The 288358-nt window shown below is 46.6% G+C and overlaps 1 protein-coding gene across 4 annotated transcripts; it reads left to right on the forward strand.

The window, feature by feature from the left end:
• The first annotated feature begins 249 nt into the window (after positions 1-249).
• On the forward strand, positions 250-161278 carry ETS1 (ETS proto-oncogene 1, transcription factor). 4 transcript variants are annotated; one of them, XM_060251148.1, is made up of 9 exons: positions 250-350; positions 14527-14671; positions 123558-123677; positions 127110-127310; positions 131724-131801; positions 133799-134047; positions 137112-137372; positions 159391-159509; positions 160408-161278. In XM_060251148.1, exons 1-9 carry the CDS (start codon positions 279-281, stop codon positions 160621-160623), a joined length of 1461 nt encoding a protein of 486 aa, XP_060107131.1. In that variant the 5' UTR covers positions 250-278; the 3' UTR covers positions 160624-161278. The 4 variants fall into 4 exon arrangements, with proteins under 4 accessions (XP_060107131.1, XP_060107132.1, XP_060107134.1 ...); XM_060251149.1 differs by having other exon boundaries at positions 133838-134047; XM_060251150.1 differs by lacking the exons at positions 250-350; positions 14527-14671 and adding an exon at positions 60337-60418.
• The last annotated feature ends 127080 nt before the right edge of the window (positions 161279-288358 follow it).

Raw genomic sequence — 288358 nt, forward strand, 5'->3', positions numbered from 1 at the left:
ATATAATATAAAATGGACCACTAGAGGGAGCAAAACATATGCAGAAAAGTGAAAATAATAACAGCAAAACAATTGAGACACGCAAGTGAGGTGAATAAGAATGTCAAAGAGCTCTGACTGTGATGCTTTCTATTTGAGATGTTGGGTCACACCATCCTGTCCAAGGTGGAATCTTGCGAATAGTGTGCATGCTCAGTGTGCATAGGACTGAGCATGTTCTCCACAGTATCAGGAAAGTACTTACGGCTCTTTTTTCCCCATTTCTGCAGATATCTCAGATGATGAGTTACTACATGGACACAGCGGTTGAAAATCCGGCTCCCTATCCTCTCTCCCGTCACGTAGTTATGGTAAGGAGAGCTAAACCTGACATTACTTAGCTCTGACACTCCCTGGCCCACCATGGGGAGGTGGATAAACCTATCTTGTCTCATATCAGGTCAATTGATATTGCAGGGTTTTTTTTAAAATATGGAGTGTAGTCCTATGCACACATAGGGAATTAGTCCTGTTGAGCTCATTAGGTTTTACTCCTTAGAGACCAACAAGAGTTTCAGGATATACATTTTTGAGAGTCAAAGTTCCCTCATCAGACATGAGTAGGGGTGGAGATCTCTGGGTCTTTTTATCTCAGAAGGTGGGAAGGGTCTTGTCAAGAATCTTAAGTGTTCTACCGTAGACCAGCTTGGCTGGCCTCTAAAACTTTTGCAGTAAGCACTCGTATGTGAAGGCTGGAAACTATTTTTTTAAAACTTTATGTCTTTATTACCGACTTCTTTCTTAAATGTTTTGCCAAAATGAAATCAACACGGACGTCGAGAGTGCTTTGATTTGGATAAGCATCAGAGGAAACAGACAGAAGAGAGAGAAGCAAAAGGAAGTCTTTCAGAGAATCCAAATTTTAGGGGGAAGCTGAGGTTAGAGAAATCTAGATTGTACTAGAAGCCAGCTGCCAAAGGGGCAATTTCGTCCAAATCGGTATGTGAATTTCATCCATGGTGGAAGTTGCCCCCCCCCCCCCCAAATTCCACCACCCAGCTTTTGGCTCTTGGTCCTTCCCTTAAGACCAGGGCTTTTTTAAAATTAGGAATGCAGTTCCGGCTGCCTTGGCATCAGGGGTGTGGCCTAATATGCAAATGATTCCTGCTGGAATTTTTCTACAAAAAAGCCCGGTGTGAAACAATGGTGACATCTGGGGTGGTGGCCTAATATGCAAATGAGTTCCTGCTGGGCTTTTCCCTTGGAAAAAGCCCTGCTTAAGACTGCCAACTCACAACTGCCCCATGTGTAGTGTGAGTCTCCCTCTCCTTTGCTTATACTAGAAGGGTCCACATTTGTGGGTCTCTTTTATATTCAAGAGAATGTGTGTTGTGGGGGAGAACAAGTGAGTCCAAACCTCTCATCCAGTCTCCTGCACAGCCTGATGACTCACAACTGAAAGTGTGAATTGTCTACACTGAAGAATGATCTTGAGTAACAGGACATGTGTGTGGTGTTTGACCTGGGGTGGCAGTTTCATGCTAAGGATTTCCCATAACTGAGAAAAAGAAACCAGTTTGGGTAAAGCAAGGGGCAAAGGTTAAACTTTTCTGGTAAAAAAACGATATACGCCTTATGTGAATAAGTTGTTTTTATTCTGGTCTTTCTGTCCACATCCATTGAAAACTGGAGGCCAGGGTTCCCTAACATGGTGTCTGTGGGCACCATGATGCCCACCAACATTTTTCTTGGTGCCAGCCAAACATTTTTAGAATGTGGGGGTGGGGGGTGGGTGGGCAGGGAGGAGCTTCTAGCCAGCAAGTGAAAACGGAGTGAAAACTTAATTCTTAACCCTTAGCCACCCAAAGCCAGCCTAACCCTGAGGGGTTTGACCCTGCTTTTAGAAATAATATGGGACAACTGGGAAAGAGATGTTGGCCATCTATGGGATGGCGACAAAAAGGAAACAGCTTGGGATGGGATGCAAAATGGCCGGATGCACTACAACTGCATGGCTGGGGCCAAGCCTGGAGACAGCAGCAGAGTTCAAGGGAAGGAAGTGCTTTTTTCCCCTGTTATCCTAAACTTATTGCAGGCTCAGCAGGCCTTTTGCCAGTGGTCCAGCTTTGTATTCTATCACTGTTTGTTGAGGCTCCCGTATTCCTTTTGGCAGGAGAGCTTTCATGCCCAGTCTCAAAATACTTCCTCGCTGTCAGAAGCTAGGTGTTAGAAGGCCAAGGTCTGTCTTTGTGGTGAGTGGGGAAGTCGGGTGCTGTTGCCATGGTGATTTGACATGAAATCAAACCTGCCCCCTGCAACCTAGATTGATTAGAATGCTTAAATTATTGATGGTTAGGGTTGCCAGCTCTGGGTTAAGAAATACCTGGAGAATTTGGGGGGTGGAGCATGGGAAGGGTGAGGTTTGGGGAGGACAGGGATCTCAGCAGGGTCTAATGCCATAGAGTCCACCCTCCAAAGCAGCCATTTTTCCCCCCAGGGGAGGCCCAGGGGAATTGATCTCTGCCTCTGGAGATGAGCTGCAATTCCAGGGGATCTTTGAGTCCCACTTGGAGGCTGGCAGCTGTATATGGTGGTGGTGGGGATTTCCCTTTAGCTACTAGAGCCAGTTTGGTGTAGTGATTAAGTGTGCAGACTCTTATCTGGGAGAACCTGGTTTGATTCCCCACTCCTTCACTTACAGCTGCTGGAATGGCCTTGGGTTAGCCATAGCTCTCATAGGAGTTGTCCTTGAAAGGCAAGCTGCTGTAAGAGCTTTCTCAGCCCCACCCACCTCACAGGGTGTCTGTTGTGGGGGGAGAAGATATAGGAGACTGTAGGCCGCTCTGAGTCTCTGATTCAGAGAGAAGGCGAAGTATAAATCTACAGTCTTTTTCTTCTACTATGATTGTAAGTCATGGGAAATGCTCTTAGGGGGTAACTTGATGTTATTACTTAAAGAAGTGGCCTGTTGTAACTTGGGTTGCAAACTGTAGGTTGGGAAATTCCTGAAGTTTTGTGTGTAGATGCTGGGGAGGTCAAGGTTTGGGGAGGGACCTCAATGAGGTACGGTGCCATAGAGCTCACCTTCCAAAACACTCTATTACTCCAGGGAAACTGATCTCTGTAGTTTGGAAATCAGTTGCAATCAGGCCTGTAGCCACAGGGGGGTGGGGGGGAAGGTCCACCCCCCCCGGGACCTTTATGACCCCTCCGTTCCCCAGCCCCCGCTCTTTCCCCGCTGCTTGGGTGGCCCCCACCCCACTCTGCCGGCGCCTCCTCCTCCCTCCCAACTCACCAAAGCTGGGAAAGAGTGAAGAGCGGGCTTCAGGTGCTCTTTCAAGTCTCTCCCTCCCCCCTCCGATCACGAGATCAACAGGAAAAGCCGCTCCCAGGCGCAGTTCATATGCCGGCTTTCCGGAGCTCTCAGCAAGTTCAGCGCTGGCCGCCCCAGCACTGAACTTGCTTGTTTAAAACAATTTATTATAATGTAATATATTATAGTAGCATATTATCATTTGTTATTAAAAGTTAATACACATATATAACATTTTCTCCACCCCCGGCAGTGCCAACTCCCTTAAAAAACAACTCCCTATTACTATTTTATTTAAGTTGTTATAAGGTAATAAACTCTATCTATTAAAGAATCTTTCTTCATAAAAAAGCAAAAAAAAAAAAATACCAAAGGCTATAATTGTAGTCCATCTTCATGATAGTCCTTATTCATTCACAAAAAAGTTATAATCCAATAATCCCATTTTTTTAAAACTGTAATCCATATATAGTTTCTTTAAAAATTAACCATTGTCAAAGATCACCAAATGTCCTTTAAAGTTTCATTGTTTTTCAATATATTTTTGAAACTTTCCCCACTCATTTTTAAACTTCTCTAGATCTTGTTCTTTTAAGATTCTTGTAAATTTGTCAATTTCACTCCAATGCATAACTTTCAAAGTCCATTCCCATATTTCTGGTATTTTGTCTTGTTTCCACATTTGCGCATCAGCGCTGCACTTGCTGAACGCACTGGAAAGCCAGCGTAGGAACCGCGGAGTGGGGTGGGGGCTACCAAAGCAGCGTGGAAAAGGGGGGGGGCTTGAAAGAGCCCCTGAAGCACGCTCTTCACTCTTTCCCCGCCTTGTTGAGTTGGGAGGGAGGGGGAGTCACCAGCAGAGTGGGGTGGGGGCTGCCAAAGCAGCAGGGAAAAAGCAGGGGGGGGGGGCTTGAAAGAGCCCCTGAAGCCCACTTTTCACTCTTTCCCCACCTTGGTGAGTTGGGAGGGAGGGGGAGGCACCTGCGGAGTGTGGTGGGGGCTGCCAAAGCAGCGCTGAAAGAGGGGAGGGGGCTTGAAAGAGCCCCTGAAGCCTGCTCTTCACTATTTTCCCACCTTGGTGAGTTGAGAGGGAGGGGGAGGTGCCCATGGAGGGGATGTACTAAAACAAATGACAAGATTGTCCATAGGAAACAATAGCAGAGCCTGGATTGTCCATAGGATATAATGGGAGAGAAGATTGTCAATTGACTTGCATGGGCTCCATTGAAATATACTGAAACACAGAAACAGCTGAAACAAAAACCTGGAATGGATTATTTCAGGAAAGTCAAAAGATACTACAAGTGTCCTGGAATGGGATTGCCAGGGGGAGGGTGGGTCTCCACACTCTGGGACTGCATTGCCAGGGGACTGGATTGTCAGGGGGAAAACTAATCTGCCAGCCTCAAGGACTGGATTGACAGGGGAAAATGTACTTTGCCAACCTCCAGTCCCCGTGGCTGCCTTTCTACCCTGTCCCCTGGCAATGCAGTCCCAGAGTGTGGCAACCCACCCTCCCCCTGGGAATCCCATTCCAGGACACTTGTAGTATCTTTTGACTTTCCTGAAAACTCCATTCCAGATTTTTGTTGCAGCCATTTCTGTGCTTCAATGTATTTCAATGAATCCCATGCAAGTCAATGGACAATCTTCTCTCACATTATATCCTATAGACAATCCAGGCTCTGCTATTGTTTCCTATGGACAATCTTGTCATTCGTTTTAGTACATCTCTCTTGTCATTTGTTTTGGTACATCCCCCTGTGGAGTGGGGTGGGGGCCGCCAAAGCAGTGGGGAGAGAGTGTGTGTGGGGGGGGGCTTGAAAGACCCCCTGAAGCCCACTCTTCACTTCGCCACCTTGGTGAGTTGGGAAGGTGGCTGGGTGGGAAGGAGGGGAAGGTGCTGCACGGAGTGAGGCGGGGCCACCAGAGCGGCATGGAGATTGGGGATAGAGTGGGGACTGCCAGAGGGGGGGGGGCCCTCCATCCAAACATTTTTCCTGTGGGCTTCCCATCTGAAATTTTCTGGCTATGGGCCTGGTTGCAATTCCAGGAGATCTCCATGCCCCACCTGGAGGTTGTTGCCAGCTCTGGGCTGGGAAACACCTGGAGATTTTGAGACTGGGGAGGAGAGGGACCTCAGCAGGTTATAATGCCATAGAGTCAACCCTTCAAAGCTGCCCTTTTCACCCGACTCTCTCAATCACACTGGATTCACGGAGCAAGAGAGATTGCTTTGCCAGACTCTCTTAATCACACAGCAGAGCTACTTAGCCAAGTCTTTCTTCCCTCCATTGACTGAGGCTTCTCCCCCTCCTTGTCCTCTGAGGAGGAAGAGAGTGGGAGGCAGGAAAAGAGCAAGAGTTGCTATGCCCAGTTCCCTCAGTTTCATAGGAGGCATACAAAGAAAGCACCTTTAAGACCAATGAAGTTTTATTCAAGGTGTAAGCTTTTTGCCTTGCTACAGTGGGGTTGGGGAGTGCGGGAGAGTGCTTTGTTGGGCTGCTTTGCCAAGGCTTTCCAGGTTGCAACTGGGTTTCCCTCCTCTTTTTCACTGAATTCATGCCTTCATGATCCATTCTTTCTCAGTAGGAAAGCAATGTGAACTGTTTAGATGAGGAATAACAACAGGCCAATGAGGTGGGTTAGACTGAGAGCATCCAGGCCAAGTTCATCCAATAGATGTTCTTTGCAGACTGGGAATTTGGAACTCAGATTTCCCAGATTGTAGACTGAAACTAGGGTTGCCAGTCTCCAGGTGGGGCCTGAAGATCTCCTGCTTTCACAACTGATCTCCAGCTGGCAGAGATCAGCTCCCCTGGAGAAAAATGGCTGCTTTGAAGGGTGGGCTCTGTGGTATTGAACCATGCTGAGCACCCTCCCCTCCCCTCCCCTCCCCACACTCTGCCCTCTCCTAGATCCACCCCCAACATCTCCAGGCATGTTCCAACCCAGACCTGGCAACCCTAGCTGACCAGTTGCTATCTCTCTATTCTTACACTGCCACATAGGAGCTGTAGTTATTTCTCTGAAGAAGATTATAGTTTTGTAGACAAACACATAGCCCTTAGTCTGTGCCATGGTGTCTTCACATGTTCTTGATCAGCACAAGAAGCAACTTATGCACAAAAGCTTACAATTCCCAGCCATTTCATGCTTTCTTCTGGATCTTAGGCTCAGAGCATTGACTGTAAGATTTCTGTAACGAATGTCAATAAATCAAAAGTAAGTTTCCAACTTACAGATACACACCTGAACAGCATACTCATGATTGCTACAGCACAGACATTGTCTCCAGTTTTTGATGCAATAATATAGAGCAAAAGGTGCCAGTTATCAGAGATCGTAAAATAAAATATTGCAATAATGCTAACATTTAAGCGTGCTTTATTTTAAGTTTTTTAAAAAGTCTATTTGTGTTTGTATCTTTTTAAAAAGTTTCTATCTCCACTACCTGACATTACATTTTATGACACATATGGCCTGACCAGACAAGGTCTCATTTATGTCAGATCTGGGCTTCATAACAAATGAGTTTGACACCCCAACTCCAGCGAATCCATTTTCTCCAGGGGAACTGATTTCTGTAAATCTAGAGATTAGCTTTAATTCCAGGGGATCCCCAGGTGCCACCTGGAGGCTGGCATCCCTAACAAGGCTGGCTATGACCTCATTCCCACCGTGAGAGCCAACTCACAGGTCTGGGCAAGGAACATTCACAGAGATGTCTGAACGAACCACCAGTTCTTCGAAGGAGTGCTTGGCTTCTAAAGGTGATTAGTTGTAATGTGAGCCTTGATGTAACTGCAGGAGGAACAGCGAGTTTGTTCAAGCACCTTCCACACAACAAAGGGACATAAAATTCCATGTCAGGAGATCAAAGTTCCCTAGTAACACAGTTTCAGGACAGCCCACCCAGTTGCAGCCAGATTAAAAGCTAATTGTGTAAACAGGTCTGGCTTCCTTAATTCTTATCTTTCATAATGGCAGTTTAATAGGGCTGGATTTAGAAATTGGGGGTAGGGCTTATTGTTTCTGCTCTGCAGTCTCTCTCTAGCCTTCCCTGATGTTCTCGCTGTCTCTATTAAAATTCAGCAGTGTATTGAAACAAATTGTAGCAATTAGGAGTGGGTTAGGTGTGGGTTTCTCACTTTAAAAAATGAGATAAGTGAGCTTTAAAATAAACCTTTTCCCCCCTTGCAAGCTTTTTGGGCTGAATAATAATAATTTTAAAAATCATGAAACTCTCTAGGGATGCCGGTCTCCCCTGGCCACTGGAGGGGTTGGATGTAGGGTGGCCAAATCAAGGTTGGGAACTTCTGGAAATTTTTGAGTAGGGTTGCCAAGTCCCCTGCAGCCTCTGGCAGGGGACTTTTAACACATGTTCGGCGCAATGACATCACCCAGAAGTGGTACAATAGGTACCATAGAGTTTTCCCCTCCCAAATCGCTAAAGCATCCGGGAAGAAGAAGAATTACAGATTTATATCTCGCCCTCCACTCCAAATCTCAGTCTCAGAGCGGCTCACAGTCTCCTTTATCTTCCTCCCCCACAACAGACATCCTGTGAGGTGGGTGGGGCTGAGAGGGCTCTCACAGCAGCTGCCCTTTCAAGGACAACCTCTGCCAGGGCTATGGCTGACCCAAAGCCATTTCATCAGGAGCAAGTGGAGGAGTGGGGAATCAAACTTGATTCTCCCAGATAAGAGTCTGCACACCTAACTGCTACACCAAACTGGCACCAAAGAGTTTTCCCAAAAACACCTAGAGTGGCTGGTGAGTGATGTCGCCAGCGTGATGACATCACTTCCGGGTGACATAATCACACCAGCTACATCGGGGGGGGGGGTCCTCCTGCTGGCCCAATGTGGGCCTGCGGGTTGGGAACCTCCAGGGTGGGAGAACCCCCTCCTGGCCCAGAGGCTTGGCAGCCCTATTTGGGAGTGGGGCCTGAGGACAACAGGGGCCTTATGGGGGGGAGGGGGGTGATCAATGCCAATAGAGCACATCCTCCCGAACAGTCATTTTCTCCAGGAGAACTGATCTCTGTAGTCTGGGGATGACCTGTCATTCCAGGGGATCCACAAGTCCCACCTGGAGACTGCTAGCATCCCTAAGACTACACAACACTATCATATAATGCAATATCTGTGAGATAAGATTTGACCATCTCTCTTTTTTTGATGAATGTTTTAGATTTATTTCTGTTCCCGAAAGTAACAAAGGGCGACCAGACTTGTACAAACATCCTGTGTATATCTGTCTCCATCCCAGTAATTCACATATACAGATATTTCCCCCGTTAACACAGTGTGCCATACTTTCCTTATCCGTTGCTCAATATCTGGTACTTTCTCCTGTCTCCATGCCACAGCTATTAACATTCTGGCCAAACTCCAGGGTGTTCTTTTGTGCAGCTGTGCAAAATGGTTTCTTTATTACCCATTATTTCTCAAAATTCTATCCTGCTTTTTCAACAAGTATCAGATCTACAAACCAAACTGGCCAACTTGGGCCGCTTTCTCAAAAGGGCAGCGCCATCCCCGTTGAAGTCATAGATTTGCACAGGCCCATAAATCTTCCCGTTTCACTTGCGCCCCTTCTGCCGGGATCGTCGGGAGGGCCCCAGCGCAATAAGCTTGTGATAACATCCAGACGAGCCGTTGCATTTCATGGTGGGATAACTATATCCAAACTTAATACCACTCTTGGCAATTTTGTTGAAGATTCTGGGCTGATGATGAGATGTAGACACTCAACGTTATTTCACCCGGGGGAATCTTGTGGTCAATTTGAAGGAGCTAGGGTTTCACATATTGTATTTATAACGTTTGATCCTAATAGCTTCTGATATTGATGGAAGCTGAGCCGGCATGGAAACTCCTCTGTAAGCATTAGTCAGAGGTAGATGAATAATTCTTGGCACGCCGGGCCCGGAGAACACGCAGGGTGTTTCTGTTGACATAAGGCTGATATAAATTGCTTGCATTTAAAGTTCCTCGCGCTGAAATATATATGAACCAAAGCGTGCATATATCAAAGGATTATAGGGTCTCCGCATATTTGACAAGTGGGATAAAATGAATGCGTGGTGGGGCGGCCCCAGCTCAGCTGCCCCCCCTTCGCATATCTCCCAGAAATTTTAAAAAGTCAGAAGACAAGGAGAGATTGGTATTTTTGCCTTCTACCCTGAGCTCCTTCCTTCCGTGCCAACTCCAGATCAGGAGTGGCTGGCAGTTTGGGAGTGAAGCCTGGGAAAGGACTTCAGCAGGCAGGGACGGTGCGTGAAAGTAGACCAAGTAGGCAGCCGCTTAGGGCGCCATTTGGCCTAGGGGCACCACAGGGTGCCCCCTCTCCCCACGCCCGCTGCCGTCTTGATTTTCCCAAGGCTTCTGGAGAATCGGGTGGTCTCAGCAAAGTTGGGTGTGTGTGGCAGCGAGTGTGCTCTAAGCGTGCCTGCTGCCTTCTGGACTTTGCCAAGGTCTTCCGAGGCTCGGGCAGCCTCGGCAAAGTTGGATGTGTGTGTGTGTCAGTGATGTCATCATGACATCATCGGCACGTGTGCTTAAATTTAGCGATGGGGGAGGCGGAGGAGCGGGATCCGGCCTGGGGCACAGGAACCCCTGGCGCCAGGCCTGTCAGCAGGTTATCATGCCACAGAGTCTGCCATCTGCAGCTGATATTTTTTCTCTGTTATTGGGAGATGAGCTGCAATTCTGGGAGATCCCCAGGCCCTATCTGGAGGTTGGCATCCATTCATCCACCAGCCCTTCTTTGCTTGCTTGTTTTGCATTGCGTAAATCTGGGCCTGCTGTATAGAGAAGACCCGAGACGAGGGCCAGCGACAGCATACACCAGGGCGCTTTTTTTGTAGAAAAGCCCAGCAGGAACTCATTTGCATGTTAGGCCACACCCCCTGAAATCCAGCCAGCCGGAATGGTGTTCCTGTACATTCCAGCTCAAAAAAAAGCCCTGGCATACACCGAGGTGGGGCAGTTGCCTTGGCCCAGGGCTTCTTGAAGGGCTCATTGCTGCTGCCACCCCTTCCTATTCACTTGCTAGTGCTCTTCTGCCTGCGCTTCCAGCTGTACACACATCTAGTGCCACCAGGGAAAGAGTTGCATGCATGGACCGTAGGCAGCTGTGAGCATGGCTGGGGGGGGGGGGTGGACTTGCAAGTAAGCAAGGGAAGGTCACACAGGCAGGTGGTAGATTTGATGATTCATGGGAGGGAATGGGGGCCTGAGCAGAGCCTGGTGGTGGGCAGAGGAGGGTAGCCCCTGGGAGCTCTCTGCAACAGCAGCAGTTGGCAGGAGGCTGGGAGGGCTGGCAATAGGGTTGCCAAGTCCAATTCAAGAAATATCTGGGAACTTTGGGGGTGGAGCCAGGAGACTTCCGGGGTGGAGCCAGGAGACATTGGGGCAGAGCCAAGAGCAAGGGTGTGACAAGCATAATTGAACTTCAAGGAAGTTCTGGCCATCACATGTAAAGGGACTGCACATCTTTTTAAATGCCTTCCTTTCATAGGAAATAATGAAGGATAGGGGCACCTTCTTTTGGGGCTCATAGAATTGGACCCCCTGGTCCAATCTTTTTGAAACTTGGGAGGTATTTTGGGGAGAGGCACTAGATGCTATACTAAAAATTTGGTGCATCTATCTCAAAAAACAGCCCCTCCAGAGCCCCCAATACCAGCGGCTCAATTCCCCATCATTCCCTATGGGAATCGTTCATGGTGGTGCATGATGGCTGTGGGGGTGGAGCTTCCCCCGCCGGCCAGCTGGCTGGGGGAGGGGGAAAGCCTGTAAAACCGGGGAATCCCCCTCTGGGACGTGGGGATTGGGAAGCCTAGCTGGCAATCCTATTTTGAATAGGTGTTCCCTGCAAGACACTCTTGGACTCTTCAGAAGCACTTCCTGCTCCAATTAGATGGAGGAAAGCCATATATTTTGCTTCCAGGTACAACCCAGAAGTGGCAATGGGTAGCTCTAGGAATCCCTGGAAACTCTGTGTTTGTACCTGAAAGTGAGGTGGTGACATTGCCAACATCACACTCGCTCCAGTGTTCCTGCTCCACAACCCACATGTTGGTTGCAAGGCTCAGCCTGGTAACCCAAACTTGTCAATCCAGATGGGAGTTTTTTGGGGGTGGGCATGTGAATCACTGTTGCTTCGACACCACACTATAGAATTTCAGGGAATCCTGGAGTGCTGCCCAACACAATCATGTCACTTCTGTGTTGGTGCCAGAAATGAAGTTGGAGTCCATATTCACTCATCACTATATTGAACAGCAGTGGGGGACAGATGTTGCTGGACTGGAAGTCTCTTGCTAGAGCGGAAGAACTGGGTACCTACAGCTGCTGCCATTAAAGAAGGATGCTTGGCTTAGAACTTCCCAAAATTTTGAAGCTGGTCTCAGCCCCTATGGCAGCCACCATGCTGTTGGCTGTCTCTCCACACAAGCCATTTTTTGACGGGATCTTGTTCTCAAAATTCCAGTAGTGCCCATAGGCCCAATAAGGTTGAGGGCCCTTAGTACAAGGAGAATCTGGGAGAGAATCTTTGGAGATCCGTGATGGCTCTCAGCAACCAGTTATGGGCCTCTAATACCATTCAACCATGCTGGCAACTGACTCCAACCAGGTTTCTTGGAAGCACTTTGCCTGTAGGAGAACATTTCAGCCTCCCAGGGCACTCAATGGGGGACCTCAAAGTAGTTGTTATATTGCAAAGGAATTTTAGAAACAGACTGGAAGGGGAATTGCTGAATGTCAAGTTATTACTACACTCAGGATAATGGAACCCCCAGGGCTTAACAGAGATATCGGGCTCTTTCTTAGTACACATGCTAAGTCACTCAGTTCTTGCTTATACCCAGAGTTAAACTTTGTTGGTCTTCAAGGTGCCACTGGACTCAAACTTAGTTCTCACATCTGTTTCTCAACTCTTTTATTATCTGTATAATAATTTGCTGCTATTTGCAGGTTTTACTAGCTGCTATACTTATCATTCAGTTACTTATGCATTTTGACTCTAACTAGCCTTTCCTGGACACTAACCTCCCCCCACCTATATGTAATAGCTGAAGAAGTCTTTTTTCAATATATCTGGAGAAGTGTGCCTGCATACAAAATCTTATACTCAGAATTAAACTTTGTTGGTATTAAAGGTGCCAGTGGATTCAAACCTCTGTTCTGTGATTCTGTATAGAGAGAACATGTCTCATTTTCTAGAGCTTGTCTCATAAAGCAGCAAGAGACGTTTCTATATTTAAACCCACACCATTGTTTTAAGAAACTATTGTTCCTAGTGTCAACTGTAAGTGCGCCTAAAATTATTTTTGCCTTCCTGTCACTTCCTTTCATCACTAAGCGAGCCTTTCTTCACTCTTTTGAGTGTGAAAAACTGTGTATGTGGGATCATGTCTCTATTGTTGTGGAAGGAAGTGGGTGTGGCTGATAAGGCACCGAACTCCATTTTGAAAGTGGGAGCTCTGAGGAAAAAAACAAAAACCAGGCTACAGCAGCTGTAGGGCCAGAGTTCATTGTTCTGATTTTATTTTTTTTTAAATACATACACGTAAATGAAACTTCTACAATACCAGCTCTTTGTAGGCACTTAAGAAATGTTTTCTAGGACAGTGATTCCCTGACTATGTGTGAGGGTGGCAGAGGAGGCAGCAAGAAACTTGAGAACTAATGAGAGCTAGGTCCTCTACCTTTTTGAGCCTGCTGGTGCCTTTGCAATACTGGTACAGCGTGGTAAGTGAAGCCATGTAATGACTGCCACAAAATGGCTGCCGCAGGAGGTAGAGCCAGCCACAAAAGGACCGCTGTGGTGTACCTTCTGTCACACAGTGAAGATGCTTGTGCTGTGGTGGTAGCTGTTGCCAAAGCAGGGCTTTTAAAAATCTGCACAGCCGATCAAACTTCCAAAAGCCACACTTGGCCCTCATACACTTTCTAAAAACAATTGATGGGTACCAGAAAAGGTGTTGGTGGGGTCATGGATAGCGCATTGGGGGCACCCGCCATACAGCATTAATCCCATAGAAAAGAAATTATGGCCATTATATGCCTCTGTGTGCCTAGAAGGCACAGAGTATTGAGTGGAAGAAAAATAAACAATACATAGCTAAACGATCAGAATTTATAAACGCTGTAAAGGTTCAGTTACTCTGCCACAAGTTTTTTGGTTTTTGTTTAATAAGCACAGAGTACAATTAGCCCTGGTTGTAGTGCAGTATTTTGCATTTGCGTTCTCCTCTGGAAGTCTGTGCAGACATCATAAGATCGGGTGGATATCACAGCTGATACCAACAGCCTGGCCTTGAATTCAGTAGGAACTCATGGGAGAGCAGCTCCTGAACCTTTCTGAGGGTTCCCCCTCCTCCTCCCCACCTACCTACCTTGTCCATTGAATAGAAGGTGCAACTGCATAACAATCCCTGGATGAGCTCCACCACATCTTCTTCTACAAAACATCCCCTGCCCACAATTGTGCCAAGCCGCCCTGAGCCGCTTGGTCGGGGAGGGCGGGATACAAATAAAATGTATCTATCTATCTATCTATCTATCTATCTATCTATCTATCTATCTATCTATCTATCTATCTATCTATCTATCTATCTATCTATCTATCTATCTATCATCTGTCTGTCTGTCTGTCTGTCTATCTATCTATCTATCTATCTATCTATCTATCTATCTATCTATCTATCTATCTATCTATCTATCTATCTATCTGTAGGGGTCAAACATTCCAGGTGCTTGCGTTTTGCAGCAATTTGTTGTACCAAAGCAATGCCAGTCTGTTGGAAAACGCACAATGGCGCCGACACTGTCAGTGGATCCTCCTGTGTTTGGTATGAACGTCATACATTTGTGTAATGTACTGTGTGACGAGACGTGTTGAAGGCAACATACTTTATTGGCGAGTACATCACAAGAGAGAGAAACGCGGGCCGGGTCCCGATTATATACATACCCCGGAACAACCCTCCGTCTGGCCTGGTCCAATCCTGGCCAGTTAAACTTCCCGCCACAGATCTTGATTGGCAGAGCGTATTAGCAAGCTACATCCGGGGACCAGTGGGTTTCCACTGGTTGCCTCTGTAGCGTTCGCTGTGTTGTAACATCAAGACTGAAATGCAAGACATAACAATTTGGCAAAGCCTTCTGCACCAAAGTAGATTTCACTTTTGTAATCAAGTGTTTCTTTTTTGCCCGCAGAGGCAAGGAGATGCCATTGCCTATGAAGATCCTTGGATGACCTGTGGGTTCCAGTCCACCTGCTACCAGCAGAGGGCGTTCTATCCACTCTGGGATGAGACAGCCATTCAGGAAGTGCCCACGGGGCTAGACTATCACAACACAGGTAGGGCACTTTTTCCCTTGGTTTCGTAAACTGGCAAGATCTTTCCTGTCTCCCTGTGAAAGCACTTTTGTGGGCATAACACAGTGGCTAACAGACTTGAGTTGGGAAGAAAGAAACCTTCCTGGTTCGATTCCCATCTCTGTTGTTGGCTGTCTTCCTTGCATTAATGCTGTCCTGCTCTGCATGATTGTTGTAAGCCAGGGGTGGCCAAACTTGCTTAATATAAGAGCCACATAGAATAAACATCAGATGTTTGAGAGCTGCAAGACAGGAAGGCAGGCAGACAGGCAGGCAAATAGATGGGAAGAGTGGGGAGGTGGAAAGAAATCAACGTTAACTTTAAAAGCATTCTCCAAGCCACTGGCTGGCTTGGCTTGGAGAAGTTATTTAAATGCCTTTTCCAAGCCAGCCAACAGGGCAGTGTGGGCTTCAAGAGCCACACCATATGTCTGAAAGAGCCACATGTGGCTCCCGAGCCACAGTTTGGCCATCCCTGTTGTGAGCATTTCAGCCGGGTAGTATATGTGAAGCAGTTTGAATGCCCGTATGCGCTATATACATCCTAGAGCAGTATATAGTAGTGGTGGTGTTTCTAATAGACTCTTTTGGCTCCTTATAAAAACTCATAACTTTATTGCTGCACAAACTCCACTGTGTCAGTTTCACAGGACTGAAGCTCCTGCTTGTTTATGCCACAGTTTGTGTTAATCTGTAGAGAGCCATGAGGCTCCTGGGAGGTTTTGCTGCAACAGGTTTAATACGGCTGCCTGCTTTGAAAAATTGTTTATCATCACTGGTTGGATCCTACCAGTTTTTCTGCTTATGTCAAGGGAGGAAGGGTGATTTTGCCCAGCTTCCCTGCTTATTGCATGGCTTTTATTTAGGGTTGCTAGCTCTGACTTGGGAAATACCCGGAGTTTTTGAGGGTGGAACCTGGGGAGGTGGGGTTACGGAGGGGTGGAGCCTCAGCAGGGTATAATGCCATGGAGCTCACCCTCCCAAGAAGCCATTTTCTCCAGGGGAACTGATTTTGGATATCCAGAGATCAGTTTTAATAGTGGGGGATGTCCCACTATTCCTCCATCCTGCATGGCTTTTTTCTTCTTCTTTGAAAAAAGGGAGTCCTGGAATGCTTGGCATAGCAGCGCCAGATTAACAAGTAGGCTGTGTAAGCACTGGTTTATGGGCCCCCATGCCTTTAGGATCCCCGGGCCAGTTTTCCCCCCAGTTTCCCCCCTGCTTGCAGCCCTCCCAGCTTGCATGTGCAGCCAGCAACTGAACCGCTCTTTCCCCAACTTGCCTGGTGTGGCTGCTTCTGGTGGTGTTGTCACATTTGCCTCTCTTTGCCTCTCCCCCACAGCTTTGTCAAAGGGGCTTTTGAGAAGGTGCCTGCAGGCTGCAGTGGGAGCCACAGGTGGTGAGGTGGGTGCTCTGACTCTGAGATAATTTGCGAGGGGCCCCACAAAATTTTGACTGCCTAGGGGCCTCCACAGGGTTTAATCCAGCACTGTGACATAGACTTTAAGGGGAGCAAAAGGGCAGTTTTCTTCTGCCTTATGTGCCAGCAGAAAAGTTGGTAGGATCCATCATCCAACCCGTTATCATTCACTCTTAATGTTTTCTTCTTGAAACGGACTGGACTCCTTGGCTGTCTGGAGAAACACAGAAAAGAGCGATGTAATAGTTGTCGGTAAGCGCAGGAATGGTGCAGAGAAAGTGGGCAGAAAGAATTGTCTGTCCCTCTCCTGCAATTCTAGAAGCAGGGCTTTTTTTGTAGCAGGAATTCCTTTGCATATTAGGCCACACACCCCAGATGTAACCAATACTCCCAGATCTTACAGTAGACCTTGTAGTAAGAGCCCTGTAAGCTCTTGGAGAATTGGCTACATCAGGGGCGTGTGCCCTAATATGCAAAGGAGTTCTTGATACAAAAAAGCTCTGGGAAGCACACTGAATTTGCATGGCAGTAGATTCACAAAGGTAAAAAGAAGTTCTTCTGTAAACAGTGCATACACATGGGGGCTTTTTCAGTGGTGGCAGCTTGTCTCTAGAATACCCTTCCTCTGAAGGGTGCCTGGCTAAACTCTCTTTTTGGCACCATTTCTAAAACATTTCTTTTTACTCAGGAGTTTATCTTTTAAAACTTTTTTTACAGTCTGATTTAGCCTGCGTGGAGAACTCTTTTTTTATGGTGTTATACTCTTGCTCATGCAGGTTTTTAATCATCTTTTCATTTTTCAGTGTCTAACTGTATATGTTGTTTTTCATCATTTTCTAAATACATCAATAAAAGCCATATGGAACTCACTGCCACAAGATATGGCAATGGCCACGGACCTAAATGTTTTAGAGGCAGATTAGGCATCTCTCTGTGTGTGAGCTAAAGCACAGATGACTTCTGAATAAGAGATGGTAGGAATAAACAATAGGGGGAAACTGCCGCTTCCCAGAGGACTCTGCCTGGCCAATGGAAGGAACAGGATACTGGAGTGGATGGACCAATTTGGTGTAGTGGTTAAGTGTGCAGACTCTTATCTGGGAGAACCGGGTTTGATTCCCCACTCCTCCACTTAAAGCTGCTGGAATGGCTTTGGGTCAGCCATAGCTCTCGTAGGAGTTGTCCTTGAAAGGGCAGCTTCTGTGAGAGCCCTCTCAGCCCCACCCACCTCACACGGTGTCTGTTGCGGCGGGGAGAAGATATAGGAGATTGTAAGCCGCTCTGAGTCTCTGGTTCAGAGGGAAGGGCGGGGTATAAATCTGCAGTGTTCTTCTTTTTCTTCTTCGCAATGCAGGGCTTTTTTTTTAGCCATTGTGATGTAGTGGTTAAGGATGATGGACCAGTATCTGGGAAACCCATTTGAATCCCAACTCATGCCATGGAAGCTCACTGGGTGACCTTGAGCCAGTCACACACTCTCATCCTAACCTGCTCTTCACAGGGTTGTTGCGAGGATTAGATGGAGGGGAGGAGAACGATGTAAGCTGCCGTTGTCCCCCATCGTTTAGAAGGGCAGGGTGTAAATGAATATAATTAGTTCATTAATTCACTTGAAGTTTAATAGGTAAACGTTTTCTTGTGTGGTGCCTGTCTTGTAATGTACAATAATCATAGCTTGCTGTACAAAACTTCCTCTGTTCCTTTCTGCAGTGCCAGCATCATTTGTAATGTGCTGCAGGAAAGGCTTTTTTTTTTTGAGCAGGAATGCAATTCCGGCTGGCTTGGCATCAGGGGGTGGGAGCTAATATGCAAATAGTTCCAGAAACGCTGGCAATGCCAGGGGTGTGTGTCCTAATATGCAAATGAGTTCCTGCTGGGCTTTTTCTTACACAGAAGTGAAATGATCGTGCCAACTGGTTTTCCAGTTGCCAGCCTGAGGGAGTTATTTTTTTTTTAAAGACAGTTTTGGATATGGGTATTTGGGGACACATTTTAATTAAAAAAAAAAATCAGGGAACAAAAGGATTCTCAGGAATAACAAATTGAATATGCCCTGAGACTGCGCTCTGCTCAGATCGTTTGCTAAGTGAAGAGTCGGGTGAAAAACAACAATCACACAGGGATAAAGATGCCCTATGGAAGCTCTAGGGTTGCCAGTCTCCAGTTGGGGGCAGGGGATCCCCTGGTTTGGAGGCCCTTCCCTGCTTCAGGGTCATCAGAAAGGTGGGTGGGTGGGGGGGGAGGTGTGCTGGGCACTTCATTATTTCTTCTGGAAGCTTCATCCAGGTTCAAAAAGACTGAGCCAGGGGGTCCAGTTCTATGAGCCCTCAAAGAAGGTGCCCCTATGCTTCATTGTTTCCAAATGGAGGGGAAGGCAGTTTAAAAGGCATGTGGTCCTTTTAAATGTGACGGACAGAACTCCCTTTGGAGTTCAGTTGTTCTTGCTCCTGTCTCCACCCACAATGTCTCTTGGCTCCACCTCCAGGGTCCCCAGATAGTTCTTGAATTGGACCTGGCAACCCTAGGCAGTTCCAACCCTAACCTGGATAGTTCAGGATAGCTCGATTTTGTCAAATCTTGGAAACTAAGTATTTGGATGGGAGACCAGCCAATGTTCCCTCTAATTCCCCTCCCACCCCGAGTGGAGCAGTTCACATCCTGAGCAGAATATACCGGTAGGTTTGTTGTTGTTCAGTCACACAGTCAAGTATGACTCTCTGCGACCCCATGGACCAAGTCACGCCAGGCCTTCCTGTCTTCCACCATCTTCAGAAGCCTGCTCAAATTCGTGTTAGTTACATCAGTAATGCTGTCCAGCCATCTCATCTTTTGCCGTCCCCTGCTTCTTTTGCCTCCTGTCTTTCCTAGCATCAGGGTCTTCTCCAGTGAGTACTCCCTTCTCATTTGGTGGCCAAAGTATTTGAGCTTCAGCTTCAGCATCTGACCTTCGGGGAACAGTCAGGGTTGATTTCCTTTAGGACTGACTGATTTGATCTTTTTGCAGTCCAAGGGACTCTCAAGATTCTTCTCCAGCACCACAGCTCGAAAGCATCTATTCTTCTGCGCTTGGCCTTCCTTGTGGTCCAGCTCTCACAGCCATACATTACTACTGGGAATATCATCGCTTTGACTATATGGACTTTTGTGGGCAGGGTGATGTCTCTACTTTTTATTATACTGCCCAGGTTTGCCATAGCTGTCCCCCCGAGGAGCAAATGTCTTTTAATGTCATGGCTACAGTCACCATCTGCAGTGATCTTGGATCTGTAATCTTAACATGGGCGATGGGCAGTGCAAGACCCTGCACGGCTCCAGATTGCTTCCGAGCTGAGTCTCCTGTGCTGATGAGCACACAGCTGAGAGGGAACACTGGAGACCCACCAAGGAATACCAGGGTTGCTATGCAGAGGCAGGCAATGGCAAACCATCTCTGAACTCCTCTTGCCTTGAAAACCCTGCAGGCTTTCTGTAAGTCTGTTGTGATGGCAGATAAAGGGGGGGGGGGGACACACATAGTTCCCCACAACCAGGCTGTCTGATTTCCAAACTATGCAAACAAGTTATGCACATCAAGCACACTAGTTATTGCATTCTCTATCAGTTGCTTTGGGATGGTCTTAGCTAGCAGGAACTCATTTGCATATTAGGCCACACCCCCTGTCACCATCATTGTCTCACACGGGGTTTTTTTGTAGAAGAAGCCCAGCAGGAACTCATTTGCATATTGGGCCACACCCCTTAATGCCAAGCCAGCTGGAACTGTGTTCCTGTGCACTCCTGCTCAAAAAAGCCCTGGTTAGAACCTACCAACTAAGAGAGGTTTTTTTAAAAGGATGGGGGAAAGATAAGCCGAAACATTTTATTACTTGACTATTCCTTTATACTAGGCTTTGATTGTGTTTTCTTTCCACTCAGCAGCTCAGACTTTCCTAATTGGTTAGGGAAAAAAAGAAAGGGGGCACAGGATTCTTTCTTAGTAAAACATTTGGGCTGAATATTTTGTGTGCATTCCACTTTTTATCTCTGGACTTGCTAAGGTTTTTTTTTTCTTTCAAATGAAAGCTGGGAAACCAGACCAGTCAATTCTCCAGTGAACACTTAGCAGTGTGCGCAGAATGTGTGCAAAACCCAGACAAGCAACCTAATATTGTGCACATATTTTGAATAGAGAGGCAGTGGAGGTCAAGAAATTGTAACCAAATTGTAACTCAATAACCAGACGTAGTGGTCATCAAGCAGCACTTACATCCAGGTGTGGAATTCTAGCAGGAGCTCCTTTGCATATTAGGCCACATGCCCCTGATATAGCCAATCCTCCAAGAACTTACAAGTCTCTTTTTTGTAAACTCTTGGAGGATTGGCTACCTCAGGGTGTGCGGCCTAATATGCAAAGGAGTTCCTGCTAGAATTCCACCCCTGCTTACACCAAAGCTTAAAATGAATCACAGAAATGAACCAGTCTTCTTTACAATGTTGCCAACCTTCAGACGACAGAGATCTCCAGACAACAGAGATCAGTTCCCTCAGATAAAATGGATGCTTTGGAGGGTGGATTGTATGGCATGATACCCCAGTGAGGCCCCGCCTCTTCCCTCCCCAAACTCTGTCCTCTCTAGGCTCCATCACAAATCTGACCCAGAGCTGAGAACCCTAATTATGAACGCACATTCCTGAGAGAAAGAGCCTGAAATGGAGACTGAGCAGAGTTCATGGCAAGATTTGAAACAGGGACTTTTGAACACATAACTCCCTAATCGCTGAATAACATCAGCACTGTTGCTTAAAGCATGCGGAAGCTGATTTCCACAGCCAGTTCTCAAGTGACCTGTAAGGAATTTTTCTTCTCTGTTCTCTTTCTTTTTTTCCCTACTCAAGTCTTTTCACTCTTCTTTGATTTCACGCAGGGTCTAGTTTCTATTTTAAATGAAGGAGAGAAACCCCTCATTTGTATATGCCTCTAGGTACTGAGTTTCAGTTCTGCTCTAGCAACACATATGTGTGTTGCTCACGAGAACCTGGTCTAATTTTCCTTTTTACAAAGCCAGTATTTGGCCCTGACTGTCATAAAGGATTAGCCGCAACGGATAATTTCAAATGTTTTTTTTTTAAATGTTGTAACTGAAAATCAAAATGTTACTTCATTGTTTTTTTGGGGAGGGGGTGTGCTTGCATTGCCAGAGCCGTCTTGGTCTTTGATGCTGAAAGCAAGATAATTTTCATGTCAGATAAGATTTTACAGTAACATGAACCAAGGAAAGGGTAACTTAGACCTTTACTGGGCTGTAAAACACCAGTGCTGGTCTCTTTTGAGAAGAAAGATTGTTTCAGTGCCATCATTTGCATTAGAATGTTATCATTGTCTTGGAGTTCCAAAGATACTTCTGGGGGGAAAGTATAATTTGCTTCTGCTGGGAAGCATTGCGTTTCAATGGCAGCAAAGAGAGATACCTGATCTACAGCTGCTAAACTTTCCAAGAAAAAAAACCCATCTGTGCCAAGTAACTCAAATTACAAATGATGCAAATCAAGTATATTTGCATGTTTTCTCATTCTGCACCATTTTATTCTGCTTGTCCTCAAGATCTGTGGGGTAGGTAAGGAATACCACCCCTTATCTGTGGAAATCCTGCTTGTTCAGGTCCTGGCTTTCAACATTTCAGAAGGTTTGTATATAATTTCCTCAACCATAAGGGCTAGAACCTTGAAAGAATGATAGACAGATGTCAAATGGAAAGAGTTCACAGTGAATTCTCAAGATCTGGTGTAAGCACAATTTCCTTTCACATTTGCAATGGAACTGGCTCATGTGTCTAACAACTAATTGGATTGTTAGCAGGGCCGGCTCTGTCACTAGGCAAACTAGGCGATTGCCTAGTGCACCAGTCTACTGAGGGCGCAAACTGGGCACCCCCCATGTGACTCGGTGATGTTATCAGTGCAGAAGGGGGTGCCAGAAGTTAGTCTTGTTGGTTTGTTTGTTTACTTCATTTGTACCCCACTTTTCTCACCAGTCAGAGTATCCAAAATAGTTTATATTATTCTTTTCACATTAATTTTATCCTCACAACAACCCAGTGAGATAGATTAGGCGGAGAGCCTGTGACGGGCCCAAGGTCACCCAGCAAGCTTCCATGGCTAAGTGGGGACTGGAACCTGGGTCTTTTCCAGGAACCAAGGAAAGGATAACTTAGGCCTTTTACTGGGCTGTAAAACACAGTCATTGGTTTCAGGGCAACAATTTGCATTAGAATGTTATTGTCCTGGAGTTCCAAAGATGCTTCTTGTGGGGGGGGGAGTATAATTTGCTTCTGCTAGGAAATGCTGAGTTAGCAAACAGAGACATGCATAGTCCAACACTATAATCACCATATAACACTATCTCGGTCATTGAGTATTGCCCCCCCCCCCGCAATGCTTCAGGGAGGCTGCCGAACTTTTCCAATCTTAAGAGATCTGAACACACTTTTAATGCATTTATACATTTGTTCAACACTGTATTCATTTCTAAATACTATAGTAGGTCTCTATGCTATTGCCCTGACTTGGGTAGGCTGGCCTGGCCTGATCTAGTCAGATCTTGGAAGCTAAGCAGGGTCAGCCCTGGTTAGTATTTGGATGGGAGACCACCATGGGAGCCCAGGGTCACTACGCAAAGGAAGGCAATGGCGAACCCATTTCTGAATGTCTCTTGTCTTGAAACTCTGTGGGGCTGCCACAAATTGGTTGCAAATTGACAGCAAAAAAGTAAATCCCATCGTACTGATAGGTCCTTGGGTCAGTTTGGTGTACAGGTTAAGTGCGTGGACTCTTATCTGGGAGAACCAGGTTTGATTCCCCACTCCTCCATGTGCAGCTGCTGGAATGGCCTTGAGTCAGCCTTAACTCTCGCAAGAGTTGTCCTTGAAAGGGCAACTGCCGTGAGAGCACTTTCAGCCCCACCTACCTCACAGGGTGTCTGTTGTGGGGGAAGAAGATAAAAGAGATTGTAAGCCGCTCTGAGACTAATTCAGAGAGAAGGGTGGGGTATAAATCTACAGTCTTCTTCTTCATTTAAGGAACTGTTCACAGCATAAGAATTGGTAGCAATACTCCCTCTAAGCTGTGGAGTCTTGTGAGCAAAGATTCTACTTTACGAGCTTCTGGCATTAAAGTGTGAGTTATTGCTAAGACAAAGACGTGTGAGCCGGAGGTGAAAAAATGGTAAGCTAGCTCACACTAACTCAGTTTACGGGGGACATTGGTTTATAGGTGTGAAGGTCTTTTGTTAGCCAGATGTTCCTGACACGTCTTGGCTCTATAAGGCCAATGGTTTCCCTTTTCACATTCATAAAAAGTACATCAGCTGCTAATCAGCTGCCCACTCACATCTGCAGTTAATCAGTTGGGATCGTTTTCTATAATCTCCTCTACGTTTCCTTCTTTATAGCTCAAGCAACTCAGCAGCATCGTGGAACCTCTTGAAAAATCAGAAAGTCATTGTGAAGGCCGGAATGGGAGCTCTGTCCAGAATCACATTTGGGAGTCCTCATGTTGGGTACATATAAGTACATGCTGAGAGAGGACTGTGTGTGCAGGGATCAGGATTTTGTTTGCTTGCTTCACACAAGAGCAGCATTTATGCACATGCGTTGCGTTTGTGGGGCTCAGGGCCGGCATCAGGGGTTCTAGTGCCCTAGGCCCCACCCCTGCTAGACCCAGCAGGGTGACACCGCATGCGCCTTCAGGAAGGTGAAAGTGGCAGCACAGCACCTGCAATCTTTGGTGCCCTCCTTCTCCAAGGGAAGGCAGGCTCCAAAGAGTGCATGTGCGCCCTGCCCTAGCACTGTTGCCTTCCTGGGTTGCTCGAAGCTAGCACACGCTCATGGAGAGGGGATGTCCAGCACCCCAGTAGGTCAGGTGGCCGCCTACTTGGCCTGCCCCTACATGCCAGCCCTGATGGGGCTTTTTGTACCTTCTGGGAACCTTTTTGGCAACTGCAGGTTCTTTTGCCGCTGTAATTCAGTTGCACATTCTGCATAACAGGCATTGGCATATAAGAATCTATTTGCACAATCTTGCAAAACTGATCCTTGCTTTGGTTGCAACAACCCAGGCAAGTTTAAGATCATGGGCATTTTGATTAATACAATCCCGCCCCCCAACCCCCGACTCCCTTTTGTACTGTAGGGAAAACTTGGATTCTAAACAGCAGCAGAAAGCCTCCAGTTTCTACAGGTTAACCGCATTCCCTTTCCACTACAAATCTGATATTGCTTGAAAAATGGAGATGGGCTATATGAAAACACAGTTCTCCGGAAAGCAATTCTGGACGTGCCTCGCGTTGGTTGCTTAGGACAGCCCAGAAAACAGTGTGCCAACATAGACCGCAACACGTCCCTTGGAGTCACTGTGAAAAGCTCATGGAGGATTTTGCCTGTCACGTTGCACACCGGATTGCAGTGACCCTGGCTGAGTTCACCTTGCATGAAAGTACCTTCTGACTTCCAGACCTCACCCTTAATCTCTTTTGCGTACAGATTGTACTTTTGGGGTTTCAGATCTCTTTGCAATGCCTGAAGCAATCAAAACCTTTTTTTAACTTTCTGATGCTGAAGTTCTCGAAGGCAGCCTGAGGCGGTGGGGGGGGGGGGAGTGTGAAGGGGGAGGGAAAGGTGCATTGCAAAAACTGTGCTGCTGACAACATACAGTGTTTTGCAACCTGTGGCCAAGCCTCTGTTTACCAGAAAAGGGTTCTTCTTTTCACCGAACTTCTGCTAAAAGAGCCCTGCTCTGGAGCAGTCAGGTTATGAATAGGCAGGGTTGGAGATTTATCATGAGAACTATTCTCAGGTGTGGTTATGACAGGTTGCTTTTCTTAAAAGGTACACCATCGATAGATTGCTCTGATGTGGAGCAGCCCAAGCTAGCAAGATCAGGTCAAATCCTGGAAGTTAAGCAGGGTCAGCCCTGGTCAGTATTTGAAAGGGAGACCACCGAAGAAGTCCAGTGTTGTGATGCGGAGGCAGACAATAACAAACCACCTCCGAATGTCTCTCGCCTTGAAAACCCTGTGGGGTCTCCGTATGTCAGCTGTAACGTGACAGCAAAAAGACAGATCCAGGTGGGCAGCTGTGTTGATCTGAAGCAGCAGAATAAATTTTGAGTCCAGGGGCACCTTTAAGACCCTCGAAGTTTTATTCAAGGTGTAAGTTTTCACGCACACACACACTTCCTCAGACACACAAGAACATAAGAGAAGCCATGTTGGATCAGGCCAGTGGCCCATCCAGTCCAACACTCTGTGTCACCATGGTACCTGCTAACACATTTCCTGTCTCCCATCTATGGCTTTTAGAAAATGGCTGGGGATGGGGGGTGGCCTTTTGTCTAGCTTCAGCTTCTGATTGGCCGTTGGAAATCTGAAGAAGATATTGGATTTATACCCCACCCTCCACTCTGAATCTCAAGAGTCTCAGAGCAGCCTACAATCTCGTTTACCTTCCTCCCCCACAACAGACACCCTGTGAGGTAAGTGGGGCTGAGAGAGCTCTCCCAAAAGCTGCCCTTTCAAGGACAATTCTATAAGAGCTAAGGCTGATCCAAGGCTATTCCAGCAGCTGCAAGTGGAGGAGTGGGGAATCAAACCCAGTTCTCCCAGATAAGAGTCCCTACACTTATCCATTACACCAAACTTTGATTAGCTATGCAGATTTTTAAAAGCATTGCTTTGGCAGGAGCTGCCACCACAACACAAGGATCTTCACTGTGTGACTGAAGGTAAGCTACAGCAGCCATTTTGTGGCAGCCATTTTGTGACTGTGTCCACCACCCTGTGTCAGAATTCCAATAGCACCCTCAGGCTCATAAAGGTCGGGGAGCCCTGGTACAGACAAAGCCATGTATGGAACAGTAGCTGCGCCAGGGAGTGGAATTGTAAGAGATCAAGTGGAAATGCTGGAAGGATACAACAACTTGTTGTGTCCGCATGGAAGGAGATGCTTCTTTAAGAGATCCTGTGAAGTACTGACTGGTCTAAAAGATCATTGGTGTGCAATATACATTCAAGTGCCATGCAGATTCTCTGATATGGTAAGTAAGTGAGATATTGCAGCCCTTAAAAAGACTTTGGAAGTGGGTAGCACTTACAAGAGTTCAGAGACAGTAACCCTTTGGGGAGGGGCAGGATTTTTTGGGGGGTTTAGAAAGTTACTTGAAACCCAGGCCTTTATGCAAGTTTTTAACCGGGAACAGGAAACAGTAGATAAACTGAGAACTGCCTTTGGCCTCATCTATGCAGGTACTTCGGGGAAGTTCGCAGACAAGTCAAGAAAGGAGCAACCCTCCCCTGTGCTTGGTCTCAACAGCTAGGTCTATTTCCTTGTCTTGGTTAAGAGACCGATCCCTCCATGAATTTGTCCAGTCAGCTTGACCTAAAATCATCTGGGAGGAGTGCTAGTATAACTTGTCCGCTTGGACTAGTTTTCACAAACTGTCCAGTGGTGCCGTCAGGGCCGGGCTTTGGCATGAAAGTTCCTAGCTTTTGGACTCAGCTGGAGGGGAGTGACGACCTTCGCCACTGAATGTGCCCCCTTCCCAGGGCTTTTTTGTAGCAGGAACTCCTTTGCATATTAGGCAACACCACCCTGGTGTAGCCAATCCTCCAAGAGCTTACAGAGTTCTTCTTACAGGGCTTACTGTAAGCTCCAGGAGGATAGGCTGCATGGGGGGAGGGTGTAACCTAACCTGCAAAGGAGTTCCTGCTACAAAAAAAGCCCTGCCCCTTCCTAGTGGATGGGCTGTGCTGTCAGCAGTCTGACATCCGTTCCAACTCATCCAGTTTTAATGAGCATGGTGTAGCGGTTAAAGTATCAGGCTAGGATCTGGAAAATACAGCTTTGAATCCCCCCCCCCCTTTTCCATGAAAATTTGCTGGGTGAACCTTGGGTCAGTCACATTCTCTCGCCCTACCCTACCTACCTCCTAGGGTTGTTGTGAAGATAACCTGGAGGAGAGGAGAATGCTGTAAGCCACTTTGGATCCTCATGGGATGAAAGGTGGGATTTAAATAAAGAAATAACAGGGATTAAAAAGTGCAGATGGACTAGCTACATAGCACTTCCAGGTCACCATAGAAGCGGCAGTGCCTGAGCCTTTTACAGGCTGTACCCAAGGCAGCCACCCTACATGCCCACCTCTAATAACACCACTGTTCAGCCAAGGACATGTGTTCCTTGCCCTATTCTCACTCAGGGTAAGCCATGGATGGTTTCCTAGAACAAACATACAGGACCAAAGATGCTTTTGTCTAGATTTGGCTTGCAGGTGCGGAGGGAGTGGAGCTAAGGTTGCCAAGTCCCTCCGCCACTGCAGCAGGGGACTTGTTTCTTGCGCCTGCGAAGCGCACACGGCACGATGATGTCACCTGGAAGTGACATCATCATGCCGGGAATGTCATACTAGGGATGCTCTAGAACTCATGAAAAAACTCTACGATACCATAGAGTTTTAGCGTGAGTCCTAGTGCATCCATGTTTTTTTTAAATATTATTGACTGTTTTGACAATACAGAATAAATATATGAAGAAGCATTTTAGCAACCTCCAGTAGAAATTACTGAGCATATAAGCACGATAAATTATGTACAATATGGCTAGAAAATTCAACATAATGATATCATCAAGAGTAAGACTACTTTGTGTAACCAAAACAATACACAAATATTTTTCAAAAACTGATTCTGAAGTACTGTCTGACTGCACCCCGTATCTGATGATAATGATGATGATGATAAGAAATATGAAACAAGAAAGGAAGTGAACTAAGAATAACATAAAAATCATTAAAAATAAGTAAGATATAATTAAAAATTAATAACAAATCCTATTCAAAATTCAGAGTGAAAGAATTTGTCTATAAGTTGAGTTGTCTGGTAGGATAACATGAGTTGAAATATACTCCATAAATGGGAACCATTTTTCTTCAAAAGAAGTAGATTTAGGATAAATGTCCGATTGGGCTATTTGGTCTGTGATTTTTTCCATAATTAATTGATCCCATATTTTTGTGAACCATAACAAGATCCATGGTTTGACGTCCTTGGCATGATGATATCGCTCCTGGGTGATGTCATCCGCCAGATGATTGGGGGTGGGGGACCCCCGTGACCTGCTCCCTGCCAGTGGGTTGGGGTCCTCCAGGGCAGGGGATCCCTTGCCCCCGGCGGGAGCTTGGCAGCCCTAAGTGGAGCAGTACCTTCTTCCTTTCCGCATCCATAATCCAGGCTCTCATTTCCTCCTCTCCTCCTCTCTTTCTTGAGTTAGTCTTTAGCTGAACTGTATTTCCCCATTCATGCTTGATCCCTGGTGGAGTTCCCTGGAGGAAAGCTCCCTTTGTGTGCAGTTTCTGGGCCCCCTTCCAGATCCTTTCTTGGAGGCGAAAAAAGACTGTGTGCGTGTGTGTTTGAGAAGGCCAACATGGACCAGGCCAATGGCTTCTCCAGCTGTGGCCGATTTTCAGAGCCATGCTTAAAAGAGAATGTTCGGCATTCCCCCCCCACCCCTTGCATTCTTTCATCCTATTTTTAACTGCAGTCTCTTTTCCTTTCTCAGCCCCATCCGACATCCTACTCACCCCCCTCGAGCACAGCCGCCCCTGCACAGTTTCAGAGAGGAGATGAATGGGTCTTCTTTTCTCACAGAAAACACATCTGCTTGGGATGCAGAGAGACCCGAGAGATCGAGGACGGGGTGCGTGGGCTGGCGAGAAGTGGTTGTGGGCACGCTCAGGGCATTCTCATCCGCCACCCCCCTCCCCATCACACATGAAATATTTTCAGAAAGGGGAAGAGAGTATGAGAAAAGCGATGGGGAGTTGTAATGGCCAGGGTAACAGTGAGACAGAAAGCGGGGGAACAGAAACACAGAAACTGGAATAGGCCAAAGTGGAATAAAGGAAAAGAGAGAGAGGGAAAACAAACAAACGTGAATTTCAACATGGCGGCCAACTGGCAGCATCGTAGCGGAAGTGCATTTGCATAGCATCCGCTCTGCAGCTGCCTACCCTGGTCCTCTCCTGCTGTCTTCTTTCCTTCCGACCACCCTGTGCCCAGCAGCCCGGGCTCCTTGGCAGGAGCCTGTCGAGCTGATGCCCGGGAGCAGATGAACGAATAAATGCATCCATTCTGAACGAATAAATGCATCATCTTTTGGCTGCGAATCAATGCGGCCCCTCACAGAAGCTACCATTGAAGAGTCTGGTTCAGTGCCCGGCCTGACGACTGTCCATTCACCCTCTTTTTTTTTTACTTCCTGTCTCTTCTCCCCGTTATGAATCTGGATGACAGTTCACACCACCCCTTCCTCCCTTACGAGGCAGCTTCCAGGCAGTTGCTTCGTGGCACAGGTTGTTGGTTTTTTTTTAATTTCTTGCCTCTGTTGTGTGGAAACTGCCTCCTCCCCATTTTGACATGATTTCTCCTTTGTACAAATTGAACCTCTGAGTCGTTATTATTGAATCCAGTTTGTTTCCTTGCACGGCATCTTTGCCATAAAATGCACAATTTTTTCATCTTTCTACAGCACACTATTAAATGGTGTACTTATTATATGCGTAAAGGGCAGAAGATTTATGCAGTATCCAGTGAGTATGAAAATGGCACAAGAGCAACAAATGTTTAAAAGCAACACAGGCTTAAGAATAGGGTTGCCAATCCCCAGGTGGGGGCAGGGGATCCCCTGGTTTGGAGCCCCCCCCCCCCGCTTAAGGGTCATCAGAAAGTGGGGGGAGGGAGGGGAATCTCTGCTGGGAACTCTATTATTCCCTATGGAGATTTATTCCCTTGGAACATCATGGATAATTGATCAGTGGGTATCTGGGGCTCTGGGAGGGCTGTTTTTTGAGATAGAGGCACCAAATTTTCAGTATAGCATCTGGTGCCTCTCCCCAAAATACCCCCCAAGTTTCAAAACGATTGGACCATGGGGTCCAATTCTATGAGCCCCAAAATAAGGTTCCCCTATCCTTCATCATTTCCTATGGAAGGAAGGCATTGAAAAGGTGTGCCGTCCCTTTAAATGTGATGGCCAGAACTCCCTTTGGAGTTCAATTATTCTTGTCACACCCTTGCCCCTGGCTCCACCCCCAATATCTCCTGGCTCCACCTCCAAAGTCCCCAGATATTTCTTAAATTGGACTTGGCAACCCTACTTAAGATTCAATGGCAGAAAGCACAGAATACTGAGGAAATGGTGTGTTGAAAGAGGAGAGGGGAACAAAGTTTGAGTCCAGCGGCACCTTTAAGGCCAACAAAGTTTGATTCTGGGCAGGGCTCATTTTGTAGCAGGAGCTCATTTGCATATTAGGCCACACACCCATCAGATAGCCAATCCTTTTAGAGCTTACAGCAGGCCCTGTAAGAACAGCCCTGTAAGCTCTTGGAGGATTGGCTACATCAGGGGGTGTGGCCTAATATGCAAAGGAGCTCCTGCTACAAAATGAGCTGCGATTCTGGGTATAAGCTTTCATGTGCTTGCACATTTCTTCAGGTACATTGGGAAAGACTCCCCCCCCCCCCTCACCTACATGTAAAGCTTGAGGAAATCTGTTCTGTTCCAGTGTATCTGAAGAAGTGTGCATGCACATGAAAGCTTATACCCAGAATAAAACTTTGTGGGTCTTACAGGTGCCACTGGTCTCAAACTTTGTTCCATTGCTTTGGACCAACATGGCTACCCATCTGAGTCTGTTTTCGGGATTGGGGAGATCTGTGTTCGAATCCTTAATGGATGGCCTTGAGCCACTCAGCTACTCTCAGCCTAAGCTACCTTATAGGGCTGTTGTAGAGAAAAATGGAGGAGAGGAGGATCATATATGCTGCCCTGAATTCATTGCAGGGAGGTCGGGATTAAAACTAATGAACAAACTTCATCAATTGGCTAATAGAAACTGCTACCCAAAGAAACTCAATGGGGAGCATTCACTCATCCCTGCAATATTTCCATAAGGGCTGTCTTTTGAGCTGGGAAAATAACACAGACTGCCTATTTCATTGAACGGGCAAAGGACTCTTTTTAACCCCCTCTTCCCCAGTATGAACAAGAGAGCCATTTTGGTGTAGTGATTAAGCGTGTGGACTCTTATCTGGGAGAACTGGGTTTGATTCCTCACTCCTCCACTTGCAGCTGCTGGAATGGCCTTGGGTTAGCCATAGCTCTGGCAGAGGTTGTCCTTGAAAGGACTGTTTCTGTCAGAGCTCTCTCAGCCCCACCTACCTCACAGGGTGTCTGTTGTGGGGGAAGAAGATAAAGGAGATTATAAGCCATTCTGAGACTCTGATTCAGAGAGAAGGGTGGGGTATAAATCTACAGTTTTCTTCTTCTTTTTCTACTTCTTCGTCCCCTGACTTTAGCATGAATGCTCCTCTGCAGTCAGAATTTACTCTGTTCATATCTTAGGCCTGTACTCCCATGAACAGGGGAGACTGTTGCAGAGTCCAGTGAGAAAATCAGCACCACCAACAACAGCATGGTCCTTTGGGCCAGCCTGGTGTTTAAAAGTTGAGCACTTTCCAACTTTGAAAGGATCTGTTTCAGTTAAAAATGCCAAGAGCAAGAATAAACTAAAAACAAGGCGCACACAGATGCTGCCTGCTTGGTTTTAGCCCTCTTGCAGCACTCATGGCAGCAACTGGGTGCAAGCAAATCTTGGTGTGCAGTGCTGGCTTTTGGCATGCTGCCCTGCACTGGCTTTTCTAGTGACTTTCCAGGTGCATGCTGCACATGAGTGCCTACTGAGCATTGCACACACCCAGGGGTCGTTTTGCAGAAAAATAGGTGGCAGAGCTATCCAGAGATTGTTATGCAGCTGCGCATACTATTCAATGGGCAAGGGGGTGGAACTCTCAGAAGGAGGAGGTGGAACTCACAGAAAGGTTCAGGAGCTGTGCTCCTGTGAGCTCCCACTGAATCTGAGGCGTGCACACACCAATGATTGGTGCATGATGGCTCTCCATGTACCAGCAAGAGTCAGTGTGAGAAGCAGCTGTCCAGTGGTTGTAAGAGATACCCACAACGTTACTCAGAGATTGTAGCTTTGGTAATGATGTCCCATGTTTATCCTGGGGTTTTGCCAGCTTCCTCTGGAGTTTTATCTTTAAGTGGAAATAGTTTGATAGGTTTGTTGTATGCCAAACTAGCAAAAAAAGGGGGGCGGGATGGGAATGCAGGGGGCTGAGACCCGCGTTTTCTCTCCCCTTCTTTTTTGGCAGTGTGGAACAGTTCTCTCACCAGATGTTCGTTGTGTTTATAGCAGGAGACCAAACTCTCTCATTAATCTCTCGCTCTTTCTTAACCTGAAGCTAGAGAGCTCTGCTCAGAGACTGCAGCTGGAAATGTGCTGGTGAGGGAGCAATGCTGGGGGGGGGGGGGGCAGAGGAGAGGTGTGTGTAACCTGCCCCCCCCCCAAAGTCTCATTCAGCTAATTTCTCTACCACACACCCCTTGGAAGCTCTCCCAAAATACATGCAGAAAGAGGGAGGGAAAAGGGGAGGGGGAGAGAAAAAAAGAAAAGAAAAACACAAGCAGACTTTTTTTTTTTTAATTTCAGAAAGTAAACATTCAGGCCATGGGGGTCTGGAGGTTATGGGAAAAGAGGAAATCATCAGCCTAATCGGGCAGGCCCACACTTCCCTTCCTGAAATAAACCAGAAATCATTGCCTTGCAGGTCTCTTCCACGGTTAACCCTGGGGATGCCAACAAAGCAGAGCAGCAAGAGGCTGTCGGTTCCTTTGTCCTTATGCACCCACCCTTTTCTGCCAAAGGTTGCCAACTGCAGGGCTGGAAATACCGGGAGATTTGAGGGTGGAACTTGCGAGGGTGGCGTTTACGTAGAAGAGGGACCTTGGTAGGGTATTACACCATGCCGTTTTCCTTCCGAGGCGAACCTTTCTCCAGGAGAACCAGAACGAACATTTTAAATAAACAAGGAAGCTTTTTACGAAGTCTGGAGATCAGTCGTAATTCCAGGAGATCCTCAGGCTTCGCCTGGAGATCGGCAAGTTTATTTCCACCAAATGTTGACTACTTTGTATGGGCAGACGTCAGGGCCGGTTCTGCCACTAGGCAAACTAGGCAATTGCCTAGGGTGCCGGCCTTCTGGGGGCCCAAATTGGGCACCCGCATGTGACACAGTGACATTATCAGTGTGGAGGGGGGCACCAGAAGTTAGCCTTGCCTAGGGTGCCGGACAGTCTAGGGGCAGCCCTGGCAGAGGTGCTCTGTGTGTGTGTGTGTGTGCTTAACGCCTGGGGGCAAATTCTGGCACAGACAGAAAACTTCTGTAAATTAACTGACTTTTTGCAGCTGTAAACCCTCCCCCTTCCTGAAACTTGGGCTGTAAAGACTGCTGCCGCTTTCCCAACCCTGCTTTCTTGCAGCACATGAAAGACAGGAGAATTTGCAAGATAATCCATTTTCCCCACATTCTTGTTAGTTCTATTTTATGTTGGCTGTCAGCTGAGACAAGTTCCTCTTGCTCCTCTCTTGAGCCGTTAGAAACTATTGCGACTGCTTTAGGAAGACGCCAGCCAGTGTTGTGGATGTCCAGCCACGTAATACCTATAAAAACTGGCCACCGTACAGGGGTGCAGTGGGGTATTCTAGAAGCCGAGGCAAAACAGAGACTTGAGGCCCACTGTTTGCATCGTGTCCAGTTTGGTGTAGTGGTTAAGTGCGCGGACTCTTATCTGGGAGAACCAGGTTTGATTCCGCACTCCTCCACTTACAGCTGATGGAATGGCCTTGGGTCAGCCACAGCTCTCATAGGAGTTCTCCTTGAAAGGGCACCTTCTGGGAGAGCTCTCTCAGTCCCACCTACCTCACAGGGTGTCTGTTGTGGGGGTGGAAGGTAAAGGAGATTGTGAGCCGCTCTGAGATTTGGAGTGGAGGGCAGGATATAAATCCAATATCTTCTTCTATCTTCAGTTTGGTGTAGTGGTTAAGTGTGCGGACTCTTATCTGGGAAACCGGGTTTGATTCCCCACTCCTCCACTTGCACCTGCTAGCATGGCCTTGGGTCAGCCATAGCCCTGGCAGAGGTTGTCCTTGAAAGGGCAGCTGCTGTGAGAGCCCTCTCCAGCCCCACCCACCTCACAGGGTGTCTGTTGTGGGGGAGGAAGGTAAAGGAGATTGTGAGCCGCTCTGAGACTCTTTGGAGTGGAGGGCGGGATATAAATCCAATACTTCTTCTTCTTCTTCTTCTTCTTCTTCTTCTTCTTCTTCTTCTTCTTCTTCTTCTTCTTCTTCTTCTTCTTCTTCTTCTCTTCTTCATCAAACACTTTGTTGATCTTAGAGGTGCCACTGGACTCTAACTTTGTTCTGTTGCTTCAGACCAACATGCCTACCCAACCTGGAACAGTTTATCAACAGTTTACATTGAATATCAACATACCATGTATGCGACATAGCTGTACATTAGCACCACCAAGTCACACCCCAGCAGGGGGCTTTCAAGGCAAGTGGGACACGGTGGACCTCCTTGGTGGTCTCCTGCCCTGCTTAACTTCTGGGATCTGACAAGATAGGGTTATACCATTCTGCCCTCCCTCTAAAAACAGTAGCTCGTTTTACAGTGCAATCCTAAGGAGAGTTACTCCAGTCTAAGCCTATTCATTTCAATGGGTTTAGAATGGTGTAACTCTCTTTAGGATTGCACTGGTAGTGTACTTAAACTGAAGTCCAGTGGCCCCTTTGTTTGTTTGTTTATTTGATTTATATTCTGCCCTCCCTGCCAGAGCCGTCTCAGGGCGGTTTACATGTTCATGTATATACATGAAATATAAAAGTACATTAAAAGACATAAAAACATAAAATCATAAAAAATCAAAACATTTCAAGTGCTATATTAACAGAGTTTATTCCAGCCAAAGCTTTGGAATCAAAGCTCACTTCATCAGATGATCTGGAGTGTACATCCTTAAGAGATATGTTTATACCCAGAAATAACAGGATGGTGGGAAGGAGGAGATGTTACAAGGAGAAGCTGGTTTTAAACAGTAACTTGCCAAAGAGAAAGCGATCCATTCAAAGCAGGTGAGGACCATTTCTGACTGTCCAAAGGATATAATCAAGGAAGATATGGGGTGACCTGTAAGCAGAAGGAGTTAAAATCTGAAAAGGCTGAGTCCTGCTGAGCTATTAGCACCTATAGTGGGTGAGAAGATCTGAATCCTTGTTCAAACTTGGAAGAGAGATAGTGTTGAACCACTGCTTCCTTATGCCTAAGACATCTGGCTGGCTGCTGACGGATCAGGTGATGGTCTGACCTGAGGTTCTCCAAGGTGGTGCCTGGGGGTGCCAGTGCTTCCATCGGCACCCACCACTGCCAGTGCTTCCATTGGCACCCACAGAGCCTTTCAGAAAGTGGACAGAGCCATAGTAAAGCATGGCTGGTTATCGGTTCTCCTAATTTAAATGAAAGAGTTTTCTACTGGAAGTTCAGGAGTACTAGTAAGCGCCAGGGCTTCCCTTAGCCGGTGTGTAGTTCTAGTTCCCCTTCAGGCTTTCCTTCTTCGCAGGAAATGTGAGGAGGGAGAAGCCTACAGAAGCCATTTTTGGGGTGGTGCCCCTCTCAGTATTCTATCCAGATGTACTCCTGGGCTCAAAAAGGTTGGGGACGCCTGGTCTGACCTATCAAGGCTCTGCTCACTTTTCACTGCCATTGCTACCACATGGGAGCCAGTGTGGTGCAGCAGTTAAGAATGTCAGACAAGTGCCTGGGAGACCCAGGTCTGAATCCCCACTCGTGACATGGAAGGTCATGGGGTGACCTTCAGCCACTCACATTCTCTCAGCCTGTACTGTGTGGCTCTTGAAGCCCCCACTGGGCTGTTGGCCAGCTTGGAGAAGGTATTTGTATCTTTAAATCACTCCTCCAAGACAAGCCAGCCAGTGGCTTGGAGAACACATTTAAAGTTAAAGTTGCTTTCTTTCTACCTCTCCCTCCACTCTCCCATCTATTTTCCTTCCCTGTGGCTCTCAAACATCTGACATTCATGTCTTGCGGCTCTCAAGCATCTGACATTTATTTTGTACAGCTCTTACATTAAGAAAGTTTGGCCACCGCTGAGTTAAATAAATAAATCAGTATTGACTCCTGAGCCTGTTAGCAACATGCAGATGGTTCGTTATGAATGCCCTCCCATGAGCTGACATAGGTGGAATCCAACAGAGGCTGGCTTTATCCAGCAGCTTCTGTAGACCAAGACAGTTGGATGTGCCCCCCCAAGTCAGTTCCTTCTGATGCTGCACAACGCTTGCCCTCAACAACCTCTCACCCATCCCGCTTGGATGTCTCAAGCCTGCAGCTTGAGCGAACCTCTGTTAATTAACAGATGTTTCAGGGAGAAAAAAATGTTGCAACCTGAATGCTGATTGCAGGGTGAGCGCAAGCACACGCAAGGGGCAGTCTCAAAAAGGTTTGAAGTTGCTTTCCCAATCAGATAGCAGATTAGACCTTTATCTAAAACTTATCTGAACTATTTGAATTATTTGGGTCTGTGAAACTGGGAGCCAAAATGGCAGTCAGAGCAAGCTAAATAACACAAGGCCTCAATTAAGATTACAGCATGGTCGATCAAGGATAATATTTAGAGTTGCATTTAGAAAGCAGTCTGTTCAAACTAAATAGGCTCTACAGGAACCCTGCAAAGGAGGACAGTATTTTTATGGTAGATTCATGTTGCAGGTGAGAGCGTAATGCCTTTATATAGGGCTGCAGTCTTGTGCATGCTTACTCCCAGTAAGCAACATGGAATGCAATAAGACTAACTTCTGCGTAAGCATATATATGTTTAAACTTATATTACTGTTAAAATGACTGGGGAAGGCAATGGCAAACCACCCCGTAAAAAAGTCTGCCATGAAAACGTTGTGATGTGATGTCACCCCAGAGTTGGAAATGACTGGTGCTTGCACAGGGGACTACTTCTACCTCTACTGTTTAAACAATTTGAGAGGGGAGATGTCAATGGGATTTTGCAGTACTCCCATGCACTGCCTTTTAGGAACTGCACTTGCTTCATCCTGCCTGAAGGAGTCATCCTAGGTGAAATCAGCAGTCAGTACACCAGTCCCTGCTTTCATCTCAAACCTATTTGCATGACCAGAAACCAAACACATCTGTTGCTAAGGAAAGGATACAAACCTACTATGTTCAACAGGGATGGAAATGAATGGCCAAAAATGAAAAAAAAAAAGTTAGGGTGGGTGGGGAGGGCATATAGATGTGAGTAGTGATAAACCCTCTTGCATGCACAGTCATGATGGTCTTTTCAAATCCAGTTCCTGATACATGCTCTCGAGTTGATGTATGTTTTACTAGCTTTTGACATTGCCCAGTTTCTGTTTCCTTCAAGTAACCAGGGGTGGAATTCTAGCAGGAGCTCCTTTGCATATTAGGCCACACCTCCTTGATGTAGCCAATCATCTTGCTCTTGAGAGAACAGCTCTCAGAAAACTTGTGCTGACTGACCTAAGCTTACCCAGCTGGCAGCATGGGGGAGAAATGGGGAATCAAACCTGGTTCTCCAAATTAGAGTTTCTGCGGACTTGAGACATCCAAGCGGGATTGGGGAGGGGTTGTTGAGGGCAATCCTTGCAAGGCTCTTTTATGTAAGCTCTTGGAGGATTGGCTACATCAGGGGTGTGTGGCCTAATATGCAAAGGAGCTCCTGCTAGAATTCCACCCCTGCAAGTAACAATGAAGGGCCTATCGTCAGGGAAGAGACTGTTGCTAAGATGCCTGGAACATTACTGAGAGCCTCACGCAGTTATGAAGAATTATGCGTCCATTGAGCTTGGCTCTATGAAGTGCCAGGACACATGCAAAAATTTATGCAGAATAGCAGGACTCTTCAATGAGATTACTCATAGAATTCCAGAATGACTTTGTTCCTATGGGCCTTAAAGATATATCAAAAGCCCCCTCCCCCTCCATACTGGATCAATCATGATGTATTTCTCAGCGAACTTTTCTGACCTTGCAGCTGTTTACAGTGATGTGAGCGAGGAGTGCCTCCTTCTCCAGTAGGCTGAGAATCAGGGATTGTGTCTGAACCCTTGGGAAGAGGATTTTTTTATTTGTCAGGCACAGGGGAGCCATTGAAGGGGATTTGTTTATTATGGGAACCATTCATAGGCAGCTTGAGAATGGTTTGGGAAGCTGCAAAGGCAACAGATCTGAGGTTTATTCCAGGTTCTCAGCAGATATCTGTTCTCTAAAATATTGTCTCAATTAAAATAACAGCGATATCAGAAGCTTCCTGGAAAACAGTGCCAGTTTCAGGGCCCAGTGGGCAAAATACCTTTCTAAGGTACCTTTTTGAGAGCCAGTTTGGTGTGGTGGTTAGAGCAGTGTACTCTAATTTGGAGAACCAGGTTTGATTCCCCATTTCTCTCCCATGCTGCCAGCTGGGTAAACTTGGGTCAGTCACAAGTTTTCTCAGAGCTGTTCTGTCAAGAACAGTTCCCTCAGAGCTCTCTCAGCCCTACCAAACTTGGGTCAGTCACAAGTTTTCTCAGAGCTGTTCTGTGAAGAACAGTTCCCTCAGAGCTCTCTGAGCCCTACCAATCTCACAGAGTGTCTGTTGTGGGAAGAGGAAGTTCAGGAGATTGTAAACCACTCAGAGTGAAAAGCAGGATGTAAATCCAGTCTCCTCCTCTTCTGCATGCTGCTGCTACATGGGAATGCGGGAGGCCTGGTGAGAGCAGCTTACCCAGCATGGGAAGCGTCCTAGGCGTTCAGAAAGTCCCTGTGGAAAGCCCCTGAGAAACCTGGATTTAGATCCCCAGATACTCCTCCTCCTTGGGTTGTTATGAAGCTACACCAAGAAAAGGAGAGCCATATGGGTTGCTCTGAGCTCCTTGAAAGAAGGGCAGGATAAAAGTAGAGAGATTCATTTATCTAATAAATGCATACAAATGTTTGAGGTGGCTTATAACATGGATTAAGTCAACAATAAAAAGTAATAAAATAAGGGCACAAAATAGTAGAATATCCTTAGTGAACAAAATGTGTTTATGCAAAGTGCTTTCAGATCACAGCCAATTTGTGGAAATCCCACAGGTTGTCACGAGGCAAACAGACTTGGTTTGCCATGGCCTTCCTCTGCTTAGCTGTCCTGAACTTCCTTGGTGGTCACCCATCCACATACTAAGCAGGGCCAATCTTGCTTAGCTTCTGAGCAACACTCCCTCTAAGCTGCGGAGTCTTGGGAGCACAAATTCTACTTTGGGAGCTACTGGCATGAAAATTGTGAGCTACTGCATAAACTAGTTTGCTCTGGGGCCATATTTCCTGAGCTAAGACAAAAATGTGTGAGCCGGAGAATAAAAAACGGTGAGTAGCTCACACTAACTCAGCTTAGAGGAAACACTGCTTCTGAGATCAGCCATCCAGGTCAAAGCAAAGAGTCTGTGCTGTATATAGTTCTGGTGGAAAGTGCCATTGAGTTGCAGCCAATTTATGGTGACCCCAGAGGGTTTTCAAGGCAAGAGACATTCAGAGGTGGTTTGCCATGGTCTGCAACCCTGGACTTCTTTGGTGGCCTCCCATCCAAGCAGGAGTGGAATTCTAGCAGGAGCTCCTTTGCATATTAGGCCACACACCCCTGCTGTAGCCAATCCTCCAAGAGCTTACAAAACTCTTTTTTGTAAGCTCTTGGAGGATTGGCTACAGCAGGGGTGTGTGGCCTAATATGCAAAGGAGCTCATGCTAGAGTTATATCCCTGCATCCAAGTAACTAACCAGGGCTGAGCCTGCTTAACTTGGGAGATCAGCCTCATCTGGGCAATCCAGGTCAGGGCATTAATCTAGAGTTTTAACCTGGTGCTTAAACCACTGCCATTTCTCAGGACATTTCTCAGTTAATGCACCACTACAGGAAAGGCCTCATATATAGTTACCTCAGCATGTGGAGGCACATGTAACAGGTAGGGTTGCCAAGTCCAATTCAAGAAATATCTGGGTGGAACCAGGACACATTGGGGTGGAGCCAGTAGCAAAGTTGTGACAAGCATAATTGAACTCCAAAGAGAGTTCTGGCAATCACATTTAAAGGGATTGCACACCTTTTATATGCCTTCCTTTCATTGGAAATAATGAAGGATAGGGGCAGCTTTTGAGGGGGCTCATAGAATTGGACCCCCTGCTCCAAACTTTTTGAAACTTGAAGGGTGTTTTGAGGAGAGACACCAGATGCTATGCTGCAAATTTGGTGCCTCTACCTCAAAAAACGGCGGCCCCACCCGAACCCCAGTTAACTGCAGATCAATGCTCCATTATACCCTATAGGAATTGGTCTCTGTAGGGTATAATGGAGTAACCAGCAGACATCCCCCCCCCCCGCTTTCTGACGACTCTGAAGCAGAGGGAGGGCTTCCAAATCAGGGGATCCCCTGCCCCCACCTGGGGATTGGCAACCTAGTAACAGGGCCTCTGAGGCCAGTTTTAACTGACGGTATTAGACATGTCCTCAAATCCTCTTCAAAGCCAACAGGGTCTTGAGTCAGATACTTAGCTGTACCTCAGCAGATAAGTCAGTGTGGGAACTGTCTCCTGAAGATAGCACATCTGAAAATGGCGGCCATATCTGTGAAGACTTGGCAGCAGAAGTTTTATAGCCCAGTCCTGATTTGGCTCCTCAGGTCATTAATGTTTCAGCTGTTTGTATATGAGTGAGGCGGCCTGGTTAGTTTCCAGTTTGAGTCTCCAAGGCAGCCACTCTAAAAAGCACTTAGGAAGTTTAGAGAAAGGAGGCCTATATAAACGTTGGTCTTTCCCCTGCCTCTTGTGCTTCTGTTATCCAGCTGGCTCCCGTAACTGTCTCAGGATAGAGTGTTGGTTGAGTAAGGAGGAATTCTGAAAAGGATACTGGTATCTCCCCGAGGTTTGTCTCCATTTCCCTCTGATCTAGGGGGAAAAGACACTGTAGCGCGAAGAGCTCCAATCTTAGGGTTGCCAGATCTACTTACCTGGCAAAAAAATTACAATGTATCTGAGTAGCACATGTGCTACTCGGACACATTGTAATTTTTTTGCCAAATATTTACCGGGTATCCTCTGTATTTACCAAGGTCTACTTACCTGGCTGCCAGGTGTGGGTGGGAGGAAGCCTTCTGGGAGTGGGGAGGGCAGGGTGATGTCGCTGTGTTCAACCTCATTGGTGTGATGACATCACTTCCATGTGACATCATGGGCATTTGGGGGTGGAGCCTAGGAAGGGGAGGGGGTTCAGCGGAAGGTGATACCATAGGCTAGAGTCTACCTTCTGAAACTGCTAATTTTCTCCAGAGGATTTGATTTCCATGTCTGGAGATCAGCTGTAATTCTGTAAAAACTCAGGACCTAGCTGGAGGTTGGCAGCCCTTGGAAGGACCTTATACCTGGAAGATTCAGGGACACACAACCAATACTCCCTCAAAGTTGTGGAGTCTTATGAGCAAAAATTCTACTTCTTGAGCTACTGGCATTAAATTTGCGAGCTGCTGCATAAATTAGTTTGCTCTGGGGCCATTTTTCCTAAGCTAAGACAAAAACGTGTGAGCTGGAGGCTAAAAAACTGTGAGCTAGCTCACACTAACTCAGCTTAGAGGGAACACTGTCTACAACCCTTCATCTTTCATTTGCTGTACTTACAATGCATCAATTTGACCTGTCCCTAATAGGCGTTAACAGAAGTAGAATTCCCAGCCCTGTCCACTAGGGGCAGTGTGATTTAAAATTAATGATGGATTAGGAATTAATTTGTTTTGACAACTGTAATCCCATGAAGAGTTTGTCAAATGTTTTATTCATTTAGTGTATTTAAAATAAATAATATCTATCTAACCATTACACTTTTATCACATCCATTCTCTAACAAGATCAGAGAGGCATTAAAATTTTCTTTAGTATATCCTGCTTTTCTGAGAGGGTCTAGTCCAAAATCACCCAATGTGCTTCCTTGCTGAGTAGAAATTTGAACTTGAGTCTTCCAAAGTTTAGTCCAGCGGTGTCACTACTGTATCACATTGGTTCAGCATTTGTGTTCTGTCCCACCATTTTTCATGGTTTTGGGCTTGTCTCAATGTGTTTTTATATTTTTTTTGTCGGGAGGCAGGGACCCTTTAATTTTAACAATTCTGGAATAAGTGCAATATTTCCACCAGGCTGGGAAACTCCTAGAGATATGGAGCCCAGGGAAAACGGGGACCCTCTTCACCGTGCAGGATCTGCGTGGATTTCGCACTAAACGCCACGGAGCAGCCGGAAGAGCCGGAAACTCCCGGCGCAAAAGCGGCGCAAACGGAAACCGCCAAAAAGCAGTTTCCGTTTGCACCGCTTTTGCGCCGGGAGTTTCCGGCTCTTCCGGCCGCTCCGTGGCGTTTAGTGCAAAATCCGTGCAGATCCTGCGCGGTGAAGAGGGGCATCGCGCCGGCTGAAGGTGAGTGCGAAAACACCCATTGTGTAGCTCTTGAAGCCCCCACTGTCCAGCTGGCCAGCTTGGAGAAGGCATCCCTCTCTTTAAATCACTTCTCCAAGCCAAACCTCCTTTCTATGGGCTAGTGTTTTGTTTTTTTTGTATAATGCAATTTGGAGAATAAATTTAAAGTTGCTTTATTTCCATCTCTCCCTCCCCTTCCCCATCTGCCTGCCTGCTCTCCAATATCTGATTCCCATGCCTTGTGACTCTTAAACATCGGACATTCATGTCTTGTGGCTCCCAAAACTCTTTTGTTCTATGTGGCTCTTTTGTTAAGCAAGTTTGGCCACACCTGCTCTAGAGGAATTGACATCTGTAGCCTGGAGGTAAGCTGTAATTCTGGGAGATCTCCAGATCCTTCATGAAGGCTGGTATCCCTGCAAACCAAACACTATTGAAATTTTCAGACATTCTCTTGATGCTTTACAATCTGTCCCTTAGAATCTGCCTCATGTTTTATATTAGATCCTGGATACTAGAATTTGGAGTAGTTGTAGAATTTGGAGTAGTACTCATAGCTGGGTATATTGTCCAGAGGACTGCTATGAAGGACTCTGTTAGGCCTTGTGTTCTTTTCTTTGTTTCTTCTGAGCTCAAGACCCAGCCCTGCGTATTCCTGATTGCCTGCCAAACCTTATGCTTGGCTACCCAAATTGTATACTCTTAGAGGTGAGTGTACAATCTGCGTTCTTGGAGAAGACTAGGGGTGCCGGTCTCCAGGCAGGATCTCCTGAGTTTACAGCTCATCTCCTGCAGAGATCAGTTCCCCTGGAGAAACTGGATGTGTTGAAGGGTGGACTCTGTGACATTGTACTTCACTGAGCTCTTCCTGCCCTCAAAGCTTCAGGAGTTTCCCAACCAGGATCGGGCAATTCTGCCCCCCACACTGGTGGCCAAGGGGGACCTGGCAGCCCTAGGCAAGACAGGGGTCATAGGTCACAGCTGAAGCTTTGGGGAGAAGCAGATTAAGCTGTCATGGTGGTCAGCAGCTGATGGCCTCTGACCTTCAACCAGGCCAGACTTTGGGTTTCATGCTCAGCTATGATATTTGTCCCTAGAAGTACGGGGCTGGAGCTGAAAGTTTACATTCTAACCTAAGTTTAAGAATATTTGTTTCTTCCCTATTTGCTGCGGATGCTTTGTTGACTTGCCAAGACTAGGTCCTCCCAAATAAATGTATTTACTTATTTATTTTCGCTAATGTCTATTCCGCCCTATCCCATGGGTGGGCTTAGAACAGATTACAAGAAATTTGAACAAGTAAGTATGAAACAATAGGCAACGAACAACAAATATAAACAGTAAAAAACAATAAAAAAATTAAACAATTACAATTCCTCCATGTCAGGCGGTAGACAAATTAATCAGGCCGTAATACAAACGGAGCTGGGACTGATGGAGTCTGCTTAAGAGCATATGAAAGCTTACATTCTGAATAAAACTTAGTCGGTTTTAAAGGTGCAACTTGTCTACTGTGTCGTTCAAGAGCTGGAACTGGTGATACATCAGTAGGCTCGATAGAAGATGGAATACTGCAGCAAGGGAGGCTGGACTCGATGTACGATGGGCATCTAAATGCTGCTACTTGAGGAATTTCTCACTGCCAGCGCTTGCCATTTCTAGCAGGACCTCCCCCGAGAGCGTGGCTCCTTCCCTTTTTCTCTTGCATCCTCCCTGAATTTTGTATTTCTGGCTGAAGTCAGTCCTGATGGGGAGAGTAGAATACCCTTCTACCACTATGTGTGTGTGTGTGTATTCTTTTTAAAGGACGTGGATCACTCAACACATTTTTTTTTTTTTAAAAGGAATTAGAGACGTGAAAATAACTGGCAACCAAAACAGAGGAACCATTGGGAAGGTTTCAGCTGGGCTTGGAAGCTGCAGCTGACGGGCTGGTTGGCTCCTTCCCATTTGCTGTGACAAAGAGTCAGGATGGAGAAAAGCTAATCAGGAGACCAGCATGGGGAGAGAGGCGTGTTATTTAATTAGCTGTACAATGCCCTGGCTCGGAGGCACGTGGTGCTTCTAATGGAAGGAGATAGATGTCTTTCTAGCCAGGACTAATTGTTAGGAAATAGCAGGGTCTTTGTTCAGGCCCGGCATGGGGTCTGTGATCTTGCCGAGCCTCGAGGGCTGCCCCTGCTTATAATTTTAGATGGATTCTATTCAGGGCAGCTCCACGGCATAACAAGCTGAACAGGAGTCGCATTGTTGGGCAGCCAGGATCGTCGTCCAAGAAAACCACCCCAAGAAATCCAAACACGTATCGAGGCAAGTCTTGCTTAGCCTTGAAAAGCAGAGCTGCCAAACGGAGGCGGTTGGAAGAGGCTGTGTCCGCCCCCCCCCCCCACTCCCAAGGATAAATGGAAGCAGAATGGGACACGTAAAGCAAAGGTCCCTTGAGTGAAAGAGCTCGATTCACATTCAGTAGCACCTTTGGAACCAATATAGTTTTCAGGGTATGAGCTTTTGAGAATCAAAGCTGGGATCTGGAGACCTGACCTGGATGGCCCAGGCTAGCCTGATCTCATCAGATCATGGAATCTAAGCAGGGTAATCCATGGTTGGTACTTGCATGGGAGACAACTAAGGAAGTCAAGGGTTGTTATGGAGATGCAGGTGATGGCAAATCACCTCTGTCTGTTTCTTGCCTTGAAAACCCTACAGGGTCACTATGGTTCATGTGCATTTGATGGCACTTTCCATGATGCCGATTGGCCGAGCTGCTGTTATGTCACGGAAGGTCTCAGTGTGGCAGCTGAGCTACTTTTAGACCCAAAGAACAACAGCGCAGTTAAAAAGAAAGGATGCAGAATCCTGGGAGAGGAGGAATAAAACCATGGGAGTAGGACCAGAGAAGGAGAAGAGGAAAAGAAGGCTGGAGCAAGGAGTCAGAGAAATAGAGTAAACAGAGAGAAGGGGTGCAAATGGCTGAGAACATAGGAGATGCCATGTTGGATCAGGCCAATGGCTCATCCAGTTCAACACTCTATGTCACATGTGGCCAAAAAACCAAGTGCCATCAGGAGGTCCACCAGTGCGGCCAGGACACTAGAAGCCCTCTCACTGTGCCCTCCCCAAGCACCAAGAATACAGAGCATCACTGCCCCAGACAGAGAGTTCCAACAATACACTATGGCTAGTAGCCACTGATGGACTTCTGCTTCATATACTTATCCAATCCCCTCTTGAAGCTGTCTATGCTTGTAGCCACCACCACCTCCTGTGGCAGTGAATTCCACGTGTTAATAACCCTTTGGGTGAAAAGGGTGAGGGGCTGTGGGTACATGGCTGGCATCAGAGGTTGACATGGTTAGGCCTCTAGTGACTGTCAGTCATAGAGAATGCAAAAGTCAAGATAATCTTTGGAGTCTTCCCATCATACAATGGGAAACTGATCCCAGAATCCTCTGGGACCATCATCTATTTCCTGGTAAAAGGAGACACAGAACCCCAACTGACACCATCGGGGATTGAAAGAGGGGGAGAACAAGCTTTGGTTGGACATGGGAATGGATACCCTGGGCCCAAGAGCTCATAAAACCATTCCAATGGTTTTAGAAGAGGATAAGGAAGAGTGACATTCAAACAGTGATCTGCAGGAATCGATGAAATCTTTGGCTGCGGTTCTCTAATATTTTGGTGGCACCTTCCTAGGATACCCTCTAAGGCTCTTCTCTCAGTCCTTGAAGTTCTGTCTGCCTCTTCCATAATGAAAAGGCATGGTCTTTGTTACTGTTGGCGAGGCTTGGTTTTGTTGGGATGTGGTGGGAGCTGCCAGCATCAGGTTAAGAACCTTGTTCTGTCTAAATAATCAACAGTTTGGGCATGTAATTATTGGGATATTTGGTTAATTTATCAGAGTTTGCCAAGTCATAGAAGCGTGATACTGAGTGTAGTAAATACATCTCCCAAGAAGTGTATTGCAAAAGGTAGAGTTACATTTATTCAAGTAGACCCAGTTCACATTCAGGTTGCAGTCAAAAGAAGAGAAAGAAGGCTAATCTAAAAAGTACTTTCCCTGTCACAAATGGTCAGCTTGTCCGACATTGGTATGGGAGTATGAGTTGGGACTTGGGAGTATGAAGGCATTGTCTCTACAGGAGAGACCTGCAGAGACATGTGTCTCTATGGAAGGCTACATGGAGAGTGTGAGAGGACAAAGTAAAGAGGAGAGGTTAGAGCAGGGGTGTCAAACTCATTTGTTATGAGGGCCGAATCTGACGTAAATGAGACCTTGTTGGGCCAGGCGATGCTTGACCAGGCTGTGTCTGTTCCTATTTATGATTAGGTAGCAGAGATAGAAACTTTATAAAGGACACAGACAAACACAATTAAAGAAAATCTAAAACATGCTTAAAACGTTAGCACTCATTGGTCTTAAAGGTGCTTTCTTTGTATTTCTGTCATAGGATCCAGGGAACTGGGCAAAGGAAGTTCTGGCTCTTTCCTTCCTTCCTCAGGGGACCAGGAGGGTGAGGAGCCTCAGGCAATAGAAGGAGGAGAGGCTTGGCTCACTAGCTTTGCTGTGCAATTGAGAGAGCCTGGCAAAGCAAACTCTCCCTCCCCACCTTCCTCCCCAGGGGAGAAGCCTCAGCCAATGGAGAAAATAGAGGTTTTGCTCTGTAGCTCCTGTGCAATTGAGCAAGCCTGGCAAAGCAAGCTGTGATGCAGAAGGGGGCAAGAGAGAGGTAGAAGGAAGGAGATGGCCGCCAGTTGCTTGGGGGCCTGATAGGAGCCCTCCAGGGGCCTGATTCAGGTGTTTGACACCCCTGGGTTAGACGGCATCTCCCAGGTTAAGTCAAACGAGGCATCCCATTCGAGGATATAACATCTATGCACATTTAGAGTGATGTAGCCCCCCCCCCCCCAATGTCCAGTCATGTTGACTCGCTCACTCCAAGATTAACAAGGAGGAATGCTTGATGAAGGGCTATTTGGGTGTAATTAGAATTGAAATCTCCATGCATAGAGACAGTGTACCAGCACTGGAGAACAGCCATCCTTCTTTCGAGCTTTTCCAAATTGTTTCCTGTAATGACTACTTCCACATGCATAAAAACAGGGAGCAACCGCAGAGGATGACTTTGTCCTCTGTGGTCTGCTTGTAGGCTTTTTGGGGACCCCTTTTCCACCACCACACAACACAGGACGCTTGACTAGATGGACCAGTGGTCCGATCTAGCGGAGCTTTTTATTTACATTGCCATCTGTTTGGCCATTATTGGAATAGGTGACAATCTGATCAAAGCCAGGCTATTTCATTTGGCTGATATTGTCAGTGTTTCCTCCTGTCCTTTGATGTGCGTTCTGCGTGACCAAGATGGCTGCCAGTTCTCTGGTATATTGCCTTTCTGAAACGTTTCCCATGTGAACAAAGTTTAATCCCAGTGGCTCCTAGAAGAAGAAGAAGAAGAAGAAGAAGAAGAAGAAGAAGAAGAAGAAGAAGAAGAAGAAGAAGAAGAAGAAGAAGAAGAAGAAGAAGAAGAAGAAGAAGAAGATGATGATGATGATACTGGATTTTTATCCTGCCCTCCACTCAAAATCTCAGAGTCTCAGAATGGCTCACAATCGCCTTTATTTTCCTCCCCCCCAACAGACACCCTGTGAGGTGGGTGGGGCTGGAGAGGGCTCTCACAGCAGCTGCCCTTTCAAGGACAACCTCTGCCAGAGCTATGGCTGACCCGAGGCCATTTCAGCAGGTGCAAGTGGAGGAGTGGGGAATCAAACCTGGTTCTCTCAGATAAGAGTCCACGCACTTAACCACTACACCAAACTGGCTCTCTGACCAGTTTAATTCTGGGTATAAGCTTTTGTGTGCATGCTTGCTTCTGAAGAAGTGTGAATGCACACAAAAGCTTGTACCCAGAATTAAACTTTATTGGTCTTAAAGGTGCCTCTGGATTCAAACTTCGTTCTATTGCTTCAGAACAACATGCCTACCCACCTGAATCTATTTCCCCACATGACTTCACATTCCTGGAAAGAATCTCCCCAGAGTATACCCACATCCATTTACTTTTTCCCTCCATTGCCGTTGTGGTTCCACTCCCAGCAGTCATTTCTAAGCTCTTTCCATTATACGGTTCATTCCCCACTGTTCTTTCCATCAATGGCCACATTGTGATAAAGCCCTTTATGTTGGCTCTTTCCCTTGGAATAACACCATTGGTTCTGATTTTAATCTGGGCTATCATTTGTGCAGTGGGAGAGAACTACCTTTGGCATTTATGGAAAGGGCTTCTAATTAAGATGAAATCTAGGCAATACTGGTGTGCCAGAGAGGTACTGCATGGGAGGTAGTCAACTCCATTAATGTCAGGGTGGGTAAAGCAGGCGAGAGGAAGGGGGGGCAGGGAGGGCAGCACGAACAACTTAAGCGCAAACATTGTGCAGGATATTGATGAAGCCTGATGTGTTTATTGTTGAGAGGCATCAGGAAGCACCACTTGATCAGTTCTGTCCTGTTGCTGTGAAGAGTTTTCCTTATTCCTTATTAGGGAGGGACGGTGGCTCCGTGGCAGAGCATCTGCTTGGGAAGCAGAAGGTCCCAGGTTCAATCCTCAGCATCTCCACCTAAAGAAAGGTCCAGGCAAATAGGTGTGAAAAACCTCGGCTTGAGACTCTGGAGAGCCGCTGCCAGGCTGAGTAGACAATACTGACTTTGATGGATTGAGGGTCTGATTCAGTATAAGGCAGCTTCATATGTTCATATTAACAAGGCTGGTCCCTCCCTCATCTGAATATTAGTTGGTGCAAAGGTTAAATCCTCAATTGACATCTCTTTGGTCCACTGTTCAAGGCCCATTATCAGAAAGGTGCTTTGTACCTAAAGGGAATCCCCAGTGCTGGCTACTGTGTTAATAGACACCAAACGGTGATCCGGAAAGACTGAAGGTCCCAGTTCTGGACTGTTGCAGGTTGCTTTGGAACACAGATGCAAAATGGACTCTGTCTGCCTCCCCTGATCACTGGATAGTAGTGTTCAGACCAAGGATGGCCAAACTGTGGCTTGGGATCCACATGCAGCTCTCTCATACATATTGTGTGGCTCTTGAAGCCCCCACCACTTTGTTAGCTGGCTTGGAGAAGGCATTTGTCTCTTTAGATCACTTCTCCAAGCCAAGCCAGCCTGTGACTTGAAGAATGCAAGTTAATTTCCTTCCTTCCTTCCTCTGATGTTCATGTCTTGTGGCTTTCAAACATCTGACATTTATTCTATGTGGCTCTTACACTAAGCAAGTTTGGCCACCTGGTCCAGACATTATAGCATGGGCAGTAGCAAATCTCCCCCCACCCCCAAAGGCCTTTTCATCATAATAGGAATTCTCTTCCTGTTGATGTCTTCATAACCCTGTATCTGCCTATCTTCTGGAAGCAGTGTTAGTTTCAGGTGGATAGCTGTGTTGGTCTGCAATAGAAGAGCTAGCTTCAAGTCCAATAGCATCTTAAAGACCATCAAGATTTCCGGGATATCAGCTTTCAAGAGTCTGGTGAAGGAACCAAATCTTGTGGGTCATCAATGTGGTACTGGGAGGGACTGTGGCTCAGTGAAAGAGCATCTTCTTGGCATGCAGAAGGTCCCAGGTTCAATCCCTGGCATTTCCAGTTAAAATAGATGCGGTAATAGATGATGCAAAGGACCTTGGGCTGAGATTGTGGAGACCCATGGTCAGTCTGAATAGACAGTACTGACTTTGATGGACCAATGGCCTGGTTCAGTATAAGACAGCTTCATGTGTTCATGAAAACAATGTTAACACTTGTATATGGGGACAACATTTTGCAGATGCAGCCTATAGACCTTTACCAGTGTTTCAATATGCGTTTCAATATAGTTTGCCCTGAGTTTTTGCCGATATGCTCAATGGTGGACTGATCAGATGAATTAGCTCTTGATTAAGGCAGGCTCAGCCACAGTAGTTTCATGAATCTTGTTTGGATTGTTTGGCCTAATTTGAATGTCAAAGATTTATCTCCCAGCTATCACTCAGCTCCATCAGTAGGATTATTCCATGTACGTCAGAAGCTCACAAAGTCACCAGAAGTCTCTGCTAGGATTCAGAATCTGGTTTCTGGTCCCCCAAGGTTTGAAACTGGATTAAGGCAGTGGGCAGAGCACAGCTAATCTGAAAGGGAGAAGGTACCTCTGCAAAGAGTTTGTGATCCTTATTTCCATAGGGATTCTTGAATGTATGCTGGCTGTATCATTTTTAAAATGTATAGTTTTCTGCTGTAAGGGATGCATTGGAATGCACACTTTCATTGGAACACCTGCTTTCAATCCTCAATCAGTGCATAAGACATTGCCCTTGAACGGGAAATATTTGAATGGCGGACAATACTGTGGATCCTTTCAGACTTGTGAGAACTTCCAATTTGATCGTCCAATCACTTGCATCCACACTGTATCCATTGAAAAGCTGTCAGCACCACATGAAGACACATGGAAAATGCCCTGTTTATAAGCCCTGTTCCATCCCCAATTCACAGTTAATCAGAAGTCTAGGAAAGAAGAGGGAATGCAGGACTTAGCTACATGATCTGATGCTACAGGCATCCACCCACCTCCCTTTGTGATTATAGATACCGTAAAGCGTACCCTAAGTTTTCCATCTTGGTTATCTGAATCCAGAATATTTGTAGCAATGAACATATTAGGAATTGTGATGTGTTCCTTTTAATCCACTCTATTTGCATTCTTTGTATGTATTTCTTGTCTGGAGTTAAATGTATATTTTGTGATCTCTATGCCTCCCTCCTTCCTTCCTTCCTCTGCTCCTGCATCTTTGTCACCTGACATGCAAAGTTGTCCCCCTCCGTGCTTGAAGCTCAATGGTAGAAAAAGTTTCTCCTGCTGAGGACTTGGAGGTGGCAGCAGGGTCATTAAAAAGACAGATGCCTCCGTGTGCCTTCAAGCTTAGGAGCTGGTCTTTTTTCTTTCTTTCTTGCAAACCCTACAGCTTCTCAGTTGAGTAGCACAGAAAGATGTGGGATTTCAGCTCCCCGGCCCTGCTCTTTGCTCCTTCCTGCCACTCCGGCTTCTCGCGTGCTCCCATTGGACTCTCCGCCTGTGCTTGCTGGCAGTTGTTTCCGTGAGAACTTTCTGGGACGGGGGGGGGGCACACTGCTGACAACTCCAGGCCAACCGCTCAGCTGTTCATCAGGCAAGGTTCCGAGGCCCCGGCTTTGTCTTCTGCTCCAAGCATTGCTGGTGTGTGTTTGTGGGGGGGGGGGGGAGGTCCTCCTCATCCTGAGCCCACCACTGAACGTCGAGGCATGGCCAGGCCCTTTGTTCCTGCTCCTGGGACCACAGATGCACTTGGACAGCATCCTCCTTTTCTTATAGAAGCTGCAGGTGGCTACATAATCCAGCCCCACCTCTTCTTCCCTCCTCCCTAGCCATCACAACGGGACCGTTCCCCACTGCAAGGGGAAGGACAGTGTGCGTGCCTGTGTGTGTTTGCATAAGTGCTCATTCATGGCCCTGGAAGTTACAACATTCCAATGCAATGTTTTTAAAAACAGAAGACGATTGGCTCCTGGAAACTGCATCATGCTTTCTCCTCCCAAGCCTACAGTGTAATGAGTCGTGCCTAAAGGCAGCTGTTTCTTTGAGATTGGTTTTCAATGGGGAAGGATTTCTTCACACACACATCCAGAGCTGCCAAGCGGCTGGAAGGAGAGTGGGCTGTTCTGCTCTTGGCTCTCTAAACAGTCTCTCTTGCTTTGCAGAAATCAAGCGTGCTTTTTCACGGCGTGGAGAGAAGCGGGAGGCTCATGCAAGGACAGTTGGGCTAGTTGCTATTAGAGGGACATTTTAAAAGTTGGCGGTCCTATATGTAAGGTTGCCAGGCCTGGCTCAAGAAATATCTGGGGACTTTGGGGGCGGAGCCAGGAGCAAGGGTGTGACAAGCATGACTGAACTCCAAAGGGAGTTCCAGCTCTCACATTTAAAGGGACCACACTCCTTTTAAATGCCTTCCCTCCATTTGGAAATAATGAAGGATAGGGGCACCTTCTTTGGAAGCTCATAGAATTGGATCCCCCTAGTCCAATCTTTTTGAAAGTTGAGGGATGTTTTGAGGAAAGGCACCAGATGCTATGCTGAAAATTTGGTGCCTCTCCCTCAAAAAACAGCCTCCCCAGAGCCCCAGTTACCCACAGATCAATTCTCCATTATACCTTTTGAGAATTGGTCTCCATAGAGTATAATGGAGTGCCCAGCAGACATTTCTCTCCCCCTCCCCTCTTTCTGATGACCCTGAAGTGAGGGGAGCGACTCCAAACCAGGGGATCCCCTACCCCCACCTGGGGATTGGCAATCCTACCTATATGGCTACCCAGGGGTCGTTTTGTAGAAAAATAGGTGGTGGAGCTCATCCAGGGATTGTTACACAGTTGCACATACTATTCACTGGACAAGGAGGTGGAACTCTCAGAAAGAGGAGGTGGGACTCTCAGAAAGGTTCAGGAGCTGTGCTCCTGTGAGCTCCCACTGAATCCGAGGCCTATGGCTACCCCTTTCTTTGCAGTCTCCTCTCTCTTGGCTTCCAGCTAGTATCGCTCCCCATCTGCCAGCTTCTCTAAACCCTGACTGGTGGAAGGCAGTGGGCGGTGGGAGAGCGGGACAAAATTCTTTTAAACCAAGTGATGTCCAATGAATGAACGTGAAAGAGAGATGCAAACAAATCCCACGGCTTGTCCCTGACTCCCAGTCCTGAAGAGCTGATCTAGTTGAAGTCATCCTTTTTCTCCATTCCAAATTTCCGTTTCCATAAAAAACAGAATTGCATCTCCCTTCAAAGCATTTCATAAGCGTTTTCCGCAGGGAACTGGAGGCCCAGAAATAGATTAGGTGACGTATATAAGACTGTTTGGCAACCTTGCTTTAAAGAGGCATCCTGACGCTTGGATATTTAGCAAGATTCCCCCCACTCCCTTGTACAGCTGCATGCTTGGGCGGGGGGGGGGGGAATCATCTTCTAACTTTCTGCTGCTGATAGGGGCCAGGCAAAGTCCTAGCTGTAGTCATCTGCTTCTAAGTTGTTCTGCTCAAACAAAACTGTGACCGATTTCACATGAGGCTTGTTCCAGGTGGAGAGCCCTTTTGCTAATGGGGCTTCTCTCCATTTTCGCACAAGTTGCCCCGGAGCTGCGAGTTGGCGTGCTGCTATTCCTCAGCAAGCGAGATCCTCCGACAAGTGGTTTCTGCTTGCTGTGGGAAAGCGGCATGCCAACTCGCAGCTCCGGGGCAACTTGTGCAAAAATGGAGAGAAGCCCTGGGGGCAAAAGGGCTCTCTACCTGGAACAAGCCCTAGTGCGAAATCAGTCTGTCTTTCTTTCCTATTCCTCCTGCCCCACTATGAGCAAAACAAACACAAAACATGGGGATGCATGGTTGAGGAAACTGTGACATTTTAGTTCTTCAAATGCCCTATTCCCTTAGGAAGTGGATATGTGGAAGTCTCGGTGTCTGTCTATAGAACAAAGTTTGAGCCCCACAAAGTTTAATTCTGGGTAGAATCTTTTGCGCGCAGGCACACTTCATCAGGTACATTGAAATAATTTCCCCCAAGCCTTACACAAGAGTTAACAAGCAGATGTGAGAAACAAGTTCGAGCCCAGTGATGCCTCCAAGACTCATTGGCCAATCCACACCAACTTCTCAGACCTGCTGGCATGCCTAGCAACTAACCATCACAAGGGAAAGGGCAACAAAGCTGGCAGTCTGGAACTTGACAGGGCATGGGGGTGAAAAGTGCTATCAAGTTAGCAACCTTGGAGGGCTTTGGATGGGGAAGGAGCCATGGCTCAGTGGCAGAGCATCTGCTTGTCATGCAGCAGGTCCCAGGTTCAGTCCCTGGCATCTCCAGCCAAAAGGACCAGGCAGTAGGGGATGGGGAAGACTTCTGCCAGTCTGAGTAGACAACACTGAGTAGACAATGATAGGAATCGGTATAAGGCAATTTCATGTGTGTTCAAGGCAAGAGACAAACGGAGGTGGTTTGCCATTGCCTGCCTTTATGTAGCAACCCTGGACTTCCTTGGAGGTCTCCCATCCAGATACAAACCAGGTTCAGCCTTGCTTAGCTTCTGAGATCTGACAAGATCAGGGCTTTTTTTGGAGCAGGAATGCACAGGAATGTAGTTTCGGCTGGCCTGGTGTCGGGGTGTGTGGCCTGATATGCAGATGAGTTCCTGCTGGGCTTTTCCTACTATATATATATATATATATATATATATATATATATATATATATATATATATATATATATATATATATATATATATATATATATATATATATATAAAAGCCCTAGCCTGGGCCATCCAGGTCAGGGCATGTAGAGGATCAGTAGCTAAAGCAACTCCAGGGGACACAAGTGGCAAATATTTTGATAGCAAGAATTTCAAATGCAGTGTCCCTCAGATCAGAAAGCCTTGTTGCAATGCATCCATGCATGTGCAGGGCCAGTAGCTAGTTCTGCACAGTAGACTGCTTCCTTGAAGCATGAGCCTTGCCTATTCTCCTCCTATGTAGTGAATGGCATTGATGTGTTGTCATTTGGTCTCTTCCAAAGGGTACATGTATTGGAAAGTTATTTAAAAGATCTCTGGCACATGCAGATTGCCCTCAGACTTCTCTAGATCGGGGTCACCATGATAGATAGATAGATAGACAGACAGACAGACAGACAGACAACTTGGATACACAAAAATAATGTTATGTACAAAGCTACCGAATGGGATTTTATACAAAACGTGATAGCAAAATACATCAATGCTATTTACCAGCTAAGCAAAACCAGCTTGCCAGAATGGTGTGAAAAGGTAAGTTTCTTGTGAGAGAACCACAGGGAGGAAGAAAAAAAACACACACCAGGTTGTAGGGTTTTTTTTTTTTTTAAAAAAGATGGTGCCAGTAATTGCTGCTTTTGTGAGTCATATGTTCCTATCTGTGTTTTGCTGTTTGTGGTCTCGGCAACAATAAAATATCTGATGTGCGACCCAAGTCTTTCTTTGTAATGTGCAGGTGTGATGCAGACCTCACATATTTTGCGACAAGACTCACAAACTGTGGGTTGGATTTGGCCTTGCACACACTCTGCACTGTATCAGTAGTGGAGAAATTGCCCCTTTTGAAGACACAAAACAACAGTTGCTAACATTTCATTGATTTGGGATGTGCTTCTCTGGATTGGGGTTCCCAGCCTGGTGCCCATGGGTACCATGGTGCCAGCCTGCCAGCTCCTTCTCTGGTATCCACTGAATGCTTTTACAGAGTGGGAGGAGCTAAGAGGGGCATTTTGGTATAGAGCAGGCGTGTCGAACTTCTTTGTTATGAGGGCCAGAACTGACATAAATGAGACCTTGTTGGGCTGGGCCATGTCGAGCCAGGCCATGTGTGTACCTATTTAAGCTTGGGTAGCAGAGATATAAACTTTATAAAGGATACAGACAAACACAATTAAAGATTTTTGCTTTAAAAAACCTTAAAATAAGACATACTTGTTGGTCTTAAAGGTGCTTTCTTTGTATTTCTCCCATGGGATCTAAGGAACTGGTCAAAGGAAGCTCTGGCTCTGCACCAGGAGGGGGACGAGCCTCAGCCAATAGAAGGAAGAGAGGCTTGGCTCAATTGCTCTGCTGTGCAATTGAGAGAGCCTGGCAAAGCAAGCTGCCCCTCCTCCCCAAGTGAGGAGCCTCAGCTAATGGAGAAAATAGAAGTTTTGCTCTGTAGCTCCCGTGCGATTGAGCAAGCCTTGCAAAGCAAACTGCTATGCAGAAGGAAGCTAGAGAGAGGGAGAAGGAAGAAGATGACATCCAGTTGCTTGGGGGCCTGATAGGAGCCCCTCAGGGGCCTGATTTGGCCCCCAGGCTCCATGTTTGACACCCCTGGTAGAGAGCCAGCTTGGTGTAGTGGTTAAGTGCACAGACTCTTATCTGGGAGAACCGGGTTTGATTCCCTGCTCCTTCACATGCACCTGCTGATGGGACTATCTATCTATCTATCTATCTATCTATCTATCTATCTATCTATCTATCTATCTATCTATCTATCTATCTATCTATCTATCTATCTATCTATCTATCTATCTACCTACCTACCTACCTACCTACCTACCTACCTACCTACAAACATCTTCCATAAAATTGAATAAAATTTTTCTGACTTCATCTGTTGTGAGTAATTCCCTCCTTAGGAAGTCTTCACCCCACTAAACTGGACTTCCAGTACAGTAAGCTCATGGACTTGGTCACATGCGGTTGAATTTGGACCCGGGAGACGAGTTCAAATCCCTACTCTTCCACAGAACTTTCTGAGTGAGCTTGGGCCAGTCTCCCACTCTCTCTCAGAGCCTGGCCTACCTCATGTAAGGATGCCAACCTCCAGGTGGCACCTGAAGATCTCTCACTATCACAATTGATCCCCAGGTGGCCAAGATCAGTTTCCGCAGACAAAATGGCTGCTTTGTAGGATGAATTCTGTAGCCTTGTATCCCACTGAGATCCTTCTCCTCCCCAAACCTCACCCTCCCCAGGCTCCACCTCCAAAATCTTCAGGTATTTGACAACCCGGAGCTGGCAACTACCTGATGGGGTGTATAAAAGAGGGAAGGGTAAACTATATACATCACCCTGATCTCCTTGGAAGTAGGGCAGGGTAAAAATGTACTTGATAGATAGAAAGAGTGCCGTTGCCTTGCCGAGTGCCAGAATAAAATACTTGAAAGGGGGGGGGGAGATAATCTAATTTCAGAGTCTAAACCATATCAGTTCCCTCATTTGCATCCTCCCAATCCCGATGAAGACTTGATAAGAAATCTTCCACAGCGCTTAACAGCGTACAGCCACTGAGACAAGAAATAAAACTGGAAAGATGATATATAGCCTGTAGGTTGTTCTGTTTCATTTTTTTTTTTTAACCACAGGAAATAGACTGACTCTTTTTCATGCCCTTATACGTTCTCCAGTAGTACCTCTGGATGGTTTCCAAAGCAGTCAGAAGTTCAATTCAACCAAGCTGACCCATCTCAAGAAACGAGCAGTTGTGTAATACTTGTTATTAAACCCCACCCTCACCTTGACCTGTTATATCTTAAATATTGCTACATGCTAAAAAAAAAAAGCAGAGCAGCAAGAGGACAGTAATCTTTCTTCCTATTTTTACTACATGCATTGCAAACAAGGGGGCAGATTATGTTTTTGATCAGCCTCTGGTATCTGCAATTAGAGCGACAGAATAGACAGCTTCCAGAGGGGGCTGGAGAAACATATGGAGCAGAGGTCCATCAGTGGCCCTTAGCCACAGGGTATTGATGGAACTCTCTGTCTGGGGCAGTGATGCTCTGTATTCTTGGTGCTGCGGGGGCAACAGTGGGAGGGCTTCTAGTGTCCTGGCTTCACTGGTTGACCTCCTGATGGCACTTGGGTTTTTTGGCCACTGTGTGACAGAGTGTTGGACTGGATGGGCCACTGGCCCGATTCCACATGGCTTCTCTTATGTTCTTACAATTTTTCCTTTCATGGTGGGCACACTCATGATTTTTTAAGCATGTATTTACTCCACATTTCCTTGAAGAACTTCAAGCAGGCATGGATAGCTCAAGGTGACATACGTGGCACAACAACCTGTAAGGCAGGCCAGGTGGAGAAATGCTTGTATAAAACTAATATAAAGCTCCTTAACTTCAAAAAGCAGCTGCAGAGGGGCCTAATACAGAGATAAGGGATTAGCATTCTGCGTCCTTGCCCATTTCCCTGATCAGAACTGCCCTAGCTCTTGCAAGTTGCAATGTGGGGGTGGGGGAACCCGTCTTTTCCCCTATGGGCTAAAAGATGGTGGGGATTTGGACTGGAAAAATGGCACTGGAACAGTCTCCCTCTGTTGGATCAGTTCCACACAGTACATCTAATCTGGCTATGGGCAGTCCACAATCCCTTTTCTCACCCTGCTACTTTTTGGAAGCTAAACTGCATGTCAGGATTTATTTATTGACTTTATTTATGTATCCTGCCTTTCACCCCAATGGGGACTCAAAGTGGCTGGCATTGTTCAGAACAGTTTGTTCCCCTCCATTTTTGTCCTCGCAACCACTTTATAAAGTAGGTTAGGCTGAGAGTGTGTGACTGGCCCAAGGTCACCCAGTGAGCTTTCATGGCACAACTGGGGATTTGAACCTGGGTGTCCCTGATTCTAGGCCACTACCCGAACCACTGCCCCTTGCCTAGATCTCCATTGTCGTGTGCAGGGTTTGAATTCAGCAGGAGCTCACAGGAGCACAGCTCTTGAACCTCCAGCTAGGGTCTGCATGCAGTGAGTTCTTTCCCTGCTGCACACAGATCCCAGGGCATATGCAAATGAGATACGTTACTGAGCTCCTGCACAGTTTTTTCCTACAAAATGACCCCTGGTCATGTGTAATTTGGGCTCATATAGATTTCTATGGTAGCCCTGCTGAACAAAGTTTGAGTCTGCTATTATGTGAGCCCAGCTTGAGTCCAGTGGCACCTTTACTCAGGGTAGAAGCTTTCGTGAAAAAGTGCAGTTGCACACGGAAGCTTATACCTGGAATGCAGTTTTATTGCCACTGGACTCATATAGTGCATTGCAAGACTTGAGTATTTAGGTCTGCCAGGCAAAGCAGCAGTGAGTGGAGCCAGTAGGTTTAGTAGAGGAGAGAGGGCTGGCTTGCCAACTTCTCTGGTGGGAGGGGCCACTCCTGCCTACAGAAGAGGCCCTGCGACCTCCTCCCATACAGACCAGGAGACAGAAGGAAGAATAATTGGCAGTATTTCAGAGCTTCATTCATCACAAGATTAATAGACGTTGTAAGATCACCCATCAGGCTAAAGGGCTGATCCCTCTCCTTCCGGGCCTCCATTATAACCCCCCCCCCCCAAACAAAAAAAAGACTGTTTGACAGTAGGGCTGCGGTCAAACGCACTAAGGTAATGCACCTTCAATCCACTTTCAATGCACTTTCCAACTGGATTTTGTGTGAACTGGCATAATCCAGTGCATTATTTAGCGACCTCAGCCTAGGTGTGGCAATTGGGTGGTTCTTACAGTAACTCCGGGATAATTAATGTGGAGCAAAATAACTGATCTTTTGCTTTATGGCGGAAATTGACCCCCCACCCCTTTCCCGCTCGGCTAGGAGCGGAGGGGGCCGAGCGCAGTCTACAGGGGTGGGCCCTGGCGGCGCCCTCCTTTTTTCTTTTTCCCCATCGCGCCGGCCGGGGGGCAGCTGGCGGGTTTCGCTGGGGCTTTTGAAGCAGGCCGCTGGGGCGGAGGGAGGCGCGTCCCTCCCCCGGCCGCTGTCACGGAGCAGAGGCCGGCCCACGCGCTTCCCTCCTCCCCTCCGGCCCAGAGCTCCTCGCCCTGCAAACCGCTACTGGGCTGGGGAAGAAAGCAGGGGAGGGGGGGGGGCAGGACCAGCGCGCCCAGGCGACTCGCACCAGAAACGCCCTCGCTGAAAGAAGGGGACGCGGAAGGGAGAGCTCCAGAGCCCATCGGGCCGTGCCGCGCCGCAGGAGGAGGAGAGGCGACGAGAGCGAGAGGGACCCCGCGGGGAGCCAGGCGGCGGCGGACTCGCGTTTTCTTGCCCACCCCAAACTTTGCGCGCAGGAGAGGCGCGCGGGGCGGGGGCGCTTTCCCAGCCGCGGGGGCCCCCCCAGGATCCACCCCAGGCAGTCTCCCGCTTCGTGCGCGCCCCCCCCTCACCATGAAGGCGGCCGTGGACCTCAAGCCCACCCTGACCCTCATCAAAACGGAGAAAGTGGACGCGGATCCCTTCCCGTCTCCCGGTAAGTCGCCTCGTCTTGCCAACCCTGCCGGAGGAGGAGGAGGAGGGCAGGGGGGACGTCGCCCCCTTTGGCCTCGGCTTCTTTCGCGGCGAGAGGCAGTTTCCCAAGGGATGGGTTGGGGGACTCCCTTGGGCAGGCGGCTGGTCAGTTTCACCGGGGGTTGGAGGGGGGGCTCCTTTAGGCAGGGGCTGGTCAGTTTCACAAGGGATCGGGGGCGCTTTCGGCCAAGGGGCTGGTCGGTTTCACTGCCGCGAGGGACTTGCCCGGATTTCTTGGAAACTTCGGCTTCCCGGGATTAGGAGCGCCCGGGAACATTCTCAACTCTTTAATCTATCCCGATGACTGCTGGGTGACCCCTAATCGAGGCGGCGGCTGGTTTCATTGCTGGATCGTTTGATCTGCCGAGAAGGCTTTCTCCTCCCTCCTTACTCAGGGAAGGGGCGTTGATGTTCATTTTGGCTTTATTGGGGGCAGGGAGCTTCAACGTGAGGGTGTTTGAATTCCTGTGGGTTTCCCCCCCCACCCACTTCCCCCGTTTCCTAGCGTACCACCTCAGAGCCAAGGCTGGGGAAGATGCTGTTTCTCGGGTGGGCTGGCTGACTTGGGGGACCCTGGTCTGGAACACTCCTTCCCCTGTCTCTTAGGAAAGGAAAGGTCCCCTGTGCAAGCACCAGTCGTTTCCGACTCTGGGGTGACGTTGCTTTCACAACGTTTTGACGGCAGACTTTTTTTAAGGGGTGGTTTGCCATTGCCTTCCCCAGTCTTTTACACTCCCCCCCCCCCCAGCAAGCTGGGTACTCATTTGACCGACCTCGGAAGGATGGAAGGATGGAAGGCTGAGTCAACCTTGGGCCGGCTACCTGAATCCAGCTTCTGCCGGGATCGAACTCAGGTCGTGCAGTACTACTGCTTTACCACTCTGCCCCTGTCTCTTAGGTCTGCTGTATTTGCCGGTGGGCACAGCTGTACTGTACTCCCAGAAGTGTGGGAGAGGGAAGCAATGAGGCTGTGTGGGCTGAAAGTTAACATCTCTTTCTCTCCGGGGTGCAAATTACATACCATGTTTTTTTTTTTTTTTTTTTAAGGTAGTTGGTATTTGCTGAAAGCAGCACATTCTGGTGATGCCAAGGAACAAATTTTGAGAAGATTGGCTGGGTGGGAATGAGGAGGGAGAAGAAACCGTTGCATCCAGGATCACTTTGTTGGCTTTTCTCCCCAAACGAGCGCCTTTTGCTTAACTCTTTGCTCTCTGGTCCCGGATAGGCAACAGATTTGGCTGGGTTCAGGTTCCCACTCCGCCTTGAAACTCTGCAGCCGTTCACTCTACCTTGCACGGTTGTTGTGAAGATAACAGTATAGGTGCTATTCAAAGATCCTGAAAAGGTGGGGTGGAAAAGGAAGAGGAGGAAGGGATAAGGATGAGATGAATTGCTGTTTGAAGAGAATTCAGAGGTGAACTTTGGAGGGATTTGAGGAAGATGAAATTCAGATCCTTCTTACTTTTCCCCTAGCAGAAAATGCATGCTTTTTTTTTTTTTAAAAAAAGATCCTTTCAAAAAACAAGCAAAATGGCTTTTTGTGCCTTTGCTGATACAATAATGATGCAAAATGACACATAGAACAAAAGTTCATTTTTCCCCATCCAGAAAGGTGTGTGTGTATGTGTATATATATATATATATATATATATATATATATATATATATATATATATATATATATATATATATATTCAATTAATAAGAGCCTTTGTGGGGGCATTTGGGTGGGCGGGAGAAACAGGGTGATTGTCCCCTTTAAGAAAGTGCTACCATCGGCTCAGCATCTCCCCCCTCCCCCACTTGGTGTAAAGTTTTCAATATCTCATCAAAGATTTTTATCAGTGTTCTGCAGTGCTGTTGCTAAGCCGTTCAACCCCCACCCCGCCCCCACCACCCTAAGACTGGGAAAATTGTATGTTGAAGGTGGGGGGGGGGAGGAGAGGCGGCTGTCTGATGTTATCTTGAGAGATGGTTTCGGTAACATGTTGCTATGTTACGGTTACCATCATTAACTTTGAGCTGCTCTTCTCTGTGGTTAACGTGAAGCAAGACCGGTACATTGCTGCAGACCTTCTAACCTCAGATGACTTGAGCACTGGCCTTCAAAAGCAAACCTTTCCACCTTCTGGGGAAAGGGTGTGTGTGTGGCTCTGATGCTTTTGGTCGTGCAGAATTACAGGAGGGGTGAGAGTGGTTAAAATTCAGATCTTCCTCTTCTCCACCCCGCCCAGTATCCTAGCAATCAGCTCTCGGGGTCTCTTTTCTTTGCTTCTACATTAAACAGGAGAACCTGCGGTGCTAGAACCACATTTTTATTCTAGTTGATGCTCTTCTAGAAAGCCATCTTGGGGTCGTGGTTGGAGTGTTAGGCTTCAATTCGGGAGACTCAGGTTCGAATCCCCACTCTGCCATGGAAGCTTGCTGGGTGACCTTGGACCAGTCACACGCTCTCAGCCTAGTTTATATGACAGGGTTGTTGTGAGGATAAAACAGAGGAGACTATGTAAACTGCTTTGGGTCTGGAGACCAAGTCCTATGAAGAAAGATTGAAGGAGCTGGGCATATTTAGCCTGGAGAGGAGGTGGTGACGTGATCTCCATCTTCAAGTACTTGAAGGGCTGTCATATTGAGGATGGTGCAGAATTTTTTTTCTGTGGCCCCAAAGGGTAGGACCAGAACCAATTGGTTGAAATTAAACTGGAAGAATTTCTGGCTCAACATTAGGAAGAACTTCCTGACAGTCAGAGCGGGTCCTCAGTGGACCTCAGGTCTCCTCGGGAGGTGGTGGGCTCTCCTTCCTTGGAGGTTTTTAAACACAGGCTAGATGGCCATCTGACAGCAATGCACATCCTGTGAATTTAGGGGGAGGTATTCGGGAGTTTCCTGCATTGTGCAGGGGGTTGGACTAGATGGCCCTGGAGTGCCCTTCCAAGTCTAGGATTCTATGAACTAAAAAATAATTATGGACTGGAGCCCCCCTTTGTACCTTGGTGTGGCCGTTCGTGTTTCTGAGCTGGCACTCAAGCCTTTAGGAAAGGGAGCCCTGCCTTTTGCTGGGGTCAGCTGCTTTTAGGTGGCACGTGGGGGAAGGTGAAGTATGCTGAAAAGTGGCCATCCCATGGATTTGCAGCTTATGAAGTTTTCAAGGCAAGAGACAAGCAGAGGTGGTTTGCCATTGCCTGCACCTGCCTAACAACCAGTGTTCCCCCTAAGCTGAGTTAGCGTGAGCTGGCTCACAATTTTTTAGGCTCCGGCTCACACATTTTTTGTCTTAGCTCAGGAAGGATGGCTCCAGAGCAAACTGATTGATGCAGCAGCTCACAACTTTAACAACTCACAGCTGTCTATCTACGGGACCGCCTTTCTCCATACGTTCCCCAGAGAGCACTGCGCTCAGGGACACAAAACCTACTGTCTATCCCCGGACCAATCTTATGGAGAGCAAGCCTGGTGTGGATATGAAGTGTAATTCTCAGGCTAGACTAGGCGTGGCCAAACTTGCTTAATGTAAGAGCTACATAGAATAAACCTCAGATGTTTGAGAGCCACAAGACATGAATGTCAGAGGTTCGAGAGAAGGAAGGAAGGAAAATAGACGAAGGGGAGGGAGGTAGGGGAGAGGTGGGAAGAAAGCTGCTACCTTCAATTGCATTCTCCAAGCTGCAGGCTGGCTTGACTTGGAGAAGTGGTTTAAAGAGACAAATGCCTTCTCCAAGCCAGCTGGCAGGGCAGTGGGGGCTTCAAGAGCCACACAATATGTGTGAAAGAGCCACACGTGGCTCCCAAGCCACAGTTTGGCCACCCCTGGGCTAGACTCAAAGCATATGCCAAGATCGGGCCTACTTGTTGGAGATATGTGCTTTATCCAGACTAGACCATCTAATAATGTACAGAAGGTCTACACAAAATGAGCTAAGCACCTGGTTGATGAAAACCTCAGTTCCCAAGCTGCTAGATACTTGACAGATGTCCTATAGGCAAACCATTGCTCTTTTTATTCAGCCCTCCCTTTCTGAACCTACTTTACAGGGTTGTTGTAAAGATGCCTAAGATAATACTATATAGACAGCTCTGTCCACCATAAAGCACTATAGGAAAGCTAAGTCGTGATGGTAAGAGGCCTTGTAAATTAATTCATGACAGTCACTGTCACAAAAAAAAGAAGTTTATTGGTTAGCAACAGCATGGAAGGAGGCTGGGGGAGAGAAAAATAACTTTAGTTCACAAAGGCAATTTTTAACATTCCAGGGTAAACAAAAGGCTATTTATGTGCTCCGAGTACATCATGCTAGAGGCATTCGCAGGACAAAGAAGTCTAGCGAGAGAGATACCCAGAACCTAAATTTAGTCACGGTCAGTTTTGGGATATCTGTATGTTCTGCATGTGAATCTGTTCCAGTGAACATAAGAGAAGCCATGTTGGATCAGACCAGTGGCCCATCCAGTCCAACACTCTGTGTCACACAGTGGCAAAAAAACCCAGGTGCCATAAGGCAAGTATAAATCAAAGTCTTGATTATCTAAATGTTATGGTTGTTCTCCAACTCATTTGATTTGTTGCTATTTGTAGAACAATCTGAATCTGGGTCTGAGGAAGAGATATGTGAGTTTGGAAGGTTTGTACACTTAAGAGCCTTGCTGGATCAGACCAGTGGTCCATCTAGAAGAAAAAGAAGAAGAAGATATTGGATTTATATCCCGCCCTCCACTCCAAATTTCAGAGTCTCAGAGAAACTCACAATCTCCTTTATCTTCCTCCCCTACAACAGGCACCCTTTGAGGTGGATGGGGCTGAAAGGGCTCTCACAGCAGCTGCCCTTTCAAGGACAACCTCTGCCAGAGCTATGGCTTACCAAAGGCCATTCCAGCAGCTGCAAGTAGAGGAGTGGGGAATCAAACCCAGTTCTCCCAGATAAGAGTCCGCACACTTAACCACTACACCAAACTGGCTCTCTCACCAAACTGGCTCTCTTCAGCATCCTGCCTCACACAGTGGCCAACCAGTTCCTCTGGGGGACCAACAACAGGGTAGAGAGGCTGAGGCCTTCCTCTGATGTTGCCTCTTAGCTCTGGAATTCAGAAGTTGACTGCCTCTGAACATGGAGGTTCTCCTCAGTCACTTCGGCTAATAGTCATTTATAGACCTATTCTTCATGAATCTATTTAATCCCCTTTTATAGCTGCTTATTCCTGTAGCTCTCACTACATCCTTTAGCAGCAAATTCCACATTTAATTTATTTTTTCATTCTAATTTGAGTGTCGCCTTAAGAGAGAGAGAGTTCTCACTAGATTGCTCCATGGACTATGAATACGATGTATTTGGCTTCCAGTAAACATCTCAGTTATGAGCCCCATGGTGCCGAGTGGTAAAGCTTAAGTACTGCAGTCCTAAACTCTGCTCACAACCTGAGTTCGATTCCTGCGGAAGCTGGTTCAGGTAGCCAGCTCGAGGTTGAATAAGCCTTCCATCCTTCCAAGGTCAGTAAAATGAGTACCCAGCTTGCTGGGGGGAAAGTGTAGATGACTGGGGAAGGTAATGGTAAACCACCCCGTAAAAAGTCTGCCGTGAAAAGGTTGTGAAAGCGATGTCACCCCAGAGTCGGAAACGACTGGTGCTTGAACAGGGGACTACATTTACCTCTTAAACATCTCGGTTCCATGCGAGATGCCATTGCTTTCATTGAAAATCCTAGGTGGCCTGTGTCTTGCATAACTTGAGGACAATGGTTCTGTTTCTGTTTGTCCTTGGAGATTGTCCAGCAAGGCCCTGCCCTCTGTATGTATCTCATTCATTTATTGAGGAGATTTCTATGCTGCCTTCCCAGATGAAATAACCAAAGTGAATTGCAACATAAGGCAAGTACAATTACTAAACACCCAAATTGAAACTGATATAGTTAGTTAGTTTATTTGATTTATATCCCACAGTCCCTGTCGCAGCAGGTTTAGGGCGGCTCACAATACATAAAAGGAAAACAATAAAAACATTTAAATTAAACATTAGGTTAAAACAATTTAAAACAATTTGATGCTAATTTCCATACAGTTTAAAGATGGCATTCAATGATCTTAAACATCCATTTAGATCTCATAACAGACCTATTTTTTTAAAAGGCTTAATCCAGCAGTCATTAAAAACCAACAGGACAAGAACCACAAAAAAAGCAAGCTAAAATCCTTAAAATGAGGCCATGAAATGTTTTAAAAATACCAGCCCAAATCTACTGGAGGACCTAACAGGCCCTGCCTGGTTATAACTGATATAAAGGGAATTTCCCAGGGGGAAAAAAGCCTGCAAACCTTTTGATATATCAGGATTAACATAAATTACCATATTGACCTCTAAGGCTGTGGTCTCATGAAACTGCCATATGCCGAATTAGACCCTTGGCCCATCCAAGTCAGTATTGTCTACTCAGACTGGCAGTGGCTCTACAGGGTCTTTCCCATCACCTGTTGCCGGATTCTTTAAGTGGTGATGCTGGTGATTGAACCTGAGACCCTGTTCATGCTGAACAGATGCTCTGCCACTGCTATAGCTCCTCTCCTAGTCTCCAGACTAGTTGAGTTTGTGGGCTGTTTGGGATTTTGAGGAACGGCAGTGGGCACAGCCACAAAACAACTGGCACGGGAGGTGAGGCCAATTGCAAAACGTTGGCAGTTTCCCAGCTTTGCATCCTCCCGTACTGGAGGCAGCTAATTCCGAACAGGTCTCCTTCCTGCAGAACAAACAGAAGTACCTCCAGGGCTCTTTTAAACCCCCTTCTAATCTGACAAAGTGGAGTAAAGCCAAGATAAGCTCTTTACTTGTGTGTGTGGGGGGAAGCATAGGTACCACACAGAGGATCGCTGCCCCCGGAGCCTCGATAAACCTCCTGGTGTTGCTGGCACCCGGAGGCTTGACAAACGGGGCAATGGAGGCCAAGCCAGGTGTTTTAATGTTGCTGGGTTGCAATGCTGTGCAGACCTGGCATTCAGCCGATAAGCTTCTCCAAGCGACAAGCTTTCTTTTCATCCTTCGGGGGTGTAGAGTATTGGAATCAGCACAGCGCCGCGCAACCCGAGCCGCCCGCGGGTCGCCTTGCGCAGCGCGGGAAAGCCACCCCAATCAGCTCCAAGGGCGGGAAGTTCGACTGGCCAGGATTGGGCTGGCCAGCAAAGGGGATGTTCCGGGATGCTTGTATATATTGGCGGACCCGACCGCGTGTTAACCAGTTCGGTAGTGTGCTAGCTATTAAATACTTATGCCTTCACCACGACTCGTCTCTCAGTACACTACACTGGCGACGAGGGTGGGATCTTGCTAGGCCAGGCCACCCCGCGGGGAACCAGCCCTGGCCGGAGACGAGGAAGGCGAGAGACCGACGACCGAGCAGCCCGCCGCCACCATGGCGAACTCTAGCGTAACGACGGGCCACCTTGCTGAATTCAACCCAGAGCACCCCGAGAGATGGGAGACCTACACCGAACGGGTCGAGTGCTACCTGAGGGCGAACTTGATCACTGATGATGACCGGAAGAGAGACGTCCTGCTGAGCGTCTGTGGGGAAGAGACTTTCGAAATCGCACGAAACCTCTCCGCTCCAGAAAGGCTGACCGAGAGATCCTACGGGGAGATCGTGAGACTCCTCACGGGCCACTTTGCGCCCCAACCCTCCATCGTCGCCCGCCGATTCCTCTTCCACAAGAGGGACCAGAAGTCGGGGGAGACAGCGGCGGTCTACCTGGCGGCACTTCGGCAAATCGCCGGGAACTGCAGTTTTGATAAGAGGGACGAAGCCCTGAGGGACCGTTTCGTCTGGGGCCTCCGAGACGAACGGCTGCAACAGAAGCTCTTCGCAAAAGAAGAGCTCACCCTACAACAAGCCTTCAACGAGGCGACGGCGTTTGAGAGGGCCACCAAGGCGTACGGCCAGCAACGCGGGGAGGCAGTACACCAGGGTGAAGCAGAGCCAGAGGTCCGAGCAGAGGGAGACGCGTTCCAGCTCCGACGACCGCAAAGAACCGACACACGGGCCCCCGCGAGGCCACGAGCAACGGAGAGGCCCACCGCCACCACCGGTTCCAGGTGCGCCAGCTGCGGCGACCCCCACGAGCGAAGGGACTGCCCGTACCGCCACCTGGACTGCCGCAGCTGTGGGAAGACGGGCCACATCGCCCGGGCTTGCCGGGCCAAAAACAGCCGCCGCCAACCGTCAGCGCATCACGACTCCTTGGATGCCTACACGACGGCTTCCACCAGTCTACAGGTACTGAACCTGCCCCTTGCAGCCCCCGACAAGGTCAAAATGTCGGTCCTGATCGAGGGCGCCCCATGCCTCATGGAAGTAGACTCGGGTTCCTCCATCTCGATCATTTCGGAGGAAACCCTCAAGAGACTATGCCCCCGCCGCCGCCTCCATACGAGGCCAGCGGACTTCGTATTAAGGGACTTTCAAAAAAACCCGGTACACATCGTGGGGTGGGCCCGGGTGAATGTGGAACGAGGGAGTTTTAGAGGACCCCTAGACATCCTGGTGGTCAAGCGCCAACTGACCACACTCCTAGGGCTGGCTTGGTTCCAGCCTCTGGGAATCCAGCTAGTGGGGGTAGACCACATGCGGACCAGCAATTTCGACGGGGTCTGCCGGGAGTTCCCAGAGGTCTTCGACGGGTCCCTGGGGAGCTACAAGGGGCCGCCCATCACCCTACCGATCGACCCAACGGTCCGGCCCATAAGGCTCAAGGCGAGACGCGTCCCGTTCGCCCTAAAACCGAAAATAGAGGCGGAACTGGACCGCCTCACGGCCCAAGGCGTCCTAGAGCCAGTCACATACGCCGACTGGGAGACCCCTATAGTGACACCCGTAAAACCCAACGGGGAGGTGAGGATCTGCGCTGATTACAAGTGCACGATCAACAAGGCTCTACAGGACAATCCCTACCCAGTCCCGGTGGTCAGCCATGTCCTCGCAGCGCTAGCCGGGGCGAAGGTTTTTGGGAAGCTGGACTTAGCTCAGGCATACCAGCAACTGCCGGTCGACGCTAAGACAGCAGAGGCACAGACAATCGTGACCCACAGGGGGGCGTTCAGGGTTAAACGGCTGCAGTTCGGGGTGAGCGTGGCTCCGGGGATTTTCCAAAGCATAATGGACTCTCTCCTTAAAGGGATCCCAGGAGTCCAGCCCTTCTTCGACGACGTTTTGATCGCCGCCCCCACCGAAGGAGAGTTCAGCCGCCGCCTGCGAGAGGTCCTCAGACGGTTCCAGGCGGCGGGGCTGAAGGTGAAAAAAGAAAAATGCTTGTTGGGTGTTCCGCGAGTGGAGTTCCTGGGCTTCGCAGTGGACGCAGCGGGAATCCACCCAACCGCGGACAAGACCAAGGCCATTGTCCAGGCCCCTGCCCCCAAATGCAAAGCAGAACTACAGAGTTTTCTCGGATTGTTGAATTTTTACCACTCATTCCTGCCGCACAAAGCCGCGGTGGCGGAACCATTACACCGTTTGCTCGATAAACAAGCCCCATGGGTCTGGGGAAAGCGCCAAGCCGCGGCGTTCCAGGCGGTCAAAGACCTCTTAGTCTCAAACGCGGTTCTTCATCACTACGATGAAAACCTTCCCCTGATCCTGGCTTGCGACGCCTCTCCCTACGGGGTGGGAGCGGTCCTGGGGCACCAACTCCCGGACGGGAGGGAAGTGCCGGTCGCCTATTACTCCAGGACTCTGTCCCCAGCCGAGAGGAACTACGCCCAGATCGATAAAGAGGCCCTGGCGATCGTGGCGGGAGTCCACAAGTTCAACGACTACCTCTACGGTAGGCGCTTCACCATTGCCACGGACCACAAGCCACTCCTCGGCCTCCTAGCCCCCGACCGGCAAACCCCCCAAATCCTTTCACAGAGGGTTTTACGGTGGAACCAGTTCCTGAACTCGTACACCTACACGTTGGTCCACCGCCCAGGGAAAGCAATGGGGCACGCCGATGCCCTCAGCCGCCTGCCGCTGCCCGCCACAGACCCAGATCCCGCCCCGGCCCACGGGGTGATGCTTATAGAGTCCCTCCCCGAGCGCCCACTACACGCCGAAGAGGTGGCTCGAGCTACGGGCAGAGACCGCATCCTAGCGCGGGTCAGGGACTGGGTGGGAAGGGGGTGGCCAGCGGGCAAGGTGGAAGATGCATTCAGGCCATTCACGTCCAGGAAGGACGAGCTATCGACCCACAAGGGGTGCATACTCTGGGGGAGCCGGGTGGTGGTTCCCCCCCCCTTGCGCAGACAGGTGTTGGAAGATCTCCACGAGACCCACCCGGGCATCGTGAGGATGAAAGCCCTGGCCCGGAGTTACGTGTGGTGGCCAGGCATGGACGAGGAAATAGAGGGGTGGGTTAGGAGGTGCCAACCCTGCCAGGAGTCCAGGCCCAATCCGCCGTCCACCCCGGTCCACAGGTGGGAGTCAAACGGGCGGCCGTGGTCCCGCCTCCATTTAGACTTCGCGGGGCCGCATCAGGGGCAACTCTTCTTTATACTGGTAGATGCTCACACAAAATGGTTGGAGGTGATCCCGGTCACCTCGACCTCCACCGCAGCAGCCGTCCGGGCGCTCAGAAGGGTTCTCTGCACACACGGGATCCCTGACACCCTAGTGACGGACAACGGCACGGCCTTCACCTCCCGGGAATTCCGAGAGTTCACCGAGAGGTACCTGATAAGGCACATAAGGTCCGCTCCCTTCCATCCAGCCACCAACGGCCAGGCGGAGCGGATGGTGCGGACCACCAAGGAAGCCCTAGGGCGCATTGTCCAGGGGGATTGGGACCACCGCCTCTCCGCGTTCCTGTTCCACAACAGGATCACCCCAAACCCCACAACTGGTTTCAGCCCCGCCGAGCTGCTCATGGGGAGGAAACTGACCACCCGGTTAGATAGGCTCCACCCGGACAGGGCGCCGGAGGTCCGCGGGTCCCCCGAGGTTCGCGAGGCAGTAAGGGGATTCTTTCCGGGCGACCCGGTGTACGCGAAAAACTTCGCAAGCGGCCCGGAGTGGGTAGCCGGGAGGGTCCTGAGAGTAACCGGCTCCCGATCCTACGAAGTGACCACAGCAGGGGGCCAAGTACTGCGGCGACACATCGATCAGCTGCGCCGCCGCACCCTGCCCGAAGAGCCGGAGGCAGCCGGGACCAGGGAACTGCCGGAAACGGAGTCCCCAGAAGGGGCCCCGCCGACTCAAGAACAGCCCATATACGAGGTCCCCGGGGCCGCGGAACCCGTACCAGAACCGCTACCCGACCCGGACCATCCACCGCCAGAAACGGAGCCACCCGCAGCTGGGTCGGGCTCCACACCAATAGCAACCCCGAGGAGATCAACCCGGGAACGCAGGGCACCAACGTACCTACAGGATTATGTAGTTTAAACTAGGAGGGGAGGAGTGTAGAGTATTGGAATCAGCACAGCGCCGCGCAACCCGAGCCGCCCGCGGGTCGCCTTGCGCAGCGCGGGAAAGCCACCCCAATCAGCTCCAAGGGCGGGAAGTTCGACTGGCCAGGATTGGGCTGGCCAGCAAAGGGGATGTTCCGGGATGCTTGTATATATTGGCGGACCCGACCGCGTGTTAACCAGTTCGGTAGTGTGCTAGCTATTAAATACTTATGCCTTCACCACGACTCGTCTCTCAGTACACTACAGGGGGAATGGATTCTTTAGTCTTAATGCATTTTGGCTCTTTGGAACGGAACTGTTTCTTGCCATTGTTTCCCCCCCTTGCTGTCGTGTGCTCCCTTTTTTGCATTGAAAGCATTATTTCCTGGCAGCCTCAGGTTTCTGTGTGGAAGGGAGAGTTTCATAAATAAATAAGAAGAAACCCAGCATACTTGGGGCACGTCTGCACACGCATCGATTGGGAGATAAGATGCAATCCCCTCCGTGTACTTGCAATCTGGGCTCCAGCCGTGCTTCTGCCACACTTGGCATCTTGAATGAGAGGGATAAGTCTTGGGGAACAGACCGCAGGGGAGAGATTTCCCACTGCCTGTACAGGTTTATTCCAGGGGGAAATGTCCCTGCCTTTTCTTGTAATTCCTTTGGCAGCTCCTGTCATTAGCAACAAGAAGTTGCCATAAAATCCTAGTTTGCAAATTGCAGTAAACACACATGCAATGCGTGTATGCCTGGGGTTTTTTTTATATGCTTGCGGAGGGATTCTAAATGTCACATTCAAAACAGGCGCAGCAGAATATGCGATTTAACCCCTGTGCTTGTCCAAGTACTGGTCCCCAGTTTCATTTGTCATGTGGACATGTGCTGGCTTTTTCCTGCAAACAGATCCACATGCCTACAAGCAAGATGTGCATGTGTTCACAGTAACATGTGAATAGGGCTCGCAGTGAGCCCTGAGGCCTTAGACAGAAGAATAACACCACAACAACTCTGTGAGGTAGGTTAGATGGAGTGAGAGGAAATGGCCCAAGATTTCCAGCTGAGCTTCATGGCTGAATGGGGATTTGAACTTGAGTCTCCCTGATCTTAGTCTAATCACTATACAGCACTGGCGGGCTGTTATTCCTGTATGTGTTTAGCAGTAATCACTATGCAGGAATGCCAGTTTTCTATCTAGATTCTATTTATGGCCTCTTTTCATTCCTGAAACACACCCTCAGTGGATCGTAATGGGCCTTTAGTATCCTTACAAAGACTGGGTTCCCACTGGTGGAAAATGGAGGAGGGGTGGTCTTCTTTGGCCACCAAAGGACTATGTTGTGAATAGTGGGACCTCCATGGAGAAAGCCTCCTGCGACAGGGACCGTAATAAGAAGTGGGACTGGGCAAGACTGAGAGCAAAAGTTGACTGAATCCAACCCACATTGTACAATGTAATTTTGCAAATACTTTTTGCAAGTGAGGTAGCTTGGTGTAGCGGTTAGAGTGTCGGTAGGGTTGCCAGATCCTGCCTGGCCACTGGCAGGGTGGTTTGCCAACACCAAAATGGGAAATTCCTGGAGATTTGGGGGTAGAGCCTGGGAAGGACAGGTGTTTCAGTGGGCTACAGTGCCATAGAGTTCACCCACCAAAGCAGCCATTTTCTCCAGGGGAACTGATCTCTATAGCCTGGAGCTGAGCTGTAATTCTGGGGGGCTCAGTTTTGAAGTCTCATTCTGCCTCAGAAGCTTGCCGGTTGACCTTGGGCTGGTCACTTTTTCTCAGCCCAACAGGGTTGTTGTGGAGGTAAAATGGAGCAGGGAAGAAAAATGTATGCCGTCTCAATCTCCTTGGTGAAAGGGCAGGGTAACAAGGTACTCAGTTAATTAATGGAAGCCACCAGGCCATTTTTGAAAACTAGCTTGCCTTTCTACACATTGTTATGTTAGTAAAAGTAAAGGTAGTCTGCTGTGGGAGGCCAGTGGCTGTTAGAAGTTTCACAACAACATACTGAATAGCAATTGCTTCCAGCATGTAGCAATTGCTTCCAGCAACTGGAACTGTTATAACTGAGTCTTGGGTGTGAGGATGCTATCTTCCAGATGAACCTTGAGAGAACAATAGGGATCAGCACATTAGGGGATAGGGGGAGGGGCCATGGCTCAGTGGTAGAGCACGTGCTTGGCATGCAGAAGGTCCTAGGTTAATTCCCTGGCATTTCCAGCTAAAAGGAGCAGGTGATGTGACAGACCTCAGCCTGAGACTCTGGAGAGCTAGTCTGTGTAGTCAGTACTGACGTTGATGGACCAAGGGTCCATCAGTAGAAGGGCCCATCCATTCAGTAGACCAAGGCAGCCTGGACCAAGGGTCCATCCATTCAGTAGAAGGCACCTTCATGAATTCACGTTAGGGCTGCCGGCTATGGGTTGAGTTGGAATTTGAGGAGGGGAGGGGCCTCAGGAGGGCATATTGTCATAGAGTCCACTCTCCAAAGCAGCCATTTTCTCCAGAGGAACTGACCTTGTCATTTGGAAACCAACTGTAATAGCAAGAGATCTCCAGGTGCTACCTGGAGTATGGAAGCCCTTCAGCAAATGGATTTATCTTACAGGGGAAGTTGAGTTTATGGAGATTAGATTTGTCCATCGAGCCATGCCAGAGCGTCTGTTCAAAGTTTAACTCCCCCAAACTTTCCTTAGCTGCAGAACTTGAAGAAAAGGCCTTCCAGCATTTTTTTGTTTACTTGGGATCTGGGGTGTGAATCAGACAGAGACTCTTTGGCATTGTCCTGCCCTTTGGTTGTGAGTGAGGCCTTTTCCCTCCCGGGTTTTCTTAAGATCCGTTTTCTCGATGGCTTGTTAACAAGGCCATTAAAGTTTAAATCTGATTCTTCCTGTGTGTTAGGAGACTGCGGGCATTTTTTTAAGTTGACTGAAAGTTCAAACTATGGCTGAAAGAGCTCACCAAAAAATGATTTCCTATCCCAGCAGCTTCTGTTTTGGGTGGATGAAGTCATGTGGCAAGATTGAGAGGTCAATATTGTCAATTATATGGGGGTTTAATGCCTCTTCCCCAGTTCATTTTAGAAAGAATGCTTTGGTGGTTCTCACATTTGCTGCTGTACATTTTGTGGAGACTTGTTACCACGAGTCTTTGTGTCCAGTCACACCCCAGAGAGGCAACAATAGAGATGCCATCTCTGGGTTGGGAAATTCCTGGAGATTTGCGGAAGGGTGGAACCTGGGGGAGAGCAAAGTTTGGGGTGGGAAGAGTCCCCAGGTGTGTGTGTGTGTGTGTTTGTGGGCATGTATCTGGCAAGTGGGTGTTGGCTCACAAAAACTTCTACCACAATACTTTCCCCCAATTTTCACAGTGCTGCAAGGCTCTTTCTATCTGCAGTAGAGTTACAAGGCTTCTTCTTCTTCTTTTTGAAATACCATCCCAAAGAAATAGAGATGGTTGGAGCATATTCAAAACTGCATTCCCCAAACCCAGCCCATCCATCTGCTCAGTCTCTGCCAGGGTCAGGGTGATCTCTGTGGTTGCACAAAGAGAGAGGGTTTTGGCAAAGGCCACCCTGGTGAGCACTCAGGGATGTGTCATTGGGACTTGAAGCCTCTGGGACAGAAATTTCTCACAAATACGGCTTGACATCTCTGGGGCTTCCCACAGGGAAAAATGCAAGAGGAACACAACAACATAGCATTTAAGACGTGGGATTGGGAAGGTATGGGGCTTGCCAGCCTTCACTTGGGTGGTGGAAGCGATATCCTTACCATACACACAGATGTCTTAGAGGATTCAGTCTCACACGAGGCTGTTTGTAAATAAACAATAAAACGTAATCATAGGTCCAAATCCTTCTTTCCCTCCTCTCCTGTCAGGAGAAGGCAGAAGGAGGAACCAAACCTGAAATCCAATCTTGTCAGGCTTCTAAGTAAGGAAAGGTGCACAGCAGAGTAGAAGAGGATGGGTGACTGAACATATTAGAAAAGACTATGTGGCTCTGGGTCAGAAGGTGAAGGAGCTGGGCACACAGGTTGTGCTCTCATCAGTGCTTCCTGTTGAAGGCCATGGCTTAGGACGAGAAAGAAGAACACTTCAAATAAATGACTGGCTACGTCGATGGTGTCATCAGGAAAGATTCAGATTTCTGGACCATGGCTTACGCTTTTGAGATGATGGTCTTCTATCGGGAGATGGTTTGCACCTTACGGCGGTAGGAAAAAGAGTGTTTAGAAACAGCCTTGCTAACCTAATAAGGAGGATGTTAAACTAAATTGTATGGGGGAGCGAGACAATAATTCAAAGCCTCGTAGGATGCCAGAAACTGGGGATAAGAACATTAAAGATTTGCAAAGAGTGGTGCATGCACTAGGTAATGTTAACTTGCAGGCTTGTACGGAAACTAAACCCTCGGGATGCATAAAACATGGATTCCGATGTCTCTACACTAATGCACAGAGTATGGGAAACAAACAGGAGGAATTGGAAGTCCTAATAAAGGAAGGAGACTATGACATAATAGGCCTTACTGAAACTTGGTGGGATGATACTCACAACTGGAATATTAGGATTCAGGGGTACAGCTTATTTAAAAGGGACAGGCAAATGAGAAAGGGCAGAGGCATAGCAGTATATGTGAAGGAGGTATATACTTGTGAGGAAATATGTGAATCTGTGCATGACAGCTCAGTTGAGAGTCTCTGGGTAAAAATAAAAGGAGTAAGAAATAACAGTGATATTATTGTGGGGGTCTGCTATAGACTACCAAGTCAGGCAGAGGATTTGGATGAGATACTTCTATAGCAGATTGCAAAGTTCCCCAAGAGAAGGGATACAGTGATTATGGGAGATTTCAATTACCCAGACATCTGTTGGAAGTCCAAATCTGCTAAAAATGAAAAGTCAAATAGATTCCTGACTTGTCTTGCTGACAACTTCCTTTTCCAGAAAGTGAAGAAAACAAGGGGATCTGTTATCTTGGATTTGATTCTTACCAACAAGGAAGAATTGATTGAAGAAGTGGAAATAGTGGGCACCCTGGGCAGTAGTGGCCATGTGATTTTGGAATTTACAGTCTTAGGGAAGGGAAAAGCTATACGTAGTCAGACTTATAGGTTGGACTTCAGAAAGGCAAACTTTGATAGAACTATGCTGGGTAAAATCTCATGGTCAGAAATACTTAGGAGGAAGGGGTGTTCAGGAGAGGTGGGAGTTTCTTAAAACCAAAATACTGAAAGCGCAATCACAGACGATTCCTATGAGAAGAAAAAATGGAAAAAGCCTAAAGAGCCAAAGTGGCTCCATAAACAGCTCTCTAAAGACTTGAGAAATAAAAAAGACTCCTTTAGGAATTGGAAGGAGGGCCTTATAACCAAGGAAGAATATAAAAATCACCAGTGCTTGTAAAGAAAAAATTAGGAAAGCTAAAGCTCAGTATGAGCTTAGGCTGGCCAAAGATGCTAAAAACAACAAAAAGGGTTCTTTTCTTATGTTCAGAGTAAGAAAAAGAGCAAGGACATGGTAGGCCAATTGCAAGGGCAAGAAAGTGAAATTGTAACAGGTAATGAAGAGAGGGCGGAACTGCTCAATTCCTACTTTTCCTCAGTCTTCTCTTCTGATGGAAACGGTGCTCAACATGGCAAAAACAAAATATATAAGGAAGGTATGACGTTCCAACCTAGGATCAGCATAGGGGTAGTACATAAACACTTAGGGCGTTTTCGCACTGATCTTATTCCGGAGCGACGTCCCTCTTCACCATGCAGCGTCTGCGCGGATTTCACACCAATTGCTCCGCAGAACCCGGAAGAGCTGCAAAGTCCCGCGGCTTTTGCGTCGCAAATATAAACCGCCAAAAACCAGTTTACATTTGCAACGCAAAAGCCGCGGGACTTTGCGGCTCTTCCGGGTTCTGCGGAGCAATTGGTGCGAAATCCGTGCAGACGCTGCGCGGTGAAGAGGGACATCGCTCCGGAGTAAGGTCAGTGCGAAAACGCTGTAAGCTTCTTTAAATGAAACTAAGTCCTCAGGGCCAGATGAATTGCATCCAAGGGTTCTAAAAGAGCTTGCGGATGTAATTTCTGAGCCTTTGGCTATTATTTTTGAGAATTCTTGTAGAACAGGAGAGGTGCTAGAAGATGGGAGGTGGGCGAATGTTGTCCCCATCTTCAAGAAGGGGAAAAAAGATGATCTGGGTAACTACCGACCAGTATGTATTTGAAAGTGCTAGATGTATTTTAAATACATCCAAAGAATGTATTTAAAAGTGCTAGAACTACCGATCCGTGGCTCCTGTCTCTAGCATGCACACCGATAAATGCCTACATGTGAATACTAAGGCAGCGTGCCATGCATGGCCTGTCCCTTCGCAGACTATAGCAGGAGAGGTATCGTTTGTCTGGTTGACGGGATGTTTGCCTCAAAAGCAGCTACCTTCTTGGCTATAAAGCCAGTGGAGGGCAGATGGTTGTAGAATACATGACGACATCACACAGTCTAGTGGTGAAGAACCTTCAGCGATGTCTAGTCATGAACTCAGGTCATGAGCAGAACTTAAGACTGCAGTACTGCAGCTTTAACACTCTGTGCCACGGGGCAATGGCAAACCACCCCCAAAAAGTCTGCCGTGAAAACGTCGTGAAAGCAACGTCACCCCAGAGTCGAAAACAACTGGGGCTTGCACAGGTGACTACCTTTACCTTAAAAAAAAAAAATTAGTTCAGCCTTATATATGAGTACCAACAAACAGACCATAGACGTCACAGCCTTCCCTTGACACTACTTCCTAACACTGGTATTGGGAGGTTTACTTCTTCTGAATATGAGGTTCCCTTTAATCACCATTTCTGGTAGCCACTGACAGATCAGTCCTCCTTAAATCCAATCCTCTTTACAAGCCATCTGTGTTCTTGACCATTACTATGTCAACTGGCAGGGAGTTCCACAGCTTAAGTACTCAATGAGTAAAGAAGCGTATTGTTTTGTCTGTCCATCCTGCACCTGCTTCCCAACACCATCACCGAGAGCCCCTGAGTTCTGGTATTGTGGGAGAGCAGAGCTTTCTTTTGAACAGGAACGCAATTCTGACTGGCTTGGTGTCAGAGGGTGTGGCCTAACATGCAAATAAGTTCCTACTATGTGAAACAATGGTGACATCGTGGGGTGTGGCCTGATATGCAAATGAGTTCATGCTGGGCTTTTTCTACCAAAAAAGCCCTGTGGGAGAGTCAGAAAAGTCTATGCTGTTTTTCTTTTTATGTGTGAGTTAAGCACCATCAAGTTGGTTCTAACTTTAAGCGATCCTATGAATTCATGACCTCTGGGCATCCTATTGTTAACAGCCTTGCTTCAGGTCTTGCAAACTGAGGGTGATGGCTTCCTTGACTGAGTCGATCATCTCATGTTGAGTCATCTTCTTTTCCTTCTACCTTCAACTTTTCCTGGCATTGTTGTTTTTTCCAATGATTCTCATCCTGCATAGTTTAATAAATCTCTCTCATGTCTTCTCTTAGTCCCAGATTCTCCAGTCTTTCTTCTTAGGCATCCAAGCTCTCAATCATTTTGGTGCCATTTCTTTTACAACATCTCCATAGTCTCATAACTTTCCATCATTCCGGACTGCATCCGGCCATATCATTTCCCTTGTATCGAAGAAATGCCATTTGTTGACAACCTTGTGTTTTGGGGACATGAGGCGTAAACCTCAATTGTGTTGTAAAACCATTTGATCGTCCCTAAGAGCAACAAAAATCATACCCTATATGTTGAGCTGTTACAATACAGAAGGATCTTGGCTGGTTTCGGTGTGCATCATTAATTAACCTCTCTGGCACCTCGATGGCCAGGTCATTTCCTTCATGCATCCTAGCCAAATCGTTCAGGGCATTTGCAAGTAAAGGAGAAGTCCCCAGCGATTGCAGACCCCTTTTGCATCTCTAAAGACACCCCCACTCTCAATACATATAAAAGGAAGAATTTGAAGAGCTTGTCCTCGCAGCAGCTAAGAAGAAAAGTATGTTCAGGAAGCGCTGAGTAGTAGAGGTGTTATTTCCCCCTGGAACATGTTCCCAGCTTGGATTGATCACAGGTTGTACAATTTGCAATGCTGTATTTATAGTGGGGCCACTGTAATCTGCAGAACTGCCATGAGAAACTCTGGGACTAAGTGGGTCTCTCACCAAGAGGGACTGAAGATGTGAAGCTGCCTGTAGCCCAGTAGCCATCTATTCAGATGGCTAATGGCTTGCCAAGATTCCAGGCTGGAAAAGGTCTTTTCCCAACACCACTACATGAGATTCTTTAATTGGAGATGCTGGGGATTGAATTTGGGACTTTTTCCATGCATAGCAGGAACTCTGCCCTGGAGCCAGCCAGTTTGGTGTAGTGGTTAAATGCACGGACTGTAATCTGGGAGAACCGGGTTTGATTCCCCACTCTTCCACATGAACCTGCTGAATGACCTTGGGTCAGTCACAGTTTTTGAAGAAACTGTTCTCTCAAGGGCAGTTTCTGTCAGAGCTCTCTCAGCCCCACCTACCCCAAAAGGTGTCTGTTGTGGGGAGGGGAAGGAAAGGAGATTATAAAAGCTGCTCTGAGACTGCAAGTGAAAAGCAGGGTATAAATCCAATCTCTTCTTCTTTTCTCTTTATCTTCCTGTTTTAAGAGGATCTGTGCTATATTTTGCCTGTGCTGAAATGGTTCTGATCAGTTAGGATCAGGTTACTTAGGGTCCTGAGACTATACCTTAAGGACCACTTCCTCCCCTAGGTTACTCCATGGACACTACGTCATCTTCAGAGCTCTTGTTTCTATGTTTGGTGGTCTGGTGACTCATGACAGGGTCTTTTCAGTGGGGATACCAGCTCCGTGGAATATCCTTGTGAGGGAGATTCACAGGGTTCCATCACCGTGGATGTCCCTTTTTGTTTCAGACAGCCTTCTGCTTCGGATAACTGAGTGGTGGCTGTTTGAAGACTCTATGCTTCATGTTGTGGGTCATGACTTTTGATTGGCTGCGTCGACTCCCTCATGTAACTTCATGATGTGGATTTTTCATAAGCCTCCTTGAGGATCAAACAGGCCGATAAGGTGGAGTATTGACATTTTCAGCCACATGGATCTGAGATGAGTTCTGTATGACAGACATTTGTGAAAGGTTCCCAGTTCTCTGTCAAAGGTCCTTTGAATACTGCCACTACTTTGTATTTGTTTCTGGCAGAGTTTCTGGACCTACAAACTGAAACATGAGAGGCAGGAATTCAAAAAGCAGTAGTACTCTCCCTTGCTGCATCTCCAAACCCAGGAAAGCTGGACCTCTTGATTTGGGGGCCATCATGCTGTTAAAGATGTCAAGTGTCTGCTAGGGGAAGAAGAAAGGTACCATCCCACCCAAAAGCAGACTTTCAGCATGGATTCTCGTGACTCTTTGGTCATCTTGATAATGTCTGCTTTCATTTAAAGAGAGCTGGTTTCTTGACTTCATAACTAAACTCTTGGAACTGCAGGCGACATCTGTGCTGGACTCGGCAAACAAATCCAGCTAGATGTGTCATTTAAATAGCAGTTTCACATGCAGAGCATGACTCACATTCGCAATTGTGGTTTCTTTTCTCGTGTGCACGTATCTCTTGGGACTTTGAGGGAGGCTGTGAGAGGCACAGAGACCTCAGCGACTCTAAACCAGGCCTGACCGCAAGTTGGGTGGCCATTAAAACACACACACACACACGGAGTTTTTGTGTCCATATCTTCAACAACAACTTGCTCTGCAAATGTTAGCAGGTGCCTTTGCTTATCCCCCCCCGCCCCCATGCTGTGAAAAGCGTTTCCTGCAGTTTTCTTCTGATCCAGCTCCTGTTGAAGGAAAAGGGTTCTTTTCCTGTTCTGCTGCCAACTGTAGAGACCCGCTAAGCTGAATGTCGCTATAAAGGCAGACAGAAGATCTTAAAAAGAACACCAGGATACATGGAGGATAGGTCTATCCAGGGCTCTGGCTGTCCTGACCCACCATGTAGCAGCCATGTGCTCCCAAGCCAGGTGGTGTGACCTAATATGCAAATGAACTCCTGGGCTTTTTCTATTAAAAAGCACTGGGTCTGTCTTTGGCTGCGAGGGATGATGGCGGAGTGAAAGCTCTGTGTTCAGAGATGATGGGTCTCTGATCATCAGTTGCTGAGCAACAACAGCAGGAGAAGGCCTGCAATTCCTGTTTGTGGACTTCCCAAGAGTTTGGCCTCAGGATGCTGGAGTAATGGTGGTGGTGGTGGTGGTGGTGGGAAATGCCATCATGTCACAGCTGACTTATAGGGACCCCACTAGGGTGGCCAATCCCCAGGTGGGGGCAGGGGATCCCCCGGTTTGGAGACCCTCCCCCCGCTTCAGGGTCATCAGAAAGCGGGGGGAGGGGAGGGAAATGTCTGCTGGGAACTCATGATTCCCTAAGAAGGCTTATTCCCATAGAAAATAATGGGGAATTGATCTGCGGGTCTCTGGGGCCCCTGTTTTTTGAGGTAGAGGCACCAGATTTTCAGTATAGCATCCAGTGGCTCTCCCCAAAATACTCCCTAAGTTTCAAAAAGATTGGACCAGGGGGTCCAATTCTATGAGCCCTCAAAGAAAGTGCCCCTATCCTTCATTATTTCCTATGGAAGGAAGGCATTTAAAAGGTGTGCGGTCCCTTGAAATGTGGTGGCCAGAACTCCCTTTGGAGTTCAATTATGCTTGTCACACCCTTGCTCCTGGCTCCACCCCAAAGTCTCCTGGCTCCACCCCCAAAGTCCCCAGGTATTTCATGAATTGGACTTGGCAACCCTAGACCCCACAGGATTTTTGAGGCAAGAGATGTTCAGAGGCCTGCCATTGCCTGTCTTATCATCATGACCCTGGTGTTGCTTGGAGGTCTCCTGTCCAAATACTTGCCAGAGCTAACCCTGCTTAGCCTTCCATGATCTGACAAGATCTGGCTAGCCTGGACTATGCAGATCAGGGATGCTAGAGCAGGAATGCTGCGCTGTTCTTATGTAGATCCCAATGTGATTGTCCCCCAGGAATTCAGTACAGTTGACTAACTCTTGGAAAAGCAGGTTGTCTAACTCCTGGCAGGCGTTAGTGCATTGCTGGTGGGTGGTTGAAGTGGGCTGCAGATAAGGCTTGCTCTGAAATCTGAGTAGCGTGCAAATAATTTTTCTTCTTCTCCCGAAATACTAGAACTCGAGGGCATTAATTGAAGTTGACTGTAACAGATTCAGGACAAATAAAAATAAATACTTCTTTACACAATGAGGCATTAAAATGTGGAGGATGTAATGATGGCCACTGGCATAGATAGCATTAAAAGGAGAATAGAGAGATTCGTGGAGGATGAGTCTATCAGTGGCTACTAGCCATGGCGACTAAAAGGGAACCTCCACATTGGGAGCCAGCCAACTTCTGAATGCCCATGCCAGGAGGCAGCATCAGGGGAAGGCCTCAACCTCTGTGGCCTGTTGACTTGGCACTCCATGGCAACTGGAAAAGCACTAGCAAGAAGAGAAGGGGGAGAAAAAAAGACATGTATTGCGGAGAGAAGTTGCTGTGAGAAGCGCCCACCGGTTGGAAGAATTTGTGCCGTGGCGAGACGTTTTGCAACAGCCAGACAAGTTCCACAGAAGCGGCAGTCAGTGGGGACCATAGAGATGGAGAAAGGCTGGGTTCTCAGGCCACGTTTAAACACTCAACACCATTATCCCCTCTGAAGAGTAAGCAACTAAAAATACATACATGTATATGTGTGTGTGTGTGTATAATCTATGGCAAGAACTGGGAATGCTCTGGTCGTTAGCATCTCTATGATGGTCCTCCTCCCCCCCACCCGGCCACTATACTTTTCATAGGACAGAGGAATAAGTGGGGAAACAGTTCGGTTTTGAACCGGAAGTGTTGGTGAGGATTGCACCTACCCGCTTACTCTGGACGGGAGCAGACTTCTGCTCTCTGGAGAGGCATTTTAAAAATGATAATAATTAAGGCAGGACACTGGACTAGATGGCCCACTGGCCTGATCCAGCAGGGTTCTTTTGCTGTTCTTGATGTTTTCTAGAGAAAGGTTCAGCAGAGGCAACTTTTCATCATGTAGGAGAACCCAGAGCTCTGTGGCAAGACAGTGGCAGAGACTGGCCCGCCCAAATTTGCCGTTCCCTCCCAGGACTCACCCTCCCTTTCTCCCTCCTCGACATTGCTTCTGCCAAGGGAAAGATGATGGAAGGAGTTTTACCTGCTCTGGGCAGAGTGTTGAATGTAGGGTTGCCCGATCTAGGTTGAGACATTACTGGAGATTTGGGGGTGGAGCCTAGGGAGGACAGGGTTTGGGGAGGGGAGGGACCTCAGCAGGATATAACGCTACAGCTTCCACCTTCTGGAGCAGCCATTTCCTCCAGGGGAACTGATCTCTGTGGTCTGGAGATCAGTTGTGATTCCAGGAGATCTTCAGGCCCCAACTGGAGGCTGGCAGCCTTAGCATGGAGGTAATATGGCCACTGGGGGGGGGGGGGGAGCAACCCCTAGCATGTGACAAAGTACACTGATTGCAGTGCTTCCTTTTTGCATGAGCCTGAGAAAGGTGCTGGAACTCTGTCTTTTTCTGGGGTCTGGTTACCATCAATTTAAGTTCAATGCCAGGTTCAAGGAGTGAGAACATCTGTTTGTTGTTGCCGTTAGCGTTTTGTCTTATCACAGATCTCAGTTGCTAGGATTCGTATTGCAAGACTCCATTGAACTGTGGAATAAGTACACAATTGCAGTGCAGTCACACGCATCGCCCTCTTGATTTGCCGCAGGCTCTAGTTTTCCAAAACTTAGTTGGTCTTAAAGGTGCTACTTGACTCCTGCTTTGTTCTACTGCCTCAGACCAACTCGGCTGCCCATCTGGATCTGTCTTCAGTAGAATGGAGTTAGAGTCCAGTGGCGCCTTTAAGACCAACACAATTTTATTCAGGGTGCGAGCTTTTGTGTGCCAAGCACGCTTCATCAGACAATAGAATGCTGCATTGTTACCACTGACAAATGTATAAATCCCTTGTGGATTCCTGGATATTCTATAACATTAGTCATTACGCTCAGGGCTTTTTTTGAGCAGGAACACCAAGGAATGCAGCTCCAGCTGGCTTGGTGTCAGGGGGTGTGGCCTTACATGCAAATGACTTCCTATGAGGCTTTTCCTACAAAAAAGCCCTGTGCAAAAATGGCGACGTCAGGGGGTGTGGATTTATATGCAAATGGATTCCTGGTAAGCTTTTTTCTATCAAAAAAAGCCTTGAGTATGCTTAACGCAGTTGATTTCTCCCATCATTTGATGAAGGGAGAGGTAAAAAGGCCCTTTTTGTCCTGACCTGAATGGCTCAGGCTAGTCCAATCCTGGGGTGGAATTCTAGCAGGAGCTCCTTTGCATTTTAGGCTACACACCCCTGATGTAGCCAATCCTCCAAGAGCTTTTTTTTTTTTTTTTAAAGGTAAAGGTAGTGCCCTGTGCAAGCACCAGTCGTTTCCGACTCTGGGTTGACGTCGCATCATAACGCTTTCACGGCAGACTTTTTAAGGGGTGGTTTGCCATTGCCTTCCCCAGTCATCTACACTTTCCCCACATTAAGCTGGGTACTCATTTTACCGACCTTGGAAGGATGGAAGGCTGAGTCAACCTGAACCGGCTACCTGAAACCAGCTTCTGCCAGTATCGAACTCAGGTCATGAGCTGAAAGCTCAGACTGCAGTACTGTAGCTTTACCACTCTGCATTATGGGGCTCTTGCTCCAAGAGCTTACAAAACTCTTTTTTGTAAGCTCTTGGAGGATTGGCTACATCAGGGATGTTTGGCCTAATATACAAAGGAGCTCCTGCTAGAATTCCACCCCTGGTCCAATCTCATCAGATTTCATAGGCCAACCAGGGGCGGCCCTGGTTAGTTCTTGGCTGGGAGGCCACCCAGAAAGTCCAGGGTTGCTCATTCAGAGGCAGGTGATGGCAAACCCTCTCTGAACATCTCTTGCCTTGAAAACCGTATGAAGGCTTGCCATAAGTCGACTGCAACTTGACCGCTCTTCTGATGACTAAATAGGACCTTTTTATTACTAAGCTAGTTTGGTAAGAGCAGGGTTTTCTTTGAGCAGGAATGCAGTCCTGGCTGGCTTGGTGTCAGGGGGTGTGGCCTAATATGCAAATAAGCCCCTGCTGAGCTTTTGCTACAAAAAAGCCTTGTGTGTAACAATGGTGATATCAGGGGGTGTGGCCTAATATGCAAATGAGTCCCTGCTGGGCTTTTGCTAAAAAAGCCCTGTGTGAAACAATGGCTAAGTCAGAGGGTGTGGCCTAATATACAAATAAGGTCCTGCTGGGCTGCTTCTACAAAAAGAAGCCCTGGGTAAGAGTGTGAGACTAGAATGTGGGAGACCCTGGTTCAGATTGCTACTTTTGCCGTGGAAGCTTGCTGACTGATCTTGTGTCAGTCCCACGCTCTTAGCTTAACCTACCTCACAGGGATGTTGTTGTGGAGATAAAGTGGACAAGATGAGAACAATGTTCTAAGGGACTTTGGGCCATTGTTGTGAAAAGACATGAGGGTTCGGTGCCTAAATTGAAAACAGAGCCAACAAGGGAGGGATAGGGCTGAATATGTGAGAAATGGTGCAGAAAACTGAGCAAAGAACTCTGCAAGTTTCTTGTCATGAAAACTTCAAAGGTGCACAGAAAAAGCGAGGGTGATTTCTGAAGAGGCAAGGGGGGAAAGACAGGGGATGCTGAGCAGGGTTTCAGTGGGAAGGAAATGGGCTTTGTTTTGCATAGTTCTTGTACAGGGCGGGTGTCTGAAGAACTTAGGGGGAGAAGAGATGAAAGTCTAGGGCCTAACTGACAGGTTACAAGATAAACAAGTTACTGGCATGCATGCAAGACTTCTTAAAGAACTCAGGTGCAAACACTGCTACTCTCCTAGTAAAAAAATTGGCTTCTGGAAATTGCCCCATCAACTTTTGGCTGTCCTTTGAGATGGTCAACAAGCATATGAATGGCGGAGATCTGGTAGACCTTGAATACTCCGAGATCCCCAAAAGTAATTGACATAATTCACCAAAGGCAGTTTGGCCATCCAGAAGAGGGAAGATGTGTTCTTTTTTTTAATCTGTAAAACAGTGAAAGAAGATAGTAGAATGAAGGGACAAAAGTGAAACCTCCCCAAGAGGCTGTATTGAAATTCAGATGAATGGCAAGATGGCTAGATCTGCAGATAGTACCAATTTATTTTTTTTTCGGTGGGGGGGACCCTATGAACAGTGAAAAGCTTCAAAAGGGTCTTTCTAAATTGAATGGATGGGCAGTAGTATGGCAAATCAGTGGACTCAAGCATGGCACAATGAAGCAGAATGGTTGGAATTCTAGCAGGAGCTCCTTTGCATATTAGGCCACACACCCCTGATGTAGCCAATCCTCCGAGAGCTTACAAGGCTCTTTTTTGTAAGCTCCAGGAGGATTGGCAGAAAATACACAAAGACTCCTCCAAACTGGGAAAGAAGTGGGGTTACTAGCTCCAGGCTGGGAAATACCTGGAAATTTTGGGGGTGGACTCTGAAGAAGGGTTTGGAGAGGAGAGGAGCTTTAGTGGGGTATAATGCCCTACAGTCCACCTTCCAAAGCAGCCGATTTTTCCAGGTGAACTCATCTCTGTTGCCTAATAATTTTGACATCTATACCCTGTTTTTCTCCCCAATGGGAACCCAAAGGAGCTCACAGCATCTTTTCCCCCTTTGGTGTAGTTTGGTGTAGTGGTTAAGTGCGCGGACTCTTATCTGGGAGAACCAGGTTTGATTCCCCACTCCTCCACTGCACCTGCTGGAATTGCCTTGGGTCAGCCATAGCTCTGACAGAGGTTGTCCTTGAAAGGGCAGCTGCTGTGAGAGCCCTCTCCAGCCCCACCCACCTCACAGGGTGTCTGTTGTGGGGGAGGAAGATAAAGGAGATTGTGAGCTGCTCTGAGACTCGGGAGTGGAGGGCAGGATAGTAATCCAATATCATCATCAACATCATCATCTTCCATTTTATCCTTACAACAACCCTGTGAGGTAGATTAGAAAAAAAATCCAAAGAACCTTTAATTTTTGTTTTATTTAAGGAAAGAATGAGTTTGGAAGGACATGGCATATGAATGGGGTGTAGAAAGTGGACAGAAAGAACTTTTTCTCCTCTTTCTCCTGTAATACCAGAACTCCAGGTCGCCTAATCAAATTGAGTGGTGGTAGATATGGGAGAGATTAAGGAAGGGACTTTTTCACACTTCATAATCTGTGCCATTCACTGCCAGACAATGGGAGATCGGCTACCACCTTAGGCAGCTTTGCAAAGAGATTAGACAAATTCACAGAGGAGAGATCTATCAGCGGCTGAGAACCAGGATGGCTAAATGGCCCCCAGGCAGTCAACCTCTGAATTGGTGTCTGGTGGGAAGGCAACAACAGGGGAGAGCTAGTGGCCTTCGTTTGTTCTGCTTGAGGGCTTCCTGGAGGCCTCTGGCTGGGCACTTGGGGAAATAAAATGCTGGACTAGGCAGGCTTTGGTCTGATCTAAGGGGCTCTTCTTGTAGCCTGAAACCCAGGGGTCATTTTGTAGAAAAATAGGTGGTGGAGCTCATTAGCAGAGCTCATTAGCATATCCGAATTAGCATAGCCCAAAGCAATCCGATGCAAGAAAGGAGAGCCCCGGGTGAGCGAGGCCTGCTTGGGCTGGCTAGAGATCCAGCCAGACCAAGCAGGCCTCACTCACCTAGGGCTCTCCTTAGCCACCCCCCCCCCTTACAGTCAAAAGACCAGCAAGCCACCCACCACCTAAAATCACATAAGAAGTGGAAAAAGGATGGCATGGACTTCTCCAGGGGTTCATGAGGGCTGCTGGGGGTGTGGCAAAGCTCCTGGAGGCTGGCTGGCTGCCGGCTCTCCTAATCCAGAGATTATTATGCAGCTGCGCCTACTATTCAATGGACAAGGTAGGTGGGGAGGAGGAGGGGGAACCCTCAGAAAGGTTCAGGAGCTGCATTCCTGTGAACTGCTGAATTCAAGGCCTTCTGAAACCTATTGCCCAGACTGACAAAAGCAATAAACCTATTGCCCAGACTGACCATAAAGCTGAAACCCATTGCTTTCTCCCTAGTCCAATGTATTGATTATTCAATTAGAGTTTCCCAACACAGGTCACTATGCGTATTGACACCTAGCTTCTGGCGGGGAAACATGCAGAGCTGTTGATAGGTTCTACCACTGATTAGCTAAGCATCAGCATGCATAAACAAACAATTAATTAACTCATGACTCCAGGAAGTTGCCAAAACCCAACAGAAGCTCCATTGGGTGACCTTGGGCCAGTCACACTCTCTCAGCCTATCACTTCACAGGGTTGTTTTGAGGATAAAATGGAGGAGAGGAGATTGGCATAAGCTGCTTTCGATCCCCACTGGGGAGAAAAGCTGGGTGCAAATGATGTAAAGAAATCTATCTGCAGTAATGTGATAATAACCAACACAAAAAAGGAAGCCGTGTTTGTCAGAAACAGGAACAAAAGCCAAAGCTCATGGCCAAATAATGCAAATTTTACAAAATTTTACATATTTTACAAAAATGTTCACTAAAGTACTATAAGAAATATAAATCTCAAATTTCTCCAGACCACATAATCTACACTGTACAATGACAGCCTAAATCCACTCTGTGAAGACTCGAGATGACAGACCCAATATACAGTTCACATTACTGTGTACGCTATCTTGTATCACGTTTGTTATAAGGGCCAGAACTGACATAAAGGAGCCCTTGTTGGGCCAGGCCATGTGAGGCATGAAATGCAGTGCCAGGTAGCAGAGATATACATTTTATGAAGGACACAGGCAAACACAATTAATTTTTTTTTAAAAAAAGATGCTTAAAACATTAGCACTCTTGCAATATTTTGTTTACTTAACAGTCTCTGATAACTGGCACCTCTTGCTCTGAATTATTGCATCAAAATCTGGTGATGGTGTCTGTGCTATAGTAATCTTGAGTGTGCTGTTTAGGTGTGTGTTTGTGTGTAAGTTGCAAACTTACTTCTGATTTATTGACATTCATTACAAATATCTCATAGTCAATGCTCTGTGCACTAGGGCCCAGGGGAACACACGACATGGCTGGGCATTGTGAGCTTTTGTACTTCAGTTGCTTCATGTGCTGGTCAGCCAATGGAGAAAATAGAGGCTTTGCCCTGTAGCTCTTTTGCAATTGAGCAAGCCTGGCCAAGCAATACAGAAGGAAGCAAGAGAGAGAGAGAGAAGGAAGCAGATGACAGTGTGGTGCTCATAGGGCTGATAAGAGCCCTCCAGAGGCCTGATCTGGTCCTTGGGCTGCACGTTTGACACCTCTGCTTTAAGCCATTCTATAAATACTTATTACATTAGTATATGAAGCAACCTTCATAGTACAGTTAAGCAGTCAAGTTCCAAAACAGTCAAGTTCCATTAAGATGGCCAGCTGTAACACCGTGGGTTGATTCTACATCAACAAGATTTATGCTGAGAGCATAAGCCCCACCACCACCTTCCTTTTTCCAACTGTTGACCTCTGAATGAGCACAAACCGGTTTGCCGTTATATCTGAGCTGAATGAGTATGGTTTGTGCTCCTTCAGGATAGGAAACAATGGGCGTTTTCGCACTGACCTTCAAGTGGCGCGACCACCCTCTTCACACAGGAGGATCTGCCCGGATTTCGCACAAGAAGCGCCGGCGCACCCAAAAGAGCCGGCGACTTCCGTCGCGAAACCCGCTCAAACGTTTTCCTGCTTCTTGGCGGTTTCCGTTTGAGCGGGTTTCGCGATGGAAGTCGCCGGTTCTTTTGGGTGCGCCGGCGCTTCTTGTGCGAAATCCGGGCAGATCCTCCGGTGTGAAGAGGGTGCTCGCGCCACTTGAAGGTCAGTGCGAAAACGCCCAATGTATTAATGTTTTTTTTTACTCCACCACCTCAAGTCAAGGCTCATGCACCCAAGGCTCCCACCTGTACAGTGGCAGCTCCAGTGCTCTGGAATTGTTTGTCCAGGGTAAGTGAGGAGGGGCCCCTCTTTGACCTCAATCCTGCAGGCACTATACAGCCCTCCTTTTTGTTTAGATCAGTCTTTGATAGATTCAGGGCTGGATTGAGTGTTATAGAAGGGTGTGGAAGCAGCTTATACTTGTGTGCCATTTTCTAGTTTGATTTTAACATTTGGCGCTAGTTGTGGCTGCTTTTGTAAGCTGCTGTTGACAGTGAGCAGGGGTGGAATTCTAGCAGGAGCTCCTTTGTATATTAGGCCACACATCCCTGATGTAGCCAATCCTCCCAACAGCTGACAAGGCTCTTTTTTGTAAGCTTTTGGAGGATTGGCTACCTCAGGGGTGTGTGGCCTAATATGCAAAGGAGCTCCTGCTAGAATTCCACCTTTAACAGTGAGTAAGGCGGGTTATAAATATTGGGGATGATGGAAAGTGTTGTCAAGTCACAATACTGACTCTGTGGGGTTTTCAAGTCAAGAGATGTTCAGAGGTGGTTCGCCATTGGCTGTTTCTGCATAGCAACCCTTGGACTTCCTTGGTGGTCTCCCATTCAAATACTAACCAGAGCTGACCCTCCTTATCTTCTGAGATCTGATGAGATCGGGCTATCCTGGGCTATCCAAGTCAGGGCATATTAAGCAATAAATAAAGTTCCTGTCTTCGTTTGAAGGGTAAGCGTGATTCATAGTTTTCCAGTTCAGATGGAACATCAAAGTCAGTTTGTGACAAAAATGGAAGGTGCTTGTCGACTCCTCCCACGTGAGGAGAGGAGGGCAGAGAAGGGAACCTCTGTAAGAAGCAGAAAGCCCATTCCAACATTTAAATGCTATTTCCATTTTCTCTCCCCTCCCCACACACACATCTTATTCCTTCAGTACTGTATGCTTGCACATGCTGATGTATATAATTTCACAGTTTGAATCGCGCTAGCAAAGCTGTGAAGATTCCGTTTCAGTACCAGACAGAGTCACATTGTGTCTTTGCTCCCAGGCTCGCTTCTAGCAACAAGGCCACTTCTTGCTGGCTACTTGGTTCTCTCCCCCCCACTCCTTTTCGTTCTTTTCATTGTTTAGTTTAGCAGGCAGATATCAAGTTCAATTGGTCTGCTAGGCAGGCCAAGAGATTTCTCACTTCGCTGGCGTCAGGCCATGCTTACATTCACAGTCCAAATATTGTGGACGGCATAATAAATATTTATTGATCCCAGAGTTTTCTCACGTTTTTCCCAGGTGCGCTAGAACTTTTGGCCGCAAGAGGCAAACTGTGTGAGGTTCCCGTTAGGCTTCGTTACGGGGGGCCAAGGGGGCCAGAATTTTGTCTTGCTCTTCTAGTTTTTGGCTTTGCAAATGATTAAATATGGACCTGGATATTTATTTTGGGTTTTTTTTTTTTTGCTGTATTAGAGAATGCTCCAGAAAGTTGACTTGCTGTCCCTTTGAGGGATGTTTTCACCTTTTTCCAGACAGGGTTGCCAAACTGTTGGGGTTATTCTAAGCCAGGCTCCTGCTTCTGTGCCTTTCACATGGATTTGCAGACAGCAGCAGGTGATCACACTAATCTGCATGTTCTGAAAAGTTTCTCTCCCAGCCCGATTCCTGCAGACCAAACTGCTCTTAAAGCTCTGGGTCCCAGTCAAGCCAGTTTCTTACTAGCCGGCTAGCATCTCTAATGGATGCATAAGGGACATAAATGCTTAGTTGCTGCAAATTGAACAGCTGCTGCTTAGGTACACCAGGAAGACTTACTATTGAGTAAACTTACATAGCCCTGACCTGGATAGCCCAGGCTAGCCTAGTTTCATCAGAACATGGAAGGGCCTTTGGACTGATTCCTCACTAGCTGTTGCTCCGCCCCTGGGCCCCAGCGCAAGCTACCAATTCCCTACCGGTTGCTACGCAGGTGCATTTTGATTTGCAGCTCCCTCCGATTTCCCTCGCGGCTTCCTGCTCTTTCTTTTTTTTGGAGCTCTGGAAGCTGCAAGGGAAAATGGAGGGAGCTGCAAATCAAAATGCACCCACACAGCAACTGGTGGGGAATTGATCGCTTGAGCTGGGGAAAACAGAAGCCCGGGGGGGCAGAGCAACTGCTAGTGAGGAATCGGTCTTGGTTAGTACTTGGATGAGTGACCACCAAGAAAATCCAGGGTCACTTCACAGAGACAGGCAATAGTAAACCACCTCCGTTCATCTCTTGCCTGAGAAATCCTTAGGGGTCACCATAAGTTGGCTGCAACTTGATGGCAAAAGCAAAGGAAGCAAACAAAAACCCTTACATAAAATTGGTAGGTGCATCCATTTATTAGCTATTGAGAACATGCGCTTAACATTATGTGTATTCTGTTCCCTGAAGAGTGGGTCGCTTAAAGCGTCATTTACAGCATCCGTTCCTTGTGCACGAGATAAGGAACATTGAAGATTTATTGTAGAAGTCTTTTTTATTTACAGTTTCAGGTGGGTAGCCATGCTGATCTGCATCATCATCAGGGCTTTTTTTTGTAGCAGGAACTCCTTTGCATATTAGGCCACATCCCCCGATGTCGCCAGTCCTCCTGGAGTTTACAGAAGGCCCTGTACTCCCCTGCTACAAAAAAAGCCCTGATTCATCATCATTACTATATTAGACTTCTAGCCTGCCCTACCCTGCAGGCAGGCTCTGGGCAATTAATCACAACAATTAATGAATACATAATCCAACTTCTAAAACATCAAAGCAACAAGCATTAACAGCAATAAAACATCAGTAAATAACAATTATAACAAATGATGTCAACAATTATTCCATATCTCGGGGTGGCCAATGGTAGCTCTCTAGATGCTTTTTGCCTACAACTCCCATCAGCCCCAGCCAGCATGGCCAATGGCTGGGGTTGATGGGAGTTGTAGGCAAAATACATCTGGAGAGCTACCATTGGCCAACCCTGCCATATCTGATTGTTTCCATATAGATCCCCCCCAGGTGTGCAGATGGATGACAAATTAGTGCTGATGGGGCAGAGGAAGGACAAAATAGGAAGGACAAAACATAACAAGCAAAGCGGGCAATGCAGGGCAGGGGAAACCAAAATAAATAGCTATTCGCCGCCTCAACTATAGCCCTGGTGGAACATCTCCCGTTTTGCAGGCCCTGCAGAACTGCAGTAGAAGAGCAAGATTCCAGTCTAGTGGCACATCAGATTTTCAGGAGAGTCAAAGTTCACTTCGTCAGATAGATATCGGATGCATCTGACATCGGGAGAGTTGACTTTCAAAAGCTTATATCCTTTTTGCCCCACCATGGAGTCTGCTGATCCCCCTAGGGTTGTCTGCTCTGGGTTGGGAAATGCTAAGAGATTTGGGGGTGCAGCCTCAGGAAGGTGGGATTTGGGAGGGGAGGGACTCTAGTGGGGTATTATGCCACAGCCTCCAAAATGGCCCTTTTCTCCAGGTGAACTGATCTCTGTTACCTGGAGATCAGATGTAATATCAGGGGTTTCCCAGCCACCACCTAGAAGTTGGCAACCCTAGCCGGCCCTGTTTTGAGTATACAGATGCAGAGTCCGTTAGTGACAACGCGGCTGAGAAAGACGATCCCCTGCTCTAGGGAGGTCTGGAAGTAGGGCTGCCAATCCCTAGGTGGGGGCAGGGGATCCATTGGTCTGGAGGCCCTCCCCCCACTTCAGGGTCATCAGAAAGCAAGGGGGGGATGTCTGCTGGGCACTCCATTATTCCCTATGGAGACCAATTTCAAGAGTATAATGGAAAATTGATCCTCAGGTTATCTGGGGCTTTAGGGGGGGCTGTTTTTTGAGGTAGAGGAACTAATTTTTCAGCATAGCATCTAGTGACTCTCCTCAAAAGATCCCCCAAGTTTAAAAAAGAATGGACCAGGGGGTCCAATTCTATGAGCCCCCCAAAAAGGTGCTCATATCCTTCATTATTTCTAATGGAGGGAAGGCATTTAAAAGGAGCATAGTCCCTTTAAATGTCATGACCAGAACTCCCTTTGGAGTTCAGTTGTGCTTATCACACTCTGTCTCCTTGCTCCACCCCCAAAGTCCCCAAATATTTCTTGAGTCGGACTTGGCAACCCTATCTGCAAGACTGAAAAAGGCTGCAGTAAATTGCGGGGGCGGCTGGGGGAAAGTTGTTCCAGCATGGCAATACAGGAACTCATAGGACTGGCCTTCTGGTGCATATCTGTGCTGCACGGAGCAAATCAGCAAATGATATTAGAGCAAAATGGCTGGTTTACAAGCTCAGAGGAGAGTGAAGCAGCCATTTTGTCATGTTGTAGATTTGCTTGGGTCTCATTTCTGCAAGCTTGCGGTCGAGGCAGGCTGCTTTATCTGCGTTCTCAAAGGGAGGAGACACAGAAGAGTATCTCATATCTAATCACGTAGCTTTATTTTTTTTTCTGGTAGAGTTATTTTTATCCTTGAGCGAAGAGAAATTATTTTTTCTCTGCAAGGCAGCCAACTCCCATCATGAGAAGCTGGCAGTGCAGGTCATACCAGTGAACGCCTGCCATCTTCGAACAGGCAAGTTGCATACAGGCTGTACGTATGTGCAAGTTCCCTTCCTCCGTGGGACGCTATGGATGAATGCAGCTGCCACAAAATCAGGGAGATCCGGACATGTTTTAATTATTAAAGGCATGGTAGGTTAAGAAGAGGATGGGTGTCTTAATTTATGTCTCAAGCCTTACAAAACTGAAGCGGCCCTTGGAGGGGCCTAGCATCTTCTCTCCAGCTGTGCTTGTCAGTGAAATTTGTGTCTCGTGTTTCAAATTCTGGGAGGGAAGACAGCATGGTATAGCCCAGTCCCATCAGAGCTCAGAAGCTCAGCAGGACAGGGAGACCACCAAGGAAGACTCTGCAGAGGAAGGCAATGGCAAACTACCTCTGCCTCTCCCCTTGAAAGCCCCTTGCTGGGGTCACCACAAGCGAGGCCAGCCCTTCCACTAGGCAAGCTAGGCAATTGCCTGGGGCTCTAGCTTTCTGGGTGAGCCGAATAGGGTGCTCCCCATGTGACTCGGTGATGTTATCGGGGGGGGGGGGTTACCTAGTCTTGCCTAGGGTGCCATGGAATCCGTCTTACAAAGCTGCTATTTCCTCCAGGAAACTGATCTGTATTGGCTGGAGACCAGTTGTAATTCTGGGAGATCTCTGGACCCTGCCGGAGGTTGGCAGCCCTAGGGTGTAGCCCCACTGGTCCTGTGCCCCCCAAGGTGAGGGCATTTAGATCTAACAGTCTTTTTCAGTGGCTACCATGTCTGCTAAATGGTAGAATACCTTTAATATCCATTACTGGGCAGCAAAAGCAAGGGTGTACTGTCGCCTTTATGTCCTGCCTGTGGGCTTTCTGGTGGTCAATTTATTTATTTATTTATTTTATTATATTTATATCCCGCCCTCCCTTATCGGGCTCAGAGCAGCCCGACATTACAAGGAGACAGCCTGAATCTAAGGAAAGTTGGAGTCCTTTATTTGTCCCAATGAAGCCTTCTCCAATTGCATTGACAAGCAGGTGCCTCTAAGGATGCCTTTGATGCCCAGCGCTGTCCCTGGTTTGTATGTCAAATTATCCTGCACAAATCCCAACATGGCGTATTGGTTTATGTTTTTGAGCTGCCCCGGACTGGTCATCGAGAGCTTCCATAGCTCCTCAAGAACAAAAACAAAAGCCTTTTCTTTGAGTTGTTTCTCAAAGCCAGACTCTGCTTGGCATTGAAATTCTGTGCCTCTGTTCCTCCCACAAGGGACCCCACAGAGCAGGTATTGGGTTTCTGCAGGGGATCAGGATTGGGGCTGTGGCTTATTTTTGTAATCTCTTCTTCACGCAGTAGCTTGGATGGAACAAGGCACAAGGATTTCTGTTCACAGAGTGCAGTTTCCCTGGCTCCTTCCTTCCGCTGCAGCCTAAAACTCCCCCCTCAGTCCTGTTCTTGGAAAAGACGAAGAAGACTGCAGATTTATACCCCGCCCTTCTCTCTGAATCAGAGTCTCGGAGTGGCTTACAATCTCCTATATCTTCTCCCCCCACAACAGACACCCTGTGAGGTGGGTGGGGCTGAGAGAGCTCTCACGGCAGCTGCCTTTTCAAGGACAACTCCTGTGAGAGCTATAGCTAACCCAAGGCCATTCCAGCAGCTGCAAGTGGCGGAGTGGGGAATCAAACCGGGTTTCCCGGATAAGAGTCCGCACACTTAACCGCTACACCAAACTGGCTGTCTTCTTAGGAGCAACATTTTGGGTGGCCTTTTTGGGCTGCTGCGGGAGGCAAAGGAAGGAATTCACAGAACAGTGTGAATTGAGCAAACATTAAGTCTGGATCTCAGCTAGGGATGCCAACCAAAGCAATCGATTGTCCTGCGCCAATTTATGAGACTGGCAAATGCATTGCAGCAGCAGCTTGCATGTGTCAGAGGTGACTTTGGAAAAGGCTGTGGCTCAGTGGTAGGGTATCTGCTTGGCATGCAGAAGGTCCCAGGTTCAATCCCTGGCATCTCCAGTTAAAATATCTGGTTGAAGATGATGTGAAAGACCCCCTCCTGAGACCATGGAGAGCCAGACAATAATTACTTGTGTCACGTTCTCAGGGTGCAGGCAGGCAGGAGTCCAAAGCCAGTCCAAGATCAAAGTCCAGGAAGTCAAGCAGGAGTCAAGTCACTAATACAGAATCACAAACTGGAATCAGAAGTCAATGTCCAAAAGCCACAAGGTCAGGGTGCCAAGGAAATCAAGCAGGTCAGGATCAGGAAGGCGTGTGGATGCAAGCCAGAGAATAGACTTGTTGCTTCCACAAGGTTACCGGGTCCTGGGTGGGAGCTACATGGGAGTCTCAATCAGCCTGCTCCCTGGGTGGCAGTGACTCTGCTAGAATTCAGGGCTGAGAGATCTGAAGCATCGGCATGCCTCATGTCTTCACTCTGAAAGTTCTTTCCGGAGCCTGCTTTGAACTCTTGAGATGGGAGGAGGAGAGCTTGGAGGAGATTGAGCGTCAACAGCTGACACTGGTGCATGGAGAGTGATTGATGGGCCAGCTGCTGTTTGTTCAGCTGAGGAACTGGCTGGCAACTCTTCCAGGTCTGTTAACCCTTCCAGCTCCTCCTCGTCAGGGCTCATGACAACTTGGATAGACCAATGGTCTAAGTCAGGGGTGGCCAACAGTAGCTCTCCAGAAGTTTTTTTTGACTACAACTCCCATCAGCCCCAGCCATTGGCCATGCTGGCTGGGGCTGATGGGAGTTGTAGGCAAAAAACATCTGGAGAGCTACCATTGGCCACCCCTGGTCTAAATCAGTATAAGGCAGCTTCATATGCATTCATGTTCACTTTGCAAAATGTATTTGGTAATATGGGCTCAGGCCTATAAAAGCTTAGTTTGTAAGTCTGACTGCAGCAGCTGTATACAATATTTAGTACTTACAAAGCCTTTCACATACATTGCCCTATTATAATCTGTATAATACCCCTGTAAAGTAGGCTAGTATTAATATCACCAAAATATGAATGTGAAGCAGGATGGATTGGTGGCTAATGCTACCTAGTGAGTTTGCTCCACAGGCTGGATTTGAACTGGGGACACATCGGCTGACAGCTCCTTTTTCTGATGCTGTGATCTGTAATTCCGCACATGTGAAGCAGATAAACCCTATTCTTTCAGCCTCCGCCATCCATTTAAGAGAGAGGGCTTTTCAAATGGCCTGCTTCACAGGGTTATTGTAAAGTTCATTGCGAACATTATTCCTGAGATCAGACCTGGAGAATGGAGCTTTCTGGGTAGTTTTTATACTGCTTCTGCTCTCCCTTTGCCCTTCTGCTGGTTGCAGCTTTGTTTCTTTTTCTTTCTCCGCAAATGGAATGCGACACATTGCATGTCTGATGAAGTGGACCACATAGGTTACAAAACTGTGTTCATCTGTAGGGTGCCGCTGGTTTTTTTTGTTTTAAGATAATTAAGCAAATCCTTTGAATGCTTTGCAATCATTATTGCAAAAGCAAAGACTATAGCCCTGTGTCAGGCATCCCCTTAAATGCAAGGTGGAGGGAACCAGCTTCTCAATCTCTGTGTGTCCAGCCTAAGGTGTGAACAGAACTGTATGTGTCAAGTTGGCTGAGAGGGGCACACTGTTTTACAGCATAGGGCTGCCAGCTCTGAGTTGGGAAATACCCAGAGATTTTGAGGGTGGTGTTTGGAGAGGGTAGAGTCCTCAGCCAGGTATAATGCCACAGCAGTCCTTGTCATCTAGACCGGTACCGGTCCGTGGTCTGTTAGCGTCCGGGCCATGAGCTGTATAGTTATTTCATTATATATTACAATGTAGTAGTAATAACAATAGTAATAATAAGACATTGGATTTATATCCTGCCCTCCACTCAAAATCTCAGAGTGGCTCACAATCTCCTTTACCTTCTTCCCTCACAACAGACACCCTGTGAAGTGGGTGCGGCTGAGGGAGCTCTCCCCAGAAGCTGCTCTTTCAGCTAGCGCTATGGCTGACCCAAGGCCATTCCAGCAGTTGCAATTGGAGGAGTGGGAAATCAAAGCTAGTTCTCCCAGATAAGAGTCCGCACACTTAACCACCACACCAAAATAAAGTGTATCATCCTGAAACCATCACACACACCCCACCGCCGGTCCGTGGAAAAATTGTCTTCTACAAAACCGGTCTCTGGTGCCAAAAAGGTTGGGGACTGCTGATCTAGAGCAGGGGTGTCAAACTCATTTATTATGAAAGCTGAATCTGGCATAAATGAGACCTTGTCAGGCCAAGCCATGTGTGTACCTACTTAAAATTAGGTAGTAGAGATATAAACTTTATAAAGGACACAAACACAATTAAAGACTATTTTTACAAAAAACTTAAAATAAAACATGTTTAAAACATTAGCATTTGTTGGTCTTAAAGATGCTTTCTTTGTATTTCTGCCATGGGACCCAGGGAACTGAGCAAAGGAAATTCTGGTTCTTTCCTTCCCTCCCCAGGGGACCAGAAGGATGTGGAGCCTCAGCCAATAGATGGAAGAGAGGCTTGGCTCAATAGCTCTGCTGTGTTATTGAGAGAGCCTGGCAAAGCAAGCTTCAGTCAATGGAGAAAATTCAGGTTTTGCTCTGTAGCTCCTGTGCTATTGAGCAAGCCTGGCAAAACAAGCTGTGATGGAGAAGGAAGCAAGATAGAGGGAGAAGAAAGCAGATGATAGCTAGTTGCTCTATGGCCTAATAGGAGCCCTCTGGGGGGCCTGATTTGGCCCCTGAGCTGCGTGTCTGACACTCCTGATCTAGAGGCCAAATGTAATTGTGGGAGATCTCCAGGTGCTACCTGGAGGTTGGCAACCACAGTACAATATCATCCCCCCCATCCTTTGCTTCACTGAATACCTGACTAAGCATTCCTGTGCACTACAGAAACAGCCTCTGGCTCCCTTGGATTTTATTCCTGGGGCTCCCAGTTGCTTGCCTGGCTTTTAAAACTGGAATCTATCTTAGCCAGGAGGTGGAGGGGGTGGATGAGGAGCCGAGCCTGCTGTTGCACAGACGTGGCTGCAAGCCAACATGTGTGAAAATGCATTCTGCTAATCCAGTGACTAACGCGGCGTGTTACGCAGCCCCGGCCAGGAGGTGGCCCAATCCAAGCTGTCTCCTCCTCTGACTCCATGCGCCAGGCATGCCGAGTCATTCCACTTAGCTCTCCTCTCCCCCCCCCCCACTTCCCTTTCATCTGTCCCTTCTTTCTTGAGCTCCACTCCCTGTGCCAGTTCAGTTACTCACTGGGAGGATACAGCCCTCTTACTGTCTCTTGAATCAGCCGGCGGGAGCCGAGCTGAACAAACTCTCGGGAAGGCGGGGCCGGAGAAATCTCACAGCGTGTCTTGGAAAAGTTTGTTCGGAAAGAGTCTTCCTTGTGGTCAGAAATCCCCCCACACACATTTTTTTGCCTTCGTCAGAACCTTTACGAGGCTCTGGATTTCTCAACCGCGGGGGGACCCAAGCCAACAGAGGCGGCTGCAGAAATTCTCGGCGGCCTCCACAGCCTGGCAGAATGGAAGTCACAGATCGAATGTCCAGGGCCCTGAGACTCAAGACTGGCAGAGCTGAGATGGAAAGGGGATCCTGTTTTGGGATCGCACCTAGCCTTGGAAGACAAAAGCTGATCTTCCAGGCCAAAGAGACCTGCCCTCAATAAGGAGCCTCGGCTGCAGTCTGAGCTCTCTGCTCACAACCTCATCCACCCCCTCCACCTCCCGGCTAAGATAGATTCCAGTTTTAAAAGTCAGGCAAGCAACTGGAAGCCCCAGGAATAAAATCCAAGGGAGCCAGAGGCTGTTTCTGTAGTGCACAAGAATGCTTAGTCAGGTATTCAATGAAGCAAAGGAGGGGAAGATGATATTGTACTGTGGTTCCTTCCTTCCTTCCTTCCTTCCTTCCTTCCTTCCTTCCTTCCTTCCTTCCTTCCTTCCTTCCTTCCTTCCTTCCTTCCTTCCTTCCTTCCTTCCTTCCTTCCTTCCTTAATTGGATTTATATCAATAAAAACATTTACAATACTTAACATTAACCATTAAAACACTGAACAATATAAACAATTAAAACATAATAAAACAGTTTGGTGCTAATGTTAAATTCCATTATCTTCAAGCTTCTTGAGTATCCTCATATATTACTCTCAATTAAAGGCGAGTTGAAACAAAGTTGTCTTACAAGCCTTGCGGAACTAGACAAGGTCCCGGAAGGCTCTTACTTCTTCCAGAAGTTGATTCCACCAATAGGGGGCAGCTATAGAGAAGGCTCTCTCACGGTGGTCTTCAGTCTTGCCTCCCTTGGCCCAGGGGTCAATAACAGATTCTGTGTCCCAGATCTGAGTACCCTCTGGGGAACATACGGGGAGAAACGGTCCCTAAGGTAGATCTCTCCAAATGGTCTTTCGCTAAAACTAGGTACTCACCATTGATTTAAAAAACCCAATGAGCTAGGGTTGCCAATCCCCAGGTGGGGGCAGGGGATCCCCCGGTTTGGAGGCCCTCTCCCCGCTTCAGGGTTGTCAGAAAGCGGGGGGAGGGGAGGGAAATGTCTGCTGGGAACTGTGTTATTCCCTATGGAGATTTATTCCCATAGAAAATAATGGAGAATTGATCTGCAGGTATCTGGGGCTCTGGGGGGGGGTGTTTTTAGAGGTAGAGGCACCAAATTTTCAGTACAGCATCTAGTGCCTCTCCCCAAAATATCCCCCAAGTTTCAAAATGATTGGGCCAGGGGGTCCAATTCTATGAGCCCCAAAAGAAGGTGCCCCTATCCATTATTTCCTATGGAAGGAACGCATTGAAAAGGTGCGCCATCCCTTTAAATGTGATGGCCAGAACTCCCTTTGGAGTTCAATTAGGCTTGTCACAGCCTTGATCTTGGCTCCACCCCCAAAGTCTCCTGGCTCCACCCTCAAAGTCCCCAGATATTTCTTGAATTGGACTTGGCAGAGCAGAGAACTGAGCAGAGAACTCTACACTGAGCAGAGAACTCTGTTGTATCCCTGTAACTAAGGCATGGGGATCTGTAATGATCTAATTCTTACGGTGTTCAAGCAGCAGCTCAGGGTGGGGCAATTCGGGCCAGGCTTCCTGCCAATGATCGCTCATTTGTAACAAGCCTCGTGTTCCTAGGCAGAAAGATTTGAGCCAAGGGACCACCACCCATGAACGACAGTTGTGTTCTTCTGAACTGCAATCTGCAGACAAAAGGGATGCCAGAAAACGCCTGGGAGAGATGTCTTTTCAGTCCGCTCGGTGCGATTTCCATCTGTCCAGCATGACACGAGAACTGACTTTGCCAGAGACAAGTCACTTCAATAAGGGGGCAGTAAACACACACACACATACATATCTTGGCTTTTACTCAGCTTGCTGCTGGGAATTTCCATGCCCAGATGGGTGAATGAATGAATTGATAGCTGTATGTATGTAGGTGAAAGAGCGAGAGAGAAGCAATCTGATTAGCTTTGGGGGAGAATGACTAAGAATTAGTGAGAGGCTGTGTAGTCTAGCAAGGGTAAGACAAAACCTGGGAGATGGAGCTTAAATCCCCACCCTGCTCCGAAACTCACCAGGTGGCCTTGGGCTAGCCACAAACACTCAGCCTGACCTACTTCACAGGGTTATTGTGAGGTTGAGTGGAAAGGAGAATTTCATCACGATGGATGACCTAAATGCTTCAAAGTGTTTTCTATGTTATCAGCTTTGTTATGGCTTCCCCCACCACAATGTCCCAGTAATGTTTATGTCCAGAAACCATAAGAGTCCAATGGTCTGGTTCAGGGGTGGCCAAACTGGCATGGGAGCCGCATGTGGCTCTTTCACACACATTGTGTGGCTCACAAAGCCCCCTCCACCCCATTGGCCGGCTTGGAGAAGGCATTCGTCTCTTTGAATAATTTCTCTTTGCCAAGTCAGCCAGCGGCATGGAGAATGCATTTAAAGGTAGAGTTGCTTTCTGTCCACCTCTCCCCTCCCTCCCTCCCTCCCTCCCTCCCTTCCTTCCTTCCTTCCTTCCTTCCTTCCTTCCTTCCTTCCTTCCTTCCTTCCTTCCTTCCTTCCTTCCTTCCTTCCTTCCTTCCTTCCTTCCTCCCTCCCTCCCTCCCTCCCTCCCTCCCTCCCTCCCTCCCTTCCTTCCTTCCTTCCTTCCTTCCTTCCTTCCTTCCTTCCTTCCTTCCTTCCTTCCTTCCTTCCTTCCTTCCTTCCTTCCATCCATCCATCCATCCATCTGACATTTATTCTGTGTGGCTCTTATGTTAAGCAAGTTTGGCCACCCCTGGTCTAGTCTAGTTCAATAGTCCTCACTTGTCTCTTCAGTTGCTAGGGATGCCAGCATCTCCCAGAATTGCAGCTCATCTCCAGACTACAGAGATCAGTTCCCCTGGAGAACATGGATGCTGTGAAAAGTGGACTGTATGGCATTGTACCTTGCTGAGGTCCCTGTCCTCCCTATTCTTCAACCCAAATCTCACGGAATTTCCCAATCTAGAGCTGGCAGCCCTACTCCCCCAATACCTGCTGGTGGCCAGAACTTGGCGACCTTATCATTGCCTGTTCCAGCCTGGGAAATTCTGAGATTTAGGGGCAGTGCCCGTGGAGGGGGTTGGAGAGGGATGTCACCTAGAACTTATAGGATACCACATTTCTCCAGAGGAACCAAACTCTGTAGTCTGGAGATCAACTATAAATATGGGAGAACTTCAGGCTCCACCTGAAGGTTGCCAACTTTGCATAGGAGGTCAGTGACCGGGCAATCAGGATTAGGATTCTGGGTTCAAATGTTACTGGAGTGGATGCTAGAAGAAGCTGCAGGAAGCAGCTGCTATGTGACTGCTGGTCACCAAGAACTCAGGTTTGTTGATTTTAGGTGACTGCTTATGAGGACACTCCATGGGGCTGGATCAGCTAGTGGGCTGTAATGAGCAGTCATGTAGTGAATTTGGCCTTATCATACCCTTGAGGTCTTAAGCTTCGGACTGTGTTGTCTGGAACCATTAGGCGTCTATCCACCACTTCCTTGGATGGTGAGCTTGTGGTCTTTCCACTACTTAGATGGTTGCCTCTGTCTGTACCTCTCAGGATTATTGTGAGGTTCAATGGGGAAAGTAGCATGCTACCTCTATGGTTTAAGGTTTATTGGATTTATATCCCACCCTACCCACCGAAGCAGGCTCAGGGCAGCTCACAACCAGTAAAATCGACAATACATTCATATTACATCATAAATTAAAATTAGCAATTAAAACAGTTAAAACAATCTGGTGCTAATGTCATTTGGTAGACCAGACATTCCACCACTTCCTTGCATAGCTGCCTTTAAGAACTGTGGTCCTGCAATCCGCTCTCTTTGAAAGAACTAACAATGATGTAATCCAGTTTTCTACTTTACTCATGCCTGAAGCTCTTGTTAACCTCTAAGTTGTTACTAGATTTGAATATAACTGCAGACCAATTTGGCTACCCTCTGAAATGATGTAACCCAGACAATACGTCTAGTGCATTTTTGTCTCACCCTTCTCCAAAGGTGTTCCAAGTATCATTTATGGTTCTTCCTTCTTCAGTTTATGCTCCAGCAAACTTAAGAGGTAGGCCAGGCCGGGGGGGGGGGCAGGGGTGGGGAGGGTAGGGGAGAGAAAGAGAGAGCAGCGAGCTCAAGGTTAGCCCAAATTTTGTTGCAGAGTCGGGATTTGAAAACACGTCTCTCAGATCTCTGTCAAGTTTGAGACAACTGAGCAATGGATTCTCTTTCCTGTGACTACAAGGAGACCAGGGAGTTGGATGCGAAAGATTAGAAATTGTCTGGGAAGTTGTCATGTGTGATGGATCAAAATGGGAGGCTGAAAAGTACCCGTCATGAACAGTGTATTATGTTTTATTCTCTGGTAGGTAGGCACTATTTTTGGTAACAGAAACCTAACAAAAAACCCTGTAGATTTTAATCTTGGCTGTATTGTGGCATGAGAATCTGACAGGCAATGGCTTACTTTATCAGCCACATGGATGGGAAAATAAAATAACAAGGGTTCATGTCGAATTTTCATTGCTTGTTGGTTGCTTCCTTCTCCTGTTTAGCTGCGTTCATTCCTCTATGCATAATGGACATCAGTTTTCCGGGTCTCCTGCTTTTTTCTGAAGCCACAAAGGTCTAAATGCCAGAGAGGCCAGTGTTCTGGCATCCCCTAGCTTATAATCAAGAGATTTCTGTCTACATGATGGTCCAAGTTGGAGGACTCTGGTTTCCAGGCCACCAATGACTTCCTGTTCGTCTAACCAGTTGGAAGGCACCACTCCTGTGGTGAGCTGTTCAGTTCCTAAAGGAACAGTTAAACCTTTTTGTTTTTAAAAGGTGATCATACCAACTAGGAGACGCTGTAGTCGAGGGGTCCTCAACATAGTTCCTGTGTGGGCACCATGGCACCCACCAACTCTTTTCCTGGGCCTGCCAAGCATTCTTAGAAGGTGGATGGGCCCAGGAGGGGGTTTTGATTGGCTGTGCAGATTTTTAAATATGTTACTTTGGCAGCATCTCCCACCTCAGCACAAGGACCTTCCCTGTGTGACTGAAGATACACCGTGGCAGCCATTTTGTAGCTGGCTCCACCTCCTGCGGCAACCATTTTGTGGCAGCTATCACCGTACTATGTCAGAATTCCAAATGTGCCTGTAGGGTGAAAAGGGCTGGGGACCCCTACTGTAGCCATTGCCTTCCGAGGACTGTGGGCCCTTGAGCTCACTCTGTTCTAATCCTTCTCCCATCCCACCTCCTCCCTTCTTGGGAGTCGATTACAAGCTTAGCTGACCCTTTCCCCCTTGTTCCTTTTTGGTGTACCCTTTCAGGAAAGATTAGAGCTATTTAGCAGAGTGGTTAGTAGGGATTAGAGCCGATTATCCCAGGGGAGGCTGGCTGCTGGGTGTAAAAAGAAAAAAGAAAGAAAGAGGGTTTAAAGTTTTTACAGAGGAGAATGACTTGATGTGTAATTATAAGGGATTCCGAGGAAACCTCTCCAAACACTGAAAAGCCTGGAATTCCATTCTGAAATCTTAACCAGTCTTAAAAGCAAGTGCAGTGGAATCCTTTTTCTTCCAGAACGTCACAGCTGGCTCTGCTGTTCCGCAAATGACATGTTAGGATTGCTTTCTCGATTCTGGTCTTGGCTGGGTTAGCGAGATGAGTTGGGAAACTCCTGGAGATTTAGGAATGGAGCCTGGGGAGGACAGGGAACTCCGTGGGGCACAGCACCATTGAGTCTGCCTTCCAAAGCATCCCTTTTCTCCAGGGGAACTGATTTCTGTAGTCTGGAGATGAGCTGTAATTCCGGGGGATCTCCAGGTCCCACCTGACTCTCAATCTGCAGGGTGGGGGAGCAGCTGAAGATGGTTTATTCACAATGATTTAATTATTCTTCTGCCTTGTGGAGTCTTTTAAATGTTGTTTTGTTGTTGTTGTTGTTGTTGTTGTTTTATTTGTTATTGGTTTTGTGCTTCCGGTGTGAACTGGAAGGCACCGGAGTATATCCAACCATGCACAGACTTCCTTGCAGAATGGGACTTCCCTGCTGCTGCCGCTGCTCACTAAACTCCCCCCAGCAATTTTGTTCCTGGGAATCAATGGAACCTCTGGAACAGCCTAGGGCCACACAGTGTGGTGGGGGGGACTGCTGAGGGAAATGGCAAAAATTACGGTCACAAATAGAAACGCTATTTCATTAGAGGAACAGTGCGACTGGATCTTCTGCCTTGGGTATCCAGATTCATCTTGTTCTATAAGTAGGGTTGCCAAGTCTGTACTGGAAAAGACCTGGAGACTATGGGGGTGGATCCTGCAGAGGGTGGGGTTTGGAGAAGGGAGGGGCCTCAGCATGTTACAGTGCCATGGAGTCCACCTTTCAAAGCAGCCATTTTCTCCAGAGGAGCTGATCTCTGCCAGTTTAGCAATGTAAATATGGGAGATCTCCAGGCCCCACTTAGAGGTTGGAAACCCCATCTGTAAGTTGTGATGAATGTTTTGTGGATGCAGCAGCTTTAAAGTGCTCTGCAGAACAGGTGGCGTGGATCAAGAGCTCAGAATGGTGCAACACTCAAGGATTAGAAAGTAGAACAGTCTCCTATCATCAGGAATAGGACTTTTGTGTCTCTGCCATGCATTCTTGACATCAAGTTCTCATGCTCGATTTTAGAGCTTTCTATTTCTCCAGTTTCACCATTCTAGTGTTTGAGCTCAACCCCCTTTGCTGCTTTGTAGCTTGTCTTTGTGTTTCCATCTCCTTTTGGACTTTCAATCAAGGGGACCAATATCCTTAATAGTGGGTGTGGGGGGGAATTGTAGAAAAAGCCCAGCAGGAACTAATTTGCATAGTAGGCCACATATAATGCTGAGCTCATTTGCATATTAAGCCACACCCCTGGCACCAAGCCAGCTGGAACTATGTTCCTGTGCATTCCTGCTCAGAAAAAAAAAGCCCTGCTTAAAAAGCCCTACACTAGGGGAGTCAGGATTAACTCCTGCGGCTTTCTCTTGTTGACCTTAGTACATATGGACTGAACAGGAGTTTAAAATGAGTCACAGAGATCAGCCTGAACACATTCAAATGAAAACAAATTTAATATGGAAATTTTTAAAAAGCACATTCTTTGTTTGCAAATACAACACTCAGAGATGCAACAAATAATGCTTTACGCTAACCATGGCTAGGCATAATAGGAAAGTAACACAACTGGGAGAGGGGTTCTAGTCTAGATCTCTCTTCAACCTGGTATTTTTTTAAATATAGGGTATCTTCCTGGGTTGCAGAGTTTTCGGTTGGGCAGACACCCTTGCAGACACAAGTTTGCAACTTCTTCTGCAGTTTGTGAGAATGAAGTCACACTGGTTTGTCTGTGGTGTATGGGAAGGCAGTGGATAATTTTTTTTTCCCAGATAATCTTTTCCAGTTGTTAGCGCCTTGTTTTTCTGGCTTTCTCAACAGAGGTCAAGTTTGAACACACCCTTGTGTGGTTTATTTCAGCTGAGTTGATCAGCCATTAACTGTATTTGGTTAGTTTGGCATTGATCCTTATCATCCCCCTTTGCCTTTAGTGACATGGCTTGTGGGAATTTGATAGACTGAAAGTGTCTAATCCATTTATGAGATGGATTTTTTTTAAAGCTTCTATCCCTTAAGATTTCTTTTTAAAAGGTTGAATGTGACTAAAAACCATAGTGGCATTGGAAATAGGGAAATAAGGAAATATTTCAGATCTTTATGATTTCTAAGTCCACATGTCAAGAATCAAGGCTCTATCAAATATATATCTATGACTTTTTTGTAGAAAAAGCCCAGCAGGAACTCATTTGCACATTAGGCCACACCCCCTGACATCACCATTGTTCCACACAGGTCTTTTTTGCAGAAAAAGCCCAGCGGGAACTCATTTGCATATTAGGCCACACACCTCTGATGCCAAGCCAATTGAAACGGCGTTCCTGCTACAAAAAACACTCTCTCCCCTCTCTCTCTATCAAACTACACTTTGATATCTGTCATGTGTGGGGCTTAATTTGAGGAGTTCTATAGGACTTGTTCTTGGAACATATTTTTAATTGTATATATAGTGCATGTGATGAAGGTGCCCCTTTGAGCATGTGTAGAGTTCTCATTTTTTCAACCTTACATGTTTTACAATAGGGGCGGAAGTTATATGCTCAGGCATGATTTGTAAGAACAAAAAGAGCACAACCGTTAGGTTTGCCAGCCTCCCTCCAGGTACTACCTGGCAATCTTCAGCTATTACAGTTGATCTCTGGACAACCAGGATTAGTTCTCCTGGTGAAAAAATGGCTGCTTTGGAGGGTAGATTCTATGGAATTACACCTTGCTGAGGTCCCTCCCTTCCCCAAACTCTGCCCTCCAAGCTCCACCTCCAAATACTCCAGGTATTTCCCAATCCAGAGCTGACAACCCTAATCAACATAAGAACATAAGAAAAACTATGTTGGATCAGGCCAATGGCCTATCCAGTCCAACACTCTGTCACACAGTGGGGGAAAAAAACCCAGGTGTCATCAAGAGGTCCACCAGTGGGGCCAGGACACTAGAAGCCCTCCCACTATTGCCCCCACACCAAGCACCAAGAGTACAGAGCATCACTTGCCCCATACAGATAATTCTATCTATATATCTATAGATATATCTATATATCTATAGGTATATCTATACCAAATAATGCAGTGGATGGCCTCCTTCTATCTATAACAATAGCCACTGATGGACCGCTGGTCCATGTGTTTATCCAATCCCCTCTTGAAGCTGTGTATGCTTGTAGCTGCCACCACCTCCTCTAATCATATTAGAAGACTATGGGAGATCTCCAGCAGCTTGGCTCTAAAGTGGTTAAGCAAATAACTTTGGACATCGTCCGAGTGGGGCAGGAAGGCCACCACCTTCTTCAGAGGTTGCCACCCAGCAGCTGCCTCTGAACACAAGAAAGTTCATTTATCCTTCCTTAAGGAGTTAAACACTGGTCACCTCAGCCATGAAAGTGTTGTGCAGATTCAGTTTGTGGCATGCAAAGATTGCCTGAAGATAAGTCACCCTAGTTTTCCTATCTGGCCTTAAGTACCAAAAACACACCCTGTTTTCAACTTGGCTTCCTCCTGTTTGGTAGTTTCAGCTTCTTACCAGCCCTGTACTATCTGTCCTAGAGATCAAGGTGCTGCAGCAGCAGCAAGAAACTGGTACTGTGTGTCAATACTTAAACCACTGTGGTTTGATCGCAGCTCATTTGAAAACCTCAGAGAGTGAAAGATGGCTTAACTGTCATGGCGATCGATGTTAGTGGCCTCCTTGCCAAGCAGAGACTGAGGCTCGAGGAAAGGATTGTTGGGAGGGGCCGTGGCTCAGTGGGAGAGCATCCGCTTGACATGCAGAAGGTCCCAGGTTCAATCCCCGGCATCTCCAGTTAAAAGCACCAGGCGGTAGGTGATGTGAAGGACCCCTGCCTGAGACCTTGGAGAGCTGCTGCCAGTCTGAATAGACGATACTGACTTTGATGGACCGATGGCCTGATTCAGTATAAGGCAGCTTCATGTGTTCATGGCGAAAATGGAAGAGAATGTCCCTCCCTCAGGTTTATGCATTAAAGCATGTTCTCATGCCAGAGGAAGGACCAAATTTCTGAAATACTGAATATCTATTTGTTAATTTACGTTGTTTATAGTCTGCCTCTCTCACAGGGATGCAGAGCAAGTCATTACAGCCAACTGTCTGTTGTTAGGGATTTACACCATACAAGGGATTTGCACGCCTTCGGCATGGGAAATTGAATTGAGAAGACGTTGGTTCTCAGTTGAGAATCTCTATCCTGTGTTGGGGACTTTGGACCATCTATGTATATATTATTGTGATTCTTGAACTTTCTGACTTTTGAACTTACTGTTCTTTGTGGATGTATATTTTGTTGCAAGAACACACTGAAGAACTCAGCTTCAGCATTGCATCTTTATTGAATTCACGAAACATTGTGTTATAAGTTTAAATAGAGAATATTAGTTTGAGTACAAAGTATTGCTTCATGAAGTTGTCCTTAGTCATTTGTCACAAATACCTGCTGGATTTTATTGACAACGACTGGGAGAGAAGTAAGCCTCCAGGTGGGGCCTAGAGATCTCCTGCTTTTACAGCTGTTCTCCAGCTGGCAGAGATCAGCTCCCCTGGAGAAAATCTGATCAAAGCCACCAAGTAATACACCGTCTTCCAGTTTGCAAAAATGTATTATAAGGATTGTGTACAACACATAATAAACGATACAATAATGATAGAGGCCGGCGGTGCTAGGTGCTTTTAAAGTAACAGAAACCCCAAGGGGCCAAAAAAACCCATCCCCAAATGAATAGATATAAGTCCAAACTTGAAAATAGTCCAACTGAAATTCACAAGGTGGGTGCTCCTGAGGAGTGTAGCTTCAACACAGCAGCTTTCTTAAAAAGACATCTCTCTAGATTTTGATGGCATTTCAATTCTTTCTTCAGTTTAACGGCTCAATTATTTAGGGACCCCGTTTTACGTTCTCTAATCACAGCATTAAGCTTCGCATTTCAATGTGAACATCGGGCTCTTTCCCTTCAAGCAGCAGCCCCCTGGAGAAAATGGCTGCTTGGAAGGGTGGACTTTATGGCATTGTGCCATCCTGAGGCCCCTCCCCTCTCCAAACCCTGACCTCTCCTGGATCCACCTCCAAAATCTCCAGATCTTTTCCAATACAGACCCGGCAATCCTAACAATAGCCTGCCTTGCAGGGCTGTTTGGAAGGCTAACAGATACAAAGGTTGTCAAGTAAGATCTGCAGAAATGGTGCTCTTGGGGGGAATCTTTGCCTGCTATTTGTTTGTGTGCATGTTTGTTGGATTTGTTGGTAAAGGCATGAGAACAAATTCAGTAAAAGATGCAACAAACCCAGACTGCAGGGCCAGTGAAAATGCAGCTGTTAGCACTTCCGCACAAGTGGAATAAGGGGCAGTCTCACCTTATCTAAAAGAGCCAACATCTGGATATTCCTTCTTCTGCCCCCCCCCTCCCCAAAGCCCAAATGCGCAAAATGCTGGGAGTCCTAATTGGAACAAGCCCGTCTTGGCTCCTGCTTCCTGCGTGGGAGTGAGAGGCAGGCCTCTGTGAAAACAGTTCAAAAGTGCAGACAAATTTTAGCTAATCCTGCCTAAATAAATTGGGGGCTCAGCTGGGTTTATTTGCTCAAACGGTCTTTCCTCCTCCGCCCCGCCCCTCCAAGCCTGCCACCTGGAAAACTAAACTCCCTCTCAGGCCTGTTTCTGGGGCTAGCCAAGTTGCCTTAGGTTGGAGGCCATGAAGACTGCAAGTTCCCCACTTTAGAAGGGATAGAAGGTAATAAGTCAGTTGGTTCCCACAGGAAGATTTGGTCAAAGCAATTTCTGTCTGAATCCCCATTTTCTGTAAAGGAACCAAACTTTGAAATGCTGTCCAATGACAGGTCCTCATTGATTTAACTTGAATGTCTCGGCTTTGGATCCGCTTGATGTTCCTCATTGCAGACCTCAGCTGTGCTTAAACACAGCCCTCGGGGTTGGGAAACTACCTGAAGAGTTGAGCCTGAGGAGGGCGAGGTGGAGGAGAGAAAGGACATCAGTGGAGTATAATGCCAAAACAGCTGTTTTCTCCAGATGAACTGATCTCAGTAGCCTGGAGATCAGTTGTAATCCCAGGAGATCTCCAGCAATCACCTGGAGGTTGCCAACCATGCCGTTTGTCCAGTTTTTCTTTGTGGACTGAAACATTATTCATTTATTTGTCTGGCAGTTGATATGATCATCTTGCAATGAATCAAGCCAAATACCATCTACCTGCAGGGCTTTTTTTGAGCAGGAATGCACAGGAACGCAGTTCCGGTTGGCTTGGCATAGGGGGTGTGACCTAATATGCAAATAAGTCCCTGCTGAACCTTTTCTATTAAAAGCCCTGTGTGAAACAATGGTGATGTCAGGAGGTGTGGCCTAATATGCAAACGAATTCCTGTTGGTTTTTTTCCTACAAAAAAGCACTGTCTACCTGTCCTCCATGGCAACCAGCTTAGAGCTTGATAGCCCCTCCTTCCCCTGCTCCTTCCCTTGTTCATGCCAACTACAGATTAGGGAATTCCTGGAGATTGGGGGAGGAGTAGTGCCTTGAGAGGGGGAGGTTTGGGGAGGGGAAGGACTTTGGTGGGGTATAACACCATAGAGTCTACCCTTTCCAGGAGGGCTGATCTCTGTACTCTGGAGAACAATTGTAATTCCAGGAGATCTCCAGTTCCCACCTGCAGGTAGGCTTAGGTTAATAGAACACTAGATGCAGGTGCTGAGAGGTGGATGCAGCTTGGTGGGCTACAGATTATGATAATATCAGGTTTTGATATTCATGTTTATAATAAATAGAGAGAGTTACAGGTGGGTTATTTTGGTGTATTTATTGTTTCTATTATTTAATATTCTTATTTGAATGCATGCAGGGTTAATGTATTTTACATTTATTTTGTTATTTCCCTTGTATTTTATGTGTATTGTTGTTACTGTTGTTATTTCCTTTGGATCCTGGGCTATCAGGATGAAGGTGGGCACAGGCATATTACAGGAAAGTAGGGGTGCCATAGTAAGGGTAAACTGTAGAAATTCAGGTAAGTCTTAGACAGGCCTTTTAATTTTTCTCCAGCTGCCCCTCTGAATCCTCCACCCCCCCCCCCCCCAGGTTGGGGGCTGTCAACCCTAGTGTGGAGAAACCTCTCCTGATACTAGAACTTGGGGTCATGCTAAGAAGTTGAGCATCAGTCATTGCAGGGCTGAAAAAAGGTCCCCCACCCCATTCAATATATAACCAATATATAGCATCCACTACATATGAACATATGAAGTTGCCTTATACTGAATCAGACCCTCGGTCCATCAAAGTCAGCATTGTCTACTCAGCCTGGCAGCGGCTCTCCAGGGTCTCAAGTTGATGTTTTTCATGCCTACTTGCCTGGACCCTTTTTTAGTTGGAGATGCTGGGGATTGAACCTGGGACCTTCTGCTTACCAAGCAGATACTCTACCATTGAGCCACCGGCCCTCCCCTAAATACCATGAAAGCTGACGGTGGCCCTTTTTAAAAATGGCTTTGTGAAAGGATTGGATGCATATGTGAAAGTAGATCCACCAATGCTTGCTAGCCATGGTAGCAACATTCTTGTGGATGACTGCTGGCAGTTCCAGCTAGCCAGTTGTTCTTATATAGAGGAGTATTAAGAATTTTGTACTGCATTTGTATGGGTCTCCCTACAGAGAACTAACAAATGATTGTGGCAACATGCCCTTGGGATGGTGTGCTTCTTGCTCTCCCGTCCTGCTTCTTTTAAGGGTCTGTAAATCAGATGACTTTGTTTCTAGCCGTCATGATAAGGATACCCCAAGCCTCCCTTAGCAGCCTGGGAGCTTGGGGGGAGGGAATGCGGGGAGAGGATGATATCTTGCTCCTGATGAAGACAACATTGAGCTTGGTCTCTGACCTTACTGTCCATCCATCAGATCACAAGACTGGGAGGGGAAGCAGGCGGGGCCAACAGGTCAGCCTCCTCCCGCTATGACCAATCAGGACTTCAAGTTTGGCCTCACTACTGTGCAGGGAGGTGGGTAAATGTGAAAAGACACTGGGGAACTTCTGCTGATGAAAATGTGGCTTGGAAGTTTTATTGCCAACAACTAGAATGGCTACTGGTGCTGATCCTTTAGGGAAACATAGATAGGGGAATGAAGGTTCCTTCCACCCTCTCTCTTTTCTAACATCTCTGTTAATTATAATTTCAGCTGCTTACATGAACTGATCTGTAACAGAGTGGTTCTTACCAAGGCTAATATAAATGTTAGGTCAAATTGTTTGATGATTGTAAAGGTTTTTATTTGCTTAAAGATTTTATATATGCAACCCTCCCCCCCCCAAATAAGAACAACCCTGCTGGATCAGACCAGTAGTCCATCTGGTCCAGTATTCTATCTCATTCAGTGGCCAGTCAGTTTCTCTGGACAACCAACATTAAGGCATAGAGTCCAAGGACTTCCCCTGATGATGCCTCCTGGCTCTGGGATTCAAAGGTTTAGTACCTCTGATGGCTCCCCTCAGTCACCATGGCTAATAGCCATTGACAGACTTATCCTCCATGAATCTGTAAAATCCCCTTTTTAAAGCTGTTTATTCCTGTGGCCGTCACTACATCCTCTGGCAGTGAATTCCACATTTTAATCATTCTCTGTGTAAAGAAGTGTTCCCTTTTGTCCATCCTGAACCTGCTGCCCGTCAGCTTTGCTGGATGCCCTCGAGTTCCAGTATTCCCACGTGATGGTATTGTAAGCCAGTGTACCCTTGTTTCCTTGTGCCGATTATATTTTCCCTCCACATACCCTGTTCTTGATAACATCACAAACAAGAATCCCAAAAGTTGATTTTTTTTTTAAAAAAAACAACACCCTGCAGTGATTATCTTTATTACACCATTAACATGTGTGATGTTTCACAGAGTAAAAGAACAGAGATCTCCATCTCTAGGAGCTAACAATCCAAAAGTTGTAGCAATGGAGACATCAAGGAAAGGAGTAGGATTGCCATCTTTGGGTTGAAAGCAATGTCACCCCAGAGTTGGAAACGACTGGTGCTTGCACAAGGGACCTTTCCTTTCCTTCCTGGGCAGGGTAGAGTTTGGAGAGGGGACGGACCTCAGTAGGGTATTATGCCATGGAGTCCACCCTCCAGAAAAGTCATTTTCTCCAGTGGAACTGATTGCTGTAGCCCAGAGATCACTTGTAATCCCTGGAGATCTCCAAACCCCCTCTAGAGGTTGACTAACCTAGGAAGAAGAAGGAGGTGGGCATGGATTGGAATGAATGTGTTCATCCCAGTAACATTTTCATAGTTCCAGTTCCAATTGGAGCTTGCTAGTTCTACTAACACCAATATCTATCAAGTGTGAAACAGACCTTAAGAAGTATTGCTAAGCAAATGTACTTAAAAGTTCACTTCGCACAATTCACGTGATTTACTCCCAGGAAAGTGGGTATTTTTTTTGGATTTCAGCCTTTACACTGCAAGCCAACATCCTGGCCCTGTAATTCTGTAATTGTGGGGTTGAGTTGTGGTTGCCAGGCAGGACTGGCATTCTGGCATCTTGCTGGAACACTGATGTCACTTCCTGTAGAAACCAGAAATGATGCCATGGGATGTTCTATAAGTCAAAGCAGGAGGTTGCTGGGAGGTCCGTTGCTGAGAGCCAGTTTGGTGTAGTGGTTAAGAGTGGAGACTCTTATCTGGGAGAACTGGGTTTGATTCCCCACTCCTCCACTTGCAGCTGCTGGAATGGCCTTGGGTCAGCCATAGCTCTCACAGGAGTTGTCCTTGAAAGGGCAGCTGCTGTGAGAGCCTTCTCAGCCCCACCCACCTCACAGGGTGTCTGTTGTGGGGTGAGAAGATATAGGAGATTGTAAGCCACTCTGTCTCTGATTCAGAGAGAAGGGTGGGGTATACATCTGCAGTCTTCTTCTTCTTGTAGCAGAAGACCTAATAATCCTGGCTGTGTCTCAGTGGTAGAATGTCTGTTTTGCATGCAGAACATCACATGTTCCCTGCTTGGCATACCTAGTTAAAAAAGATCAGGTAGTAGATGATAAGGTGGCATGGTTAGCCTGATCTCATCAGATCTCAGCCACTAAGGAGGGTCTGTACTGGGATGGGAGACCAGCAAGGAAGATTCTGTAGAGGAAGGCAATAGCAGACCACCTCTGCTCCTCACTGGCCTTGAAAGCCCCTGGCTGGGGTCTCCATAAGTCCGCTGCACCTTGACAGCACTTTGCACATAGCAAGTGGTATGGAAGATCTTCCACCAAGACCCTGGAGAACTGTTGCCAATCAAAGTAGACAATACTGATCTCGATAGCCCTTTCCTCCACATTAAGGCAGCTTCAGCTTTCCAATGTAGCTTGTACACTCAAATGTTTTCAGGGCCATTTCACACATTTTTTTTAAAGGCATAAATCCAAGAGGATTTAGGCATGCAGTTTAATATAGGACATGTGAACCTGAGCAATGTGTGTTTGCAAGCACACTTAAGCTCTGTTCACAAGTCAAAGTGAATGCATGTACAATGTGTATACAGTATACACTTAGTTTTTCTTCATCTGTGCATTTAAACATTCTTGTGTTACATTCAGCATATCTATAGTTGCACATGTGATTGAAACTATACCTTTATTCAGGTGCTGATCTCAGGTTTCATTTGTACAGTGAACATACACTGGGTATTTCTTATAAACTGATGAATGCCTATACATGCAGGTTGTACATGAATTAATCGTTAACATGTGAACGGAGCTGTTTATGATGCAGATATACTTGGCAGAAAGCTAGGATTGGTAGTGGGTGCCCTTTTAAGTGTTTGCTTGATGGAATACAATGGCTACCCTGTCACCTGTGAAACAGCCCTTATTGTCCTGGGCTCCAGTAGCTGGTCTTGCCTGGTTCATTTCCAATAAAAAAGATAAATCTCCCCCCCTCCCCCGCCTGTCATCTTCTCAAGGTTGATTGCCCCCATTATTCATTATAGGATATTCTTGCAATAGCAACTCAGCCCTTTTGCAGATGACTTAAGGTGAGATGTTATGTGCATTCATTTAGTATAAAAACATTTAATTCACTTACAATGGTATAGAATATTCTGCTCCAGTTATACTACCTACCCCTGCTATGGACCATTTAGAGGAATGACAGCTTTTCCCTGATGGATTTTCCTCTTCTGTTTAGAATCTGAAGCAAGAGAACGAAGTTTGAGTCCAGTTGTAGTTTATACACAGAATTAAGCTTTGTTGTTCTTTAAAGGTGTCACTGGACTCAAACTTAGTTCTCACAACTGTTTGTTAACTCTTTTATTATCTGTATGCTAATTTGCTGCTGTTCACAGGTTTTACCAACTGCTTTAATCCAATCCTAGTTATACTTATCCTTCAATTACTTATGCATCTTGACTCTAACTATCCCTTCCTGGTAACTAACCCCATTCCCACCATCTTTCTACCTATATGTAAGGTTTGGAGAAGTCTGTTTCAATGTATCTGAAAGAAGTGTGCCACCCTGCATACAAAAGCTGATACCCAGAATTAAACTTTGTTGCTCTTAAACGTGCCACTGGACTCAGACTTTGTTCTGTTTAACATCTGTCATCATTGGAATACTTTGAATGTCTATGCCGAGAACCTTGAGAAGTGTCCTGAACAATGTCCCCTCTAAGCTACAGAGTCTTGTGAGCAAAAATTCTACTGGCATTAAAGTTGTAAGCTACTGGTGAGCTACTGGCATTAAAGTTGTAAGCTACTGCATAAATTATTGTGCTCTAGGGCCATTTTTCCTGAGCTAAAACAAAAATGTGTAAGCTGGAGGTAAAAATTTGTGAGCTAGCTCATGCTAACTCAGTTTAGAGGGAACGCTGGTCCTGAGTTCAAGATAGTGATTCCTTAATGTTTAAAATGTGCATTCTCTGGACTGCCCAGTGGGTTTTTATATAAAATGCAGGATTATTCATGCATAGTGGAATTTGCATCACTCTAAAGACTGAGTGTTGTTTATAGGCCAGTAAAACTAGCAGAGATCATGTTTTAATATTGCTTCCCTTCAGATTAAATTCCTTCATGCTTGTTAAAGGCCATCCCCCCCCCCCCCCCCACACACACACACATCATTTAACCACTACAATCCGAAATCTACCAATTTAGAAGCAAACCCCATTGAAAACAACCAGGGTTCTAAGTCAACGTGGCTGGGGATCAGGTTGCAAGACTCCAGGCTGCTGGATGGCAAAAGACCCTGATCTGCTTATTTTCTTGGTAAATTTCAATAGCCTTGCATAGAATTGTGCCCTGTGGATGTGACTCATCCGCAACTGGTGGTGGTGAAAAGTGCTGTTACTTATAGGAACCTCCTAGTCATAGGGTTTTCAAGGCAAGAGGTGGGTTGCCATTGCCTGCCTCTGCAGAGCCACCCTGGACTTCCTTGGTGGGCTCCCATCATAAACCAGGGCCGACCCTGCTGAACTTCTGAGATCTGATGAAATTTGTTTAGCCTGGGCCATCCAGGTCAGGGCCTGTCTCCATTTGCTTTTGTGCAGTCTGTCTGTTTTCATTTCAGTAGACTTATTAGGTTATGCAAAAAAGCTGTGCACCTGCAAAAAGCTCTTTGGTCTACACAGAACGTTGCCAGTGCAGCCTTGCTTCTCCTTTATAGTGATGGGTGGCTCAGCCTAAAAAGTAAGACATGCTAACACCATTGGGGATGAAACAGATCAGAGAGAGGGGAAAACCCAGATCCAGGCAGAGAGGATTGAAATCCTGAAAGCAGATAGATATGCCTGTTAATAGCCGCAATCTAGGCAAAAGCAGCCAGTGAAGCTCTTGTCTTTCCACTCTTGTGGCTACAGTTACATTTCTCAGGTTGTAATCCCTTTATGTGCATTTTCTGGGAAGTCCTGTTGAACTTAGTGGGATGTATTCCTGAGTAGGTGTCCATAGACTAAAATAAATAGTAAATGTGTGCATTGCTTAAGAACAAAGCAGCAGACTGCCCTGAACTCAAAGGTTGTTCTATTGCTTCAGGCCAACATGGCTGCCCACTTGGATCTATCTGCATTGCTTAAGGTTAGGCTTGCCTGCTCTGGGTAGGGAAATCTCTTAACATTTGAGGGGGTGGGGCCTGGGGAGGGCAGAGTTTGGGGAGGAGAAAAACCCTGTAGGAATAAAAAGTCACACCGTTCACCCTCCAAAGCAGCCGTTTTCTCTAGGAAAATTGATTTCTGTTATCTGGAGATCTGCTGTAATTCTGGGCTATCTCCAGGTTGCACCTGGAGGCTGGCAACCCTAAGCCTGCTTTGCACATGTGCATTTCTCTTTAAGGATGGTTAAACATGGAAATGGGGGCTACATTCCTCCCCCGACCCCCACTGTTGCATCCAAGTCACTCTCCCATAGCGGGAAAGCTACCCAGTTGCCCTCTAACCAGATTGCCAAAGTGACTGAGCGGCTTCTTGGTGGTCTCTTGTAACTTCCAAGCACACTGAGCCAGTCATCAAAAGACAACACGCCGCTTAAGGCAGGGGGAAGGTGTAGCAGCCCACTTTCTCTGGGTGTTATCTCCGAGGGGATGATGGATTGCAGCGATAGCTCCAGGGTATGTTTATTTCTCCGAAGCCCCAGCTCATAAAACCTTCCAGCTTTCCAAATGACTGTTCTTTAAATTGTATTTGGAATCTGTTACTTATTCTCCAATAGGCCAGGCTCCCTTCCCCTACATGATTTCTATAGGCTGTCAAACTCCTCTTGATTCTCTCTGGGAAAAGAGAAGAAAGACAACCAAACTCTTTAGCGGTTTACTGAATGTATGCAAGTAAAGCCTGACCGTCGTTTTTTTTTTTGTGTGTGTGTGTGTGCAGCTTTAATAATTCCAGAGGGGTCACTGTGTTGTTCTGACGCAGCTAAAATAAACTGGAGTTTTGAGGCGCTTTAAAGAATAACAAGATTTTCTTTCTGGATAGATTTTTGTGGCCCAGAGCCCACTTTGTCACATGTATATGGGCTCTAGCCCATGAAAGTTGATGCTGGAATATAAACACATTATTTAAAGTGCCACAAGATTCCTGTTTATTTTAATAGAATTTCTGTTCTAGTAAGTTCCAGGTGGGTAGCCATGCTGGACAGAAGCAGCAAACAAAGTCTGAGTCCAGGGCAGTGTTCCCTTTAAGCCGAATTAGTGTGAGCTAGCTCTCAGATTTTTAGCCTCCAGCTCACACATTTTTGTCTTCGCTCAGGAAAGATGACCCCAGAAGGATAACAATAATTTATGCAGTACTTATGCAGTACAACTTTAATGCCAGTAGCTCACAAAGTGGAATTTTTGCTCACAAGACTCTGCAGCTTAGAGGGAACATTGGTTCAGGGGCACCTTTAGGACCGACAGTTTTATTCAAGGTATATGCTTTTGTGTGAACTCACGCTTCTTCAAATACAATGAAATGGAAGTTACCAGTCCATACATATAGGTAGAGGGTAAGCAGTAAATCAGCATACAACATAATGAAGAAGTTTAACAGATTTAAGGACCAAAGAGGAATAACAAGCTTTATATGGTTGCCATTTGTTTGGATTTAATTCCAGGGGAGAACATAGGGAAGGAAAGAAATATGTCAAAGTGGAGATTGATGGGCTGATGTATCCTTACTTGTGGAATGCTGAGAGTAATTAACTGAGACCCTGCCATTATGCTCCATCGGTCTCCTCTCAAGCATGGAGATGATTTTACAGTATCTTCTTCTTTGAAGTAGGGTGATTGGCTGTGCATGGTTATCTCTCCTGTCCCCAGATCAGAGAAATACAAATAAATACATTACAGAGAAATACATTCCAAACCAGAGAAATACATTTCAGGGGTTGAGCCTGGGTTGGGTGGGGTTTGACAACAGAAGGGACCTCTGCAGGGTATAGCACCATAGAGTCCACCCTCCAAAGGAGTCATTTTCTCCAGGGGAACTGATCTCTTTCATCTGGAGATCAGTTGTCATTCCAGGGGATATCCAGGCCTCACCTGGAGGTTAGCAACCCTGTTCCTCACCAAAACTTGGGAAAAATGGCACTGTGATCTAACCCTAATCATTCTGATTACAATGGCATAATCATTAACTTCAGTGGAATTCATGCCCAATAATTATGCTTACAATTGTAGCCCAAGATATGATTTGACCACAATTCCATGCATGTTGTGAATTCAAGAGACTTTAGTATTGTTTTTTTGTGCTGTTTCTGAACACTGTATAATTTAGCATGTGATTAATACTTTTGATGGTTGCCTGTGAAATGTATCCTGCTCATCTGAAGTTGCTAATGAAATGCTGACACTCAAGATGGTCCTGGATGTTAATCCTTACAGCCATCCAATTGCCAGTTTGGTGTAGTGGCTAAGTGTGCGGACTCTTACCTGGGAGAACCAGGTTTGATTCCCCACTCCTCCACTTGCACCTGCTGGAATGACCTTGGGTCAGCCATAGCTCTTGCGGAGTTGTCCTTGAAAGGGTAGCTTCAGGGAGAGCTCTCTCAGCCCCACCCACCTCACAGGGTATCTGTTGTGGGGGAGGAAGGTAAAGGAGATTGTGAGCCGCTCTGAGACTCTGAGATTCAGAGTGGATGGTGGGATATAAATCCAATATCTTCTTCTTGCCACTCTCATTCGACTCTGGGTTGGGAGGGAGATTTTGGGGTGGAGTCTAAGGAAGGTGGGTTTCAAGAGGGGAGGGAGTTCAGTGGAGTATAATGTCATAAGTTCCACCTCCCAAAGTGGCCATTTTCTCTAGGTGTTGATGATTGAACATATGAAGCTGCCTTATACTGAATCAGACCCTTGGTCCATCAAAGTCAGTATTGTCTTCTCAGACTGGCAGCGGCTCTCCAGGGTCTCAAGCTGAGGTTTTCCACACCTATTTGCCTGGACCCTTTTTTGGAGATGCCAGGGATTGAACCTGGGACCTTCTGCTTCCCAAGCAGATGCTCTACCACTGAGCCACCGTCCCTCCCCGATGATTGGCAACCCTAAGTTAACATGAAGCTGCAGGTGAATTATTCTTCTCTGCCCTGTATGGTGCTGCTGGATGAGCAGACTTGGGCCACAGAAAGCATTTGAAATCTGTGAATGATCCCCGCATTAGACCAGTGTGAGATGATGGAGATACGGTTCTTGAAATCAAAAAGTTTGGTCTCTGGGGGCAGAGTCCAGAGTGGCTCAAGGAACAGAGCCTCAATGTTTTCCCCAGGATTAGACATGCATGCCTTTGTGGATAGAGCTGGGGTTGCCCGCTCCTTCTTGGGAAGTTTTTGGACATTTAGGGGTGTTGCTTGGGGATGGTGGGCTTGAGGAGGGAAGGGACTTCAGTAGGGTATATGCCACAGAATGCACCTTCTAAAGCATCCTTTCCTCCAGGGGAACAGACTTCTGAAGTCTGGAGATCATTGTAATTCCAGGGGATCTCCAGCACAACCTCTGAAGGCTGGAAATCCTAATGGAGGCCAATGCCTAATCAATATCTATAGCCAACCAATATATATGGTCAGTTAGCAAGCCTAGGTGGAGAAAATGTGTAGTATCCTACTGCCATTGCTTTGCTTCCCAAAACCATTGGATAAGAACGTAGGTAGATTTAGATGAATTTTATTAGTATGGTAGGAATATCCTGGCAAAATAAAGGGAGGGATCCTTCCTCGTTTTACAGAACCAAAGAATTGCAATTCAGAAATAACATTCTGAAGATGATCTCATTCAACCCTCTGCTTAGGTCTCTACCTTTTACCAGACAGAAGGCTTTGCATTTTTGCTGATTCATTTTAAATGATTTCAAATTTCAAATTGCCCATAGGCTAGCATTTAAGTCAAGAAAGAGAATGGTGGGGCCTTCAAGCGATAACTCACCATAGTTACCCATGATCTGACAACTGGTCCATGATTCTCCCCAACCCTGCTGTCATCTTGGTTTTCTGAATTCCTCGATCTGTTCACCGTCTGAGTCAGCTTTGCCTATAGACGTGTCTGTTCTTATCTCTTTCAGATATGGAATGTGCAGATGTGCCTTTGTTAACTCCAAGCAGCAAGGAGATGATGTCACAGGCATTGAAAGCCACCTTCAGCGGCTTTGCAAAAGAACAGCAACGCTTGGGAATTCCCAAAGGTATTTTATACACCAATGCACAACACTATAGACCAGAATGCCACAAATAGGGTATTGGGTTGAATGTGTCCCAGCAATTTTGAAACCATTTTCAACGAATCTGTGTGCAGCACTTGAGAGGCGGCTGCTATCATGGGGAAGACCTGTAGCTCTGTGGGAAGGGACTTACTTTGCATGAAGAAGGTCCCAGGTCCAGTTCCTAACACCACCAGTTAAATGGATCTCAGGTTGAAAGTGTCAGAAAAGACCTGTATCTGAGAGCTTGGGGAGATGTTGGCAGTCAGAGTAGGCAATCCTGAACTAGATGGACTGATGCTCTTACTTGATGTAAGGAAATCTCATACGTTCAGTTGACCCACAGCAAAGAGATATAGATGCAGCACTAAGGAGGCAATTAGTCTGGAGTCCACCTTATAAAGGAATGAATATCTTCGTTCCATCTCACTTATTAGACTACATCCTACTTTGGCCAACAACCAGCCTTAGTAGTAACACCCCTCCCCCCCCACCCCGGGATTAAAGAAAACTGTTCTGGATTGGATTTGGGGAATCTTCATAACAATCAAGAAAGTCCTTCCATGTACTTTTCAATACGGTGCATAACTGTTGGGATTTTTGCATTTAAATTCAGAGGCTGAGTACACAGACAAGAGTCACACCATGCTTAAGTTTATATAGAGACATATACTTTAGTGAAAAATAGGGAAAGGTACTTTGGATGAAAATGAAGAGAAAAATACATCCTAGATGCTAAACTGTGTCCTAACAGCTACATGGCTATAAATGCTATGACGATTCTCCTCCTCCTCCTTGCCCAAAACAAAGAGCCATAAAACCTGTGAATATATGCATACAAGATCAAAGCAAATTCTGGATACTAACTGACCAATGGAAAAGGTTACAGGTCACTTAGTTAGGGTACTCTTTTCCCACCAAATTTCCTGCCTTGACTAGGTTAGACAGTGTGTAACTTCCTACTAACAGCATTTAACTCCATAATAATTGAAATGTAAGCAACTTGCATTTTCCAGCAATAACATATATTGTTAAGAATGTGTTGCTGAATATGAAGAGGTGAACAATTGGTAAGAGTGCAGGAATTGCCTCACAGTGTTGTGCCAAAGGCCTGATTAACCCAGCATTCGGTCTCCAAGAGAGTGGTTAGTCAGATGTGGGGGGGGAGGCAAAATGGTGATAGCCCCCGATAATGATACCGTGCATCCCTATCAACAGGGCAGCTCTACTTCTAGTAACCCTGGCTCTTATCTGGCAACAGATTGATGCTCCATGAAATGCATCAAGTCATTTTAATTGGTTCTTGTGCTAGTAAAGTATAGGGTTAAAGGCAGGAGTGGTCAACAGGTGTCAGGTGGGTTTGTGGGTCACATCTTCTCTTTGTAAATGTTGGCAGAGGAGAGAGAATAATTTACAGGTAAGAAAGATGTGGGGACCCCTGAGTTTGATTTAACATGGTCCCTCTTCAGTTCCATTCATGCATAGTGTGACCTCATCGCAGTGAGAGCGGTTAAGTGTGTGGACTCTTATCTGGGAGAACCGGGTTCAGGGCCATAGCCAGGATTTTAAAAGTCAGGGGGCTTTTTTTTAAGTCAGGGGGCACCCTTTCCCATCCACTGCATTGTTTGCTGCTTCTCAGAAACTTTCTGGAGTTGGGTCAAAAGCTGGAGGCTCTGAAAGTGGCCAAGTTGAGGCAGCCAGCCCTAAAACTTTGGAGACAAGAAGGAACTGCACCTTGTGTGCAAGTGGGGGGCGGGGGAAAGGGGGGAGGTGAAGGAGCTTGTGACTGCTCTGAGACTGAGATTCAGAGTATAGGGTGGGATATAAATCCAATTTCTTCTCCTCCTCCTCTCAGCCTCACCTACCTCACAGGGTATCTGTTGTGGGGGGTGGGGGAAGGCAGAGGACTGCTCTGAGACTCTTGAGATCCAGAGTATAGGGCAGGATATAAATCCAATATCTTCTTCTCATATCATCACTCATACCCCCCCTTACAACACTGCAAAATCACAGCTCTTTCTGTCCACCCATCTCTGCAAAAAAATATGACTCATGCTCAGGTCACTTCTCACCTTGGATAGTGCAGCCTCATTCCATTGTCACACCATGTCACTTCCCTCCATCACTCTGTTACTAAAGCAATCATTTTCTTGCCATGTGAAATCCTAACACTGCTTTTCTTCCAGCACGAACTCCTTGACCTTCTTTTCATAGCCTTCCATGGCCTTGTCTCCCTCTACCCCTGCTCTCATATCGTGATACTGCTCTGCCCAAAGCCTTCATGCTTCCACCACCCTTGGCTATCTAAAGGTATCCTGCCTCAAATGCCCCCACCAGTTCTCCCTTCCTGCTTCCTTTTCCTGGAATTGCCTCCCAGGATACCCACTCAGCTGCTCCTCTTTCTCTTCCTTCCTTACTCTTTAAAAGTAACTTTCTTCTTAGTCTATCTCTTCTTCTACAACTTAGATTCAACCCATGGCAGCTGAAATGAATCCACTTTCTTTCTTTCTTTCTTTCTTTCTTTCTTTCTTTCTTTCTTTCTTTCTTTCTTTCTTTCTTTCTTTCTTTCTTTCTTTCTTTCTTTCTTTCTTTCTTTCTTTCTTTGCCACTGCCTCCATTTTCCTCTGCTCCTTTTGGCATCTGCTTTATTTTAAATTTTACAGTGGAATCTTGGGGTGTGGTGGGGGGAGATAGGAACTTCTTCTGCTCTCTAAAATGCACCAAGAGGGTAACACATAATTTAGTCCAGCCTTGTCAAGAGGGATTCTGTGGAACTCAGTGGGCAAGACATATGCATAGATGGCTTCAAGAGGGATTGGATAAACATATGGAGCAGAGGTCTATCAGCGGCTATTAGAAGAAGAAGATATTGGATTTCTAAACCGCCCTCCACTCCGAAGAGTCTCAGAGCAGCTCACAATCTCCTTTACCTTCCTCCCCCACAACAGACACACTGTGAGGTGGGTGGGGCTGGAGAGGGCTCTCACAGCAGCTGCCCTTTCAAGGACAACCTCTGCCAGAGCTATGGCTAACCCAATGCCATGCCAGCAGGTGCAAGTGGAGGAGAGGGGAATCAAACCCGGTTCTCCCAGATAAGAGTCCGCACACTTAACCACTACACCAAACTGGCTCTCCTTCTAGCCACATATTAGCCACAGGGTATAGATGGAACTCTCTGTCTGGGGCAAGTGATGTTATTTATTCTTGTGGAGGGCAACCGTGGAAGGGCTTCTAGTGTCCTGGCACCACTGGTGGACCTCCTGATGTCACCTTGTTTTTTTTTAGGGGGGGGGGCGGGCACTGTGTGTCAAAATGTTGGACTAGATGGGCCATTGGCCTGTTCCAGGATGGCTTCTCTTATGTTCTTAAGACAGTGACTACCTTTTAAATTCTGTGTTCTGTGATTCCTTGGTGCAGATCCTCAGCAATGGACCGAGACCCATGTACGGGACTGGGTGATGTGGGCAGTGAACGAATTCAGCCTGAAGGATGTAGACTTCCAGAAGTTCTGTATGAATGGAGCTGCCTTGTGCGGGCTGGGCAAGGACTGCTTCATTGAACTGGCACCAGACTTTGTAGGAGATATTCTCTGGGAACATCTGGAGATCCTGCAGAAAGGTAATTTCTGATGTCTAGGAAAACATCTGGAACACTGGGTTAGGGCCATGGCAATCCTGTTGAGATAATCTGGAGTTCCCATATCTCTCATACGCACCACATTGATTTCGCCTGGCAGTTTTCACTGCGGTCCTCAGCTCAGAAGAGATGGCAGAACGGAGTCCCACTGGCAAATAGGATTCTTCAAAGGTTATTTGAATGGAACATTAAGCCCTTGGGGAAAAAACAGAGTGCTGTCCTGTGGATTTCTAGGATTGGCAGGCAACACAGAACAGAGCAACCTGTGTCCAATACTGATCTGTTTTGGAAGGAGTATCTTAGGTACTTGGCCTAGTTAAGAAACATTGGAAGGGGTTGTGGACAGAATTCCCTCTATGCTGAGTTAGTGTGAGCTAGCTCACAGTATTTTAGCCTCCAGCTCACACATTTTTGTCTTAGCTTAAGAAAAATGGCCCCAGAGCAAACAAATTCATGCAGTAGCTCACAACTTTAATGCCAACAGCTCGCAAAGCAGCATTTTTGCTCTCCACACCTTAGAGGGAGCATTGGTCATGGATAAGTCGACCAACCTCCAAGTGGCAACTGGAGATCTTCTGTTATTATAATAGATCTCCAGATGACCAAGATCATTTTGGAGAATAACATTATATATATATATATATATCCATTGTTCAACCCCTCTGTGAGAATTTTGCTGAACTCTTAAGATTTGACAAACAAAATGGGAAAATATCCAAAACATATAAAGCAGACAGATGGAAATCTTCATCATGCCGCTGTGGCCACTTAGGAAAAAGTAATTTTAAAAGTATGACGGGGGTAAGGTTTTATTATGACAATTATAACTCAAGAAGCATTTTAAGGTAGGGGCTGAGCTGATATGATTTACTACACCTTCTGGTGATGTCAGGGGTGTGTGGCATATGCAAATAAGTTATGCAAAGAGTTCTGCAAAGAGTTCTGCAAAAGGACCCCTGATTTTGCACACCGCCCCTGCACATTTCCTGGCAATTAACTTGAAAGCTGTTGCAATGCCCGGGACCTGTGGAATGATTCTGTAGCCTGTCATATGGCTGCAAAATGGGTGATATGGCTCAGGGCAATGGCAGGGGTATGTGTGTAACTCTTTTCCTGAGATCATATAAGTTTAAAAGTAGAAGTCATAATGAGTACCTTGCAGCATCAATCAAAGAGACCTAATGATGATAATATTATGGGGGGAGTGTCTTAACGAGTTGATGGAACACTTGTGTATATGGTACCACAGGGCTTTTTTTTGTAGGAAAAACCCAACAGGAATTAATTTGCATATTAGGCCACACCCCCTGACATCACCATTGTTTTACACAGGGGTTTTTGTGTGTGTGTGTGGGAAAAGCCCAGCAGGGACTCATTTTGATATTAGGCCACACTCCCTGACATCACGATTGTTTTACACAGGGGTTTTTTTTGTGGGAAAAGCCCAGCAGGAACTTATTTGCATATTAGACCACACCTCCTAACATCAAGTCATCCGGAACTGCATTCCTGTGCGTTCCTGCTCAAAAAAAGCCTCATAGTACCTCATTTAGAAACTATGATTTTGTGTAGATGTGCTTGAAACATTTTGATGTATGAGAATGTGAATATTACTTGAGTTTTCTATCACAAAAAGGGAGGGAAAAGTGGGAGGAGAGGGATAGAAGACTTCAGCTATTACTGAGTCACACTGACAAGTTTTGAGGAACAGAGCCAAATTCAAGTCCAGACAATGAAACTAGGACAAGCCAAACCAACTATAGACAGAGTTTGCCCACTAAGGTGTTTGCCAATCATTTTGCAGGCTACTATGGTATGTGAAGACAAAGCCTTATTATGCTGCTTGGGGGTGGGGGGCAGAAAAGAGAGGAAGCCATTTTGTTCCTTCCCAGAAAGCCACTGACAGTCATATATTATTTTATTGCCACCTGTGGCTTTCTGAAGGTAAACACATTCAGCTGTGGGAAGCGCAGCTGTTTTTTCCTTCTGCTTGGCGGACCATGGTATATTTTGGGTGTTTCAAGCATTTTTTTTTTCTCACTGGTACTAGTGACTGATTTTTAGCCAAAGGGGAAGAAAAGATATGCCTAAGGCATCGAGACTGTTATTTCATGAGCATTCAGTGCCATGCAGTCCACCTGAGATGTTCACTCAAACTTTATGACTGAGATCACCTGACATAGGGGAGTCTTCTTCCTGTGACATCACCATGATGACTTTAGCGTGGACCCTTAGCATGAGTTAGGCATCTTTGTTCAGTGTGTACACTTGAGCCCTTAATCAATAGTCTGGGTACCATTTTATCAGGGGGGAAGTGGAAACTGCCAAGTCACAGTTGATTTCTAGTGATCCCTCAAGGGGTTTTCAAGGCAAGATAAGAACAGAGGTGGTTTGCCATTGCCTGCTTCTGTGTAGCAAACCTGGACTTCCTTGGTGGTTTCCTATCTGAATACTAACCAGTGTTGACCCTGCTATCTGAATACTAACCAGCGTTGACCCTGCTTTCTGAATACTAACCAGTGTTGACCCTAACAAGATTGGGCTACCCCAGTCTCCCCCAGGTCAGGGCATCATTTTGTACAGAACTCAAAAGCCCAAGGTCCTGACCCAGCTTGCATCATTTATGACCAAATGAAGAAGAAGAAGAGTTGGATTTATATCTTGCCTTTCACTCAGAGTCTCAGAGCAACTTATAATCTCTTTCACTTCCAACAGATGCCCTGTGAAGTAGGTGGGACTGAGAGAGCTCTTTTGACAACTGCTCTTTTGAGAACAGCTCTGAGAGAACTGTGACTGACCCAAGGTCATCCAGCTGGCTGCATATGGAGAATTAAACTCAGTTCTCCAGATTAGAGTCTGCCGCTCTTAACCCACTACATTCAAACTGTGAATCCCACCAAACACCAGAAACTCAACAAACCATCTGTTTTTGTTGCCTGCCTGGGACATATCTGGCAGTTTTATAAGATGCAGCCCCTAGCTAAGGGGCCATTGGGATGATTTTGAAAGTTTGTCATGGAGATGCGACTTCCTGGTTTTAGAGGAAGCCCCTTTCCTTCCTGTATTCCCTTCACCCAGAAGTCAGTTGGAAACAAAATGGCTGTTAACTTTTATTTCTGCTGAAGTCAGGTTCATTTGTGGCTTCTCCTAGGGACTACAGAAAGGGAAACACGCACACACACATCCACAAAGCTAAGTCTTGTGTGAACTGAGAAGGCTGGAATTGTTGTGCCCTGCTCCTCCTTCCATCATGAGGTCTGCCAAAGTGCAGAGTGGATGACCACAAGGAAGGGGTGTGATCAGGTTGCATCCAGCAGCTCTCCACTAAGGTTTGCAGTCAAATGGAGGGCATTGCTGACAGCCACGAAGCGGGATTTATTTCGGGAAGAAATTTTAAAAAGAAAAGCTGAAAATAGCCAGATAGGTGAAGGTGAAGAGCCCCTCCCTCCATCTGTTGCCATTTTTGTCCACCTTACATAGCTTGTGGTAAGCTGAGTCACTTCTGACTGAAATATTTTGCAACAGCTGAAAGGGGCAGGGATGAAACTACATATTGTTGGGTTTTGGGTTTCTGTACAAAATGGCCCTCACACTACTGAAAAGATCTTTCCTGTTAAATTTGACCAAGCAGATCTCAAGGATCATTGTGAGAAACTCACCCTGACCTGGATGGGCTGAACTAGCCCGGTCTTGTCAGATCTCGGAAGCAAAGTGGGCTCAGCCCTGGTTAGTGCATGGATGGGCGATCAACAAGAAATAAAAAGGCTGGTACATAGAGGCAGGCAATGACAAACTACCTCTGTTTGTCTTAAGAACATAAGAGAAGCCATGTTGGATCAGGCCAATGGCCCATCCAGTCCAATACTCTGTCACATAGTGGTCAAAACCCCCCAGGAAGTCCACCAGCGGGACCAGGACAATAGAAACCCTCCCTCTGTTGCCCCTCTCCCAAGCACCAAGAATACAGAGCATCACTGCCTCTGATGGACCTCTGCTCCATATGTTTATCCAGTCCCCTCTTGAAGCCGTCTGTGCACGTAGCTGTCTTTTGCCTTAAAACCTCATGGGATTGCCATAAATCGGTTGAGACTTGATGGTGCTTTCCATCATCACCACATGCAGCTTTCTGCTATTTTTGAAGGCCAGACTTGGGTGACAATGGAGGATTCACAGGGACGCCATATTGTCTAGCTTGGCCCTTACCGCTATCCATGTAAGAAGCATATTCTTGTTTTGAAGTGACCTTTCGTTATGAAATTGAAGTCACCTGACTTGTATGCGACAGTCTTTCCATCTGCCTGCCTCCAGGGTTTGTCCTGAGAATAAAAGGGGAAAGCGGTGAAGTATTATCATTTAATGAACCCTTTCATTTTTTCCCCCCTTATCTTGGCACAGAAGAGGCAAAGCCATACCCAGCAAACGGCGTGAACCCCACCTATCCAGAATCCCGCTATACATCAGATTACTTCATTAGTAAGTCCGCATTTTTTTTCTTTAGAGCCGTGGGCAGAGTTTAATGCCCATGTATGGGATACATTGATGTCTTCAGGAAAACAGTGAATTCTACAGGAGTACTGTGACTGTGAATTTTACAGGAGTACTGTGAACTTTATTCAGAAGGACTAGACTGAGAATTTTTTTGTGTGAATAATATTTTTATGGTTTGCCCGTCCTTATTGTAATAAACATTTTAATAATTTTGGTCACAGTAACCTTTGAGTTTATGTTGAGAGTTTAATGCCCAGCAGTTTGAAGGCAAGAATCGTTTCACATCCTGGACAGAAGGTTGGAACCTAGAGACCCCATGCGGTCTGTCCACTGGGACTGAATGTTGGAATGTGAACTTGGGGCTTGTGAAGTTTGGCTCCAAGTGCTATCTGAAATCTGTACTCCCATTCAGGGAAAACATACTGACGGTCAAGAAGTATTTGTAGCAGCATTGTAGAGCTGCCACATTAATAGCAGGCCTCCCACTTGAAATTTGTAAGAGGCTACGTGACCCGCAGGGGGTGGGTCAGCCATAACTTGAGAACTGGCCATTGGCCACAAATTCCTGAATGCCTTTAGCGAGCTCTCACCCTTCTGTACAAAGCGAACAAACCGTTTGCCAGGGTTGTCACCCACCCAACTAAAGGAATTATAATTGATCGCATTGTATGACTTTTAGTTGGCTCTATTTCCATGCAAATTTTTGCCAATTCAATGAAACAGTTGTTTTAAAGAAAAGACATCACCTTCAGGGGCGTCGAACTCATGTGTTGTGAGGGCTGGATCTGGCATGAATGAGACCTTGTCGGGCTGGGCCATGTGTGTCATAAAATGTAATGCCAGTAGCAGAGATAATAAGAGGCTTATTATTAGCTCCTGCGCAATTGAGCAAGCCTGGCAAAGCAAGCTGTGATGCAGAAGGGAGAAAGAAAGAGAGAAAGAAGCAGATGACAATGAGTTGCTCAGGGGCCTGATAGGAGCCTTCCAGGGGCCTGATCTGGCCCTCAGGCCACATGTTTGACAACCCTTCCTTAGATGATGCATGCATATGTTAAATTAGGCACTACCTTGAAAGGGGCATTCCCTCCTATTACCTATTGCAGAATGGAAATGCCACTTCTAAGATGAGTTTTGGTGCCTTTGTTTTTTTATATCTTGTTTTTCTCCCCAATTGGAACTCAAATGTTCTATTATTCTCCCCTCTTTTCATTTTTTCTCCCAACAGCCCTGTGAAGTAGGCCAGGGTGCAAGTTTGTGACAGACCCAAGGACACCCAGTAAGCTGCCATGATAGAAATGGGAATTCAAACCCAGATCTCCCAAGGATCCTGACCAAACACTGTAGCCGCCACACCACACTGTAGTTGATCATTATTTTAAAATAGTGGTGTTAAAAATAATTAACTTGAACCTGCTTGAACAGGAGGACAGAAGTGGGATATAAATATCTAATAAATAAAAGTGTTGCCCAGTTAACTAGAAGGCACCACTATAGTTGGCTAAAATGCTTTTAATAAATGAATTAAACTAAGTAAAATGATTTTAATAAAAGAATTAAACTAAGTGGCTCGAACCATTTTCCTCATGGGATTGTTGTATGATGAAATGGGATGAAACTATAACATCCTTAAAATGGGCAAATAAATATAGAATAGGAAGATGGCCATTGAAACTGAAGTTCTTTTGGAGTGATCAGATGTCAGGGAACCAGCAAAATATGTTGGGTTTATAGCATCCCACCTTCTCACCCCTGTCAAAATTCAACAGGAGTTGAATGTTGGGCCTTGGCACATGGACCAGTGAAGTGTTGCTCTTTCTGGTCATAATAATCTTTCCTCAGGTATGGGCAACCCTGAGTCAGCTGCTCTGGTGTTTCGGAGTCTATCCCCTGAGGAACCTTCTCCGCAGTAGCTGCTTCCTTCTCCCCCACTTTGGTCCTTTCTCAGTTGGTCCTTTAATTTGTGCTGTTCGTTCTGCTTGCAGGTTATGGTATTGAACATGCTCAGTGTGTTCCTCCCTCAGAGTTCTCAGAGCCCAGTTTCATCACAGAGTCTTACCAGACCCTCCATCCAATCAGCTCGGAAGAGCTCCTGTCCCTCAAATATGAGACTGACTACCCGTCTGTCCTCCTCCGGGACCCGGTGCAGATGGACGCCTTGCAGACAGACTACTTCACAATCAAGCAGGAGGTGGTGACACCAGACAACATGTGCATGGGGCGTGCCAGCCGAGGTAAGCTTCAAAAATACCATCTCTGACCCTCCCATATAAACGTTACCCATAGTTATGTGTTTCTGGCCAACCAAACCACCCAAGCCACTCCAGGTAATTTAATGCCCTCTACATGGGGCTGCCCTTGTGCCGAACCCGGAAGTTGCAGTTAGTGCAGAATGCCGCTGCCCGGCTGTTATTGGGGCTCCCAAGATCAGAGCATATTCGGCCGGGGATCCGGGCTCTGCACTGGCTTCCAATAATATACCGAGTCCGGTACAAGGTGCTGGTCATTACCTTTAGAGCCCTATATGGCCTAGGACCTGCCTACCTGAGGGACCGTCTCTCCCCACATGTTCCCCAGAGAGTACTGAGATCGGGAACCCAAAATCTTCTCGTTGTCCCCGGGCCAAAGGATGCCCGCCTGAAATCTACCAGGGACAGGGCTTTCTCTGTAATGGCCCCTGCCTGGTGGAACCAGCTGCCGGAAGAGGTGAGGGCCCTGCGGGACCTTGCTCAGTTCCGCAGGGCCTGTAAGACAACCATCTTCCGGCTGGCCTATAACTAACCGGCATAGGAAATTGAGTGTAGTTCTATGAGATTTCTGCTATGTTTTAATGTTTTTAACTGTGTAAAATGCTTAACTTAATATTTTTATGTTAGATTTTATGTGTTGTGAGCCACCCTGAGCCACCTTGGTGGGAAGGGCAGGATATAAATCATAACTAAACTAAACTAAACTATTTATGCATTTTATTGAATCCATGTGTACCCCTCTGGTGTAGAGTGGTAAAGCTGCAGTACTGCAGTTGAAACCCTCTGCTCACGACCTGAGTTCGATCCCAGCGAAAGCTGGTTCAGGTAGCCGGCTCCAGGTCAACTCAGGCTTCCATCCTTCCAAGGTCGGTCAAATGAGTCCCCAGCTTGCTGGGGGGAAAGTGTAGTGACTGGGGAAGGCAATGGCAAACTACCCTGTAAAAAGTCTGCCATGAAAACATTGTGAAAGCAACGTCACCCCAGAGTCGGAAACGACTGGTGCTTGCACAGGGGACTACCTATACCTTTTACCCTTACCTTACCCCTCTTTCTCCCCAATGGGGACCTGAAACGGCCGACATGGGTCTCTGCTCCTTCATGTTATCTTCACAATGACCCTGTGAGGTAGGTTAGGCTGAGAGAGTGTGAGTAACTCAAGATCACCCAGTGAGCTTCCGTGGCACAAGTAGGGATTCGAACCTGGGTCTCCCCAATACTAATCAAGCTTTCTTGACCACCACACCATGCTAGCTTTCTCTTCTCCAGGCTGAACATTCCCAAGTCCCTCAGCTTTTCCTCAGAGGGCTTGGTCTCCTTGAAGAGTCAAAACCTCCTCCCAGTTCTACACCAGATTTGTAACCTTGTGCGCCACATCTCTGAAATTAGGAAGCAGGTCTTTCAGGGATGTAAACTTTACTTCCAGGCAAAGTTGGGGTCCTCTCCTTTTGAGGCCACTAAGCCTTGAGAAAGTGGCTCTTTGTTTTTAGGGAGTGGCTCCGGAGGAACAGTGAAAGCTTTGAAATAAATGGTCTCTCAGGATGTCAGTCCATTAAAGGGATCAAAGCGTTCTGGCATGTCCATTGAACCCAAAATGGTCTAATCTAATATCCATCCAGAAAGGCAGAAAATGATGCCTTTCCCAGATTTGCTAAATGTGAGATCCTTTCACAAGCGTTGCTGGGGATTGGCGCCGGGACTTCCCATATGCAAAATGTGTGCTCCACCGTAATGACATAGGCTCTCCCTTTTGCATTCCCGGGTGTCGTCTCGCATGAGTGGGACTGAAAAATTCAGCTCTCTAGCTTTTGAAGATGCTGTTTCAGGCATGCTTGCCCCCACCTGTATTCTCCAGGGAGCTGTTAAATCCGAAGAGCGGCAAACGTGCCAGTTGAACCCCCTCCCTCTGGAGGTGAGCCTCTCTAGACTTGGGCTGCCAGCATCTCTGCTGGTGGAAATTTCTCTAGGAGGTCTTACACAATCCCAGCAGCTGTTTACAGCCCAGCTTGGGAAATTAGTGAACTTGAATGATCCTATTACGCTCTTAAGTTGTCAGTAAAGAAGCAAATGGTTGAGCAACAGTCTGACTGAGGAATTTTGGAAAGTGCACTGCAAGTGGGTTTTGTTTTTTTAACCTCCTGTTTGAAGCTTTGTGCTTAAAGAGGGAATCCACATGAACACAAACTGAATCAGACTCTTGGTCCATTCAGGTCAGTATTTTCTATTCAGTCTGGCAGTGGCTCTTTGGGGCCTCAGGAAGAAGTCTTTCACATCGCTCAAGTCTTTTCAGCTGGAAATGCCTGGGACTGAACCTGTAGATGCTCTTTCAGCCATCGCCGCTCCTAGTAGAGAGCTAGTTTGGTATACTGGTTAAGTGTGTGGACTCTTATCTGGGAGAACCGGGTTTGATTCTCCACTTCTCCACTTGCAGCTGCTGGAACGGACTTGGGTCAGCCATAGCTCTCATAGGAGTTGTCCTTGAAAGGTCAATTTCTGTGAGAGGTCTCTCAGCCCCATCTACCTCACAGGGTATCTGTTGTGGGGGAGGGAAGGTAAAGGAGATTGTGACCACTCTGAGACTTTGAGATTCAGGGTATAGGGTGGAATATAAGTCCAATATCTTATTTTGCTGGTAGAATTATGGAGTTGGAAGGGATCTCCAGGGTCATCTAATCCAACACCCTGCACAATGCAGGAAGTTCACGAATACTTCCCTCCATACATGTACCTGTTAATCTCTGTGGAGCTGTCCCAACTGACACTAGGTAGTGGTGGAGATGTCCCCATGTAAACTGAAGGCAATTCTAGATTAAGGCATGTAGACCAAAGGCAATTCTAGATTAAGGACGGTCCTTAAGGCCAACAAGGTAGGCTACATTTGTTAGCCAGCGCTTAATGCACAGAGATGTTTCATGCTGATCAGGAAAACTGAGCAACAGGGACTAGAAAAGCACAACTTTTGTAAACACAAGCCACAGAGTTCAGATGAAAATGCTTCCTAACTGTTTCCATGGAAACCATGGGTGCCAACCGTTCCCTTCTCATCTCGCAGGTAAACTTGGTGGCCAGGATTCCTTTGAAAGCATAGAGAGCTACGACAGTTGTGACCGGCTGACACAGTCCTGGAACAGCCAGTCGTCTTTCCAGAGCCTCCAACGCGTCCCCTCTTACGACAGCTTCGATTCGGAGGACTACCCAGTGGCCCTGCCAAACCACAAGCCCAAGGGCACCTTTAAGGACTATGTGCGAGACCGAGCCGACATGAACAAGGACAAACCTGTCATCCCTGCTGCTGCCCTGGCTGGCTATACAGGTAAATCGCTGGGAGAAGCTGGACACTGGAAATCCAGTTGGTTTGAAAATTGGCGGATATTTATCAGTAATAGTACTATTGAGATTATAACGTATATATGATATCTGAAAACTGTAAGTCACTGTTTCTTGTTTATTTTGTTTTTACGCATTTGACATTCCCTCAAATGATCCCACCTGCCCACCTGGTGTTTTTAATGGCTGTTTTTATGTTGTGGTTTTAATGGTTTTAATACTTTTTCAAGGGAATGGTTTTAAAATCCATTTTTTTTTTTGTTGTCTGTGTTTTAATCGGTTAGCTGCCTTGGTTGCCCTTGTGAAGGCTGAAAGTTGGGATAGAAATTTTGCAAGTATTAATTTTTGTGAAATTAGAATCAGTAATATAAATCAGTCCAAAGGGGAGAAAATCCAAAATTAAGCCATGCGGTACTTTTTCTCAGGATCTACTAAAATAAACAGCACTCAAGCTGTTGAGTTTTGCAGAGCTCTTCACCGTAGTGGATGTCAGAGAACAAAAAAAAAAACATGTTGAAGGAGAGAGGGATACTGAAATATTTTTGCCTTTTCCACCCTTAGTTTTTTTTTTTTTTGAACATTCAAGCTTGTGAAGAGTTCAGGAGAACCAAAAACTTGCGCCCATCTCTCCTTGCTCAGCAGCATTCTGAGTCCAGATGATCTCTGATATATTTTTTTTAATAGCCATTGTCTGCAGCTGCTTGGGTGGCTGAGGGGAAACTAACTCTTTAAAAAAGTGAATGTCTAGTCTGATCTTGAGGCATGAAGGACTCAACTCTTCTGTCTAGATCTTCTTCGTGGTCTCTGTGCTTCACACTCATGGGATAGAGCGCCTGCACCGATCCCCGAAACGGTACCTAAAAAGCCTGGGATTTTTTCACGCTCAGCACCAACGGGCATGCGCAGGCGTCCCATTGTGCATGGTCACCGGCGCCAGCACGAGGATCCCGCCAGTTCCTTTCTGACAGATGTGCTGAAAGCATCTCCTTTCGTGTCCCCGGTCAATAAAGTAATCTTAGGATTGCTTTTCTTGTTGTATATAGCCCATTTGTTATTTTCTTAGTGTAGTTAGTTAGTTAGTTAGTTGTTAGATAGTTAGTGTTGTAAAAAAAAAAATTGTTGGACTTGCCCTTCAGGGCCCAGTTTTCCCCTGTTTTTCCCCTCAGAGACTTTCCTGGGTGGGTTTTTTCCTTGGCGTCTATGGAAAGATGTTGGGGTTTTTTTAAGAGGTGCCGCTCCTGTAGAAAGAAGATTGCTCCCCCCGACGGCCATTCCCTCTGTCTCCTTTGTTTGGGCGAGGGACATCGTGTGGATTCTTGCTCGCACTTCCTTAGTTTTTCCAAACAAACTCACAAGAATCAAGCAGCAAGGCTTTTGGCTGCGTTGGTTGAGTCAGCACTTCATCCTCAAAAGATGGCATTGGGCCCGTCGGTACCTATGGGAGAGGCCGTGGCCCCAATGGTCACATTGACTGATACATCGCCGATCAGGACCGAGATGCCAGTCAAGCACGGGTGTTCCACAAAGCAACCTTCTGAAGGGTCAGTGGACACCCCAGCTAAGAAGCGTCGGGATGACTCGGGGACCCGATCATCCGCACCGAAAAAGGTGAAATCTAAGGAGAAACGGAAGAAGAAATCGTCCCGCACTTCTTCTCCTTCTCATGATGCTTCGACATCGATGTCGACCGCTCCACCGAGGAAGATCTTGGCATCCCCACATCGTAGCCCTTCAGTGTTGAGAGGCAGTGCTTTGCAGCAGTTGCATCTATCAGCATCAGAGCAAGAGATCGACCTCACTCAGCGCTCCCATTTTTCGGGGTCAAGGCGTTGCAGTGAGAGTGACTCTGTCTTGGAGGTGGAGGTGTTGACACTGATGGAGCCATTGGCACCGCTGGATCAGGCAAGAGGTCGGAGAGAGCTGGAACCGACCACCGTAGCTCGTCACTTCCCACTGCTTCCACCGTGGGAGCAGCGCCAGTGGCCTCCCTACGCCTATCCATACCCACCATACCAGTGGTACCCCCCTCGGGAGTTTGCAGCCTGGGACCAGCAATCCGAGGCATCCCTTACGTTGAGGCTTTCCCAGCATTCTAGGCGGCGTCCCTCAGCATCAATGTCCGTCCTGCCCGAAAGACGCGGCGTGGTGGTGGAGGAAGTCCAGCCTAGGTCGTTGGTGTTGATCCGGTCATCCTTCAGAGAGTCAACGCCGGTGCTCTCGGAACATTTTTTGAGGAGAGAATCTTCATCGTCGGACTCCGAGGTCGGTACCGACAATCCGGACAGGGCCTTGGAACCTTCGCCAGTGTCTCATACCGCTGAGGATCTTCCCATTTCACCATCGGAGGATCTAAAGTCATATGGGGACCTGGTGAAGAGGATGACACTCTCCCTCTCTCTCCTGGTGACACAACCGCAACCCATTGTAGACGACACCGTATTCGACATCATGCAGTCTACAGCGGTTGCCCTGCCTGTTACGAAGGTCATCTTACAAGTGGTAAAGGAGCCCTGGGCGAAGCCTGCTTCTACACCTGTGTCATCAAGAAGGTTGGACCACATGTACCACATCCTAGAGGCTGGTGCTGAATTTCTCTTCACGCATCCAAAGCCCAATTCGGTGGCCGTATCCTCCTCGTCAAAGGCCTGCAAGACGCACTCCTCTCCACCAGACAAAGAGGGAAAGAAGCTGGACAACGTTGGGAGGAAGTTTTACTCTGCTGGGGCGCTGGGAGTAAAGGTATCTAAATATGCTGCGTGCATGGCTAGATACCAATACTCAGTGTGGGAACAACTTACCTCCCTCTTGTCTTCCCTGAGTGAGGAGAAAAGATCTGCTGCAAAGAAGTTGCAGAAGGAAGGCTTTGCTGTAGCCAGACAACAACCGGCTGCAGCAAAGCATATGGTGGACGTCTGAGCAAGCACCATCACTTATGCTGTCTGCCTCCACCGCCACACCTGGCTCAGGTCAACAGCCCTCCAGCAAGACACCAGGGCTTTCGTTGAAGATCTGCCCTTCAAGGGGGAAGGCCTCTTCAGCTTGACCACCGACAATGCACTCCAATAAATGGATAAAAGCATAAAAACTTCCAGGAACCTGGGTGTCCCGGCGCCTTCCAGAGCTACGAAACCAAAACAGTGGAACAAACCTTGATCAAAGAAGCCATATCAAAAGTTCTCCCTGGAACAGCAGTGGAGACCTCGCTCTGCCCAAACTGAGAGTAGGTCCCCATACAGGGGGAACAATAGAAACCGCTATGCTTCTGCACAGACCACCGGCAAGTCCAAGGGCGCTCGCTCTCAAAAGCAGGGCCTTTGACTTTCTGGTAGCACGCGTCACCGTCCCCACTTCTTCTTCGTCTATCCGCCTCCACCCATTCCTGTTGGCCTGGGAGTCCATCTCTACGGACAGGTGGGCGCTTTCCATCATCGCAGAAGGCTACAAATAGATTTTGCTCAGATTCCGAACCAATCTGTGGTAATCACCACACCCCCTTCCCCACCTCTACTGGTGGAGGTGAGCAACCTCCTACAGAAACACGCCATAGAACGGGTCCCGGTGGAGGCCAGGACTGGAGGCTTCTTCTCTCATTACTTCCTGGTTCCCAAGCCATGGACCTTCGGAATCTGAACAAGTTTATTATGTACCAGAAGTTCAGAATGTCCACTCTGCAAACAATTCTGCCCCTCATCAACAAAGGGGACTGGATGGCAACGCTGGACCTCAAGGATGCCTACTTCCACGTTAGCATCCATCCTGTGTTCAGACGTTTCCTTCGGTTTGCAGTAGGTTCTCAACACTTCCAGTTCAAGTCCCTTCCGTTTGGCCTGTCCACTGCACCTCGGGTGTTCACAAAGATGATTAGTGTTGTGGCTGCCCACCTCCAGCTTCAAGAGATAGTCGTCTTTCCATACATTGACGATTGGCTCCTTGTGGCGGAGTCGAAGGAAAGTTTGTCAAACCATATTGCCACCACTCTTTATCTTCTTCACCCCTTGGGTCTGCAGGCCAATTTGGAGAAATCACACCTTACTCCATCACGGACAGTTCAGTTCATAGGGGACTTGCTGGATACGAACCTTCATCGCACTTTCCTGCCTCAGCAGAGAGCAATGGACATTATCAACCTTGTCGAACTTCTGCAGAGTCGAAAGTGGGGCACGGCGCAGCAGCTGCAGCGGATGCTGGGGCTGATGGCGGTGACTACAAGCGTGCTGATCTTTGCGAAGCTGAGGATGAGAGGCCTACAACTTTGGTTTCTTCGTCAGTTTCAACCATTAAGGGACTCACCTCGAAAGGGGTTTGCAATTCCACCTGTGACACTTCAAACACTGCAGTGGTGGAAATCAAAGGACAACATTTGTCAGGCAGCTCCCTTCCACCTACTTGTACCAACAGTGACGATCACAACAGATGTGTCTTTATGGGGTTGGGGGGCCCACATGAACGCTCTGTATGTGGGGGGCCCTTGGCCTTTGAAATTGACTCATTGCCATATAAATTACCTGGAACTGCTGGCAGTTCATTTTGCTCTTTGATCCTTCCGCCCTATGGTGGCAGGGAAGGTTGTTGCTCTGCTTACGGACAATACCACTGTGCTGTGTTACATCAACAGACAGGGAGGGACAGTTTTTCGACGGCTCTGTGCGCTGGCACTGGAACTGTGGTCGGAGTGCCTGGACCACGACATCTTTGTGAAGGCTGCCATCTCCCAGGGGTGCTCAACCTGCAAGCAGACTCCCTCAGCAGGGGTGCGGCTTCCCCGCATAAGTGGGAGATACAGTGGTGCTTCCTTCAACCTGTGTTTCAGCTCTGGGGGTATCCTCAGGTGGACGTCTTCGCCACAGCCGAGAACCGGAAATGTCCTCTGTTCTACTCCAGAGGGGGCTCGGATCCAGAGTCGTTGGGAGATGGTCTTCTGTTCCCGTGGGAAGGTCGGTTCCTATATCTGTTCCCACCTCTGCCACTATTGACAAGGGTGGTCAACAAGATCACAAGAGAGAGACCATGCTGCATCCTGGTGGCTCTGTGGTGGCTTTGGCAGAACTGGTTCCCGATCTTGCTCCAACTGGCAAGGGGGGTCTTCTACCAGTTTCCAGCGGAACTGGATCTTCTGTCAGCTCAGGACGGTCATGTATTCTATCACAACGTGCCCCACCTGAAGCTGACAGCGTGGTTCATTGACCCTGTGAGTTCTCCAGCAGAGTCCAACATGTTTTCCTGAATAGCAGGAAGCTGTCTACCCGCACTTCTTATGCTAGGAAGTGGCGGAAGTTTCTTCAGTTTTTAGTTGATCCTACAGTTTTGTCCCAGAGGGTGGGACTGCTGGTTATTTTTGAGTTTTTGTTATCTCTGGTGGATGCTGGCCTTGTTTTTTCCTCCATTAAAGTTTATCTGGCGGCAATATCTGCATTCCATGAACCAGTGGAGGGGCATTCAGTTTTTGCACACCCTCATTCTAAGATATTTTTGAAGGGTTTGCTTAGGCTTCAGCCTCCTTCGAGATCACCCCCACAGTTGTGGGATTTGACTCTAGTGTTGGACAGGCTGACTCGGCGTCCTTTTGAGCCGATGGCCACATGCTCGTTACAGCTCCTATCTTGGAAGACTGCTTTTTTGGTAGCCATCACATCAGCATGCCATGCAGGGAGCTCATGGCTATGCATTGTGACTACCCATATTTAGCTTTTCAGGAGTCTGGAGTGTCCTTAGCTCCTGATATTTCCTTTCTCCCCAAGGTGGTTTCTCAGTTCCACCTTAACTTAGAAGTGTGGTTGCCCACGTTTTAACCTACACCTTCCTCGGATGAGGAACGTAGGTTGCATGCTTTAGATGTTAAGCGTGCCTTATTGTTTTATTTGAGTCGCTCCAAGAGTTTTTGTAAGGACCAGCATCTTTTTGTTTCTTATGCTGCTCCTAAGTTAGGTTCCAGAATCTCGTCTCAGTGGCTTTCAAAATGGCTCACTGAGACTATTAAACTGTATTATTTGTTGGCTAAGAAGCCGTTACCTGGGCTATTCGCGGACACTCTACAAGAGCGATGGTGACATCGGTGGCATTCCTGAAAGGCATTTCTCTGACGGATGTTTGCAAGGCTGCCACCTGGTCCTTTCCGCATGCCTTTATGAAGCACTACGCGCTGGACGTGCATGCTCAACAGAGGACTCATCTGGGAGCTGCGGTGCTGCAAGCTGTTTCTTCTGGTTGACGGTCTTCCCGCCTCCAGGTATGTCTTCTTTGCTAACCTCCCATGAGTGTGAAGCACAGAGACCACGAAGACGATATACAGGTTGCTTACCTGTAACTGTAGATCTTCGAGTGGTCATCTGTGCATTCACACTACTCACCCTCCTTCCCCACTGCTGACGGTCTCCCTCCAGTAGGGGCTTCCAGCGGTCAGGAAGGAACTGGCAGGATCCTTGCGCTGGCGAGCATGCGCACTGGGATGCCTGCGCATACCTGTTTGTGCCAAGCGCGAAAAAATCCCGGGCTTTTTAGGTACCAATTCGGGGATTGGTGCAGGTGCTCTATCCCATGAGTGTGAATGTACAGATGACCACTCGAAGATCTACAGTTACAGGTAAGCAACCTGTCATTTTGGTTTCAGGAGACCGGATGGAATGGAAGAGCATGTTACAAGTATACTGGTTTCAGAGCAGGGGTCCCCAGCCTTTTTGAGCCTATAGGCACTTTTGAAAATCTGACACAGTGTGGTGGGCACAGCTGCAATATGTCTGCCACCAAATTGCTGCTGTGAGAGGTGGAGATGGCCACAAAATGGCCGTCCCATCCATCACACAGTGACGATTCTTGTGCTGTGAGAGCCAGCAGCGAGGTGAACTCTAACCTGGAGAACCAAGTTTGATTTCCCACTCTTCCACATGCAGCCATCTGGGTGACCTTGGATCAGTCACAGTTCTCTCAGAGCTGTTCTCTGAGCCCACCTACCTCACAGGGTATCTGTTGTAGGGAGAGGAAGGGAAAGAGATGGTAAGCTGCTCTGAGACTCTTTCAAGTAATGAAGGGCAGGATATGAAAACCAACTCTTGCTCTTATTCTTCTATGGCTGTTGCCAGTTTTTAAAACTCTGCACAGCCAGTCAAATCTCCAGTGATTCAATCAGAAACCTTGCTGGCCAAAACCTGACCTGGCCCTACTCCCTTTTTAAAAATGTGCGGCAGGCACCAGAAAAGGTGTTGGAGGACCTGTGGTCTAGATAAATTATAAGGGGTGGGGGGAGAGCCTGCATGCACATCACCCATATAGGGTCAGTTGTTTCTTTCAGCTTATCCTGCACAGTGTGGCAGAGGTGAGGCAAAAAATTAGGGAGCCCAGGCAGGGAAGGGCACCCTCATTCATGCCCAATCCTCCCTTGAATCTTCCTGTGTATCGTTTCCTCCCATCCCAGGCAGACACAAACACGTTTTACTAGGGCTTTTTTTGTAGCAAAAGCCCAGAAGGAACTCATTTGCATATTAGGGCACATCCCCTGAAGCCAAGCCAGCCAGAACTGCATTCCTGTGCATTCCTGCTAGAAAAAACACACACACACACACACACACACACCCTGTGTTTTACTAACATGGAGCCTCTGGGCTTCTTGGAGTCTTTTATTTTAAAAAGGCAAGTTAAGAGTCTCTTAACTCAGTTCCCTCAATCTCTCTCTGACTAGATTGCTCTACTAGTGACTTCTCTGACTAGATGGCCCTTCTAGTGCCCTAGATTGCCCTACTTGTGACCTCATGTCAGAGTGCTGTGTTCTACCATCTCTACTTGCAAGGAGCTCAGGTTCTCCTTGCCCTACAGATCGGGAAAAGGCTACTTCCCACATCTATCTGCCTGGAGGGAGCAGGGAATCCCACTTGTGTGGAGGAGCTGTGCCAAATTGCCTTTCTGGGTGCTGCCCCTCCCACTAGGGAAACGGGAGTTTGCAACATTGCAGGAATCTCGGGGACAATCTCCCATTTCCTGGTGTCATGGGCCATGCATCTGCGGTCCAGAGGTGGACTTTCTACTGGAATGGAGGTCTTAGATACCCTCCCTTGATACCAGCCCTACCTTATGGTGGAATTGGGAAAGGGTAGAGCCTTTTCAGCGGGTTTGAATATGATGTGAAGTAATAGCCCAGGCTAGCCTGATCTTGTCAGATCTTGGAAGCTAAGCAGGCTCAGCCGTGGTCCATATTTGGAAAGGAGACCACCAGGGAATACCAGGGTTGGAACACGGACGGGGGTGTTTTGATGATCCCCAGCCAGGCCCAGCTGTCTGATAGTATCTAGCAACTAGCTGACAAGGTGATGCTTTCCACCAGCTTTGCTTTTTGATGTCTCCCTCACTTGGTGGCAAACAAGCAGCTTTTTCAAGCTCTCTTATCTGCCCCCGCATCTTGACCTAATTTAACAGGTTGCCATGGTTGCTCAGAAAGGTTGATGAGACTTTTTTTTCCTTTTGGTCTTATCTGTGGAGCAAGAATGTTAACTGCACAAGGGATCACGACACTTTATAGCGTCTAACTGATTTCCATGTGGGTGGGGGGGGGGGCGTTAGCAGTCTGAACAGATCAAGCAGCTGAAACGCACTCCTCTGATGTCTTATTCCGCTGGAGGGGCGGGAGTGGGGAGATAAATGAGGAAGCAACACAATTACTTTTTTCACTTTTGGGGGGGGGGCATCAAGTCACAGCTGACTGAAGGCCAGGGCCGGCCCTGCCGCGAGGCAAACTAGGCAATTGCCTAGGGCGCTGACCTTCTGGGGAGACCGAATTGGGTGCCCCATGTGACATTATCAGTGTGGGAAAGGGGTTTGCCAGAAGTTTCCTAGGATGCCAGACAGTCTAGGGCCGGCCCTGCTGATGTCAGCCCCATAGGGTTTTCAAGGAAAGAAATGAACAGAGGTGATTTATAATTGCCTGCCTCTGAGTAGCAGCTCTGAACTTCCTTGGTGGTCTCCCTTCCAAGTACTAACCGGGGCTGACCTTGCTTAGCTTCCAAGATCTGATGAGATCAGGCTAGTTTGGGCCGTCCCGGTCAGGATAGGTCGCATACAAGTTTGAACAATGCCATCTAGCTAGGACTGAGTTAGGGGTTAATACAAAATGTCTTTCCCTGCTCAGATCCTCTTCTGCTCACATTGATTTGCTCATAAGCTGATGGCCCATCCTTTTGCCTACTGGCGGCTCAGAACAAAGTAACAGGGCAAAATTCAGACTTTTGTTTGGGGCCAAACAAGTCCCCCCCCCAGTCCCCTGCGTTGCAACCAGCTCATGCCTTGTAGCTGGTAGTCAAAGCAAGAGATCTGTCCATTTAGGAGGGAAATGATGGCACCAGGATAAGAAGGTGAAGCTTACCACCTTCGGCACACACTAAACAAGTGCAGTGTTCCTTCTTGGTGTAACCCTTATGAGTTGGAGAATATTAGAAATTAGCCCAAAGCAGCCAACTTTAGGAAATAGCCTTTTTATTATATTCCCCTATGAACTCTGCGGGGGTGGGGGAACAAATCCAATATGATAGAGTAACTAAGAAACTAGCACGCTTGTGTACCAATTGTGTGGGTTAGACTAAACCCAGGGCTCCACCCAAGTTATACCACAAAGGTTGTTGTTGTTTTTTAAAGCACAGTATCAGTTGTTTGAAAACCCAGAGACATGGCAAGATCACAGCTCACAAATTCCTAGATCAACCCTGGTTCTGCTGTTTCCCAGCATACTATGAGCTGTAGTTAGCATCTAGCCATTCGTTGAAATCTGTTCTTTTGTATCATGCAAGGCCATCCCTGAAGCTTAACACAGGATCACCATTTTCCTGGGAAAAGTATGTAGCACTGAAACCCAAGTATCATACAAGTTAGTTCTGACTGAACTCCTTAGGTGGCAGAGACGGCCAAGAATCAGGTCTCTGGGTTGTGTCGGTGACTTCAGCCACCTGACAGACGCTTGCAAATTAGAACAAAATTAGCTCTTCACTTTCATGGTTGGCCAGTGTTGCAATCTATTGTGTGTGTGTGTGTGTGTTTTTTTTAAATAGCCTTGGTTTCTCTGAGAAAGCTGTAAACAGAATCATATTACCAAACATACCCTTGGAGAGCAGATCTTTGGTACCATTTCTCTGTGGCTTTCCTGTGTCTGATAATTGGGCTTACCAGCTGTCACAGTGTAAGATGAGACCCACCATGAGGTCGCAGCACAACATGCACACGTGCGACCACCAAAAAAAACCCCCTCCTAGACACATTTGTGGACTGCTGTCCTGCTTGCCTTTCAAAGAGAAAGATGGTTGCTTTTTTGAGTCGTCTTGATATGTCTAAAAGTGTCAAACCTTTTGTTGAAATTGCTTCCAAATAATGCCCAGTTGTGGTTGTAGTCAAGAGCCAACCACATGGAACAGAAGGTGTTGTTGATGTCCTAAGTCTAGGGTTGCCAGCTCTGGGTTGGGAAATATCTGGAGATTTTGGGGGTGGAGCCTAGAGAAGGTGGGGTTTGGGCAGCAGAGGGACCTCAGCAGGGTATAATGTCATAAAGGTCCTGCTCCAATACATCCATTTTCTCCAGGGGGACTGATCTGAGAGAGCCAGTTTGGTGTAGTGGTTAAGTGTGCTGACTCTTATCTGGGAGAACCAGGTTTGATTCCCCACTCCTCCACTTGCACCTGCTGGAATGGCCTTGGGTCAGCCATAGCTCTGGCAGAGGTTGTCCTTGAAAGGGCAGCTGCTGTGAGAGTCCTCTCAGCCCCACCCACCTCACAGGGTGTTTGTTGTGGGGGAAGAAGATAAAGGAGATTGTGAGCCATTCTGAGATTTGGAGTGGAGGGCGGGATATAAATCCCATATCTTTTTTTCTGCATGTTTCTAATTGAATAGGAGTGGCCATGCAGAAGGTCTCAGGTTGAATCCCTGGCATCTCCAATTAAAGAGCTCAGGTGAGAGGTGATGTGAGAAACTTCCACCTGAGACTCTGGAGAGCTGCTGCCAGTCCTAGTGGATAATACTGAAAATGATAGACCATTGCTGGGCCATTGCCTTGTCAAGGTTAGCTGGATGTGTTCATGTGAGGATGCCAAAGCTGCAGCCCAGAAAGGTGATGTGCAGATTTTACTTTAACGAAGAGTTGTTGCAAACAAAGGAAGCCTTAAGGAAAGTGGGAAGTGGAAGAAAAGACACAAGTGAAGAAAAGGAATAGGTAAAATAAGTGACTAGGTTAAGGAATAGGTAAAATAAGTGAGGATTTAACTCAGTCTTTTAAAGAACCATATGTCATGCATATGAATCGCTTCCAGATGACCAGCTAGAGGTAGTTTTTGGCAGGCAGGGGATTGGCCAATTTCAGGCCACTGGTATGCATGCAAATTACTAACCAGGTATGTCAAGGCTGGTAGTGTAATGACATCTTTCTGTGATCTAATAACCTCAGCTCCTTCTGCCAGCCCCTATCTTTTAGGCAGTTTAATGTGTGGCAGTACCTTTGCGATCCACATCCTGGTGTTTTGTCACGTTGGAACCACAAACCGTAGCGCACAAAGAAAAAGTTGGTGGCTGCTGTCACCTTGAGAAGGTGTACTTTGCAAAACAATCATGGCTGAGAGTGTGAAAAAGCAGGCTTGGGGCCAGATCAACCCCAAACGAACAAAACAAGATCCCTTGAACCAGATGTAAAGAAGGAGTGGCACAGATATGCCCCAGAGGCTGGAAGCCATCTGTGTAGTATGCCTGAGATTGTACTGAGGCTCTCATGTTGGCTTTGCTGTAAGACTTGGGTTGTCAGTTTTTGACTGGATACAAGAGGGGTCAAGACCCAAATCTGACAGGTTAGGGGCAGAACATGGAGGAATCTGATGAATCATGGATGGAGTCAGACCAGAATCCCCTGAGTCAAGAGTGACGCATGGGAGAATCTGGAGTTGTTGACTGACTTGGTCTGACTCCCATATTGGTTGCTTGAAGGAACCCAGTTTTTCTGTCCTCCAGCATTTCACGGGTAAAAGTGGAGACATGGTTGTAACATCCGCCTCCTTATACCAGGGCTCAGGGGTGGAATTCTAGCAGGAGCTCCTTTGCATATTAGGCCACACACCCCTGATGTAGCCAGTCCTCCAAGAGCTTACAAGGCTCTTTTGTGTAAGCTCTTGGAGAATCAGGGGTGTGTGGCCTAAAATGCAAAGGAGCTCCTGCTAGAATTCCACCCCTACCGGGGCTCATAGTCCAATCCCTCCCCATTGAGTGCTGCTACACCAGGGGTGGCCAAGCTTGCTGCAAGACATGAATGTCGGATTTTGGAGAGCCGCAAGGAAGAAATTGTGAGAAAGAAATAGGAGAGCTGTAGGGCATGAAAGGGTAGCCTATGAGTCACGTGGTGTTTCAGCATTCATGCCCGTGCATTTACATGGGTGCATGCTAGAGGCAGCCCTGACCTGGACAGCCCAGGCCAGCCTGATCTCATCAGTTCTCAGAAGCTAAGCAGGATGGGTCCTGGTCAGTACTTGGAAGGGAGACCACCAAGGAAGTCCAGGGTTGCTATGCAGAAGGAAGGCAATGGCACAGCACCTCTGAGTGTCTCTTGCCTTGAAAACACCATGGGGTCATCATAAGCAGGGCTTTTTGTGTAGCAGGGACTCCTTTGCATATTAAGCCACACCTCCAATGTAGCCAATCCTCCTGGAGCTTACAGTAGGACCTGTACTAAGAGGCCCCTAAGCTCTTGGAGGATTGGCTACATCAGGGGATGTGGGCTAATATGCAAAGGAGTTCCTGCTACAAAAAAAAACCCCGGTCATAAGTCAGCTGTGACTTGATGGCAGAAAAAAATGCTAGAAGCAAGATCTGCTTGTTTTGACATATATCCCAGCTTTCTTCCATCACGGGGCTCAAAGTAGCACACAAGGTGCTCCTGGAAAGCCTCCTCCCCAGCTACTGATCAGACCCAGAGAGCTTAGCTTCAGCAGGATGGCTGCATTAGGTCCCCTGTTATTCGGCCCTGCATGGCAACTGGTTGGCCATTGTGTGCGACAAGATGCTGGCCTAGATGGACCACTGGTCTGATGATCCAGCAGGGCTCTTAGGTTCTAGCATTCTTCCAGCTGTGCATTAAGACTAATGTATACCGACTGACAGATTCACTTAGATATTTAACATGTAGAGACATGGGAGAGAAGTCTGAAGGATGATCCAGACTGGTAGCCCATGCTATCAAAATCCTAGCGAGGAAATCCCCCGGCAAGAGTAATGGCATTCATCAGGGATTGTTGACAGAAAACAGAGCCTGTAGATGGGAGAAGGGGCATTTGTTTTTTTACTGGTCAGACCGATGCAGTGAGATGGGCAGTATTACTGGAAATGTGCCTGTGTTCTGTGTGTGTTCTTTGCCCACACCCTAAAAAGGGGCTTTCCTAGAACAGGGTTCCCACTGTAGTCACAATGTCATTTGTGTAAGAGTCATATTTTCCTAGAGATGCTTGAGAATTCCTAATGTGTGACGCTCTGCAACGGCTTTTGCTGAAGGGCTCTCTTCACTCCTAGGCAGGCAAGACAAGGGTGTTCATTGTGAATCGCATTTAGCATGTGAGTCCCCTCTGACTGGCTCTATTCTTAGTACCTCCCTCCCTCCCCAGGACAAAGGTCAGCAGACAGCGCTCAAGGGGAGCCCGGAACTGGCTTTCTTTTTCTGATGAGTGGAGATGCCACTGCCTCCAAAACTTAAGCAGACTTTGAGGGTTCTGCTTAGGCTGAAAGTCTACAGATTTCTTGAGAAGGACCTTTGGCTGCAAGGGTCACACTGCAAAAAGCAACTGGTGATCTGTGAACTCTAGGGTCAGAGGGCTGCCTTCTGTGTCCATCTTGCAGTATATGGAATCCCTTTCCAAAAGGATTAAAATTGTATGAGCAAGATGTCAATGTATGAATGTATTTGTAATCTCGGTTTCTTTTTTATTTTATCTCCAATGTTTATTTTTTTTTATATTCTGTGTCTTCTCATTTGCAACTGTTATGCCATTAAAAGTTTGGTATGGGTATAGGTATGAGCCCCGCGGTGCAGAGTGGTAAAGCTGCAGTACTGCAGTCCTAAACTCTGCTCACGACCTGAGTTTGATCCTGGTGGAAGCTAGGTTCAGGTAGCTGGCTCTAGGTTGACTCAGTCCACCATCCTTTTGAGGTTAGACAAAGGAGTACCCAGCTTGCTGGGGAGAAAGTGTAGATGACTGGGGAAGGCAATGGCAAACCACCCCATGAAAAGTCTGCAGTGAAAATGTGAAAGCAACATCACCCCAGAGTCGGAAACGACTGGCGCTTGCACAGGGGACTACCTTTACCTTTTTATGGATATAGGTTGGTGTGGTCTCTGCAGGAATGGATGTTGGGGTCATTAGCAATACTCCCTCTAAGCTGTGGACTATTGTGAGCAGAAATTCTAGTTTGTGAGCTACTGGCATAAAAGTTGTGAGCTACTGCTCAAATTAGTTTGCTCTGGGGCCATTTTTCCTGAGCAAAGACAAAAATTCATAAGCCAGAGGCTAAAAAACTGTGAGCTAGCTCACACTAACTCACCTTAGAGGGAACATTGGTCACTAGAGCCACCAGGAACTGTCCTTGTGTGGGTACATATCTGTCTTGTGTACAATTATTCTTTTAAAAACAAACTTATATATTGAATTTGTTAACTTTAGATATGTTTTCACCATCACACAACAATTATAGAAAAAAAGAAGCACATACCGCTCACCAAACCTTAACATGAACAGTACATGCGTTAATAAAATAAAATATTCCTTCAGTCTTTTATCAGTCATACAATTCAATTAACAAAAGGAGAGAGGCAGAACCTCCTGTCGGAGCTGCTGCTTCTGCTGTGTCCATCTGTTGCAGTTGAGTATTTAAATATTCTGGGATCCAAGATAACTGCAGGTGGTGACTGTAGCCATGAAATTAAAAGATATTTGCTCCTTGAGAGGGCGGCTATGGCAGGGGTGGCCAGCGGTAGCTCTCCAGATGTTTTTGCCTACAACTCCCATCAGCCCCAGCCACTGGCCATGCTGGCTGGGGCTGATGGGAGTTGTAGGCAAAAACATCTGGAGAGCTATACGAACCTGGGCAGTATAATAAAAATCAGAGACATCAGCCTGCCAACAAACGTCCATATAGTCAAACTGATGGTATTGTCAGTAGTAATGTATGGCTGTGAGAGCTGAACTAAAAAGAAGGCCGAGCGCAGAAGAAGTGCTTTTGAGATGTAGTGCTGGAGAAGAATCTTGAGAGTCCCTTGGACTGCAAGAAGATCAAATCAGTAAGTCCTAAAGGAAATCAACCCAGACTGTTCCCTGGAAAGTCAGATGCTGAAGCTGAAGCTCAAATACTTTGGCCACCAAATGAGAAGGGAGCACTCACTGGAGAAGATCCTGATGCTGGGAAAGACAGAAGGCAAAAGAAGAAGGGGATGGCAAAAGATGAGATGGCTGGGACAGTGTTACTGATGTAACAAACACAAATTTGAGCAGCCTTCAGAGGATGGAGGAAGACAGACAGGCCTGGCGTGACTTTGTCCACGGGGTCGCAAAGAGTTGGACTCAACTGAACAGCAACAAAAATTCAAATATATCTGAAAATACTTTCTTTAATCTGCTCCTTTGGTTTATGTCTAATGCCATGTTTCAACTAGCAACTCCTGGGAATTAGTTTTCCCTTCACTGATCTTCTTGTGTACTGTAATTTTATTTATTAATACCATATGCCACAATTCATGTGCCCATTCATCTGTGCCCGGGAAGGCTGGCTGGCTGCTTCCCAGCAAGCAGTAGATTTTTTAAGAGTATCCTTCCCCCCCACTTTGGGAAATCTCCCAGTAGAATATGTAGCAGAGGTATCTTTGGCAAGGATGGTGTCTCAGTGGTAGAGCATCTGCTTGTTAAGCAGAAGTTCCCAGGTTCAATCCCCAGCATCTCCAACTAAAAAGGGTCCAGGCAAATAAGCGTGAAAAACCTCAGCTTGGAGAGCTGCTGCCAGTCTGAGTAGACAATACTGACTTTGATGGACTAAGGTCTAATTCAGTAGAAGGCAGCTTCATATATGTTCATTTCTTGAGATCACATATTAATATGTATACTAACAATAATCCTTAAAATAATCTCAGGTCTTGTAAAATTTACATTACAGTCCTTGTTAAATGAATCCTGCAGGTATTTTTTAACCTGTGATTCAGCTGAAGTCTATTTGTCCCGTATTAGGTTAATAATTGGTTTTGAAATGCGTCACAGGGCCCTGTGATGGTCTTCTTCCCCCTTTTTGCATGGCTTTCTTTGGTGCTGTTTTAAACACTCCCTGCATTGTGTTCGTTGTTGGCTTTCTGGAAGAGTTTGCCCCAAGCGGAAGACAGGTGTGGTCCCATTCAAACTCTGCTAATCTGGCAGGTTTTTGGCTCTGGTTGCAGTATAGTTTGGCACCACAGTGAACAAACGAAGAGCCTGTGCTTAGGATTCATCTCTCCTCAAACCTGGACCGCAATGTAGGGAAATCGTCGATCTTTTGATAAGGAACAGTTTGAACCATGCTGGAGCATGTAGATTCCCACAAATCTGAAAGATGCAGAGAAGATAATTGTTGTGTCTTGCGTTTCGTCCCTGGAAAGTATAGCACAACGCAACTGTGGGAGGAAACCAGAAGGGACAAACGCAGTCGCCTATAATGATCAGTGGCGGGAAGTTTAACTGGTCAGGATTGGACCTGACCAGAAAGAGGGTTGTTCTGGGTAATGTATATAAGAGGGGACCCAGCTTTGCCATCTCTCTCTTGTGATGTACTCACCAATAAAGTATGTTGTGTTCTAATCGTCTGCAAGTCCAGTACATTACAATAATATTAACTGCTGAGTCTTCAAACTTGCTGGTCAGCTGAAGACATGAGCATGCAACCTTTTTGCTGAAGGTCTCTTGAGGCTTGACTTTAAACTTGTGCGCACTCAGTTTTGATTAGATGCGTAGAAAACAAAGCATCTTGCTGCTTTTCACTCCATATGCCTCTATGTAGAATTTGAGCAAGATCTTTGAATACATTTATGGCAATGTTTGCTGGCAAATGAGAGGTGCTTATTGTTGCTGTTGCTACGTTAGCCATATTCATTTCTTTTTGATCTGCCAAGTGCCTTATTTCATTAGAGATTGGGAGGCGGTTTGTGATTTGGAAGGATTGTGACAGAGAGTTTACGATCTGTTTATCTGAAACATTTACAGACACCGCCTTTTCCTCAGAAAACAGGGACCCGAGTTGGGCAATAACCAGAAAACCGATACCTTATAAAAACATTTAAAAAGAAGCCATTAAAACAACACATTCAACGGAGAGTCCAAGCAGGGTGGCCCAGGCTTGCCCAATCTCACATGAACACATGATGCTGCCTAAGGCTGAATCAGTATCAGACCATTCGTCCATCGAAGTTGGTATTGTCCACTCAGACTGGTAGCAGCTCTCAGCAGGGTCTCGGGCAGAGATCTTTCACATCACCTACTGCCAGATCTTTTTAACTGGAGACGCTGGGGATTGAACCTTGGACCTTCTGCATGCCAAGCAGATGCTCTACCCCTGAGCCGCAGCCCCTCCCCCAATCTCATTGGATCTCAGAATCTAAGCAGAGTCTGCCCTCATTATTGCTTGAATAGGAGACAACCCCCAGGGTTTCTGTGTGGGAGGCAGGCTATGGCAAACTACCTCTGTTCACTTCTTGCTCTGAAAACCCTAAAGGGTCGCCATTAGTCGTCTGCAACTTGACGGCGGTTTCCACCGCGGTTTCCCTTGAAAGCCTGAATTTTAAAAACCCCTCAGAAGAGCCAAAAACGCTTTCTACAATTTTCTTCTGATATCCTCTGGGTGAGAGTGTTCCATAATACTGGAGCAGCTACCAGAAAAAAACAGTCATCATTCGTACTCTCACAAGGGTTGGAACCAATATTCCCTCTATAGAAGCTGTGGAGTGTTGTGAGCAAAAATTCTGCTTCACGAGCTACCGGCATTAAAGTTGTGAGCTGCTGCGTAAATTAGTTTGCTCTGGGGCCATCCTTCCTGAGCTAAGACAAAAATGTAAAAAACTGTGAGCTAGCTCACACTAACTCAGAGTGAAAACTGGTTGGAACCTCTAGAAGGCATTAGTATGCTAAGTGTAGACTAGCTTCCCAATAGATCCATGTGTGAAGGGGGTCAGTCTGGCACAGAAGTCAAAATGTCAGAACTGCCATTAAAACCAGCACTGGCAGTTTTTGCAAATTGCTGAGCTCATAGAAATTTGTAATTGAACATGTCAAGCTCTTATGGTCCATCAAAGTCAGTATCGCCTACTCTGGTGGGCAGCAGATCTCCAGGTTCTCGGGCAGAGGTCTATCCCATCGCCTACCACCTGCCATCTCCTTTTAAGTGGAGAAATCAGGAACCCAACCCCAAATCCTCTGCAAGCCAAGCAAATACTGCATTGCTAAGCTGCATCGCCTTCCTCAGTTAATTTCAGACTGTGTTGGTCTGCAGCGTAACCGCTAGTCCTGTAGAATTTTAGAGGCCACCAAGATTTGGGTGCCCGTTAGTGACATAACTATGATGTCACTGTCACACCCCCCCCCGACTTTGCCGAGGACTCCCGAGTCTCGGGAGACCCCAGCAAAGTCTGAAATGGCAGCAGGCTCCAGCCCCCCTCCAGTGGGGGAGGGCCCCCAGTGCTGTTTATGCAAACGCTCCCCCCTCAACCTTTCCGCACCTCTTTCCTCCACCCGAGTCTAGGGTGGGGGAAAGAGCCAGCATGGGGCCTCCTCTTCGCTCTCGGGCTGCCTCTCCTGCAGGGGAGCCAGTCCAAGAGCAAAGCCGACAGCCTCTTTCCTCTGCCCGAATGTTGGGCAGGGGAAGGATCTGGTGCGTCCGGACCTCCTCTTCACTCCCAGGCTACCTTTCCTGCAGGGGAACCAGCCCAAGAGCGAAGCCAAGCCCCCTTTCCTCTCCCTGAGTCTCGGGTGGGGGAAGGAGCTGGCGCAGGGCATCCTCTTCACTCTCGGGATGCCTTTCCTGCAGGGGAGCCAGCCAAGAGTGAAGCCGAGCTGCCCCTTTCCTTCGCCTGAGACGGGTGGGGGAAAGAGCCGGCGTGGGGTGTCCTCTTCGCTCTTGGGCTGCCTTCCCTGCAGGGGAGCCAGCCCAAGAGCAAAGCCAAGCTTTCTTTCCTCTGCTTGAGTCTCGGGCAGGGGAACGAGCTGGTGCAGCGGTTCGTCCTCACTCTCCGGCTGTCTTCCCTGCAGGAGAGCAGCCCGGAAGCGAGGCCAAACTGCCTTTTTCCTCCGCCCGAGTTTTGAGCAGGGGAAAGAGACAGAGCTGTGCCAGCTGGCGTGTGGGGAGGGGGCGCTTTGCAGAGCCCTGTAGGCCATGCGGCGTCCAAGGCAGCTGCCGACATGGCCCACTCCCATGCACCGGACCTTAATGTACATGTCCTTCTTCACCCAAAGGGTGATTAATGCATGGAATTCACTGCCACAGGAGGTGGAAGCTACAAGCATAGACAGCTTCAAGAGGGGATTGGATAAACATATGGAGCAGAGGCCCATCAGTGGCTATTAGCCACAAGATATAGATGGAGCTCTCTGTCTGGGGCAGTGATGCTTTGTATTCTTGGTGCTGGGGGGGCAACAATGGGAGGGCTTCCAGTGTCCTATCCCCACTGGTGGACCTCCTGGTGGCACCTGGGTTTTTTTGGCCACTGTGTGACATAGAGTGTTGGACCGGATGGGCCATTGGCCTGATCCAACATGGCTTCTCTTATGTTCTTATGAAAGCTTATAACTCCAAAATCTTGTTGGTCTCTAAGGTTCAATCTAGCTGTTGCTCAGTTAAATTCTGCAGCATCTCAAGACAGCAGCTGTTGAATTCCTGATCATTATTTCTGACCGGTATAGTCATGCTAGTTTAGCTGTGGCCCACAAGACCGCAAGAAGCCTGACTGAAGGAAATGAACATCAGTGAGCTCTTTTTGAGAGGTTTACATTCAGTAAATGTGTGTGTGTAGGGGTGGGGACGTGCCTGTATAAAGGAGATGAGTGACAAAGAACACGCTATATCTGACAACTTGAAAAAGGAAACCGCTTTGGATTTTTAAGAAGTTTTCAAATGTCAAAAGGCAGGACAGGTCTATTTTAAGGGCTGACAGAAGCTTAAAAACAAGAAAGCTACCTGCCCAACAGAGACCATTAATGTACATGAAAATGATTATTAAAACTGCAGGCTGTTGGCGTGAGTGTGGAAATAAAAGAGTGACTGGAAAAGGGGGTGCTGCTGACCTTGAGTCAGGATGAGGCGATACACTCTGGCCACCCACACCAACCTGAGCTTCTGGTACATTAATAGCCACTAAGCTGACTCACTGACCCTGAGGTTTCATTCTCAGCAAGCTTTGGTAGCTCGTTCCTGCAGCAACACGCCCCTGGAAAGAGGCCAAATGATTTTCATACCTACCTGCCTCTTTATCACATCTCAGTAAACAGGCAGGGAACAAAAAGTCAAGGTCAGGGGAGGCGGCCGACAAGACTGCGGGGGCAGGGGTTTGCTTGAGGTCAAGCTTTCTGGAAGGTGGGAGGGAATGGTGCTCTCATGTCTGGAGCATGAGTCCTCCTGGCATGAGCGCCAAAAACAGAATCCTGTTTACATGACTGAGGACTAGAGGTGAAAAATTGCTAGTGAAAGATCCCGTTGGCTTCCACTGATGACTCCCATCTTGCTGCTTGCATGCCCTCTCATCATTGTCTTGTGTGATGAGACATGGCATCATTGCACATTGCATCACCCAGCCTCACATCACCTCTACATTGCAGTTGTCATCTCATCATGGATTGATTTGATTAGCAGTTATGAGAGAGAGAGCCTAAGGGATGCACAGAATGGAAGATCTCCTTTATCTTGGAATAATAACCAGTTTGACCCTGAGATCTTTGTAGGCAAGAGAACACCTGTGTTTATTAACAGCTATTTTGTATGGAGGCCATCCCATTTTCTAAAATCTAGCCTAGCTCTCTAAAATCTTTGGTCTGGTTTTTTGGACCTCTTTTCTCATTTTTATTTTTTGTTTTTTGGACCCCTTTTCTCATTTTTTTTGTGTGTGTGGATCCTATCAAAAGCCCAAAGAGTGGCATGAATGATGGTAAAGTGATTCTGTGAAGCTCTCAGTCCAGGCTGGGACCATACCTGAATCCAGGACTGGGTTGGGGGCAGAATCTCAGTTATCCAGTCTGGAACTGGAGTTGAGGGTTGAACGGTAGCCTGAAAGGCATCAGGCAGATGATCCTAACCTTGGCTGAAGATGGTTCCTGGGCCAGTCCCAAAGCAAAGTTTTAGCCTGCCCATTAATCACACTTCTGTCCCCTTCTCTGTGTGAAGAGGGCTCTGAGGCCTTTGGGTCCACACTGATTGGCCTAGATCTCATTTGTGGCCCAGATACACTGTAGCAATGTAGGCCACATCTAAACTGTGTAGTCCATGAGGTTGCTGGTTCAAGTCCCAGACTCCCAGACACCTAGGTCTTCCAGATGACCATAACTCCATAATTTCTGGTTTTACCTCCCTTTCCAAATATATTTTAAAATGGTAATTTGGAGTACTGTGGACTCTAAGTATAGCAAGTGATAGCCAATGTCTTAGGGTCCTGAAACTTCTTTTATGGAAAGCCAATGTGGTATAGTAGTTAGCAATGCATGTTGGAATAGGTTTTGGGAAAGGTTGAAATCCCCTTTGATTATGAAACATCCTAGCTCAGTCAGTCTCTCTTTTAGCCTAACCTACTTCACAGCATTGTTGGGAGGAAAAAGTGGAACAGGGGAGAACAATTTATGCTACCCTAACCTCCAAGAAAAAAGGGCAGGATTGGTTGTATAGATAGTTCTGAGTTACCTGACGAGTTGTATTGAGCACTGAAGTCAAGGATATATGTGTTTGTGGTGGTGCCTGTATAGTGGAGAGGATTCCATTCATAATATTTCCTATGTTTACTTATGCTCCTTTTCTCCTCCTAGGTAGTGGACCCATTCAACTGTGGCAATTCTTGCTGGAGCTTCTCACGGACAAGTCCTGCCAGTCTTTTATCAGCTGGACAGGCGATGGTTGGGAATTCAAACTCTCCGATCCTGATGAGGTATGAGTGGCCATAAGGGTGGTAAGGGCCTCCAACTGCAGTAATAGATTAATGGAAAAAAGTGAAATAACTTCCTCTCCTTTTTTCTTTTTTTTTAAAAAAGAATCCATATTGTGTCTTATTGTATAATTCACTGGCTTCCCTCTTCATCGGCACAGATTTGTTTTCCATACCTTTGAAGCTCTCCATGGGCATTTTTCACCTTGTCTTTATCCTTATTACATGGCATGTCCCTGACCATGGCCTTCAGTCCTCCAGTTCTACTATCCTCGTATGGGGGTTGGATGCAGGCTAAATTTCCAGCAAATGGCAAAATTTCCCTCTTCTCCTGCCATCGCTGAAGGTCTCCTATCTCCTGGGAGCAGCATTTCAGGGTGATAATCAGTGGCTACAGTGGGAGGGAGGGAAGCTGGAAAGTTCTGTTCCACAGATAGAGGTGCTTCTGTCAGCAGAAGAAACTTGATGGTACATCAACACACTGCCTCCCCTATGAGCAGGGCTTTTTTTGAGCAGGAATGCAGTTCCAGCTGGCTGGGTGTCAGGGGGTGTGGCCTATTATGCAAATGACTTCCTGCTGGGCTTTTTCTACAAAAAGCCCTATGTGGAACAACAGTGCCATCAGGGTGTGCAGCCTAATAGGCAAATAAGTTCCTGCTGGGTTTTTCCTACAAAAAAGGCCTGTGTGAAACAATAGTACTATCAGGGGGTGTGGCCTAATATGCAAATGACTTCCTGCTGGGCTTTTTCTACAAAAAAGCCCTTGTGGAACAATGGTGCCATCAGGGGGTGTGGCCTAATATGCATATAAGTTCCTGCTGGGCTTTTTTTTACAAAAAAAGAGCCCTGCCTATGAGAATAATTTATATTCATTTTGGGATGGTGGGCTCCACCTTTCCAGGTTGCAAGAAGATGGGGCAAGAGGAAAAACAAGCCAAAAATGAACTACGAGAAGCTGAGCCGTGGATTGCGCTATTACTACGACAAGAACATAATCCACAAGACTGCGGGGAAACGGTACGTTTACCGTTTTGTGTGCGACCTGCAGAGCTTGCTGGGATACACACCTGAAGAACTCCATGCCATGTTGGACGTCAAACCCGATGCCGATGAATGAACGGGAGGCGGGGACTGCAAAGAAGCTCTTGCAGAAGATTCCATGCGTCCATCTAGAAATCCTATTGGACTTTCTACTTCCTTTTTCACTGCCATGATGTTCTATTGGAGAGAAACTCAGCATTTAAGTTGGTGGCACAGGGATGGGTTATACTAAGTGTTTGGATGAGACTGTGACATAGTTTTAGTTGGGGGGGGGGAGAGAGAAAGAGCTTTTGCATGTGAAGGTTCTTGGAGAATGTTATTGGAGGTTGAAATTTCAAAAGTTGGGGGGGAGGGAGGGAAGAGCTTAAACGTTTTGTTTGTTTTTAAAACCACCCTGCTGCAGTTATTTAATGCATTTATTGATCACCCACAACCTGGGATCCTAAGCTGACAATCCACAATGTTGAAAACCTCCCAAGGAAAGATTTTCGGGAGAGTGAGGGAGATAGTCTTAAGGGCACAGAATGTTTTACATTGCAGGGAAAACACATTGGAATAGCCAATAACTGTGGTCCTAGCTTATTGCATTTCAAAAAAAGGCAGATTTTCATCAGGAGGGGACCAAATCTTTTTTTTTTATTATTTGTAAAAAAAAATGTTATTTTATTAATTTTTGTGCCAGTATTTTTTAAAAAATAGTCTTAAGCTCAAAGACGGTCTCAGTATTGCAATATTGTGTGTTGTTTGTTTTCGTTACGACAGCTGCAAGTTTTATCTGCATTGAGGAAAAAAGATAACAGAGTTGATGTTAGACCCCACCAGAAACAGATAGACGTTAACGACTTTGATAGAAAATCAAGATCGAACCAGGGAGATGAGATAATATGGCTGTATCACTTCAACATTGGGGCCTCCTGCACTTTATTGTCTGTTTCCATTGCTAGTCAGTAGGTCTAGATTTGGATGAAGGGTCTATGTCTCATTGGTAAAGCACAGAATTTGCATGGATTTAGTCCCAGACTTCTTGGTTTCAAAAGAGGATCTCAGGATGTTGGTTTGGGAGAGACTGAGATACTGGCAAGCCACCATCTGTCTGCATGGGTAATAACGGGCAAGAAAGCCATATTGTCTGCCTAAGAGTAAAGCAGCTTCCTTTGTTCATCCATTTTGGTCAACAATTTCATTCCTAAAATGAGATTTTATTGAGATTATGTGCACATTTCTCAGTCCTTCTCAAGATACTTTAGAGCAAAAGTTTTTTTTAAAAAAATTCCAGTATTGAAATTTAAGATTCTGTCTTCTGACACCCATGAGCTAATTCACAGTGCAGTGCTAAACCAAGTAGGGCAACCCTCCCCTCCCCAAACTCCACCGTCCCCAGGCTCTGCCCACTCAAACCTCCAAGTATTTCCCAGCTCAGAGTTGACAAGCCTAGTATGGCAACCCCAGCAAGGAGCTTTGAAGGCAAGCGAGAAGCAAAGATGGTTTCCCTTTGCCTCCCCTTGCAGAGTATTGCATGGTGGTCTCCCATCTAAGTACTGACCCTGTTTAGTTTCCAAGATCTGACAAGATTTGGCAATACCATGCAATTTTCCTTCTGAGTTTCTTAATAGACACTGCATTCTTTAATATTCCTGTTTGGCATGCTTACAGAGCATTGATGAAGTTTCAACACCCTCTCCCCCATTCAACACCAGTCCCACCTACTGATTTAGAATAATGTTTCCCTGGTTTATAATCACATGTCCCATTTTCCCAAAGAATTTGTTTCCACTTCTGGGGGTGGGGGAAAACAGGACAAAGGAAACAAGTTTATACATTTTCCAGAATTTAAATCTTAATCTGCTCGTCCTGAATGCCAGTTCTGACATTACAAGGCAGCCAGGCTTAGTGCTGAAGATATGTGGACCTGCATGACACACCTTTTTGTAAACATGTGATTGTGTGACATTCATGCTTGACAAGTTTTAGGTGAATTCTTCATAACTCTTAAATGTTTTACACCTGAGTGACACAGTAGCATATCCTTAGAACAAAACGGGAGAATCTGTGCAGCTTAAAGTATTTAAATATTTGAATTTTGGGGGTAGTTGAGTTTGGGGGATAATAATGATGAATATTTGAGTTTGGGGGTAATAACGATGAAGACTTTCAGGAGTCTACATAGGGTTGCCAACTTCCAGGTGGTGGCTGGAGATCTCCTGCGATTACAACTGATCTCCAGATGACAGACATCAGTTCATCTGGAAGTTGGACTTATTGTGTTATACCCCATTGAAGTCCCTCTCCAAACCATCCCTTCTCAGGCTGCAGTCTCAGACTCTCCAGGTGTTTCCCAACTTGGAGCTGCCAACCCTAAGTCCAAGAGCTAGTATTAAGAGAACTCCTCCATCCATGTTGTGTTAGTCTAATTTGAAACAAGGCAGAGGTAAAGGCTCTGTTTGTATCCTTAAATAAAAGGAGCAAATACTGTGCTGGGTCCAGCCAGCTGTTTCAAAGAATCTCACCCAGTTCCCTTCCTTGCTGCAGCTTCTGGTCCACATGGCTTTTGCCCCTGCAGGTCCCATACTTGCATCATAGGTCTAGCTTGAAAACTAAGTCTGGACCATGTGTCTCAGTCCACATGTGGGAGTTTCCTGGTGGTATGCTGCTTTTTCACATGAGGTTAGGAGCATACACATAGGGAGCTAAATGCCAGGAAAAACAATTCTAGCCTTGCTCTCTTCTTCAATCTTCAGGGTTTTTTTTTTAATGTGTGGAGAATATTTGGGTGGGGCAGAACAGAAGAGTGTTTTATCTTTCTATCTGTAGTGGTGTCATTCAAACACAGGTTTAGCATCCAACCCACAGCTTGTGACAAACAGGCTAATGAGACAATCTGAAATCGCAACTCCAAGTGGGCTTATCTGAAAGCATGAATGTATGACGAAGCTAGAAGCTCTCTGCAGTTTTGCAGTGGGCCAACAAGGTTATACATCTGTCCTTCTCTCAAAGTTGAGAACCTCTGATAATAACAAAGAAGATACCTGATATTATTCCTGATCATTCTTTTTACTGCTCCAAAGATTTAGCTAGCCTGTTTGAGCATATCTATGTATCTGCTTTGTGCCATTTTAACAAACATGGTCAAGAAATCTTGGGAAGTGCAGTTCATTGACAGTGCTGAAAATGTTGATGATCTCTAGTTCCAGCCTGGAAAGGGGTGTGACTGTTGGATCTAATTATGTTTGGCAGCATAGGTATATGTTCTCAGGAGTTTTCAGTATGGGTGTTTAGTAACTAACCTATCAGAGCATCTGTCCATGAACAACGAATCACTGCCATTATTTTAGGCAGGGTTTATTGGAGATCTTGGCTTTGGATGGTGGGGACAAACTCAGTGTTTCTAGGATGAGGCAGAAGGAAGATTTGTGAGCCAAGAACCATTACGTAGCGGATGTTCTTGGAAGAGAAGTCAAGCTACCAGGGCTTGGCTAGATTTAATTCCAACAAGGTCAAAGAAGAGTGTGGGAGGGAGGGATGGAAAGGAAAGAAAGAAAGGTTGGTGGAGGTTGAAGAGAATGTATCCCTAAAGCCAAAGGGCTTCTTGTCAAGCATCTGTAGCATTTAGTGGTTTTAGTGTAGTGTAGAAGAGGTATCCACAGGCCAACTAGGGAATGAAACAGCCAAAATCAGAGACTGCTATTGTGAAGTTGAAGGAAACAACACTGACATGTTTATCATCAAAATAGGAATGTCGACGGTTCTTATTCCCACAACTCAGGATCAATGTCAATGACATTAGATCAGTCTTGGAAATGGGCAGCAAGAACAAATTCAGGTGGGCAGTTCACAGTCAGTTTCTGAAGTGCTGCTAGAAGATGAGCTAGGGGCATCCTTCAAAGTGCAGAGGCTGGAGCATTTGAGGAGGACTAACCCTGAGTTGGTGACATACGGTCGATTTTAGAGCTTCTAAACACATCATGTTGGAAACTTGCATAGTAATCTTTCTTTAAAGATGATTCCTGTGAAATTTACTTGTAACCCCCTAAGTGCTAGCATGACCTTAGGTCAGCCATAGCTCTGGCAGAGGTTGTCCTTGAAAGGGCAGCTGCTGTGAGAGCCCTCTCCAGCCCCACCCACCTCACAGGGTGTCTGTTGTGGGGGAGGAAGGTAAAGGAGATTGTGAGCCACTCTGAGACTCTTCGGAGTGGAGGCGGGATATAAATCCAATATCTTCTTCTTCCTGAGGGTCAGGTTCTAATTCTAGAGTAATGTTCACCAATTCAAAACATAAATCCACTTTATTTAAATATAACAGAATACAACTGTGGGGAAAAAAACATTCCCAAAGCTATCAATACTGGTTCATTAACCAGTGTCCCCTGAGCTGACTTCTACTCACAATCCACTTTGTAGAAGGCACAGCCAGCTCTGTGTCATCCAGAGCTCCAACTCTTCTTGTGAAGATGCTGGATGGATCTTCAAGCTTGTTCATTGCCCTAGGAGGAGTTCCCTTTTCCTCCTTGCTAGAGAAGTGGGATAGCTCTGTGCTAGGGTGTCGATCTCAGGCAGTTAATGAAGATTTGAGCTGTCAGCAGTTCCCACTCTTTGGTTTTCTGAGCTTTTTCAGGTCTTCTTAGTCTCCACTGCTCTCCCAGGGAGGTTCAAGTTCTCCCAGCTAGGGGTTTCAGCTCTGGATCTTTTTGGATCCAAAGTTTGGAAACCAGCTTTGCCTTTCAGAAAGCACTGCCTTCAGCACATCTCAATAATAATCCCTTGCCCTTTCAGCTATCCCAGTCCTGCTTGATACCAGCTCTCTTAGTCATAGTAGAAGAAGAAGAAGAAGAAGAAGAAGAAGAAGAAGAAGAAGAAGATATTGGATTTATATCCCGCCCTCCACTCCGAAGAGTCTCAGAGCGGCTCACAATCTCCTTTACCTTCCTCCCCCACAACAGACACCCTGTGAGGTGGGTGGGGCTGGAGAGAGCTCTCCCAGAAGCTGCCCTTTCAAGGACAACCTCTGCCAGGGCTATGGCTGACCCAAGGCCATTCCAGCAGGTGCAAGTGGAGGAGTGGGGAATCAAACCCGGTTCTCCCAGATAAGAGTCCGCTCACTTAACCACTACACCAAACTGGCTCTCCCTTCAAAAGTATCCCTCATGAGTCTTTGCTAAACATGCAAATCAGTACAAGCCTAGGTATACATCAGCTATCTGCTAGTCTTGCCTGCGGACTGTCTAAGTATCTGCAGTCTACTAATCAGACTGAGATCCAAACCCCTTTTTTCCAGTACAGCCTTACATACTTGTCGAAGCTAAACTTAATAAGGTCCCAAGTGGCAGGGAAACTTTCAGCAGCAGCAACAAAACCCGCTAACTCCCTTTTCTCACACAAACCTCATGGCAATGTAGGGCAGTCTGTTACAAGACTTCATTAACTTGGGCCCAACAATAACCTTGCAGTCACACAAAACGCACTGTGAGTGGAAGGATACCTTTGGATCTAGTCTTAAAGTAGAACCTATTATCTTCTTACCATTCCCATAAACTATTGTATTTACTTCTTTGATGAAGACGTGTTCAGCATGCATCTGGTATTTTGTTACAGACCAGAGATTCCTCATTTGAGTGCCTTCCTTAAAAACCGTAAAATTTTGCTTGGGAAATGTGGACTATGCATCCATTTTTAGTCCACCAGATCTAATTTCCATTTCTACTAAGCTAAAATGAACCCCAAAAATTCCAATCTGTGTTCACTTTGGCTATTTTTCCCAGGCCAGACTATTGATAGTAACCAGAAAGGAAGCTTGCAGGGGGGGGGGGGAGGGATGGGAAATGGGGGGAAATCTCATCCTTAGGTTTTCACTCTGGTCATATAAATGTTTTAGTGGACTATCAAAACCTTTGTTGGCTGTGTACTTGTATGGGTATTTTCAAGGTTGATTTTTGCCAACAGGCTTATTTTGTTCCAGTTACCCAGAGCCATCAGCTTTCTGTGATCATTTGTTGTCTCCTTGTGGCATATTTTGATGTAGAACAAGTGGTTTCAGCCATGTGTGTTTCAGTTCTTGCCCCTTGAGGTAGGGAGTTAGTGACCCGGGCAGTCCCCTTCCAGCTTTATGATTCAAAACTGATGGTAAGGTCATTTAGCATTCACAGTCCGGAGGTGCATTCTCAGGGATCCTGAAGGGCAACCAGATGCCATCAGCGGTGCATGGCGGCATCTGTGGCATTAATCCCTTATCTCAGTGTTCATGCATTTGTTGCCTTAGCCGTGTGTTCTGCTTGGTCTACAGTGCTTTTCCTCCCACTGTCTTCTCTTCCTTCTTTACTTAGAAATGGACATAAATTCATTATAAACTGGAGATTTGCAAAGTGAACACTTTCTTTTGGTTTTGCTTTAAAGTGTGTTTATGAAGGGAAATGTAAAGATAATGGCTATTAGCGTCCACAGGCTTTTATAACATAGATTTAATTGCATAGGCAGCTGATCTTTGTACTCATGTGATTCTAGGGTTGTCAGGTCTGTGTTGGAAAATACTTGGAGACTGGGGGTGGCTCCAGGAGAGGGCAGGGTTTGGGGAAGGGAGAGGCCTCAGCAGGGTACAATGCCATACAAAGCAGTCGTTTTCTCCAGGGGAGCTGATCTCTGCCGACTGGAGATCTGTTGTAAAAGCGAGAGATCTCCCTGCCCCACCTGGAGGCTGACAACTCTATGGGCATTTTCGCACTGACCTTCTAGTGGCGCGACCACCCTCTTCACACCGGAGGATCTGCCCGGATTTCGCACAAGAAGCGCCGGCGCACCCAAAAGAGCCGGCGACTTCTGTCGCGAAACCCGCTCAAACGGAAACCGCCAAGAAGCAGGAAAACGTTTGAGCGGGTTTCGCGACGGAAGTCGCCAGCTCTTTTGGGTGCGCCGGCGCTTCTTGTGCGAAATCCGGGCGGATCCTCCGGTGTGAAGAGGGTGGTCGTGCCACTAGAAGGTCAGTGCGAAAACGCCCTATGATCATAGCACGTGCCATTCATCCAAATGGGTTCATGCAGGAAACGTACCTGCTTCATTGTGCTCAGTGTGTTTCACTGTATATTCTTTTAAAAAATGGGAAACACTTTTGATTCTTTACCCTTCATTCTTTGTTCTTAATATTTACTTTGCCTTTGCAAAACTTTGAGATTTACAGAGTTTGAGAGTGAATGTTTGACTCCGTTATCAAAGACGTTTAGGAATGCATCAAATATACATCTGTGATTTATAGGTTTGTTTTTTTTAAAAAAAATCAAGCAATTCTTAACATTAGATGCAAGCAGTATAGGACTATAATTATATTGGAATTCTCTATCTTGTGATCAAAATTGGGAGGGGGGGAGGCGCGCTAGAGATATCTTTGCAAAGGATTATTTCTTAATTATTGTCTGAAATATAAAGACACCATCCAACTTTTTTGCCTCTTTTTGGATGACTCTGTTATAGAAAATTGATTTGTGAGCAGTTCTACAAATTATGTAGCAACAAACCCAGTTTTGCGACAGTGTATGCTTGTCACAGAAGTGCAGCCCATTTTAAATCTCCAATGAGCATACTGTACAATACCTGTTACTACATCTGCCCATAACATTTTTAGATGTACTCTTCAGAAATTTTATGCGTATTCCTAAAAATGCAATGTGTTGGGTCTACTCTGTATGGAATGGATCTCATTGGGATAATGTACCTCTTAATACAGTCAAGGCACCGCGGAATTTGCCAATACATTCCCTCCATTCTGTTTCTGATGGGGTCTACAGTGATCCATTGAACTATTGTCTACATTCCAAAGATGTTTGAATAGGTAACTGATGTATACATATATGTTACTACAGAAATATCTCCAGGAATTAACTGCCTCAGTGAAACAAGTTTTGTTTTCCTTAAAAAAAAAAGTGTGTTTCTTTTTTGACTTTGTTTTTATACCTGTTTTTTTAAAGCTGATAATTTCAGAAGAAGAAGAAAAAAAGATTGTTATATTATGCTGTTGAACTATTTTCCAACTTGTATTTTCATATAATTTATATTTTATAGAAGTGGAAAAAAAACCCTTAAAAAGCAGGATTTTTTTTAAAAAAAGAAGAAAAAAAGCAGGTGCTTTTTAGGAAAAAAAGAAAAGAAAAAGAAAAACCAAACTCAAGTGAGGTAGCTTAGAGATGTAGCGATGTCTGTTGTCTGTGTGTTTAAAAAAAAAAAAAAGAAGCCGTCAAAACAGTCCCTCCCACACTGAAGACTTATTAGGGAGCGGAGTTGGATTCCTCTTAATTGCTGATGCTGGCACATCATTCTTCTGGAGAGTTTTTTTATATATTGTAGCCTTATTCATATTGTATTTTAAACCATTTGAAATTAAAGAAAAAAACTCACAAAGACACGTCATGTCTGTTTTTCTTGGCTCTCTGTTGTACTGAAGACAGGAACTACTAGACCATATCAAGCTAGAACCAGATGTTCTGACAGATGTTGGGCTGCCAGAAGAACTCGCCGCCATGTGTCTTGCTCCATCCCTCTTCCCAGTAACCTAATAGAAAACACATCCCATGATGTCGTCATACTGTGGAATTCCATGAGCCAATGAAATGGAGTAAGCGCCTCAGAGAGTGAAGACGCACAGTTGTATATTTTGCATTAGTAGCAGGGCCTTTCTTGTAGCAGGAACTGCTTTGCGTATTAGGTTACACCCCCCTGATGTAGCCAATCCTTCAGGAGCTTGCAGGGCTCTTATTACAGGGCTTACTGTAAGCTCTTGGAGAATTGGCTACATCAGGGGTGTGTGGCCTAATATGAGTTCCTGCTCAAAAAAAAGAGCCCTGATTCGTAGTATAGCAGGGGAGTAATATAGTTGAGGAGAGAGGAGGGAATACAGGCTTACCGTTTGGGGTGAAAAGCACATACCTGCCCAGTTTGGGCTGGGGTGTGTAGCGCTGGCTGGCAGAAGGAGATTCAAGGAAGAATTGTGGCAAATTGAGAAAGATTTAAATATGGCTTTCATCCATTGCTTCTCCCTTGCAAATATCCCCATTGATCTTAGTATTTAAGGTTGCCAATCTCCACTGGGGACTTGGAGTTGAATGACAACTAATCTACAGACTATACAGATCAGTTCCCCTGAAGAAAATGGTAGCTTCAGAGAATGGAATCTATGCACCACATCCCTGATTAGATCCCCTTGCTCCCCAAATTTTGTCCTCCAGGCTCTTTCCCAATTCTCCAGGAATTTCCCAACCTGGAGCTGGCAACTCTATTAGCATTGTGTATCAGACATAGGGAGGGTGACCCAGATGATAGGGGGTGGGCCACTTTCCCTATGAGGATAGGCTGGAGAATCTGGGACTTTTCAGTTGAGAAAAGAGATTGCTGGGGTGGGGCATTATAGAGGTTTATAAATTTATGCACTGGATGGGGAGAGTTGACAATTTCTTTTCTCCCTCTTCCAACATTTTAGAACTCAGGGGTATCCAATGAAGCTGATGGGCACTAGATTCAGGACAATCAAAATGAAACATTTCTTTACACAGAGTGCGATTAAAATGTGGGATTTGCTGCCAGAGGATATAGTGATGGCCATAGGAATAACCAGCTTTAAAAGGGGATTAGATAGATTCATGGAGGATAGGTGTTTCAGTGGCTACTAGCCATGGTGGCTGAGGAAAATTGCCATGTCCAGAGGCTCTAAACCTTTGAATTCTAGAGCCAGGAGGCAACATCAGGGCATGGTCTCATGAGAAGTGATTAAGTGTGTGGACTTTTATCTGGAAGAATCAGGTTTGATTCCCCACTCCTCCACATGCATCTGCTGATGTGACCTTGGATCAGCCACAAGTTCTCACAAAGCTGTTCTGCTCAAAAGCAGTTCTGGGAGAGCTCTCTCAGCTCCACCTACCTCACAGGGTGTCTGTTGTGGGGAAGGGAAGGAAAGGGAAAGGGATTGTAAACCACTCTGAGATTCCTTCGAGTAGTGAAGGTTGGGATATAAATCCTCTGCTTCTTCTTCTCTCCTCCTCCTCTTTGTCCTGTTGGCTACTGTGAGACATGATGCTCGACTAAATGACCCACTAGTTTGATCCTCTAAGACTTTTCTTATGTTCCAGGTTCCCTCGTGCTTCTCTCGTAAGTTATGTTTCTTCTGCCTTTAGTATGTCTATTACATTTTGGACAACATTCAGAAGTTCTGCGATCTGATTATGGGAACAAAGCAGCCTTTGCTTGCCATTTTACATGAGTATTGTTTGGCTGGTTGTCTGTGCTGAGGAGCTTGTGAAAGGACTGTCCTCTCCAAAAATGGGAAAAGGCCTTGTAAACAAAAGTGGTTGCGAAATTTTATAGGCCAGCTCCTGTAAAACTCTGGCATGCCTCCATGACTCCAATCAGAGACTTCAGCTCCCTAAGCCCAGCTCTTTCTTGTTTATCCAGCCGTGGAAATCATTAGGCTGACTCACCATTGCCCAGCTGAACAGCCACACCATCTTTATTATGGGTACTTAAAGCATTGCCTAAGGACTACACTGGAAACACGTCATGCTCCAGGGTGATGTGCCTTCTTGGAATAGTTGAGTTGCTTCGCAAAAGACTAGATGCTTGGACCTAATAATCTCATTTCTTTCTAGACTCAAGACCTGAAGATTTTTCAGACATTTTTGCAGGTACTCGGGTTGAATCCAGCCAGCCTTTTCACCCCATCTCACCCAGTTTTCTTCCTTAGTGCAGCTCCTGCACCATATGGCTCTTGTTCATGAGAAGAGCCTCTTTGATAGTCAAAGGAGAACCTGTCTTTCATTTTTCTCCAATGGAAAAGTCAGTTTGATCCAGATGATTAAATGCAGCAGCATGACAGGTCACCAGAGATGCTCCTTCTAAGCTATGGAGTCTTGTGAGCAAAAATTCTACTTTGTGAGCTACTGGCATTACAGTTAGATCCAAGTGGGCAGCTGTGTTGGTCTGAAGCAGTAGAACAAAGTAGGAGTCAAGTGCCCCTTTAAGACCAACAAAGTTTTATTCAGAACATAAGCTTCCGTGTTCTCCAAGCACACTTCATCAGACAAGGAATCAGGTACAATGAGCAGAGCTACTTATAGCTGGTAGGCAGTGGTTTAGAAGGTAAAATGGTACAAATTTAAGATCCAATGACAGAATAGTAAAATTAACAAATTGAGCAAACCTTTGATCTGGATAGCATGAGCATGAGAAAGCAATAAAACAGTAATATGTCAAAATGTGAGAATGTCTGTTAATCACTCTATTGTATAAGCCTGGGCCAAAGAGAAGGCATTACAATTGTGAGCGAGCAACTTGACTGCTGCATAAATTAGTTTGCTGCGGGGCTCTCCTTCCTGAGCTGAGACAAAAATGTGTGAGCCAGAGGCTAAACTGTGAGCTGGCTCACGCTAACTCAGCTTAGAGAGAACACTGGTCAGCAGGATCACCTTAGTGTGCCAACATCTTATGGCACTGACATCTAGGCACAACTGAATTCTAACGGTGCAATCCTTGGTTCAAATGGGAAGTGCCAGTGGGAGAGCCAATTTGGTGTAGTGGTTAAGTGTGCGGACTCTTATCTGGGAGAACCGGGTTTGATTCCCCACTCCTCCACTTGCACCTGCTGGAATGGCCTTGGGTCAGCCATAGCTCTGGCAGAGGTTGTCCTTGAAAGGGCAGCTGCTGTGAGAGCTCTCTTAGCCCCACCCACCTCACAGGGTGTCTGTTGTGGGGGAGGAAGAGAAAGGAGATTGTGAGCCGCTCTGAGACTCTTCGGAGTGGAGGGCGGGATATAAATCCAATATCATCATCAAGTGACTGGAGTACCTTCTTTGAAGAGGGATGTAGCTTAGCAAGAGGAAACTTGTTGCATGTACAATATCCCAACTTTGATTTATGACTTCTGTAGCTAAAATGGACCTCACACTGCATGGCTGGGGAAAACCAAGAGCTTTAAAAAGCTGCTGCCAGCCACATTAGAAAGTACTAGGCTGGATGCACCAAACGCCTTACAGTATAAGGCATCTTCATATATACATGCCTTCAAAACCCCTCTTTTCCCTATCACAATCTTTACTCCAGTGATTCCCCCACATCGTGCCCACCAGTGTGTTTTCTGGTATGTATGTTCTTCTTTCCCAAAGCACATATTCTTCAAAGAAGAAAGCCAATACTGACGTTCCTCCATCTCTCTGGAGCAGTAGGTGCTTCAAAAGAGTCCAGGAGGCATCACATTCTTTCTGTGGGTATCACCCATACATCGCACCAAGACTTCTTGGCTTGGAGTCTCCCAATATTAGATGACTTGGTCCAGCTCCGATGGCACCCATTTGGTAGTGGTACCCACTCAGTAGTCTCAGAATTCAAAAAGTGCCCAAGAGCTGAACAAGACTGGAGACTCCATGGAGAACAATACTCTTCATTGCAATATTTCGTGCACTGCTAACCCAATCATGACACTTCTCCCAGCTAATATGATTTGGTATTCACTGAAGCACAGTCCTTCCTAGACCCTGTCCTGAAGCTATGAGATGGCATAAAGAGGACATCCAAAATGCATTCATCATTATTGTGATCTACTCTCTGTAGATGGAACATAGCACTGGGCCTACCACTGACCAAGGACATTGCTCCTAGTAATGCACCCTCAGAACTCTAAATCCAATTTTGATTCATAGTGAAACTGTGGCTTCTTCAGAGAGGCTTTCATGAAGGGCCATGGTTCTTAGGTTAAATCCCTGACATCTCCAATTGAAAGATCTGGCAGTAGGTGATATGAAAGACCTCTGCCTGAGACCCTGCTGAGAGCTGCTGCCAGTCTACTGACTTTGATGGACCATGGGTCTAATTCAGAGGAAGTCAGATCCAAGTAGGCAGCCATGTTGGTCTGAAGTAGTAGAACAAAATAGGAGTCAATTTCACCTTTAAGACCAACTTAGTTTTATTCAGAACGTAAGCTTTCGTGTGCATGCACACTTCTTCAGACGAGGAATGAGGTACAGTAAGCAGAGCCACATATAGCTAGTGGGGTTTGGAATGCCAAGTGGTACAAAGTTAAAAACCAATAGCAGAATAGTAAAATTAACAAATTCAGAAAACCTTTGATCTGGGTTGAATTAGCGTGGGAAACCATAAAACAGTAACATGTCAGAATGTGAGAATGCCTGTTAATTATTCTATTGCTAATAAACCTGGGTCAAAAAGAAGGCATTTCTTTCTCAGAAGTTTTTCCTGTCCAACTAATTTACCTTTTAACATGTAACATAAATATATACATCATTCTAGTTTGCCATTAGGAAAAAAATACATTAAAATAGTGGAAGATGGGTTGAATATATGTAATGAGATAAACAGCCAATATCCCTTGTTTGAGTATGTCAATACAAAAGCATTATTCTGATACACTATCCTAAAAGAGAAATACATTGGAATACTGTGGATGTATCGCCCTACTTGGTGAAAGTGGGTTTAGCATATGTAATGTTCCAAGTTTCATAATAGTTTATAATTCAGCAATTCCCCTCTCCATTCTATTATTGAAGTTCCTTTGCAGTAAAACAGTAAGTCAGTTTCACGTGTTCATGTGTCTTTATTTCCTCCATCCCCTTTCACCACTTTTCATTTTTAATGGGAGAAACACTACGTGAATGCTAATAAATTAATTTTAAAATTGACTTAATAAATCACAGGTGAAAGGTCAATTTTAATCTAGAAGTCTGTCCCCAGCATAATGGAACTGTATTTGAGCACCAGGATCTCCTTCCTGGCGCTCCAGCTAAATACACACGAAGGAAACCCTATTGCCATCTCAGAGTTCCTATCTTGAATCATCATCTTGATGCCAGTCATGTCCTTATCTCTCCTTTGAGCATGTTAACAAATTCCTAACACTCAGCCCAAGCTCTTGTAGAAGTTCAAACAGGGCAGCTTCATTTGATAAGTTAGTTAGAGGTTAGCAGCCTTTCAGCAGCTACTCAGTGGCCTCAGTCAATGAAGTTAACTTCCAGATCTGGTTTATGTTCCCTTCCTGCCATGAGGCACTGCATTGATGCCACACCCCCACCCTTGACAGGGAGGGTGTCAGGCCAAATGTGAATAGATCCAAGTGGGCAGCCGTGTTAGTCTGAAGCAGGAGACAAAGTAGGAGTCAAGTTGCACCTTTAAGAGCAACAAAGTTTAATTCAGAACGTAAGCTTTTGTATGCAGACATACTTCTTCAGAAAAGGGGATAGGGTACAGTGGGCTGAAATACATATAGTTGGTGGGTTAAGAGTGTAAACTGATCTTGTCTGAAGAAGTATGCCTGCATACAAAAGCTTACGTTCTGAATTAAACTTTGTTGCTTTTAAAGGTGCAACTTGAGGCCAAATGTGAGTTAGACCCATTTGAAGATCAACAGAATGAGGCTTCATTCAATAGATCTCTGGCAATTGGAACTAAACATAGCTCAATTGAATATGCACAGTCAAGACCAAATGCAGTGCATGCCACAAATATCCAGATAAGGCACAAATGCTTCTTCTCCTTCAAGTTTCCAAGTTTACATTCAAAATTAGTAAATTTGGTTGGCACTAGTTACTTTTACTTATAGTCCACCCCTATCCCATAGCTGCGTGGCTAAAAAGACACTTTTCAGAACACCTCAGTGACAGTCTCTCATTTTATTGTCTCTCCACCTGTCCTGGACATCAATCAAAGTCAATTTTGAACCAAAGCAGACGTGCCCATGAGTGGATCTTCCCAGAGAATTTTAAAGGGCATAGCAGTGCTTTCTGATTCTGATCGGTGCTGCAGTATAGGGGCAAAGAGCATTATATACCCAAGAATCCGTATCCTGAGAAATCCACAGTCCAGATCAGGCACACGTTTGCACTGTGTGCACAACACATTTATGTTCAGATGTGTGAGGTGCATGGGACAGAGTGTGCTGTCCCAATCTGTGATCAAACACACTGTCTCCATCTGGGCACCTCACCATAAGCACACCACCTTTGTGTACAAAGACTATGTGATCAGCGATGGTACTTTGTAAGAATGGACCCTAGACATATACAGTTTGAAGAAGTGTAAGTAGCATGTCTACATGAGGCATACATAAGTGGGAAGCAAGGCTAATGTGTTCAGCCCACTTTGGCTGGGCCAGCATGCTCAGGCCCACTCTCCAAGTGTGAAATTCCAGCACACACACGTGTTGTATATACAGAGATAATGGTTCAACATGCACACAATATGGTCTCTGCATGTGTTATGTACATGCTGAATATATGCTAGGGATGCCAGCCTCCGGGTGGGACCTGGGGATCCCTCAGAATACTGCTCATCCCCAGACTACAGAGACCAGTTCCCCTGGAGAAAATGGATGCTCTGGAGGGTGGATTCTAGCACTGTACCCACTGAGGTCCCTGTCCTTCCTAGGCTGCATCTCCAAACCTCCAGGAGTTTTCCTGGAGCTGGCTACCCCACTCCCCATCTTCTGGAAATGGCCGGGGGTGGGGCTGAAAAACCTATACCCCTTAAACAATCATAGCATACAATTATAGTGTTGTCTAGAAATGAAAATGCTCCTGAATAATAAATACATGGTCAGAAATGATGGGGAAAGTACAGTGGTGTTCCCAGTTCAGTGACTCCTATCTGTAAGGAATCAGGTCTTTTTTTTTCTTCCATCAAGCCACAGCTGACTTATGGTGACCCTGTGGTGTTCTCAGCAGGGCCAGCCCTAGACTGGCACCCTAGGCAAGGCTAACTTCTGCTGCCCCTCCTGCACTGATAATGCCACCAAGTCACATGGGGGTACCAAATTTGGCACAGCCAGAAGGCCAGCACCCTAGGTAATCGCCTAGTTTGCCCAGTGACAGGGCCGGTCCTGGTTCTCAGGGCAAGAGGCATTCAGAGGTGGTTGGTCAGTGTCTGCCTCCGTGTAGCAACCCTAAACTTTCTTGGTCATCTCCCATCCAAATACCTGCCAGGGCTGAACCTGCTTAGCTTCTGAGATCCAGCAAGATCAGGCTAGCCTGGGTTATCCGGGCCAAGGCTAGCCTCCAGGAGACAATTGTCGGCATTAGCGAAGACAAAAAGAGCTTTCTCGTCAGAATTATGTAGCTCCTGCTAACCACTTAGTGGTGACAACATCACATTCAAGCTTGTCGCTTATTGAGGTTGAAATGTCTCCCAAGGAAGCTCCATCGGTGCAGAAGGTTTCCCTCCCTCCCGCACCCAAAGTTGAATGAAACCCATGTCAAAGGCTCATGCTTGGTCAGTTGGCCTCAGCTCTTTGGGAAAGAGTAAGATATTTACAAGAAGTGACAGCACTTTAACAAAGAGAGAAATCATTTCTTATCTAAAAGGTAATTAGCCAAAGAGGAGGAGTGCAGAAAGAAACTGGAAATGTGGAATCATTTCTAGGGAAGAAGCATCAAGAGAAAACAGTAGAAACATATTGCTTTTATACAGTACTTTACCTCCAGGAGAAGGGGAGTGGGTTTTTATACCCCACTTTTCTTTAAAGGCAGCTTACAATCACCTTCCCTTCCCCTCCTCACGACAGGCACCTTGTGGGGTAGGTGGGGTTGAGAGTGTCAAGGTCAAGGTCACCCAGCAGGCTTCATGTGGTGGAGTGGGGAATCAAATCAAGTTCTCCATATTAGAGATCACCACTCTTAATTTTTATTTTATTTTATTTATTTAGGATTTATATCCCGCCCTTCCCACAAGTGGCTCAGGGCGGCTTCCAAAAATTGGTCAACATAAAATTAAACACTTTTAAATATATAGGCAATTAAATATTTAAAACAGTTAAAACCTTAAAAACCAATAAATATTCCAGTTACCTATAAAACAGACGTCTGGTAAGCTACATTGAGTTCTCATCTTAGCTAGGTGTAGGCTAACCGGAAGAGGGTCGTCTTACAGGTCCTGCGGAACTGAACAAGGGCCCGCAGGGCCCTCACCTCCTCCGGCAGCTGGTTCCACCATGTAGGGGCCATAACGGAGAAGGCCCTTTCTCTGGTGGATTTCAAGCGGGCTTCTTTTGGCCCAGGGATAGTGAGGAGGTTTTGTGTTCCCGACCTCAGTGCTCTCTGGGGAACATGTGGGGAGAGACGGTCCTTCAGGTAGGCAGGTCCCAGGCCATATAGGGCTTTAAAGGTAATAACCAGCACCTTGTACCGGACTCGGTATATCACTGGAAGCCAGTGCAGGGTCCGAAGACCAGGCCGAATGTGTCCCCACTTTGGGAGACCCAATAACAGCCGGGCCGCGGCATTCTGCACCAGCTGTAATTTCCGAGTTCGGGACAGGGGCAGCCCCATGTAGAGGGCATTGCAGTAGTCCAACCTCGAGGTGACCGTAGCATGGATCACTGTTGCTAGGTCGTCGCGCTCCAGGAATGGGGACAGCTGCCTTGCCCGCCTAAGATGAAAGAACGCGGACTTGGCAGCTGCTGCTATCTGAGCCTCCATCTTTAGGGAAGGCTCCAATAGCACCCCCAAGCTCCTGACCCTGTCCGCCGCTATCAGCGGCGCACCGTCAAAAACTGGGAGGGGGATTCCCCGCCCCGGGCCACGGCGACCCAAGCAAAGGACCTCTGTCTTCGCCGGATTTAGCTTCAGCCCACTCAGTCTGAGCCACTCAGCCACGGCCTGTAGTGCCCGTTCAAGATTTTCCGGGGCGCAGACCAGCTGGCCATCCATCAGTAGATAGAGCTGGGTGTCATCAGCATACTGGTGACACCCTAGCCCATACTTTCGGGCAATCTGGGCAAGAGGCCGCATGTAGATGTTAAATAACATCGGGGAGAGAACCGCCCCTTGGGGCACACCACAATCGAGTGTGCACCTCCGGGATAGTTCCCCCCCAATTGTGACCCTTTGTCCCCGACCTTCCAGGAAAGAGGAAAGCCACTGTAAGGCCAACCCCTGAATCCCTGCGTCGGCAAGGCGGCACGTCAGTAGCCGATGGTCGACCATGTCGAACGCAGCCGACAGGTCTAACAGCATCAGCACCGCCGAGCCACCCCGATCCAGATGCCGTTGAAGGTCATCCACTAGGGTGACCAACACCATCTCATGTCCCAGGCGAAAGCCGGACTGAAATGGGTCTAGGATGGAAGCGTCCTCCAGGAAAGTCTGTAACTGCATCGCCACTGCCCTCTCAATAAGTTTGCCCAAAAAGGGCAAATTTGAGACCGGCCGATAGTGTGCCAATTGGGCCGGATCTAAAGATGTTTTTTTTAGGAGGGGACGGACCACAGCCTCTTTGAGCGGCGATGGAAAATGCCCTTCCGTCAGGGATCTATTTATGATATCCCATATAGGATATCTGAGATCCCTCTGGCAGGATTTAATAAGCCAGGAAGGGCATGGGTCCAATTTACAAGTTGTTGGGCGAGCCGATAAGAGAATCCTGTCAACTTCCTCCAGGCTGAGGGGGCTAAAGCCATCCAGAGTATAATCCGAAGACAGGCTCGGGGCCTCGGTTTCGCTGACTGTCTCAAAACTGGCAGGTGGGTCGGGGTGGAGTGACGCGATTTTATCCGCAAAAAATTTCGCAAAAGCCTCACAGCCTATTTCCAATTCAATAGAATTTGGTCTGCCTTGCGGCAGTGTTGTAAGTTCTCTAATTATGTCAAACAATTTTGCCAGGCGCGAAGTTGCGGACGCAATCTTAGCCGCAAAGAATACTTTCTTTGCGGATTTGATTGCCATCTCATAGGCCTTCACACTCTCTATAAGATGTTCGGGTCACTTCGTCTCGAGTACGCCGCCATTGCCTCTCCAGTCGTCTGAGTCCCCGCTTTTGTTGCCGCAGCTCCCGGTTAAACCAAGGCGACGGCTTTGAGCGGGGGCGCAGAGGGCGCCTGGGTGCGATCTCCTCGATGGCCCTGGAGAGCCCATCATTCCAGGACTCTACCAGATCATCCAGGGAATCGCCAGTGGGCCAGGTGTCCCGCAGGGCCATTAGGAACCGTTCCGGGTCCATCATGAACCCCAGAGAGCACTGAGGTCAACTGGGAAAAACTTGCTGACCACCCCCGGACCAAGAGAGGTGAAGCTGCAATGCACCCGTAACCGGGCCTTCTCCTCTGTAGCCCCGAGCCTATGGAACCAACTCCCAGAGGAAATGCGGGCCCTGCGGGACCTTGAACAATTCCGCAGGGCCTGCAAGACCTTCCTCTTCCGACTGGCCTTCGCTGAAGAAAGAAGCTGCTAAGGATAACCGCCACCACAAAAGAACGAATAGCAATAGCACTTTTATTAATTTAATTTAATTGATTGATTGATTTTAAACTTGTCAGAATTTTGAATGCTGGATGTAACTTTGTTTTTATATAATGCTGTTAGCCGCCCTGAGCCTGCTCCGGCGGGGAGGGCGGGATACAAATAAAATTATCTATCTAAATTATCTATCATCAGGCTCCGCGGGTGAGCTAAAATACGCTGTCCGCCTAAACAGGTTTCGGGTGACACCTCCACATGAGCCTTAACTCTTACACCATGCATGCTTCCTTCAACAAAGGCATTGCAAGCAACAGTCGATGGGGAGTAGTGATCAGACTGTAAGACTTAAGATCTGGGATACCCAATCTGCCATGAAATCTTGTTGGGTGACAGTGAACCAGTCCTCTCTTTCAGCCTAACCTACCACAGACCCATGGACACAATGTTCATTAACAGCTACTTCCAGGGCTTTTTTCCGAAGCAAGAACTCCTTTGCATATGAGGCCACACACCCCTGATGTAGCCAATCCTCCTGGAGCTTACAGTAGGCCTTGTAAGAAGAGCCCTATAAGCTCTTTGAGGATTGGCTACCTCAGGGGTGTGTGGCCTAATATGCAAAGGAGTTCCTGCTAAAAAAAAAAAAAGCCCTGGCTACTTCTCATAGTAAGTAAAGGGAACCTCCATATACAGGAACTCTGAAGACCAGAGCTAGGAGGCAGCATCAGGGGAAGACCTTGGCCTCTGTGTAAGTACAGAAGTACAGAAGAGGACAACCAAGATGATTAGAGGGTTGGAGCACTTTCCCTCTATGAGGAGAGGCTGAAATGTCCTGAGATTTTTCAATTTAGAAAAGACATGCCTAAGGGGAGGACATGATACAGGTTTATAAAATTACGCATGAAGTGGAGAGAGTTGACAAAGAGATTTTTTCTCTCCCTTTCACAAAATACTAGAATTCCAGGGCATCCAATGAAACTGATGGAGACTAGATTCACCATGGACAAAAGGGAACACTTCTTTACACAGTCATATTGAAGTCACTGCCAGATAATATCATGATGGCCACAGGAATAAACAGCTTTAAAAGGAGATTAGATTGATTCATGGAGGATACGTCTAGCAGTGGCTACTAGCCATGGTGCCTGAGAGGAACCTCCACATTCAGAGGCTCTAATCCTCTGAATCCCAGAGCCAGGAGGCAACATCAGGGGAAGGCCTTGGCTTCTGTGCTCTGTTGTTGGACATTCAGAAGAACTGGTTGGCTGCTGTATGAGACAGGATGCTGGACTAGATAGACCATTGATTTGATCCAGCAAGATCTTCTTGTGTTTTTATGCTTTTACCTCACAGAATTGTGAGGATGAATGGTGGTGGAGAACAACATTGTTAAGCAGAGTGGCAAGGTTTCCTGCTTTTATGGGAGACTTCCCTACCCAGTGGTCTGTTCCCCACCACTGATGGATAAGGCAGCAAGGTAAAAATGGGAGGGGGGAGGGTTGGCATTGCTCCGATGCCGCACTGTCACTTCCAGCACAAACACAGAGGTGACATCCTTGCACTATGGTGATGCTCTAGGATCCCACCCAAACCCAGTGGTTTCAGGGATCCATAGCATCATCCTGACACAATGATACATCTTGGTTTATCCTGAAAGCGACATCTCAGGTCCAGAGCAACACTGATTGAGATGTCCCTGCTCTCCCAAAGCTTCTGCTGGTAGTGTTGTTAGCTCTTGAAATTTGGGGGTGGAGCCTGGGGAAGACAGAATTTGGGGAGGGGAGGGAGCTCAATGGGATATGGCTCCATAGAATCTATTTTCCAAAGCTGCCATTTCTTGCAGGGGAACAGATCGCTCTTGCAAGAAGAGCAGTTGTAATCCCAAGAGATCTCCAGACATCACCTGGAAATTGGCAACCCTACAACTGGTTACCGGTTCTGGGATGGACTTTAAGACACTCTGGGTTCCTGCCATTGATAAAAATGGCGAATAAATATCTAAATAAAATAAAGAGAATAACAAATGAGTGTTTTGTTTCACTCAATTAATTTGGTCAATTAGTGGAAAGGGTATCCTCCTCCAATAGGGTTGCCAATCCACAGTTGGGGGCAGAGGATACATTGGTTTGGAGGCCTTCCCCCCGCTTCAGAGTTAGCAGAAAGCATGGGACAGGGGTTGACTGTCTGCTGGGCACTCCATTATACTCTATGGAGACTGGTTGATGCGTGGGTTTCTGAGGCTCGGGGGGAGGCTTTTTGATGGTAGAGGCATCACATTTTCAGCATAGCATCTGGTGCTTCTCCTCAAAAAACTCCCCAAGTTTCAAAAAGATTGGGCCAGAGGCTTCAATTCTATGAGCCTCAAAAGAAGGTGCCCCCATCCTCCATTATTTCCAATGGAAGGAAGGTGTTTTAAAAAGAGCATGGTTCAATCATTCCTGTCACAATCTTGCTTCTGGTTCCACCTCCCCACAGTCCCCAGATACTTCTTGAGTCAGACCTGGCAAACCAATTCTCTGACCCCCAAATAAGTTGGCCAGCCTTCATGCAGTTGGTGGAGATCTCTCACTATTACAAGCGATCTCCAGGTGACAAGAGCTCAGTTCACATGGAGAAAATGACCACTTTGGACATTGGGCTCTACAACATGATGCCCCAAATCCTGCCTTCTTCTGGCTCCACCCCCCAAAAAAATCTCCAGGTATTTCCCAGCCCAGAGCTGGCAACCCCACTCCCACATGTTCTCGTGTGCAGACCTGAGGAGAATACTGCCGAGCCCTTCACTGATTCCTGTTACTATGGAAACTTTCTGGTTCATGCGTCAGTGCAGAGGAGGGAGAGGCCTTCCCAGGGCCTGGCCTGTGGAGAGAAGCCTGCTTGCTGTTACAGCTGCAAGGTGGCTCCAGCGACTGGCCGCCTGCTCTGTGCCAATGTCGGCTTTCAGAATCAGCACTTTCCAGGGCTCACACTGTTTTCTTTCCATGCTGGGTTTTCTCCTGCTGGGCGAAGGCTTCTGAACAGCATCCAACAGAAACTTTCCAGCCCCCCCCCCTTTTTTTGCCTTCATCTTCTTTGCTCCGTCCTACACGTTGCAAAGAAACTGGCCCTCCATTAAAGCCTCCCGCACAATGGGGTATTGTGCCAAGTGGCTCTTTTGGAACAAACAAAGAAGCTTGGGAGGGCGGGGGAGACTCTTGGTTCAAGGCGGATTTCTGTCTGGGGACTAAGCAAGGCCTTCAAGCCAAGCTCTTCTTCAGGTTTGCACGCCAGTGGATTGCCAGGGAGGAGAAGGGGGAGGAGGGAGGAGTTTCTCACAGAGGGAAGAGACAGGGCATTCTCCAGCTTATATGTGGTGGTGTGGCTTAAAAGAGACACCATATTTCTTGGAGGCCCACGGACACCCTTTCCATGAGATATATGAGTGAGATCCAGGGAAACACATGAAGAAGAGTTGGTTTTTACACCTCACTTTTCTCTACCCTACGGAGTCTCAGTGTGGCTTACAATCACCTTTCCTTCCTTTCACTACAACAGGTACCTGAGGTGGGGGCTGAAAGAGTTCTGAGAGAACTGTGACTGGCCCAGGGTCACCCAGGAGGCTTTGTGTGGAGAAGGAGTGGGGAACCAAACTTGGTTCTCCAGATTAGAGTCTACTGCCCTTAACCACTACACCACACTACACCAAACTGAATGTTGTGGGGAGAAGATGGGAAGACAATTGTCAGCCACTCTGAGACTCCATAGGGTAGTGAAGAGCAGAGTATAAAAACCAACTCTTCTTCTTCCTCCTCCTCCTCCTCCTCCGGGTTTCCTTGTCTGACACTTTGACTACTACACCACACTGGCTTTGGTTGCCCTGGTGGGCCAAGAAACAGTGTTTAAAGGTGGCTTTCCCCACTCTTGTGTCTCAAGAATTAATATTCAAAGGCCATACCTCTGGACACAAAAGTTCCTTTTAGTTATCTTGGCTAGTAGAATAAAATCTAATCCCCTCCTCAAATGATCTAGTAGTAATTCAACTTATACAAGTATGATGGCTAATTAGCAAACTAGTTTTGTGCCATTATCTAAAGTCCCTTCTGTCTTATTTCACAAGTTCCCAGGCTTAGCCCTGGCACTGAAAACAGCTCCCAGGGACAGGCTGAATTACTGGAGCTGCAGGCCCTGTGACCTCTGCCTCAAATTAAGCCATTGACCAAATACCCGGGAGACTCCGTAGCACCGGCTAATCATTTAATTTGCTAAAGCAACCAATTACAACCCCGACTTTGTATGAACCAAGAACACCCTTTGCCAATGCGTTGTTTAGATGGCTCTGAGTATGAAATCATTCCTTATCTTTCGACCAAATACAAAATAATGGTTGTTTAACATTGGGACAGTAAGTAAATTGGAGGTTAGAACTTTGTTAGGTTAGACAGTCTTTTGAGAAACTAGAAGGAATGTTCGGCTATCTCAAGGGAGGAATGCGGTGGGTGGGGGAGGCTTCAAGTAGCAACAGTGAAATTACCAATTAATGTAAGTTACAATTGCAGCCAGAGTTTGCCTTGAAGCATGGAGGTTCTTGTCCATCTCCAAAATTTCAAGAGAACCTAAAATAATGTCGCTCAAGATAAAACCAGATTTATCCTGTTGGATCAAACTATACTGTTCGGCATTTTATTCTGAACAGTAGGAAGTAGAAGATGATGATATTGGATTTATATCCCACCCTCCACTCCGAATTTCAGAGTCTCAGAGTGGCTCACAATCTCCTTTACCTTCGTCCCCCACAACACACACCCAACAGCAGCTGCCCTTTCAAGGATAACCTCTGCCAGAGCTATGGCTGACCCAAGGCCATTCCAGCAGCTGCAAGTGGAGGAGTGGGGAATCAAACCTGTAAGAATCCGCACACTTAAACACTATACCAAACTGGCTGTCTCTGGTAGTGGCACTCTTATTTATCTCTGGTATTCAGAGGTACACTGTTACTGATTGATGCAGGGTCAGGCATGGCTACTGTTTGACTACCAAGGAAGTCCAGAGCTGTTGTATAGAAACAAGGGGTGGTAAACCACCTCTGTTCCTCCCTTGCCTGGAAAACCCCACAGGGTTGCCACAACACATCTGTGACTTCACAACACTTTACACACCCTGTTTCTCAGAAGTGGTTCCTCCTTCTGTTGAATTTCCCAGCAGATTCATGAAAGGTGCCTGCAACCACCCTCATTAGCAATGACTGGGGAAGGCATCGCAAATCACCCTGTAAAAAACAGTCTGCCAGGAAAACGTCATGATGTGACATCACCCCATGGGTCGGTAGCAACTCAGTGCTTGCGCAGGGGACTACCTGTAAAGTCATCAGAAAGGATCAGGGTATCTAGGAATTATTTGATTAAGATTTCTACAATTTTAAGCTTGTCCCAGTGACTTTTCTATGCCTCAGTTTGCCTATCTGTAAAATGGGGCGGGGGGGGGGAAGGAATCTGAAATGAATAAATGCATAAATAAACATAATGGTTCAATTAAGAAAAAATGAGTTGCATGATCAGAGAATCTAGATTATTCAGTAACTGATCTCCTGACACTAGTGTAACTCCATTGACAGCTGTGGATCTTTCACCCAGTGATGAGCTTGTGATAAGTTTTATAATTGCCTGGAGCCACAAAAGATTCCAGCCAAAGCGCTTTTCTTTAAGCGACAAGCCAATTTCGGCATGTTTAAATTCTTAATACAAGTCCTGTCATCCTCCTGACCAAACCACAAAACTTGGAATGCAGCCATCCTTCCCAATTGTTTAGCCATAAATATTTTCCCGATAAATCCTGGGCAGGTGACAAGAAAGGTTCACACACAAGGGCATTCCGGGATAGCTGTTTCGTGCCCCCAAGGGCAGCTGAGTGGGATGAACACCAGTACACAGACTGGAAAACATCACGAAAACCATGATTCATGCGATGCGGAGGCTGACAGCCCCCCCTCCCATCACCCATAGCTGCTCCAAACACTGGGAACTACCAAGCCCAATAAGTGTATTTAGGAAGTGACCCTAAATACACTTACTCATGAGTAAGGCCTGCTGGATTCAACCCACACCTTGATTCCCAGGATGTGTGGGGGATGATGGGGTGTTGATATGTGTGAGATCAGCATCTGACTTTGCTCGCTATTCTGCCAAACTTTCTTCTCCACCCCCCCCCCCCACCCCCAATCCTGGAAAAATAAAAGCCACATGTCTTGCATTGTGGTGCTTTCTGATTTACTCTCCGCTCCTCCCTTTTTCTAAGACACAAGCCAGAAAACTTTTTCATTCATAAACTGGAATGAAAAAGAAAAAAGAAAAAGAAAGGGGGTGGGGGGTGGAGAATGAACAACGGGTTTGTTTAAACATTGGTGTGTCTCATGGAAGAGCTGTAGAAAATCAGAAAGGAAATGAGTGGATTCAGGAGCCAGAAGAAAACCAGTGCCCATTATTTCAAGGCATAAAAAAGAGACCACCAGTTAAATTATTAACTTCTTGAGGAATCTTGCAAGGGATACAGAAGAAGGTTTTTTGGGGGGTGAAGGTGTGGAGCAAAAGAAACTCACCGAAAGTTTTAAAGGCCTGTTCCTGGATGACTTCAAGAACAAAAGTGTGTGTGTGTGTGGGGGAAGTATTATTCATAATCATCCTAGATACTTGCATGCCTGAAGAATCATCACATGAGATCTGACTCATGGGTGATGGGAAGGTTTATATTACTATCACACTGTTAATCTTTGTGGTGCTTTGGAGAATATAAGAGGTCCCTGCCCTGAGGATCTTACAATCTCAAATGAAATACAAGGGAAACAAGAAAGGAAGGGGAGGAAAATGGAAGGTCCAGTCAAAGGCTTAAGGAAATGGTGGGTTTTGAGAAGAGATCTGAAGGAATTCAGATTGTCAACTCCAGTGTGGGAAATTCCTGGACATTTGGGGGTGGTGCCTGGGGAGGGAGGAGTTTTGAAAAGGCCAGGGTGATCATTGGGACTATGATGCTACTTCTTCTCTTACACTTTAGGGCTGCCAAACCCTGTTTGGGAGATTCCTGGAGATTTGCAGAGTTTGTAGAGGTGACAGACTTCAGCAGGGGATATTGCCAGGGCTTTTTTTGTAGAAAAAGCCGGGCAGGAACTCATTTGCATATTAAGCCACACCCCTGATGCCAAGCTTGCCGGAACTGCGTTCATGTGCATTCCTGCTTTAAAAAAGCCCTGGATATTGCCATAGAGTTCACCCTCCAACACAGTCATTTTTTCCCCAAAGGAACTAATCTCTGTAGTCTGGACATTAATTCTGGGATATCTCCAGGCCTTGCCACTGAGTTTTCCCTTAGAAGCTGTGGTCTTCTTCAGGGGAACTGATCTCTGTAGTCTGGCAATCAGCTGAAATTCCAGTTGAGGTTGATAACCTTAGAAGGAAGTGACAGGCCTAGTTAAACATGCCACAGAATGAGATTCCACAGAGGTGGCAGAGCATAGAAGTGTGTCATTTCTGACTGTGGGCGTGTGAGCACATATTTGAGAGTTCCTCCAGGTTCATAATTCCCTCTAACACTAGAAACACAAAGACAACTGAAATTCTTTTACAGGCTTAGTAACTTTTAATTTAAGACTTTTTAAAAACAGATAGAAGAACATTATATGTATGACCCCCATCACCCACCCACATTGAAGTGGTACAGGCCGTTATATTGCCTCAGACATCTACCATCTCTGCCACCATTCAGGCCTGGAAGTGGTGGCATCTGGGAAGCAGTTCTAAGGATAAGGGGTGAGGAAGGTGTGGAGGAGCTGGGGACAGAAAGGTCACAGGCTAGTATTGCCACCTCGGAGTTGGGAAGTATCAGGAGATTTTGGGGATGGAGACTAAGGAGGGTGGGTGTTTAGTGGGGATAATGTCATACAGTCCACCTTCCAAAGGAGCCATTTTCTCCAGGCGAACTGATCTCTGCAGCCTGGAATTCAGTTGTTATCCCAGGAGATCTCCGGCCACCACCTGGAGGTTAGCAACCTTATCACAGGTGGGCATGAGGACAGAAAGCAAAGGGGTGTCAGGCCAAATAATTTTGTGAAGGATGATGAGCTTGTGCAGATGCTGGGAGCAGACAAGAAGTCAGTGTAGGGAATTAACAAGCAGTAAAACAGGACCAGACTGAGAAAACAAAGGGAAATAGTTTTGACAGCAGAGCACTGAATAAAGGTGGGTGGTCAAGGACCAACTAGGTTTGCCAACCTCCAGGTGGGAGCTGGAGATCTCCTGGAATTAAACTGATATCCAGATAACAGAGATCAATTCCCCTGGGGTTTATGACAATATAACTTTCCTTCCCCAGGCTCCATCCAAAATCTCCAAGAATTTCTTAACCTGGAGTTAACAACCCTAAAATGGAGGCTGGAGATCTTCCAGGATTCCGATGATCTCCTGTTAACAGAGCTCAGTTCTCCTGGAAAAAACGACTGCTTTGGAAGCTGAACTTTATGGCATTATGCTCCCTTCCTAGTCTCCACAAGGGTGTTGGCAACCATAGCCCCCCAAAAATGGAAAACTAGAGACGAAGACATTGCAGTGAACAAGTCAAGAGATGATCAGATACCAGAATGGTCACTGAAGGGAAAGAAGGGCAATCTTTTGCAATGTTGTGAAGGGAGGGAGATGACATGACTAGGTCAAAGATCGCAAAGCAGATAAGGGAGGATTGAAAAACAGATTTGTGTGCCTCTTCTACAGAACAGATGACGCAATTGCTGGGTGCATAGGGAAGGGTCTGAGTTGGGCCAGCTGCTACGGGCCACTGCCACTGACCCCCACCTGTATATCTCCCCTGCTACCTGTCTGTAAGGAGCCCTGTGGCGCAGAGTGGTAAAGCTGCAGTACTGCAGTCCAAGCTCTCTGCTCACGACCTGAGATCCATCCTGGGAGCAGCTGGGTTTAGGTAGCTGGCTCAAGGTTGACTCAGCCTCCCATCCTTTTTAGGTTGATAAAATGAGTACCCAGCTTGCTGGGGGTAAAGTGTAGATCAGGGGTGGCCAATGGGAGCTCTCCAGATGTTTTTTGCCTACAACTGCCATCAGCCCCAGCCAGCATGGCCAATGGCTGGGGTTGATGGGAGTTGTAGGCAAAAAACATCTGGAGAGCTAGTGTCGGCCATCCCTGGTGTAGATGACTGGGGAAGGCAATGGCAAATCACCCTGTAAAAAGTCTGTCGTGAAACTGTCATGATGCGATGTCACCCCAGAGTCAGAAACGACTGGTGGTTGTACCTTTACCTTTTTACCTGTCTGTACCCATGCTCCCACCTGACCAGAGTCATTTAAGAAGGGTATATGGTTGGCGCACAGTGCTGGGAGCTCTCCTGGTAGCAATGGCATCTGCCCTCCCAGCTGCATCCACTGCCAAGCGCTGTTGGGGAAATGGCACAGGCAACTGTGGATGAACTGGGGGAGGGAATGCAAGCAGGAGAAGGATGCCGAGGCAGGTGGGGACATGCGGGATGGAGTGGGAAAGAGAGGGACCCTGGTGGTGAGCTAATGGGGATCCTGGTTCACTGTATGCCCAGGGCTCCCCAAAACCTGGAGCTGACCCTGACGCTGGTATGCAAATGCTGTTATTTCCTCTAATGGTATAGTAGTACTAAGGAATGGTTGACCTTACTGGTGGCAGCAGAAACTGCCATCAAGTCACAGCCAATCTCTGTTGACCCTTCATGGGATTTTCAAGGCAAGAGGTGAACAGAGGTGGTTTGGTGTGGCCTGTCTCTGCATAGCATGGGGTTGCCAGCTCTGGCTTGGAAAATACCTGGAGATTTTGTGAGTGAAGCCTGAGCAGGATGGGGTTTGGGGAGGGACTTCAATGAGGGTATCATGTCATAGAATCCACTTTCCAAAGCAGCTGTTTTCTGCAGGGGAACTGATCTTGATCGTCTGGAGATCCGTTGTAATCCCAGGAGATCTCCAGCTACCACCTGGAGGCTGGCAACCCTAGCATAGCAGTCAGCCCCGGACTTCCTTGGTGGTTTCCCCCACCCTTTCAAATGCTAAGCAGGGCTGACCCTGCTTAACTTCCAAGATCTGATGAGATCAGACTAGCCTGGGCCATCCAAATCTGAGCTGTCCTTCTGGTTGTAGATCAGGGGTTGCCAAACTATGGCTTGGGAGCCACATTTGACTCTTTCAAACATATTGTGTGGCAGCTCGGAGAATGCCTTTAAAATTAAAGTTGCTTTCTTTCCACCTCCCCTTCCCCCCATCTTTTTGCCTGCCTGCCTTCATCTAACATTCATGTCTTGCAGCTTTCAAACACCTGTTGCTCATTCTATCTGGCTCTTATGTTAAGCAAGTTTGGTCACCCCTGCTTTAGATGAATGGTCCCCTGTGCGTTAGTAAGCCTTGCCTTGAAGCAAAAGCCGCCCTGAGCCCACCTCGGTGGGGTAGGGCGGGATATAAATCGAATAAAAAATAAATAAACAAATAAATAAAAGTAAAATAAAATAAAAATCTCAACCTGCTTCATCCGATGATCAAAAACGTGGGTTGTATGAGCCCACCACCCTTGCCGGTTGACAAGAGGAGTTTATAAAACGATTCCCACCCTCCCGTTCTTTGTTACACATTCCATTCTCAGGGTTCCCCTTTCCTTTGTCCCTTTACCCTTTGCTTTGATCTGCCCACTTTCAGGGTAGGAGTAAATGCAGCTAATCTAGCTCTATTTCAGCTATATTTCTGAGCATGATTACGCAGTGTGTTTGAATGCACAGGGATCTCCTTGCAAGTACATAATCCTGCACAAAGAGAACACAACTAACAAACAGCCAGCAAAAAAAGAAGAGGCACTGTCAAACTGGACCCAAGAAAGGCTGTTCAGTTCAGCCCTCTGTTTCCAGAAACAGCCATCCAGATGCCTCTGGGAAGCACACAGAGTTCTTGCGAAGCAAATGCTATTGCTTGAGTTGTCCTTGGAGCTTGCAGGGCCATGCCCCTTTCCAAACCCAGCTGGGTCAAATCTCCCAGGCAGTCTTTGCAATGTTAATATGCAGTCTTTTCCCTAACAGCCTGCCTCTGGGAAGTTTATAAACACAGCAAGATTAGCAATCCATCTCTGTTGTAAATCCCCGCAGCTGGTTGTTTAATGGTATACAACCTTTGCACATGGAGGTTCGTTTTTAGGCCTCACAGCTGTCAGTAGACTGCATGATCTTGTCTATAACAGCTTTCCTAGCTTGGGTGTAGGAACCTTAGAAAGCCTGGCATCAGGGTGAATGGCTCCCTCTCCTCTCCAGCTCCTGGAGTGTTTTTGCTCTAGGGAATATTCATAAGGTCTTCCCAGGCCCTTCTTTAATCATCTCTGAACTCTGGACTTTCAGCTCCACTCTAATCAATCCCTTTAGCCAACTAATTATTTATGTAGTTCTCCAACTCCTCCAGTTGGCTTCCATCTCTCTTAGAAATGAGAAATTAGTGGAAGCAGGGCTTGGCTTTTCACACGCAAAAAAGTTTTTGACTTGCTGGGCAAAAACAGGAGCCTGAAGACAGAAGTGCAAATATTATTATTATTTTTTAAAAAAAGAAGTATAGCAAGCAGGCATTTAGGAGAGGAGCTCCTGCTTTTGGTTCCAAGGCATAACTCTCTAATGAACAGACTGGGAACAAAATCTTTCTCAAGAACAGATTGTTCTATCAGTGCCTTTTGAGGTCAACCTGAGCAGTTACAGAGAACAGGCTTTTTAGGAGCAATTTCTCTGACAGCGCACCCGTCCAGCACAACATGTGGTCTGCCCTGCAGTAGGCTTCAAGTGGGATTGTGTAATGCTGTGACCTCACAGCAGATCATGAGAGGTAACTACTGAAAAAAAGATAAAAACTTTGGGTGTAGCAATGTCACTTCCTTATATTAACAGAGCTCCAGAACAGGAAGTGGCTTCCACCTGAGCCTTTTTTCTTTTTTGTGCCTTTAAAACCTGTACGATATTCAACAGGTGGAAATTCAGTCAGTGAAGCGTGCTGGTGCTGGTGCTGGTGCTGGTGCTGGTGCTCTCTCTCTCTCTCCCTCTCCCTCCCTCTCCCCCTCCCCCTCTCTCTCCCCCACCCTTCCACTGCATCTCAGTGCTCCAACTCTTACATTTAAGGTTGCCAGGTCCAACTCAATAAATATCTGGGAGCTTTGCAGGGGGGGGGGGGTGGAGCCAGGAGACTTTGGGGGTGGAGCCAGGGGGCAAGGTTGTGACCAGCACAATTGAATTCCAAAGGGAGTTCTGGCCATCCAATTTAAAGGGACCGCACAGCTTTTAAATGCCTTCCTTCCATTTGGAAATAATGGGGCACCCTCTTTGGGGACTCATAGAATTGGACTTTTTGGTCCAATCTTGCTGAAACTTGGTGTTTTTAAAAAGAAAGACACCAGATGCTTTGCTGAAAATTTGGTGCCTCTAGCTCAAAAAACCAGTCCCCTCCCAAACCCCAGATGCCTACAGATTGATTTTTCATGATGCCCTATGAGAACCAATCTCCATAGGGTATAATGGAGGGCCGAGTGGACATTTCCTCCTCGCTCTTTCTGCTAACCCTGAAGTGGGAGGAGGGTCTCAAAACCAGGGGATCAGTTGTCATTCTAGGAGAACAGCAGTCCCTGACTGGAGATTGGCAACCCTATAAGAACATATAGGAGTGCTACTCTTGGTGAAGTGGTTAAGAGTGGCAGACTGATCTGTAGAATGGGGTTGGATTCCCCACTCCTTCTCCACATGAAGCCAGCTGGGTGACCCTGAGCCAGTCACAGTTCTCTCTGGACTCTCTCAGCCCCACCTCTCTCACAAGGGGACTGTTGTGGGGAGAGGAAGGGAAAGCAATTGTAAGCTGCGTGGTGATTCCTTAGAACAGAGAAAAGTGGGCATGAAAACCTGCTCTTCTCTGTTTGTCTTTGTAGTGGCTCTGTACCTGTGTAGGTGAAGCATTAACAGGCATGGAGATAACAGGTAGGAAAAGGTTGGGCTGCTGCATTTTGGTACATCTGGCTGCTGGAGGAAGGCTAGTCAAAAACAGTTGAGAGTTTCCACAGAGACATCTATGTAGTCGCTGTTGAAAAAGAAATGGTGGTCTGATTTCAGAGTGTGATTCTTCTACTCCAAATTGGAAGGGACCAAGGAGGAGCCCCCCCCCCCCATAGTTGCTCTCGCCTCTTTTCCCTCCATTATATTCATGAGTAGCATGGTTGCAAATAAAAGAAAATGGGTTTACAGTGAAGAGTTGTGCTTGGAACAGAGTCAAGAATGACAGCAGGATAGACTAGGAAATTAAAATGGTGATGCCAGCTCCAAGTTGGGAAACACCTGGAGATTTTGGGGGTAGAGCCTGAGGTAGGCAGGGTGTGGGAACAGGAAGGTCTGATCTTTTAATTGGAGGTGCCAAGAATTGAACCTGGGACCTTCTGCATGCCAAGCAGATGCTCTGCCACTGAGCTACAGCCTCTCCCTCAGTGGCTGTCTAGACTGAGTCTTCAGTAGAGGTCTTTCATATCACTTGCTACCTGATTCTTAACTGGAGATGCCAGAAAATGAAGCTGGGATCTTCTGCACGCCAGGTAGATGCCCTACCACTAAGCCAGTACTTCTTCACCCAAAGGGTGATTAACATGTGAAATTCACTGCCACAGGAGGTTGTGGCGGCTACTCAGTGACTGTCTAGACAAGGGGTGGCCAAACTGTGGCTCAGGAACCACATGTGGCTCTTTCACATATATTGTGTGCCTACGCTAGGGACCGCCTCTCCCCATATGTGCCCCAGAGAGCACTCTGTCCGGGGTTTCAAAACCTCCTTAAGATTCCTGGACTGAAAGAGGCCAGAGCCAGAGCATTTTCAGTGATAGCCCCTGCTTTATGGAACGCCCTCCCCGAAAACATCAGGGCCCTACGGGACCTGCCACAGTTCCATAGGACCTGTAAAACCGAATTATTTAAACTCACTTTTAACAGTTGAAGGGAAGTAGCTATTACTCCACGGCACTGATAACCCCACTGAAACAAGAACATCCGAGAAATTAGAAATGCACATCTTGGTTTTAGGACTGTAAATTGTATGAATGATTTTATTGGGTATTTTGTTTTTAATTTTTATGTGGTTTAATTTGTTGTTGTTAGCTGCCCTGAGCCTGTCAGGCGAGGATGGGATATAACACTAATAAAATAAATAATAAAATAAAATTTTGTGTGACTCTCGAAGTCCCCACTGCCTCATTGGCTGGCTTGGAGAAGGCATTTCTCTCTTTAAATTACTTGTTCAAGCCAAGTCAGCTGGCAGCTTGGAAAATACATTTCAAGTTAAAGCTGCTTTCTTTCTACCACTCCCTCCCTTCTCCCATTTATTTGCCCTCCTTCTTTCCTGTCCTGTGGCTCTCAGACATCTGGCATTCCTGTCTTGCAGCTCTCAAACATCTGACGTTTATTCCATGTGGCTCTTACATTAAGCAAGTTTTGCTGCCCTGATCTAGACGATGACCGATTTCGCACACAGCTTACCCCGCGGTCATGTTCCTGTTCTCTGCGTTGGATTTCCCACTATCTGTGCCGGAGTTACAGGAAGTGCCGCGGATTTTGCGTAGCAAACGTAAACTGGGTTTTAGCGGTTCACGTTTGCTATGCGAAAGCCGTGACACTTCCTGTAACTCCAGCGCAGATAGTGGGAAATCCGACGGACGCTGTGCAGAGAACAGGAACGTGACTGTGTGGTAAGTTGTGCGCAAAATCGGTAGGAGTCTTCTGTAGAGGGTTTTTTATATCACTTTCTAACTGGTTCTTAACTGGAGATGCCAGAGATTGAACCTGGGACCTTTTGTATGCCAAGCAGATGCTCTACCACTGAACCACAGCCTCTCCCATTGTCTGCTCAGTGACTAGACCGAGTCTTCCATAGAGGTCTATCATATCATTTGCTACCTGATTCTTAACTGGAGATGCTGGGGATTGAACCTGGGACCTTCCGCATGCCAAGCGGATGCTTTACCTCTGAGCCACTGTCCTCCCCTGATCATGAGTGCTGCTGAAGGACCCATGCCAAGTGGCCCACATAGGACTGGCAGAGATCCTGGGGCTTGGCTGAGCCTGTTCCTAGTGACCGGAAATCCCCAAGGTCAGTGCTCCACCAGGAAATCCCTCCATACATCAAATGGCCAGTCCGCCCCTGTGTATGAGATCAAGGCGCGTGCAAGCGGAAAACTTCCGAGAGGTACAGGTAGCCAATGCGATGCCTTGCCAAGGCGAGCCCTCCCCTGCATGACAGTTGCACAGACATTGGCAGAACAGCTCAGCCTGGCCCTCCGAGCAAACACTGGGAACATCTGGTTCCAATCCTCCTGCCAGTTTACAGTTCTCTCGCCTCCCCCTCCTCCTGGTCTGGCTAAGCGGAAAGACTTTGTCAGAGCAAAGTTCTCGGTAAATCACTGGGAACGCTGCAGCGGCCCTGCATCACTGGAGGCTCATTTTTCATCGGAAGGCTTTGAAAGCAAACAGAGGGCAGGAGGGAAACTGCTGCGCTCAGCAATAAGTGCAGCTGCCCCCCAGTCCCTGGGAAAGCGCCTAGGTCAGCTCGCCTGGCATGGCCCAGTTCTGCTTAGGCCAATGCTTTCTTTTGCCATGATAAATACCGTTGGCATTGCAAGCACACCCTCCCTTCCCTTTGGTGTGTGTGTGTGTGTGGGGGGGAACTCTTGTTATGCTTCAGAGGCCCAGCGAGGCTGTTTTGGTCTCAAGTCCAGTCCTCGCTGACAAAAATAGGCCCTGGGCAATGTGGGCTCACTCAGGAATGTAGGAGGAAATTCAGGCAGAAAGGGATGGAAACGGGAATCCACCAACAAATCGTTTTTCCTACCTGAGAGGAGAGAAAGTGCATGAGAGGTGAGAGGTCTTTAATATTTAGTAGGGTGGCCAAGTCCAATTCAAGAAATATCTGGGGACTTTGGGGGTGGAGCCAGGAGACATTCGGAATGGAGCTGGGAGCAAAGTTGTGACAAGCATAATTGAACTCTGAAGGAAGTTCTGGCCATCACATTTAAAGGGACCGCACACCTTTTAAATGCCTTATGCCATAGGGTATAATGGAGAATTGATTTGTGGGTATCTGGGGCTCTGGAGGGCTGTTTTTTGAAGTATAGGCACCAAATTTTCAGTATATCACCCAGTGCCTCTCCTCAAAACACCACCCACATGTTTCAAACAGACTGGACCAGGGGGTCCGATTCTATGAGCCCCCAAAGAAGGTGCCCCTATCCATCATCATTTTCAAATGGAGGGAAGGCATTTAAAAGGCATGCAGTCTCTTTAAATGTGATGGCCAGAACTCCTTTCTGAGTTCAATAATGCTTGTCGCACCCTCGCTCCCAGCTCCACCCCGAAGTCTCCTGGCTCCACTCCCAAAGTCCCCAGATATTTCTTGAGTCTGACCTGGCAACCCTAACACCAGCTCTGCCATGCTCCCTTCACCAGTCTTTCTTGAGGTACTTGCATTCCTGTTCTTTCCTTGTTATCTGACTGCCTCAGGATTGCCAAATGCCTCTTTGTGCCCACGGTAAAAGTGAGAATTTTAAGTAGCAAGCAGAAACAGTTTCTCCTGTGTGCCTGAACTTTGATAGAGAGGATCCCTTGATTGAGTGGATCAATTGATGAAAATTTCATCTCCAATGGTTTGAAGAAGAAGTTAGGAAATATGTCTCCCGTTGAAAACCAATGGAAGGGAGACAACCGATGCAGTAAAAATCCCCAAACAAATGTGCAGTAATGAAATTAAAGAAAATTAACGGGATTATTATTAAAGATGCAAGTGAACCAAAAATTACTGAAATGTTTTCGGTGCATTCTTATATGTATAGAATTGAATAAGTTTTTAATTAAATGGAGATCAACACAAATTAAAGTTTGATTTAAAAAAAAACCAAACCCTTGGAATTCAACCTCTCTCTACTTTTGGTGGTCACCAGAGTTCCCATTAACAGGATGCAAAAATCTTTGGCACCTCCCCCTCCCAGCACACATGTCTGGATTCCACTAAAGACAGACTCCTGGATAGTAAATCTCCCATTGTTAGAATCCCTTTTCAGCACTGCTTAAATTCTAAAGGCTAATGGCTGCTTGGTCATACTGGTGGACCAGAAGATTCTCAGCAGGATGCCTCTCTCACTTTCCTCCTACATGCCTTTCCTTGAGATTATAGTAGAAAAACCAAAGAATTAGGAGAGAGGGTAGGAGGTGTAATTACTAGAGCCAAGGAGAAATTCAACAGCAATGAACATTTGCTAGCGTTTAGTAACTGAGAGGGAGTAAATACCTTTCTATATTGCTAAAACACAGGCCTGTAATGGTGAAACTGGATGTCACAAGGCAAATGTAAGATTCCCATATACTTGTAACATCCATGCAGATCAAGTTACTAGCTCTGACCTGGGAAATATCTGGAGATTTTGGGGACCAGGGATGGGGAGGGAGTTCACTGGAGAGGTAACAGGCAGCTCCACCTTCATTGACCCTCCTTTCAGCTTGCAGAAGGCCATAAGTGAAATTCTGCTTGCTGTCATACATGGTAGAAGAAGGAAACTTAATCTCTCACTTTACTGGCCCATTTAAAGCCAAGATCTTGTCCTCCAGGCAGCAACAAGGCACCACTGTTTAAAACAGCTGAAGAAATGGGCCTTCTGAATCGGAAGGGTAAGGGTTCTTACTTCTTCACCAGGGCCTGAAGGCCATGTTTGGCTTGTGAAAACAACCTCACTGTTGTAGCAAAAAAAGGGAGTGGAAATGGGGAAAAGACTGGAACTCTCTATCTCTCCCACACCCTCTATCAAATATTGGTGGCCAGATGGCCTCCTTTTCAAATTATGGTCCTCTTTTTTTGGGTGGGACTGTCCTCTGAAATGTCAAGGCTTTGCTTCTGTTCAGTCAAACTGCCTGAAATAGATATGGAGGCATGATTCCTGAATAACCCATTTGAGAACTGAAGCTGAAAGACAGGCAGCTAATGGCTCTTGGGTAGGGTTACCAACCTCCAAGTGACACCTGGAGATCCCTTGCTATTACAATTGCTCTCTAGATGACTAAGATCAGTTCCTCTGTAGAAAGTGGCTTCTTCAGAGAAGAAGAAGAAGAAGACGACATTGGATTAATATCCCACCCTATACTCTGAGGCCGTTTTCCCACTTACCTTACCCAGGAGCGATGTCCCTCTTCACCACGCTACGTCTGTGCGGATTTCGCACAAACTGCTGCGCAGCACCAGGAAGAGCCGCGTAGTCCCGGGGCTTTTGCGTCGCAAATGTAAACCTGCTTTTTGGCGGTTTACATTTGCGACGCAAAAGCCCCGGGACTACGCGGCTCTTCCTGGTGCTGCGAAGCAGTTTGTGCGAAATCCGCGCAGATGCAGCGCGGTGAAGAGGGACGTCGCTCCGGGGTAAGGTAAGTGGGAAAACGGCCTGAGTCTCAGAGCAGTCACAATCTTCTTTACCTTCCCCCAGCCCCATGACACCCTGTGAGTTGGGTTGGGATGAGAGAGCTCTTATAGAAACTGCCCTTTCAAGGACAGCTCCTACAAGAGCTATGGCTGACCCAGGCCATTCCAGCAGGTGCAAGTGGAGGAGTGGGGAATCAAACCCGGTTCTCCCAAATAAGAGTCCGCAACTTAACCACTACACCAAACTGGCTCTCAAGGATGGACTCTATGGCATTATATCCAGCTGATGTCCCTCCCCTCCCCAAATCCTGCCTCCCAAGTTTCCATACCCCTCATCTCCAGGTATTTCAGAACCCAGAGCTGACAAGCCTACTTTTGAGAGATGAATTCAAGATGACAAGCCATCAGAAAGCAGAGCTGGGGACTCCACATTTCCCCATCCACAGTTGGTACCTGAATAATGGACACAGCTAACACTAGGCAGAGTTTCATTTAAAAATATATAGGGATTACATGTATATTTACATTTATGAATATTGATTAGCACATGCAGAAGCTTTGATGAGGCAATTCATCAACTTGAATGAATGAATGAATGAATGAATGAATGAATGAATGAATGAATGTGTAAAAACCCTTAATCCAAGACTCTAGGGAGTTGCTGCTGGTCTCTGTAGACAATGCTGACCTTGATAGAAAAATGCTCTGATGCAGTATAAGGCAGATCTCTCTGTGTTTATAAACCTTATATCACAATAACCTGAGTAAAATAAAATGCATTCTGGTTTTCCATTGACTAAAGTAAAACCAGTCACTAATGTAATTATATTTCTTTGATATCTATCCCACTGCTCATTCAAGAAGATCAGAGAGGTTTCCTAAAGCAGTTTATCTTCACAATAACCCTGTAAGGTATGAGAGGCTGTAAAAGACTGACTAACTCAGTTACTCAATGAGTTTCATAGCGCAGTGAAGATCTGTCTCTTGATAGATAGATAGATATTTATGACAATAGAGTACAGTGTTTCTTGCATTACACAAAACACAGATTTGATGCCAGAATGGCATCCCTGTGCCATGTTTTCCAGTTTCCCTTCATAGTATTTTGGAAAACTTGTCCTGTATTGTGATATCATTAGGTAACTCCCTCCTAGCAGCTAGTGGTATGGCTTGGGAGGTGGGGTTTTCACAATATGATGACACCACAATCCAGGATAAGTTTTACAAGACATTACCGGGGGGTGGGGCGGGGGGAGAACAACACTGGCACACAAATTTGTATGGCAGCACAATGTGATGGATTCCATAGATCTTTTCCAGCAGCGCTCTGGCACAAGGAGACTTTTGTTGATGCTAGAGCTTCCTGCGTCACATATAGTTTGACTCAGAAAATGTTTTCACTGCTGCTCTGCTAGTTTGGTTTAGTGGTTATGTGCATTTAGTGGTTAAGGGCCAGTTTAGTGTAGTGGTTAAGTGTGCGGACTCTTATCTGGGAGAACCAGGTTTGATTCCCCACTCCTCCACTTGCAGCTATTGGAATGCCTTTGGGTCAGTTATAACTCTCACCAGAGTTGTCCTTGAAAGGGCAGCTGCTGTGAGAGTCCTCTGAGCCCCACCCACCTCACTGGGTGTCTGTTGTGGGGGGGAGAAGATTAAGGAGATTGTAAGCTGCTTTGAGACTCTGATCCAGAGAGAAGGGCGGGTATAAATCTATGGTCTTTTCCTTCTCCTTCCTTTTTGTGTAAAGTAGAAGCGAAGAAGGATTTTTTTTAAAAAAATGTTTAGAATCTAAAATGCCACCAAAGCAGATGTGTCTATGTATATTACATTGAAGGTTCCCTGTTTTCAGTTTGCTTTCTGTATGATGCTGCCTGTGGATCCATAGCTGGGGAGGGGGGAACGTTTCTGAAACGTCTGTAGCATTGACTGGGATATTGGGAGAAAGCAAAAGAGTGAAAGCAAATGTATGGTTTTAAGGTGTCTGTTGTGGGGGGATAAGATTAAGGAGATTGTAAACTGCTTTGAGACTCTGATCCAGAGAGAAGGGCGGGTATAAATCTACGGTCTTCTCCTTCCTTTTTGTGTTAAGCAGAAGGGAAGAAGGATTTTTTTTAAAAAAATGTTTAGAATCTAAAATGCCACCAAAGCAGATGTAGAACACAACAAAAAAAACAACAACAACAAGCTAGTGACCAATTTACTAAGAAATATATAGAAACCAGTCCAAATGTCCAAAACATGTGCATTCAAGTCCCAAAGTAGTGTGGTGACAAGCCAATCGATTAAGTATTTGTTACTTTCCAGTCTTCATCAGACCTGGGACCAATATTGGTTCAATTATATAGATTCTTTACATAATTTTTAAAAAAGGGGGACACAGAGCGTCTCCAACAGCAATTTCACATCAGCTACAGCTCAGTATGAGGCTTCTTGTGCCAAAGCAGATGTGTCTATGTATATTACATTAACAGTAGATGCTTGAAGGTTCCCTGTTTTAAGTTTGCTTTCTGTGTGATACTGCCTGTGGATCTATAGCTGGGGACGGGGGGACTTTTTTGAAATGTCTATAGCATTGACTGGGATATTGGAAGACAGCAAGAGAGTGAAAGCGAATGTAAGGTTTTAAGGCTGGATGCAATAGATTATTCACCTATGATGTGACTCTGGACTCCAATGTTCCCTCTAACACCCCCACCGCCCTCCCCAAGTAGAGCAGTTCACATCCTGAGCAGAACAGAACTGCTGTGATCTTAAAATGGGCAATATGCAGTACAATCCCCGGGTAACACCTGGAAGCTGGTATCCCTAGCGACAAGTCTACAGACAAGTATCTATAAAAAGTTTCCAAAGATCTAAAAAATATATCCACGAGCAATTCAAATATGGGCAATCCATTGAATTAGTGAAAGTGGGCATTTATGTTTCCAGAAACCTTTTGTCCTTCCTGAATCGATTGCTTGCCAACTTTGTTGGCTGACTTCAAGTTCTCCTAGTTAACAGGAGGAGGAAAAATTCCTTCCTTCCTTCCTTCCTTCCTTCCTTCCTTCCTTCCTTCCTTCCTTCCTTCCTTCCTTCCTTCCTTCCTTCCTTCCTTCCTTCCTTCCTTCCTTCCTTCCTTCCTTCCTTCCTCTTACCTGTAGGTCTTGAGTGGCAGTTATCAAACATAACTGGAAATACGAGGAAGAAAGCAAGAATTCAGGCCAGACAGGGCTAGTATGTACACTACAAAAACAACTGTCTTCTTGTAAGTTGCCTGAACTCTCATGGCCTGAATTAAATTTTTAGCTAAAATTTTTATATTTATTATATTTTCTGCACTTGAATTTGCTTGTAGATATCTTTTGGTATCTTGGGATGCTGGACATAGAAGTAGGGTTGCTGCCTCTGGGTTCTGCAATACCGGGATATTTTGGGGGTGGAGCCTGGTGAGGGCGGGGTTTGGGGAGGGGGGAGCTCAGCAGGATATAATGCCATAGAGCCCACCCTCCAAAGCAGCCATTTTTCTCCTGGGGAATTGATCTTGGGCATCTGGAGATCTATTGTAATAGCAGGAGGTCTCCAAGTGCCACCTGGATGTTGGCAGCCCCACATGGAAGGCATAATTGGGGGCTGATCTTCACCTGGAACGAACCACCAGTCACTTTTCAGGACAGCGTTTTTCAAGCTAGAAAACAGAGTCAACATTTCTTCCACTCCTGAAAAACCAAAAACTCTTGTGGCAGCCTGCCTGTATCAGCATCTTCCTTACTCAGCAGAATTTCGTTTCGGCTTTTGGTACCCGAAGCAATCTGAATATGAGAACTTTGCTTAGTCATTTATCTAAAGCCATCATAATAAAGCAACAACAAAATGCTGCGGCCCTGTGCCTCCTTCCCTTCCCTGAACTTTCCGGAATTCCACCAGGCATCATGGGAGGTCCTTTCCACTGGCAAAATCAGAGGGGAGGTCGGCCAAAAATAACTCCATTTGTATGAAGGAAAATTATTACTCCACTCCTGGGCTCCAGACTAGTTTTGTGTCTGTCCCTTCTGTGACCGCCCCACATGCTTGCCTTCTGTTGGAGTCGCTTGTGATTTTCATAGGTCCCCTTGCCTTGTTCCGAGAATTGCTTGGAATGATTGATGGGAGTAGTTCAACAGAACAAAATAATACTTAAAAAACGTCAATGCAAAGTCTCTTCCACCTACACACAAACACACTCGGCCTGCCAGGAGTGAATGAACCCTGTCTTTGAAAAGAAAGAGCAGCCCAAAAATGCAACCGTTTTTCCTCTCTGTTTAGGCCCTACAAAATGGCTCCCACGGAAGCAAGTCAGGTAAAAGAATTTGGTTAAAATACAGAGGCTGGTTGCTGGAAGGCTATGAAAGTGATAGCACAACGATCATTTTGGCTGAATTCTGATTGATTCTGTTTCCCAGAAGTCATTAAGAGATTAACATTTCGCCTCCAGCACTCAGCTTAAGTTTTTCAAAGAAGAAAAAAGTTTAAGGGGAAACTCCTCATGGTTTAGCCACACGGCGGGGAGTGGGGCGGGGTGGGGGGGGAGAGGTGAACTTAGGGTTGTCAGGTCTGTGTTGGAAAATACTTGGAGATTTTGGGGGTGGAACTGGAAGAGAGTGGGGTTTGGGTAAGGGAGAAGCCTCAGCAAAGTACAATGCCACAGAGTTCACCCTTCAAAGCCGCCATTTTTTTCCAGCGGAGCTCATCTCTGCCAGCTGCAGATCAGTTGTAAAAGTGGGAGATCTCCAGGTCCCACCTGGAGGCTGGCAAGCCTAGGTGAACTTGCTCCCACCTTTGATAGCTTGCACCAATGCACTGAGCAATGGGAGAAAAAAAAGGGGGGGCACATTACAGAGTATGACAGTCTAGGAATCTATGGTCTTTACCACAGAGAATGGAGACCTCTTACAGCGCTGTGAAGGCTGTGGCATCACTTCTGGGTGATCACCCAGAAGTAATATTACAGCATCCATGATACTGCCCTGGAGAGGTAGCTTGATAGTGAAATGCACAAATGCACAATTTGCATTTTTCTACCGGGTAACAGACCAGAGTTGTCCACTGTGAAGGCGACAAACAATATGGACTGTCTGCCAGAGTCTCGAGGTGGCAGGAGGAAGGTGGCGGGCCTAGCTCGCCTGGGAAATTATAGATGTTTGTATGCAAATGCTAGAAGTGTTCGAAGTAAAATTGGTGAATTGGAATGTTTAGTGTTGGGAGAAAACATAGACATTGTGGGAATTTCAGAAACTTGGTGGAATGAGGAGAATCAGTGGGACACGGTGATTCCTGGATATAAGTTATATCGGAAGGATAGGGAGGGAAGGGTTGGAGGTGGGGTGGCTCTGTATGTCAGAGAGGATATACGGTCCAGTAAGACTGAGGTCAGAGAATTAGATTCACTTTTAGAAATGCTTTGGGTTGAAATAGAGGGCCCAAAAGGAAATTTAACTATGGGAGTTTGTTATCGCTCACCAAATCAAAAGAGAGAGGACGATTATAATATGATGGAAGGCTTAAAGATAGCGGCTAAATGTAAAAACTGTGTCGTAATAGGTGATTTTAACTACCCGCAGATTGATTGGGTCAATATGTGTTCTGGTCGAGAGAAAGAGATTGAGTTTCTTGATGCTCTCAATGACTGCGCTATGGAGCAGATGGTCTCAGAACCTACCAGGGGTGGGGCGATCCTGGATTTGGTCCTAAGTAATGCCCAAGACTTGGTGAGAGATGTAAAAGTGATTGTGCCGCTTGGGAGCAGTGACCATAATGTTATTGATTTCACCGTTTGTATAAATAGGGAGTTGTCCAAAAAGACCGCCACAACCACGTTTAACTTTAAAAGGGGTAAATACACTGAGATGAGGAGGCATGTGAGGAGGAAACTGAAAGGAAAGGTACATACTGTCAAAACCCTTGGGGAAGCTTGGACGCTATTTAAAACTATAATCCTAGAAGCTCAGATAAAATACATACCACAAGTTAGGAAAGGCACAAACAGGCATAAGAAAAGGCCTGCGTGGTTAACAAACAAAGTAATGGAAGCTGTAAAAGGTAAGAAGGACTCCTTTAAGCGGTGGAAAACCAGTCCAAGTGAGATTAGTAAAAGGGAACACAGGCTGTGGCAAATCAAATGCAAGACTGTGATCAGGCAGGCAAAAAGGGACTATGAGGAGCATATTGCAAAAAACATAAAGACCAACAATAAAACTTTCTTCAAATATATTAGAAGTAGGAAACCAGCCAGGGAGGCAGTGGAGCCCTTGGATGACCATGGGGTAAAAGGATTACTGAAGGAGGATAGGGAAATGGCTGAGAAGCTAAATGAATTTTTTGCCTCCGTCTTCACTGTGGAAGATGAGAACTTTTTGCCCGCCCCAGAACCACTAATTTTGGAAGGGGTGTTGAAAGACCTGAGTCAGATTGAGGTGACAAAAGAGGAGGTCCTACAACTGATAGCCAAATTAAAAACTAATAAGTCACTGGGTCCGGATGGCATACATCCGAGAGTTCTGAAAGAACTCGAAGTTGAACTTGTGGATCTTCTAACAAAAATCTGTAATCTTTCATTGAAATCTGCCTCCGTTCCTGAGGACTGGAAGGTAGCAAATGTCACCCCCATCTTTAAAAAAGGTTCCAGAGGAGACCCGGGAAATTACAGGCCAGTCAGTCTGACTTCAATACCGGGAAAGTTGGTAGAAACCATTATCAAGGACAGAATGAGTAGGCACATTGATGAACACGGGTTATTGAGGAAGACTCAGCATGGGTTCTGCAAGGGAAGATCTTGCCTCACTAACCTGTTACATTTCTTTGAGGGGGTGAACAAACATGTGGACAAAGGAGACCCGATAGATGTTGTTTACCTTGACTTCCAGAAAGCTTTTGATAAAGTTCCTCATCAAAGGCTCCTTAGAAAACTTGAGAGTCATGGAGTAAAAAAACAGGTCCTCTTGTGGATCAAAAACTGGCTTAGTAATAGGAAGCAGAGAGTCAGTATAAATGGGCAGTCTTCGCAGTGGAGGACGGTAAGCAGTGGGGTGCCGCAGGGCTCGGTACTGGGTCCCATGCTCTTTTAACTTGTTCATAAATGATTTAGAGTTGGGAGTGAGCAGTGAAGTGGCCAAGTTTGCGGATGACACTAAATTGTTCAGGGTGGTGAGAACCAGAGAGGATTGTGAGGAACTCCAAAGGGATCTGTTGAGGCTGGGTGAGTGGGCGTCAACGTGGCAGATATGGTTCAATGTGGCCAAGTGCAAAGTAATGCACATTGGGGCCAAGAATCCCAGCTACAAATACAAGTTGATGGGGTGTGAACTGGCAGAGACTGACCAAGAGAGAGATCTTGGGGTCATGGTAGATAACTCACTGAAAATGTCAAGACAGTGTGCATCTGCAATAAAAAAGGCCAACGCCATGCTGGGAATTATTAGGAAGGGGATTGAAAACAAATCAGCCAGTATCATAATGCCCCTGTATAAATCGATGGTGCGGTCTCATTTGGAGTACAGTGTGCAGTTCTGGTCGCCACACCTCAAAAGTCCAGAGAAGGGCAACTAGAATGATTAAAGGGCCGGAGCACTTTCCCTATGAAGAAAGGTTGAAACGCTTGGGACTCTTTAGCTTGGAGAAACGTCGACTGCGGGGTGACATGATAGAGGTTTACAAGATAATGCATGGGATGGAGAAAGTAGAGAAAGAAGTACTTTTCTCCCTTTCTCACAATACAAGAACTCGTGGGCATTCGATGAAATTGCTGAGCAGAAAGGTTAAAACGGATAAAAGGAAGTACTTCTTCACCCAAAGGGTGATTAACATGTGGAATTCACTGCCACAGGAGGTGGTGGCGGCTTATCTAAACCCCTCTTGAAGTATAGCCACCTTCAAGAGGGGTTTAGATAAAAATATGGAGCACAGGTCCATCAGTGGCTATTAGCCACAGTGTATGTGTGTATATAAAATTTTTTGCCACTGTGTGACACAGAGTGTTGGACTTGATGGGCCGTTGGCCTGATCCAACATGGCTTCTCTTATGTTCTTATGCATTGAAGCAGCCACACGTGGGAAGAAAGGGTTCTAGCCTTTTCCCTTGCTGTTTTCCTCATCTAACACAAGTTTGGTGAGGCTCTATTTGCCCTACTGAGGGAAACCTATGTGGCCCCCAGTAACACAAATGGCACCCACATAGCTGTTTTTGATCAGGAAAATGGTCTGGGTGGGGGAGCTGTTCTCACCAAACACCCTAGGTCCAATCTGAATCAGGCCTCATGCACTTAGGAATTCAGCTCCCAGAGGGATGGATGACCCTGGCTAGTTAGTGTCATCTGATCTCAGAAGTCTAAGCAGGAGACCACCAGGGAAGTCCTGGGTTGCTAGGCAGAGGTAAGTACTGGCAAACCACCTCTGTTTGTCTCTTGTCTTGAAAGCCCCATGGGGTCACCATAAGTCAACTGCAACTTGATGACTAGGGTTGCCAAGTCAAATTCAAGAAATGTCTGGGAACTTTGGGGGTGGAGCCAGGAGACTTTGGGGCTGCAGCCAGGAGCAAGGCTGTGAAAGCATGACTGAATTCCAAAGGGAGTTCTGGCTAGGGTTGCCAATCCCCAGGTGGGTAGCAGGGGAGCCCCTAAGGGTTCTGTGATTAAACCAGCCTCCAATATAATCAACAAATTTTCAGGACTGAGCATACTGTATGACTTCACCTTATGTACAATTCACTGCTTTAAGTGGTTGTTTATGTTTCCTTTATAAATTTCAATGAAAATTTGTTGATTATATTGGAGGCTGCTATAATCACAGAACCCTTAGGGGCTCCCCTGCTAGTCATTTATCTGTAATCCCCAGGTGGGGGCAGGGGATCCCCCAGTTTAGAGGCCCTCCCCACGCTTCAGGGTCGTCAGAAAGCGGGGGGTGGGGAGGGGAGGGGAGGGAAATGTCTGCCGGGAACTCTGTTATTCCCTATGGAGATTTATTTCCATAGAAAATCACTGAGAATTGATCTGCGGGTTTCTGGGGCTCTGGGGGGCTGTTTTTTGGGGTAGAGGCACCAAATTTTCAGTATAGCATCTAGTGCCTCTCCCCAAAATACCCTCCAAGTTTCAAAAAGATTGGACCAGGGGGTCCAATTCTATGAGCCCCAAAAGAAGGTGCCCCTATCCTTAATTATTTCCTATGGAAGGAAGACATTGAAAAGGTATGCTGTCCCTTTAAATGTGATGGCCAGAACTCCCTTTGGAGTTCAATTATGCTTGTCACAGCCTTGATCTTGGCCCCACTCCTAATGTCTCCTGGCTTCATTCCCAAAGTCTCCTGGCTCCATCCCCAAAGTCCCCAGATATTTCTTGAATTGGACTTGGCAACCCTAGTTCTGACCATCACATTTAAAGGGACCGCATACCTTTCAAATGCCTTCCCTCCATTGGAAATAATGAAGAATACGGGCATTTTTTTATTTGGGGGGGGGGTTCATGGAATTAGACCCCTTGGTCCAATCTTTTTTAAACTTGAAGGGTGTTTTTAGGAGAGGCACCGGATGCTATGCTGAAAATTTGGTGCCTCTAACTAAAAAAATCCAGCTCTCTTAGCTTAGAGCTCCAGATACTCATGGATCAATTCTCTATTATACCCTATGGTGATCGGTCTCCATAGGGCATAATGGACTGCCCAGCAGACTTTCCCTCCCCTGCTTTCTGATGATCCTGAAGCGGGGGGAGGGCCTCCAAACTGGGGGATCCCCTGCCCCCACCTGGGGATTGGCAACCCTATTTGATGATACTTTCTACCAGTTAGGTCCTAAGTAAAACACATCTGTCTCCTCGAGAATCTAAAGTGTTTCTCCATGCATACATCTTTAGCTGGGTTTGGGGGAGGTCATCTTTTCCAAGTCCCATTTCTTTTGTTATAAGCCCTGATTCCCCAGACATTCTGTTTTAGGCCAAGCCCATTCGCAGTCAATAGATCCCATCCTCACAACAATATAGCTGGGACCTACAATCTTGGATGTGTATTGTTTCAATAGCTCCACATTTTCTTCCTGCAACGGTGAAGGGCCCGCTGAGTGTGGAAGGGAAATTAATTGAAGGACTAAGGAGCTGAAACTCGCTTTGGTTATCTGCTGATTAATTGGGAATCCCAAAAAGGTCTGGAAAAACCACATTGATTCATGACTTGTCTAGGAAAATCTTCATGCAGATCTTGCCATTGGCTGGCTGAGAGCAGAGCTGTTGAAGGAAGTGGCGGGATTATCCATGCTGGGGAGCAGCAGATGAGAAGTGTCTCATGTCACAGAGCATCTCCAAAGCTAGGCCCAGAGAGCCCAAGACTCTGAGCCAGTTAGACAGTGAGATAAAACATTACACCCATCTGGGCTGCAATGCTGGGAAAAAATGAGGCAGTGGAAAAATAAGTGCTATTTATCGTGAGAACTGGAGACTCTTCAGGCCAATGGCAAGGTGTGAGGGAGGAGGCTATAATTTACTGGTGTCACAGCAAGATAGGTTCCCTTGTTGATCTGGTTGGCTCCCAGCTTATCAAATCCACCACAGCCCCCAATTAATCTTTCCCTAGGCCTGTTTCCAAGACCTATCAGGGCTTTATTTAAATCCAAGCTTAATCCTGGAACTTGTTTATGTTGCCATAACTCAGCCTTGAAGCATTTGAGAAAGACAATGCCAGCAATCATCAGCAAAGGGCTTCTCACCACCACCTCCAAGAACATATGAACACTTCAGCCATCTTGAATAAAGGAGAAGGCCTCTCAGATCTAAGAGAGAGTGCACAAAAGCTGTCTTCTTGCCTAGAACATCTAGATTTGAGTCCAGTGGCCCCTTAGAGAAAGAGGGGGGGGGGGAGAAAGATGTCTGCTGGGCACTCCATTATTCCCTATGGAGACCGATTCCCATACGGTATAATGGAGAATTGATCCATGGGTTTTTGGTGCTCTGGGGGGATGGTTTTTTTTAGGTAAAGGTACCAAATTTTCAGCACAGCCTCTGGTGCCTCTCCTCAACCCCCCCCCCTTTCAAAATAATTGAACCAGGGGGTCCAATTCTATGAGCTGCAAAAGAAGATGTCCCTATCCATTATTTCCAAATGAAGGGAAGGCATTTAAAAGGCATGCGGTCCCTTTAAATGTGATTGCCAGAACTCCCTTCTGTGTTCAATCATACTTGTTACACCCAGGGGTCGTTTTGTAGGGGAAAAGGTTCAATAGCTCAGTAGCATATGCCCCAGGATCTGTGTGCAGCGGGGAGAGAACTCCCCACAGGATGCAGACCCTGGCTGGAGGTTCAGGAGCTGTGCTTCTGTGAGCTCCTGCTGAATTCAAGCCCTGGTCATACCCCTGCTTTTGCCTTCACTCCCAAAGTCCCCAGATATTTCTTGAGTTGGAGCTGGCAACCCTAAAGAAGAACAATATACAAAGTATCTGACAAAGGGAACTTTGACTCTCAAAAGCTTATACCCTTGAAATCTTGTTGGTCTCTAAGGTTCTCCTGGATTTGAATCTAGCTGTTCTACTGTGGACTGACAGCTACCCTCTGTAACAAAGATGGTTTTGAGATTTGCAGAAGGATTTGGATGTGGTGTGGGAAGAAGTGTCAATAACAGTAATATTCTGGTAGCCGTCTCCCTGATTTGAGAATGTGATTGGTCTCTACATGATCTGCTCACTGGGCACGGCCAGCCTTGCTTTCTCCAGTAAAGATAATGTGGAGGGCAGGGCTTGTCATACCTAGTGGCATATGCTGTGCAAGGGCACTGTTGTGCATTACTGGTGCTCCATCTATATCAGGGAGCTGTAGCCCTGCACCATATAGCACCACTCAAATAATATCAGACACCTCAGCCTATGTCAGATGACTCCAGAGCCAGTTTGGTGTAGTGGTTAAGTGCACGGACTCTTATCTGGGAGAACTGGGTTTGATTCCCCACTCTTCCACTTGCACCTACTGGAATGGCCTTGGGTCAGCCATAGCTTTCACAAGTGTTGTCCTTGAAAGAGCAGCTGCTGTGAGAGGCCTCTCAGCCCCACCCACCTCACAGGGTATCTGTTGTGGGGGTGAGGGAAAGGTAGAGGAGATTGTGACCACTCTGAGACTCTGAGATTTAGAGAATAGGGTGGGATATAAATCCAATATCTTCTTCTTCTTCTTCCATGTAACATGGCTTGTTTCCATACCAACACTGCTTCAGGAGCAACACCTACTGTTCTGCCTGACTTCCAGGAGGTGCAAATAAAACATTGTCTTCTAGGACTTCCTTGGTGGGGGCCCCTTAACCTAATACTAATGTCTCTGCACAAGAGAACTGAGGGGAGGGGAAGATTATCCAAACAGCAAAGTACCAGAGACAGAGTAAGACAACATTCCTAAGTGCATCCTAGGGTTGTCAACTCTGGGCTGGAGAATACCTGGAGATTTGGAGGTGGAACCTGGGGAAGGCTGGGTTTGGGGAGGGGAGGGACCTCAGCCCCACCCACCTCACAGGGTGTTTGTTGTGGTGGGAGAAAATATAGGAGATTGTAAGCTGCTCTGACTCTCTGATTCAGAGAGAAGGGTGGGATATAAATCTGCAATTCTTCTTCAAGGTAAAAAGCCATAGAGTTCAGCCTACAGAGCAGCCATTTTTTTTCCAGGGGAACTGATCTTTGTGGTCTGGAGATCAGTTGTAACAGGGGGAGATTTCCAGGCCGCACTGGAGGCTAGTAATCCTGGCAGGTCCACAGGATCCTATTCAAATCGATTCAATGGGGTTTACTCCCAGGGTCATGTTCTTAGGATTGCACTGTAATTCAGGCAAACATGAATATATTAACGTAAGAGAACTCTTCTGCAGCTACTGATGACTGATGGAAACACTAAGGAAAGAAGAGGAAAAAAATCTTTTTTGTTGATCTTTCCTACTGTGACAATTGGAAACATTCACTGTCAGTTCCATTATATTTTGATTCTCCCTTCTGTCTCTATCTGACCAAAGCAGTTTTGACTCTTTAAGTTTATGGCCCTGGAAGTCATATTAGCCTTTAAGATCCCACTGGACTCGAATCTCTGCCCACCTGTGAATCTGAACTCACCTTAAACCATTTCATATCGTATCATCTTAAAGGCAGTGTGTGTGATCATACCTTGAATAAAACTTTATTGGTCTGAACGGTGTCACTGAACTCAAACTTTGTTCTTCATCTTAAACCAGATGGCAGTGCAACAGAATAACATATATGAACTGACTATTTTGAGCTTCCCTATCCATTTTGGTTATAATACTGCTAACACTGAATGGGACTTTGTTCAACTGATTCCCACCCCCCACTAGTTGATAAAAGAATACATATCCCTAAGGTTCTCTTGGAAAACCAAGATCCTGTTTTGTAGATGAAGAACTGATGTAGAGGTCAGGCCTTTTGCCCCCCCAGTCGGAAGAACGAGACAACACAATGTGTGGGTTTAAAACAGGGCAACTTTATTGAACCAACAGCCTGGGGCAACCTAACAACTAACTGGACAGGCGAAGGGAATCCCAAAACCCTTCCCAGTCCGGATGAGGCGAGCCACCCAGCCCCCGGCAGCAGCCGGGTAAAACTAGCTGCTGCCAGGCCGGCCGCGGTCGGGTATCCTCTCCAAATGGCGTCGCCGCCCACCCAGGGCGGCTCGCCAAAAGGGGGTGACCCTGTAGCGGGCAAGACAGCAGAGGGCCGTCGAACCCAGCTGCCGTCCGTCCCCCGCTACTTCCCTTAACCGGGAAAACCATGGGTGCCCACCGGAACAAACCTGACATCAAGTCCCGCCCCATAAAGTTACCTAACGCAAAAACCCAACCTCAAAGCAGCAGTACAAGGTAGGCGAAAAACATCCCAACTCGAGCCAATCAGTTGAGATGAAAAAATTCCTACCTGGCCCCGATAAAACGGCGACTGGAGGAGCCTGTACTATTGCCGGGTGGGAGGGTGGGCCAAAACGGCCAGCAGAACTGCGTGGCCGGAGGCGTGGTCGGGCTAATAAAGCCCCTGTCGACCACGCCCGCCGCATCCCCGGATGAAGGGGCCGTTGCCTCGCTCCATCCGGGGAGGCAAAATCGGCCCCCGCCCTAAAGCCGCCTGAAGTCGGCGCGGGCGGGCAGGGGCCGGATTTTTGTAGCAGGAACTCCTTTGCATATTAGGCCACCAGGACTGGCCCTTGGGCGCATAGCTCCCTAGACAGATTCAGCCTGCCACACCCCTCCCCCATGGCACTGTGGCGCCGTGCCCCCTGAGCCTCCTCTTGCCTCCCCCGTGCCTCCTTCTCCCTCCCCCCCCAAGTCTATTTAAATGTCCGGAACCGGTGGTGGAGCGCCACACTCTGGGCTATCTAAGGAAGTGAGAAGGAAGTGGGGAGGAGACAGTGCTGCAGCCGCTTCATGGTCCACTGTTGCTGGCCTGCCCAGCATTGACAGTGCGCCTCGCAGTTTTACCCATCGATCCGCTGATCGGCAGGCGGGGTGCCTTTAGATAGCCCAGGGATTTAAATAGACTTGGGGGTGGAGGGAAAGAGGGAGAAGAAGGTTGGAGAGCAGGCAAACTAGGTGTTTGCCTAGGGGGAAGGGGGGAAGGCCGAATTCAGTGCCCCCACCCTGCTGCTGTCCTAGGCAACTGCCTAGTTTGTCTAGTGGGTGAGCCGGCCTTGTAGGCCACACCCTCTTATGTAGCCAATCCTCCAAGAGCTTACAGGTCTCTTATTACAGGGCCTACTATAAGCTCTTGGAGGATTGGCTACATCAGGGGAGTGTGGCTTAATAGGCAAATGAGTTCCTGCTACAAAAAAAGCCCTGAGGTGCATCATTTTCCCCCAGGGCTGCCTGGACCTTAGATCAAGTCACTCTCAAACCTGATGTTCTAGCCACTGACTGGACCACACACAATGTTGATGTCAGCAGCAGTGGGGTGGCGAAAACATTCATATCCCTTTCTGTTTATTGTTCTTGAGATTATCTTCTCAGCATAAAACCCCACTTCTCCTTTGCTTATTCTTGCTAAATTTCAGGTTAGATGACTCAGCAGGATTTGCCACTAGACTAAAATAGAAGAGGGGCAAAGCAAAGGGGGATGGAAAGAATCAGGAATACAGGGAAGGCGACAGCAGCCATTAACTGTGACAGACTGACCCTGTGCTTAGTTCCATGACACCCCCCCCCCCACAAGGTTCTCTCCCACCCTCCTGGTGCGTGGACTTTAAACCCCTGCCCTGTAATTTGAACCTTGTGCCCTCGCCCTCCCTCACAGGTCCAAAAAATGTTTTATCAGAGCGGGTACCCAAATTCCCTTGGTCCCTAACCAGCATGTAAACTCTGAGAGCGCAAACACAGCCCCTGGCATTTATCATCAGTAATAGAAACCAGAACTGGCTCTGATCCCCACTGAGTCAATGCGACTTTCTTTAAAACACACACCCACACCACATATATGCACACATTGAAGAATATACACATAGGCTGGGAATAGGGCATGAAAGAAATTCCAGGCAGGCTGCTTTGAAAGAGAGGGGTTTTTTTGGTAACTAGAAAAAAAAAACATTTAAAAAGAGAGAAAACATGCTTCAAGAAAAACAAGGAAGGAATATAGTTGTTCGAAGGCGAACACCAAATCTCAGAACCCAGGGCTGCAGGAATGTGTTCAAAATAGTAAAGAGTCCAGTAGCACCTTTAAGACTTACACATTTTATTATTTTGAGAGAAAAAAACAAACAGCTTTTTGTCAGATGAGACTAATCTGGACTAACATGGCTAAGTCCTCTAGATCAGGAATGTGTTCAGAAAAGGATGGCAGGCCCAGTGTGGTGAAATGGTTCGGGCCCGGGACAGAGAGTCCTGGGTTTGAATTCTCCTTGAGCCATGGAGATAATTGCATGACTTTGGACCAGTCACTGGAACCTATAGTGCAGGGTTCTTGTTTTGAGGACAAAATGGAGAAGCAGAGAACTGGAAGTTACTGAGAAGATAGATGCAAACAAGGCAGACAGGCAGCTAAGGTCAGTAGCCCTGTCTATCTAAAATCAATCATTGTGTAACATCAATGACTGTGCCCTGTAGGGTTAGTGGTTGGCCGTTGTATGAAACAAGATGCTGAATGGGCAGTTGATCTAACAACAGCATAGCAAAAACTCTGCTGGATCAGACCAGTGGTCCATCTAGTCCAGCACCCTGCCTCACACCGTAGCCAAATAGTGATGCTGGAGGGCCAACAACAGGGCGTAGAGGCCAACGCCTTGGCTCAGGGATTCAGAAGTTGACTACTTCAGTTCATGATGAAGTTTCTCTTTAGTAGCCACAGATAGACCTTGTCTCCATGAATTTGTCTAACCCCCCTTTGAAAGCTGTCTCTGCCTGTGTCCATCACTACATCCTCTGGCAGCAAATTCCAAATTTGTGTTCCTTGTGTAAAATAAGTATTTCCTTTTGTTTTGTCTATCCTGAATCTATTACCCATCAATTATTCTCTTTCTCTCATACAGGAGGGGGCTTTTTATATTCTTATACTAATTGTTTTTTTTTAAAGATGAAATAAATAGGTCTAATCTGAAACTTTTTAGCCAAACATTTCTAGCACAACATATGGACATTCTAGGAGGGCCTCTTGTCAAAATTCACTGCCACAGGAGGTGGCAGCTATGAGCATTGATGGCTTCAAGAGGAGACTGGATAAACATATGGAGCAGAGGTTCATCAGTGGCTATTAGCCACAGGGTATAGATGGAACTCTCTGTCTGAGGCAATGATGCTCTGTATTCTTGGTGCTTGGGAGGGGCAACAGTGGGAGGGCTTCCAGTCTCCTGTTCCCACTGGTGGACCTCCTGGTGGCACCTTTTTTTGGCCACTGTGTGACAGAGTGTTGGACTGGATGGGCCACTGGCCTGATCCATCATGGCTTCTCTTATGTTCTTATGTTCAATTTAATGAAAAGCTCCTGGCCTATATTGTCCATGTACTATTGGCAACAATGGTGTTTTCCAGCGATGTCAGTTATCGTTTTCCATTCTGTCCTTTAACTCAATATGCCACAGTGAGGTCAGGAGGCATTGCCCTAACTCTCTTTTAGCCTGACAACAATGCCATCTCTAATCAATGAGATCTGTGTGATGACATCGTCAGGCTGAAACAAATGCGTCCTATAAAATACCATCACCATGGGGCAAGGCATTTGCTCCTTTTCAAAATGATTTCCTGTGTGAAGCTGGAGGCAGTACAGTTTTCTGCATAGGACTGTACCACCTCATGTTTATGTGATGTCCCTGAATAAGAGTTGCGGAGGTTGTTGCCTTCATGTACAGTGTGTGGGTTTCCCAAAGGCATCTGGAAATTCTTGGAAACAGGACACTGCTCCAGATAGGCCCTGAGTTTCCTTTTAAGACATAGTTCCGGTCTGAAAACTATTGAAAGCCAATCGTGCCACAATAAATCATGTAAATCTTTCTCATTAAAAAAAAATAATAACGCATGGAGAATGTCAAAACACAAATTGCAACAGATCTAGAGAGCTATATACAAAGTCAACTGGGAAGGGAGGACTTTTTTCTCACCAAAAAAGGATTTCCCATCAGATGAAGAGATGAAACATTATAAAAATGTCAAAAATGTGATGACAATCCCAGCCTCATGTCCAGGCACACAGTTATCCCCAGAGTGCCGTTCTGTTCTACAGTTTTTCCAAACCATCCCTAAATGTTTCTTCCGCAGGAGAGAAAGCGATGGGGGGCAGGGCTTTTTTTCCCTTCAGAAAAAGCCCAGCAGGAACTCATTTGCATATTAGGCCACACCCACTGATGTCACCATTGTTTTGTACAGGGTTTTTTTTTGCAGATGAAAAGTACTGGGTTCAATTCATGAGGAGACTTGGTTACAGTTGATCACAGCTCTTTATTTGTGGTTACAGCATGACAACAGTTAAACTAAGACTGAAGAACTGGGCCAATGGGGCCAATTATATACATTCAAAATTCCCATGCTTGATTGTCATTGGATCATTTGAATCAGCAGGGGGCTAGCGATTGGTCCGGGGAAGCAGAGATTTGGATCCTGCTTCCCACTGTTTCAGTGTCCTCAAGCTCAGTCCTAAAAGGCTCCAATGAGCCAGGGAGGAACTAGCAACCCACATTAGACACAGTATCACATACACAACAGTCGAAAAGGCCCAGTGGGACCTCATTAGCATATTAGGCCACACCCTCTGACACCAAGCTGGAACTGCATTTCTGTGCATTCCTGCTCAAAATAAGCCCTGGGTTTCAGTTGCTCTTCGTTCTTGTCTCTCTAGTCTTCCTTCATACAAGGTTTAGATTGCACCCAAAGATCTCACCCAAAGAGTGCTTGTGAATGGTTCCTCATCCTCTTGGAGAGGAGTGACAAGTGGAGTGCCTCAAGGATCTGTCCTGGGACCTGTTTTGTTCAACATCTTTATCAATGATTTGGATGAAGGAATAGAGGGAATGCTTATTAAATTTGCTGATGATACTAAATTGGGAGGGGTTGCAAATACAGTAGAAGATAGAAACAGGATACAGGATGACCTTGACAAGCTGGAAAACTGGGCTAAAATCAATAAAATGAATTTTAACAGGGATAAATGTAAAGTTCTGCATTTAGGTAGGGCAAATTCAATGCATGGTTATAGGATGGGGGAGACTTGTCTTAGCAGTAGTATGTGCTAAAAAGATCTAGGGGTCTTAGTGGATAATATGTTGAATATGAGTCAACAGTGTGATGGGGTGGCTAAAAAGGCAAATGCAGTTTTGGGCTGTATCAACAGAAGTAGTGTCCAGATCACATGACGTGATGGTATTGCTTTATTCTGCTCTGGTAAGACCTCACCTGGAGTATTGTGTTCAGTTTTGGGCACCACATTTTAAGAAGAATATAGACAAGCTGGAACGGGTCCAGAGGAGGGTGACGAAGATGGTGAGGAGTCTAGAGACCAAGTCCTATGAGGAAAGGTTAAAGGAACTGGGGATGTTTAGCCTGGAGAGGAGGCAGCTGAGAGGTGATATGATCACCTTCTTCAAGTACTTGAAGGGCTGTCATCTAGAGGATGGTGTGGAATTGTTTTCTGTGGCCCCAGAAGGTAGGACCAGAACCAATGGGTTGAAATTAAATCAAAAAAGTTTCTGGCTCAACATTAGGAAGAACTTCCTGACAGAGCGATTCCTCAGTGGAACAGGCTTCCTTGGGAGGTGGTGGACTCTCCTTCCTTGGAGACTTTTAAACAGAGGCTAGATGGCCATGTGACAACAATGCAGATCCTGTGAATTTAGGGGGAGGTATTTGAGAGTTTCCTGCATTGTCCAGGGGGTTGGACTAGATGACCCTGGAGGTCCCTTCCAACTCTATGATTCTAAGTCAGGTAAAGATGTAGGTTAGAGCAGATAGAAACAGGATGTTTATTCCTGTATTCCCCCCCTCTTTCAGCTCCCAGTAAAATCCTCCCTCGTTATAGAAAGTCAATTTTCCCTTTTTAAAGCTAATACATTTGCCTCACTGCATTTTTAAAATCTCTGCTACTTTCCATATCTAACAATCTAATCACACCTGCTATTGTCATTCGGGATCTGAAATTACTCCACTCTCCAAAATATAAGGACAGATGACTCATATTCTAGCTAGGGTTGCCAAGACCAATCCAAGAAATATCTGGGGACTTTGGGGGTGGAGCCAGGATACTTTGGTGGTGGAGCCAGGGTGTGACAAGCATAATTGAACTCCAAAGGGAGTTCTAGCCATCACATTTAAAGGGACCTCACACCTTTTAAGTGCCTTCATTGGGGGCTCATAGAATTGGAACCCCCCCATCCAATCTTTTTGAAACTTGAGAAGAAGCTCTGGATGCTATGCTGCAAATATGGTGCTTCTACCTCAAAAAATAGCGCCCCCCAGAGCCCCAGATACCTGCAGATCAGTTCTCCATTATTCCCTATGGGAATCATTCTCATTGGAGAATTACAACTTACAGTATTTTTATAGCACCTATTTTTATCTATTTTATTTATTTTAAATTTATTATGTAATTAACTATATCTAATAATTGTTATTTATATTGTTTTATCTAATTCATGGAATTTCCATGTCTGTGAGCCGCCCTGAGCCCGCCTCTGGCGGGGGAGGGCGGGATACAAAAATAAATTTATTATTATTATTATTATTATTAATGGAGTGCCCAGCAGCCATTTCCCTCTCCCTCCCACTCTCCGATGACCCTGAAGCGGGGGGAGGGCCTCCAAACTGGGGGATCTCCTGCCCTCATCTGGGGATTGACAACCCTAATTCTAGCTGTATCTGAAGAAGTGAGTAGGGACTCACAAAAGCTGATCCCCTGCCACAAATTGTGTTAGCCTTTAAGGTCCTACTGGACTCTTTCTTTTTTTTACTGCATCACTGCAGGGAGCAGTCTCCCTTCGTCTCCCTCAAACCACCACAAGCGTAAAAGTCGAAGCACAAGGCTTAGAGGGCTATGGATAGGATTTCATGTGCTAGAGGCAGGCTTAGCTGTTAATGGGGCCCAAGAACCACATTACTTGCCTCGGTCGTGTGATGTTTGGATGCTGGCAATGCCGTTAAGAGTAATGTGACACGAAAGAGCTGGGAATTAACCTCCTGGAAATAATAATCAGGAGGGGAAAGGCCAAGGTTTTCCATGAGAATGACTCTCCCCCTCTTTCCCATTATGGCCTCTGGTCTTGGGCCACTGCCAATAGGCAAGGCTAAGAATTATTGTTTTTCCCTCTCTCGTCATAGGAAACTTTTTTTGTGTGTGAATGGAGATAGAAGATTATAGCCTATGAGGGTGGAGGCAGGTTTTACCCAGCAGGGGAGATTGTGTCAGAAGCTCAGCTTCATTCATTCCTGGGAACATCTTGATGCCGTAGTCTCTTGCCAATCAGAATTCTATAGCATACCTTCTCCTCCTTTCTGCACTGGGAGACACCATCATCATCATCTAATCACATTTATTTATAGCTCACAGAGTGGTAAGCTTTGCAGTCCAAGCTTTGCTCATGACCTGAGTTCGATCCTGGCGGAAGCTGGGTTCAGGTAGCCGGCTCAAGGTTGACTCAGCCTTCCATCCTTCTGAGGTCAGTAAAATGAGTTCCCAGCTTGCTGGGGGGAAAGTGTAGATGACTGAGGAAGGCAATGGCAAACCACCCCACAAAAAGTCTATGAAAACGCCATGATGCGACATCACCCCAGAATTGGAAATGACTGGTGCTTGCACAGGAGACTACCTTTACCTTATCCACTTATTTATATTGTGTGTATGTGGAAGTGCCATTAAGCCATGGTATCCCCAGCAAGGGGCTTTCAAGGCAAGTGAGAAGAAGCAGAAGTGGTTTGCCATTGATGAAATTGCTGAGCAGTCAGGTTAAAACGGATAAAAGGAAGTACTACTTCACCCAAAGGGTTATTAACATGTGGAATTCACTGCCACAGGAGGTGGTGGCAGCTACAAGCACAGACAGCTTCAAGAGGGGGTTAGATAAAAATATGGAGCAGAGGTCCATCAGTGGCTATTAGCCACAGTGTGTGTGTGTGTGTATATATATATTTTTTTCTGGCCACTGTGTGACACAGAGTGTTGGACTGGATGGGCCATTGGCCTGATCCAACATGGCTTCTCTTATGTTCTTATTGCTTTCCACTTAGTATGTTCTTATTGCTTTCCACTGCAGAGCCTTCCTTGGAGAGATCCCTGTGAACATATGAACATATGAAGCTGCCTTATACTGAATCAGACCTTTGGTCCATCAAAGTCAGTATTGTCTTCTCAGACTGGCAGCGGCTCTCCAGGGTCTCAAGCTGAGGTTTTTCACACCTATTTGCCTGGGCCCTTTTTTGGAGATGCCAGGGATTGAACCTGGGACCTTCTGCTTCCCAAGCAGATGCTCTACCACTGAGCCACCATCCCTCCCCCGTCCCTCCCACTGTGAAGTATCGATCCTGCTTAGCTTCCCAAGAGCTGATGAGATCAGACTCTGCCATGCTGCTTGGAATGCCAGCCCCCAGGTGGGACATGGGGATCCCCCGGAATTACAGCTTCTGTCCAGTCTACAGAGATTAGTTCCCCTGGAGAAAATGGCAGCTTTGGAGGGTGGACTCTGTGGCATTGTACCCTTCTGAGGTCCCTGTCTGCCTCAGGCTCCACCCCCAAATATCCAGGAGTTTCCCAACCTGGAGCTGGAACCCTATCCCCCCATCTCCATGCTGCCTTCCCTCCATCATAAATTACAAAATTAGTTCAATCAGGCAGTAAGCCTAGGTGGGAACATGAATGATGGAATGAATGATTCTTCTGCTACATACTGAAAACTGAGGATATGATTTTCTTCCCACTCCTTCTGTAAACAGAACTGCATGCATAGGAAGGAATTAGCAAAATCTTATCCTTATACCTTATCCTTATCTCATGTTCACTGCAGCCTGCTAGCCATTATACAGACTGGGGAATTAGACTGAGCAATGATTCCCAATTTCATTTTTAAAAAATTTTTCCATTATACTATTGTCAGTGGCTTTTCTTCACTATTTTTGTTTTACTATTGGTTTTATAGAATCTATTTTGTACATGTCTAGTTTTTATATACAAAACAGAGAAGATTCTATAAAACCAATAGTAAAACAAAAAAGAGAGAGAAAGAGAGAATAAAAGCCACTGACCACAGTATATAAGAGCCCCATGGTGCAGAGTGGTAAAACTGCAGTGCTGCAGTCCTAAGCTCTGCTTACGACCTGAGTTCGATCCCAGCGGAAGCTGGGTTCAGGTAACCAGCTCGAGGTTGACTCAGCCTTCCATCCTTCCAAGGTTGGTAAAATGAGTACCCAGCTTGTTGGGGGGAAAGTGTAGATGACTGGGGAAGGCAATGGCAAACCACTCCGTAAAAAAAGTCTGCTGTGAAAACGTGAAAGCAATGTCACCCCAGAGTTGGAAATGACTGGTGCTTGCACAGGGGACTACCTTTACTTTTTTAAGTTTTTATATGCAATTTAAGAAGTACAAGTGGGAACCCTCATGGACTTGTGGAAAGCATCTCACTTTTCCCTCCTCCCCTATTTCCTCTTTCCATTTCCTGAAAGCCCTTTTCCTGCTTGCTTCTCTCCTTCTAGTTTCAACCTCCAAGTGGGTAATAAACAAATGGGAGAAAGTTATACAGAGGTAACTGTGAAAAATTCTATGCAAGTATCATAACCTGTAATAACTATGACAATATAATGTTTTTTTAAAAAATTCTTAGCTTCTACCATAGAGAATTAGCTTCTACCATAGAGTTTTGCCCAAAAACCAGAGTGTCACCTCCGATGTCCCCAATGTTCCTACATCACTTCCAAGTCATGTAGGGATGTCACATTTATTTTTGGCATTCTTTCCTGTTTGGGGGTAATTCCCCCCTGCAAACTAACTTGCTGGTGGTGGAGAGGTGGAGCCTGAAAGCAGGGGATATTCACCCCTTCCCGGGGGGTGGGGGTGAGGTGGCCTACATGGAAATATCCCATAATTACAACTGAACTCCAGACCTCAGAAATCTGTCCCTCTGGAGAAAACGCCTGCTTTGGAAGGTGGACTCTATGGAATTATATTTGGCTGAGACTTTGCCCCTCCCCAAACCCTGTCCTCTTCAGATGCTACCCCAAAAATGTCTAGGAATTTTCCAGTCTGGCGCTGCCAACTCTAGCCAAGCCTGCCCCCAAAGAATTCTCCCTCCCTGTACCTTTTTATTCACAGAAACTGAATTCTGGAATACTGTGGTTGCCTAGCAACAGCCACTGAAGAAATTTGTTGCTTAAAGCTACAGTTGCTCCTTTTATCATTTTTTGGAATTTTTATGCTGCCTAGCTCCTTTTTTTTATTTAAAGATTTCACATTTTTTTCCTGCAAACTTAGGATCCTTTTCAGGTGTGTAGAAAGCTCTGTCTTGCCCAGGGCTTTTTTTGTAGAAAAAGCCCAGCAGAAACTCATTTGCATATTAGGCCACACCCCCTGACACAAAGCCAGATGGAACTGCATTCCTGTGCATTTCTGCTAAAAGAAAAAGTCCTGGACTTGCCCATTCACAGCCCTTTTAGCCAATTTTAAGTATCCAAAGGCATCTGAACTTTGCTATTGGAATATAAAATGCATATCTGCAACATGCTCTGACCTGGATAGTCCAGCCTAGCCCAACCTCATCAGGTCTCAGAAGCTAAGCAGGGTAAGCCCTGGCTAGTATGTGGATGGGAGACCTCCAAGGAATACCAGGGTCAGGATGCAGAGGCAGGAAATGGCAAATCACCTCTAAGGTCTCTTGCTTTAAAAGCCCCATGAGGTTGCCATACGTCAGCTGTGACTTGATAGCAAAACAAACAAATGAAAAAACAACATGCTTATTTTATAGGCACCATTTATACATTGTTGATGCAGAAATCAAGGCCCAAATATGGTTTTTGATGGGGTAAATCTGATGCATGGAGTAAAAAAAAAAAGGTACAAAGCCAATGAATTGGGAGTTTAATTTGTGCAATGGAGAAACAAACTGAAATGGGGGGAGGGTCTCAGATCTGCACTGATGAGTGATCCTGAATGATCCTACATGGAAACAACCTCTATCATCGTCAGCCACAGATGGATGCCACAGCCACCGACACATTCCTGCCGCAGGCACTTTCACACAAATTAATTTGGTGGCTTTGGGATTTCAGCTGCTCTCCAGACTTTCTTTTTTTTGCTTTTCTCCAAGAGACTTCTCCAGCCCTCAGTGCTGCTTCTGTCAAAACAACCAGATGCTCCTTCCTCCATACAAAAGAAGGCATTTTTCTCTGTCATTGTTTGACAGCCTGCAAAAACGTTGGTTCCAACCCAAATGGAAATGCTTTGGCAGTAATGCGGTGCTAATCGAGCTCTTTCTCCACCTATCTTTTGTTTTTTCAATGAGAGGGAAGTTGGAAAAATCCACTGCTTGCCCAGGTCACTCAGTTTTCTAACCTCCCCTTCCAACTCAACACACTACCAGAATAACAAGAGAAGTTTTGATAATATCCACCCAGCTATCAAACACATTAGCCTCCTGCAATTCATAAATAACTGCATGGCTACCTCACAGCCCTCCTGAGGAGCAAGAGTCTACCTTTGTCTTTAGTAAAAGAAACCCATCAAGGTCAGGGCTGCATGAAATATTGTCCACTTCCAGTTTTTGAGCCCAAAATGATTGTGTTGTTGTTGTTTTGCAATTTCTCCCCCAAGGTACTTTGGACTTGTCCAAATCTTCACTTTGTTTTCAATTCCATTGAGATCTGTTGTTTCTCTTGGCTGCTGCTTCTGTTTCCTATTTCCTGGAAACAGATGAATCCTACCCAGAGATCGCATTGTGAATGGGATGATGTCAGTGTCCAATTCACCAATCAGACGGTGGTGGGGTCATGATGTCACTTGGCGTCAGCATGAACAAGTGAGAGCAAATAAGGACAATTTAAACAAATATGCAAACAATTTTGCATTGAGGGATAAAAAAACACCCCCACCAAACAGAAAAGAGGTGGTTTTATTTATTTATTTGCAGTGTCAAAATGCTTGCAAAAAGTAGAGAGTAGTAGGGAGCTAGCTTGCATAAGGCATGGTCCAAGACGGAGCAAAATCCTTTTAGGTCTCCCAGCATAATCACGAGGGTTGTAATCAACAGGATTTCACAGTATGACTGAATTTAGCATTGCCAACTCCAGACTGGGAAATTCCTGGAGAATTGGGGGTGGAGCCTGAGAAAGATACAGTTGGGACAGGTAAGGGTCCTCAGCAAGGTCTAATGCCTTAGAGACTACCCTCCAAAGCACACATTTTCTCTGTGCTCTAGAGAACAGCTGTAATTCCAGGAGTTCTCCGGGCATCATCTGGAGGTGAGCAACCTTAGCTGGACCTAGGATCAGGGCTGCATTCAGCTGCTGAGCTATGTCAGCTTTAGGAAACCCACCGCATTATCAACAATGGTAATGCAGAAATTTTAGTATTTTTTAAAACTTACAAAGGCATATACTGTAGCTTACTTAGCTTGTGCATAAATCCAGCCCTCACTGAGTACGACACAGATGTGGCTTTCCTTCCCTATAAACTAAACAAAAAAAGAAGATCCAGGTGGCAAAGAACCTGCTCTACATTACAGGTTTCCCACAAAGAGATTCTCACCGTGCAGCACATAATCACTTGCCTCGACAAAGAAAACCAAAGGAATCTTAGACAGCGTTTAATATGAAGCAGAGCGTATCAAGGGTCGGTTGTGGAATTGATTCTGAATGTCAGGGAGGGCTCAGCTTTAGAATGTGTAACATGCTCATAAAGAATACGGTGGCTCTGGATACTGAAGGGCTGGTATGGCATAGGGATGACTGGGTTCGAATTCCCCGCTCAGCCATGGAACCAAAGCCAGAAATGGGAGTCTTCTGGCTGAAACCACATAGACGTGACATTTCAAGCCACACCAGATGAGAATTTGGAAACCACTGTTCCGAATGTAAGGTCATCAGATTTTGCTGGGTGGCTCTTTGCTTATAGTATTCTAGTGAGGTGGAGGGGGAAGCAAGGGGAGGGGGGGAGTCGACTCTTTTTATCCCACTTGCAAATTGGAACTTCTTAACAGCATTGTCAGGGCCAGCCCTGCCATTTGGCAAACTAGGTGATTGCCTACCTAGGGCGCTGGTCTTCAGGGGCGCTGAATTGGGTGCCTCCCATGCGACTTGGTGATGTTATTAGTGGAGGGGGGGGGCACGCCAAAAGTTAGCTTTGCCTGAGGTGCCGGACAGTCTAGGGCCGGCCCTGTGCGTTGTTTACCGTTTTATTAAACTGGTGTCAAGAACTTTACCCCGCTCTTGTCGGAAAGTGCTCTAGCCTTTGATTAATGCTTAGTGGTGTGCTATGCACTTGCATTAGAGCTTACTCATAAGGAGGGATGCCAGCCTTCAGGTCAGGCTCGTAGTCAAGATTTTAAAAGTTGGGGGGAATGTGAAAAAATCAGGGGGAGGGACGGTGGCTCAGTGGCAGAGCATCTGCTTGGGAAGCAGAAGGTCCCAGGTTCAATCCCTGGCATCTCCAACTATAAAAGGGTCCAGGCAAACAGGTGTGAAAAACCTCAGCTTGAGATCCTGGAGAGCCGCTGCCAGTCTGAGAAGACAATACTGACTTTGATGGACCAAGGGTCTGGTTCAGTATAAGGCAGCTTCATATGTTCAGGGGGCACTTGGGGCTCTCTTCCACTGGCTGCCGCCACCATGACTCAGGGTGCCTGACTCAAGGCGCTTGGCCTTCCACCACCACTACCCCGCTGCTGCCACCACTACTTGGGGGGCCGTAGGGGTGAAAGCTGAAAGGCCGGGGGCACTCCCTTCATCGGCCAGTGGGCCCTTTAAGTGGCATGGGAGGGGCAGCAGCTGCTCCTGGGTACACCTGCTGTGCAATTTAAATAATGGTGGGAAAGTGGCAGGGGGGAGGGAGGTTGGGGCACCCAACAGGAAGCCAGGGCACAGGGGCCCCCCAGCCCCCCCCCCCGCTTCAGGTGGGACTTGGGGATCCCCTGGAATTACAGCTCATCTCCAGAATAGAGAGATCAGTCCCCTTGGAGAAAATGGATGCTTTGGAGGGTGAACTCTGTGGCCTTGTATCCCACTGAGGTCCCTGTCCTCCCCAGGCTCCACCCCCAACTCTCCAGGAGTTTCCCAACTTGGAACTGGCAACCCTGCCGCCCCCAAGAGTCCAGAGAGGATTGGGCAACTCTAGAGGTAAATCTTGAAGTAGGGCTTACATCCATGCAAATATGCCAGGGTTGACCGACTTTGTTGTCCTTTTTGATACCACTATCTTTCAGACTGTGGGTCAAGCAGCATTCTGAATGGGGCCATCCTGTAGAATGGCAGAATATATTCCTTCAATTTGTGAAACTGAATGGATTTTGCCAACAAGGTGCCTTGGGTTGTTCTTAGTCGCTGCCATTTTTTGGTCAGTCCATCCTAATCAGAAAGCTGCCACCTCACTGGATAAGGTCTCTCCCTGACAATGCCTCTTATGCTGGGTCATTTCCTCCAGGGCTGACTCCTGCCGGCCACCGCAACAAATAGAGCTTCTGTTTAACATCTGTTATCACTTGTGCTATGGCCTTATGGGTCATTGATTCTGCCCAGCCCACTCCCCTTTCACCTCTCTTCTCTCACAAAGGTCAGGGTAGCCCTCCCCCCCTCCCCCATGCCTTTGTTGCTTTCAAACAGGCCTCAGTTTCACCTCCCTTTCTAGGGCTCCTTCCACACACGAAGGCCTGGCGCCCCGAGAGGTCGTTTCTACACAGCTCGCTTTTTTTTTTTTTTTACTCACACTGACCTTTGATCCTGACAATGTCAAACAAGCCTCCGGAGGGAGAAAAAGGAAAAGAACCAATTTGGGAAGACAAAGGACACAATCTCCAGTGCATTTCCATTGAAATAGATGATCGATCGACTAATTTGCCGAAGGCATCCTCTGTCAAACAGTACCGGTGCCCGGCCTGCAAGATCGTCTCTTGGATGCCTAGGAATGAAAGAACACAAGGAGGTAAGAAGAGCCCTGCTGGATGGATCAGACCAGTGGTCCATCTATTCCAGCGTCCTGTCTCACACAGTGGCCAGACAGCTCCTTTGGAAGAAGACCCCTGCTGGATCAAGCCACCTAGGACAGCATTCTGTTTCCAGCTGGGCTTGCCAGCCTCCAGGCAGGGCCTGAAGATCTCTCAGAATTACAACTGATCTCCAGATTACAGAGATCAGTTCCCCTGGAGGGACAAGAGAAGACAGCAAATCCCTGCATGGGGGAGGCAGGAAGCCCTTTTCATGATATCCAGGGCTTCTTTTTGTAGAAAAAAGCCCAGCAGGAACTCATTTGCATATTAGGCCACACCCTCTGATGCCAAGCCAGCTGGAACTGCATTCCTGTGAGTTCCTGCTCAGAAAATAGCCCTGATGATATCCCCAAAATCAACTCCTATAGGCTGGGCACTTGAGTGCTCTGGTCTATAAAACCCTGTGTTTCACTGGAATTTAGAATGGGCCAAGACAACAGCATCTTTGGCTCCAACAGCCACAAATAAGGCTGCCGAGATCCAAGGGGTGACTGAAGATTGCCTGGAATTGCAACTGATCTTCAGGAGATAGAGATTACGTCACCTGGATGAAACAGCCACTTTGGAAGGTGGACTATATGGCATCATCCCTGGAGAAAACCTGACCCTCCACAACCCCCCACCCTCCTTAGTCTCCAGTCCACCCCCCAAATCTTCAGGTATTTCCCAGCCCAGAGCTGCCAGCCCTAGCCACAAATGAATTCCTTAAAGATATTAGGCAGTGGTCTTTCTTGGCATTGCTCTCAGAGATCCTTGGAGAAAGGTTACCAACCTTCAAATCTCTAATTGATCTCCAGGCAACAGAGATCTGTTCCCAGATGGCCAGTTTGATATAGTAATTAAGAGCAGCAGATTCTAATCTGGAGAACTGAGCTTTCCCACTCCTCCCCACAAAGCCTGCTGGGTGACCTTGAGTCAGTCACAGTTCTCTCAGAGCTATTCCTCAGGAGCAGTTCTCTCAGAGTTCTCTAAACCCTACCTACCTCACAGGGTGTCTTGTTGTGGGGAGAGGAAGGGAAGGAGATTGTAAGCTCCAAGTGAAGGGCAGGGTATAAATCCAATACCCTCCTCCTCTTCCTCTTCTTCCTCCTTCTTCTGACAGCCAGTTTGGTGTGCGGACTCTTATCTGGGAGAACCGGGTTTGATTCCCCACTCCTCCACTTACAGCTGCTGGAATGGCCTTGGGTCAGCCATAGCTCTCGTAGAGTTGTCCTTGAAAGGGCAGCTTCTGTGAGAGCTCTCTCTTAGCTCCACCCACCTCACAGGGTGTCTGTTGAGGAGGAAGAAGATAAAGGAGAGTGTAAGCCGCTCTGTCACTTTGATTCAGAGAGAAGGCAGAGTATAAATCTGCGGTCTTCTTCTTCCTCCTCCCTTGAAGAAAATAGCTGCTTTGAAGGGTGGAGTCAACTGGAGCCCCTCCCCTCCCCAAACCCCACCGTCCCCAGGATCCATCCCCAAAGTCTTTACATATCTCCAAACCCTGAGCTGGCAACCCTACTGGAAATGCTAAGCCTGCTGAACCAGGAACCGTGTGCCTTTCCTGTTCTTCAGTATTATTTTCTTGTTAACTATCTCAATTTCCCACATGGGTTGCACCAAGCAGTGCACTTGTCCAATCTAACAGGAGAAACCTGAAGCTGCCATTGACAGTTGCCAGAGACTCCTCAGCCTTCCTGAAGCAGATGCAACACGCATGGCCAACAGCCACCGGGCCCCACCAAATAAGCCTTCTTAAGGCCTATTTGCAAAAGCACAGGGCTTTGCAGAGGTCAAGTCTCAACATCCATGGGTCTGACCTTCTATAGATGCCTTCTATAAACCAGCCTCTATACCATCTTCACAATGGAGCGTGACCTGCTGCACTCTTCAAGCTCCAGAATAAAGGAAGTGGAAAACTCAAACCAGACAGGTTTTTTAAAAATCTGATGTCAATTCCCATAGCATTTGGTAGCTGAGATATTGTAAGCACTGAGCACATCCCTCAGAACTGACAGTGCCCTGAAGTTCACTTCGGTGGGTTTGCAAGGGATGTGAGGCATCACGTTCAAATCAGGGCATGGTTTTAATTCTTTTTCCTTTTCATTCCCTAAAGCAGAAAAGGGAAGAGGAAGGAAGATTTATGACCTCCACGTCTTTTCCGTGCATGGCTTATAAATAGCATTTATCAGGTGTTGGGCATGTGGTGGATTTTGGGGAGTGCCAAAGCATGATCAAAAGCTTCACCCTCTCCCTTTAGACATGCTTAATCTTACAACTTGATCTATAAATGGACACATTAACCTCTCCAGTTCAAATTGAAGATTCATTTTGGGATTTCACTGTCTGCAGCCCTGGAATTAAGCTCCACTGTTCCTGTGAGCCAGGCCTGATTCTTTAGCTATTTGATGTCTCCTGTTCCCTTTTCCTGGCCTGAGGAGATTTTATTATTGCATTGCTAATTCAGAATGAGAAGGGCTTCAGGTTTCTGTTAGGCCAAGGAGGATGGACAATCTCCTCCTATTCCATGTGAGCTTTATAGTGTCTTTTTTTTCTTATTTGAGAGGAAATAACTGAGAGAAAAGGCCCATCTTGAGAGGCTTCTTGGAAGGCCCAGAGATCTCCTGCTATTGCATTTGATCTCCAGACAACCAGATTAGAAAATATCTGGGGACTTTGAGGGAGGAGCCAGGAATTTTTCCTATTCTTTAAAATAAGTAAATAAAAATACAGCAGTGCAGTTCCCCTGAACACAGTCTTCATTTCCTCATCCCCAGCAGCTACACTTCCAACAAATGAAAGTGAACACACATACACACACAAAGCAGCCCAAATAAACAGTTTGCAAGCACGCACTTTTGTAATCTCACTGGGGCAATTTACTCACAGGAGTTGCTGAATGTAACCATCTGCTATATTTCAACCAGCTTCTTCAGACTAGCAGGAAAACAAAAGGAGAGCAGTAGGGGGTGGAGTTTTCCTCCATTCTAACAATCAGGTTCTTGTTAACTCTATTTTACTATACACACTTCTGAAACCAATGCAAAACAAACACAGGGACTGTACTAGTTTCTCTTCCTTTCTGACATGCTTCACACACTCACTGAGGAGAGGTACATGTCTCTGCTTGCTCTGCCCATGCAGTTGTCCTTCAGTTGATATTTAAAGGGATGCATACAGTCCAAAACACAAGCAGTTTGCAAGGTTCTTTTAAGCCTGCCAAGGTTTAAAGGCGCACCATGTCTGTTGAGCCAGGACTTCCCCCTTCTGTCTGGAGGGGAGGAGCCTGCAAAACTGGGGAACCCCTGCTGGGACCTGGGGGCTGGTAATCCTAAATAAGATCAGTTCCCCTGGAGGAAACGGCTGCTTTCAAGGGTGGACTCTATGGCCTTGTACCCTGCTGAGTTCCTTCCCCTCTCCAGGCTTCTCCCCCAAATCTCTAGGTACTTCTCAATGCTGAGCTGGCAATCCCAGAGCCATTTCAGTCAATTCAGAGGTTCATTTGACATGAACACATGAAGTGGCCTTCTACTGAGCCAGAGCATTGATCTATCACAGTCAGTATTGTCTACTCAGATTGGCAGTAGTTCTTCAGGGAGAGTTCTTCCACATCACTTACCCCCTGACACTTTTAACAGAAAATGCCAAAGATTGACCTTGGACAGAGGTGGAATTCTAGCAGGAGCTCCTTTGCATATTAGGCTACACCCCCCTGATGTAGCCAATCCTCCAAGAGCTTACAAGGTTCTTTTTTGCAAGCTCTTAGAGGATTGGCTACGTCAGGGGTGTGTGGCCTAATATGCAAAGAAACTCCTGCTAGAATTCCACCCTTGACCTTGGGTCCTTCTACATGCCAAGCAGATGCACTACCACTGAGTTGTGTATGGACTTACCATCCTAACTGCCAAAATGGCTTCCCAAATAAGACCCTCCCCTTCCAATACAGCAACTGGGAATTAGAACCATGCAATCTGGGGAACTGGAACCATTTCTCAAAATGCTGTCACTATTGTGGTTTAATTCATTATTGTTTTATGGATGTTCTGGTTTTATTGGGGACGTCTGCAGCTGAGTGGTGTAGGATCTGTTTGGCATTCAGAAAATCCTAGGTTCAATTCCTGGCATCTCCAGTTGGTAGTAGCTGCTGCCAGTCTGAGTAGTCAATACTGACTCAGATGGACCAAAGTTCTAATAAGGCATAAGGACCACGGTTCATGTGTTCATTGCTATTTAATTCTTCATTGTCCTTGAATGCCCACAGAGATAACAAAAAATAGCATACAAATATTTTGAAGCAAGAAATGCTTGAGTTTTGAGCTCCATAAGCCTGCCATACTTGCCATGAAGACACACCATTAAATTCACTACTGGTGGCTCTCTGTTTCCTAACTTTGTTGAAGAAAGGAAGAGATACACTGGGAGCTTAATGGGGATGAAATTATTAAGAAGCCAAGGTTAAGCTTCTGGGAATGGCGCCAATTGACCCTGCTTAGGAGCGCCACTTAAAAAGGAGCCTCAGATGGTGAAGCCATCGAGGGAAGTGATTCGCCATTGATCCAGGAGATGAGAAGGCCTCTGATTCAAGCTAATGTGCAAAATGGGTTGTGAAAATGTCTCTCCAGAGATTGCATTCTGCATCCAGGGTCTTTCCTGAAAGCCACAAAGGGTGGGGATCTCATTGGCTACTAGTGTTCGCTTCCCCCATATGTGGTATAGATTATAACCTGCAGAATCAAGGAATTGCTTTCCCAAGAATCCACGTAAAAACAGTTTGCCATAATGATGTAGGAGAGCTTCTCAGAGGACTGCCCTTTTCCAAGATTTCAAGAGCATGTTTTCGTGGTTTCAGTGGACAGATGGGCAGACCAAAAACGGTGAATACAGATGAACAAAAGATTTTTAAAGCCCATTGTTCTTTGTCCTGCTTCTAAGCCAAGAAGAAGAAGAAGATGATGACATTGGATTTATACCCCACCCTATACTCTGAAAGAGTCTCAGAGTGACTTACAATCTCCTTTACCTTCCTCCCCCACAACAGACACCCTGTGAGGTAGGTGAGGCTGAGAGAACTCTCAGAGAAAGCTGCCCTTTCAAGGACAGCTCTGTGAGAGTTATGGCTAACCCAACCATTCCAGCAGTGGAGGAGTGGGGAATCAAACCCAGTTCTCTCAGATAAGAGTTTGTGCAATTAACCACTACACAAAACTGCTGAGTATTTTTCCATTTATAAAAGGTAGGACATGAGCAGAACTGAAAATAACTTTGAAACTTTGAAAATAACTGCTCAGTGGAGGGCAGGGTGAGGCAGCAGAAAGGCCAAAGCTGTCTTTAGCCAGCATATTGCTGCAAAAGCAGAATTTCCTGATTGCTCAGATTGAGCAAGTGTGACCCAGAAGCCTTAGAAGGATCACCAGATTTGCTCTGGCTCATCAATGTTCAGAGGGGTTGTGGCGCTATAGAGCCTTAATTGGCCATAGCTAAGTCTGGGTACATATGCTGAACACAGTTAGATCCCAGGCTCAATACCTGAAAGCTTCATACCCTGACTTTAACGTATTTTGAAAATGTATATGCCACCTGTCCAGAGGATAGGGTTGCCAGATCTGCTGATCATAGAGTTGCCAGCTCCAGGCTGGGAAATACCTGGAGATTTTGGTCATAGAGCAAATTGATCTCTGTAGTCTGGAGATCAATTTCATTCTGAGAGATCTCCAGGCCCCAGTTGGGAGACTGGTAAACCTATGCCTAAAATAGTGGGTGGGTGGGTGGGGGGAGCCAGGGGAGCCTCAAAGCGGAGGGCATTCCACAGGCAAGATCCCCACCATTGCAAAACCCATCTCTAGTTGCCACCTGTCTTACCTCTGCAGGGTTTATCATCCGGATCTTTCAAAGTGGGATCTAAAACTGGGACAAGTTAGTTTCATAGCATGTGAGCACCGTTTTTGAAGCTGCAGGCCTATGAAAAGACAATGTTCTGGACCAGGGGTGGCCAAACATGCTTAATGTAAGAGCCTCATAAAATAAATGTTAGATGTTTGAGAGCCGCAAGACATGACTGTCAGATGTTTGAGAGGAGGGAGGGAGAGAGGAAGATAGATGGGGTGAAGGAGAGGTGCAAATAAAGCAACTTTAAATGTATTCTCCAAACTTGGCTTAGGTGGTCAATGGAGTGGTGGAGGCTTTGAGAGACACACAGTATATGTGAAAGAGCCAAATGTGGCTCCCAAGCCACAGTTTGGCCACCCCTCTTTTTGACCCTCATCTCTTTCTCTGCTGAGTTCCTTTGGTTTGCTCGGAGCAGATTGATGATAATCCTCTTAAACCTCTGAGGATTAGAAGGGGAAATGCTTGTGAATGTTGTTTTCAGGCAGTGAGCTTGCTGAAAGGTGACATGGTCCAGTGGACCTTTGGCCAATGACTAGCACATCTGGTGTGAGCAGACTGCCATTAGAAGAGTAGACTACAGGAGACACCTGGCAATCTGTGAATGGATCTCCCTTGACTTCTAAAGGCTTAACAGCAGCTGTGAGCAGCTCAGTCTGGATAGTAGCCATGGCTTGGGAGGAGGCATGTGTGTTCAATCATGCTATTTTCCCCAACTCAATTTCACCACCCCAGAGATGATGCTTGTCATGTGGAGGAAAACATAACTGTGTAGTGCCTGTAAGTTTGTCCCACAGTGCAGATAGCAGCTCCCTTCCCACTGGGGGGTGATTTGTTAAACAAAATTTGCATCTGGGGAAGAGGTTGTACCATCTTTGACCCTGATTTGAGTTATTCTCCTCCCAGTGTTGCTATTATTAAGCCCACAGTGGTGGTAAACTTGTGGGAAAGCCCTTCCTGGACTTTCTGGCATTATATCTGTGTTATATACAGAATTTAAAAGTTTACTCCTGACTTTGCTTGCTTTCTTCTTCTGTTCCCCTTTTCTTTTTTTGTGTGGTGTGCACCATAGTGTAAATGATGTTAACTGCCTTATATAATGGCAGAAAGTAAAGGTAAAGGTAGTCCCCTGCGCAAACACTAAGTCATTACCGACCCATGGGGTGATGTTGCAACACAATGTTTTTACAGACTTTTTATAGGGTGGTTTGCCATTGCCTTCCCCAGTCATCTACACTTTACCCCCAGCAAGTTGGGTACTCATTTTACCAACCTCAGAAGGATTCAAGGATGACTCAACCTTGAGCCAGCTACCTGAACCCAGCTTCCACTGGGATCAAACTCAGGTTGTGAGCAGAGCTTGGACTGCAGTACTGCAGTTTACCACTCTTCATAATGGCAGAAAGGCAGCATATATATGCATCAAACCAGTCCTGTAGAAAATCTCTGCTGATGAAAGAGATTACCATCAGTGGAGTAGGACTTCCTCGCCTCTGGCTACCGCTGCAGTCCAAGTCCCCAGTTGTGCACCTGGAGGGCAGGAACAATGAGAAAGGAGAATAAGAGGTCTGCAACAAGGGGAGGGAGAAATGAGCAAAAGTGTTTCCTGCTTCTGTTAGTGGAATTTTTCTGCTGGATCCAGCCCATAGTTTGGCCTGGAGTTATCTGAAATTTCTCAAACCTAGGCCTGAGATACAAGCATGATATATTAAACTCCCCTATGAACTGGATGGGAGGGAAGGGGCTGTGGTATTGCCTGATCTCATTGGATCTCAGAAGCTAAGCAGGGCCGGTACTTGGATGGGGGACTATCAAGGAAGACTCAGCAGAAGAAGACAATGGCAAATCACCTGTGCTTCTAACTGGCCTTGAAAACTCCTTGCTGGGGTTTCCCTAAGTTGGTTTCAACCTGACAGCACTTACGTATGAGCTGGATAGTTCCCAGGAAGTAACAGTACTGTGAATTATTCATGGCCTGGGTCATCCTGAATTACCTTAATTAGCAAGTGAGGACATGTGGTAGCCTTTTCAATGGCAGCCCTCGGATTATGGAATGACCTCTGTCAGGTGATGTGGTTGAACACCTCCATCCTTGCTATTTGAAGATCATGGCCACTTGTTCTGAAAGGTGTCTGGACTGTGGTTTTAATCTTTGTATGAGAGATTCCTCAAGCAACCCAGGGATATGGAATCGATACAACTCAATAAAGCAAGCAAGCAAATAAGTGAATAAATAAATAAATAGTTTTTGAGTGGATTTAGAAGCTGAGCACGTGATGGTAATGTTCAGATATTAGTAAATACCCTCTAACAGCTGTTGTCTTTTTTCTGTCCCAAAAGGCTTTGTAGCATCTCCATTCACAAAACATGGCCCCCTTCAAAACCAAGATCAAAATGGCCACAGTTATAATCAAAGGAATTTGGTAGCACAGCAGGAGAAGAAAGAGAAATGGGGGCGGGGGGGGGAGAGATAGAGGGGAACTGTCCATGGTGCTTGAAATCCAATGACCTTTGAAGATTCTTTGCCATCTAAATGCCCAGAAATCTCTTTTGATGACCCTAGTGATAAAATCTTGTAGGTGACAGATATTACACAGGAACAACATGAGAGTAACATGAATTATCCAATCGAATAGCAAGTCATGACATAAAGTCAGAGCGTGATGTCTTCTACAATGAAACATGGTTGAGGTATTCATTTCTCTCTATTCCTCTCTTTCACATTGTTGAAAACCCACTCCATTGCAATCCTGAAGGGAGAATCCTAAAGAAAGAATGCTGCAGATCCTTGAAGATAACCCAGGATAGTTCCCATCCTAGAAAAAAAAAAAACCTTTGCATTTCCCCATCTTCTCTCAGTGGCAACAGATCAGTGGTTCTGCCATCCCTCAGTAGGCAAAGCCCATATCCATTTGGCTGTGCATTCCTCAGGAAGTTATCCAAGAGTCACCAAGATCAAATGGGATAGATTGGCTCTACACATATTTTATCTGCAGGAGAAACACCTGAATGCTTGGGGACAGTAATCCAGTGAAAAGGAGAAACAGCTGTGAGAAGAGCACAGAGAGGAAGGGCAAAACTTTAAGGATGCACCTTATTCAGTCTGGCTTCCTCTTTGCTTTGAAGCTTTCTTTCCTCCCAAGATATACACTGTTTTTCTTGCCCTGCTCCCTCATTTCTATCTATATATAGAAACTCTATACAGCTTTGATGGGTTTCCATAGACCCACATGCTCCCATTCATGCTTTCCATTCTCTTAAATATTTATAAAGGTTTCAAGGGCAGGAATTAAAAAAGAGAGAGAGAGACAGACACACACAGAGAGAAATGCTTCTGTTCTTTGCCAGGCAATCTGGCATCAATCAAAGACACTGGAAAGAGTCTACATAAAGAAAAAGAGGAGCTGATAACCTTTTATTCCCCCCAGTCATTATTCACCGTTATTAATAACTTATTGACACTAACAGGTCTGATGGCTCCCAGCTGTATTTGGGTTCCTCTGGCTGAAGATAAATTGTTTGCCTGTTTCTTTTCTGACTAGCCTATGGGAGAATAAGGGAAAGTAGCAAGCCTGATTTTTTTTTTTAAAGTTCAGCAGTTACCTGGATGGGAAATTGGACAAGTTATTAGGTCTTGTGTCTCTTAAAATGTCAAAGCACAACTTCCAAACAATTGAACTTTATCCGAAGAAGTGCAATTGTTCAGATGGTATTTGTAAGTCCATGGCCATAATGACAATGGCAATATTATTATTTTTTAATATATATACTCCAACACATCTTTGCTTGTGACTTTCAGTCATCTAGCTTGGCATGCAGAAGGTCTCAGTTCAATCCGGAGTATTTCTAGTTAAAAGACTTGGCAGTAGGTGATGGGAAAGACCTCTGCTTGAGATCCTTGAGAGCCACTGCCAGTCAGAGCAGACAACACTGACTCTGTTGGACCTAGAGTCTAATTCAGTATAAGGCAGCTTCACATGTTCATATATATTCACCTTAATCACCTAGCAAAAAGTTTCAGGAATATTACAGGATCTGCTCAGTCTCTTGTTTGTTCCTCTTATGTCAGGAACTGCTTACCGTAACACTTTATTTTTATTTTATCACATTTATATCCCACCCTCCCCTGACAGGGTATCTAACAACAGTTAAAAACAAACATAAAATATGAAAAATAAAATAAAATATGAAATAAAAACATTTCCATGCATATTTCAATTCTCAATCCATTCATTAAAAGTCCAAGATGACAACTTTCTGATTTCCATTATATTAGTTCAGTGAGATTGTGGTGGACCTGTAGGGTGGTGAAAGACTATTGGAAGATGGTCCATGAACTATTACAAAAAAATTTGAAGACACAGATTCAATTTAAACCAGAACTATTTTTATTGAACATATATTCTAGTGACTATTCCAAAGAGATGAGACATCTATTGGCGCATATTAACATAGCAGCTTTTGGCACAGAGATGGAAACTTCAGGAGATCCCCCACGAGACTGAACTTGGTGGGGAAAATTCTGAAAACGGCTGAGTTGGACTATTTATCCCAGTTGATGGCCGGGAAATCTAAGGAAGAAGCAAGAAAATATTGGGTGAAACTATATGTGGCTAGACGCTCAAGACTTCTAAGATTCTTTGGTGTGAACTTCTATCTCCTTTCTCCTGTATTTTGTATTATAATATCGTTTATATTGGAAATGTAAGCTTAAATAGACATTTTGACAAGAAGACTTACAATCACTAAAACATACTATTTAGATGCTGATGACTTAATGTAAAGAGATAACAATATGTGATAATATTTGTACCTTAAGAAAGCATATTTTATGTGGAATAGATTATTGTAGTATTTGTAATTCTAATTTTCTATTTCCCTCTTACCCGTTCCCGCTAACTTATTGGAAAACCAATACAAATATTCAAATATGGAAATTGTTGGTGCTGTGGAATAATAGCCACCTCCCCATTAGCCATTGAAGGAAAGTTTGAGCAATTTGGCCTTAACAGGCCCTGTGGAACTGTGGCAGGTCCTGCAGGGCCCTGATGTTTTCAGGGCGGGCATTCCACAGAGCGGGGGCTGTTACTCTGGCTCTGGTGGTGGACAATCAAGCTTCTTATGGTCCAGGGAGCTTAAGGAGATTCTGAGCCCCCAAACATTGTGGTCTCTGGGGTACGTATGGAGAAAGGCGGTCTCGAAGGTATACAGGTTCTAGGTCATATAGGGCTTTAAAGCTTATAACCAGCGCGTTGAAGCGAATCTGGAGCGCTACAAGCAACCTGTCATGGGTGCTGGGGACCCTTCAGAGGAAGTTGAGTCTCATGAGGAAACTGTGCCCCTGCCACCTGCACCAGTGCCCCTGCCTCCTGCTGGAGAAGATCCCAGCCCCCCTGCCTCGCCCTCTCGGGTGGCTCGTGTGCGTGACCGCCTCCGGCAGGACCTCAGGGATCGGAGGAGGGCGGCACGCTCACAAGCAAGACGCTCCCTGAGCCCTGAGTTCTGAGAGGATTCTGGCCCTTCTAAGAGCAAGGATGCTTGAGTGGTAACAGGATCCTGGCTGCCTCCCTGAGCCAGCAATTAGCCCAAACGGGCAACAGCCAGCAGAGGGCTATATAGCTGTGGGCTTTGGGAGGAAGCTTTGTGGAAGCAACTAGTCATCTCCCTGACATTCTAGCATCCACTCCGGCTTGACTTTGGTTCCTGACTCCCTGACTTTGGCTTTGGACTTCTGGACTCCCTGACCTCGGCTTCTGGACCTCAGACCTGCGATACTTCTACAGTGATTCGGATTTGGCGCCTCGGACCCTCCTGCTTACTGGCTACAGACCTCGGACTGCCTCTGGACTTTGCCTGACCCGGCCCCAGCCGTGACAGATTGCTTCCACCGACAAACACCCACTCCACAGGATGGATGCTGAAGCAAGTGAAACCACAGAACTACTGGCTGCGCTCCAAGCCCAGGTACAGCAGCTAACACAGGCAGTAGTGCACTTGCAGCAACAACCTGCGGCCAGTGCTCCAGCCAAGTGCCCAGTTCCCCCACCTGACAGATTTGGGGGTGCCGTGGAAGAATTTCCTGCCTTCCTAGCACAGTGTCGGCTGTACTTTGAACTGAGAGCACGGGACTTCCTCAATGACAAAACCAAGGTGTGTTTCGTCATCAGTCTGTTAAAGGGGCAGGCGGCCAAATGGGCCACACCCTTACTGGTTGCGTCCTCTCCCCTACTGACTGATTACCAGGGGTTTGAGGCCCACCTGTCTGCTGCTTTCTCAAACCCAGTCCAAGCAGCCACAGCCAACCGGAAGATCAGGGCACTGAAACAAGGCAACTCCTCGGTGGCTCAATATGCCACTGAATTCAAGCTCCTGACCCAGGACTTGGCGTGGAATGAGGCTGCCCAGATGGACCAGTTTACTGAGGGGTTGGCAGAGGAGGTCCTGGATGAACTGGCCAGGGTGGAGCAGCCACCCACGCTCCAAGAACTTATCACCCTCTGCCTCCGCATCGATGGCCGCCTGGAAAGTCGCCGCCAAGCCAAGACCAGAGGGCGCCAGCTCCCTGCGCCGTGCTACCTGGCTCCTCGCCCGTCCCCAGCTAGTACCAGCACCAAGGATGAGCCTATGCAGCTTGGAGCTGCTCGACCCCGCCTGACCCCAGAGGAAAAGACCAGACGCCGCACGCAGAATCTGTGCCTCTACTGCGGCACGGCAGGCCACTATGCCTCTGGCTGCCCTGCTAAGCATCGGATACCTGGACCTTCGCTGCCACCGCCGCCAAAAGGGCAGCCCCAGGCGTAAGTGGACCCCCCAGCCTGGGGCGACTAGCTGGGTCCTCCGAACAGTGGGCTGATACCCCAGGGCCATTCCTGCTACCAGTCAAACTCCGTCTGCCTGACGAACGCTGGCTGTTCGTGTATGCCATGCTGGACTCGGGAGCGGCCCACTGTTTTATAGATGCCGCCTTTGTGAAGCAGCACCAGATCCCTGTGCAGACAAAAGGGATCCCGTCGCTGGTGGAGGCTATTGACGGGCGCCTCCTCCGTTCTGGCCCCGTCACCCAGGAGACCTGTCCCATCACCTTCCACGTCCAGCAGCACCAAGAACAGCTGCGGTTTGATGTCGCCCGCATGCCTCGCTTCCCGCTGATTCTAGGCCTTTCCTGGCTGAAGCTGCACAACCCCATCGTGGACTGGGCCCAGCAGGAACTACGCTTCCGAGACCCATGCCCCCATCTGACTCCTCCCACCACTCTAGCAGCTGGCATCCCGAGTGGTGGTCCTCAGCTCCCTCAGAAGTATGTGGACGTTGCTGATGTCTTCGAAGAGACAGGAGCTGATCAGCTTCCCCCTCACCGGCCCTAAGACTGTGCCATTGATTTGGTACCTGGGGCACCACTCCAGGTGGGGCGTCTGTACCCAATGTCGGAGCCGGAGTTGGCAGCTCTGCGAGACTTCCTGGACAAGAACCTGAAACGCGGATTCATCCGACCCTCAACCTCTCCCCTATCTGCTCCAGTGCTCTTCGTGAAGAAGAAAAGTGGGGAGCTCCGGCTGTGCAATGACTACCGGGCCCTGAACAAGATCACCATCCGCGACCGGTACCCTCTACCACTGATCCCTGAACTCTTGGATCGCCTAAAGGGGGCCCAAATCTACACCAAGCTGGACCTCCGTGGAGCGTACAATTTGGTGCGCATACGGCCCGGAGACGAATGGAAGACCGCGTTTGGGACCCGATACGGGCAGTACGAGCACCTGGTAATGCCCTTCGGACTGACCAATGCCCCCGCTGTCTTCCAGAGGTTCATGAATGACATATTCCGGGACCTGCTCGACCGCTTTGCGATCATATACCTGGATGACATCCTAATTTACTCCCGCAATCCTGCCCAGCACGCCGAGCACGTCCGCCAGGTCCTGCAGCGCCTACGAGCCCATGGTCTCTACGCCAAGCTGGAGAAGTGCGACTTCGACCTGCGCTCCGTCGAGTTCCTTGGGCACATCGTGTCACCGCAGGGGATCCTCATGGACCCGAAAAAAGTAGAAGCGGTCCTGACCTGGCAGGCTCCTCAGAATCGCAAAGACCTGCAGCGGTTCCTCGGTTTTGCCAACTACTATCGGCAATTCATCCCGGCCTACGCATTCCTGACCACACCCCTGACTCAACTACTCCGCCCCAAAGAACCCTTCCACTGGTCCCCAGAGGCCGATAACGCCTTCTCCACCCTGAAGACTCGCTTTGCCACCGGGCCACTCCTGAGATACCCCGACCCCCAGCTTCCCTTTACGGTGGAAGCTGATGCCTCCAACGTGGCCCTGGGAGCAGTGCTGTCCCAGCGCGAGGAGCCGTCCCAGCCACTACAGCCCTGCGCCTATTACTCGCGGCAGCTCACTGCTGCAGAGAGGAACTATACCATCTGGGAGAGGGAGTTGCTCGCGATCAAGGCGGCGTTTGAGGTTTGGCGACATTACCTCGAAGGGGCTCGCCACCCTGTTCAAGTGCTCACCGATCACCGGAACTTGGAACACCTCCAGACCACCCGCCGTCTCAACCAGCGCCAGATCCGGTGGTCCCTATTCTTCTCTCGCTTTGACTTCCGGATCTCCTACATCCCCCATACCCAGAACCGGAAAGCAGACGCGCTCTCCCGGAAACCGGAATACGCCCCTGCCTCAACTGAGACCGCGCCCGCTGCTCCAATCCTGCCGCCCTCAGTATTTGCAGCCACCTCCACTTCACCAGCACTCGTGGAGGACATTCGGGCTAGCCAGGCCAATGATCCCTGGGTCCAGCAACACCTCCAGGCTCTCCAAGATGACCCAACAGGGGAGTTCACGACTCGAGGCGGCCTCTTGCTACACCGCGAACGCCTCTATGTGCCGCCCGGGCCCTTGCGGGCAGAAGTGCTACGCCTGACCCACGACTCGTTACCCGCCGGGCACTTTGGACAGCATAAGACCACCCACTTGCTGACAAGGGAATTCTGGTGGCCACGAGTTCGCGCTGATGTTGCCCGCTATGTCAGCTCCTGTGACATCTGCCGACGGGCCAAAGACATCCCAGCCAAACCCTCAGGGTTGCTGCAGCCCTTGCCCACATCTTCAGGACCCTGGGATACCATCTCGATGGACTTCATCACGGAACTTCCACGCTCCAAGGGTCAGACTTGTATCTGGGTGGTCGCCGACCTATTTACCAAGATGGCCCACTTTGTTCCGTGCCCGAAACTCCCCACAGCTCAGGAGACGGCCCAGCTTTACCTGCAACACATCTTTCGTCTGCATGGACTCCCAGCCCATCTGATCTCCGATCGGGGCCCTCAGTTCTCCTCTCGGTTCTGGCAAGCCCTCCATTCCAGCCTGGGTACTCGAGTGCACCTGTCCTCGGCCTACCACCCACAGACAGATGGCCAGACAGAGCGCACCAATGCCACGCTAGAGCAATATCTCCGCTGTTACACCTGTTACCAGCAGGATGACTGGACCACTCTATTGCCCCTAGCGGAGTTTGCATACAACAACGCGGTCCATTCATCCACCCAAATGACCCCGTTTGCTGCAACCTACGGGTACCACCCTCGGTTCTTCCCAGCGATCCTACCACCCACGAATGTCCCCGCCGTCGATGCCTACCTGCAAGAACTCCGTGCCAGCCAAGACTTGCTCCGAGAGCAGCTACAGCAAGCCAAGGAGGCATATAAACGGGCTGCGGACCGAAAGAGGCAAGAAGGCCCTCCAGTGCAGCCGGGGGATCAGGTGTGGCTCTCAACTCGCTACCTGCGCCGGCCTGGTCGGTCTCACAAGCTGGATGCACGGTTCATTGGACCCTACCCCGTCGTTGAACAAATAAACTCCGTCGCCTTCAGGCTCCAGTTGCCACCCCACCTCCGCATTCACCCCGTGTTTCATCGCTCCCTCCTTGTTCCGGCTGCACCCCCTGACCCAGCTCGGACTCCTTCCCCACCGCCGCCACCACCGGTGTTGGTGGATGACGAGGAAGAATATGAGGTGCGCCAGATCCTGGACTCCCGGTACCATCGTGGAGGCCTCCAGTACCTGGTGGACTGGGAGGGATACGGCCCAGAAGACCGGTCTTGGGAGCCCGAGGACAATCTTCATGCCCCGGACTTGGTGCACCAGTTCCACAACGACCACCCCGACCTTCCAGGTCCCTCGACGGAGGGGGGCCCTGGGGGGGGGGATAGTGTCATGGGTGCTGGGGACCCTTCAGAGGAAGTTGAGTCTCATGAGGAAACTGTGCCCCTGCCACCTGCACCAGTGCCCCTGCCTCCTGCTGGAGAAGATCCCAGCCCCCCTGCCTCGCCCTCTCGGGTGGCTCGTGTGCGTGACCGCCTCCGGCAGGACCTCAGGGATCGGAGGAGGGCGGCACGCTCACAAGCAAGACGCTCCCTGAGCCCTGAGTTCTGAGAGGATTCTGGCCCTTCTAAGAGCAAGGATGCTTGAGTGGTAACAGGATCCTGGCTGCCTCCCTGAGCCAGCAATTAGCCCAAACGGGCAACAGCCAGCAGAGGGCTATATAGCTGTGGGCTTTGGGAGGAAGCTTTGTGGAAGCAACTAGTCATCTCCCTGACATTCTAGCATCCACTCCGGCTTGACTTTGGTTCCTGACTCCCTGACTTTGGCTTTGGACTTCTGGACTCCCTGACCTCGGCTTCTGGACCTCAGACCTGCGATACTTCTACAGTGATTCGGATTTGGCGCCTCGGACCCTCCTGCTTACTGGCTACAGACCTCGGACTGCCTCTGGACTTTGCCTGACCCGGCCCCAGCCGTGACACAACCAGTGTAATGTTTCCACCACAGATTGAATGTGCTCCCATACAGGTAGCTGTACGTATTATTTTTGTCTTCCCTCAGCTCAAAGCTCCTTTCTTTCATGAAGCCTGTGGCTTCCTCTCGTCTTCCTCATCTCCAATGAGAACAAATCAGAAGAACTGGTCACTTACAGTGCAATCCTCAGCAGAGTTCCATCTAAGTCTGTTGAAGTCAATGGACTTCTGTTGGGGGGGGGCAACAGCCCGCCCAACAGCCAGCCACCAGGGGCTTTGCCACACCCCCAGCAGCCCTCATTAACCCCTGGAGAAGCCCGTGCCACCCTTTCTCCACTTCTTATGTGATTTTGGGCAGAGGGTGGCTTGCTGGCCTTTTAACTCATTTCTTCAGAAGATCTGATAATGATAACGGGTGTATTTTATTTGCGAAATATGATCCTTGGTATTCTTAATGGTATCATACTTTTAGCTATTATATTACATTTTTATCTTGTCTGAATACGGTCGTTGACCATAATAAATAAACTACTACTAAAGATTGTTCTGTTGTTGTGTTCTGCGTGCCTGCATCAACAGAGGTCAGCTTTTCATCACCAGAATTCCTTGTTACATGAAGGAGCACTTTCAGGGCTCCTCCTTTTAGGCCTTCTATAAACCAGTGTGGTATAGCAGTTAAGAATGTTAGATTAGTATCTGGGAGAACCTGGTTCAAATCTTCACTAGTGCCATGGAAGCTCGCTGGGTGACCTTGAGCCCATCACACCTTTTCTGTCTAACCTACCTCAGAGGGTTGTTGTGAGAATGAAATGGAGGAGAGGAGGATGATATCAGCCACTTTGGGTCCTCTTTGGGGAGAAAGAGGGTGTATAAATAGATCAAATAAATAAATGAGTTTATGATAAGAAGATAAGAAAAGCCAGGTTGGATCAGGCCAATGGCCCATCCAGTTCAACACTCTGTGTCACACAGTGGCAAAACAACAACAACAGGTGCCATCAGGAAGTCCACTATTGGGGCCAGGACACTAGAAGTCCTTCCACTGTTTTCCCCTACCCAAGCACCAAGAATACAGAGCATCAGTGTCCCAGACTTCCAACAATACACTGTGGCTAATAGCCACTGATGGATCTCTGCTCCATATGTTTATCCAATTTCCTCTTGAAGCTGGCTATGCTAAAAATAATAATTTATTCCAGAATACATTTTGTGTCGTTCTTCTGGAAACATTTAATTTCTGGATTCTATTGCTGAACGTTGACTTGGTTACCCCAGAAGGGTAACCATATTAGTCTATTAGCAGAATAAAACAAAAGTCAGAAGGCACCTTAAAGATTGTAGCTGAATAAAAGTCAGAAGGGATCTTAAAGATTAAGAACATGTATTCCGTGAGCTTTTATGAGTCAGAGCTCATTTCTTCAGAAGATCTGATATTGGATCTTACCTTTATTGCTGCTTACCTTTCTTTCTTTCTTTCTTTTTTTGGGGGGGGGGCGTTACTAAAGGTTTTGCTGTTGTTTAATTGCCTTTATTCTGCTGCTGACTGATGTTTTAGAGGTGTTTAGACTTTTAAAACCTGTTCTCCACTTATATGTTTTAACTTTGTTCTGAATTCATTTTATGTGTCATTAAAAAAAAAAAGTAACAGTGGCTTCCTCTATTGAATCGGTCAATCTCATGTTGGGTCTTCCTCTTTTCACTGTTTTTTGCTATTTAATCTTAAATATATTCAAGATTGGCCCTCTGACCCTTCCTGTGAATCTTTTCTCTCCCCTGAAATATCTTTGCCCCACACCTACTGAAAACTAAAACTGTGCCCTTAAAATGGCATCTAAACCTCACCCAAAAGGTCTCTCAAAACATTCTTTGAGGTTTTATATAACTTCAGTAGTTTGTGTGAAGGTTTTGTTCGCAGTTTGTCAACTGATGTAACTTTTGTGGCTTTGGTGTCATCAAAACACCACTGAAGGAGCTGAGAAAAACAACCCTTCCTGCTGTCTATCTCTGAGGTACCATTTTAGAACCTGAAAACATTTTGATTCAAGTGATCTCATTTTTTTTTAAAGAACAGCTCTTTTAATATGCTGAGATCTGCATTCTGAGAAAGAAGTGGCTGAATTTTCAGACAGGGCCAACTCTTCTGACATATTTTGCTGTGAGTCTTTGGTTTCCTGACTCAGAAGAATGGCAAACCAGGCTCCTGAGGAGAATCAAGTGTAGGCGGCTGTTTGGTCTCAACCTCACCCAGAATTCTATGCTGTTGGGAGGTGTAATGTGATAGATTTTTTAGCCTGCGGTGCTCTTTTAGGTAAATCTGCAGACTTCACAGTACATATTTATATTTTATTTATATTCACATCTTGCCATATTTATGTGCTGTCTTTTTCAAGGCAAGGATGATTTATATCAAGAGAAAATATAAAAAACATACATTTAAAAAAAAACTGTAACTAAACTCTACTTAAATAAAACAACATATGAAGCAGAATGTGGTAAAAAGAGGGTCTCCCCCCCCCACCCAAACAGGAAGGATTTTATGTACCTTAAGCAGCAACAAGGGATATAACAGCCTTCTCAGGAGAGAAGATAGGAATGGGTAAATTAGTCTGGAGTCTAGACCACCATAATTCTCCCACTTATCCATACATAAGCATTCCATGCCTCAGTTTAAGACATCAAGACATTCATCATTCAATGAACTACAATAGTCAATTATGTTTTGGGTGTGTGAGCCACTGCAGACTGACCATCACAGACAGGCATGTCTCTTCAGCTTTTCAATAGAGGCAGCTTACATTTACAGTGTGATGCTGGGTCAAACATTCTAGTGATGAAACAAACCTCAAGGGATATAACTGCAGATGTGAATCAGAGCCTGCTCAAAGGACTACTAAAGCCAATGGAGGTCACATGACCATACAATGCTTGTCAACCACAGTCATGCCCATCTAACTATGCCTGTTCATGTGCATAAAGTGCCATCAACTTACAGCCAACCTAGGGTGACTCCATAGGATTTTCTTTTAAAGATTTTCTTTGCATTGTGTGTGTGTGTGTGTGCATGCATGTGTGTGTGAATGGCTGGAAGTCATGGCTGACTTCTGGCAACCCCTACTAGGGCTGGGAGGCAAGGCCATTCAGACAGGTGGCTGTTGCCTGCCTCTGCATCCCAGCCCTGGTATTCCAAGGAGGTCTCCCATCCAAGTGCTTGTCAGGGTCAGCCTACCTCTACACAGCAACTCTGGACTTCCTTAGTAGTCTCCCATTCAACTACTAACCGGGGCCGACCCTGCTTAGCTTCTGATAAGATTGGGCTGGCCTGGGCCATCCAGGTCAGGGCATCTAGGTACCTAGAGGCACTTCTTCATAGGTTGCTTCTTAATATGGTAGATAATGAAGTCAGTCCCTATTGTTCTCCTTATTAAATGTCGACATTGAATATCCAGATTTCCTCTGAAGGCTCAAATACTGGCCAAACATTTGATAATCTGCATTTGTCTTTCAAGGAAATTTGAATCAAAGTCTTGAAATTTGTCAGTTGCTAACTGGCAGTGGTATGACTATTATTAACATGGACCTGCAATGGCATTAGCACCTATCAGCGTTTTATAAGCGACACGCAGTAGTGTGTAGTGTTTGGAAGGTGGTGGACATCTCTATCCCAGCTGATCACCAGACAAGAGAGGTCAGTTCCCCTGGATAAAATTTCTGATTTGGAGAGTAGACTCTATGGCATCGCACCCTGCTGGGTTTGATGAGAGCCAGTTTGGTGTAGTGGTTAAGTGTGTGAACTTTTATCTGGGATAACTGGGTTTGATTTCCTACTCCTCTGCTTGCAGCTGCTGGAATGGCCTTGGGTCAGCAATAACTCTCACAGAGTTGTCCTTGAAAGGGCAGCTCCTGTGAGAATTCTCTCAGTCCCACTTGCCCCACATGGTGACTGTTGTGGGGGAGGAAGGTAAAGGAGATTGTAAGCCATTCTTCTTCTTCTTCTTCTTCTTCTTCTTCTTCTTCTTCTTCTTCTTCTTCTTCTTCTTCTTCTTCTTCTTCTTCTTCTTCTTCTTCTTCTTCTTCTTCTTCTTCTTCTTCTTCTTCTTTTTCTTCTTTTTCTTCTTTTTCTTCTTTTTCTTCTTTTTCTTCTTTTTCTTCTTTTTCTTCTTTTTCTTCTTTTTCTTCTTTTTCTTCTTTTTCTTCTTTTTCTTTTTTTTCTTTTTTTTCTTTTTTTTCTTTTTCTTTTTCTTTTTCTTTTTCTTTTTCTTTTTCTTTTTCTTTTTCTTTTTCTTTTTCTTTTTCTTTTTCTTTTTCTTTTTCTTTTTCTTTTTCTTTTTCTTTTTCTTTTTCTTTTTCTTTTTCTTTTTCTTTTTCTTTTTCTTTTTCTTTTTCTTCTTCTTCTTCTTCTTTTTCAAACACGGATGCTTAGAATTCTATCGACTCAGTGTCCTATGTGTGCAAAGTAGGCTGGCTTTTGGGCCTGCATGGTGAATGTTCTATTTTAATCACTGCTGATGGAGGTGGTATCAAATTTGGCAGCTCCAGTGTCTGAACTTTTACAATCCCCTTTCTGTTTTCATTTCTTCCCCATGCAAATCCAACATATGAGTTGGATTTTCATTCTGTTCCCTGTTTCCTCACACACCCTCCTTCTGAAGAGCTCAAGGCGGGATACATTGCTCTCCATTTGGTCCTCACAACAAGCTTTTAGGCAGATTAGACTGAACCAAACAGGCAGGGATGGCAGCCTCCAGGTAGTGTCTGGAAATCTCTATCCCATCTGATTGCCAGACAAGAGAGGTCAGTTCCCCTGGAAATAATGGCTGCTTTGGAGGGTTGACTTGATGGCATTGTATCCAGCTGAGTTTGGTGTAGTGGTTAAGTGTGTGGACTCTTATCTGGGAGAACCAGCTTTGATTCCTCACTTCTCCACATGCACCTGCTGATGTGACCTTGAGTCAGTCACAAGTTCTCTCAGAGCTGTTCTTCTGAAGAGCCGTTTCTGTCAGAACTCCACCTCCCTCACAGGGTGTCTGTTGTGGGGAGGTGAAAGGGAAGGAGATTGTAAGTCACTCTGAGACTTTTTCAGGTAGTGAAGGATGGGGTATAAATCCAATCTCTTTCTCTCTTCTTCTTCCCTCCCATCCCCAAACCCTACCCTCTTCAGGCTTCACCCCCCAAATCTCCAGGTATTTTCCAATCCCTAAGCTGGCAGCCTTACATGTCCAACCTGGGGTCACCAATTCCATGTTAGAGGAAAATTTAGCTGCTTAAAAATTGTTGCAAAAGCCTAATCCTGATAGGGCCCTCACTGTAGCAGGTGATCTTTCCCCTCCAACCAGGGCCTCTTCGTGCTGAAACAGCCATGAAGGGGAGGGCTCTTTTGGCACATGAAAAAACCCAGGAGGGTGGAACAAAATTGCTTGGCGCCTGCACTGCATGGAAGGCAATTTCTAAATTGCCAAATTTTGCACTAAAATGGCATCGGTGCTGCTGCTGTAATGTGTCATTTGGCTCTAAGAGACAGTGACTGACCTAAGGGCTGTTACTGAAGGGCATGGCAGAGTGAAGATTAAGATCTGGATCGCTCCACTCCTAAACAATCCCACACCAGGCTCTTTTCACATGCAGCACATACTATTTAAACAGGGGTCATTTCATAGAAAAAGAGGTGCCAGAGCTCATTAGAATATCTCATTTGCATAACTCATTTACTTATGCCCCTCGCCCCTGACATCATCGGAAGGTGTGCTAAATTATATTAGCTCATCATCAACCTTAAAATGCTTCTTCAGTTATAATTGTCAGACATAACTGTTCCACCAGGCATTCAACTGAGGTGGTAGGCATTTTGTTATTCTGTGGCCTCCCAGCTGCAGGGGCCCCGATGAAATAACTCTGTCTAGCCATTTATTTATACCAGCTGGGGGATGTATGGAAGGAGTGGGGGCAACTGATACCGCCAGCTGCAGAATTAGTTTGTTTTTAGACTGTTATATTGTTTCATTGTATGAATCTGATTTTAACCTCGTATTATTCATTGTTGTTACCCACTCAGAGCCCATTCAGGAAAGGGCGTGCTATAAATTGAATTAAATAAATAAATAAACCATACTCCCATCATACTTTTAAAATTACTTTCTCCTACATGGCCAAAGCGGCATGAGGAAGATTTCCATCTCTCTGCTTGATATGTTTTGGCTATTTGCTCTTTATTGTGTGTGTGTGGGGGGGAAATGTTAGAAAGTTTGCCAAATCTTGAGAGTTCAGCAAAATTCTCACAGGGGAGTTGAACAATGGAGCTCAGAAGCAAGTATTCTTTATTTTCTTTTTTGGGGGGGGAGGGTAAGAAAGAAAGAGCACAATAAAATTTAGAGGTTCTGGAGCTCCGCTTCTGTGAGCTCCTACCCAAAATGAAGCCTGTATTTAAATCTTTATTGTTGTGTTAATCACAAATTAATATTTTGTAATGTATCCATGACATACAATGGTGGGGACAGTTTCAAAAACAAACAGTGGGAGACATCAGCAACAAAATTGGGTGAAAGAAAAATGGCTTGTAAGGACAACATACAAAAAAGGGAGAAAAATGAAAAAGGGGGTATTGGTTCACAGTAGAGTTGTTGGCTATGAGTTGGGAAATGCCTGAGGATTTGGTGAGCCTGAGGAGGGTGGAGTTTGAGGAGGGGTGGGACTTCAATGGTGCATAATGCCATAGAGTCCACTTTTGAAAGCAGCCATTTTCTCCAGGTGAGCTGGAGAACTGTAATAGCAAGAGATCTCCAGCCACCACCTGGAAGTTGGCAACCCTAGTGCATAGGCTGCCATGACAAGAGATCTCTGCCCCCTTCCCAGATATCAGTTTCCTAATCTGTGATAACAAAATGGCTTCAGTTTTAGAAAAGTGATTTGCCACCAGTGTTTGTAAGTCCATTGGCTACAATAAAAGAACTGACATTAGGGGGTGGGGTGGGAATTCCATAGATTTCCGATGATGAAGCTAACCCTTTCAGTTAAAGGATAAACTGGATGCTAAACAGCACCTTCCCCTGAGAATTTTAGGTTTTTTGCTTTATTCTAAAAGTTTGGTTTCCAGAGAGCCATTTGAAAATGGTGTTGTGTGTTTCAGTTATTCGTTTTTTTTAAAAACAAGCAACAAAAAACTGTTCTAGCCTCATTGTTTCTGAGAACCTGACTCATAATATCTGAGGCCAAGACAACTTACAAGTAATGCACAAACACGTATGCCCTGACAAAAGGAGGACTTGTGAGCTACGCTAGTGCAAGGCTGCAGCTCTAAAAGCACTTTACATGAGGCTGCCCTTTAAAATAGTCCAGAAACTTCTGCTCATCCAAAACACAGTAGCCAGGCCAGGGCTTTTTTTTTATAGCAGGAACTCCTTTGCATATTAGGCCACACTCCTTGATGTAGCCAATCCTCCAAGAGCTTACAGGGCTCTTAGTACAGGCTGAGCCAGGCTATTGTTGGGGTAATAATAATTACTATTTTCATATGCCATTGTGTGTAGAATAGCCAGGAGGTCCTAGGATTGTCTGGCAGTCAGAAGTTCTAGCTTTTTTTAGACTTATGCACCACTAGGTAATGAGCTAGCCTTGTTTTTAAGGCAAGAGGTGGTTTGCCATTGCCTGCCTTGCTGTCACACCCTTGGTATTCCTTGGAGGTCACCCTTCCAAATACGACCCAAGGTCGACCCTGCGTAGCTTCCGAGATCTACCGTATATTGATTCATTCACCCATACAAAGAAATAAAAAGGTAAAGGTAGTCCCCTGTGCAAACACCAGTCATTTACGACTCTGGGGTGAGGTTGCTTTCACAACGTTTTCATGGCAGACTTTTTATGGGGTGGTTTGCCATTGCCTTCCCCAGTCATCTACACTTTCCCACCAGCAAGCTGGGTACTCGTTTTACCAACCTCAGAAGGATGGAAGGCTGAGTCAACCTGGAGCCAACTACTGAACCAGCTTCTTCTGGGATCGAACTCAGGTCATGAGCAGAGGGCTCCGACTGCAGTGCTGCAGCTTTACCACTCTATGCCACAGGGCTCTTGTACAAAGAAGTAACACAATGCAAATGTTACAATCAGCCACCCACTGGGTTTACAGACTTCCACAGAATGATTCTCACAGTCTCTGGTTAGAGGATAATAATTGCAGTCCAGCCGGGAAAATTCTCATAGGCTCATATGGACACAGTTCAGGCGTGACGACATGCATCCCAGATGAATGTTTGCATGTTTCAAGAGAAATTCTCTTCTTCCAGGTCACCCTTTATTCTGATTGGAACCACCGCTCAAATATTTCCTTCACAAAAAAAGTCAAGAACAAGGTAGCGTGGCTCTCAAACCCCATTTGTGGCTGATTATAACATTTGCATTGTTTAATAAGTGTGCTACTTCTTTATATGGGCGAATGAATCAATATAGTGCATACTAAAGTTTCATCATGCAAGTGGAGTGATTAGTACTCAGTGCTATTTACGTGGTTGTTCAACCTTACACTGTGTTGTTTCTTGTTTTGTTGTAACTTCCAAAACGTGAAAAGATAGGACTAGCCTGGGCTATCCAGGTCAGGGTATTGTAAGGGGGCGGGACACAGGGATCGTGTCTCCCCAACATTGGCTGCCCATTTGTTTATAGGTACAATTTAAAGTGCAGGTTCTTACCTTTAGAGCCCTGGTTGTATTTAGATTAGATTACTGCAATGTGGTCTACAAAGAGATGTTGACTGGAGTGGGTTGTAGGGACCATTTCACTTCACTCTTGGCCTATCTGTGCTGGCTCCTAATCTGTTGCTGGGCAAAATTCAAGGTACTGGTGTTGACCTTTAAAGCCCTGTGTGGTTTGGGACCAACGTCCTTTTAATGAACTTCTCTGATCACTATGGCCATCTTACAAGCTCCTTTTTTGGGTGCCCCCACAACCTGGAAAGGGTCTTCTCAGTCATGGCACCAGAACACTGGAACTCTTTCCTCAGGAAAACTTATCTGTCCTCTTCTGTTGCCATTTTCCACCAGTCAATGAAGGTTTTGTTGTGTTTTTTTGTGGCGTCCCTTCAGTGATCCTTCCTTCCTGCTGTTCATAGTTCAAGTGTTTCATGGACAAGGTAGATTTTGAACAAGCATTTGAAAGAAAGCAGCAACAATCCCTCTAAACTGTGGATCTTGTGAGCAAAAATTCCACTTTGTGAGCTACTGGCATTAAAGTTGTGAGTGAGCGATTTGACTACTGCATAAATTAGATTGCTCTGGGGCCATTTTTCCTGAGCTAATACAAAAAATGTATGAGCCGGAGGCTAAAAAAGAGTGAGTTAGCTCACACTAACTCAGCTTAGAGGGAACACTGGAAGTGAGAGGGATGGTGACTTGGTAAGAGCAGATAGAGCGAATGAGTTGGAGAGACTCAAATTTATCTCACTTTTCCAACCTGATGCTTATTGGTCAGTGTTGGCTAATCTACTCTCTGAGGATGTTCTGAAATAAAAAGATACAGGCCAGGAGTCCACCTTCAAATACTGGGACAATTAAAAAAAATCATTAATTGATTAATATTTATATGTTCAGAAGTAGCAGATTTCTGCCCCCCCCCCCAACTTCATTCAGTGTAAACGTGATCCCATGCTTCAACATGTTTTCCCTCATCTAACAACACTTTGAGGGGAACGTTTCATCTCCCTTTAACGTTTGGTTTCAATTTTCTGGTTTTAATTTTCCGTTTGAGTGAAACATTTAGATCCCGTGACACTGAAACTGTGGAATTGTTGTTCGAATCAGTTGGCAAATTTCTTTTTCTACCCGACTCAGCAGAAACAGAGCTCCGGTTCTCCTCCCTCACTCCCCCCCCCCCGTGCTATATTTATACCAAGAACCGTAGGCCTTTTAAAAAAGCGTAATATGGATTAGGAAACATCTGGAAATGTGTTCGCCTCAGCTGTCATAGCAAGATAAAGAATACGTGTCAACGGACAACCCAAGAGGCCATAGACCTTCAAACATCTGAAGGCCCAACCGTGACGGCAGATGGAACTTCAGCTTATGACTTTCTATCAGCAGTTTGGAAAAAAAACAAACATTTGGGCCTGCGAGTGATGGGGGGGCAGTGGCCTCTCCCAGCCAGCTTGTGTTTGACGTAATGCTATTGTCCGTTGCTCTGATGTTTTCATGTTTGTGGGGGTGGTAGAGGGAGTATTGTGTTCCCATTGTGATGACTGGATGCCACAATGGACGTCCCCACCTGGACTGGAAAGGCCACATTCTGGAGGAGATCTGTCCGACGACAAAAGGGGATTATTTATATGACATTTGACTAATGAATGACTGTGGATGGGAGGCTTCCTGCCATTGCCTGAATGACCATTGCACTGAGGGTGTGTTGAGAAGAGATTACAGAAAGGGTTTGAGTTTTGAATGCAGACAGATGTAGCTTAAATTGGACTTTTTTTTTGCATTTTCTTCCTCTCTTTTAAATGTGCAAGCAGTTCATGGAGGTTCGATGTTCATGTGGTGCGATGGTTACAAGTGTCGGATGTATCTGAATGCATGAAAAGACATGGAAGAGTTACCTTTAATTTCTTGGAGAAGACTATACTAAGCAAAATTCACTTACAGTCACCTAGTACTGTCTAGGACAAGGGTGGCCAAACTTGCTTAACATCAGAGCCACATAGAATAAACATCAGATGTTTGAGAGTCACAAGATATGAACATTAGATGTTTGCGAACAGGCAGGCAGGCAAATAGATTGGGGGAAGGAGGAGAGGTGGCAAGAAAGCAACCAACTTTAATTTCCCAAGCTGCCAGCCAGCTTGGATTGAAGAAGTGATATAAAGAAGAATCAAGTCCTGTTGGGAGCTTGAAGAGCCACACAATATGTGTGGAAGAGCGACATTTGACTCTGAGCCACAGTGTGGCCACCCCGGTTTAGGATCTGCCTTCTAAAGCTGTCTTCAAGTGGGTTGCCAATTCTGGGTTGGCAAATTCCTGGAGATTTGGAAGAAGAGGAGAAAGAGGAGGAAGAGATTGGATTTATACCCTACTCTTCACTCAGAGTCTTAGAACATCTTACAATCTCTTTTCCCTTTTCCTCCCTACAACAGACACCCTGGCTGCAGTCAGACGTACATTTTTATCCGACGCAGCAGCGGATGCTCTTCAGATTTAAAGTGCGTATCCATACAACAACATCAGAGAGCAGTCAGTGAGTTGTGGGTAACCCCTCATGTTGCAATTTACTGTCGGACTTTTTTGATAGTGGAGAAAATCCGGTCCTAAACGCTTGATGATGGGCCACAAATGGATTTTCCCTGTTTGATCACACCAGCGTTAGCAAGTTATTGCAACTTGCATCCCAGATCAGCCGTATTTTTTTAAATCTCAGCAATACACATTTAACTGCATAATCAGCAAAAGGCAGCAGGGACTTGCTGGTGCCTTAAGCACTGCAATAGATGCATTCTGAGCAAATGCAAATGTTTCTTGTTAAGTTTTTTTTTTCTTTTTAGGTTGAATCTTGTGAGTAACACAATCATTTTTAGCCCGTGCTTCTAGAAAATAGTCCCTACAAGGGTGAGCCAATCAGCAGCATTGTTTATGCGCATGGCAAAGGCCAGGCCAGCTAATCGGTCAATGACGAAAGGCACTCAGCAAGGCAGATTATGGTTGGGATGTCTGATCGGGCAATGACGTTTCAAATAAGAATGGACAAAACAGGAGTGCCTCACTGATGGATTAAATGGTGCATCTGACCATGGCCCCTGTGAGGTAGGTGGGGCTGAGAAAGATCTGAGAGGCTTGCTCTTGAGAGAACAGCTCTGAGAGAATTTGTGACTGACCCGAGGTCACCTAACGGGCTACATATGGAGGAGTGGGGAATCAAACCTGGTTCTCCCAGATTAGAGTCTGCACTCTTAACCACTACACCAGGGGTGGCCAAACTGTGGCTCAAGAGCCACATGTGGCTCCTTCACACATACTGTGTGGCTCAGACCCCACCCCACCCCCATATTGGAAAAGGATTTCTCTCTTTAAATCACTTCTCCAAGCCAGTCAGCAGCTTGGAATATGCACTTGAAATTAAACTTGCTTTCTTTCCACCTCCTTCTCCCCGCCTTCCTTCCTTCCTTCCTTCCTTCCTTCCTTCCTTCCTTCCTTCCTTCCTTCCTTCCTTCCTTCCTTCCTTCCTTCCTTCCTTCCTTCCTTCCTTCCTTCCTTCCTTCCTTCCTCCCTCCCTCCAACATCTGACACTGATATCTTGCAGGTCTCAAACATCTGACATTTATTCTATGTGGCTCTTACATTAAACAAGTTTGGTCACCCTTGCCCTACAACATACTGGGGGTGGAACCTGGGGAAGGGCCTTAGTAGGATATAATACCCCCTCAAAGGAACCATTTTCTCCAGGGCAAAATTTGAGTCCAGTGGTACTTTCACAATCAACAAAGTTCTAGTCTGGGTATAAGCTTTCATGTGCATGCACACCTCTTCAGATACAGGTTTAGTCTGCTGATTCAGACCACCATCATGGCTACCCACCTGAATCTATTTAATTCAGGGAAACAGCTCTCTGCAGTCTGGAAATCAGTTGTAATTCTGGGAGATCTCCAGGCCCCACCTAGAGGCTGGCAACCATGGCTTCAAGCCATCAGTTTCACATACTCCTGACAGTCATCAAAGCTTGCCTTCCTTGGCTGGCACAAGTAAAAGGAGCCTATTTTTTCTTGATCTCTAACTTGCAGGTCACATTTGGCATTTGGTCCTGTATCACCAGTTGCATTGATCCTGGCTCAGCATCTCACTGGCTGGAAAAGAGCCAGCTGGGTGCAAAAACAGGGAGAGGAGAGGAGAGGAGAGGAGAGGAAACTGGAGGACAAGACCTTGAGACAGCCCAGATCAAATCCAGTCCATTCAAGAAAGTGCAACCTAGAGGAAATGTAACAGTACAGACTGTTGAGAGATGGAGCAGCAAGAAAGAGACACACACAGAGAGATAGCATCAGCTAGCAGGTGAACCAGAGGAAGGGGACTTGGCCAAGACAAACAGCAGACCTCCTGCACAATCTGTAAGGACAGCTTTCAGTGACATGGATTCATCCTCCCACTCCACTGAGGAAAGCCTGCCTAAGAAGATTTCCTCCAGCTTGAGCGATTCTTCCTCCAACAGAAGAGCTTCTCAAGTTGCAGGAAGGCTTCTGAGGCTACGCTGACTTCCAGCCTAAGGAAGGATATATGCCAATAAGTTCTTTTTCACAGTTAGCCATTCACTTGATCTCTGCATAGATTCTATGCCATGGAATTAGCTGCTCAGCATGAAACCATGTTCTATATCCAGTGTCTTCCACACAAAACAGGCTTGCGTGTTTTGCCATTGCTTCTGCAACTGTGTATGCAGCTTGGCGGTGACTGGGTTTTAACACAGGAGGTTCCTAGGTAGTCTGTTGGGTTTCTGATGCAATTTCACTTCCTCTTGTCATGAGTTAATCAAGTGTATGTATATGCATGTGATGTTTAGCCAGTGAATAGGTAGAGCCAATGAGAATGTATGCACGTACTTCCCGCCAAGGCTAGGTGTCAATATGCATAGTAACCATTGAGGGAGAGCCCTAATAGGCTAATCCATATATTTGGGTGGTGGTCTAAGGGAAACCATTTGGTCAGTTTTATTGTCCTTTGTGTAAAGCCCTTAGATCTCCATGCAGTTGAAGTTAGGACTCCAGAGAGTCGAGATGTAGCCTAGAAGCTAGACAGGATATTGAATCCTTCTTTGTTTTCTAGAAATCCCAGTCATACCTTTTCCCCATTAGAAAAGCAAACTACTTTTATTCTTAAGCTAAACCGTGTGCCTGGCTGTTATTTGTGGTTATCTTCACATTACTCTGCTAAAAGTATATCTAAACCCCAACATAGTCCCCCCCCCCCCAAGCTGGAGATAACATAGCATTATAATGACATACCATTATGTCAATAGGTGCATCTAGGTCTCTGAATTACCAGCTTTTTGTTTTTTTAAAAAGCTAGTCTGTAGCCTCTTTCCTTACAGAGATACATCCTTCCTTTTATATCTCCACAACAAAAAGGGGCTAGAGAGTTGCTGTTTTATAAAATGGAAGCTGAAGATTGAGGGGAATTGATGGTGGTGGAAAGTGCCATCAAGTCGCAGCCGACTTAGGGCAACCTGGTAGATTTTTTCAAGGCAAGAGACATTCACAGGTGGTTTGACATTTCCTGCCTCTGCATAGCAACCTGATATATTTCCTTGGTGGTCTCCCATCCAAGTATTAACCAGGGTCAACCCTTCTTAGACTCCAAGTTTTGATGAGACCGGATTAGCCCAGGCAAACAACAAAAAGCCCCAGTAAGGAGAGGGAATGGCTGTTCTGTGGACTGAACAGGGGAAATCTGAACATTCTCACAGACAAGGCAGCTATCTAGCTTTTGCTGTGCTCTTTCCAAACTCTTCAGGGGAAAAATAGGTTTGAGGAGGGTTGGAGAAAAGCTGGGAAAATCCCAGGAGGTACATGAGAGCCAGTTTGGTGTAGTGGTTAAATGTGTGGACTCTATCTGGGAGAACTGGGTTTGATTCCCCGCTCCTCCACTTGCACCTGCTGGAATGGCCTTGGGTCAGCCATAGCTCTGGCTGGAGTTGTCCTTGAAAGGGCAGCTGCTGTGAGAGCCCTCTCAGCCCCACCCACCTCACAGGGTGTCTGTCGTGGGGGGAGAGGATATAGGAGATTGTAAGCCACTCTGAGTCTCTGATTCAGAGAGAAGGGTGGAGTATAGATCTGCAGTCTTCTTCTTAGATGCACCATGATACTGTGGGGAAGCAGAGGGAAAGCTTGCTTCACAATATTATTGAATTCAGGGCAAAAAACCCATGCGGAAACAGCATCAGTGATTTTCAAAATATAGTCTGGGAAATGCAAGGGTTTCATGGATTGGGTTTAAGGTTGCCAATCTCCAGGTATGGTTTGGTGATCTTCCAGGATTGCAGTTGATCCCCAGATCACAAAGATTAGTACCATTGGAGAAAATGGCTGCTTTGGAGTGTGGACTCCAGGGCATTGTACCCTGCAGAGGTCTCTCCATGCTGCAGCCCCTGCCTCCCCAGGATCCACCCCCCCAAACCTACAGGGATTCCCCAAACTGGAGGTGGCAACCCAAGTCTGGCTCCTGCCAAGGCCCATGTTCCAACAGAAGCCCCCTTGCCAACTTCTGGGACTTTTTATCTTGCTTCTTGCTTGTTTCAACTCCTGTTAGGGTTGCCAGGTCCAACTCAGGAAATATCTGGGGCCTTTTGAGGTGGGGCCAGGAGACTTGGGGGTGGAGCCAGGAACAAGGGTGTGACAAGCATGATTGAACTCCATTTCTGGCCATCACATTTAAAGGGTCCATTTTCCTTTTAAATAGCTTCCCTTCATTGGAAATAATGGAGGATGGGGCACCTTCTTTTGGGATTCATAGAATTGGACCCCCTGAGTCCACATTTTTGAAACTTGGCCGGGGGGGGGGGGAGGTTGAGAAGTGGCGTTAGATGTTATGCTGAAAATTTGATGCCTCTAACTCAAGAAACAGCCCCTCAGAGCCCCAGATACCCATGGATCAATTCTCCATTATACCCTATGGGGACCAGTCTCCATAGGGTATAATGGAGTGTCCAGTGAACATTCAACCCTCCCTCTGCTTTCTGATAACCCTGAAGCGGGGCGAGGGCCTCCAAACCAGGCGATCCCACCTGAGAATTGGCAAACGTAGACCTGCTTTGGGTAGTGGACAGTGGATGTCTCAGACATCACAGCACCAAGGTACCTAGTCTACCCTTTAGCACGAAAGGGGGGGAAAGATCCTCAATATGAAATCCAAACTAAAGAACGCACCTTGAAGAGTTCATGCAAGAGGAAGGGCAAAAAATTATCTTCATGCAAGTGGGCTAAAAACAGCCAACGGCAATTCCTTTGTTCCCATTTCGAAGGTTCCACTGTGAGTGGCTGCCCCAAGCCCCTCCCAGAGCTCTGTAAACAGGAAACAGAGGAAGTGAGGAGTGGAGCCCAGACGGATCCAGAGGCTGCTGCTCAGCAGGAAGCGGAGCACACGTTGTGACTGCAAAGCACACAATAACACAGCGGAAAATGGCTTTTATAAATACCTCGGGGGTCAGGGACTGGCCTTGGCGAACAATAGGGGAAAGACGGGTGGCCGGTGTTGGGACGGACAATCTGATCAACTTGACCATGCTCCGAACAGCAGGGAAGAACCATCAAATGGCGGGGACATATTTTACCTAGTTTTGATTCAGTGGACAGTCAACAGGATGGGAAAGAGAGGCAAATTAATCAAGCTATTTTCCCCTTCTTGAACCGATTCTAGATGCTGGGTCATTGAGCTCTATGCTCACAGAATCTGAAGTGTTTTTAAGGATTGTCCAGCTTTATCCCAGTACCAGATTTCCTGGACATTATCCATTCCCAGACATTATTCAGATCTGACAGATGCTTGCTCATATCTTTTTTAAAACAACAACAAAATTGTGTGTGTGGGGGGGAAGAGAATAAGGAACAGGGTAGAAGCCTAAAACATTTATTGTGGCATAAACTTAAGGCAGGAGTCGACTTCAGCTACGGAGAGCACAATAACAAGATAAGTAGGATGAGCATTATTCTTCATTGTCCAGGGACATGTGTTGTTTTATCGGATTGCATTTCTTGAAGTCAGACATGAATGAATGTACGGCTGCACTGGAACATTTTGTCTTCCGTATTCCAGCTTTGATGAATCACCATGTGTCTTGGAAGCTGATGTTGTCCCCCACTGTATAAGCTAGTGGGTGTGGCAATCCTTATCCTGATTAGAAATGGAGCCTGGGCCTACGTGTGGGCCGGCTGGGCATGAAGCCTCATGTAGCTCAGTCCCAGCCAGAGGCAAAATAGGTAACTAAGTCAAGATCACTTTTGCTGTTTGTAGATGCTGCCCACCCCCCCGCCTTTAATACAATTAGGTGTTATGACATCTAACTGTCACTCGTTGGTGTTATTGGTAGAGTTGCCAAGTCCTCCAGAGCCTCCAGTGGAGGACTGTTTTTGTGAGCATGCTGCATGCGATGTGCAATGACATCACTGTGAGTGATGTCATTGTGCCAGTGACGTCATGCGCCGGCTGCTCTAGTAGCTTCCAGGAAAAATCCATGGTTTTCCCGGACACTCTAGCAATTTGGGAGTGAAAACTCTATGGTACTCTATGGGAACCTCCGGGGCGGGGGAAGCCTCGCCCGGCCGAGGAACTTGGAAGCCCTAGTTATAGGCTGAGAATGAATTTTATGGTATTTACTCAAACCGGCCTAAAAATAGGTTCTATTGTTTTGCTTGGAAGATGGGTCATAGCCAGGGCTTTTTTTTTTTGTAGCAGGAACTCCTTTGCATATTAGGCCACACACCTCTAATTTATAGGGTTGCCAAGTCCAATTAAAGAAAAATCTGGGGACTTTGGGGGCGGAGCCAGGAGACTTTGGGGGTGGAGCCAGGAGACATGCTTTCTAAAGGGGGGGAGGGCCTCCATACCAGGGAATCCCCCCTCCCTCTCTCTCTCACACACACACAAACACTTACCATACTTGGTCTTCTTCCAGCAGAATGTGCTTGCTGGGAAAACGAAAGCAAGGCTCCACAGGAAAAGAAAGGGAGGGGCCATTCTCCATGGAAACTGTTACTTTTCCATGAAGCCCTTCCTGTTTCCTGTGCAGCCTTAAAGGGACACATTTTAAAACGGATCAGAAGCTCTACAACATGATGCCTAAAGGTATGTTCTCTCCCCCCCCGCCCCCAGATTTTTTGAGAGTGGGGGAGGAGGATGCAATTTCGGGGGTCCCCCGCCAGGGCGGGGGGGGGGAGGGTTGGGAAGCCTACCTCTAATATGCAAAGGAGTTCCTGTTACAAAAAAAAGCTCTGGTCATAATAACGAACCTGGGTCTTTGGTTGTGTTTTAGTTAGGGGTCCATCTACATGGTACACAGTCCTTGCGTTTGTGAGGAACAAGATGAGGACTTCAGACCACTCATGCAATGGGAGTTTCATGCAGCCATGTAAGTAATGTGATTTTTATAATGTGAAAGCATAAGAAGCTATGAAGAGCCCTGTTGAATCAGATGAGTGGTCGATGTAATTCATCATTCTGTTACATGTAGTGGCCAGTCTGTTCCCCTGAATGGCCAACAAAGAGGGCATAGAAGCTAAGGCCTTTCTCTGTTGTTGCTTCGAGGCACTGGTATTCATAGGTCCTCAATAAGATGGAAGATGGAAGCTCCTCTGAAGATGGCCTTCCATCCTTCCGAGTACCCAGTTTGCTGGGGGTAAAGTGTGGATGACTGGGAAACCATCATGACTCAAGAAGCCATTGATGGAGGCAGGGCCAGCACATGGGAGTCGGCGAGCTAGGCGGAGGCCTAGGGTGCCTCTTCACCACTGGGGGACGCACCCTCCCCGTCCCCACTCACACTGACCCTGACTCTGTTTCATCCTCCCTTCGCTCTGATTGAAGTAAAGGAAGAATGAGGCAGCCCCTGCCCAGCTGCCCCCAACACAGGAGAGAGCCAGGTGGGGGTGGAGCATTTTTCCTCTGCTCGATCCGAGTGAAGGAAGGATGAGGCAGCCCCTGCCCAGCTGCCTCCAAAGTGGGAGAGGGCTGGATGGTGGGGGTGGTGCAGCGTCCTTCCTTCGCTCGATTAGAGCAAAGGAAGAACAAGGCAGGCAGCCCCTTCTCAGCACCCTGTGAAGCAGGCAGGGGGCGTGCTGCCATGATGATGTCACTTTCATGTTGGAGTTGGGGGGGGGGGCACTGGTGCCAGGCCTGGGTGGAGGTGGCCACTCTTACTTTGTCTAAAGATAAAGGTAGTTCCCTGTGCAAGCACCAAGTCATCACCAACCCATAGGGTGACGTCACATCATGATGTTTTCTTGGCAGACTTTTTACAGGGTGGTTTGCCATTGCCTTTCCCAGTCATCCACACTTTACCCCCAGCAAACTGGGTACTCGGAAGGATGGAAGGCTGAGCTGGCTACCTGAACCTAGCTTCTGCTGGAATCGAACTCAGGTTGTGAACAGAGCTTGGACTGCAGTACTGCAGCTTTATGGTCGGGGGCCTGCGTATCTATGGGACAACCTTTCTCCACATGTTCCCCAGAGAACATTGCGTTCAGGGACACATAACCTACTGTCCATTCCTGGACCAAAGGAGGCCAGGCTGTGTTCTACACGGGCTAGGGCCTTCTTGGTGGCAGCACCAGCCATGTGGAATGCCCTTCCGGAGGCCTTAAGGGCCCTGCGGGATCTCTCTCAATTCCTCAGGGCCTGTAAAACAGAATTATTCTGACAGGCCTTCAACATCTAACTGGGAGAGGACTGCCACCCTACACCGCTGAGAAGTTATGATCATCATAGGGTCAGTATCTGAAATAAAAGATCCCGCCTATACCGTAATTGTACAGCACCATAAAAATGTTGTAAAATGTTTTAAATGCAATTGTATTTTATTGGTTTTTAAATTGTAACTATATATCTGAATCTGACTGTTAGCTGCCCTGAGTCCGCTTGCGGAGAGGGCAGGATAGAAATAAAAAGTAATAGAGAGCCAGTTTGGTGTAGTGGTGAAGTGTGCGGACTCTTATCTGGGAGAACCGGATTTGATTCCCCACTCCTCCACTTGCACCTGCTGGAATGGCCTTGGGTCAGCCATAGCTCTGGCAGAGGTTGTCCTTGAAAGGCAACTGCTGTGAGAGCCCTCTCCAGCCCCACACCTCACAGGGTGTCTGTTGTGGAGGAGGAAGGTAAAGGAGATTGTGAGCCACTCTGAGACTCTTCGGAGTGGAGGGCGGGATATAAATCCAGTATCTTCTTCTTCTTCTTTTAGATCAGTCAATCAATCAATCAATCAATCATGCCACTCTGCACCACAGGGCTCCATCTAGCCAGCTTTTAAAGCCGTCAGTTCTCACGGCCATCACTATCGATAGCCAGTATATTCAGGACAGACGAAAGGAAATATTTCTTGATGCAGCGAGTCATTAAAAGGTGGGATTTGCTGCCAGAGGATGTAGTGATGGCTGCAGGCACAGGCAGCTTTAAAAGAGGATTAGACGGATTCAACAAGGACAGGAATGTGGTGACTGAAGGGAGCCTCCATGTGCAGAGGCAGTCAACCTCTGAGTCCCAGAGCCAAGAGGCAACATCAGGGGAAGAGCTCAGCCTCTGTGCCCTGTTGTTGGACCTTCAGAGGAAATGGTTGGCCACTGTGTGAGCAGTGCTGGATTAAACCCTCTGGAGGCCCCTAGGAAGTCAAAATCTTGGGGGGCACCTTGCAAATGATCACAGAGTTGGAGCACCCACCCCACCGCCCGTGGCCCCCGTGACAGCATGCAGGCACCTTCTCAAATCCCTCTTTGACAAAACTGTGGGGAAGAGGCAGAGAGAGGCACACTTGGTGATGACGCCAGCAGCAGCTGCACCAGGCATGCTGGGCAGAGTGTGGCTCTGTCGCTGGATGTGCGTGCAGGCTGGGAGGACTGCAAGCAAGGGGATAACCAGGGGGGGAAGCCAGCCCAGGACCCCTAAAGGCGTGGGGGCCCATAGGCCAGTGCCTACTTGGCCTAATTGTTAATTCGGCCCTGTGTGTGAGATAGGATGCCAGACTGGATGGACCTCTGGCCTGATCTAGTAGGGCTTTTCTTATGCTCTTATCAGGGGAAGGCCTCAGCCTCTATGTCCTGTTGTTGGACCTCTAGAGGAACTGGTTGGCCACTGTGTGAGCTAGGATGCCAGACAAGATGGATCACTGGCCTGATCCAGCTGGGCTCGGCATGTTTTTAACCAGTTGAGGTCTCCATAAGTTGACTATGACTTGATGGCATAAACAAACAAGCAAATAAAAAAGATTGAGCCCCCTTACTTTGGTGAGACACTTAATTTTCCGAATCAGGGTTTTGCACAATACCAGGATACTAAGCTCTTCCTGTCTAACTGTTCCTTCATATCTCCCCAACAGTTAACTACCAAACATTTCTGAACCATAGTAAAATTCAATTCCAGGCACAAACTGAGCCCTTTTGGACCTGTCATAACTAATTGATGCGTCTTCCCACGTGGTAATGCAGTCCTACCTCCGGTGTACTAATGTCCTTTTGAAAATTAACCCCATCACTCTACTGAATTCTCGGAAGGTGAGAGGCATTTACTGCAGGCGAGCTGGTCGCCAGGGACACCATTAAGCAAATGTGATGGGAAATGCAATATTTAATAGGGGCAGTAATGAGAGAGGACCTTTGTTGAAGAAGGGCAATGGGATGGGAATGTCTGTCATTTTGCAAAAATCTCTTCTCTGCCACCCCCGTACTGCTTTGGAAAAATATATATCTATTCCCTGTGCACTCGAGATGTGAAATTTCAAGCTCCAAGGAGCTGCTGTGGGAGCCGTGAACCACAGCAACTGGGAAAAGCGCTGGTAATGTTTCATAGCCTTGGGAAAGTATGATTGAAAAGCTTCCCACACACAAAATTCATTTGGCCATTGACATTCTTTTGAGTCTCAGTCTCCAAAAGAACCAGCATCCACCCCGAGCACCAGAAACAAAGATTCCAGGATCCGCAGGCCGACGAAACTGGAGAACATTGGTGTGGGTGCAAAATGCTGTAGGAAGACAGGCTAAAACCCAAAAAAGTTTTCATTTGGAATGAGATCTGGTTTCCCAGAACTGTACTAGATGCCTTTAGGATTGAGTTGGGGGGGGGCGGGGGGATGTTACTCCCCAGTCACCTTCTGCCAATTTCACGTCTATAGATGATATTTCAGGAGATACTTAATAGTCAGTATTTGATATATGACAGTTTAACAGTAGCAATCAGTACCAGAAATTTACCAGTTAGTGGTTGACAGCGGGTGCATTCACACACACTAAGGAATTTTGCAACTGGATTTTTACTGTGTAAAAAGAGTAAAATCCACTTGCAAACAGTTGCTGCATGAACGCACCCAGCATCTGACTGATAACTTGTAGTAGAATTTAGTAAAATACATGTCAGTTCCATACATTTATTTAACCAATCAAATTAGTCAGGCTCTGGATTTTACTGTTTGTTCAGTGGCACCTTTAAGACCAACAAAATGAGCTTTCATATGCATGCACCCTTCTTCAAATCTGTAGAAGTGTGCATGCACATGAAGAAGAAGAAGAAGACATTGGATTTATATACCACCCTCCACTCTGAATCTCAGAGCAGCTCACAATCTCCTTTACCTTCCTCCCCCACATGTGAGGTCCATGGGACTGAGAGAGCTCTCACAGAAGCTGTCCTTTCAAGGACAACTCTGCGAAAGCAATAGATGACCCAAGGCCATTCCAGCAGCTGCAAGTGGAGGAGTGGGGAATCAAACCTGGTTCTTTCAGATAAGAGTCCGCACACTTAACCACTACACCAAACTGAAAGCTATACCTAGAATAAAGTTTTGTTGGGATACAATTAGTAACTGGGGAAGGGAGGAATCACACAGGGTTTTACATGTGAAGTTAAACTTTAAACCCCCAACCGCTGGAACGGGCCAGGACTGTCGCAACACAACTCTTCTGGGACTCGGGCTGAAATGAGCAGTGGCTCCGGGCCAGACATTGTGATTGTCTTCTTGAGGACCTTTCCCCCATGTAAACAAGCCTTCCAAGGTTCCTGTTGTCCATGGCGAAAATATGTGCTTACAAATCAAATCCATTCCTCAGAACAATGCTGACAGGGAAGGGGATTTCTTCAAGTGCCTTTAAGGAGTCTGACACCCATTTATGTTGGAATTGTCTTCTCCGAAAACTTTCCAGGAAGGCGTCACCTTCCTCCTCCTCCTCCTCCCTCTCTAGGGCTGCTCCTTGAAACCACTCCTTCAAGGAGTCACAAACTGACGAAGAGATTTCCTGTCATTCTTCACCGGAGGGTGCCTGCCCGAACCCTCTTTCTGATAGCGAGTGGCCTGCAACCAGGAAGCTCCTTGCAATTTGCAAACAACGTGTTCTGACCTTCGATGCACCAATCATGCTCACAAAGTCTAGGTAGCAGAATGATTGTTCCCTTCCTGCTCTATCTGTCTGACTCCGAGACATATTGGTTTCCTTTGACGTCACCAAAAGGGTGTCACTGGGGCTGTGAAATTTGACCAGTTTTATCATAAACACCTTATCTAACTGACTGCAGATTCAGTGAAAGACTCTTTTTAAGATTTCTAACCTTCCATATTATCTGGGCTGGATAACAGTTATTTGAAAATGCCACGCTACAGAAGCAGGAGATAATATTCCCAGTTGTGAATATATCATGTTTTTAATGTCAGAACATTAATATTGCCTTGCATTTACTGTAAACTCCAAGTGGTAAGACGTGCACGTTTGCACACAGCTCAGCAATGTCCTTTTTGAAATACAGCTATCAGAACTGTAGACAGCAGGGCTTCATTTGAGCGGAAACACACAGGAACGCAGTTCCATCTGGCTTGGTGTCAGGGTGTGGCCTAATATGCAAATGAGTCCATGCTGGGCTTTTTCTTTTAAAAACCCTGTGTTAAACAATGGTGATGTCAGGTAGGGTTGCCAAGTCCAATTCAAGAAATCTCTGGGGACTTTGGGGGTGGAGCCAGGAGACTTTGGGGGTGGAGCCAGGAGACACTAGGGTGGAGCTAGGAGCAAGGGTGTGACAAGCATCACTGAACCCCAACGGGAATTTTGGCCATCGCATTTCAAGGGACGGCACACCTTTTTAAATGTCTTCCTTCCCTCCACCCTCCCCTTCTCTGATTTCACCTCAGAGGTGGGGCGGAGCGGGCGACGCCGCTGCGCTGCTGCCACCTCTTCTCTGGTTCACCTTAGTGGCTTGCCATGCTCCTTGGTGCCGTTTCCCCCCTCCCCCCGCTTCCATTTTTTTGGAGAGCAGGGGAAGAGGCTGTAAATTCTGGGGTCCCCCGCCAGGGTGGGAGGGTTGGGAAGCCTAATGTCAGGGGGTGTGGCCTAATATGCAAATGAGTTCCTGATGAACTTTTCCTACAAAAATAGCCCTGGTAGACAGTATCCCGAATGAGGCTGCACCACCATTGATTACACTTTCTAGCATTTTCTTCTCAATTGAAAGCAGCAAAAAAGAAAGAAAGAAAGGAAATTAAATGTTTTTAAAATAATTAAATGGGAAAAAACCTGTCCTCCCATAGCACCTTGTACTGTCATTCTGTGTGACAGGCTGAGAGACAGTGATTGACGCTATGGTTGAGCGAAGATTGGAACCTGACTCTCTCTGGACTGAGTTCAGACATTTGGCATCCCTGAAGCTTGATTTAGAAGCAGAGAAAGCTCTGTGTGAGACCCTGGAGAACCACTGCAAGTCTGCGTAGAGAACACTCACCTTGATGGACCAATTCCCTGATTCAGAATAAGGCAGCATTGTGTGTGTATATATATGTGGTTAAAAGCTAGTATCTCAACCTGTCCCCCCATCACATTGTTATATGTGTATATGTTAAGTCCCATCAAGTTGCTTCCAACTCATGATGACCCTATGAATTAATGACCTCCCAAATGTCCTGGTAGAGTTGCCAGACTCCAGGTGGGGCCTGGAGATCTCCTGCTTTTACAAATGATCTCCAGCTGGCAGAGAGATCAGCTTGCCTGGAGAAAATGGCTGCTTTGAACGATAGATATGGCATTCTATCATGCTGAGGCCCCTCCCCTCCCCAAACTCCACCCTCTCCCAGATCCACCCCCAAAGTCTCCAGGTATTTTCCAACACAGACTTGACAACCCTAGTCCTGTCATTAACAGCTTTGCTCAGGTCGTGCAAATTGAGGGGCATGACGTTCTTTATAGGGTCAATCATATCATGTCGGGTCTTCCCAGGTTTTTTTTTTTGTGGGGAAAGCCCAGCAGGAACTCATTTGCATATCAGGCCACACCCTCTGATGTACCCATTATTTTACACAGGGTTTTTTTGTAGAAAAAGTCCAGTAGGAACTCATTTGCGTATTAGGCCGCACACCCTGACACCAAGCCAGCCAGAACTGCATTCCTGTGCATTCCTGGGTCTTCCTCTTTTCCTGCCGCCTTCAAATTTTCCTAGTAGGGTTGCCAATCTCCAGGTGGGGGCAGGGGATCCCCCGGTTTGGAGGCCCTCCCCCCGCTTCAGGGTCATCAGAAAGCGGGGGGAGGGGAGGGAAATGTCTGCTGGACACACTATTATTCCCTATGGAGATTTATTCCCATAGAAAATAATAGAGAATTGATCTGCGGGTATCTGGGGCTCTGGGGGGGCTATTTTTTGAGGTAGAGGCACCAAATTTTCAGTACAGCATTTAGTGCCTCTCCCCAAAATATCCCCTAAGTTTCAAAACGATTGGACCAGGGAGTCCAATTCTATGAGCCCCAAATAAGGTACCCCTATCTTTCATTATTTCCTATGGAAGGAAGGCATTGAAAAGGCGTGCCGTCCCTTTAAATGTGATGGCCAGAACTCCCTTTGGAGTTCAATTATGCTTGTCACAGCCTTGATCTTGGCTCCACCCCTAATGTCTCCTGGCTCCACCCCCAAAGTCTCCTGGCTCCACCCCCAAAGTCCCCAGATATTTCTTAAATTGGACTTGGCAACCTTATTTCCTAGCATTATTGTTTTTTCCTTGTTTTCTCATAATGTGGTTCAAGTATGAGTCTCAGGTTAGTCATTATAGCTTCGGTGTGGGGGGAGGTTATCATTACTAAACCTCTTTCTTAGGTTTCAACTCATTTGTGCCATCGTTGTCTGATCAAAGATCTATTACGGAATCCTCAGGAGTCAACATATCTTTGATTTCACAGATCATCTTTGGAGAAGGACATTGCAGAATGTATGAAGGGATACTCAACATTTGCTGAACATTGTTATTCCTGGGTTGTGTTACAGATCCTGCCTATATGGAAAAATCTCTGTTCCCTGGGGAGCAATAAAAAAGGAGAAACGAAAGGCTATGACCTCCCTAATATCATGGTTACTAAATTTCTCAGAGGGAAAGCCTTTTTCAAGGCATGTCAGTGGAGGTGGGGGAACGGGAGTGGCCTTGGTAAAGAGCAGGCCAGTAGCAAAGAATTGGTGCAGGTAAAAGTAATGTAGGCTAAATTCAACTCTCCAAAATTCTTCATGGACAAAAGCAAGAGTTGTTCCCATAGCTGAGTGGTAGAATGCATACTTTACATCAGGGCTTTTTTAAATGCTGGAGCTCACAGGAACGGAGCTCTGCCTGGGCCGGCCAGGGCTCCGGCTGGCCCAACCCACCATGCAGCAGCCATGTGCTCCCAGGGCAGGTGGTGTGGCCTGATATGCAAATAAGCTCCTGCTGGACTTTTTCTATTAACACCCCCCCCCACTGTTTTACATGTAGAAAGATCCACACCCATTCCGCTTTATACCCAGGTAAGGAAACCGGGGCGGCAGGTGGATAGAAGACAGGAATGCCAACCTCCAGGCATCCTCTGGAATTGCAACTCATGTTCAAACTACAGAGATCAGTTCCTCTGGAGAAAATGGATTATACGGAAGGTGGACTCTGTGCCACTGTACCCAATTGAAGTCCCTGTCCTCCTCAGGGTATTCTATGAATGATTTTCGCCACAAACTGCCCAAAGATTGGTATAAATCTACTGAAAATCTCCGGGCCGAAGGAGGGCAAACTAAAGGTCACCAGAAAGAGGGCCTTCTCGATTGCAGCCCCCCACTGGTGAGAGGGCCAGAGGAAGTGAGGGCCTTGCGGAGCCTTACTCAGTTCTGCAAGGCCTGCAAGACCGCTCTCTTCCGGTTGGCTTTCAATTGACATGGAGCCTATATCGTAGGAAACTGAAGAAATGCCATCGCTACTGAAACATATAACATCATAGGGATTAGCACTAAACTAATTTTAATCGTTTTAATCATAGAATGTGTAATTTTATAACATGCATTGTTTTAACTGTTTATTGTGATTTTATATTGTGTGCTGTCCTGAGCCTGCTCTGGTGGGGAGGGCGGGATATAAATCAAATCAAATCAAATAAAAATAAATTCCAGAAGACATCCTTTACCTTGGCAGGAACAACCTAATTTGGCTATTGGGCACATAAAGGCTTAAATTTCTACAAAGGGTCAACAAAAGGGCATAGAGGATGAGGCCTCTCCCTGATGTTGCCTCTTGGCCCAGGGATTCAGAAGTTTACTGCCTCTAAATTTGGAGGTTCCTTTTGTCACCATGGCTAGGAGCTACTGATAGACCTATCCTCTATGAATGTGTCTAATCCCCTTTTAAAGCTGTGATTCCTGTGGCCATCACTAGATCCTCTGGCAGCAAATCCCGCAATTTAATCACTCACTAAGTCATATTTCCTTTTGTCCATCCTGAATCTACTGCCCATCAGGTTTATTGGTTGCCCTCAAGTTGTAATCTTTTAGGAGAGGGAATAAAAATTCTCTCCATCTGCTCTCTCTCCCTGGTGTATAGTATTAACCAGCCATGCATAAAACAACTTTAATAACAGATATTCAGATCGGGAGGAACACCAAATGGGAAGACTTTTTAGAAACAAAAAAACAGTGCTCATTTACAATCACTGGTCAACTGACTGTTTTGCTCCCTCTTTATTTAAACAACTGGTTGTGGAGTGGTGCGGAGGACTGACAGCCCTGGGTGGGAAGAGACAAGGGCTGCCATCAAGATGTGTGAGAATGTCCATGAGCAAAATGCTATTACCTGAATATGCAGAGAGTAACTCGCTGAATGGTCTCTAAATAAACAACCAAATGTCTCAACCCTAAAAATCAACTCCTTGCTCACAACTGGTGGAAGAAGCATGAACTGAATGGAGCAGTGTATGAGCATCTCCAAATGCATCCAAAAAGATTATAAGAGAGAGTGTGTGTGTGTGTGTGTGTAAGAGAGAGAATCTGCTTGCTGAAGACCAGGGCTTTTTTTGTAGCAAGAACTCCTTTGCATATTAGGCCAGACACCGCTGATGCAGCCAATCCTCCAAGAGCTTACAGGGCTCTTAGTACAGGGACTACTGTAAGCTCCAGGAGGATTGGCTACATCAGGGGTGTCTGGCCTAATATCCAAAGGAGTTCCTGCAACCAAAAAAGCGCTGCTGAAGACTGCGTGACTGCTAATCACTTCTATTGTTCCTTCTGTTTCCTGCTTGTTTTCACTGTCGTCCTTTTCTCAGACAGGCCTCATCAACCTAATTCAGCCACGCTGAGCTTCAATGTGATTGACACTGGCAACTCGAAAGGTTTTTTGTTGACAAGCGCCCACGATGTCTCCATGGCGCTGTGATGTCATTGCCCCCAAATCAAATCAATTTGAGGACTGAATGGAACAGCCAAGAAGGTGAAGGGGGGGGGGAAGTCTGGGAAGAACCTCTCAGAAGCGTTCACAATTTGCCACAAATGACCGAAGATGGAAAGTGTTTTGGATGCTCTTTAAAAAGAGCACCAAACAAGGTCAATCATGGGCCCAGAACTTTGTAAATAGCTATTTTGATATTGAGGAGATCTGAATAACTCGGGGCAATTTTAATTCCACTGAGGTGATGGTTCTTTGCCCGCAGGCCACCATGAAAATCTATACTTGAAACTCAAGTTCTCAAATGTCTTTTGGTTTTTTTGCAAAAAATAATATGACCCAGAGCCTAAGGTCATGTAAAGGCCTTCATGAAATCCCCAGGGATTCCCACTGGTGCAGGGTCAAGCCACGTAACACTGTAGCCAGTCAGTCAAGTTTCATCATATGACTAAAGCTGTTAAAATATAAGAAACACCCCCAGCCAAAAGTATGTAACAACCAAACCACTAATATAAATAGTCTGGCCTAGGCCAAAGGGTACCAATTCATTAGCTTTTCAGTCTACTCATTTGCAACCCCTGGATGGCCCAGGCTAGTCCAATACCATTAGATCTCAAAAGCCAAGCAGGGCTCATCCTGGTTAGTATTTGGTTGGGAGACCACCCAGAATTCCAGGGTCTTTTGCCTTGAAAACCCTACAGGGTTGCCATAAATTGGCTGTAACCTGATGGCACTTTAATCTACAAAATGTTTTCTTAATCATGCTTTACATTCTGATTTAATACTAGAACATAAACTTGATGAAATGGCCAACCTGAATGCTGTCAAAGAAGTGGCCTAACAGGAGGGTTGCCAAGTCCCCCACGGCCTCTGCTGGGGGACTTTTTTTGCATGCGCAATGTGCGTACAGCATGATGACATCACCTGGAAGTGATGTCTTTGTGCTGGCTACGCCGTGCACTGGCCACTCTAGGCATTTCCAGGAAAACTCTATGGTTACCCTGGATGCTCTAGCAATTTGGGAGGTAAAAACTCTATGATACCTATTGTACCGTAGAGTTTTCCCTTCCAAAGTGCTAGAGCATCTGGGAAAACCATAGAGTTTTCCTGGAAATTCCTGGAATGGCTGGCACGTGGCGTCGCTGGTGAGATGGCATCACTTCCTGGTAATGTCATTGCCCTGGTGATGTCGGGGGAGGTTCCCCCCACCAGTCCAATGTGGGCTGGCGGGTTGGGAACCCCCAGAGCAGGGGAACCCGGGGGCTTGGCAGCCGTACCTAACAGCTCCCTTCTAGAGATGTTATAGAGGGAATCATGTAGAAGGTTTTATGGCAGGACTCCCATGTGTAGAGGAGCCTTGGTTCATTGGGAGAACACCTGGTTTGTATGTAGAAGGTTCTAACCCTGGCATGTCCAGGTAAAGGCATCAGGTCATCAGTGATATGAAAGACCTCTATGTGATATCCTGGAGAACTGCTGCCAGTCAAAGCAAACAGTACTGATCTTAGTAGACCATTGATCTACAACCATATAAGGCAGCTTCCTGTGTCAACGTGTGCTTCACTGCCTGAAAACCACGTGAGCAAGCCCTTTTGAAATATAGTACATTATCAAAACATCCCCGTTTCACTATAAATGCCATCCAATGACAGTCAAATGAAAGAATGCTTGCCTTAAGAAAAGAGGATTTCATTCCACACGCTCTTCAAAGAGAAAAAAAATATATTAGGAAAAGTCTGCAAACTTTTTCTTGATAGTTTGTGTGTGCAGGCATGCATGTGTGAAAGTCTGGAAATAATGGTGACCCCTATTGGGGCTTGAAGGATGTTTAGAGAAATGACTTGATACAGCCTGCCTCGGCCTCCCGATCCTGGTTTTCCAAGGAGGGCTCCCATCCAAGTACTTGCCAGAGTTAAACCTACTTCTCTTCTGAAATCTGATTAGATTGGGCTTGTTCAGAACTGAAAATCCTGAAAACCTGAAGCCCTGATAGGTTCTCATGTGGACCAGTATCTAGAAATTTTGTATTAAGCAGATACATAAAAAGAAACCCTCTGAACCCTACTGTTTGTGATTCTGAGACAACAAAGAGTGATTCCTAAGATAATCACAAGAGACCATCTGTATACAGTTTAGGGAGCCTGGTGTTGTTCATGAACTGCAATTTTCCCCAATAATTTATCATAACAAACACAATTTCAGTTGACGTAGAATAACGATTGGTTTCCAAATGGAGTGGAGCAGCAGGACTGAAGCCTTGCATAAAAAAGGAGAAGCGATCCTTTTGGATCCCTTTTGAACTGGGCACCATAGAAATAAACAGCTGTGAAAGGGGATTAGACAGATGCATGGAGGATAATAGTCATGGACCGATTTCCCACTACCCTTATGCTGCTTTCACTCTCCTCTTCTTGGCGAGGCTTCCATTGGGGTTTCCATCAGATTTCACACTGTCTGCCTCGGGGCTGCAGCTCACTGTGCCTCTTTCGTGCAGCAAACAAGATCTTCTAAAAACCAGTTTCTGTTTGCTGCACGAAAAAGGTGAAGCTAGTAGCAGCTCTGGGGCAGATAGTATGAAATCAGACAGAAGCCCCGTGGAGAAGAGGAGCATGAGAGCAGCATAAGGCTGGTGGGAAATCAGTCATAGTGACTGAGGGGAACCTCCACATTCAGAGGCACTAAACCTCTGAATCCCAGAGCCAAGACGTAACATCAGGGGAAGGTCTTGGCTTCTATGTTCTGTTGGCCTTCCGGAGGAACTGATTGGATTGTGTGAAACAGGCTGCTGGAACAGATGGATTGCTGGTTTGATCCAGCAGGGCTCTTATGTGAGAATTGGATGGATGCGTAAGTCTTGGAGCTGAGGACTTTCTTTAATATACTTTCCCACATGCTTTCCTATTTTGATTGGCAGGGAATTAGAAATGTAGAGCTCAAAGGGACTCCAAGGGTCATTTTGTCCAATTCCCATCCCTACGCAATGTAGGGAATTCAGTTAAATGCCTCATCACTGAAATCTGTTTATCTGAGTGACTGACTTTTCACCTGGCATCCAGTCACAAGTTGGGGTTTATGTACGGAGACTAATTGGGCATCATGGCAAGGTGTCCTGTCAAAGAGTAATTGTTCATATTTTAAAATCCAAGCCTGGGCCAACAAAATCTCGTCATGTGTATAAAGCTGATTGACTGTCCTCAGTTTTACCTGCAGAGAAATAATTGCCTTCACTGCAGAAACCACATAACCATTGAATGAAAGATGAGCCTTTCCAAGAGAACCAGTAAAGTGATCATCAGAATTCACGTTGGCTTTGCCGTATTTTCTAATTATGGGTGGAATTTTTTAAAACCTGTGTTCATGACCCCCACATTCTGCTGTGCTCAACAAATATAGGCCCTGATGAACATTTTAACATGGGAGGCAACAAAAGTAAATTGCTTACCAACTTTAGCACATTGCTGGATGAGATAGTCTAATACAAAACCACGATCTGCTGTTGATCTGCTGTCTCAGAAAAGAGCCGGCTGATAGATTTTATCCATTTACTTTGGGAAGAACAAACAACCAAAGAAGATACTTCTCTTGCAGATGGAGGGGGCTGATTGCATAACTCTCTCATAGAGGCGTAGGTCTCGGCACATGAAAACCTAGCTGAAGCCCAGAGCTTTCAGAAGCTCCCCTATACGGACTCAGACCATTGGTCCATTCGAGTCAGTATTGTCTACTAGACTGGCAGTGGCTCCCCAGAGTCTTAGGCAGACGTCTTTCATATCACCTGCTGCCTGGTCCTTTTAACTCTACCACTGAGCCACAGCCCTTCAAAGAAGGTGTGTGCACACATCTGTAAAGAGGCTGACTCTATTTGGATTCTCAAATTACTTATCAAATCAAATTGTAGCCCTAGAAGCTGAGATGTCCATATAACGTTTCATATACTTGCTCATGCCCAGTGTATTCAGAGAAACTTGAGGATCCATAACATCCAATCCTCAAGTTTGCATACTAAAAGAAAAGGTATGTTTCAAAAGACCATATGAATAACCAGGTGGGATAACCAGGTGGTGGTTGGAGATTTCCTGGGATTACAGCTGATCTCCAGACAACAGAAATCAATTCCCCTGGATGAAATGGCTGTTTTGGAAGATGGATTCTATGACATTATATCCCATTGGAGTCCCTCCCCTCCTCAACCCCTGACCTTCTCAGCAGTTATTTCCCAACCCAGAGCTTCAAAACCCTAATAACTAGATGAGGGATGGCCAAACTGTGGCTTGGGAGCCACATGTGGCTCCTTCACACATATTATGTGGCCCTCAAAGCCCCCCAGTGCCCTGTTGGCTGACTTGACAAAAGCATTTCTCTCTTTAAATCACTTCTCCAAGCCAAGCTAGCTGGTGGCTTGCATAATACATTTAAAGTTAAAAGTTGCTTTCTTTTCACCTCCCCCTCCCCCCATCTATTTGCCTGCCTGCCTCTCAAACATCTGACATTCATGTCTTGCGTCTCTCAAACATCTATTGTTTATTCTATGTGGCTCTTAAGGAAATTTGGCCACCTCTGAACTAGATCAATAATGCTAATGGGATGATAATTTGTTGGATATGATTCATACCCCTTTTTAAAAAAAAGCCAACCCAAACACCACCACCAGTAGATCACTCTTTTAACAAGTGGCCATTTTTACTTAACAGCTTGAATAAGGATAGCAGAACTGGAATCAGCAATGGTGGTAGAAAGTGTTGTCAAGCTACAGCTGAGGTATGGCAGCCCCATGGGCTTTTCATGTCAAGAGATGTTCAGAGGTGGTTTCCCATGGCCTTCCTCTGCATCCCAATATCATCATCATCATCATCATCATCATCATCATCATCATCATCATCATCATCATCATCATCATCTTCGTCTTCTTCTTCTTTTTCTTCCTCTTCATATTAGGCCACACCCTTGATGTAGCCAATTCTTCTGGAGCTTTACAGTAGGCTCTGTACTAAGAGCCCTGTAAGCTTTTGGAGGATTGGCTACATCAGGGGTGTGTGGTCTAATATGCAAAGGAGTTCCTGCTACAAAAAAGAGTCCTGTATATCCAGCTTTAAAAATGTCCCTAAGTGTAAAACCAAGAGCCCTGTAGCGCAGAGTGGTAAAGCTGCAGTACTGCAGTTGGAGCCCTCAGCTCATGACCTGAGTTTGATCCCAGCGGAAGCTGGTTCAGGTAGCAACTCAGGTTGACTCAGCCTTCCATCCTTCCGAGGTCGGTAAAATGAGTACCCAGCTTGCTGGGGGAAAAGTGTAAAAGACTGGGGAAGGCAATGGCAAACCACCCTGTAAAAAGTCTGCCATGAAAACGTTGTGAAAGCAACGTCACCCCGGAGTCGAAAACAACTGGTGCTTGCACAGGGGTCTACCTTTACCTTTAAGTGTAAAACCACCCCCATTAGTTTTTTTCTGGTCTATCACAAGGAACTTCACCATCTCCTTGTTTGTAGCAGGGGGATGCCCAGTTTGTCGCAGACAGTTCAAGCCCAACTGCTAACTCTACAGGCTGGAGATCATCTCCCAAGATAAGACCTTTTCATTCTCACGAAACAGCTTAAAAATACTGCACCCATATTCCCTGGAGAAAACGTAGTAGCGAGTGGATACTGTCGTTGATTATCATTTCCTTAAGCATGTGGCCTCCATTATTTCCCATCAGCTTTTCAGAAAGAGATTCTGTCAACTCCAAACTTTTTTTTTTTTTTGCAATACCTTACACGTATGGTCCAAGGTTTTAACAGCAGAAACATCTGCCTGCTTTACTGCTCTCGCTTTCTTCCGGAATTGGCGTCTAGCCAATGGATCATAAAGGTGCCTATTTTTAAACACAGCGTACTTTGCATTTACTAGAACTGAACAATTAAGAAATTACGACAGTCCTTTTTCAACAAGCCAGAAGCGGAAGAATGTTTCCCGCTCGGTGCTGTAGGTTGGCAGAGGCAAAAACTTGGGGAAAGAGAGAGACTGTTTATATATTTAAAAAAAGTGTGTGAATTAATTGCCGTGGGACTTGGTTCTAAACCAATATTTAGTCTAAAACACTACACCCTGTCAGTTCCCATGTCCACAAACTTGTTTCCACCAGCTAATACCTCCATTTCTGTTGGGTTGTTAGAATTATAGCTAGAACATCTATTTCAGAAAGACAGGCTGAGAGAGGGGGGCGTTTGTGTTTGAGAGAGAGCAAGAGAGACCATGGAAGAAGAATCAGGAACAGTGAGATTATTTTTAAAGATATCTTACAGATTTAAAAAAATATTTACTGCTTTCACCAGCCAAGCTCTCTTGAGTCGTTGCATCCAGTCAAAGCCTCAGGAGCTATGAAACGGATTGCAGAAAAGAGCAAGAATCCAGTAGCGCCTTAAAGACTAACAGCATTTGTGGCAGGGGGTGAGTTGTTGTGAGTCATTGCAGGTATGTGAAGAAGTGAGCAGTGACTCACAAAAGCTCCTACCCTGCCAGACTAACATAGCTACCCATCTGGATCTAGCTCCATAGAAGTGACTGGTGTGAGGAGTTTTTACTGCAGTTTAGGAGGGGAGGCCAACATTTAAAATAAGCCAGGGGTGGCCAACAGTAGCTACCCAGATGTTTTGCCTACATGGCCAATGGCTGGGGCTGATGGGAATTGTAGGCAAAAACATCTGGAGAGCTACCGTTGGCCACCCCTGAGTATTAGGTCACATCCACTGATGTAGCCAATCCTCCAAGAGTTTACAGGGCTCTTAGTGCAGGGCCTGCTGTAAACTCTTGGAGGACTGGCTACATCAGGGGTGTGTGGCCTAATATGCAAAGGAGTTCCTGCTGCAAAAAAATGCCCTGCCTAGGCTTGTGCTCCACAGTTTGAAATGCATTGGTACTACTCCTTCCTTGGCTTGCAGAGAGCCACATTGACAGAACCACACTGAATTCCATTTGCTGGAGGAAGCCTGCATCTTAAGGAGGCTTGTAGCTTGCCTGTTCCTTCAGGAGCCATCTGCCAACCACAAGTCCCTCTGGGCCTTGCCTGCTTTCCTGAAACATGGGGCAGGTGCTACACTGGGGAACATCGCTCAAAAGAGCCAGATGTGGCATGCCAAAGAGCCACATGGGGCTGCAACACTACAAAGTATTACTGCCTAAGCATGATTATCTGCAGGACTTTTTTTGAGCAGGAACACACAGGAATGCAGTTCCAGCTGTCTTGGTGTCAGGGGATGTGGCCTAATGTACAAATGAGTTCCTGCTGGGCTTTTTCTACAAATTTGTAATATGGGGTTTCTGTATGGCTGAGATTTTAAAGATGCAACCCTATATAGCAGTGGTGGCCAACGGTAGCTCTCCAGATGTTTTTTGCCTACAACTTTCATCAGCCCCAGCCATTGGCCATGCTGGCTGAGGCTGATGGGAGTTGTAGGCAAAAACATCTGGAGAGCTACCATTGGCCACCCCTGCTATACAGAGTTTATGCCATTTTAAGTCCATTGAAATCAATGGTCATAGAAGGGCATAAGTCTGTTGAGGGCTGGAGTGATATTGCCTACAAAACACTTTCCTGGGACTAAGCCCCACTGAATAAAATGGGGCTTTACTTCTGCATAGACCTGTTTTGTATCACTCCCCTTGCGAATCAGTTCTTTGGGAACAATGACACGTCATCCTCAGGTGGTTCCTTTTAGAAGAAGGCTGGGCAATTTGAGCCCGATTGCAATAGAAAATGGGATTATTTAGTGTCAGCAGAGTAGTGAGTTAGATGGAGGAAAGAAGAAGAAGAAGACTTCAGATTTATACCCTGCCCTTCTCTCTGAATCAGAGACTCAGAGTGGCTTACAATCTCCTATATCTTCTCCCCTCCCACAACAGACACCCTGTGAGGTGGGTGGGGCTGAGAGGGCTCTCACTGCAGCTGCCCTTTCAAGAACAACTCCTGCAATAGCTATGGCTGACCCAAGGCCATTCCAGCCCGTGCATGTGGAGGAGTGGGGAATCAAACCCGGTTCTCTCAGATAAGAGTCCGCACACTTAAGGAAAGATGGTTGGAATAGATCTTCAATTGCTTTCTTGCAATGGGATGTGCTATTTAGCACTGACAGAGACCAAATCGCCATCTAGTCCAAACCCCTCCCTTACCTCTTCTACAAGGTGGTATCATCCAGCCAGCCACCCGCTGGTCCCTTAACGATCTGCCTGCAAAGTCTAAACCACAAAAACAAGAACAGGTGCACGCTGCAAGCTGCCTGCAGAGCAATTGCTCCCGATGACTCAGAGCAAAACACCACACCACACCCACCCCTCAGGATTGTTGTGGTCCATTGTAGATGCTGGGGACAGGCTTCACAGAGATAGAACTGCTTGAGCCTCCCTCATTACGCTAGAAATCCAGGTCATGCAAAACAGATTGACCTTTATTTCGAGACCGGCAAATAGAAAGGACTTCTTCCTGTGGTGTGTAATTCATTTGTAGAATTCTTTATTGCAAATAACACTGATGTTCATGATCTTTAATGGCTCCCCCCCCCCCCACAAAGGTGAGGTTGAGTAATGGAGGATGTGGAACCTCCACATGCAGAGGAAGAGCTGATGAAATGGGAGGAGGCTGTTTCTCTCATGCTTTGTGTTAGTTTTCTGGGTGTATCTGAATGGGCACTGGGAGAAACAGGATGTTGAGCCAGAGGGTCTCTTCTCAAGGTCTTAAAAAGGTAACGGTAGTCCCCTGTGCAAGCACCAGTCATTTCCAACTCTGGGGTGACGTCACATCACGACATTTTCACAGTAGACTTTTTACAGGGTGGTTTGCCATTGCCTTCCCCATTCATCTACACTTCCCCCCCCCCAGCAAGCTGGGGACTCATTTTACCAACCTCGGAAGGATGGACGGCTGAGTCAACCTTGAGCTGGCTACCTGAACCCAGCTTCTGCCGGGATCGAACTCAGGTCGTGAGCAGAGTTTGGACTGCAGTACTGCAGCTTTACCACCCTGCATCATGGGATTCTTCCCAAGGTCTTATGTACTTACTAGTACATCAATAAACAATCATGGTTGAAATAATCATTTCTCTTTTTGCTAATTATGGTTATTATTGTTACAAGAAGGGAGCTTGCAAGGCCTAAGGCAATAGGGCCTAAGGTATTGCAAGGCAATACCTACACCATGGCCTAAGGACTTCCAAGAGGATCTATGAAGGTTCTCCAGAAGGTTCGTGAAGAACAAGAAGATATTGGATTTATATCCCACCCTCCACTCCGAATCTCAGAGAGGTTCACAGTATTCTTTATCTTCCTCCCCCACAGCAGACACCCTGTGAGGTAGGTGGGGCTGAGAGACAGCTCTCCCAGAAGCTGCCATTTCAAGGACAATTCCGTGAGAGCTATGGCTGACCCATGGCCAGTCGAGCAGCTGCAAGTGGAGGAATGGGGAATCACACTCGGTTCTGCCAGATAAGAGTCCACATGCTTAACTACTACACCACACTAGCAAGACCTTTATCTAGATAACATGAAAATGGAGCCCATTCCATTTTGTAAGAATAGGGATTAAACAGGTCAGCCCTGGGAATTTAACAAGGAGACCCGACTTTAATGCAGTCATTATTGTTACTTCTGGTGTAAAGCTTAATAGATTTTCACTTTATTTTCCAGTGCAAAGGATTTCAGCAAAGGAAGATATGGCACTCCACATTCATAGAGAAGAACAGCCAATTGCAGTTGTGGAGGAATGCCATGCAGCCTAGCATTCACCCCAATAATTCAGTCATTGGGAAACTAGTGGCAAATTTGTAGCTGGCTGAAAGGAAAGGTGCCAAGGGATGAGTCACCAGGCCCGAAGCACAGAGTACTTTAGTGCTTACAGATGCAAATGATGCTGGCCGAGTAAGAACTAAAGCTTTATCATCTCACACCTTGCTAGACTGTCACACCTAAAGAGACAGAGTTTGGAAAGCCAAAAGGCTAGGACTGAACCTGGGGAGGTGATGGAGTACAGGCTCCCAAGAGGAGATTGTGAATTCTTAGGAAATAAGAACAAATCTGTTTTGTCTTCGGGCTTGTGACCAGGGAAGTGCAAGCCACAACAGACTAAGTCTTTACCTAGGAGGTCCTTCTTGACCACAGGTTAATAAACTATGGGCAGATGTCCCAACTCTGAGAGCTAAGGCAATGAAGGACTGTTAAATGCTGCACCTTCAAGAACTACTAGCCTATCATAATTAAACCATTTTGGATAAACATAGAGCGTTTTCACACTGACCTTAATCGGCAGCGACGTCCCTCTTCATCGCACAGGATCTGCGCGGATTTCGCACCAATTGCTGCGGAGCACCCGGAAGAGCCGCAAAGTCCCGCGGCTTTTGCGGTGCAAATGGAAACTGGTTTTTGGCGGTTTCCATTTGCGCCGCAAAAGCCGCGGGACTTTGCGGCTCTTCCGGGTGCTCCGCAGCAATTGGTGCGAAATCCGCGCAGATCCTGCGCGGTGAAGAGGGACGTCGCTGCCGATTAAGGTCAGTGCGAAAACGCCTATAGAGTTTAGGCTGTAGAGGATGGCATGCTTTCACCTTTTCTTCGTATCCTTGTTTCAGACTGATGCTTAACCAGACCGTGTGTGCTCTTTTTATTTTGCTTTATTAAACTCAAACGTTTTGGATGCTCTGAGCCTTATTCCTGTAAACACACCCATGCCTATTTGGTCTAGCTCTGTAAAGAGCAGAAAAGGGAGGGGGCAGACAGGTGAGCCTGCCATACCTTGATCGTGATAGCTCAAAGTTATGAAGATGCAATTTATTGTCCCCATGCTAGCTGGTAAAGATAAAGCAGGAGACCAGGTATAGTCTAGAATCAGGGTGTCAAACACATTTGTTATGAGGGTTGGATCTGACATAAATGAGACTGTGTCGGGCCAGGCCATGTGTGTCATAAAATGCAATGCCAGGTAGCAGAGATATAAACTTTATAAAGGACACAGACAAACGCAAAGTTTTTAAAACTTAAAATAAAGCTCTGACTCTTTCTTTACTTCTCCAGGGGACCAGGAGGGGGAGGAGCCTCAGCCAATAGAAGGAAGAGAGGCTTGGCTCAGTAGCTCTGCCGTGCAATTGAGAGAGCCTGGCAAAGCAAGCTCTCCCTCCCCCCTTCCTTTTCAAGGGAGGAGCCTCAGCCATTGGAGCAAATAGAAAATAGCTTTTGTGTGATTGAGCAAGCTTTGCAAAGCAAGCTGTGATGTGCAAGGAAGCAAGAGAGAGGGCGAAGGAAGCAGACGACAGCCGGTTGCTTGGAGGTCTGTTAGGAGCACTCTGGAGACCTGATTTGGCCCCCAGGCTGCATGTTTGACACCCCTGGTCTAGATGTACACATCTATGTGGCAGGGGATGCTCTTTCAGATATGTCGATGGCAGTGGTTAACACCAAGAGAGGCTTGGTGCCCCCCACCCCCAGGAGTAAGGGAAAGGGGTGTTGCCACTTAGTAGAAAATTGGGACACCTGCAGGATTTTTCCAGCCTCCTGGATCCTGAAGGAACAGGGCTTGTGAATCTGTTCCTTCGCAGCAGTTATCAGTCAAACGCTGGAAGTTCAGATTTTGTATGATGCTGGCCTATTTCTATGAGCATACAAAGCAAGCTGTGATGCACAAGGAAGCAAGAGAGAGGGAGAAGGAAGCAGACGACAGCCAGTTGCTTGGAGGTCTGTTAGGAGCGCCCTGGTTCAGCTGGCTGTTTGCTAACCAACAAGGACATTTCTTGCTGTTGTGAAGTGCTTTCCAGTCACAGCAACAGCCATGGCGTAGTAGCTGGGTGAAACAAGCCATAGATGCATTGGCTGAAGTGCCTGGGGAGCAAAAGTCGCTATTGTGTCCCTTGTGCTCACACCCACAATGTCCAAACTACTTCCCATTGGGGAGAACCGAACACAGAGGCAATGTGGTACTCCAGTCACGTCAGCATATAAATTTGTGTCGCTCAAGTCAAATACAGAGCGGCTGCGCTAGGGATTGGGGGGTTCTGTTTATTGGCAAGGCCATGACCTCTCCTGTTTATGACCCCCATGAGACCTCGGTATGGAAACGGGATTTGTAATGTAATGCTAACAATAACACACCAGAGACAGCTGTGACAGGGTCATTTTCATCCTACACGCTGCAGCTGGTTCCCAAGGATGGAAAGACGGAGGGGAAAAGACAGGAGCTGGGGCACCGGAGGGAGGTGGCTGTATGTTCACTGTCAGAGGGATCCTTAATGAGGCGAGAGCTGCTGAATCACAAGGCAAAGAGGGAGGCTCCAGTCAGCTTCTCTTACCTAGAGGCCGCAACCCAGAAAGGGCAGCCTGCAGCGCAAAGGATTCTGGGATGTGGTGCGAGTTAAAAGGACGGGTGCTGAAAGGTACCCCGCGGGAGAAAGAAAAGCCCTCAGGAAGGACTTCGAACAAGGTCATAATGAAGAGGGAACCTGAAATATTAAACATGATATTTTCTTAATCTGGTGACAGCTTTTGGTTGTTAACCATAAATCATTTTACACGTGGTTCAAGATCTCCAATAAAAACATTCTGGTAATATAAGAATGCATTTAAGATGTGCCTACCAGTGTATTATGTTTTCATCCTGACCTTTCTCCAGGATCGGAGGGCAGGGTATACTGTTCTTCCCTTCCCATTTTATCCTCACAACAGCCCTATGAGATAGGTTTGTCAATCAACTGCACATTCATTAAATGGAGGCCCATTTCATATGCTGGTAGAGATTCATCAGCATACTTGAGGTAAATTAGAACAAACGGGTAATACAGTTTGGTGTAGTGGTTAAATGTGTGGTATTTCATCCGGGAAAACTGGATTTGATTCCTTCACATGAAGCTGCTGATGTGACCTTAGGCCAGTCACAAGTTCTCTCAGAGCTTTTCCTCTCAAGAACTGTTTCTGTCAGAACTCTCTCAGCTCCACTTATCTCATAGGGTGTCTGTTGTGTGGAGGGAAAGGGAAAGGAGATTGTAAATTACTCTGAGATTCCTTCAGGTAGTGAAGAGCGGGGTATAGATCCAATCTCCTCCTCCTCCTCCTAATATGAGTATCCTGACTTGAGAGAAACAAAAAGAACCTTGTTTTCCCTGCAAATGTGATTTCACTGCATTATTAACAGGACCTTCAGGAGCAATTCATATGCTCATTCATGTCCATTGATTGTCCAGTGTTTAAGTTCTCACAATGGAACGTGTAAACTGGCTCCGCTCAATGTGATTGTGTTGGAAGTTATAATATTACATCCTATTTAGCATTTGTTTCAGTCTTTTGGTGTTCAGAGCATTTAAGTACATTATCTTGGCATAGCCTTTACAAAGACTCTATAAGGAATAGGGCTGCCAACCTCCATGTGGGTCCTGGAGATCTCCCAGAATTACAACCAGACTACAGAGATCCCCTGGAGGACATGGCAGCTTGGGCATGTGGATTCCATGACGGTATACCCTGTTGAGATCCCCCCCTCTCTCCAAATCCTGCTTTCCTCAGGTTCCATCCCCCCCCCCAAAAAAAAAAAAATTGGCAGGGATTTCCTAACCCAGAATTGGCAACTCCATCATGGAAAAAATGGATTAATCTTATCCCCATGTGGCAACTGTGGATTAAGAAAGTAGTATCCTTAACAGTACCATCCTGCCCATTGATGAATTCAGTCTTAGAAGAGTGTAATTTTGCTTGGGATCGCACTGTAAGGCCATCCAGTGACAAGTTTTGAACTGAGACCCATGCTCCCTCTAAGCTGTGGAGGCTTGTGAGCAAAAATTCTACTTCATGAGCTACTGGCATTAGGTTGTGAGTGAGTGATTTGGCTGCTGCATAAATTAGTTTGCTCTGGGGCCATCCTTCTCGAGCTAAGACAAAAGTGTGTGAGCCAGAGCCTAAAAAACTTGTGAGCTAGCTCATGCTAACTCAGCTTAGAGGGGAGAAAGTAGGAGTCCAGTTGTACCTTTAAGACTTAAAGGTGCTACTGGACTCCTCCTTTGTTCTATTGCTTCAGACCCAGCATGGCTGCCCGCCTGGATCTATCAGCTTAGAGGGAACACAGACTGGGACCTTCCAATTCACAGCTCATTTTCTTAGCCACTGTGCTATGCCATGTTGTGTGAGCTGATGTACACATTTTTCTTTGGGGTATTAGATCTGTGAATGCGATGACTCCATCATACATGCAAGTCGACAGTTGGTTCCACAGTCATTCAAACCTGAGCATGTACGTGAAAGCAAACAGCTCACACTGCCATCCACAGTGGAGTTACATCCTTCTAAGTCCATTCACTTCAATGAACTTACAGGGTGTAACTTTGCTTAGGACGCCACGGTTAATTTCTTATTTTCAATACCATTTGAAGGCTGAATGAAGAGTAACAAAGGCTGAGGGAACAGGTAAATTCCTGACTCCATCTCCTGATCTCTCTCATCAAGATCCTTTGATGCCTATTTGGATGTACAGAAGTGTTATGTGAAATAAGAGAATCAAGGAGAAACATCGCTCTTCCAACTCTGGTATAGATTTTGGCCATGTGTTCTTTTAAAAGCTGCAGTATTTCTTCGCGCTCTAAAAATGCTTTCCCGTTCCTTTTTTCTTTGTGTTTGGGGTGGAGGGCAGTGAGCATCAGAACTCAAAGGGTCATTAAAAAGCAGTATTGTGAGAAAAAGGGAAGTGCAAGTAGTCACATGCTTACACGCTGTGGTCTCGCACACACATCTGCAGACTCACGTCCCAGAGGACTTTACATGGTGAGTGTTTTGAAGTATTTGTACACCAGAATGTCTTTTCCCAACGCAAAGAGAGCAAATAGCTACCCCACCTATTTTGTGAGATCAGACTCCCTCTTGTGGAGTTGAGATGCAAAGCCAGGATTTCTTCTGTCCAAGAATCTCCATGGAAGACGAGGAGGAAGAAAGTGGGCTTTTCCTATTCTTATTAGGGATATTCATGTAAATGGGAAGGGATAATATGGCTATAAGGATTACCAATGAGGTCCAACAGGGATGATACACTACCTACTTGTTGTGGGGAGCAGGGCTTTTTTTGACGCAAGAACTTCTTTCTTTGCATATTAGGCCACATACCCCTGATGTAGCCAATTCTCCAAGAGCTTACAGGGCTCTTATTACAGGACCTACTGTAAGCTCTTGGAGGATTGGCTACACCATGGGGATGTGGCCTAATAGGCAAAGGAGTTCCTGCTACAAAAAAAGTCCTGGTGGGGAGTGAAAGGACTGGAGAATCCACCATATCTTCCTACCCACCCCATGCACCAGTCCTACTGCAGACAAGAAGCAATGGATTCATGAGCTTCTGTATCACCTGATTTTGTTTGTGTACATACATGTAAGAACTCATAGATTAAATGTACACTTTCAATTGAGCACATGATATCTTAGTATGGATGGTATGGCAATGTACAAACTCCAACTGGCGTCAGAAATGGGGTCCGGCATGTGGGATAGGGAAGGAACACTCTCCATATCCTTCCACGTCTCACCACGAAAAGGACCAGCGTATCCAAAGCAGCTTGCGGTTATGCTTCATATACATTACCAGTTGTGCTCGAGATTTCTTGAAGATGAGGACCAAGTCCTGTTTCCAAAACAGGCACAGCCAGTGACTGATTTTGCCATGAACTGAAGTGGAGCAGTTGGTTGGAGCGGTAAACTCCATTGGTGGTGCAATTGTTAAGCTTTCTGCTTCCTACAAAGCTGCCAAATGCTGAGTCAGACGATTGTTCCACCTAGCCCCAAGATGTCTACTCCAACTGGAAGCAGCTGCTTAAAGGGATTTTCCCAACCCTGCTAAACCCCAAATTGCCTAAATTGGAGATATGGAGGTCTGAACCAGGAATTGTCTGCATTTAGGGCTTTTTTTTTTTGTAGCAGAAACTCCTTTGCATATTAGGCCACACACCCTTGATGTAGCCAATCCTCCTGGAGCTTACAGTAGATCCTGTACTAAGAGCCCTGTAAGCTGTTGGAGGATTAGCTACATCAGGGATGTGTGGCCTAATATGCAAAGGAGTTGCTGCTACAAAAAAAAAACACCCCTGTACTGCATGCAAAGCATGTGTTATATACTGAGTTATGACTCTTACTGACACTACTGTCTCTGTATGTCATTTACGACCAAAGCAGGGGGGAGCAGGGCATGCCAATTTGATTTTTCCTGCTGCCCCCAGGGATGGTGGCTCAGTGGTAGAACATCTGCTTGGGAAGCAGAAGGTCCCAGGTTCAATCCCTGGCATCTCCAAAAAAAGGTCCAGGCAAAGAGGTGTGAAAAACCTCAGCTTGAGACCCTGGAGAGCTGCTGCCAGTCTGAGAAGACAATACTGACTTTGATGGACCAAGTGTCTGATTCAGTATAAGGCAGCTTCATATGTTCATAAGGTTGAATCTGCCCCCATTTAAATCATGTTTCAAAGTGAAGCCTTGATTCTTTTAAAAGGGCATTCTTTCGAAAAACCAGAGCCAATTGTAGGTGCTCGGGGGGGGGGGGGGGGGCTTCAGAAAAGCTGAAACGGATGCAATGAAAAGTAAATAATCACCGGCGTCGTGAAATTTTACAAAGGTTTTAT

The sequence above is a fragment of the Heteronotia binoei genome, chromosome 12 (assembly GCF_032191835.1).
Source record: "Heteronotia binoei isolate CCM8104 ecotype False Entrance Well chromosome 12, APGP_CSIRO_Hbin_v1, whole genome shotgun sequence".
NCBI lineage: Eukaryota > Metazoa > Chordata > Lepidosauria > Squamata > Gekkonidae > Heteronotia > Heteronotia binoei.

Excerpts from the sequence above, each read along its gene's own strand:
- ETS1 (XM_060251148.1), top strand. The coding sequence starts at position 279 with ATGATGAGTTACTACATGGACACAGCGGTTGAAAATCCGGCTCCCTAT. Across the intron at positions 123,678-127,109 it reads ACGCTTGGGAATTCCCAAAG|ATCCTCAGCAATGGACCGAG; the intron begins GTATTTTATACA and ends TCCTTGGTGCAG. Across the intron at positions 134,048-137,111 it reads CATGGGGCGTGCCAGCCGAG|GTAAACTTGGTGGCCAGGAT; the intron begins GTAAGCTTCAAA and ends CTCATCTCGCAG.